The sequence below is a fragment of the Nyctibius grandis genome, assembly GCF_013368605.1.
Source record: "Nyctibius grandis isolate bNycGra1 chromosome W unlocalized genomic scaffold, bNycGra1.pri SUPER_W_unloc_1, whole genome shotgun sequence".
Taxonomy (NCBI): domain Eukaryota; kingdom Metazoa; phylum Chordata; class Aves; order Nyctibiiformes; family Nyctibiidae; genus Nyctibius; species Nyctibius grandis.
Window position 1 is genome coordinate 8,141,090 of NW_027167472.1, and position 255,457 is coordinate 8,396,546.

The window sequence follows — 255,457 nt, forward strand, 5'->3', positions numbered from 1 at the left end:
TGTGGCCAGCAGGTTGAGGGAGGTTATCCTCCCTCTCTACACTGCCCTGGTGAGGCCACACCTGGAGTACTGTGTGCAGTTCTGGGCCCCCCAGTTCAAGGAAGATAAGGTACTACTGGAGAGAGCCCAGTGAAGGGCTACAAAGATGATCAGAGGAGTGGAGCATTTTACGAGGAGAGGCTGAGGGAGCTGGGTCTGTTTAGCCTGGAGAAGAGCAAACTGAGGGGTGATCTTATCAATGCTTACAAATACCTTAGGGGCGGGTGTCAAGAGGATGGGGCCAGACTCTTCTCAGTGGTGCCCAGTGACAGGACAAGGGGCAATGTAGAGGGGTTTCTGGAGGAGAATGGTCATATAATGATCCAGAAGTATGAGAGTATGGAGTGAGGGCCTAGCTGCGTGACAAGAGTCATGTAGTTAGTGTCAATAAGCCGACCTTGGAGAGAAGAGATGAGGAAAAACAGCAGCTGAGCAAACAAGAATTGAGGGAGTAGCCGAGGGGAGCCGAACACGGAGGAGAAGAAACAAGAACTGATGGAGCCAATCAAAAAAGGACCAGTGGCAGAGCAGTAACCAATCAACACATAAAAGAAGAGTGTGCTTGAAGCGTGGACAGTAATATTAACCAATAGCAATGCACATGCTTGCATCCAGGGCAAGTACAAATGTATAAAAAGGACAGCCTATGCTTAATAAAGCGTCTTCACTTTGATTCACATTGGATTGTGTGGAGTCCTGTTTCTTCTCCTCAGGGCAACGGGCACAAACTGAAACACAGGAAGTTCCATCTGAAAATGAGGAAAAACTTCTTTACTTTGAGGGTGACAGAGCCCTGGCACAGGCTGCCCAGGGAGGGGGGGGGGGGAGTCTGGAGATATTCAAAACCTGCCTGAACGCAACCCTGTGCAACGTGCTCTGGGTGACCCTGCTTTGGCAGGGGGTTGGACTAGATGATCTCCAGAGGCCCCTTCCAACCCTTAACCATTCTGTGATTCTGTGATCTCAACCCACGAGTTTTCTCACTTTTACCCTTCCAATTCTCTCCCCATCCCATTGTGGGGGGAGTGAGTGAGCGGCTGTGTGGTGCTTAGTTGCTGGCTGGGGTTAAACCATGACAGATATGTTTTTATTTTTTAACTTTAATTAAATTACTTTCCTGTAGGGGCCTGGACCGTGGGAAAGTTATAGAGAGAACATACCAGTACACTGTTACGTAACAGCATGAGATAGCAAGAAAGCATAGGGATGTGGCTTGCTTAAGTTTATAGTAAGTATCCAATTAGAACAGTAGAGGTGGCACACAGCCAGATTATGGACAATACTTGTAGCCAATAGCTTAGTGTGTGACCGTTACATAAGAGAGTATGTAGGTTATAAAAGCGTGTGTTAACCAAAATAAAGAAGCTACTAGAGCACCATATTGGTGTGCTGTAGTTCCTTCCTCGCGCGGACCCCAACACTTTTCCATTCATTATTCATGCCCTTTTGATTTGTAGCCAGTAGTTGTACTGATAACAACAGATTTTCTGTAGTGGTTTGATAAACAGCTCATTTGATTAACATTAGAATATACTGACCTTACCCTAGTGTGCAATTTCATTGATTCCAAAGGGATTGGTTCTGATTTCTGCCATAATTTGACTGAAAATATTTGCCCATTTTCATTTGATAAATTTGACCTAGTAAGAGTCACATTTAAGTTTAAAAAGAGAAAGGAAATGGCAAACAAGATAGCGAAAATATTTTCTGTGGAACTATGCATGTCAAACATTATTTGTCATATTAAAAATTTCAATAATAATCATTGATGACAGAGGCTGGATGAAAATGGATTCTGCAGTTTATGTGTGAGAAATAGCTAGTCTCACTACGAACCTTTTGTGAGGTCAGTCACAATTAGATCTGACATTTGAAGGTGACAGTTAAGAGTTGCTATGGCCATAGACTTTAATGGAAGAATGAAAAAAGAGAGGTAACTCTTGAAAAATAAATGTCTAAGGTTATTTTAAAGGTTACTTCCCCTCACACCCACACATACTTTTTTAGCTGGACAGTAACTGAACATCTAACAGATCAACGAATCCATTTGAATATTCGTTTGAAATGAACCTGTCCTTTCTGATGTTCTACACTTCCAGTAAAAGTATTCAGAGCGTAGTTTCCCAGGAAACATATTATAATATTTAGGGCAAATTTCCCTTTTGTTCCTCTCTTTTTTTCAGTAACGCCATGTTTGTATCTTCATCATGAACGTTGTAAATGAGATCACCATTTAGCATTATTCTTAATGAAATTACAGAATCACAGAATCACAGAATCACAGAATGTTAAGGATTGGAAGGGACCTCGAAAGATCATCTAGTCCAATCCCCCTGCCGGAGCAGGATTACCTAGACCATATCACACAGGAACGCGTCCAGGCGGGTTTTGAATGTCTCCAGAGAAGGAGACTCCACAACCTCTCTGGGCAGCCTGTGCCAGTGTTCAGTCACCCTCACCGTAAAGAAGTTTTTCCTCATATTTATGTGGAACCTCCTGTGTTCCAGCTTGCACCCATTGCCCCTTGTCCTGTCAAGGGATGTCACTGAGAAGAGCCTGGCTCCATCCTCATGACACTTGCCCTTTACATATTTATAAACATTAATGAGGTCACCCCTCAGTCTCCTCTTCTCCAAGCTAAAGAGACCCAGCTCCCTCAGCCTCTCCTCATAAGGGAGATGTTCCACTCCCTTAATCATCTTCGTGGCTCTGCGCTGGACTCTCTCTAGCAGTTCCCTGTCCTTCTTGAACTGAGGGGCCCAGAACTGGACACAATATTCCAGATGCGGCCTCACCAGGGCAGAGTAGAGGGGGAGGAGAACCTCTCTTGACCTGCTAACCACACCCCTTCTAATACACCCCAGGATGCCATTGGCCTTCTTGGCCACAAGGGCACATTGCTGACTCATGGTCATCCTGCTGTCCACTAGGACCCCCAGGTCCCTTTCCCCTACGCTGCTCTCCAACAGGTCTGTCCCCAACTTGTACTGGTACATGGGGTTGTTCTTGCCCAGATGCAGGACTCTACACTTGCCCTTGTTATATTTCATTAAATTTCTCCCCGCCCAACTCTCCAGCCTGTCCAGGTCTCTCTGAATGGCTGCGCAGCCTTCCGGTGTGTCAGCCACTCCTCCCAGTTTTGTGTCATCAGCAAACTTGCTGACAGTGCACTCTATTCCCTCATCCAAGTCATTAATGAATATATGGAATAGAACTGGTCCCAGTACCGACCCTTGAAGGACTCTGCTAGACACAGGCCTCCAACTGGACTCTGTCCCATTGACCACTACTCTCTGGCTTCTTTCCTTCAGCCAGTTCACAATCCACCTCACTACCCAATCATCCAGACCACACTTCCTCAGTTTAGCTGCGAGGATGCTGTGGGAGACCGTGTCAAACGCTTTACTGAAATCGAGATAGACCACATCCACAGCTTTACCATCATCTGTTCACCGGGTTATGTCCTCATAAAAGGCTGTCAGGTTGTTTAAGCATGACTTCCCCTTGGTGAAGCCATGCTGAGTGCCCCTAATGATCCCCCTATCCTTGATGTGCCTAGAGACAGCACCAAGGACAAGTTGTTCCATCACCTTTCCGGGGATGGAGGTGAGGCTGACCGGTCTATAGTTACCCGGGTCCTCCTTCTTGCCCTTTTTGAAGACTGGAGTGACATTCGCTTTCCTCCAGTCCTCAGGCACCTCTCCCGTTGCCCACGACTTAGCAAAGATGATGGAGAGTGGCCTAGCAATGACTTCCGCCAGCTCCCTCAGCACCCGCGGGTGCATCCCATCAGGGCCCATGGATTTATGGACGTCCAGATTGCTTAATTGGTCCCTGACCCAGCCCTCATCTACCAAGACAGATTCCTCCTCTATCCTGACTTCTTCTGGGGCCGCAGGGGTCCGGGGCTCCTCAGGACAGCCTCCAGCAGTATAGACAGAGGCAAAGAAGGCATTCAGTAACTCCGCCTTCTTTTTATCCTCTGTCTCCAGGGCCCCCACCTCATTCATCAGTGGGCCTACATTGCCTCTAGTGTTGGTTTTGCCTGCAATGTATTTGAAGAAGCCCTTTCTGTTGTCCTTGACCTCTCTTGCAAGGTTTAATTCCAAGGAGGCCTTAGCTTTCCTAGTTGCCTCCCTACATCCTCTGACAACAGACTTCTATCCCTCCCAAGTGGCCAGCCCCTCCTTCCATGATCTGTACACCCTCTTCTTGCACTTGAGTTTGCCCAGCAGTTCCCTGTTTAACCATGCAGGTCTCCTGGTACCCTTCCTTGACTTCCTACCTGTTGGGATGCTCTGATCTTGAGCTCGGAAGAAGCAGTCCTTGAATGCTAACCAACTATCTTGGGCCCCCTTACCTTCTAGTACCCTGTCCCATGGGATTTCCCCTAGCAATTGCTTGAAAAGGCCAAAGTTGGCCCTCCTGAAGTCCAGGGTTGTGATTCTGCTAGCTATTCTGGTCCTGCCACATGAGATCCTGAACTCTACCATCTCATGGTCACTACAAGCAAGGCTGCCCTCAACCTTCACCGCTTCAACCAGACCCTCCTTGTTAGTAAGGATAAGATCCAGCAGCACTCCTCTCCTAGTTGGCTCGTCCACCATTTGCATCAGAAAGTTATTATCAATGCACTGGAGGAACCTCCTGGACTGAGGATGGCTGGCTGAGTAGGCCTCCCAGCAAATATCAGGGTAGTTGAAATCCCCCACAACAACCAGACCCTGTAATTGCGAGACTGCTCTCAGCTGCCTGTAGAAGGCCTCATCACCCTCCTCATCCTGATCCGGTGGCCTGTAATAGACACCCACAACAGTATCACCCCTGCCAGCCTGCCCCTTAATTCGCACCCACAAACTCTCAACTCGCTCCTGATCCGCCCCTGGACAGAACTCAATACATTCTAGCTGCTCACTCACATAAAGAGCAACTCCACCACCTCTCCTTACTGGCCTGTCTTTCCTGAACAGGACATAGCCATTACAGTCATCTGAACGTATTAGTCTATTAATGCATGTGGGTCGGGGTAATCCCAAGCACAAATACAGGCTGGGTGGAGAATGGATTGAGAGCAGCCCTGAGGAGAAGGACTTGGGGGTGATGGTTGATGAGAAGCTCACCATGAGCCGGTAATGTGCGCTTGCAGCCCAGAAGGCCAACTGTGTCCTGGGCTGCATCAAAAGCAGCGTGGCCAGCAGGTCGAGGGAGGTGATTCTGCCCCTTTACTCCACTCTGGCATTTCTGTAAAGGCCAGAGACTCTCCTGGTTTCATTGGGATTTGGTTTCAGTGTGTGGCCAGCCATGGTGATCAAGGCCCTCAGCAGTTAAATCCAGGGCAGCTGACCCAGGCTGGCCCACAGGTGTGTTCTAGATCATTAACATCAGGCTCACTATAAAAGGGAGGGCTTGCTAGGAAAAGCTATGGGTATTTCCTGATTTCTCTCTTTCTTCATCCTTGTGATTGCTAGAGCAATTTGCTAGTGATCTGTGGATAAGTGTACTTTTGTCTGTTTTGTGTTGTCATTTATATTGATTTTTTTTATCTCATTAAAATCTGTTTAACTTTGTCCTACGAAGTCTCCCTCTTTTTCCCAATTCCATTCCTCATTTGAGGAAGGAACATTGGGTGAGAGAAAAACTGCTATTGTTTAGCCCTGGGTGTGGGCTAAACAAGGACAGTTATTTGGTGCCCAATGTAAATACATCCCCTGGGAGAACCATAGACTTTTGATCTAAGAGTCACAGAGGGTTGAAGCTTTTGCAGATTTGACTGTTTTTTGGTACAAGCATTCATCATGTTGGTGTCAGTAGCAGAGCCACTGGGTGGAATTCTCTGGTGTTTGGTTTTACAGTTGCTTTTGGGGTGGCTAATCAAATGTGTGGCTTTGCTGTTGTTTGTTACTGGTTTTGTGGGGTTTATCACTTCTGGGCACGGACTTGGAGGCATCACTCTGCTATGTGGTTTGGCATTGGTTTATGGTATTATAAATTCATTTGGAACTGGGACCATTTCTGATTTCTATGGAATGGGAGCGGGTGACATGTACTCTCCTTTTCCCTCGAAGCTGATCTCACTGGCTTTTGAAAATGTTGAATACCCGTGGGATGTTTTGACCACCATGCTCATATTGTCAGGCCTTTTGAATATTTTTCAGTCCTTGCTCTTGCTTCAACATGGGTATAAGGGCAGATATGGCACAGCTGCTGCTACCACTGTAACAGACACTGCAGCTGCCCTGGCACCCACAACTGGAATTGCAGATACTCAGACCCTGCTAGTTCCTACAGCAGACATCCCAGCTACCCCAGAGGCTATTCAGATCTCTGTACTGGGTACTGTGATCACCCAACTACAGGCAGCACTTGCTGTGATGACCCAGACTTTGGCAACAAGGGCTGCAGCTAATCAGCCCCCAGTGATGGGTGATGTGGCTAACCTAGGGACTTAACCAGTGCCGATATCAGCTGCCCCTGTACAGAAGACTAAAACCACAAAAAGAGCAGGTCATGATGGCCTACCAGGGACATCAAAGAAGGATGAGCCCGAGGTGACCACTTGATCCCTATCCCTGAGTGAGCTGTGAGACATAAGTAGAGATTACAGCCGTCATGAAGGCGAGCAACTTGTTACTTGGCTGCTCTGCTGCTGGGATAAGGGAGCTGATAGTTTCGAGTTAGAGGGTAGAGAAACCAAGCAGCTGGGACCAATGGCTAGAGAAGTGGGTATTGATAGGGGTCTTGCAAGTGGTGCAGAGCCCCTCATTCTGTGGCAGTGACTCCTGTTAAGCATAAGGAACAAGTATCCCTTTAGGGATGATGTCATATACCACCCAGGCAAGTGGACAACCACTGAGAGAGGTGTGAGGAATCTGAGGGGAAATAGCTGTGGGGGAGCTGATTTTTGCTGACCTGGATGACCCACAGACACCAGTAGATCCAGATGCACTCAGAGTTACTGGACCCATGTGGCGCAAGTGGGTACAGACCACGCCACCGTCATATGGCAACTCATTATTGTTATTTAGCTGGGCAAATGCTGATGCACCTATGGTGGGTGACAGAGATAATTGGATGTGGCAGTATGCAGACAATCTCGTTTCCTCCACATGGGCCAGTGTCTCAGCTGTGGAAAAACCATCTGACAAATCCACAGAAATGCTTGGTGAGGTGTTGGAAAAATTGTCCCAGATGGAGGAAGGACTCGGATCCTCGCCTGTACCGACAAACATCTTGGCTATCAGGAGACAGCGTTCCTCTGCAAGACCCGCTCAGGAGAGATGGTACATGTCATGAGGCACCTTGTGGTTTTTCCTGTATGACCATGGAGAAGGCATGAGAAAATGGGATGGAAAACGTACCTCGGCTTTACAGACACGCGTACATGAGTTGTAAGGTTGACCAATTAGGAATGGGGCTTCTTCCAGGAAACTCATTGCTCCAGTTTCTCATGTGAAGCTCTCCAGATAGTGTAGATGAACTTCGGATCCCTATTTACCAGGTGTGAGTAATGGGGATCAAATCCACGTGAGCTGCTCAAGCCGAGATGTCGATAACGAACACTCTGTTCAAGATTAGAGGGGCCCTGCCTCCAGCCAGGGGGAGGATAGGGACAACCGTGTGTTTTGGACTGTGTGGGTTCGATGGCCTGGCACATCAGAGATACAGCACTATAGCGCTCTAGTGGACACTGCACAATGCACCATAATACCATCAAACTATAAAGGGACAGAATCCATTTGTATCTCTGGTGTGACAGGGGGCTCCCAAGAGCTGACTGTACTGGAAGCTGAAGTGAGTCTGACTGGGACTGAGTGGCAGGGGCACCCTATTGTGACTGGCCCAGATGCCCCATGCATTCTTGGTATAGATTACCTGAGGAGAGGGTATTTCAAGGACCCGAGGGGGTACTGGTGGGTGTTTGGTGTAGCGGCCATGGAGATGGAAGAAATTAAACAGCTGTCTACCCTGCCTGTTCTATCAGAGGACCCTTCTATTGTGGGGCTTCTGAGGGTTGAGGAGCAAAAGGTGCCCATTGCTACTAGCACCATCCACTGACGGCAATATCGGACTAACAGACTCACTGATCACCATCCATGAGTTGATCCGTCAACTGGAGAGCCAAGGTGTGATCAGCAAAACGCACTCCCCCTTCAACAGTCCCATATGGCCAGTGCGAAAGTCTAATGGGGAATGGAGACTAACTGTGGACTATTGTGGCCTGAACGAAGTCACACCACCGCTGAGTGCTGCTGTACCGGACATGTTAGAACTCCATTATGAACTGGAGTCAAAGGCAGCCAAGTGGTATGCCATGACTGACATTGCAAATGTGTTTTTCTCCATTCCTTTGGCAGCAGAGTGTAGGCAACAGTTTGCCTTCACCTGAAGGGGCATCCAGTACATATGGAATCGACTGCCCCGGGGTGGAAACATAGCCCCACCATTTGCCATGGACTGGTCCAGACTGCACTGGAGAAGGGTGGAGTTCTGGAACACCTGCAGTACATTGATGACATCATTGTATGATGCTCAGAGGGCTGGAGCCCCTCTGCTATGGAGACAGGCTGAGAGAGTTGGGGCTGTTCAGCCTGGAGAAGAGAAGGCTCTGGGGAGACCTTCTAGCACCTTTCAGTACCTGAAGGGGGCCTGCAGGAAAGCGGGAGAGGGGCTTTTTACAAGGGCAAGTAGTGACAGGATGAGGGGGAACGGTTTTAAACTGAAAGAGGGGAGATTGAGATTAGATATTAGGAAGAAATTCTTTACTGTGAGGGTGGTGAGACACTGGCCCAGGTTGCCCAGAGAAGCTGTGGCTGCCCCCTCCCTGGCAGGGTTCAAGGCCAGGTTGGATGAGGCTTTGAGCAACCTGGTCTATGGGAAAGGTATCCCTGCCTGTGGCAGGGGGGTTGGAACTAGATGATCTTTAAGGTCCCTTCCAACCCAAACCATTCTGTGATTGTATGGGGTGATACAGCAGGAGAAGTTTTTGAGAAAGGGGGAAAAAGTCATTCAAATCCTTCTAGAAGCTGGCTTTGCCATCAAACGCGGAAAGATCAAGGGACCTGCAAAAGAGATCCTGTTCTTAGGGATGAAGTGGCAAGATGGCCACCATCAGATCCCAATGGATGTGATCAACAAAATAACAGCCATGTCTCTGCCAACTAACAAAAAGGAGACACAAGCTTTCCTAGGTGTAGTAGGCTTCTGGAGGGTGCACATTACAGTCAGATTGTGAGCCCTCTCTGTGAAGTGACTCGAAAGAAGAATGACTTTAAATGGGGCCCTGAGCAACAACAGATAGTCCATGCAGTGGCCCTTGGGCCAGTCTGGATGGGACCAGAAGTAAAAAACATGCTCTACACTGCAGTGGGGTTTGAATGGCCCTACCTGGAGCCTCTGGCAAAAGGCACTGGGGGAGACTCGAGGTCGACCCCTGGGGTTTTGGAGCTGGGGATACAGAGGATCAGAGGACCGTTATACTCCAACAGAAAAAGATACTGGCAGCCTATGAAGGAGTTTGAGCTGCCTCAGAAGTAATTGGCACTGAGGGGCAGCTCCTCCTGGCACCCCGATTGCCAGTGTTGAACTGGATGTTTAAAGGACAGACCCCCTCTACACATCATGCAACTGATGCTACGTGGAGTAAGTGGGTTGCATTGATTACTCAGGGGGCCCAAATAGGGAACCTCAATCACCCAGGAATTCTGGAAGTGATCACGGACTGGCCGGAAGGCAAAGATTTTGGAATGGTGCCAGAGGAGGAGGTCACGTGTGCTGAAGAGGCCCCACCATACAATAGACTATCAGAGAATGAGAAGCATCATGCCTTGTTCACTGATGGATCTTGTCACATTGTAGGCAAACAGCGAAGGTGGAAAGCTGCTGTGTGGAGTCCTACATGATGAGTGGCAGAAGCGGCTGAGGGAGAAGGTGGGTCGAGTCAGTTTGCAGAGGTAAAAGCCATCCAGCTGGCTCTAGATATTGCTGAGTGAGAAAAATGGCCAGTACTCTACCTGTACACTGACTCGTGGGTGGTGGGAAATGCCCTGTGGGGATGGCTGAAGCACTGGAAGAAAAACAACTGGCAGCGCAGAGGCAAACCCATCTGGGCAGCTGGATTGTGGCAGGATATTGCTACCCCATTAGAGAAGCTGGTTGTGAAGGTACATCACATAGATGCTCATATACCCAAGAGCAGAGCCACTGAGGAACAACAAAACAACCAGCAGGTGGACCAAGCTGCTAAGGTTAAAGTGTCCCAAGTAGACCTGGACTGGCAGCATAAAGGTGAATTATTTTTAGCTTGGTGGGCCCATAATACATCAGGTCATCAAGGCAGAGATGCCCCATATAGATGGGCCCGTGACCGAGGGGTGGATTTGACCATGGACACTATGACACAGGTCATCCACGAATGTGAAACTTGTGCTGCAATTAAACAAGCCGAACGGCTGAAACCCCTGTGGTATGGAGGACGATGGCTGAAATATAAGTATGGAGAGGCCTGGCAGATGGATTACATCTCATAATCACAGAATTGTTTTGGTTGGAAAGGACCTTTAAGATCATCTAATCCAACCATTAACCTAACGCTACCAAGTCAACCACTAAACCATATCCCTAAGCACCACATCTACACATCTTTTAAATACCTCCAGGGATGGTGACTCCACCACTGCCCTGGGCAGCCTGTTCCAATGCTTGACAACCCTTTCCATGAAGAAATTTTTCCTAATATCCAATCTAAGCCTCCCCTGGCACAACTTGAGGCTGTTTCCTCTTCTCCTATTGCTTGTTACCTTGGTGAAGAGACCAACACCCACCTTGCTACAACCTCCTTTCAGGTACCTGTAGACAGCAATAAAGTCTCCCCTGAACCTTCTTTTCTTTAGGCTCAACAACCCCAGTTCCCTCAGCCGCTCCTCACAAGACTTGTTCTCTAGACCCTTCACCAGCTTTGTTGCCCTTTTTTGCACTAGCTCGAGCACCTCAATGTCTGTCTTGTAGTGATTGACTCAAAATGGCACATAGTATTTGAGGTGTGACCTCATCAGGGCTGAGTACAGAGGTGTGATCACTTCACTAGTCCTGCTGGCCATGCTATTGCTGATGCAAGCCAGGATGATGTTGGTTCCCTTGGCCACCTGGGCACACTGCTGGTTCATATTCAGCCAGCCATCAATCAACACCCCCAGGTCCTTTTCCACCAGGCAGCTTTCCAACCACTCTTCCCCCAGCCTGTGGTGTTGCATGGGGTTGTTGTGCCCCAAGTGCAGGACCCGACACTTGGCCTTGTTGAACCTCATACAGTTGGCCTCGTCCCATCGATCCAGCCTGTCCAGATCCCTCTGGAGAGCCTTCCTACCCTCCAGCATGTCAACACTCCCACCCAACTTGGTGTCATCTGCAAACTGACTGAGGGTGCACTCGATCCCCTCATCCAGCTCATTGATAAAGATATTAAAGAGAACAGGCTCCAACACTGAGCCCTGGGGAACACCACTTGTGACCGGCCGCCAACTGGATTTAACTCCATTCACCACAATTCTTTGGGCTCGGCCATCCAGCCAGTTTTTTACCCAGTGAAGCATACACCCATCCTAGCCATGAGCAGCCAGTTTCTCCAGAAGAATGCTGTGGGAGACTGTGTCAAAGGCTTTACTAAAGTCCAGTTAGACAACATCCACAGCCTTTCCCTCATCCAGGAAGCGGGTCACCTTGTCATAGGAGATCAGGTTAGTCAAGCAGGACCTGCCTTTCATAAACCCCTGCTGACTGGGACTAATCGCCTGGTTGTACTGTACGTGCCCCATGATGGCGCTCAAGATGCTCTGCTCCATAACCTTCCCTGGCACCGAGGTCAGACTGACAGGCCTGTAGTTCCCCGGATCCTCCTTCCGGCCCTTCTTGCAGTTGGGTGTCACATTTGTTAATTTCCAGTCACCTGAATCGAAAACTCTACCATTTCATGATCGCTACGCCCAAGACCGCCTCCAACCATCACGTCACCCACTGTCCTTCCCTGTTTGCAAACAGGAGGTCCAGGGGGGGCACATTCCCTTGTTGGCTCCCTCACCAGCTGTGTCAGGAAGTTCTCTCCCACACACTCCAGGAACCTCCGAGACTGTTTCCTCTCTGCTGTATTTTATGTTGTAGTCCCCCACGAGAATAAGGGCAACTGATCATGCAACTTCTCGCTTCCACGAGCCCACCAAGGCAAGCGCCATGTGCTCACACTGGTGGAAGCAAGTACCGGCTGGTTGGAAACATACCCCGTGCCTCACGCCACTGCCCGTAACACTATTGTGGGCCTTGAAAAGCAGATTTTGTGGCGACGTGGCACTGCGGAAAGAATAGAGTCAGACAATGGGACTCATTTCCGAAATAGCCTCATAGACACCTGGGGTAAAGAGCCTGGTATTGAAGGGATCTATCACATCCCCTACCATGCACCAGCCGCCGGGAAAGTAGAATGATGCAATGGGCTGTTGAAGACTACACTGAAAGCAATGGGTGATGGGACTTTCAAAAATTGGGATGAGCACTTAGCAAAGTCCACCTGGTTAGTTAATACCAGGGGATCTGTCAACCGGGCTGGTCCTGCTCAATCCGAACTGTTGCGCACCGTTGAGGGGGAGAAAGTCCCTGTGGTTCATGCAAGAAATGTGTTGGGGAAAACAGTTTGGATTACTCCTGCCTCGAGCAAAGGCAAACCTATGTGTGGAATTGCTTTTGCTCAAGGACCTGGGAGCACGTGGTAGATGATGCAGGAGGATGGGGAAGTTAGATGTGTACCCAAGGAGATTTGCTTGCGGGCGAGAATAGCCAATAACTTGAACTGTGTGATGTTAATAGTTATATGATACTGCTTGTCATCACTTCTCTAGTTATCACAGTAAGAATCAACCCAGACCATGAATATGTGCTGCACCAGATATACCTGCTGTGAGCTCCAGATACAACACATCATCCTGCTGTGCCCAACTTCACCTGTCTGTTACACCATATTGAGACCTGGTCCCGATCTGCCGGCTGAGTCAATCCGACATCATTCTTTCCTGTCCTGAAAGACTATTATGGCAAATGGAACCCCTGGTTTTGGACTAAATTAATTCAGCGAACTGTTTAGAGAGATGGCCCATAGACTAAGGGAATTATATCTGTCTGTACATATACGTTGAGAGATGGGGAAAAATAGTAGTGACTTCCATAAACAAACAAGCTTCTATTTGCTTCTTACTAATTTGAAGTATTTGAAGTAATTAGTCTAAACATCTCCCATTGTGTTTTAAAAGGTAAGTGATGGCTGGGTGTCTTCAGAGGACTGGTCATGGGATATGAGGAACAGGCTGATAAGTATGAAAGATGTTACAGTATTTGAATACATAACACACTGGTGGCCTAGTCTCCAATCAGAAGGCTTCCAAATAAAAATTGGCAAATGTGGCCATAAGCAGACTGCATGACAACTTACTCATCTGGGAACCGACCTGTTCTGTGACTTTGAAAAGCCAGTCACTCCTAGTTAAGGTTGGGGCACATTCCATTGGGCAGCATAAGGTGTGTCAAAGGCTAGACTTGAGGTTATTGTCATGTTTTTCACATGTACCAAATTCTGTCTACAATAAAGGGGAGAGAACATTGAGTTCAACTGCAGTTCTTCCTCATGCTCAGGCTATTAATAAAATAATGCAACCTATACATACAAATATCGATGTATTTTTTAAATGCACATCAGGCCACATGTTTTACTTGTGATTCATACAGCTTCTTCCTTGCCCTGTTCTTGTCTATACAAAACATTTATGGAAATAAAATCTCTGTATGAATACTCCTTTTTGTGGGTTTATGCAGTAAGTAAAATACTGGATTCATTGTAACAAATCGCAACTTTAGCTGATTTCTACAAGGCCAGAATTTTTGCCAGAGTTCTTACAGTGAGAGATCCATTATTACACTTATTTCTGCTATTCTAAGATTTCATCACTTCTGTTTTAAAAAGCCTTATTTTAACCTTGTATGAAAGACCCATTTAGAGAATCATGATCTATTTATTTCTACATTAAAGACAGAAATCTATTTAAAAACCCAGTGTGGAAATACTATCCTGTGCCACTTAAGTTACTATTCCTCACAGAGCTGGACAAATTCTGACATTATTTATAATGTTGTTGCATAAAGACAGAAATAAACAGCAGTTAAACTACATGTTGATATCTAGTGCATTAGAAATGTAAGTAAAAAAATCAGTGCTTAGAAATAATTTTTCTTTCCATATTAATATTCCTCTATACAACAAAAATCCTACAGGATATATAAGCAAGATAAGAAATAAACAAACAAAAAGCTCTATGCAAATTAAAAAAAAACAAAGGGTTTACTCACAGTAAGTGGAATATTTATCACATAAAATTGTTTTCTATGGTTCAGCTGCAGAACCTACGTATAGTTATAATCACCTGATCTTACCTATGTGCATGTAAATAACTTTACTCATGTAAGCATAGGTTCATTCCCTACGTAAAGCAAGGTGATTAGGTTTACTTACATCTGATAAAATTTCTGATAATAAGATATGCAATGAATATTCAAGCAGATGTCCTGAAACTAAAATTTTGCAAGCTTACACATACCTAGGTATGAAAAGTGCTAGGCATACTTAGCAACTTGCTATATCAGGGCATAGAATGCTAGCCTATAAGAAGCAGGGCTCAGTCCTGTTCTTTTAGAAGCCGTCAGCATATATACTGAGATTAACGCTGTGAGATCAATGCAACAATGTTAATTTTAATATAAATATTTTGGAAAGGAAATGGAAAGGGGAAACAAAGATATGCTGGCAATAAAAAAAATTGTATAGAAGGGAGTTCAAAAGAATTACAGAAGAAAAATTATGTGACTGAAAGGATGTTATACTCTTGTAGTTAAATTAGGATAACATTTGGATAATACTATTCAGTATGTGTTGGCAGTTCCATTTTAAAGGGCATATTATATTCTGTGCTCTTATTTACCCAGTTTTAATTTAATGATCAGATTTTTTTTCCTTAACAGGTGCCTATAAGCTAAACTGTTACAGATAGCAGCAAATTCAAAAAGAAAAAAAGTTCACTTTCTCATTAGTACTAGATCCTGATTCAGCTTAATTTTGCCAGCGTGAGAAGCTCCAGTGGTGGCATGTACTCTGTTTTGTAAGAGAGCCCTCAGTGATGCCATCAAAGCCAGTTGTTGCATGGTCACTGGACACACTGCTTGCCTGCAGGAGCCCTGGCTTGGCTTGGGACAGTACAGAATGTTTCCCTAGGGATACACATCAGACCCCAGATGTACTCAACAGTTTAAGAGCTCAATTGAGGGCACACTTACCTGGTGTGTGAATGGGCTTTGGGACTTGATGCATACACCAGACATATCCATCTATGTTAGTCCAGTTGCGGTGACATCATATGACTGAAACTGGGCAGAATAGAGTCCTAAAGTCCTTCTTAGAAGGCTACCAACAAGGATAATATAGATGCCAAACGCAGGCTGCAAGCACGCCTGAACTTTGCACTACTTATGGTAGAAGCTGGGGTGCACAGGAGACATAAGCCACTGAAACCAGTGGTATTAGTGACAACAGTCAAGTTCAAGATCTCAGGTACTGAAATCTCATTTTATCTTTATATAAATCAAATCAATAGTGGGGGCTTCTGGCATCTTTTGAGATGGCAACAAACTGTTTTCCAAAGACAAACAAATGAATTCAACCTTCATAATCACTGGGAATAAAGTCAACAAAACCATATAATGACTATCTAGTTTATGATTACAACTGTTCAAAGTAGTTATTATTAACAAAAAGTAATGCCACCAAAGTCTTTGACATTTTAACATAATTTTAAGTAAGACCCTGTCTCCAAGAGTTTAATCTTTGAATAGTGTAAAGTTGCAGGAGTGGGGTGTTTCAGCCTGATAAACCTAGTAAAAAATACATATTGAAGTACTGGGGTGATCTGATTTTCTGAATGGGCTTGGGAGATGCTGTTTATAATCAGGCTTATGGATTGTTACAATTCAGTTGAGAATCATTGAAAAGGAGAAACATAATGGTAAATTATTAGAAAATATTTCAGTAATAAGAACTCTACTGTATTTTCACTACCAACCCTATGGGAAGATAATGCTAAATAGAAAACTAATTTCCAAGGGCAGAAGCAGCCCTGATACTTTATTGCTAGATTCTATAGCAATTGGAGCTCACTTACAATAAACTTATAGTACTCTATATAAACTCAGAAGCTTGTATCAAATTCAGGCTTCCATTTAAAATAGATATTGCAGATATTAGGCTTCAATTAAAGAAGACAAATAACCTTCAGTGCTGCTTTTTTTAAAGGCAAAATATAAAAAAAAAATCACCAAACTAGGTGAAAATTATTAAATTTCTCCAAAAATTATGGGTTTTTTCTATTTCTTGAGACAATACAGTTTGTGATTCACAGGTTAACTGGTATCAAACACAAATTAATGAGAGCTCTTATAAGCAATTTTATTCCTATCAATAATGGCAGACATTTACAAAATCAGAAGAATGTATCATTTGAGTTCACCTTAAAAAATAACTTATAAAGCAGTGATATATGCAACATAAAACAGTTCAGGAGGGAAGAAGGAAAGCAAACTTTAATAATTAAAATGTAAACATAAAAAAAAAGATGGAATAAAAGTCCCTACTCCTCATTTCTACTTAAGATGTCATGTGACAATATTTTACAATGACGTCTTGCAAGTTTATATATGTATGTGTGTATGTCCTGGTTTGGCCTAAACCAGGCCAATTTTCCTTTCAGTGATTTTTAGTTTCAGAAAGTGCAGTTACTTAGAGGAGACTTAGCTGAAAGTAAAAATCACTGAAAGGAAAATTGGCCTGGTTTAGGCTGGTTTAATAGCTGGCCCAGCTTTAAACCGTGACAGTGTATTTCTATATCTCACACACACATACATATACATTAACCCATATATTTACATAGACAGATAATTGTTTGCAGTTCCATCTTGGGAAATTCTGTTACACCACTCTACTGTTGTCTCAATCATTTTTGGGACCCAATTTCTTGACAAAACTGGGGAGATGGTAGGAAAAAATGGTGGTTCTGATTGTGGCTGAGATCCTTTTGTTAAACTGTACACTGGGACAAATAATTTTCTTCTGTAGTAGCTCTCTGAAGAGAGCCAACTCACTGTGGTCTTCATGGCGAGACTTGATAACAGATCACACACTCGTTGTCATGCTAGGGGAGTACTGAAAAAAGAGGAATCCACATTTTAACAACAGTTCTTTCCTAGGTAACTAAAACCACTTTTGGACAAGAGCAATGAGTTTAAATGTCAACATGCTATTTGAATTTTTCTCCTAAATTTGTACTATAGCAAATACTAAGGCTGTAGTTTATTTTGTAGTATCATAACTTCTGTTATACTTCTATCATTATGTAAAAATATAGCTATTGCTGATGAAATCAATTCACTTGACAGTTTCAGTGTTGGGCACTGCTACCTGGGTAGTGTGACGAATCAATATTTCACTGATGCTTTTCCTGCCTTTTACTGGTCAATGTTGGCTACTGGAGGGATTTAGCTGGGCAAGACAGCTAGTCTCAAACAGACCAGCTACATTTGTGGTCACTTGAACCACATAACTATTTTGAAGGGCTTTTTACTACTTGATGGGAAAAAGGTGAAGATACGTCTGACTGGAATTAAACTAGGTTATTGGCTTATTTTTAAATTTTGTATTATAGATTTTATGAGGCAAGCTGAATCAGTGGTTATTCTTTATGTGAACTGAAAATTCAGTCACCATATTACTTTATTATTGTAGCACAAATTGAACTGCAGCCCTTATACAAGCTATAGTTGCCCTCAAGTTAGCAATACTTCATTACAAATAATCAATGGGATACCACAATGCCTAATACAAATGCACATTTATATGCTTATTTTAATTTGTATTTCAATTGAAACTTATAGACTGCAGAAACACTTAATTGGCCTAAAATCTTCTAAGTAGCAGAAAATGTTCAAATGCAAGAAATATTAGTGTTATGAAAACTGATACAAGAAACACAAAGATATTAATTTGCCGTGGCAAAACCAGATATGTAATAAAAAAAACCCCACAAACTACCAAAGCTAGATTTTTGAGGTGGCCATTTCTAAGTGTCAAAACATATTCAGAAAAAGCATTTTGGATGGGTCTTCTCTGTCACATAAACTGCACAGAATGGACCACTTGGGTAAAATCCATTTTGACCCATATCATGTCTCTGATGGTTTGTCTGCTTTAGGGCTTACTCCCATCATGTGCTGAGTCCTCTCATAGTGGGCCCAGCAAAGCTTAGTTGGGTCCCAGATTCTTTCAGGTAGGAAAACTAGGAGTATCTAGAATCCAGTAAGTAGTAAGCATCTGAGAAAACTAATTTTCTTTTGAGTCTAACTGATGTCCTTCTTTTAATGAGTTTGGTTTGGTGAACTAGTCTGCCTACTGAATCAGACTGTTTTTCCTCAGCACAAGTAAAGCATGCTGAGTTGAGAACCAACATGGACTATCATGACCAAGGATCACATTTAACGGAGATTTTGTGGTTACTGCTTTTTTTGCAGATTTTGAAACATCAGTATTTGTGCTTTGTACAAATCAATTTTCTCCAATACTCCAAACAATCTGAACACATGCCCTCTTTATGAGGACACAAACAGCTAACATGCAGAAAATACTCCCTCTTCCTTTTCACTAATTTAAGAAGCAACCGCCCCCCACCCCAATCTGCTTTTCATGAAATTTGCCATGAACTTTGACTGTTCTGTGATCTAAGAGAAACTGTTTAGTCTTTATAATTTCTGAGCTAAATATCACCACTGGCATAGTTAATGGAGTTGCACTCAGTTCTGAACAGCAGTGATTTCCAGTAAGAACAGAAGTGTTGAAGTCACTCAGCACTTCTGAAAAAATCAGGCCACCTAAACATGGATTTAGAAACCCAATTTCAGGCACAGGAATATTAAAATACTAGTCTTGCTTTGTAATGTATTTTATACCATGTTTTGCTGCTTCAAACATTCTCCATTTTAAAAAATATCATTTTTCCCAGAATGAACACTAGAGGGCATCTTTTCTTTCTCTGCACTAAAAGCATGCTACATCTTTTCAACGTAAGATCTCGGTGCTCTAATTATATACTTCAGTGTGAATCCTGTTCTAAAAGACATTAGTGCCCTGCAAAATACATGGTTCAGGAGTCAAAGTTGGAAAAAGCAAAAATTGAAACACTCATGTAAAGATCTGCCAACTATGTGTATCTAGGCTGTTCAGCTATTGCTTGAGAAATGCACATTGTGCATTACTGACTATGTATGACAATTACTACTGCTTGACAGATTTAACTTTCATCGACAATTGACCTCTTAATCTAGAAAAAGAGTTTTGCAGTAAATCTACACCTCCCACATTTTTCAGTTTCAGCTCAACTTCTAACAGTATTTGTCACAATTTTTTAGTGGATCAATGCTATAATTTTACAAGCAAGTAAAAAAACCACATAAGACACAGCATTGCATTACAGGAACACTACAAAACTGTTTGTTCTGGATGTTAATTATCTTTTTAAAAATAAAAGATCAGGGATAAAGTTTTGACAAGTAAAAAACTACTTAAATACTTACGCTCTCACTCTGACAAGGGTTTAGGAAGCTTCCACCCATCTCACCGTCATCCCTGGGAGTGCCAGGCTGATTACTCATGCTCATATTACTGGGAGAGTTCTGTTAAACAAGATTTTAAAATACAGATGAAATGTTGAAGATTTCAGTTCCTTTCCCAGCTTCACCTAGCATGTCAAAACAGTATATATACAATGCACTGGAATTTCTAAACTCAAAAGATAAGTCTCTGTAGAGTTCTGTATGTTTCAGTTACTAATTTTAACCTGCAAAGAAGTATTTTCTCCTCTGAAGTAACAACTATTTACCTGTAATCCTTGTTTTCAGGCTATAGCCAGCATGTTCTCCTACTGAAGTTGGGGAAAAGTATAAATGGTAGGAATAAGTATTAGCTCTGAAACTACATTAAATCAGCATGGTAAAATTAGTGGTATATGAATCACAGAATCATAGAATCATAGAATGGTTTGGGTTGGAAGGGACCTTAAAGATCATCTAGTTCCAAACCCCCTGCCACAGGCAGGGACACCTTTCCACTAGACCAGGTTGCTCAAAGCCCCATCCAACCTGGCCTTGAACCCTGCCAGGGAGGGGGCAGCCACAGCTTCTCTGGGCAACCTGGGCCAGGGTCTCACCACCCTCACAGCAAAGAATTTCTTCCTAAGATCTAATCTAAATCTCCCCTCTTTCAGTTTAAAACCGTTCCCCCTCATCCTGTCACTACTTGCCCTTGTAAAAAGTCCCTCTCCTGCTTTCCTGTAGGCCCCCTTCAGGTACTGGAAGGTGCTGGAAGGTGCTAGAAGGTCTTCCGGGAGCCTTCTCTTCTCCAGGCTGAACAACCCCAGCTCTCTCAGCCTCTCCTCATAGGAGAGGTGCTCCAGCCCTCTGATCATCTTCGTGGCCTCCTCTGGACTCGTTCCAACAGCTCCATGTCCTTCTTATGTTGGGGGCCCCCAGAGCTGGACGCAGTACTCCAGGTGGGGTCTCACGAGAGCGGAGTAAAGGGGCAGAATCCCCTCCCTCGACCTGCTGGTCACGCTGCTTTTGATGCAGCCCAGGACACGGTTGGCCTTCTGGGCTGCAAGCGCACATTGCCAGCTCATGGTGAGCTTCTCGTCAACCATTAGCCCCAAGTCCTTCTCCTCAGGGCTGCTCTCAATCCATTCTCCGCCCAGCCTGTATTTGTGCTTGGGATTACCCCGACCCACATGCAGGACCTTGCACTTGGCCTTGTTGAACTTCATGTGGTTCACACAGGCCCAGCTCTCAAGCCTGTCAAGGTCCCTCTGGATGGCATCCCTTCCCTCCAGCGTGTCAACCACACCGCACAGCTTGGTGTTGTTGGCATACTTGCTGAGGGCGCACTCAATCCCACTGTCCATGTCGCCGACAAAGATGTTAAACAGGACCGGTCCCAATACCGACCCCTGAGGAAAGCCACTGGTGTCCACTTGGACATTGAGCCATTGACCATAACACTTTGAGTGCGACCATCCAGCCAGTTCTTCATCCACCGAGTGGTCCATCCATCAAGTCCATGCCTCTCCAATTTGGAGACAAGGTTGTCATGCAGGACAGTGTCAAATGCTTTGCACAAGTCCAGGTAGATGACATCAGCCGCTCCTCCCCTATCCACCAGTGCTGTAACCCCATCGTAGAAGGCCACCAAATTTGTCAGGCATGATTTGCCCTTAGTGAAGCCATGTTGGCTGTCACCAATCACATCCTTGAGTTCCGTGTGCCTCAGTATAGTTTCCAGGAGGATCTGCTCCATGATTTTGCCAGGCACAGAGGTGAGACTGACTGGCCTGTAGTTCCCCAGGTCTTCTTTTGTTCCCTTCTTGAAGATGGGGGTTATGTTTCCCCTTTTCCAGTCAGTGGGAACTTCACCAGGCTGCCACGACCTCTCAAAAATGATGGATAGCGGCTTAGGAACTTCATCCACCAGTTCCCTCAGGACCCGTGGATGCACCTCATCAGGTCCCATGGACTTGTGCACCTTCAGGTTCCTTAGATAGTCTCGAACCTGATCTTCTCCTACAGTGGGCAGTTCTTCATCCTTCCAGTCCCTGCCTCTGCCTTCTGCGACTTGGGTGGTGAGGCTAGAGCACTTGCCAGTGAAGACCGAGGCAAAGAAGTCGTTGAGTACCTCAGCTTTCTCCATATCCCGGGTAACCAGCTCTCCCGTTTCCTTCTGGAGAGGGCCCACATTTTCCCTAGTCTTCCTTTTATCACTGACATACCTGTAGAAGCATTTCTTGTTGCCCTTGACCTCCCTGGCCAGATTTAATTCTATCAGGGCTTTAGCTTCCCTAACCTGGTCCCTGGCTGCTCAGATAATTTCTCTGTATTCCTCACAGGCTACCTGCCCTTGCTTCCACCCTCTTGCCTGCACCCTTGCTTCCACATATGAGCATGTGCCTTGAAATACGTGAGTTCAGAATACATACTTAAAGGTAGACATGTGGACAGATCTGGTCTACACAGACCTTCGAAAATCAAGGCCTGTATTTGAAGTATTTGTTTATAGTGTGTAGTTTGTTGAAATAGCTTCTAGTTCAGATTTTGAGTTGCTTAACCACTTCACCAAGAGCAGTTATATACAGAGTTTATAGATAAATGTGTTAAAACAAGACTATTAGATGAAAGACTCATGAATAACAACCAGCCACAGGACTGGCCTTGCAAACATTTTCAGGAGGAGGTGTACTTTTGCTATTTGCTTGCACAGAACATAATGCAGTAGGGTCTTCATCTACTTTTTGAGATTCTAGGTGCAAGTGAAATGCTAATAAATGATAACAACACAAAGATTCCTGAAGGTAAATTCTTTTCTTATGGAAGTGCTCCTGCACAACCACCTCTATAATTTTCAGAAAATGCTTTCAAGATTCAGTTAGTCACAGAAAGAATAAAACTAGATAATTGTAACAGAAATTATTCAGCATCAATAATCAATACATGATTATTGTAAATACTAAAAGTCGTTAGGTGTGTTTACAAAGTTGATTTGTGGTACCCTACCATGCCTGAGGCATGGATGATTCTCTTTCCATCACAGTTAGACTCCTATTAATATGGGCTTTGTAATGGAAAAGGAACAGTCAGGTAAAAGGGGGAGTGAAATTATGAACTTCATCATAAAACATTTACTATGTCAGTCACAGTTCTTCCCTTGAATTTTTTTAATCCATAAAAAATAAACACCATATTTACAAATACAGCATATACGTATGTACATATCTCTATGCATCAGGCTTAAAGTTTGATCACAAAGTTTAAGCAGGCTTAACACAAACCTAGTATAGTCAATGGGTAGGATAACAAAAGGCAATTCGAAGTAGTGCATTTGATCAAAGTGACCAAATGATAACATCTGTAAGAATCATAAATGAATTTCTCCTCTTTTTCTTCTTTTAATTCTCAATTACAATCCTAAAACAGCATTTCTGTTAGCTTACAGATTTACGAAGCTTCTTTAAAAAAAGCAAAATATATCATACTTTGAAAATACCTGCCTGCAGTCTTCATTTAGTATAACTAAGGCTGCAATGGGGCAAACTTCGAGTGAAAAATAGGAACTAGTAAATTAAGAGAAAGTCTCTTTACTGAAAGGCTGTTGTTACGTTTTAACCGTATTCCCCTGAAGGAAGATTACCATTTCCACCTGAATTGGCAAATATGTTTGTAGGTTCAGCCTGGTGTATTTATTTTCAGTTATAGATTAAATGTAAAATTAAATACATAACCACCATGAAGACATAACTGTTTTTAATTGGCATCTGAAATGAAGCTTATAGAGTAGGGTCAAGACCCCTCCCTTAGCCCTGTTGTTTTCTTCACATTTGTCCTGATTTGGCCCAAACCAGGCCAATTAGTCTTAGAGAAACCAAGGTCACTGCTAAATTCCTCACTGCTTACGAGTGAAGAGCCAAAGGGGGGTCGCACCTGCGGGGAGGAGCAGATGGGGCAGGTGGCCCAGAATTGACCAACAAGGTATTCCATCCCATACATGTCATTCTCACTTTCCTATTTATCACTAACCCACTGCCTCCTGGAGGTGGGGCCCAGGAGGGAGGGGCCCTCCTGTCTCCCACTGATTGGTACCAGCTTTGCCAATTCTCCAGTTAAAAGCCTGCAGGTGTGATGTCAGGGGGAGTTACTGCATTTTCCCCTCTGCCTGTGCTGGGGGGAGCAACTCTGCCTGAGGAGGATTTCCAAGCTCTCGATCTTGGTTTTGTCTATATTTGTATATATTTGATTATTTGTATTATTACTATTATACTCTTTTTCATTACTATAGTTTATTAAAACTGTTTTAACTTTCCAACCTGTAAGTCTCTCTCCCTTTTCCCTTTCCCTTAGGGTGGGGGGGGGGGGGAGGGGGAGAGGGTTAACAGAGAGCATCTGCCACAGGTTTAATAGCTGGCCCAGCTTTAAACAGTGACAGATTCATTGGTGCCCAACGTGGGGCTCGAAAGAAGCTCCAACAGGTTGCTCTGATAAGTTGAATCCTGGCTCCAGCGGGAGGAGACCCGGAGAGCTCAGCTGAGATAGTATCAGATTTCTTCCTTTGAGATTTACAAGGGGTTGGAAATTAAAACAGATAGTGAAGATGGTGATGTCATTTTTGAATGCTGTGTTATCTATCTCGTCTTTTTATAGAGTTTCTTTCACAATTGAGTATTGCAATGATGCCTTACCTGCTGTGGGCACTGTGTTATTGCTTGCTTCTTCTGAATGTTTACATGCAGTTTAGCAGTGGGCGCTGGTCGAAATGTATTGTTTTGGTATGGGGTTTGATACTGATTTATGCTGTGATAAACTGGGCAGTTAATATTCCGATCTCTTATCATCTATAACACAATGATGGGCAGCTTTAATCGCGAATCAGTAGCAGCGACTTCATTTGCACGCTCCAGGCGTCCTTTAGCTGATTCTGTTAATGATTACACTTCCAGTTTTACTTTGGGAAATAGAACCTTCTCCTTTTCTGCCAAGCTGATTCCACTAGATTTTGCGAAATTAGGATGGTGCTGTCTAGGTGGCATGTTTTTATTTTCGGTTGTCCTGAATGTGTCTCTGACGTTGGGCGCCAATAAATCTGTCACGGTTTAAAGCTGGGCCAGCTATTAACCCAGTGGCAGACACTCTCTGTTAACCCTCTTCCCCCCCCCCCCACCCTAAAGGAAAGGGAAAAGGGAGAGAGACTTACAGGTTGGAAAGTTAAAACAGTTTTAATAAACTATAGTAATGAAAAAGAGTATAATAGTAATAATACAAATAATCAAATATATACAAATATAGACAAAACCAAGATCGAGAGCTTGGAAATCCTCCTCAGGCAGAGTTGCTCCCCCAGCACAGGCAGAGGGGGAAAGGCAGTAGCTCCCCTGCCATCACACCTGCAGGCTTTTAACTGGAGAATTGGCAAAGCTGGTACCAATCAGTGGGAGACAGGAGGGCCCCTCCCTCCTGGGCCCCACCTCCAGGAGGCAGTGGGTTAGTGATAAATAGGAAAGTGAGAATGACATGTATGGGATGGAATACCTTGTTGGTCAATTCTGGGCCACCTGCCCCATCTGCTCCTCCCCGCAGGTGCGACCCCCCTTCAGCTCTTCACTCATAAGCAGTGAGGAATTTAGCAGTGACCTTGGTTTCTCTAAGACTAATTGGCCTGGTTTGGGCCAAACCAGGACATTCCACCCCTTATTCCATACCATTCACGTCATACTCAGATCACCACTACCTTTTCATTTTCAAATATATATACACATATCACTAGTTTATGATTCATCTCTATGCAAAAAGTTCATCAAGTTCATTTGGTTCAGGATTGTGGGTTTCCATCTGGCTAGCAGTCTCTCAGGGTAGGAGACATGGTATGAGTTTTGTCACGGTTCCCATGGGTTGCAGGTTCAAAACGTCAGTCTCGAGGAGGTTACTGGACGTCACTTGCAGCTAGCTCCGGTCTCATCACCACTGTCTTAACCTGAAAGACACTTATGCAGCAACAACATACAGTTCAGAATTAAGTAGTCTCACCCAGAATCAGATCACCTTCAGGGACACATCGGACTTCACCATCTTGCAACATCACCCACCAAGTACATCTAGGTCCCTGAGCAAAAGCAATCCCACGAATGGGTTTACCTTTGCCCGTTGCAGGAAGAACCCAGACAGTTTTTCCCAACAGATTCCTTTCATGCACCACAGGGAATTTATCTCCTTCTACTGTATGTAGAAGGTCTGACTGAGCAGGACCAGCTCGATTGATAGATCCCCTGGTGTTAACTAACCAGGTAGCTTGTGCCAGATGTTTATCCCAGTTTTTAAAGGTTCCACCCCCCATTGCTTTCAGGGTAGTTTTTAACAGCCCATTATACCGTTCAATTTTCCCAGAGGCTGGTGCACGATAGGGGATGTGATATACCCATTCGATGCCATGCTCTTTGGCCCAGTTATCTATGAGACTGTTTTTGAAATGAGTCCCATTGTCCGACTCAATTCTCTCTGGCGTGCCGTGTCGCCACAAGATTTGCTTTTCGAGGCCCAGAATAGTGTTCCGGGCAGTGGCATGGGGCACAGAGTATGTTTCCAGCCATCCGGTGGTCGCCTCCACCATGGTAAGCACATAGCGTTTACCCTGGCGGGTTTGAGGGAGTGTGATGTAGTCAATTTGCCAGGCCTCCCCATATTTATATTCCAACCACCGCCCCCCATACCACAAAGGTTTTAACCGTTTGGCTTGCTTAATTGCGGCGCATGTTTCACAATCATGGATAACCTGTGCAATAGAGTCCATGGTTAAGTCCACCCCTCGGTCACGAGCCCATCTGTATGTTGCATCTCTCCCTTGATGACCTGAAGTGTCATGAGCCCACCGAGCTAAAAATAGTTCACCTTTATGTTCCCAGTCCAAATCTATTTGGAACATTTTAGCAGCCTGATCCGCTTGTTGGTTATTTCGATGTTCCTCAGTTGCCCGACTTTTAGGTACGTGAGCATCTACATGACGTACCTTCACGACTAGTTTCTCCAGCCGAGCAGCAATATCTTGTCACAATTCAGCAGCCCAAATTGGTTTACCTTTGCGCCGCCAGTTGCTTCGCTTCCACTGCTTTAACCACCCCCACAAGGCATTTGTTACCATCCATGAGTCAGTATAAAGATACAGCCTTGGCCACTGTTCTCGTTCAGCAATGTCTAAAGCCAGCTGGATGGCTTTTACCTCTGCGAATTGACTCAATTCACCTTGTCCTTCTGTGACTCGTCGTATGGGACTCCATACAGCAGCTTTCCACTTCCGATGCTTTCCTACAAGATGGCAGGATCCATCGGTGAACAGGGCATACTGCTTCTCATCCTCTGGTAGTTCATTATACAGTGGGGCTTCTTCAGCACGTGTCACCTCCTTTTCTGGTGGCATTCCGAAGTCTTTGCCTTCTGGCCAGTCCATGATCACTTCTAAGATTCCTGGGCGATTAGGGTTTCCTATTCGAGCCCTCTGTGTAATTAATGCAATCCATTTACTCCATGTAGCATCAGTTGCATGATGGGTAGTGGGAACCTTACCCTTGAACATCCAGCCTAGTACTGGTAATCAAGGTGCCAGGAGAAGTTGTGCTTCAGTACCAATTACCTCTGAAGCAGCTCTAACTCCTTCATATGCTGCCAGTATCTCTTTTTCAGTTGGGGTGTAGTTGGCCTCGGAGCCCTTGTATCCTCGACTCCAAAATCCTAGGGGTCGACCTCGAGTCTCCCCTGGTACTTTCTGCCAGAGGCTCCAGGTAGGACCATTGTCCCCAGCTGAGGTGTAGAGCACATTTTTAACATCTTGCCCCATACAGACTGGTCCAAGGGCTACTGCATGTACAATCTCTTGTTTAATCTGGTCAAAAGCCTGTTGTTGTTCAGGGCCCCACTGAAAATCATTCTTCTTTCTGGTCACTTGATAAAGAGGGCGTACAATCTGGCTGTAATCTGGAATATGCATTCTCCAGAAACCCACAACGCCTAAGAAGGCTTGTGTTTCCTTTTTGTTAGTTGGTGCGGACATAGCTGTTATTTTGTTGATCACCTCTATCGGGATCTGGCGACGCCCATCTTGCCATTTAATCCCTAAAAACTGGATCTCCCGGGCAGGTCCCTTGACCTTGCCTCTTTTTATGGCAAAACCAGCTTTCAGAAGAATTTGGATTATTTTCTCCCCTTTGTCAAAAACTTCTGCTGCTGTATCACCCCATACAATGATGTCATCAATGTATTGCAAATGTTCTGGAGCTCCACCCTTTTCTAGTGCAGTCTGGATCAGTCCATGGCAAATAGTAGGACTGTGTTTCCACCCCTGGGGCAGTCGATTCCAGGTGTACTGGATACCTCTCCAGGTAAAAGCAAACTGTGGCCTGCACTTTGGTGCCAAGGGAATAGAGAAAAATGCATTAGCAATGTCTATGGTGGCGTACCACTTGGCTGCCTTTGACTCCAGTTCGTATTGAAGTTCTAGCATGTCTGGCACGGCAGCACTCAGCGGTGGTGTAACTTCATTTAGGCCACGATAGTCCACAGTTAATCTCCATTCTCCATCAGACTTTCGCACTGGCCATATAGGACTATTAAAGGGTGAGCGAGTCTTGCCAATCACTCCTTGATTTTCTAATTGTCTAATCAGTTTATGAATGGGGATCAGGGAGTCTCGATTGGTGCGATATTGTCGTCGGTGCACCGTGGTAGTAGCAATTGGCACCTGTTGTTCTTCAACCTTCAGCAACCCCACAACAGAAGGATCCTCCGAGAGGCCAGGCAAGGTAGACAGCTGTTTAATGTCCTCAGTCTCTACAGCTGCTATACCAAAGGCCCATCTATACCCTTTTGGGTCCTTAAAATACCCTCTCTTGAGGTAGTCTATGCCAAGGATGCACGGAGCATCTGGGCCAGTCACAATGGGGTGCTTTTTCCATTCATTTTTAGTTAGGCTCACTTCGGCCTCCAATACAGATAACACTTGAGATCCTCCTGTTACTCCTGAAATACTGACAGATTCTGCCCCTTTATGATCCGACGGCATTAGGGTGCACTGTGCACCAGTGTCTACCAGGGCTCGATACCTTTGTGGTTTTAATGTGCCAGGCCATCGAATCCACACAGTCCAATAAACTCGGTTGTCCCTCTCCTCCACCTGGCTGGAGGCAGGGCCCCCCTAATTAAGAAATGGATTCATGCTGCTCACAGGGACTGGACCTTCATTTCTCCTATTCACACTTGGGAAAAAGGAATTTGAGGCCCATCTACCCTGACTGGGGTCCTGCTCACTGGTAACTGGAGCAGCCATCCTCCTAGAAAAATTCTCTCTGGTATTTCTTTTAGCTTGCAACTCACGTACTCGTGCCTGTAGGGTACTGGTAGGTTGTCCATGCCATCTGCTAATGTCCTCCCCATAACCATGCAGGGCAAACCACAGGATACCTCGTGATGTGTTCCGTTTCCTTTGAGCTGGTCCTGTAGGAGAGCGTTTTCTCCTAACGGCTGCAACGCGTGCCTGTGTAGGTAGAGAGTCAAGTTTATTCTCTATCCTGGACAGTTTGTCTGACAGTTGTTTAAATGAGCCCTTGTTTTCCTTTGTCAGTTTTTCCACAGCCGAGATGCGTGCCTGCAGTGGGGAAGAAACCCTATCTTCATACTGTCGCATACAGTTAGCCATTTCGCCCACACTAGGTCGTGCCATAGCATCTTCTCCCCATACTAATATTGACAATGTATGGGTATGTGTCGGTGGAGCATTCTTTGCGACCTTCCGGAACATGGATCGGTTGCATTCCACTTCATCAGGATCTACAGGATCTACAATGTCCCGTGGGTGTCTATAAATGATCTCTTGCACAGCCAGTTCTCTAAGGTAGTTAATACCTTTTTCTATAGTGGTCCATTTGCTTAGGTGACTCATAACATCATCTTTATAGGGATACCTGCTCTTTACAGCTGACAAGAGTCGCCTCCAGAGACTGATAGTGTTTGACTTTCTTGCAAGCGCCTTATCAATACCACCATCTCTGGACAGGGATCCCAACTGTCTGGCTTCTCTGCCATCTAATTGCATGCTGTCTGCCCCATTATCCCAGCATCGGAGCAACCAGGTAATAATAGGTTCACCGTCATAACGGCTGAAGTCTTTCCTTATATTTCTCAGGTCCTTCAGGGATAAGGAGTGGTAGGTTATCTCTACGTCTGAGTCCTCTTGTGATAGTTCTGCTTTAGAAGGACCTTTCTTCTGTGATGGGTCTGCTTTAAAAGGACGATCGAGGAAACCCCCATCTGTGTCAAGCCCTAACTCTGCCTGAGAAGGGCCCTCACCTGGGTCATATGATGGCTCTGCCTTAGAAGGCTCTGAGTCATCATCCTTCTCTTCACTAGCTGATTTCTTTTGGTGTTTCTTCCTGGTTACAGGAGCAATTCGTACAGATTCGATAGATGCTGGGGTCTGAGTAGATGCAGTGGCTGTCGTGGGAGTGCTGAGACTCGTTAGAGTCTGAGTAGCTGCAGTGGCCATCTTGGGGGGTGTAGCAGCTGTGGTGCAGGCTGCCAAGGTTTCAGTGGGTTTAGTGGCTGTAGCGGCAGCACACGCTGTAGGATCTGAGGTGGCTGCATAACACCTACAACTGTCCCTGCACCGATATTTAATCTTATCCCACAACATTCTAGTTCACTGGTTTTCAAACTATGATCCTCAGATCTCCAGGAATGACTAGACAGCAGGTGAAGGGTCCATCAAAGGCAACTAAAAATTAACTAGCTAATTAACATCAGACAATTAAGTTTGCTATTCAGTAAAGTTATTATACCAAATATTTAGGAATCTACAGCTTGAAAAAGGTTGAAAACTATTGCTTTAGGTCAACCACAGCTATTGCACCTGAAGCAGGAATTAATTCAGGGAAGTCCTGTTGGATGTATTATTAACCTTGCAAGAGAGGTCAAGGACAACAGAAAGGGCTTCTTCAAATACATTGCAGGCAAAGCCAACACTAGAGGCAATGTAGGCCCACTGATGAATGAGGTGGGGGCCCTGGAGACAGAGGATAAAAAGAAGGCGGAGTTACTGAATGCCTTCTTTGCCTCTGTCTATACTGCTGGAGGCTGTCCTGAGGAGACCTGGACCCCTGCGGCCTCAGAAGAAGTCAGGATAGAGGAGGAATCTGTCTTGGTTGATGAGGGCTGGGTCAGGGACCAATTAAGCAATCTGGACGTCCATAAATCCATGGGCCCTGATGGGACGCACCCGCGGGTGCTGAGGGAGCTGGCGGAAGTCATTGCTAGGCCACTCTCCATCATCTTTGCTAAGTCGTGGGCAACGGGAGAGGTGCCTGAGGACTGGAGGAAAGCGAATGTCACTCCAGTCTTCAAAAAGGGCAAGAAGGAGGACCCGGGGAACTATAGACCGGTCAGCCTCACCTCCATCCCCGGAAAGGTGATGGAACAACTTGTCCTTGGTGCTGTCTCTAGGCACATCAAGGATAGGGGGATCATTAGGGGCACTCAGCACGGCTTCACCAAGGGGAAGTCATGCTTAACCAACTTGATAGCCTTTTATGAGGACGTAACCCGGTGGCTAGATGATGGTAAAGCTGTGGATGTGGTCTATCTCGATTTCAGTAAAGCGTTTGACACGGTCTCCCACAGCATCCTTGCAGCTAAACTGGGGAAGTGTGGTCTGGATGATCGGGTAGTGAGGTGGATTGTGAACTGGCTGAAGGAAAGAAGCCAGAGAGTGGTGGTCAATGGGACTGAGTCCAGTTGGAGGCCTGTGTCTAGCGGAGTCCCTCAAGGGTCAGTACTGGGACCAGTTCTATTCAATATATTCATTAATGACTTGGATGAGGGATTAGAGTGCACTGTCAGCAAGTTCGCTGATGACACCAAACTGGGAGGAGTGGCTGACACACCGGAAGGCTGCGCAGCCATTCAGAGAGACCTGGACAGGCTGGAGAGTTGGGCGGGGAGAAATTTAATGAAATATAACAAGGGCAAGTGTAGAGTCCTGCATCTGGGCAAGAACAACCCCATGTACCAGTACAAGTTGGGGACAGACCTGTTGGAGACCAGCGTAGGGGAAAGGGACCTGGGGGTCCTAGTGGACAACAGGATGACCATGAGCCAGCAGTGTGCCTTGTGGCCAAGAAGGCCAATGGCATCCTGGGGTGTATTAGAAGGGGTGTGGTTAGCAGGTCAAGAGAGGTTCTCCTCCCCCACTACTCTGCCCTGGTGAGGCCGCATCTGGAGTATTGTGTCCAGTTCTGGGCCCCTCAGTTCAAGAAGGACAGGGAACTGCTAGAGAGGGTCCAGCGCAGAGCCACGAAGATGATTAAGGGAGTGGAACATCTCCCTTATGAGGAGAGGCTGAGGGAGCTGGGTCTCTTTAGCTTAGAGAAGAGGAGACTGAGGGGTGACCTCATTAATGTTTATAAATATGTAAAGGGCAAGTGTCAAGAGGATGGAGCCAGGCTCTTCTCAGTGACATCCCTTGACAGGACAAGGGGCAATGGGTGCAAGCTGGAACACAGGAGGTTCCACATAAATACGAGGAAAAACTTCTTTACGGTGAGGGTGACCGAACACTGGAACAGGCTGCCCAGAGAGGTTGTGGAGTCTCCTTCTCTGGAGACATTCAAAACCCACCTGGACGCGTTCCTGTGTGATATGGTCTAGGCAATCCTGCCCTGGCAGGGGGATTGGACTAGATGATCTTTCGAGGTCCCTTCCAATCCCTAACGTTCTGTGTTTCTGTGAAATCCTGCAATTGCTACAGTGCGCCAGACCCAAAGATTCAAATTCCTGACATAAATGTTTTTATAGCAACTGTTTGGGCTGCTTTTATTTCCAGTATGAGGTCTAGCATTGTAGCACTAGCTGAGTTTTTCCAAAGCAAATATTTCTTTGATGACTGCAGTAATTCCACAGGCACTGCAAGAAACACTGGTTATTAATGTTTATTTAATATGCATAATTTCAGTTCATTTACTTCCCCCATCTCAATCTACTTTATGTGACTTCATCAGTTCATATTTATAGATTATAAAAATGTAATGTTTTGTCATTCAGCCAATAAAATTAAAATCTTCTCTGGAAAATGTAGCTAGAATTCTGTCAGCTGTAATGATTCTAACAAGACTGGATTAATTTTCTTCATCTCAGTGGTAATAGATAATCTGTTCCTCTAATATGCGTTTTACTCCATTGAAATCCTGTGCCTGGCCTTGAGCATCTAGCAACATGTACCCCAAACTGTGTTAACTTCAGTGAACGATTTCTGTCACATTAATTAGTAATCTGGAAATCTGCTTGTGAAAAAGCCAGTTGAACAACTAGCTGGTGATGTATAAAGGGAGACTGTTGCCTTAACAAGAAGAAACCTGGTAAACTATGTACAAAATTGGAAGGCAGCCGCATATTAATTTTGTGTGCATCAAACCCCAGAAACTACTATTCCTTGCATGTGAAACTTCCAATCAAGTTCCAAAAGTATTATATACTATTATCTACTTGAAATTGCTAATGCTATATACAAGACTGCCCACACACTTTTACTAGTATCAATTAAGGATGCATATTGGGCAGAGTGCTTCTCAGAAAAAGATATTTAAAAGCTATTATATATAATGGTATAACAATACAACACTTACTTCCCAAATAAACATCACTTTTCTTTTAGCTATTTGAAAAAGACTTGCATCAAATATGATTTCCATGATGTATTTATTGAGGTTAGCAAATTACAAGATTCCAGGTAAATTTTTGCATCCAGGTTTTCTAATAATCATATTAGCACATATGCTGATACTTAATACCAGTGGGTTGAATACAGGTTTTAAAAAATAATTTTAGTAGCAAGCTAATGGAAATGTTTTCTGCTTTAAAAATGCTACATTTTGAAAAGAAAAAAATATGAAGAAAAATTATAGACACTGATTAAAAATGTGCTGTATGCTTATTATCTCATTGGAGGTGTATATTGAATCTACCACTGTACACCCGAGCACAGCGCAACTAAGGCAACATGGTCATTTCAGTCCACTGTTGTACTCTTCACAGGGCCTGAATGTGATACAGATCTTCAAAACTTACAAAAATGTAGCACTGCTATAGATGTTTTTCCCTCAGAGCCCCAAAATGGCCTAAGAGGCATACTGCTGTGGTCCTACTCTCCATGAAAGGCCATGGAAGGTTATTCTGAGGCTATAATCACTTATGTAATTTTAAGAGAACTGTATCACTAATTGAAGAATGCTTCCTGTTTTTTTTTAACATTTGAAAGTGTATTTTAAATTCATTCATTCTATTTTAACCCACAGGAATTTAGGCCAATATTTTCTTCTGTTTTGACATGTGTATCTCATCATATCTCAGTGCTAGCCTGAGAGAGCATCTACAGTGACATCCTTAGTATGACCAGAACACGTGCAGACAAGCCTTAGCCAGATTCAAAGTGGCAAAGTCTGTACTGAGAGAGAGCTAGACAGTGCTGTAGTGTTGGGGATTGGCTGCATGACAAAGGTCATGGCTCATTGGAACAACTGTACGAGCAGAGCAGATTCTGAGGCGAGCAAGACTAGGCCTCAGGCCCTGGCCGAAACTGCAATTCATGCTGATGATAGCAGAACGGCAAGGATACTGAGACCTTGACAGGGATCGTAAACAACTAACTAAAGGGGGAGTGAGCGCCGTGAGAATGAGAAAGAAGCACAGCTGGCTAACCGCAAGTAGGAGGGATATGCAAAAGTAACTTGTAGAGCTTCAGCCAATCAATAGTTGACTAGTAGGCATAATTAAAATCCACTGTATAAATAGATGCTGTCTGGGCTAATAAAGTGACGCATGCTTTATCACTCATAATGAGTTGTCTGCGTGTTGTTCCTCCGCTACTCGCACTGTAGCACTTTTAGTCTTGGGTCAACCAAAAGATGAAGGCAATTAATTCACTCAAATTCTCATTCCTTTTTTTTGGAAGATCGATAAGAATTTTGTTACAGCAATTTCAAATGAATGAGTTATAAAATTTTAACTGAAACAATCCCTTCATCAATTCCATATTTATAGATCAAAAGCACAAAAATACAGGGAGACAATTTTAGTGATATTTTTATTAGTTTTAGTTACATCTGAAGATGCTGAGTACAAAACACAGTATTTTACAAGGACAAATTTCTACCACTTTATCAACACTGAATAAGCTCATTAATTTCTTATTTGAATAAGTCTCAATTAATAATGATTACAGATGTAGCAGATTTTTATTTTTATGGAAGAAATGACACATTCAAGCACAATATTATTTTTGCAGCTGCAAAACTCCTACAGGTTAAACTCACATCATTTTGCATATACTATTTTATGGTTGTGTTTACTATTTAATGTTTGTTTAGCAGTTGTATCAAAACAGTGCTTTTTTTGCAACTACTTTTTAAGCTAGCTTTTAGGGACTTAGACTAGTGATTAAGATATTAATGTTGCCTTACAGAGGTGACAAAAGGAATCATTCAGTGCATAAAAGTAACATCCTAATGACATTTTCCCAAATTTGCATTCAACTAGAATTGATTATTAGAACTACATTCATTTGCTTAACAGCATGGAAGATTATAACATGATCAATCAGATTATGAAGTGGATATATGTTAATCACATTCATTAATACACATTGTTATGCAGTAAGAAATAAGTCTACTTATACTCCCTATTGATTATAGATATTGTTTTTAGACTTTCAATTAATGCTAATTCTGTCTGCACAGCCTCCAAAGAGTTGACAAGCAGAAAATGTAGATACGTAATAAAAAGAAGTTTAACAGAGACAATGAAAATATGTTTAGAGTGAAATATTACTCTAAAAATTCCAAATATTTTACTAGATACTCACTTTGGAAATACTGTCCATGTCTCCTGAGCCTTAAATTAAAATAGATAATTTTTCAATTAGTTTTGAGATGAAATTAATCTAAGATCTTATTTTTCATACTAAAATATATAGTGTAACAGCAGTATGTTAAAACATAACTGTGCTTGATCTCCCTTCCTTCCCACTGTCTGAGTAAAAGTTTACAGACAGTAGTGAATAATGTTAGTCCTTTCTCTGTGTACATACCTAATGCAAAAAAAAAAAAGGAGAAAAGAATGAAGGATACATTTCTGATCTGTATCAATTCCTTGAATGGCATCCTTTAAGATGAGACAGCCTGATACAAATCAGAAAAGGATATTTCCAACTTCCCTGTCCTCTTAGCCAGGTAATACAATTCATTTTGGGTACATACACCTGAGGAAGATGTTGCTTCAGCTTGAGGGGGAAAAAAAAAAGCAAAATCATGGATAACTAGTAAAATTTAATGTTGCTGACAAAAATGATCACCATTTTTACTGAACTTCAGCTGCCCAGAACTCCATAGAAGACTGCTAATGAAATATCTCTAGGGTCAGCTGGGGGGTGTTTCATCAATGTCTTTGCCCCAGAAGCAGAAGCCTACTACTGAAATTTGCTAAAATGACATCAACTTTGGATGTATTACAAATACTGATGATGATAATATCTTTCAGAAGAAAGTAGGTGATCCTGAGGACTGAAGTAATAGAAACAAACAAAAAAAAAAAAATATGATGAGTGCAAGACTAACAAAAAGAATTTTTCACATATGCTGTAGCTCTCACTTGGTTGAAGCCAAGAATAAATGAAATATAATTTAAGGATGGATGTATCAAGAAAAGTATTTGTAGCAGCAACAGCCAGTAAACAACTCTGGTCACTTATTTTCAGGAAAGACAAATTCAAACTGGACTAGTATCAGAGAAAAACAATCAAGAAAATGGAGTTATGGGAGGAGACTGAAATAGCTTGATATACTTAGCCAGGCAAATTAAGGCTGAGAAGGAATATGATTTCTCACTATAAATACACCAGATATATAAACGTTAGGAAGAGGAAGAGTCATTTTGTCATGGACAAATGGAAAAATTTTGGTGAAAATCAGAAAAAGATTTCTTTCTAACCATCAGAGGCCTGAACAGATATCCAGTAGAAGGTTTGTGGTCAAAGAAGCTAGAGAAGTTCAAGATGGAGCTTGACCAATTTATGCCTGTGATTATGAGACATAACTGCCTACTACAGCATGCAACTGAATGCACGAGATCTCTTTCAGTCTTACATTTCTAAAAGAACTCAATTTTCATTTTAGAAATTAAATTAACCTTAGAAAAGAGTTGTTGTTAATTTGACTAAACATGACATAATTTTCACTATAAAAAATAACTAATCAACTAGGTACATATAAAATCCACCTGTAACTGTTTTAATTGTAATTTCTCTTTTAGCTGAAAAATAATTCTTGAGCTATAATAAGTGACAGAAAAAGATGCAATTATCATTTACAGGTTTTCATTTACTTGAACATAATGTGCATCATTATTAATTAAATCAACAATCCATTTTAGGATTGTAATATGTAAAGAAAAGCTATAAACTCACAAGATGGCCTTATGCAAAGTAATATAGGAATTTCAGAGACCTACTTGCCAAGAAAAAAGGACAATTTATTGGGAGTTAGATGCATTTTGTTGAATTTTAATTGTTCAGAATATATCTCCTGAGTGAGGTTTGATGATTTAGGTTTTTTCTCATCTTGGAATAGCCTTTTCCAATTTATCCCTTCTTCTTACCTGTTTATAATTCCTGTCTCACAGTCTCCAGCTTCTAGGCTATAACTGTGCTAATTTTCCATCCACCATGGTAGTATGAATAGAAGCAGGGGGAACAGTGACGCCTTGGCTTCTGCTTGTCCATCATGCATTTAGCTTGCTTGAGTTTTTCCACATAAAGAAAAATGCTATTCAGCAATGTTGCAGGTGCCCTGTGTCATAGGGCCAGCTCCCAGTTGTAAAAGAGAACCTTGCTGGTCAACAGTGGGGACAGAAGAGGAAAGAGATCTGAAGTCTTTGCAGACTGAGGTTCCCCATATGAATGACACTCCTTGGTGCAGATAGAAGTGAAGAACAGAATACAGAAACTGTATTCAGAGTTACTGGCTTGGTGTTATGGTATGAGTACAAATAAATACAAGGTATTTATTTACCTTGTGGGTATGGAAGAGGAAGGCATAAATGCAATTTATTTAGCTGCAGATTGTTGCTTAAATCCCTTTCAAGTGTCTATCATCCATCCAGCAAAGAGTAAGAACAGAGTTTGCTAGGATAGTCAGGGGATAAAGCAGTGCATGTTTTGTAGAATTGTGTAAGGCTTCTCCCTTAGATAATAGTCTTTCAAAAACCATAGTGTCAAAAGACAGGAAGTACTCTATTCTTCCTGCCTCTGCATGCCCTGACAAGAATGCATGTTCTTTCTTGATGCACTAAAATGGCAACTGTCTGAAGCTGCTTATGGGGATGGAATAATAAAACTAATACTTAACAGACAGAAGGCTAATTATAGAACAAATAAGGATATCAAAATATGAGATAAAACCAGCTTAACACATACATCAATATATGTAATAACTTACTTCCATGTACTTGATAAGAACTCAGACCAGCATGTCATAATGACACCTTCTCAAGCTTTTGAAAGAGGAAAAGAGGTAAAGAAAAATGGGTCTTATGCCATCAGTTCTACATTACTGTGATGGTATGCTTATAGAGTGGTTTGAAACAACTGGATTAAAATTATACTCTGTTATATAAATAACATACAGTATTTTTCTTCCAGAGGTGCATTATATAATCCAATTCATATGCTTAAATAGTATCTTAATATTTCCTATTAATGTATATACAGCTTTTTTAGTTTTTAAAAGATTTTAACATACAATCTCCCACGTAGCTTAGAGAACTAGTCATAGAAAATGGCACTGGTCATTGTAAATTCACAATGTTCATAACATTTACTATTATTACCTAATGATCCATTCATATGATGTGAATCCATTCCACTCAGTCCACTCATAGGTCCATCTGACCCTGGCCCCATTGGAAACTATAAAAGGATCAGACATTAAAAAATATTACTGGACATTTTTTTAAGATAATCTAATAAAAAAAAATTCCTCAGAAAAAAAATGGTAAAGGAAAAATGCACAGTCTCATCTCTGCATATGGAAGTCAAGTGAAAATCTTCCCTGTGATGATTGCAAAAAGTGTCATTGTTTTTTTAATTTTTTTTCCAATGCTACCTTCATCATTTTTTGAGAAACTCATTTCTGTAGGCTGGCTAATCTACTTTAATACTTTGTATATGATTTTCAAACCTGCAAGTGCTGACCTAACTCTACTTCCATTGAAATTACAGAGAATTTTACTATTCACTTCAATTAGTAGGTGATTAATTAACAGTTTTCAAACCCCACCCTATCTATATTGACAGTCAGACTACTCCGCATTACCTTTGCAATATGATCAGTTTCTTACAGATTTAAGACATTAACCTTAAATTTGGTTCTTCAAAAACTTAAAGGCATTAGCATTACAGAACATTTTGATTCCTGTAGGCCCCCTTCAGATACTGGAAGGCTGCTAAATTGTTGTGGGATGGATTATTGTCCTGGTTTGGCCCAAACCAGGCCAATTAGTCTTAGAGAAACCAAGGTCACTGCTAAATTCCTCACTGCTTACAAGTGAAGAGCCGAAGGGGGGTTGCACGAGCAGGGAGGAGCAGGGAGGAGCAGGGAGGAGCAGGGAGGAGCAGACAAGGCAGGTGACCCAGAATTGACCAACAAGATATTCCATCCCATACATGTCATTCTCACTTTCCTATTTATCACTAACCCACTGCCTCCTGGAGGTGGGGCCCAGGAGGGAGGGGCCCTCCTGTCTCCCACTGATTGGTACCAGCTTTGCCAATTCTCCAGTTAAAAGCCTGCAGGTGTGATAGCAGGGGAGCTACTGCATTTTCCCCTCTGCCTGTGCTGGGGGGAAGCAACTCTGCTTGAGGAGGATTTCCAAGCTCTTGATCTTGGTTTTGTATATATTTGATTATTTCTATTATTCTTATTATACTCTTTTTCATTATTATAGTTTATTAAAACTGTTTTAACTTTCCAACCCATAAGTCTCTTTCCCTTTTCCCTTTCCCTTTGGGTGTGGGGGGAGGGTTAACAGAGAGCATCTGCCACAGGTTTAATAGCCGGCCCTGCTTTAAACTGTGACAATTATTCTTGTGGATTACTGATTGATTAAAAGGTAAGGAACAAAGAATTGCTTGGCTTTGATAATGGAAAGCATTGCCAGGAGAGAGTCCTGCAGTGTTTTCCACTGGAAGGTGTGTTCTTGAACACACTTGTAAATGATTTGGAGAAGATTGACAATAAATTTACCATCTCTGGAGGGGTTTAAGAAAAGCCTGGACATGGCACTTAGTGCCATGGTCTAGTTGACATGGTGGTGTCAGGGCAACGGTTGGACTCGATGATCACAGAGGTCTCTTCCAACCTGGCTGATTCTGTGATTCTGTGATTTTCTAAAATTCACTACATACTGATTTAGTAAAATCTAAATATCTATATTCTTAAAGTTTTATTGTCCTTTTTTTCAAAAGGCCCACAATATGGACTGTAATTAGATGAAATATGGCTGTAATCAGATAAATAGGACAAAATTGAAGGCATAGAGAGATCAGAAAATAATTAAGTTCTAAGAATTCTGATTTTTGTCAGTTCCAGAACTGATGAAGTTTGGGCTAAAATAGTCACCAGTCCGGTAGATAATGAGGCAAATACCTAAATGTTATCATTCGCTTTCACTCTTGACACCTTATTTAGACAAACAGGGAAGTTTGTTTCTTCTTAAAGGTATTGATTCTATAATTTTTTTACAGAATATCAGGGAAACATAATACTGGGCCACTTTCAACAGTTTTCTTCTCCCTCCTCAGTCATAGAGACTTTTTTATAATGAAAGATTAAAGCCAGCAGAAACTAATGCTTGGTGGCATTGCAGTATGACAAACTAAGTCATACCCAATATCCACATGCACATGCTTCTCAGGACTTTTCTGTGTAGAAAAATAGGCCCCAATCATTATTTTGAACATACTGGCATGATCAATTTGCAAAACATTAAAAACACTAAAATGTACATGGTGTGATGGAAATGTAGTGATTTGGATAAAACAAGGCTGTATAATAAAAAAAAATATAACTAGATTCATATTTACATTAGGTCTGTTGGGTCCAGGTGGTACTGCATTCATTAAAGTATACATGTTGTCTCCAGAGTTGGTTGAATCTGTAATAAAAGATTATTTTAAGTGCTAATATATCTTTCAATAAAACTACTCACCTAATACATTTCTTGCCATTTAGTTCATATTATTTCTGTTCCTGAATCACTGATACACAGTGGCAATATAATGGAAGATTGAATTCCCTTTTTATCTATTTCTACCACACAATAGAGCTATCAAAAGAAATAATTGCAATTGTCTCTACATGACTATTTCTACTCTACTTTTATGCACAACTGTTAAAAGGTTTATAAAACAACAAGCATCTGTAACTATTTAATTCCTTAAACCTTTTTTCCTGGAATTCCAAATTACTTCACTCATCTTCAATACTCTATAAAACAGGAGTTTCTCTCTTATCAACACTTCCTGTAATTTGTTTTCCATCTGTAATAACTGATAAATAGCTTCTTTTATGTAGTGAATGAAAATCTTTTATTCTCATCTGTGTCTATTAGATTTTGAATATATCTAACTATTCAGTGAAATATTGTGCAAAGATCCCCTCTCTAAGTACAGCTTTAGCTAATGTATCTTTGTGGTACAGTGTGGTGCAATGCTTCAAAACCAACCTGAATCCAAAAACAACACAACCATGTTGGCACAGTGTGATGCCTAAGCTATAAGTTCTGCCAAGAGCTTCACTGGGCCTTGCCAGAAGTTGACACAGCTATATTGCTTCTCAGTCTGGGATTACTTCACATAGAACCAGAGGATAGATACGCCCTTTCCCTCCAATCAATGTACATGAACTTTCAGACTGGAACACCTCCAGAGTCGAAATGCAAGATTTAAATAACGACATATGGAATAAAACCCACATAACTCTTCTGGTTGAACTTAGGAAATCAATGCCTGAAAACTACTAGTAGATACAAATTATTCATTCCCAGCTCCAACTGCTAACACACACAAAGTCTTAATGCCCCTTATCAATATTTGTAAGAAGGAGAAGGCAAAAATTGCAGCAGATAGATAGGTAGACAAATTGGAAAAAATCTTTCACAAGGGAACTTGACAAGAGATAGGCCATGTAACAAAAAAGTTTACTGAGAGGAGAATGACCTCAGAAAAGTCTAAATAAATCCCTAAGGGGATAGCATATCTTTAAAAATATAGGCAACTCTAGAAAAACACTACCCTCTATAGTATCTACAAAACCAGTAAAAGAATAGCTAAGTAGCTCTATACCTAGTTCCTCTAAAACACTATTCTCTGTCTTTGAACCGTGAGTTTTGAGCTTAACAGCAGACACAAAAAAACACTGCTGAGCTGTAAATCTTTTTCCAAAACAAGGGACTTTTGAGTCAGAAGTAGTGAAAGCAAGAAAGCCTAGACCAGACTGATGTGTGTTGGAAGTGGGAATGCAACCTGACCTCGTGCAAGAATATATTTGTTAAAATCAAGGTCTTTGTCTATTCCTTTATCTTTCTGATACAGTTTTCCAAGCATTAATTAATGTAACCTTGGTAAGTAAATAATTCTATTATATACAAAGAACTATGCATCACTAGGACATTCAAATATATTGTTTAAAAAAGAGGTAAACTAAAATCTTTTAGTCTAAAGTTAGCAAAAGTAAAATTAGCATATAAAAAGTTATTTTTAATGTTCAAGGAGGTAGACAATAAGTTCTTTAACCACCGGCTCCTTTTGAAACATACAACCATGGCTCACCCTAAGTTCTATTGCCTCTTGTAAAAACACATACAGATTGATTGGGCCATGGAAACATTCAGAGCTGGAAGGGTTTCTTCAGAGGTGAGTGAGTACCTTTGAAAAATTCTCAGGTGGACAATGTCTAAGTGTTTTTATACTTTGGAAAGCAGAGGCCTTAAAATACCTTAGAGTCTCTTTAATTGAAAATAGAAACAATTCCTCAACAGATGCTTTATTTTAAGTGCACACAGACAGCTTAACACATACCATAACTACAGTGCTGACTATTTTTAAAAGTGCAGGCTGTGCATTTGTTTTTATGCTAAAAGAGATTCTACCTTTTAACTGCCAGCTCACATTAATTATCTTCTTCACTAATAATATAAACAAGGAAGCCCTACTTTTTATTTCAGGTCACATTTTAAAGCCCTGGAATTGTATTTAAGATTTTACAACGGTGCAGTAAGTTTTCATGGGAAGTTAGAAAACTTCCCTACCCTCTTGTGCTGTAGAGGACAGCAAGAATATGTAGGACGTGAGGACTGAGGATGCTATAGCATCATTGAGGTGAACAGGTCTCTCTTAGCTGGTCAAAGTGGGTTACAGATGTTGGCCAAAAGGAGTCTGAATATCTGCTGAATATTGTGTTACACAAAAAGTAATTAGTTTCTTTTTAGCAAATATCTGATGATATCCATGGGAGGAGAGCATCCACCATATCTTGTGGTTCCTCCTTCATGTCAGATACTTTGCTGAACGTCCATGGAGGGAAATATTTATATCTAGTTGACCAACTTTAAGCCTTGAGAAGTTAGCTAGCTGTCCTGAATGCTCCCATCCTCCTCCTTGATTCTTTAAACCTTAATAGGAATAGTGGCCAATCTGTATGGCCAAAATCTCCATGTGGTTAGAATTCCAAGATACAGATCATGTAACTTGGAGAAACAATGGGACAATGAAGTTCTGGGAACAGATAACAAATAGGACATGACAGTGGTTCCTCTGGGGCCTTACTCCTCCATTGCAGTATAGAGGAGAGCAGTCTGTCCAGCATAACCATGCTGACAGTCAGATGACATAGCCATGTGATGCAGCCATGTTTCTGAGTCATGCATAGCTAGAGAGCCATATAAAGGTAAGGTCTACATAGGGTACTATAGAGGAAGTTTCACAGGATTCAGAAATCTCCTGATTTCCGAGCTGGAAGAATTGTCCTGAACAACATTAGCAAAACCAAATACACATTCTGTCTTCTTTCTTTTTTTTTTTCTTGCTATTGCTAAAATCATGCAAGAAAAGATGGGCTCAAGAGCCAGAGTAATGAATTGTTTTGAACTGCACAGATACAAGGCTTTGTATCTCTGCAACACAGCAGGGAGAGAAAGAAAGGGAAAGGGCAGAAAAAAAAAACTGATACAGAAAGTACAAAAGTAATACATTCTCATTAGCTGATCCTTCATGGAAAATGTATCAATTGGATCTATCATTTTGTCTGCATTAATAGCACGGAAAAATCTGAAAAAAAGAATTTGTGTACTTCCTAAAATCCCTTATAATTTTCTTTCATTTTTTTCTGAGTAGATTTTAATACCTCCTGGACTAGGCATGATAGGTGTTCCTGGAGGACCCTAGAGAGGGCAGAAAATAACAGTTAGCATGAAAGGAAAAAAATATCACAGTCAAAAATGAATATGGTACAAAAGAAAAAAAGTATCATGAATGTCATGAGTTACTCTGGTAAAAACATGCACATTTTCTGATAAGCTAGCAAAACAGCTCATTAAGACAACATCATTGGTCAGCAGGCTCTGGCACAGAGTTCTGATATATGTAGATCTATGGATCTAAGAAGATCCATTAGTCAAAAACTCTGAACCATTCTGTTAGTCAGACAAGAGTGATACTTAGATCAGGGCCTAAGACAACTATACTTAATTCCCTCAACCTACTTTTGTTACCACAAGTTTTCCAACTGTCATTTCTCTTTCATTGCTCTCAGTACAGAGTCAATGGCAGAGTAACCAATGTTTGATAAGGACAAAATATGGGGATGCTTTGTGGGGACAGAAGAGGCTAATTACGTGAAGAAAGCTTTCTTTTTGAGGCAGATTTGGTATCTCAGTATCATGTCAATCTTAATTCAGTCTATATAATATTCAACAACTCTTTTTTAATAACACCTGTGTGTATATATATATGTGTGTGTATATATATGGACAGGCTGGATCGATGGGCCGAGGCCAACTGTATGAGGTTCAACAAGGCCAAGATCAAGCTCCCCTGATGACATTCATGTCACCACCAGCACTTCAGGGCAGGCTCTGGGAAGGCCCAGACCGGACTCAGCAACAGAAGGGAACTGGATTCAGGAATGCATGGATTGGGATTGAGGGCAGGAGAAAAACAGATGGAGTCCTCTGTTTGCTGGCCATAGCAGAAGAGAGCGAGACCCTCGTGATCCCCCCGCTTTATACTGAGAATGACGTGTATGGGGTGGAATACCTTCGTTGGTCAATTTTGGGTCACCTGCCCTGTCCGCTCCTCCCTGCAGGTGCGACCCCCCTGCGGCTCTTCACTCGTAAGCAGTGAGGAATTCAGCAGTGACCTTGGTTTCTCTAAGACTAAGCACAGCAAGAGCCTTTCTGCACAACATCCCTACTGGTGCCTCAGCGATAACTACAAACTTCGAGCGTTATCAGTCCTGGAAGCAGACACTGTCTGCAAAACATGCAGTTAGTTTCAGAAAGTGCAGTTACTTAGAAGAGACTTAGCTGAAAGTAAAAATCACTGAAAGGAAAATTGGCCTGGTTTAGGCCAAACCGGGACAATAAGAAAGCAAAAGAAAAGAGGAAGGTATGAAGGGAAGTGTGGAGCACCAGGACATCAGTCCCACCTGCATCACCCTCTGTGGACAGTGAAGATGCATCTTCCCCAGCTGTTTCTAAATACCCCCACCATTCCCCTTGGCAACAAGAATAGGAAATGTGTGGTCCTTCTCCAGTACAGAAAATAAAGGGAGCTAGCTGGGAGGACCACCGCCCACACATTCTGCTTGTAATACATTGGAGCTGGCATAATAAGCAATGGGTTATGGCCCTGCTGGATACTGGGGCAGAAGTAACCCTAATTCGTGGAAATTCATCCCATTACCCCAAGAATAAACTGATGAATATTAATGTATTTTGGGGGAGGGGAGAACAGCTGGCTCAACAAGTTTCTCTGATCTTGCAATTAGAAGGATACCCATCATTTTCAGCTCAAGTATGGATTACGAGAGTGCCAGAATATATCATAGGGCACAATCTGTTAGCAGGCAAGACCTTTTAAACCACTGGGAGAAGATATTCTTTTGATATCCAGTCAGCTCGGATCTGGGCGCTTAAGGTAGGGAGGATTGTGACTTCCCGCATTGTGCTGACCCCCCCCCATCCTATAGCCTTAAAACAATACTGGTTGCCTGGGGGGCATGCTGAAATTTCTCAAACTATTAAACAGTTGTTAGAAGCCAGAGTTGTCAGACAGACACATTCACCTTTTAATAGCCCTGTTTGGCCTGCAAAGAAACCAGGAGGGTCCTGGCATATAACTGTGGATTACTGGCTTTTGAACAAAGCTGCCCCTCCCATAGCTGCAGTCATGCCGGACATCTTCATCCTGTTCGAGCTGCTGGAAGCCGAGGCAAGTGCCTGTCGTGCTGTTATTGACTTGGCGAATGCCTGCTTCAGTATTCCTATTGCTGAAGAGTCTCAGGAACACTGTGCCTTTTCCTGGGAAGGACAGCAATACACGTTTACACTGCTGCCTCAGGGATACTTCCATAGCCCCACAATTTGTCATGGGACTGTGGCTCAGCATTTGGAGGAGCACAGCCTGCTCCCTGTGTCAACTGTTCCATTACATTGATGGTATCCTGTTGACTGGACCTGAGGAGCAGGATGTTGGAGAGGCACTGAGCAGTGTCATGAACACCATGAGGGGGCATGGTTGGGAAGTCAATCCACAAAAAGCACAAGGGCCAGCAACTGAAGTAAAATTTTTAGGCTTCATCTGGCAAGTACCCTGATGGATTATGCCTGAAGCTGCAAAACTAACAGTACTTCATATAGCTGAGCCCCAAAGCAAGGTTGATGTGTAGCACTTCGTAGGATTACTGGGGTATTGGCCAGTTTATCCCACACAGCAAGATATGTTAAGATCCCTGCATAATGTAGCAAGAAAGAAAAACCATTTTGTATGGGAGGAAGATGAAAAAAGAGCTTTCAAACCAGCTAAGCACGCTGTCTCCTGTGCTATTGCACTGGGTCTGAAGCAACCTCACAAAACTTTTGAACTGGAAGTCCTAGTTTCAGGAGATGATATTGCTAGTGATACCAGACAGTTTAGTAAGAGTAGGCCTCAGAGTAGACCCTAAAAAGCCTACTCTGTGTAATCTTTAGAAAGAATCAACTTTCCTATCAGTAATTTTCCTTTCAGCTAAAATAACAGTACATTCTGAAGCTAACGGCATGTTTTGAAGACAGGGTCTGCTTCTGGGACTGATAACACTTAGAGTTATAGTCATCACTGATTCTTGCTTGTGCTTAGTCTTAGAGAGTCCAAGGTCTCTGTTAAATTCCTCACTAATTACAAAGAAGGGCCAGAGATAAGCAAGACTGTGAACAACATCTTTGTAGTGTCTTAAATTACTTGATTCACAGCTCTGACACCAGGAGAAGAGATAAATCCTGTAAGAACGAGAACAGTATCTTCTCCTTGGAGCCAACTGCATGTGTCAACAAAAAGGCCTCGACCACGCTTGCGCAGAAGCGGGGTCATACAGCAGACAGTGTAACTATGGGGGATTACAACCACCAGAGCCCACCCAAGACCCCTTCCCCAATTTAGTACGCATACTCAAAGACAATTACATAATGTATTAGCATATGCATAGGATTTCTTGGAATAGGCAGGCTTTTCTTGGAATTGTATGAATATTCATTTTTCTATAATGTATATAATGAGTGTGCTTTTGTCCCTAGGTGTGCATGCTAGGAGGAGAGATCCCCCACGCACCCAGCGCTGCAATAAACCAATGTCGGCTTTCTAAACTGTCATTTGGTTTGGAGAGTTTTCTTGGTTACTATTTTCCAGTAACACATGTGTCCTGGTTTCCCTGGGATTTGGTTTCAGTTTGTGGCCAGCTATGGTGATCAAGGCCCTCAGCAGTTAAATCCAGGGCAGCTGACCCTGGCTGGCCCACAGGTGTGTTCTAGATCATTGACATCAAGTTCACTATAAAAGAGTGGGTTTGCTGGAAAGAAGGGGACTTTTCCTGCTCTCCCCCCCCCCCCCCCCCAAATGGTGATGCTAGCTTATGTATAAGAAACTTTCTGTTAGCTGAACCACTTACTAATATGATCTGTAACTTATATTTAAGAAAGGTAAACTGCATGTGGATCAAGGGGTGGAATGTAGTGATCTTGACCAGGAGACCAGTATATGTTAAATAGTTAGTGATCCACAGTTAACCTGAGTAGGCCCAGGCCTGCACTGTGCTGCCCTATGCTGCACATACAGCATGGCCTTCAGGTCTGTGTCATCTGGGGTTGAATAGTAGTTACAGAATCACAGAATGTTGGGGATTGGAAGGGACCTCGAAAGATCATCTAGTCCAATCCCCCTGCCGGGGCAGGATTGCCTAGACCATATCACACAGGAACGCGTCCAGGCGGGTTTTGAATGTCTCCAGAGAAGGAGACTCCACAACCTCTCTGGGCAGCCTGTTCCAGTGTTCGGTCACCCTCACCGTAAAGAAGTTTTTCCTCATATTTAAGTGGAACCTCCTGTGTTCCAGCTTGCACCCATTGCCCCTTGTCCTGTCAAGGGATGTCACTGAGAAGAGCCTGGCTCCATCCTCATGACACTTGCCCTTTACATATTTATAAACATTAATGAGGTCACCCCTCAGTCTCCTCTTCTCCAAGCTAAAGAGACCCAGCTCCCTCAGCCTCTCCTCATAAGGGAGATGTTCCACCCCCTTAATCATCTTCGTGGCTCTGCGCTGGACTCTCTCTAGCAGTTCCCTGTCCTTCTTGAACTGAGGGGCCCAGAACTGGACACAATATTCCAGATGCGGCCTCACCAGGGCAGAGTAGAGGGGGAGGAGAACCTCTCTCGACCTGCTGACCACACCCCTTCTAATACACCCCAGGATGCCATTGGCCTTCTTGGCCACAAGGGCACACTGCTGGCTCATGGTCATCCTGTTGTCCACTAGGACCCCCGGGTCCCTTTCCCCTCCGCTGCTCTCCAACAGCTCTGCCCCCAACTTGTAGTTAATACTAAGAAAAAACAATACCAGCTAATCCATAATAAATTAAGACAACATTTGTGAAATAAAACCAAAACAGGAGGGGAAAAAAAGTTTTCAAATCTCTAGAAGGTAAGAATAAATAAAAATAATTATAAGAATAACAATATCCTTTAAAATGTTAGCTATAGGGACCCATTTATACATCTTTGGGGCGATAAAATTTTCTAATTCTTCAAATGCTTTTTTTTTTCCCTGAAGAAGTTTAGAAATTCACACACAATATTATATCACCAAATAAGCTGGGGTTTTTTGTCCTTTGTTATTGAAGACAATATGTTTTGTTGGTTATGGAAACATATACTGAAATAAAACATAGTACTCAGGGCAATTTAGAGCAGACTGATAATGATTCTAGTAATGAATATCAACATATGCACCACAGATGGCAGACAAAACAGCTAACTGCAGATCAGATGTTCAGTTCTCAATCAACACACAAGGGTTCGTCATGTGGACAATGAAATAAAATGTAACATCTATTTTAATGAATTAATACATAACAGTGTCCTTACTACATAGTTCCCAGGAGATGCTGAAGAATAAGGTATCTGTAATATCAATAGAAACAAAACAGTAATTTCTTCTGCAGAGAAGAAAAATGCACATACTTCACACAGGACTTCAGAGTCATACCAAACAGGGACTAAATTTCTATGTTCTTATATGTACTGAATCTTCATTAAAATCCAGGCCATAAAAGGAAAAGCATCTCTCCATTTCTTTCAGCTGAGAAGTTACTAATTTTATTTCTTTGCATTATTCTTTCTTTTTTTTTAAAAAAAAAAAAAAAAGGACAGTGTCCTAATTTAGTTTCAAATTCAATTTTGGTATTTCTTACAGAGGATAGTTGGAGAAAAACAGTTCCCTGCAAATAATCCATTTTTCTTCTTTATGAAATAGCCTTTGTGATGATTCTCTCTGAAGGAGCAGGGAGCAATACCATTATAGGAGGATGGGGTAAGACTTAACGGGCTGCCCAGGGAGGTGGTGGAGTCACCATCTCTGGAGGGGTTTAAGAAAAGACTGGACATGGCACTTAGTGCCCTGGTCTAGTTGACAGGGTGGTGTCAGGGCAATGGTTGGACTCGATGAGCCCAGAGGGCTCTTCCAACCTGATTGATTCTGTGATTAAGAAACTCAATTGAGAAATGACAAAATTATTTTGTATAATAAGCATTTTCCGTGGTTGTAGACAACTTGTCAGCCAACTAATTTTTACAAATGTATCTAGTACTGGACTTCTCAATTTCATAGAGTGAAAATGTTTCAACTATGAGTTGAAAAAAACCCTAATACCCATTTTAGTTGAGTGCATGCAAAAATAAACAGAGGAAGAGTTTCAGCTGGGTTTTTTTCCCTAATTGTAATTCAGTAGAAATAAAAAAATCAAAACTGAGAGGAACAAAAAGAATCAATACCATCTAGTGAGCCAGACTCATCTTATCCAACTGCAAATGCTGATGTCTTGCAAACATTTGCTCTATGATTCTATGTTCCCTAGTTAACAGGAGTAAACATGCTTTTGTTATGTAAAATATCTAAGTGCACTTTAGGATAACTCAAACTATGATTTCTGTATTTGATTTCTCAAACTATGATTTCTGTAGAGCTTGCTAGCCAGATAGTATTGACCTAACTCTTCTTACTTGCACTAAAGGAAGCTAAAATATATTTTAAATATATACCAGGAAAACTTTTTTGTTAAGTAAGTTCTGTAATTGATGTAGAGCTGTTGTGTGATTATGAACAGAGCTGGATATTTGCAGTCAAAAATGGTCAATGAGTTCTCTGTTAAGACATGGTCCTCACTGTACCTGCTCTGCATTAGGGATAAAAGGAACATAATATAATGGGGAAAAAATATATAAGCATGCAATATTCTATTTGTTGAATAAAGTAGATTTTGTTTCCTGTGGTTTGGTGTATTGATGAAAAACAAATCCCTTAATATAAGATTATGTCTAATATATTTAAATATTTACTTACAGAATTGGCACTGGTTGGGTTTGGCCAATGTCTACCACCACCTGGACCCCTGTAACAGAAGATGAAAGATAAGAAACAGAACGACCCCCCAGCTTCTGACCAATTATGAGGAAGCAAATGTTTTCAATTAATCTGTTCCCAGATTAAGTTAGGATATAGCTCTTTAAATTGTAATAAAGTGTGATTATAAACCATAACTACACCAAGTTATAATAGTATAGCAAAATTATCATTGTTGCACTACCTTCCTCATTTAATCAGTTTATGAGATGATTAAAGATAATTTGTTTATTATTAGAACCTTGCGATTTACATTTAAGACATTTCAGTTCCTAACTCATTCTATGGCCTTTTCAGGACACTACCTGCTAGAACTGTATCATAACAAGTCTTTCATCAGTAGCCACACTGCCAAAGGCTATAGTGGAGATGATATAGTTTTGCTCAGTGTCAGAACACTTGCAGATTTAGGACGCATCAGACATTCCCCTACCATATTCTCAATGGAACAATTTAAAAGACGCTGCAAATTTGTGCCTCTTATAGTGCTTTCTTCTTATTCAGGGAGAAGTTAACTCTATCTTACATAGATATAATGTTTTATTGTGGCACAGAAGTTTTAAAGAGAGTAAAATACAAGTTGCTAAATTCTTTAAGTCCTCATGAGGAGTGTTTTTCTTTGTACTTTGTTCACATTTTAAAAAATATTTGGAGGAAGTATCATACATTCCACAAAAGTCTATTTACAATATAGACCAAAGCAGAAAGGGACTAAACTGTAAGTGCAATGTCAGCCATAGAAATGTACTCTTGTTTACATAATTAAATACCTTTCTGAAAGACTGTAGCAAACATTTATTGAGTATCGGTCTAGAATACTGCAAGTATAATAAGGTTTCATTAGTAAAAGTAATCCTAGTTCCTTATAAATGATTAAAACTATTTTTTAGAAAAACAAGCCATTTTCTGTAATATGTATCTAAGAAGAATAACAACTATATTTGTATAGGGATCTATTTATATATTTTTTTATATTAAAAATTGAAAATGTGCCTTTTTATACATACATTTTAAGCATATATTTAGATATATATCTAAAATTAGTTTGCTACCTGACTTAGGCTACATTATCTCCACAAAAATCACATAAACATGAAATTTACCATACAGCAGGCAAAATGGAAATTTAAGACTTTTCAGACATTCTTTTGTTACTCTTTGCCCAAATGATGATTAAGTGGCAATTTCCTAGCAGGTGGGAGAAGAATACAACAGGCAAAAGAAGTCTTTGATAAAACTAACTCAGACTAAACCTCAGACAGATACTAAAAGCAAAATGAGGGAAAGGAAAATCCTCTTTTCCTGACAGAGTAAGTTTTTCTCACAACTCTTGCTGTTATATTAACTTTCTTAATCTTATCTGAGCTCAGAGTAGTTCGGTGGTTAGGCTTCTTACCTTAAACGTCTTGAGGGAACTAAACCATATGGAAGGTAAAAATCTCAATGTTTACAGTCATAACATATGAATAACTTCAATTATTCCTGGTAGCATTAGCACTCTTCTTTATTGAAAAATAAGATAAAATGACTTTTTAAAGGCCCTGAAAACATAAAGGCAGAGCAGATGACAAAATTTCTGCATTTAAAATGGCCCTTTGGCCTCATGGGCTTTAGAAAAGCTACATTAGCCAGCACAGCTTACTAGACATGGGAAAATTATTTAAATACAGCACAAAAAGTAGGCTTTATAAATGAGTTAAGGAAGTTTTCTATCTATTTTAAAGCTTTGAAGAACTAAAAACTATTAAGTATATATGTTGCCTCAGGGTTTTAATATTGAGACTCTAATTTTTTATCACAGGATCACAGAATGTTAGGGATTGGAAGGGACCTCGAAACATCATCTAGTCCAATCCCCCTGCCGGAGCAGGATTACCTAGACCATATCACACAGGAAGGCATCCAGGTGGGTTTTGAATGTCTCCAGAGAAGGAGACTCCACAACCTCTCTGGGCAGCCTGTTCCAGTGTTCAGTCACCCTCACCGTAAAGAAGTTTTTCCTCATATTTATGTGGAACCTCCTGTGTTCCAGCTTGCACCCGTTGCCCCTTGTCCTGTCAAGGGATGTCACTGAGAAGAGCCTGGCTCCATCCTCATGACACTTGCCCTTTACATATTTATAAACATTAATGAGGTCCCCCCTCAGTCTCCTCTTCTCTAAGCTAAAGAGACCCAGCTCCCTCAGCCTCTCCTCATAAGGGAGATGTTCCACTCCCTTAATCATCTTCGTGGCTCTGCACTGGACTCTCTCTAGCAGTTCCCTGTCCTTCTTGAACTGAGGGGCCCAGAACTGGACACAATACTCCAGATGCGGCCTCACCAGGGCAGAGTAGAGGGGGAGGAGAACCTCTCTCGACCTGCTAACCACACCCCTTCTAATACACCCCAGGATGCCATTGGCCTTCTTGGCCACAAGGGCACACTGCTGGCTCATGGTCATCCTGTTGTCCACTAGGACCCCCAGGTCCCTTTCCCCTACGCTGGTCTCCAACAGGTCTGTCCCCAACTTGTACTGGTACATGGGGTTGTTCTTGCCCAGATGCAGGACTCTACACTTGCCCTTGTTATATTTCATTAAATTTCTCCCCGCCCAACTCTCCAGCCTGTCCAGGTCTCTCTGAATGGCTGCGCAGCCTTCCGGTGTGTCAGCCACTCCTCCCAGTTTGGTGTCATCAGCGAACTTGCTGACAGTGCACTCTATTCCCTCATCCAAGTCATTAATGAATATATTGAATAGTTTCTGGCAGAGAAAGAGGAGTTCTTTTCATCCAGGAACCCAGTTGCCAATCTTTTTTATGTAAATACTGATTTATGTGGATAACTATCCTCAAAATATCTTACCTATCCTGAATTTTACTTATAGAACATTTTATTTTAGAAAGTTGTATTTCCTTTTCTTATCATAAAATCTTCTGAGGACAATCTATGTACTGCTTATATACTCGCACTGAATGTCATATATCTAAATATTTTTTTCTACATTGATTCTATTTAAAAGAAATGCCTACCCTTGGGAAGATTCCTAGAATTGTCTTGAGTCCAATATATGCTGTCTATAATAGAGTAACAACCAACTTTAGATTTTATTTGCTTCAAGAATTCAAGTTTTATCTGGAAATCAGAATAAATTAAGAATATGTTGGATTAGATATTTTTCTAAAACTCAGTACTTCTTTTACTTTTTCAAGTTTGTAACTCTTTATTTGAATTAAAATTATCCACTCTTACTTATGTTTCCTATAAAGGTAAAATAAAACTTAAAAATAAGAGTAAAAATTAGTATCTATGATATAATGATAACAAGCATATATAAATCTCGACTGTGTTTTCTGTGTCAGTCTGCTGCAAACTCATTCTTGAAAGACAAAAGTGTAAAAGGAGTAAGAAAATAAAATGTTTTCTGCTTTAGATTATAATATCATTTTAGTGTCTTGATATTCTGACTGCCATGCTGCCTTCTGTGACCACCCAGGGATTGCAAAATGCTGGTTAAAAAACAGTGTAGTAAGTTATGTAGAGGTAGGGCCAAGATACAAGAATCACTTCATAATCTCTGGCCTGTGTTGTGTTGAATGTAATTATAATAGCCTCTTAAAATTTCTGAATCTCTTAAGAGAGAAATCTAAGTAATGCAAGGAGCACCTTATTTTTTCCCAGGCTTGCTAATCATAGGAACACCTATTAGTGAGCAAAGGATTTATCATAAGTGCAGAAGATTCCTCATTTTGGGCTATTTGCTATGCTAAAATCCTTAGTTTAAATCTAGTCTACTGTAGATACAGTAATTTTAGATCTGAAACTTTTCTACATGTTTAGGAAGGGTGTGTGTCTCTACAGGTGTAAAAGGAATAGTGCATTCCAATGACCAAATCCACACCTGGAATAAATTCGTATAGCTTAACTGAACTCAGTCAGTTTACACTAAATGACAAACCAGCCTGAGAAGTACACAGAAATACTGAAGAACTTATATCTGTAATACTGTTCTATCCAGTTAGAGTGGAAATAAATATAGTTACAGAAATAAAATCAGCAACAGAGGGAGAATCATCCACACTCTTTTTCAAATATGTGTCCATTTTATAAATAGTTATAGATAATGGTTTTATTTTGCTAAAATAATGTATTTATTTTGCAGAAAAGAAGCATACTTGTACTGTTCTTGGCAAAATAATCAGGAAAAAAAAAAAGGAAAATAATGTCATTAAAAAATGCATACAAGCAAATATCAGTGACTATCCTGATAAAATATTCCCAATATTTGAATTTTAGAACCATAGAATCATAGAATGGTTTGGGTTGGAAGGGACCTTAAAGATCATCTAGTTCCAACCCCCCTTCCACAGGCAGGGACACCTTTCCTCTAGACCAGGTTGCTCCCAGCCCCATCCAACCTGGCCTTGAGCACTGCCAGGGAGGGGGCAGCCACAGCTGCTCTGGGCAACCTGGGCCAGTGTCTCACCACCCTCACAGTAAAGAATTTCTTCCTCATATCTCATCTCAATCTCCCCTCTTTCAGTTTAAAACCATTCTCCCTCGTCCTGTCACTACTTGCCCTTGTAAAAAGCCCCTCTCCCGCTTTCCTGTAGCCCCTTCAGGTACTGGAAGGTGCTAGAAGGTCTCCCCGGAGCCTTCTCTTCTCCAGGCTGAACAGCCCCAACTCTCTCAGCCTGTCTCCATAGCAGAGGGGCTCCAGCCCTCTGAGCATCTTTATGGCCCTCCTCCGGACTCGCTCCAACAGGTCCATGTCCTCCTTATGTTGGGAGCCCCAGAGCTGGACGCAGTACTCCAGGTGGGGTCTCACGAGAGCGGAGCAGAGGGGCAGAATCCCCTCCCTCGACCTGCTGGCCACGCTGCTGGGGATGCAGTCCAGGATGCAGTTGGCTTTCTGGGCTGCAAGCACGCACTGCTGGCTCATGTTGAGCTTCTCGTCACCCATCACCCCCAAGTCCTTCTCCTCAGGGCTGCTCTCAATCCATTCTCTGCCCAGCCTGTATTTCTGCTTGGGATTGCCCCGACCCACATGCAGGACCTTGCACTTGGCCTTGTTGAATTTCATGTGGTTTGCACAGGCCCAGCTCTCAAGCCTGTCAAGGTCCCTCTGGATGGCATCCCTTCCCTCCAGTGTGTCGACTGCACCGCCCAGCTCGGTGTTGTTGGCAAATTTGCCGAGGGCGCACTCAATCCCACTCTCCATGTTGCCAACAAAGGTGTTAAACAGGACCGGTCCCAATACTTGACTTGTAAAAGGAACTCAGTATTTGTACAGACTTGGCAGGAAAGCAAAAGAGCTTGTAAGAGATGTGTGCAGAAGAATTGCTGTAGGTTCACTTTTTTTAATTGCAGTTATTATCCATCAAAGCATGTTTACTAACCAAATCATGTTCTCCCTTGTCTTATGTTTATCAAATGTTATTTCTACGATGAAATAATGTTTTTTCTAAATATTATAAGATTTTATTATTATGCTTACATGTTCATTCCAGGCATCCCTGGGCCACCTAAAGCATTCAGCGGGGGTCTCATTGCACCTCCATAGTTCTGCAATGATAACCAAGGGTCAGACTACCACAAAACAAAAAAAACACAAAAACAAAAACAAAAACAAAGCAGAGGGGGAAAGAAAGGACAGCAGGTTAATGATATCCCTACATAACTGCTGACTAGATAGGCCAATGTAATTCATTCTCTCAGGAGTTTCCATTGTTGACTTAAAAAAATAATATTGTTATCCCCAAGGAAAAAGAATTACATGTACTAATCAAACAATACAAACACACTAAGAATACTTAAAATGTCAGTTGTTTCAGGAGGAATTCTTTACACATATAGAGATCAAGTCAATGGCCAGTGAGGGGCAGGTGTTATAATGTATTCAACTTTTATACCAAGGGAGCTCAATCAAAATAAGGAATCTGGACTGTTCTGAGATTTCTACATTATAAAATTTAAATAAAATTATTTTTAATTAGATTTTGTTAATGAACAGTGTATCAATAAATGCTTGTATGAAATAACACCACATTATATCACTTCTATAATGTAAAATAACCATTACATTTATCTTCTAATCAGTTAGTCTATTCTAATAAGTCTAAGGTAACTAATATGAAGATTATTTAATATGATAATGAATGTCATAACAATGCCAATAAACATATTGCCCAAGGCCTATAAAATCAGAGTTTGTGCTTTGATAACATTACGGCAAAAACTTAGCAACTGTACTATTTATATGAAAAACTGAATTATATCTATTTTTATTTAAATGAATGCAGAGCAATCTATCTCACCTCACAAGCGTAATTCACTCTATAATCTCTGTTAATCCTGCTAAATTTTTCTGATATTCCAAAGGAATGGATAATAGCATATTCTCTAAAATGAACAGCTGTGCACTTTGGGGGGGGGGGGAAGAAGTGATTTACTTTAAAAAAAAAAAATGCTAAATCATTGTTATTTTCCAATACTAGAACTAATACGCTCTACTTATAGTATAAACTACATAAACTATAAACTATATGACTCAAGTTTATGGGTGTTCTCTATATTGGTCAGATTCACAAATTCATGTCAAAATGAAGTCACAAAGACCTGGGAGAAATCCAACAATGAGATTCAAAGTATTGGTCTGGTGCTGTATATACGTTGAGTGATATGAGACATATCAGTTACCTAGAACTGATCTAGAACTATGAGAAGATGTTCTGTTGCTGCAAACAAAAACCCCACACTTATAATTCCCTTCATTATTAGAAATTCCCCAAAGTGTCCCATAGATAGCTGGTTTGCAATAATAGGTCCAAAGGCTGCAAACTGATGTCGTCTTCTAGATCTAACTGTGCCATCTGAAGATAGTATTATTCATAGCAGCTTGTCATCAAGCACTATTATTCCTGACTTTTTTTGTAGTGCTGGCAGACTGATTGGCATGCATGCTCAGGCATAAATCAGATTAACTCAAACCACCTGTTTAACCTGAGTTATCCTAGATAATTTTGCCTGACATAGATTTGAGGATGCTCACAGTAACAACTCCTCTGTCAGAACTGTACGGCAGTAACTGGTGGGTAGCCAAAGCAGCTAGGCACAGTAACATCTTCAGTTGGCACTACTGGATCTGGAAGAGGACACCATCTTACAGAACCACTGTTTTGTTACAGTATCTATTTTATTTCATTTTCTCATCTTGATTTGGAGGGCTGAGCCTTTATCCTTATTTGGTCTGTCTGGTATCTCCCCTCTTTGCTTTAGTTCAAGAATCATTTGTGTGGACCCTGGTTAAAGATCTTTATGGAATCCTGCAGGGCTAGAAGAATTCTACTCAAATGTACTTCTTGGTCATAAAATATTTTCATTAAGGCTACTGATACATAGGTTCCTTCAGCTGCAGCTATGTTCTCTGCAGAAGTTATTGCCCTAATTTGTTCCTAACAACTTTTTAATCAAAGTCACCATCTCCACTGTTTATCTGGTAGTTGAGTTGTTCATAAAGGCGCTCCCTAACTTCTGGTGGTCAAAGTGAGCCAGATTAGCCAAGACTTATTTTTTAAATATTTAAGATAACCCAATTGTTTTTGACTAGAATGCATTAGGGAGCATGTGAGAAGCAGATATGAGGGACTTGGAATAAGTAGCCAGTCACAGATTGTAGGTAGCAGCCTGTTCAGCTGGCATAACTGCAGCCTGAAAAAGCCTGAACCAAAAGCCTTTGGAGCTTTTCAAGGACTCAAGCATTTACAACTGTATACCACTTTTTGCTTCAAGTTATTTAGTTTGACACATTCTAGAATCATAAAATATAAAATCGAGGTAACTTTTCTGGTTTTGGAGGACTTAAATCACACTATGTATATCTTTACACTGAAAAAAATTGTTTACAGTCATGGTTTATATTGACATAAGTATATGACACAATCGTATAGGCATCAAAGCATTTCTGCTGGTAATAGTTTATATCAGTTGGGAAACAAACATATAAACCCTATACTTGATATAAACATTTCTATACCAGCACATTAAGGGTTTCCATTTACTGCCTGTGCAGCAAGGCACCAGGCTGATTCTTGCAATGTAAGGTTGCTTGACTCCTTGAAACCAGAGCTAGAGAGATGCTTATGATTGATAAGGAGGAGAAACGGCAGCGTGAACTTAAAATTTTACATTAAAATCTCTCTGGCACTCAACAAAAATCTAGATCAATAGTGGATGAAGAAAAATCTTTAAATAATATTTTTGGGATTTTTTTACTACAGAGAGTTTGACTAATTTAATTGTATTAGATTAATTCTTCCCTCCTAAACAGGGCAGTCAATTAGGTCGGGAGGATAAGGAAACACCTACTCAATCCTTGAGCTCCTTTACAAATCTTAGTCTTTAGTTATAACATGCACTGTCTGGGGGACAAACAACTTTTCTGAAATAAGCAAGTTACTTAAGTAAGTTTTAATTTCAACTGTTAATTAAAATAACTTATTCTTGAATTTGAGACTTTGTACAACTGCAACTCAGAATTAATTATATAAAAGAGATAAAATTTATTTTAAAATGGGATTAGAAGAACAGGTTCTGGCACATTTTATCTTCAACGCACAGAAAGCCAGAGTAATATAGTATAAGTACAGATCCTGACAATAAAAAGAGATTATATATCCATGGAAGATACCTGTGGTCCTATAGGAACCATTCCTCTTGGAGGAGTCATTCTCTGCATTGGCCCACCCATGTTTGGATGCCCTGGAAAGAAAATTATGCAACCTGAACAACTATGCAATATACAAGCACCTTCTAAAACAACTTTAACAAATAATCCCTTAGTTTAACAGAGTTTACAAAGTTGCAGTAAGCTTTGAAACATAAAGAGAAAGACACAAGTTTGAGATCATAGTACTTTTGAACATTCCAAATAATTTCATACTTCACCTTGCTGTCGTGTTGGGTCCATCCCACTAGGCAATAATGGCTGACTTCCTGGGACACCTCCAAGTGCCTGCAGACATAGAATCAGTATTAAAAGGAGATAATACACTATAATTTGTGTTAAACATAATACAGGTATTTTGGTTTTAATTCTCAGATGTTTCTTCTGAATCAAGAGCAATCTGGAAGAGTTAACTCTCCTAAATGCCTAAAACCCTGATTATGGATTTGCACAAACAAAATCTTGGGCTTCCGTGGAATTATGTATAAATAATCTCCAAAATATACTCTTGCCTAATTTTCTTTCTTTTTTTCCCCAATTCTTCCTCCAATTTACCTTACCTATTTTTTAACCTCAGAACATTACCTATTTCTTGGTTACCTGTTAATTTATCCTAATCTTAAATTTTTACAGTTTTCCTTTTTAACCATTATTTTAACATCTTCCTTTAAGAGGCCAGAATGTGAAGATTGTGATCTTCTCTGAGAATGAGTCATAAATGAGCCAACTTCACAGTATTCAAAGGGTAAATTAGGGCTGTGATGTGAGTGATATTTTAGCTTCCACTCTGCCTTTCTCTTGAAGGACATCAATGCTAAAATAAGCTTATTATCAATCTACAGGAGAGTAGCACAAGAGTCACAAAACTTGCTCCTAAATCTTGCCTTCAAGCATGAAGATATATTGTGTTGTTACCTCACCTCTAGTTCAAATCAAACATATTTTTAAATACCCAGTTTTTTATCTGCCCTTTGAGTTTATAGTAACCTTTAGGTTTAAGGCTAATTTCTACAGTCTCTTCCCTATAGTTTAGTCAACTAGAAAAATGTTGTTGGAAAAAGATCTTTGTAGCTGATCCACAAAGTGCTATTTAACATTTCAGAACAACAACACATTTTCAGTAAAAATATATCTGGAGTGAATAAATCTGGTATTATGAAAGTAATTACTCAGACAAGAGAGTTATTGCTTACCGAGGGAATGGTTCAGTTACTCTTGACTTGGAAATACTGTGGTAGTTTGGGATATATACAAAGGGGAACCATCTGCAAATATTCCAAGGTTTATTTCCACAAGAGGTAGGAAATTCAAAATTAAGATCCACATTGTTACCTCATTTTAACACCTACTCAAAAGATATTCTATTGTAGTATTTATGGAATATATATTAATCTGAGACTATATAATTTAAATCAGAGTTTTATATTTACCTCAGTGGCTCCAAGTCAGGATGATATACAAGAACAACACATGAAATACACAGAGAATTGCCAAATATTAGTGAAGCAGGAACTGTTCATTTCTGTCAGAGATGACAGGTGATAAATAAGGACAAGGCAGGAGGAACTGCTGTAAGCCCATTTGACTGAAGACTTAACTCATGCAGTAATTAGTGTGGATAGTTACATAAGAGACTGCAGTTCCTTTCCAGTGTATCATATTACTTTTCAAGAAAACTGCACAGCACAGTGCATTGCCAAGAGCAGATGCTCTTGTAGGACTAGATGAGTGAGTACTAGAGGCACTTTAGGTGCATTACCGTGATACTCAGTATATGTGTCCTGGTTTGGACTAAAACAGAAACAGTTTGCCAGTTTCCATCCATCGCTGGGCACAGCCTGGACCTTCCCGGAGCCTGCCCTGCAGTGCTGGTGGTGACATAACATCATCAGGGGAGCTCGATCTTGGTTTTGTTTATATTTGTATTTATTATTATTATAATTTATTAAAGCTGTTTTAACGTTCCAACCCGTAAGTCTCTAGTTTAGGCTAGAACTTAAGAAAAAAAAGAGAGCCTATTTACTCTGGAAGAAGGGTCGGGTAACTTGGGAGGTCTATAGGGACGTTGCCAGGTCGTGTAGGGAGAAGATTAGAAGGGCCAAAGCTCAATTAGAGCTTGATTTGGCTGCTACAGTCAAAGACAACAAAAAAAGCTTTTACAAATACATCAACAGCAAAAGGAGGGTCAAGGAGAGCCTCCACCACTTGCTGAATGAGGAGGGTAGTGTAGTGTCAGGGGATGAGGAAAAGGCAGAGGTGCTCAATGCCTTCTTTGCCTCGGTCTTTAATGTCAGGACAGGTTGTCCTCAGGAGACTCGGCCCCCAGAGCCTGAAGTTAGAGACGGGGGGCTGTGTGAACCTCCCATAATCCAGGAGGAGACGGTTAGTGACCTGCTGTGCCAGTTGGACACCCACAAGGCTATGGGCCCGGATGGGATTCACCCCAGAGTAATGAAGGAACTGGCAAGTGAACTTGCCAAACCACTCTCGATTATCTACCGGCAGTCCTGGTTAACTGGAGAAGTTCCAGCTGACTGGAAATTAGCAAATGTAACGCCCATCTACAAGAAGGGCCGGAAGGATGATCCAGGGAACTATAGGCCTGTCAGCCTGACCTCGGTGCCAGGCAAGGTGATGGAACAGATCATCCTGAGTGCCATTACATGGCACATACAGGACAATCGGGGCATCGGGGCCAGCCAACATGGATTCATGAAAGGCAGGTCCTGCTTGACCAACCTGGTCTCCTTCTATGACCAAGTGACCCGCTTAGTAGATGAGGGCAGGGCTGTGGATGTATCTATCTAGACTTCAGTAAGGCATTCCACACTGTCTCCCACAGCATCCTCCTAGACAAACTGGCTGCCCGGGGCTTGGATGGGTGGACTCTTCAACGGGTTAAAAACTGGCTGGATGGCCGAGCCCAGAGAGTGGTGGGGAATGGGGCAAAGTCCAACTGGCGGCCGGTCATTAGCGGTGTTCCCCAGGGCTCAGTTCTGGGGCCGGTGCTGTTCAATATCTTTATAGATGATCTAGATGTAGGGATTGAGTGCACCCTCAGCAAATTTGCAGATGACACCAAGCTGGGTGGGAGTGTCCATCTGCTGGAGGGTAGGAAGGCCCTACAGAGGGATCTGGACAGGTTAGATAGATGGGCCGAGACCAACGGCATGAGGTTCAACAAGAACAAGTGCCGGGTCTTACACTTGGGCCACAACAACCCCATGCAGTGCTACAGGCTGGGGGAGGAGTGGTCAGAGAGCGGCCTGGTGGAAAGAGACTTGGGGGTGCTGATCGACAGCCGGCTAAACATGAGCCAGCAGTGTGCCCAGGTGGCCAAGAAGGCCAATGGCATCCTGGCCTCTATTAGGAACAGTGTAGCCAGCCGGTCTAGGGAAGTGATCGTCCCTCTGTACTCGGCACTGGTGAGGCCGCACCTTGAATCCTGTGTCCAGTTCTGGGCCCCGCACTTCAAGAGAGATGTTGAGGTGTTGGAGCGAGTCCAGAGGAGGGCGACCAAGCTGGGGAAGGGTCTGACCTATGAGGAACTGTGGGGTTCCCACGGGACAATGGTGGGAACAAGCTACTGAACGAGCTATGTCTAGGCATGTCCAGGGGGTGGTAATGGGGTGGTGATGAACTAGCCAATCATAATACAGAACAAGGGCCTTGGCTATGAGAAAAATAAGATATGGGGAAGTTGAAAAATAAGAAAGAATGCTGCACCTGCGAGATATAGCTTTTTAGCATAAGCCAATCAGAACTAATATAGAGGCGTGTGAACAAAGCATACTAACCAATCATAATAGAAATGACACGTACACAGAGCGTGCACAAAAATAGAACAGTATAAATGTACCCTCAATAGAATAGTATAAATGTACCCTCAGATACTGTTGCCGCTTGTCTGCGGCAAGCTCCGTTCGGTTGCTGGCTGGCCTGAAGCTATCCGCACCCCAGGGCCATTGAGCACTGACACCAATGTGAGGATGCAACAAATGGCGTTTATTTAACTGCGCAACAGCCTTATATAGTCGTCTTGTCCCGTACGAACTCGCACGATACTTGCACATCCTGCTCCTTTCGCCACGCCTACCTTCCGTTACAGCCCGAGATTTTCCGGTCGCCGTACCCTAATCTACCTACAAGATACGAAAATAAACGAGATCTGCTTAACGATCATATTGGTCTGCGTGCATTTATTCCGTGCCCTCTCGCGAACACCGACAAGGAAGGGCTGAGGGAGCTGGGGTTGTTTAGCCTGGAGAAGAGGAGGCTCAGAGGTGACCTTAGTGCAGTCTACAACTACCTGAAGGGAGGTTGTAGTGGAGTGGAAGTCGGCCTCTTCTCCCGGGCAGCTAGCGATAGGACAAGAGGACACAGCCTCAAGCTTGGCCAGGGGAGGGTCAGGTTGGACATTAGGAAGCATTTCTTCTCAGCAAGGGTCATTAGCCATTGGAAGGGGCTGCCCAGGGAGGTGGTGGAGTCACCATCTCTGGAGGGGTTTAAGAAAAGCCTGGCCATGGCACTTAGTGCCCTGGTCTAGTTGACAGGGTGGTGTCAGGGCAATGGTTGGACTCGATGATCCCAGAGGGCTCTTCCAATCTGGTTGATTCTGTGATTCCTTTTCCCTTTTCCTTCCCCTTCTGGGGGGGAGGAGGGTTAATAGAGAGCATTTGCCACCAGTTTAATAGCCGGCCCAACTTTAAACCGTGACAATATGATAACTTTCCTTACTAAAAAGCTTAAAACTAGCTCAGATATCCTTATACAGCACTGCACTGTGCTGTGTATGCATGCCCTTTTTTACACCTCCTTGCATAAGAATGCATTGCAGTAGGGATTATATTTAAGGGATAGAATTAGAGTTACAGTGGGAACTTTAACTCTGATTTTTACTGAGTTTCAGGTAATCAAAATTTCAACCTTAAAGCTGCATTACAATAGTTTATTACTTCCAGACGCTGCCCATATGTACTGTAACTTACAGTATGGCAGCATTGCCGAAAGCAGTAATTCATGAATGCAGCACAATGTAAATGAATTGCAGGAGTTGTAATTCACTAAGATTACGTTACAGGTTGTCTTCATTTAGCCCACACCCAGGGTTAAACAATAGCATTTTTTCTCTCACCCAATGTCCCTTCCCCAAATGAGGAAGGGAATGGGGAAAAGGAGAAGGAGACACATGGGATGAAGTTAACCAGATTTTAATGAAATGAAGAAATCAATATAAATGACAACACAAAACAGACAAAAATATACTCATTCATAAATCACTGGCAAGCTGCTCTAGGAATCACAACAAACAGGGAGAAGAGGCAAAGAGAGCAAGGGGGGAAAAAAAACCCACCTCTTCCCCCCAAACCCTCCCTTTTATAGTGAGCTTGATGTCAATGATCTAGAACACACCTGTGGGCCAGCCAGGGTCAGCTGCCCTGGGTTTAACTGCTGAGGGCCTTGATCACCATGGCTGGCCACACACTGAAACCAAATCCCAGTGAAACCAGGACACAGATCTAATCTGAAAATAATATAATGTACAGACAAAAATAGCTGAAAAATAGTTCTGAAACTAAAACTACAAGTTGGTAGCACTTTTATAGCATTTACCACATCCAGTTTTTACCAGCCAGTATTTATATAATTGAGAAACATAGAAAGAGAAATAAAAAAAGTGAAAGCCAAATGCTTGTGTATCTTTGGCTAACATTATTGAAAGGTGCAAAAAGTAGGAAGATATCTGATACTGAGTTACAGTACATCTATAACAAATATTTAACTAAAGCCCCAATATTGCACTCTCATATTATCCCTTGATGATCACTTCAGGAATGATAAGTCACCTATTTCCCTTGTGAGAAAGTAGCTATGCTATAGATAACTTAACCTGCTCTCAATCATCATCAAGAGGTACATTTGAAGAAGTCTTGCAACCGGAAGTGTCCAGCTCACTAAAATCTAAAATTCAACTTTCTGGCAATGTTGTGCCAGTGCTCAAGATCATTTTGTTGACATTGTGCCATACAGACATAAACAATAGCCAGAACTGAGGTTGGAGCAGAAGAGTCTCCTCATCAAGCTGTGACCACAGGAAAAGCAGTCCTGGAAGTCTAAGCTGCACAAAAAAACCCAAACCTATTCCAGCTATCCTATCAACCTTTTCCAATCTTTTAATTGACTCAGTTTCACTTTCAGAGCTCAATTGATAATTTCCATCTGCTTATCTCTAACTTTTCATCTGCTAAAACTACTGTTTTCTCCTCATCTATCTACACTAAGGAGAACAAAAATGAAAAAAATTGTAAAAATGCAAAAGTTATCTGCTTCCAGAACCATCTTTTCACAGATGGGCCAATAAAGGTCTCTGTTGACAAACAGCAGCTCATTACTCATTCTGTAAGAGGCACAGTGTACTTTGTGATATCTTTACCTCACCAATAATCTCCATAACTGCAAAGTAAAAATACTTTACACATCTAACAAGGAATAGGAGGGAGTGATGCATTTTATGCACAATTAAAAAAAATTCTCAGTGCTAACTGCTTAATGTGGTTAGGAAATTTTACAGAATATACCAACCATGGAGACATTCTGCCGCCTTCTCAGAGGAGACACCACTGATTGGCTAAGGTTAATGAAGCACTGCACAAGACAACTATATTCTCCCTCTGTAGACAGGCTTAATACACAATAAATTTTGAGGTGTAGGCACTAATTAAGCATAGGAAAGTGAGCTGAGTGGTGTGTCTTATCACACACCATATCAAAATAACCATTTAATGATCAGACAAAATGAAGCAGAGAGAAACTGAGTTTTGTATGTCAGAGAACTTCATAGCTAATGAGAGAACATTCCCTGTTCTCAATACTGCACCATGCCCCTGGAACACAAATGTGCATCAGTGATAAATTCTTACCTGATTGGGTATTCTTAAAGGTGGCCTTGGACCTCCAGGGTATCGAGGGGAGATGAAAGGCTACAGAAAAAAAAAGTAGTGCTGAATAATTCAAGTTAGCTTGTAAATACTGTGTTAAGTCATTGGGCACATGGCTTGTGTCATGCTCAAACCTCAGGAATCCAGCTTACATGCTTCCATAGAGCATCCAGTACATTATTCTGCAGTGTTTAGCTATAACTAAATAAATTTAAAGTTTCTTAGTGTATCTATCTAAGATACATTATTTTAAAATATAAAATTTTGCTACAGCTATTGTGAAGGCAGATATAAACAACTTGATGCATCAACTATGAAGAATAAGAAACCATTTAGATCATATAATCACACAACTAATTTTTTGACTGGATAAGGGGGAATACAAAGGAAAAATGTTCTTGGAAGACTCAAGAGGTAAATAACAGCATAATAATTAGCAAATACTTTCCCTTCACTTTTTTATAATAATACAGTAAAATACAATACAAGATTTAACCTGTGAGGGTCTGTATTTCAAGTTTATGTCAGAAATATCTAGAACTTTGGTGGTTATGGATCTAGAACTTTTGTTGGTGGTGAACTATATTAACTCAGTATTGTACTCCTTCAATCCCTCCATGCTCATTACAACTCTTCCTCTCTCAAAATCAAATATCCACTCAATTCTCATACCGTCCTGCACTCTGTGAGATTCCAGTGGCTCTTCGCTACTACTATACTACTTTGTAGCCTAGAAAAAAGTTCAATCCCTTAAACTAGGTCCAGAAATAAATTATAAACAAATGGTAGCATCAGCAAATAGCTTTAACATCTCTACTTGTTCCATCTCAAAGTGTGACAGCAATCTAGAAATCTAAAAAGCAGGGAGATTAGTGGCAAGTTTGAGATCTATAGGAAAAAGGCACAAACATCTGACTAAACATATGATGAAGAGGATTATTTTGGCAAGCAAACATACCTATAATTCCAGAAGAAAATGAAGACTAAATGTACACTTTGACTGTGAATACAGGGACAAAAAAGACTGTTTCCTTGAAGAGCTTGAGGGGGAAAAAAAAAAAATCTTTCCATGAGGTTTCCTCTCAAACCTTCTACTAATACACTAGCATCTTCTCTCCTGTGCCTAAATTGCTGTGCACTGGGAAAGCAAAAATGCCATAAAACTTTATATTATGAAACAGAAGCTCACTTCCATTTGTGAAACTGCCTAGCAGTAATAGGAGAAATGAAAGATATAAAAGAAAGGAGTCTCATAGAACTTCCCAAGAGAAATCTCTTATGACAAATGAGATATTGCAGAAACCCACTCTTTGGGATTTTTTGGAAATAAAACAAATGGACCTAACCAGAAACCATCTCCTCTACTATAGCTAAGGAACACAAACAGGTCACTAAAACTCTATGGTCAATATCGTTGCTTCATGAATGAATGGCATATTTGGGCTTTGTCAGCTGTACTGTTATAAACTAAAATGTCAGTTATAATCATTATTAGCAATCCATGCAGTAATATTAGCAATAACTAGCAACAGAATTATGTTACTAATAATTAGTAATATTTTTCACATGATCTGCAGAAAAAAAATTTACTGAACCTTTCACATGTCAGAATCAGATGAAAGTTGTAATAATCGTCTACATAAACACATGTTCCAAAAAGATACTAGAAAGAAATTTAGAATACGGCAGGTTTACAAACTGGAGAATAAATGTTAAATGACAGTTGTGAAAAGATTACATTATTAAAAAGAGCCTTTGAAATTATGTGCTATAAAACAGGGAGGCTTCTTCATGCCCTCTATCTGATGGTGAGATTCTATGATAAAAAGAGAGAAAAAAGGGGTATGTGCGTGGTGAAGGTTGTAAATGTGATCCTTGTGAAGCAGTAAGAGTGGGAGGAAATCAGTATCTAAACAGTTGCCTTAAAGGTCAACTAATTGCATTCCATGGAGTGCAGCACACTAGCGTACTTGATTTACTATATTCAGCAAACAGTACTTTAAGTTTATTTACAGTTGTACATCTCATAAAAGGGATGTCAGCAATATCTCTCAAGTCAACCATATTTTAACATAGTATCATATCACAGAATCACAGAATCACAGAATGTTAGGGATTGGAAGGGACCTCGAAAGATCATCTAGTCCAATCCCCCTGCCGGAGCAGGATTGCCTAGACCATATCACACAGGAACGCATCCAGGCGGGTTTTGAATGTCTCCAGAGAAGGAGACTCCACAACCTCTCTGGGCAGCCTGTGCCAGTGTTCAGTCACCCTCACCGTAAAGAAGTTTTTCCTCATATTTAAGTGGAACCTCCTGTGTTCCAGCTTGCACCCATTGCCCCTTGTCCTGTCAAGGGATGTCACTGAGAAGAGCCTGGCTCCATCCTCTTGACACTTGCCCTTTACATATTTATAAACATTAATGAGGTCCCCCCTTAGTCTCCTCTTCTCTAAGCTAAAGAGACCCAGCTCCCTCAGCCTCTCCTCATAAGGGAGATGTTCCACCCCCTTAATCATCTTCGTGCCTCTGCGCTGGACTCTCTCTAGCAGTTCCCTGTCCTTCTTGAACTGAGGGGCCCAGAACTGGACACAATATTCCAGATGCGGCCTCACCAGGGCAGAGTAGAGGGGGAGGAGAACCTCTCTCGACCTGCTGACCACACCCCTTCTAATACACCCCAGGATGCCATTGGCCTTCTTGGCCACAAGGGCACACTGCTGGCTCATGGTCATCCTGTTGTGTGGAAGACCCTCAGCCTGCAAACAGCTGTGCTTTACTTGGGGAGCAGAAGATTTGCTTGGGAACACTGCACTGAGAATAGTTTTTGCTTGCTTCTAAGATAAAGGAGCCGAGACCAGTTCACAGGGCTTTTTGAGGCATGAAGGAAGTAAACATGTGTTGAAGGTCAGTTCTGAACACAGAGCTGAAAACAGGGAATGGTTGTTGATGTTTTGAGTCCAGAACACTGGCTCTTCCCAGAATGGGTGATGAGTGCTTAGCGTGTGAATGTTGATGTTATCTTGAACTGCCTAGTCTGGCTCCTGCATTGTAGCAGTTAAATAGGGTAGTAGCATAACAATAAAGAGCCTTAGGCCTTTCGGCTTCAGGCCCTTGTATCCTCGATCTCAGAGTCTGTGCCTTCCTTGCCGCCCGCCGCACTGTTGTCCACTAGGACCCCCAGGTCCCTTTCCCCTACGCTGCTCTCCAACAGGTCTGCCCCCAACTTGTACTGGTACATGGGGTTGTTCTTGCCCAGATGCAGGACTCTACACTTGCCCTTGTTATATTTCATTAAATTTCTCCCCGCCCAACTCTCCAGCCTGTCCAGGTCTCTCTGAATGGCTGCGCAGCCTTCTGGGGTGTCAGCCACTCCTCCCAGTTTGGTGTCATCAGCGAACTTGCTGACAGTGCACTCTATTCCCTCATCCAAGTCATTAATGAATATATTGAATAGCACTGGTCCCAGTACCGACCCTTGAGGGACTCCGCTAGACACAGGCCTCCAACTGGACTCTGTCCCATTGACCACCACTCTCTGGCTTCTTTCCTTCAGCCAGTTCACAATCCACCTCACTACCCGATCATCCAGACCACACTTCCCCAGTTTAGCTGCGAGGATGCTGTGGGAGACCGTGTCAAACGCTTTACTGAAATCGAGATAGACCACATCCACAGCTTTGCCATCATCTAGCCACCGGGTTACGTCCTCATAAAAGGCTATCAAGTTGGTTGAGCATGACTTCCCCTTGGTGAAGCCATGCTGAGTGCCCCTAATGATCCCCCTATCCTTGATGTGCCTAGAGACAGCACCAAGGACAAGTTGTTCCATCACCTTTCCGGGGATGGAGGTGAGGCTGACCGGTCTATAGTTACCCGGGTCCTCCTTCTTGCCCTTTTTGAAGACTGGAGTGACATTCGCTTTCCTCCAGTCCTCAGGCACCTCTCCCGTTGCCCACGACTTAGCAAAGATGATGGAGAGTGGCCTAGCAATGACTTCCGCCAGCTCCCTCAGCACCCGCGGGTGCATCCCATCAGGGCCCATGGATTTATGGACGTCCAGGTTGCTTAATTGGTCCCTGACCCAGCCCTCATCTACCAAGACAGATTCCTCCTCTATCCTGACTTCTTCTGGGGCCGCAGGGGTCCGGGGCTCCTCAGGACAGCCTCCAGCAGTATAGACAGAGGCAAAGAAGGCATTCAGTAACTCCGCCTTCTTTTTATCCTCTGTCTCCAGGGCCCCCACCTCATTCATCAGTGGGCCTACATTGCCTCTAGTGTTGGTTTTACCTGCAATGTATTTGAAGAAGCCCTTTCTGTTGTCCTTGACCTCTCTTGCAAGGTTTAATTCCAAGGAGGCCTTAGCTTTCCTAGTTGCCTCCCTACATCCTCTGACAACAGACTTATATTCCTCCCAAGTGGCCAGCCCCTCCTTCCACGATCTGTACACCCTCTTCTTCCACTTGAGTTTGCCCAGCAGTTCCCTGTTTAACCATGCAGGTCTCCTGGTACCCTTCCTTGACTTCCTACCTGTTGGGATGCTCTGATCTTGAGCTCGGAAGAAGCAGTCCTTGAATGCTAACCAACTATCTTGGGCCCCCTTACCTTCTAGTACCCTGTCCCATGGGATTTCCCCTAGCAATTGCTTGAAAAGGCCAAAGTTGGCCCTCCTGAAGTCCAGGGTTGTGATTCTGCTAGCTATTCTGGTCCTGCCACATGAGATCCTGAACTCTACCATCTCATGGTCACTACAAGCAAGGCTGCCCTCAACCTTCACCGCTTCAACCAGACCCTCCTTGTTAGTGAGGATAAGATCCAGCAGCGCTCCTCTCCTAGTTGGCTCATCCACCATTTGCATCAGAAAGTTATCATCAATGCACTGGAGGAACCTCCTGGACTGGGGATGGCTGGCTGAGTAGGCCTCCCAGCAAATATCAGGGTAGTTGAAATCCCCCACAACAACCAGACCCTGTAATTGCGAGACTGCTCTCAGCTGCCTGTAGAAGGCCTCATCACCCTCCTCATCCTGATCCGGTGGCCTGTAATAGACACCCACAACAGTATCACCCCTGCCAGCCTGCCCCTTAATTCGCACCCACAAACTCTCAACTCGCTCCTGATCCGCCCCTGGACAGAACTCAGTACATTCTAGCTGCTCACTCACATAAAGAGCAACTCCACCACCTCTCCTTAGCGGCCTGTCTTTCCTGAATAGGACATAGCCATCCATGACCACATTCCAGTCATGTGAGGCGTCCCACCAAGTCTCTGTGATTGCCACTAGATCATAGCCCCCCGACCGAACACGGATTTCTAACTCCTCCTGTTTATTCCCCATGCTGCGTGCATTGGTGTACAGGCATGTCAGGGAGCGAGCTGGGCACACCGATTTCACCCCAGGGGGATGGGAGGCCTCCTGGTCTGCCTCAACACTAGAGCGTTGCCCCAGTGGTGCAAGCCCAGCTACTACCCCATCCCCCTTCGGATCTAGTTTAAAGCTCTCCGAATGAGCCCTGCTAATTCCTGTCCCAGAACCCTTTTGCCCCTACGACATAAACCTTTCCCATGTATTACCGTCACGCCTGGTGTCTTATAAAACCAGCCATTATCAAAGAACCCAAAGCCCTGCCTGTAGCACCAGTCTCGTAGCCAGGCATTAATAGAGAGAATCCTACTATTCCATCCCACGTCATCACCTGAAAATGGAAGGAGGGAGGAGAAAACAACTTGTGCCCCAGACTCTTTCACCAACCGTCCTAGGGCCTTGTAGTCTTTCTTCATCCCCCTCAGACTACGGGATGCAGCTTCTTCCCCACCTGTCTGGAAGATCAGCAGGGGGTAGTAGTCTGTGGCCTTCACCAGGTTGGGGAGTTTCCTGGTGATATCCCTGATTCGGGCTCCAGGCAGGCTGCAGACCTCCCTGTGATGGGGGTCAGCTCTGCATATTGGGCCCTCAGATCCCTTTAGGAAGGAGTCTCCAACCACTAAAACTCTTCTCTTCTTCCTTGTGGAGGAGGTAGCTATACGCCTGTCAGGTTTTTCTGACTGTGGTGGGACCTCTGATATAGGTTGCCTCTCCACCACATCCCCATTGGACCGGCTGTATTCCACTAGGGCTTCATATCTATTGCTCAGAGGCACCTGTGGAGGCAAGGTAGGCAAGGAGGGCACTCGCCTTTTGCCACGGCCATAGACTTGCCTCCACTCACTCCTCTCCTCTAGGTTATTGTTTTCCACCTGAGAGGGGCAGAGTACAGGGGTCCCTCGATCCTGGGAGCTCTCCGGCAGGTGCTCCCATTTTTGTTGCAGGGAGGGCAGAGCCTGGCTCCACCAGTCTATCTCCATTTCAGCCTCCCGAATGCTCCTAAGCCTTTCTACTTCGGCTTGAAGCCTTTCAACCTGGCTTTGCAGCTGTGCCGCTCGGCCGAGCAGATCATCTACCTGCTCACAGCGCACACAGCCCCCTGACACCACAGAGACGCTGTGGCATTCCCTGCAGCCTTCGACCTGCACCATCGCCTCCTTCCGTGGGAACTCTGTCTGGGTTCCCACATCCATTTTGGTCTTCTTCCGCCGGGTAGATACCATTGTATTACATGATATTATTATATAATAGTGCATAATTCACAGAATGTCTACTCTTTCAACTTTTATATTTCCTTTCAAGCAGGATGGAACTCATTTTATCACCTTTAATTCTACTATGTCCTCTCTCTTCCCAATGGGTTTACTCTTCTATTCAGTTTATAAAAATACCAAAAAAAATAGCAACATATTTTTGTACAGAATCAAAAGCTTATAAAAAGTGCTTTTCATCCTCATGTCAATGCTGCAGAAAATGTAAGAGTACAAAGTTCTGAAACAGTTCCTCCCGCTGCTTTAAGTAGAGGTTTACTCATACAAAATCAAAATTTTACTTTTCAAAATATGACTCCTGTCGTTTCCAGTGCTGAAAAAAATGGTAATGCCCTGGAAAACCAGGAAACTACATGAGGATTAGGGGAAGACAATAGTTTAAACAGTTCAAAGAGGTTTAAAAAGAAACAAAAAATTTCAAAATCAATGTAGATACACATTATGGACCTGCAAAGATCAGTCTGAGAGATATCTGTATCGTTTAACTTTAGTCATGTAATTTAGCAGCAGGAATTAGGTATCTTCATTCCTTGTACAAACAACAACCCCTCAGTGGACAATTCAAAATAGCTTTAAAGGAATGCTGGAAGACTTCTCCCTCCTTATCTTTCTTACTGTTGGATGCTTGTTCAAATTAGCAATTTGGGAGGATGTTCTGTGAGTGCAAAGAGGCTGACATAGAGGATCATGTACCCAGCAGATCCCTGGCCAGTAGAACAGTTTCTAGACTAACACATGTGAGCTAGATTAAAGTGACTGCAAGAACTGAGTGAACCTGTAAATGGCCTGGTTTCACTACACACTGTCAGAAGAGATGTAAAGGTGCCATCTGTACTTATTTGGGAGGCTTCACTGATCAATGACTTCAAAAAAGGACAGACTTTTTATATCCTTTCACATAAGCTTAAAAATTTTTTTTCTTTTTATATGTAAATAGTTCACTATTTCTGTTTTGAAATGCAGAGATGTATGTTGTTACTGTTTTTTAATTCACTAACTTTGGTTATTTTCACTACCTATGTGCTATTTAAATTCAGGTTTTTTTTATAGCTAATAGTAATGCTAGGCAGGAAAAGAAATGGAAAAGTTATTTTTGCTCTGTCTTACTGTAATAATGCTCTACTAGAGCATTAGGTCAGCTCTACTAAAGCACAACAAGGCTAAAAGTAATATATTAGAATAATATGGATTGAGCTAATATAAGAATGAACAACTGCCACTAGATGTCATGACAGCCTTACATTACTTTGGTGGGTTGGCTTTATGTAAGAGCAATATGTAACATCTGTATTTCAAACATGCTGTTGACACATTATTCCCATGTCTATCCTAGTATTTCTGATGATCAAAACTGGTGAATGAAGCAAACTACATGACAATTCCTTTACATTATATATGCACTTTAGAAATAAGGTTTAGAGGTTAGCTCAACTAGAACAAATCTTACCAAATTTGCTACGAAGCAGTAACACATTTAAAAACATACTTATATGTGCAAAAGGTATAGTCAGTGGTAGAATTTAATTTAAAAAAAATCTACCAAATTAAAAAAGTGAACTGTGAATTATAAGCAACCTGTTTCCTTCAAATCTCAGTTGGCATTTGATGACAAGTATTTAGCAGTGTCTCCCAGGTGAGTTAAGTACAACCTCAATGTTTTTATCTACCTGAGTGCATTGAAAAAAAAAGACTCTTTTATATAGATGCAGACATGGCAAAGTTTTGGTCAGGCAGGTAAGAAAAGAGGTGAAGATAACTGGGGGTCTCATTAAATATGCATTTAAATGTTTCTCATAATTGCACTGCAAAATTAAGCAACCTGATTCAGATCTTCCGCAGTGCAAATTGTTACTAACTTGGAGAAACACAATGAATTCCACTGGATTAGAACCTAAAACTCTGTATTTACCTATGTTAAAACTGAAAAAAATAACTAAAAGGCAAAGAAAATCCTATAAAACCAACACTCTTCACGTTTTTAAAAAATTGAACATACTTCAGTGAACAAAAGCTCCAAAACTTTCCTCTGGCCTTTGTTTATTTACTTAGTAAAGCTGATAATATAGACAAAGATCACAAAGAAATATTTTGTGAAAATACAAATGTAATAAACCTCAATTTTGTTAGCTGATCTCAAAATCAATAAAGAGATAGACGGAAATGAGATAGCACTGTACTACCTGAAGAGTACTGGTATGTACCTGAATGCAACTTGCACTTAAAACGGGTGCACTGGCATGTATCATAGAATAGAAGTGTACTGGGAATTCAAAATTTCCATGACAAAACATTCAAATGTTCAAGTAAATATTTTTTCATTCATACCATACTATGATATGCAAGTACAAAATATTAATATCTTTGGATCTTATTGTCCTCAGGAAGAACAGAGTGAAGCTAGTACTAAATACTTTTAAGATCTCACTAGGCCTAAATCTAACAGAACTTTCAAATATAACACTTCTCTACTGTACAGAACTGTTGTGAAAAAAGCTGTACTAAGACCAGAAACTGGAAGTAAGATTGATAAAATCTTAACCTCTTTGAATTCTATGAACTAATCCCTTCTGATCACAATTGAACGACTTGACTTCACCTGAGATTATTTTCATTGAATCATAGAATGGTTTGGGTTGGAAGGGACCTTAAAGATCATCTAGTTCCAACCTCCCCTGTCATGGGCAGGGACACCTTTCACTATCAGGTAGCTCAAAGCCCTGGCCAACCTGACCTTGAACACTTCCAATGATGGAGCATCCACAACTTCTCTGGGAAACCTGTTCCAGTGTCTCACCACCCTCATTCTAAGGAGTTTCTTCCTTATGTCCAATATAAACCTACCCTCTTTCAGTTTAAAACTGTTATCCCTTGTCCTGTCACTACAGGCTCTGGTAAAAAGTCCCTCTCCGTCATTCTTACAAGCCCCCTTTAAGTATTGAAAGGATGCAATAAGGTCTCCCTGGAGCCTTCTCTTCTCCAGGCTGAACAGCCCCAGCTTTCTCAGCCTCTCTTCATAGGAGAGGTGCTCCAGCCCTCTGAGCATCTTCGTGGCCCTCCTCTGGACTCGCTCCAACAGCTCCATGTCCTTCTTATGTTGGGGCCCCCAGAGCTGGATGCAGTACTCCAGGTGGGGTCTCACGAGAGCAGAGTAGAGGGGGAGAATCACCTCCCTCGACCTGCTGGCCACGCTGCTTTTGATGCAGCCCAGGATACAGTTGGCTTTCTGGGCTGCAAGCGCACATTGCCGGCTCATGTCCAATTTTTCATCCACCAGTATCCCCAAGTCCTTCTCCACAGGGCTGCTCTCAATCCATTCATCCCCTAGCCTATATGGATATCAGGGGTTGCCCTAACCCAGGTGCAGGACCTTGCACTTGGCCTTGTTGAACTTCATGCGGTTCACATGGGCCCACTCCTCAAGCTTGTCCAGGTCCCTCTGGATGACATCCTTTCCCTCAGGTGTGTTGACCGCACCACTCAGCTTGGTGTCATCTGCATACTTGCTGAGGATGCACTCAATCCCACTGTCCATGTCATTGATGAAGATATTGAATAGTATTGGTCCCAGTATGGACCCTTGAGGGACACCACTCGTTACTGGTTTCCACTTGGACATTGAACTGTTGACTGTAACTCTTCAGACACAGCCATTCAACCAATTCCTTATCCATCTAACAGTCCAACCATCAAACTCATATCTCTCCAATTCAGAGGCAAGAATATTGTGGGGGACCGTATCAAAGGTCATACAGAAGTCCTGGTAGGTGACATCCTTAGCTCTTCCCTTATTCACCAATGCAGTCACTCCATCGTAGAAAGCCACTAAATTAGTCAGGCATGATTTTCCCTTGGTTAAGCCATGTTGACTGTCTCTAATCACCTCCCTGTCACTCATATGTCTTGGCGTGTCTTCCAGGAGGATCTGTTCCATGATCTTACTGGGCACGACGGTAAAGATGACTGATCAGTCATTCCCAGGGTCCTCCTTTTTATCCTTTTTGAAAACAGATGTGATGTTTCCCTCTTTCCAGTCACTCAGGACTTCACCTGACTGCCATGACTTTTCAAATATCATGGAGAGTGGCTTGGCAACTACATCAGCCAATTCCCTCAGGACCGTGGGATGCATCTTGTTGGGTCCCATGGACTTGTGTATGTTCAGGTTCCTCAGGTGGTCTCAAACCTGATCTTCTCCTACGATGGGAGGGCCTTCATTCCCCCAGTTCCTGCCTTGAGGTTCAGGGGCTTGAGAGATGTGGGAAGAGAGATTGCCAGTGAAAACGGAAGCAAAAAGTTGTTGAGTACCTCAGCCTTCTCCATGACTGCTGTCACCAGATCCCCTGTCTCATTTATGGAGGAGGGGGGTGGTACAATTTTTTTGGTCTTCCTTTTCTGACCAACACACCTGTAGAAGCCCTTCTTATGATTCTTCACAACCCTTGCCAAATTCAGCTCCAGCTGTGCCATAGCTTTCCTGAGCCTACCCCTACACATTCGGGCAGCATCCCTATATTCTTCCCAGGCTACACATCCCTGGTTCCACTGCCTGTGAATTTCCTTCTTACACTTTAGTTCAACCAGGAAATCCTTACTCAGTGTCCTGGTTTCAGCTGGGATAGAGTTAATTTTCTTCCTAGCAGCTGGCCAGAGCATCCCAACAAGTAGGAAGTCAAGGAAGGGTACCAGGAGACCTGCATGGTTAAACAGGGAACTGCTGGGCAAACTCAAGTGGAAGAAGAGGGTGTACAGATCATGGAAGGAGGGGCTGGCCACTTGGGAGGAATATAAGTCTGTTGTCAGAGGATGTAGGGAGGTAACTAGGAAAGCTAAGGCCTCCTTGGAATTAAACCTTGCAAGAGAGGTCAAGGACAACAGAAAGGGCTTCTTCAAATACATTGCAGGTAAAGCCAACACTAGAGGCAATGTAGGCCCACTGATGAATGAGGTGGGGGCCCTGGAGACAGAGGATAAAAAGAAGGCGGAGTTACTGAATGCCTTCTTTGCCTCTGTCTATACTGCTGGAGGCTGTCCTGAGGAGCCCCGGACCCCTGAGGCCCCAGAAGAAGTCAGGATAGAGGAGGAATCTGTCTTGGTTGATGAGGGCTGGGTCAGGGACCAATTAAGCAACCTGAACACCCATAAATCCATGGGCCCTGATGGGATGCACCCGCGGGTGCTGAGGGAGCTGGCGGAAGTCATTGCTAGGCCACTCTCCATCATCTTTGCTAAGTCGTGGGCAACGGGAGAGGTGCCTGAGGACTGGAGGAAAGCGAATGTCACTCCAGTCTTCAAAAAGGGCAAGAAGGAGGACCCGGGGAACTATAGACCGGTCAGCCTCACCTCCATCCCCGGAAAGGTGATGGAACAACTTGTCCTTGGTGCTGTCTCTAGGCACATCAAGGATAGGGGGATCATTAGGGGCAGTCAACATGGCTTCACCAAGGGGAAGTCATGCTCAACCAACTTGATAGCCTTTTATGAGGACGTAACCCGGTGGATAGATGATGGTAAAGCTGTGGATGTGGTCTATCTCGATTTCAGTAAAGCGTTTGACACGGTCTCCCACAGCATCCTCGCAGCTAAACTGAGGAAGTGTGGTCTGGATGATCGGGTAGTGAGGTGGATTGTGAACTGGCTGAAGGAAAGAAGCCAGAGAGTGGTGGTCAGTGGGACAGAGTCCAGTTGGAGGCCTGTGTCTAGCGGAGTCCCGCAAGGGTCGGTACTGGGACCAGTTCTATTCCATATATTCATTAATGACTTGGATGAGGGAATAGAGTGCACTGTCAGCAAGTTCGCTGATGACACAAAACTGGGAGGAGTGGCTGACACACCGGAAGGCTGCGCAGCCATTCAGAGAGACCTGGACAGGCTGGAGAGTTGGGCGGGGAGAAATTTAATGAAATATAACAAGGGCAAGTGTAGAGTCCTGCATCTGGGCAAGAACAACCCCATGTACCAGTACAAGTTGGGGGCAGACCTGTTGGAGACCAGCGTAGGGGAAAGGGACCTGGGGGTCCTAGTGGACAGCAGGATGACCATGAGCCAGCAGTGTGCCCTTGTGGCCAAGAAGGCCAATGGCATCCTGGGGTGTATTAGAAGGGGTGTGGTTAGCAGGTCGAGAGAGGTTCTCCTCCCCCTCTACTCTGCCCTGGTGAGGCCGCATCTGGAATATTGTGTCCAGTTCTGGGCCCCTCAGTTCAAGAAGGACAGGGAACTGCTAGAGAGAGTCCAGCGCAGAGCCACGAAGGTGATTAAGGGGGTGGAACATCTCCCTTATGAGGAGAGGCTGAGGGAGCTGGGTCTCTTTAGCTTGGAGAAGAGGAGACTGAGGGGGGACCTCGTTAATGTTTATAAATATGTAAAGGGCAAGTATCATGAGGATGGAGCCAGGCTCTTCTCAGTGACATCCCTTGACAGGACAAGGGGCAATGGGTGCAAGCTGGAACACAGGAGGTTCCACATAAATATGAGGAAAAACTTCTTTACAGTGAGGGTGACCGAACACTGGCACAGGCTGCCCAGAGAGGGTGTTGAGTCTCCTTCTCTGGAGACATTCAAAACCCGCCTGGATGCCTTCCTGTGTGATATGGTCTAGGCAATCCTGCCCCGGCAGGGGGATTGGACTAGATGATCTTTCGAGGTCCCTTCCAATCCCGAACATTCTGTGATTCTGTGTAATACTGTATTTTGGATTTAGGATGAGAAGAATGTTAATAACCGAATGTTGTTGCCGAGAAGTGCTTACACTAAGCCAAGGACTTTTCAGCTTCTCATACTGCCCTGCCAGTGAGGAGGCTGGGGGTGCACAAGAAGCTGAGAGGGGACACAGCCGGGACAGCTGACCCAAAGTGTCCAAAGGGATATTCCATACCATATGACGTCATGCTGAACATGCTGAACAATAAAATTGGGGGGAGTTGGCTGGGGGGCGGTGGCTGCTCAGGGACTGGCTGGGCATCAGACAGCGGGTGGTGAGTAATTGCATTGTGCATCACTTGTTTTGTATATTCTTTTATCATTATTATTATTTTCCCTTCCTTTTCTGTCCTATTAAACTGTCTTTATCTCAAGCATGAATTTTACCTTTTTTTTCTGATTCTCTCCCCCATCCCACTGGGAGGGAGTGAGAGAATGGCTGTGTGGTGTTTAGCTGCCTGCCAGGTTAAACCACAACACTCAGCCATGCTGGTCTCCTGCCTTCTTTGCCTGATTTCTTGCACATGGGAATCCATAGTTCTTGCGCTCTAAGAAAAATGTCCTTAAAGAGCTGCCAGCACTGTTCTGCTCCTTTATCCCTGAAGGCAGTTTCCCAGGGGTTCCCATCCACTAATTCCTTAAACAACTGAAAGTTTGATTTTCTAAGGTTTAGTGTCTTGACTATACTTTTTGCCTGGCCTATATCCCTCAAGACCATGAATTCCACCAGGTCATGATCACTGCAGCCCAGGCTACAACCAGTCTTGACCTCTCCAATAAGTTCCTCTGCATTTGTGAGCAACAGGTCCAGTAATGCTTCTCATCTGGTTGGGCTTTCTACCGCCTGGATTAGGAAGTTATCCTCAATGCGCTCCAAGAGTCTCCTGCACTGCTTACAGCTTGCTGTGCCACTTTTCCAGCAGATGTCAGGGTGATTGAAGTCCCCCAGCAGGATCAGGGCCTGTGAGTGTGATGCTTCCCCTAGTTGAAGTAAGAATGCTTCATCAACAGGGTCCCTTTGATCGGGCAGCCTGTAGTAAACACCAACCACAAGGTTTCTTTTGTTGGCTTGGTCACTAATTTTCACCCATAAGCTGTCAACCTGTGCACTGCTGTTTTTCAAGGACAGAGGGCAACCTTCTTATGCAGAGGGCAACCCTCCCCCTGCCTCTCCTTTCTTGCCTGTCCCTCCTGAACATTTTATAGCCATCTATTGCAGCACTCCAATTGTGTGATTCATCCCACCAAGTTTTAGTGATAGCAATCAGATCATAGCTTTCCAGCTGCACAGTGACTTCCAGCTCCTCCTGCTTGTTACCCACGCTGTGTGCACTGGTATAGAGACACTTCAGTTGGACTGTCAACTGTCTCACCTTTTCGGAGGGTTGGGGGACATTCCTCACTAATCTGCTAGGTGCGCTTATCCACCCTGTTGCTTGTGAGTACACAAGTGTCACAGCTTTGGACACCATCCCCCAAGTTCGCTAGTTTAAAATGTGATTCACTAAGTCAGCCAATCTGCCAGGGAAGATTCTCCTTCCTCTTCTAGATAGGTGGATCCTATCTCTCCCCAATAATCTGTATTCATCAAAGGACATCCCATGACTGTAGAAACCAAAGCCCTGGTGATGACACCAGCCACAAAGCCAGGTGTTGATCTGCATGATGCATCGACTTCTGCCTGCACCCCTATCCCTGACTGGCAAGATAGAGAAGATCACTTGGGCTCCCGTTCCCTTCACTTGTACCCCCAGGGCTCTGAAGTCCTACCTGATCTTGCCCAGGTTATGCTTTACCATGTCATTGGTGCCCACATGGAAAAGTAGTAGGGGATAGTAGTCTGTGCTTTTTACCAGTTGTGGCAGTCTCTCTGTGACATCCTGGATCTTGGCTCCTGGCAAGCAGCAAACTTCCCTTGACTGTATATCAGGCTGGCAGATGGATGTCTCAGTGCCTCTCAGCAGAGTCACCCACTACTAGCACTCGGTGCTTCCTTTGGCAGCTTTTAGTGCGTGCAACTAGTGCAGTTTCTCCCTGTGAGTCTTGCTCATTGGCTTCATCCACTGCTAAGATTTTGCATCTGTTGCTGGTTGGTACATATGAGGAAATGAGGTGAAGTGATATCCTGTTCTCATGGGTCACCAGAGACCATGGCACCTCCTTCTCCAAGGTGCTGTGTATTATTTGCTGTTGATGCTCTTTGTCTGGTAGTCCTTGGAGGTCAGTGCCATGTGGCCCTAATATTTCTTCTTGCAACACCTCAAATAGCAGCTGGTATGGTGCTGTGCTTTGCATTTGTGGCTAAAACAGCATTGATAACGCAACAATGTTTTGGCTATTACTGAACATTGCTTGCACAGCATCAAGGCTTTCTCTGTTTCTCACTCTGTCCCCTCAATGAGTAGGCTGGGGGTTGTAGTGGTCCTGACCAGAAGACCATTTTACATCGAGGAGTTAGGGATGCACATAATAGTTAACCCGAGCAGGCCCAGGCCTGTGTCGCACTGCACAAATCCTTTGACTGCAGGATAAACTCAGCCGGCTCATTGTAACAGAGGAGCCTGCAGGCAGCTCCCGCTTGCTGCGATTAGGCCCTCTGCGTGGCCTTGCCTTCATCTAAGCAAGAAGTTCTCAGGAGAGCATCCTTTCTGTTTGCCAGCAGAAATGATGAATAGAGTTGTTTCCTTGTAAGAAAAGCCTATTATAGCTTGAATGACCTAAATGTGGGAGTCTCCTCTACGAACAGGGTCTGCACAGCATGCTGCATGTGGGTCAGAGTCCTGTTCGATGCTACACTGCTCGGGGTTCCCAGCATCTAAAGGGACATAAGATTATCTACGATTTTCTCTTCTTATAGTGTTAGCTCTAATAAATAGTGAAACAGTTGGGGTCCCCAAGAGCAAGGGATGTTGAAAATACCTTAGACACTCGATTAACATAAATATACAAAGCAAAGGGAAGTTTTTACAATTTGAAAAGTGGTAATGACTGTAAGATAAGGAGGCTCCAGGATGGTCTCACTTCAGATGGCTGGGCCATAGGATGGGCGATGCATGAGATAAGGGAATTGCAACAGCTACCTTGAAGGACGTGGCCTATGTGATCTTCAGACGGAGTTTGCGCAGAAGCAGGGGTCAATCAGCGAACACAGTGAGGAAGACTACAAGCTTTCATCTAAAGACCCCCGACGACCACCAGGGAAAACAACTGCGCATGCGAACGGACATTTGCATATCTCATGGCTATGTAAATGACTTCTCGGAAATCCTATGACTATGTATAACGTTATGGTATATATTCTCTGAAAATTTGCCAAACCGGTGGAGCACTCATGGTGGATAATCCCCAGGGCTGCCCAGCGCTGCAATAAAGAATGCCTGCTTAATAACACACTCTGGTGTTATTGAGTTTTCTTTCGGACTCCTTACTCAGCCGCACCTAGCTTCCCACTTCAGTGAGGAAAGTTAGAAAGCAAGGGGGTTTGGAGAGCTCCGATTTTTGTATCAATAGCATTTTAAATGTTACCTTACAGAATCTGAGTGCCTTTCTTGCTGGGATCATCACAGACCAGCACCTCCTGGTGCAAAACAGGGGTATGTAAGAAGCTGGGAGGGGACACAGCTGGGACAGCTGACCCAGATTGACCAAAGGGATATTCCATACCATATGATGTCGTGCTCAGCAATAAAAGCTCAGGGAAAGGAGGAGGAAGGGGGGGGGGATGTTTGTGATTATAGCATTTGTCTTCTAAGTAACCATGATACATGCTGAGGCCCTGCTTTCCAGGAAGTGGCTAAATATCTGCCTGTCGATGGAAAGCAGTAAATTAATTCCTCTTTTTCCTTTGCTTGCATGTGCAGGTTTTGCTTTCCCTATTAAACTGTCATTATCCTGATCCATGAGTCTTCTCCCTTCTATTTTGTCCCCATCCCATGGGAGAGGGTATAGAGTGAGCGGCTGTCTGGGTGTTTGGTTGTTGGCTGGGGTCAACCTACCACAGTCCTTTTGGTGCTCAATGTGAGGCCCAAGATAACAGTTTTGATTTGAGCATGCTATAGCTGTGTACTGGGTCTGGCTGGGATGGAGTTAATTATCTTCATAGCAGCCTGTAGGGTGCTGTGTTTTGGATTTGTGACTAAAACAGTGTTGACAACACACCAGTGTTTTAGCTGTTAATGAACATTGTTTGAACAGCATCAAGGTTTTCTCTTTTTTTCCCACTCTGCCCCCCCCCCCAGTGAGTAGGCTGAGGGTACACAAGAAGTTGGGAGAGGACATAGCCAAGACAGCTGACCCAGATTGACCAAAGGGATATTCCATACCATATGATGCCATGCTCAGCAATAAAAGCTCAGGGAAAGGAGGAAGCAGCAGAGATGTTTTTGGTTATGGCATTTGTCTTCCCAAGTAACTGTTAACATGTGCTGAGGGCCTGCTTTCCTGGCCATGGCTAAACATCTGATTGCTGATGGGAAACAGTGAATTAATTCCTTTTTTGCTTTATTACATGCACAGCTTTTACTTTCCCTAATAAACTGTCATTATCACAACCATGAATCTTCTTGTCGTCCTTCTGTTTTTCTTCCTGTCCCACAAGAGACGGGAGTGAGTGAGAAGCTGTGTGGATGTTTGGCTGTTGGCCAGGGTCAGCTCACCACATTTAGCACAGCTTCCAGTGTTTGACTCTAGGAGCAATTACTGTGTCATACTAGGATTCTTTTTCTTTTATAAAAAATAAAGGACAGAATTAACAGCAGTGGGCAGTAGTGAAACTGGAACTCATGTAAGGTTTCTTGGTTCCCATCACAGTCCCTACCTAATTTCCACCTTCCTCTGAATTGTCTGATGAGAAGCAACTGCTGTAGCAAGACGATCCATTTTGCTTGTGTCCTAGTTAGTAATTTGCACCATACACTGAAATCAAGTTCCAGTGCAAAACTAAGAGCCAGTACTGATGAAAAATGAAATGATTTTAAGTCACCTAGCAATTCAGAGTTAGCCAAGTAGAGCTGGAAGATAATGGTTGTTGACAGCTGTAACTTAGACCAATCCAAAAATTTTCATGAATGCAATGAAAGGCAGCTTTATCATTCCAGGATGATCTTCCAGATAAATTGTAGTTTGCAAAACACTGAACTGTTACAATATTTTTGTAATGGAAAGTCTTAGTAAACTAAATATAGTCTTAGTGAACTATATATATCTATAAGTACCATTCTACTACTATTTCTATAATCTTCCCACTCTTTAAAAAACAGAATTGTCCACTTTCATAATCTAGGAGTGAATTGCAGGTCCAAGTGTAAATTCTCATCCCTCAGTGAAAGAAGACTAGTAATTCATAGGAAAGGGACTAGAGTTCCTCAGTATGCAGGCTAAGACAGGTGAACATATTTTCTGTGGTTTGGTTTACTCTTGTGATCAGTCAAGATCAGTGGAGTTGCAGAAGAGTATATGGAAACCGATTTACTAGTTAAAGATATAGTAGAAAGACAGCATCTATTAAGAAAGTAGGATGCTTTTCCCATGAGTTTGTCTTTCTTATTTGTCTTTTCACCTACTTTTTAAGAAACAGATGATGCCCCTCAATTTTCAAGGTCCACATTACAGGGCTGATGTCTGCCAATATATTTTCTTGTCCTCAGATAAATTGATATCGGTAAGACTCAGCTCTGAAGGCATTACAACCAGATATCACAGAATCACAGAATCAATCAGGTTGGAAGAGACCTCTGGGATCATCGAGTCCAACCATTGCCCTGACACCACCATGGCAACTAGACCATGGCACTAAGTGCCATGTCCAGTCTTTTCTTAAACACATCCAGAGATGGTGACTCCACCACCTCCCTGGGCAGCCACTTCCAATGTCTAATGACCCTTGCTGAGAAGAAATGCTTCCTAATGTCCAACTGAACCTCCCCTGGCGAAGCTTGAGGCTGTGTCCTCTTGTCCTATCGCTGGTTGCCTGGGAGAAGAGGCCGACTCCCACTCCACTACAACCTCCCTTCAGGTAGTTGTAGACTGCACTAAGGTCACCTCTGAGCCTCCTCTTCTCCAGGCTAAACAACCCCAGCTCCCTCAGCCGTTCCTCGTAGGTCAGACCCTCCACCAGCTTGGTCGCCCTCCTCTGGACTCGCTCCAACACCTCAACATCTTTCTTGAAGTGTGGGGCCCAGAACTGGACACAGCATTCAAGGTGCGGCCTCACCAGTGCCGAGTACACAGGGACGATATTAACTGCTTCTTGACAATAGACACTCATCCCAGCACCACAACACATTATTATGGACTGTCTGTACATATTTGCTTTATATACACCTTATAGTTTCCGTACACTGATATGTAACTGACTTAATTTTGACTTAACTTCCTTTTGTCAGGATTGCTCCCAACCTTATTAATATATTTGCTATCAAAATTACAGTTGGATTTGCTAACTAAAATGTTATTTCTTTATATATATTCTTAAACATTTAACTACAGAGAAAACCGATAGTCTCTTGAAAAATGTTTGTTTTGTTAACTAGGCCATTCAACTGAAAAAAGTAGATTTCTAGCAAGTAAAACTACAAAGGACTCATTTCAGGTCTGGCATGTTACAGAGATAGATACATAATGACAAGGACTCAGCAATTTTAAGAATAGGTTAATGGTAATCTCTGGAGGAGTCCAAAATAATTGGACTGCGTAGATCAGTTCTTGAAACCTGCCTTGCAGAAGATTCATCAGACATATTTTTGAGTTGATTATAGCTCTAATTAATGTTACAAAATGTTACAGTGAAAATAGATTTTTCTCAGTTTATTTTCAGTTCCAGGCCTTGGAAAAAGAGCAGGCGGGCTGTGGGGCTTCAAATAAGACTGAATTCAGATACTGACAAACAAGAATCTTTTTCTTCTTAGATACAAAGCCAGTACTGAGGCTTTTTGGGGAAGAGAATGGAAACTTTAGTGGAACATAAAAGGAAATACTTTCCCCTATGGAGGAATCTTTAACAACACAGAAATTTTTCCTGTCTATTGGCCTCACTTCTGCCAACTCTGAAGATTTTGTGACTGGCAACTATAAGATATTTTGTACTTGCAAGTATCTTTTCATTCATGTATTAAAAACCGCACTTCAGATTCTGAGTCAGTCAAGGAAACAACATGCTCATGCCAGGTTTTGGATTTCTCTAGGTAGGTATCAGTACTGCAACATAGCACTCTTTCCCCCTGTGTCTGTGGGAAAAGGGACACCATGCAAATAATCCATTGTCACTTACATACAGAAGAAAAACATGAAATAAAGACTGCTGATATCCTGACATTTTTTACAATCACCATTTTGATAAGAAAATAGAGTTGTAAAGATGTAAGAGAGTAAAACATCTCTATTTTCAGATTAAATAGCTTCTTTTGTCTATGTATCTCATGGAAGAAGGAAAATGATGCTACCCTGTATCTCTACCTGGATTTCAGCACTTGTTTTTCATGGAACAGAAGCTTCCTATCATGATCTTCTCTCCACATCATGGTCCTGGAAATCTGAATTGTTCCTTTCACATCATCAGCTCAAGTATGTGAAGTGGAAATCTCTATTGTGTCCCATCTTAAAGGACTGTTTCAATTCCAGAGCGGCATTTTCTCCTACTGCTGCACAGAGAGAGTTTGGCAGTGAGGAGAAAAAGAACTGAGCTTTGATGACCAGGAGGTGCAAGCTCACTCATATGAGCAATCCAATCTTTGACTACAATTGAAGTTTGGCCTTGCACTATAAGTTGCAATTTTTTCCATCCTAGTATTCTGTACTTCTAGTATCCAAAGTGGTAACTGGCTATTTAATTTATGACAAAACTTATGAGAGGCAACATATGCTTTAATTCCTTGGCTTGCTTTTAGGCATTGGGGTTGAGATCTTCAATGCAAAGAGATGCTCAGTATGATATTCTTAATTGTCTAGGTCTAACTTTCATTGAAATTTGAACATCTTAAATGTCTGGCTTGTGGCATGACCAACAAAGTTCTTAATTCTAAAATTCAATTCTAATATTTTATCATAAGAAATTGTTATAAAATTGTATTCAAGCATTTTCAAGCTCCAACCATCAACTGGCACCATTTCCTATTCCTGAAATTTTGAAATGCGTTGTGCTGTACTATTTCACAAATTGAATATTTGTTGGTTAGAGATATCCCTTCCTTTCAATCTATTTACTTTTGTTAAAAAAAAAAACCTCTCAAGTATTGTACCATATAATGACACATAGTTTAGAAGAGGACCTTTTCTACAAACTTTTAAATGGTATTATGGAGGATTTTCTATCCTAAAGTTCCTGTAATCATAATTTTTCTGAATACCTGAAAAAAACCTGGTGGTACAGGACCTACTGGCATGCCATCTCCTGAGGGAATGTTTCCTAGCACTGGACTGGGAGCTGCTGCAGCACTCTGAAAAGAACAAAGGGAGAATAAACCTTTGTCATTGCATGGTAGGCATAAAAAAAACAAAACAAAAATCCCCAAAAAACCTGCCATGACCAAAATGCAGAAAGTAATTCTCCAGATATGTCATAATGTCATTGTTTCATCTAAAGGTAAATTAAAATTGTATAGTGTTTAGTCTTATTTTATACAAGCAGAATGATTTGTTAAAGATGACAAGTGTATGTTGAGGGGAAGGATGCTAGAGATTGTATGGATATACAAATATGTATTGACTAGATAGATCTTGACTAGAGGTTTTTTTTTTTTAAATGTATCTCAGTGTGTCTATATATACACAAGCGAGAATGTAACTTGCACACTTTTTTTTTGTATTATGTGCATAAACATTCCCAGACATGCATACAGATATATATGTAGCATAAGGAAATTAATGTATGCATTTTTATGAGCAATTTCCAAACACTTTAAAGATAATTTAAGCAGACTGTAACATTCTTTCAGAATTATATCAAGCTTCAAAACATGATTCTGTTACAAATAGTACAAGAAGGAATGCTTGCAGTACTACTAGTAATACTCATGATTTTACCAACCCTCAAAATAACCATGATAAATTAGAAAAATTCAGGTTACATTTTTGGAAAGGAAAAAAACAAAAAGGTATTTCTAAGTGAATCAAAGAATGAAATTAATTACCTTTCCAAATCCTTCAGATGGAAGAAGCAAGTAAAGAATATTGCTTCTGGCAATTTATAAGCAGGAGATTATCACAAAAAGGAAAGTCAAACCATTATTGTTATGTATTGGAACCTCAGTCACTTTTAATTTCCATCAGTCTTCCTTCCTGCGATATGTTTCTGTTAGGGCACAACTGAATCACCTATAAAGACTTACAGTCTTTCATAAAAGTACTCATGCGCACACAATGCAAAGTGAGCCGCTTGCAGTTCACTAATGATCTGCCAATATCTGCCCTACAGACATTTATTAACTTATTACTGCATATACTCTCACACTTGCTATCAAAACGATGCAGATCTGTAAATTATATTTCCAGGTGTTTGTCACACTGTCTAGGAAATTAAAGAATAATGCTGGAAAGATTTGAAAACTGGCACAAAGATGGACTGACCTTTTTAAACCAAGCAAAAAGGAAATATTCAGTTAATTACCAAAGATTTTTCAAAGGCCTAAACTGTGCTTTAGAATCAATCTTTTGAACAACTACCAGTAACACATTTAGCATCTAAGCTGTATGTTCTTCTCAAACAAAAGTCTAGAACGTGCTATTAAAGCATGAAGATTGTAATAAGTACTGGCTTCAGAACTGAGTATGAGACTTTTGATTCCCTAGAAAATCCTGTAATAAAGGCCATTCCTATCACAGAATCCCAGACTGGTTGGGGTTGGAAGGGACCTCTGGAGACCATCTAGTCCAACCCCCTGCCAAAGCAGGTTCCCCCAGAGCACATTGCACAGGGTTGCGTCCAGGCGGGTTTTGAATATCTCCAGAGAAGGAGACTCCCCCCCTCCCTGGGCAGCCTGTTCCAGTGCTCTACCACCCTCAAAGTAAAGTTTTTCCTCATATTCAGATGGAACTTCCCATGGTTCAGTTTGTGCCCGTTGCCCCTTGTCCTGTCACTGGGCACCACTGAGAAGAGTCTGGCCCCATCCTCTTGACACCTGCCCCTAAGTTTTTTGTAAGCATTGATAAGATTCCCCCCTCAGTCTTCTCTTCTCCAGGCTAAACAGACCCAGCTCCCTCAGCCTCTCCTCATAAGAGAGATGCCCCAGTCCCCTAATCATCTTTGTAGCCCTTCGCTGGACTCTCTCCAGTAGTTCCTTGTCTTTCTTGAACTGGGGGGGCCCAGAACTGCACACAGGACTCCAGGTGTGGCAGCCTCACTAGGGCAGCGTAGAGGGGCAGGATAACCTCCCTTGACCTGTTGGCCACATTCTTCCTAATGCACCCCAGGACACCATTGGCCTTCCTGGCCACAAGGGCACATTGTTGGCTCATGGTAAACTTCTTGTCCACCAGAACTCTGAGGTCCTTCTCTGCAGAGCTGCTTTCCAGCAGGTCACCCCCCAGCCTGTACTGGTGCATGGGGTTATTCCTCCCTAGGTGCAGGACCCTACACTTGCCTTTGTTGAACTTCATGAGGGTCCTCTCTGCCCAGCTCTCCAGCCTGTCCAGGTCTCGCTGAATGGCAGCACAGCCTTCTGGTGTATCGGCCACTCCTCCCAGTTTTGTCTCATCAGCAAACTTGCTGAGGGTACACTCAGTCCCTTCATCCAGGTCATTGATGAATAAGTTATGTTATGTAACAGAACAAGAGGCAACGGGCACAAACTGAAACTTTGGATCAATGTTAAAATATTAATTGCAATTGACAAAAAAAGAGTCACATGAATTTGAAGTAGCAACCACATTTGAATCATAATATCTTTTTGTGAAGGACTAACATAAACCTATCAAGTTATTGTATAAAGCTTCAGCAAATAAAGATGATTATCTGCTAGTAATGGCCATTCCTTGAACACTGTCTGAAGTTCATGGGATTGGAGTATGAGGCTGCTTAGATGCATGAAAAAGCATACTACGCCCTAGAATATCTCAGGTCCTTCTTCTAGGTCTGTGGCACTACCTTGGACTCCCAGAGGGGAAAATAAGCAAGTTGTGTGAATGCACAGAAATAACTCCTGAAGAACAATGTCATTTTGTTATCCTTCTTTTCTTTTGCATGGCATCTGTGTCTGCCCACTAATTACTCTCAGAATATCTATATTTCCAAAGAATAGACAAGAAAGTTCTGGGGAGTTTTTTAGGCAAAAAATGGACTTGGTTAAACTGAGCATCAGATCATAATGTCAAGTAAAATCATGAACAGATGTACAGGTTTTCTAGCTACAGAATGACAACAGTAACATCACTGATGGAGAAAACTGATTCTGTTAAAAGCTTGAACAACCTAAAATGTCCAAAATGCTCCACACTGCAGCCTTAAACTAAGAGAAAATAGCCCATTAAAAGGGCATTAATAATTATGAACCTGATTACAATATCATACCTCCTTGCATACTAATGTCTTATTGTCCCTATGCTACCTTAGATGTGTCTGTCTTTAGTGGTCATGTGTGAAGCACTGTAATATGTCCAACAGAGTTGATGTTACAGAATAAAGCATTTGAATGGACTAAAATAAATCACTGGGCAAGCATATGTCAACAGTATCAAGTCAGTTATTCAAAATCCTGTAAGTGGAGAGATCTCAAAAAAAGAACCAAGTAGCACCTCCTTTGATATATGACTGGTTTTCTGAAGGCTCCCACCACAAGTTCCACATTTGCTCACATTATTTAAACTAAATTATATCAGGCATTAATGCATGTCAGAGTGCCTTAATGAACAATGGAAAATGAGACCTCTGCCAGACTATCCTGGTTATGAAACAATGTAAGAGGAGAGGGTGACTTCTCATGGTACAGCGTTCCTATAGGGATATGGCGATCTGCCCCAGGAGAGTTCACTGTTTTCCATGCTTCAAAAATCACTTTAAAACAGAACAGAGCAAAAGAAAAAATGGTAAACATATTCTTAACAGGTAAAAAAGAAAGAGAGAAAGAAATAATGACTATTCCAAAACAGAGTGGAAAAAAAGTTTAAAATTATATCTGCTAGGATTTCTATTAACCATTAAACTTTCCTAACAAAGCTTTATTTTAAAATATGCCTAAAGTTAACATTTAGGTAATTATGTTTTTTTAAAAATATATTTTGATTACAATTTGACTTAGCAATGATACCAGAGGAATCCAGCTTCATTCATTCAAACTGAGGGAATAGTACACAATTTTCAAGGCCTGATAAAATGGCTGCTGTAATAGTAGCAGCCATGCAGAACAATTCTTTGTCTACTGAGCTACAGGCATAGCAATGTTCACATAGCAATGAATGAACATAAGTCTATCTCACATATTTATAGATGTAAAGAAATGTATTACTTCTGGAGATGCTGGCACTATTGATTCCTATGAAGGGGGTATGGCTCTAAAGTGAACATGTTTTAGGAGGAGTGATTCTTGTACAACTTTGTTAATGGAGAAGACATATAGAAAGGAGCCTGACAAAGTAAATATATGGGTTTGGACAGTTTCTACAGCCTTCTCAAAGAGCTATTTGTTTGAGGACTGAAGCCCCATTTTGGAAAGCTGCTCTGAGGGTGGCGAAAAGATCTGAACAATGCTATCATACAGTAATAAAAAAGAGGTTGGCAAAAGGAATTCTTTGTGATAATGAAGGGAGAAGGAAAGTAACATCTTGTGGAAGTGATTACGCCACAAATGATCCAGACTGAATTAATTATTCTCAGTTCTAATGGTTTCTGGAGAAAAAGGTCTCAACTAGAAGGGAACCAGCTCTTTGCTTCATGCTAGTTACTAAAAATTAGTTTAATTTACTCTGTTAATGTTGGTCATTTTTTGTTTGTGGACCATGATGTTACAAGGAGGTATTCAAAATGTTGGCTTTAATTGTCCTAAATTATTTGAGACTTGATTACATTGTGTAGTTTATGGACACTACGTAAAACCATTTCTCCTCTGTATTTCTGGGAGTGGGAAGGAGGACAGAATGATGCAAAGTGGGAGTGGCTACAATAGTAGGTCAGTTTTATCACACCTTGCTAAATAATGGTAAGTCTGTGTTGCTTTATAATTGTAAGAATTTTGTAGTTATAGGCATTCCACAGTACTTTAGGCTTAGGTGTTCATGAAATTACAATTTCTATCTTTTATTATGTAATGTACTGGGGTTTGTTTGGGTTTCCCCCCCCCCCCCCCCAAAGAACAATGAAGTTCCAAAACCAGAAATAAAGCATTTTCAGTGTTTTAGGTATTATGTTTTCTAGCCTGCACTATACGACAAACATTTTTAAAACTTATATCAGGTAGATCAATAAAAAAACCTGCACCAGCTGCATTTAAATATTCTTATTTAGCCTGTTCTGATGAATTATTCAGTTCTCTTTCACAGTCTCACTACAAACCATGGCTTCTTTTTGCGTGCATTACAAGTTGTTCATAATTTATATTTCCATTCCATTTCCAAATTTAAAAGTTTGCAATATTTGAAAATTGTTTTCCCTGCTTTTCATAAAAAGAAAATTTAAATTGTTTAATCTCTTCATATATTTTACCTCCTTAACATGGAAAACTATTTGTTTTTTTCTCTCTAAAATACTGAATTTATGGTATCTCTTTACAATTATTAATTAAAATGGTTTACTTGAATAACAACTACTGTGAACATTCATTGATCTACCCAAGCAACACTAGACAATGTAAAAATAGATGTTTATATAAAAAAATTAAAACTAGTGTCTGATCAGTAGCTGCCGATAGCCATGGTTTAGACTAATTTTTACCAATACAGAAATTACAAAGTAAATACAAAATAAAAATACCAATAGATTAGTTATTCCATTAATTCAGTAGCTGCAAATATTGAAACCACATATAAAAAATCATAAGAGCAACTTGCAATACACAGGTCATTTCCTGAAGCTATCACAAAAAGTGGTTTGTGACACCAGCTCACAGGGCAAATTCCATATGCGATCAAAATATTTTACAAAGAAAGGACTTGAGTTTATCCATAAAAATCCTAATATCTCTCATGCATTAATCTGGACATTACATTTTAGGTATTTTGCTTAGAGCAAGACATCCTTATTTTTGTCCAAAGGAAGAATTTAACATGTGTTACTAAATTTTTCCACAAAAAAGGCAATCTCCAATTTTTTAGAAGTCTATTTGGAATGAATAAGAGAAGTTGGATCTCTCATATAGGGCGGATCTATGGCCACTCTTACCAACTCAGTTCCCTCATCACCCAACCCTCCTTCACAAATATCTTCCACATCAGCTCTAATTCTTCACCTTTAGCTGGACAATACTAGTTTCTGATGAATTCCTAGAGGTGGCTGATACCCACTTCTTCCTCAGCTGCATCAAGCAAACCCCTCCTGCTACTGGTTTATTTGGAGGCAGTGCCCTTGTCCTCTGTGGCAAAGTATGAGCACGTTACAGGTGAGTTGTGCTGTGAAGACCAAGCAAGTAAAAGTTCATGCTGGACTCCAGGCATGGACAAGCTAGTGCCTCTAGATTACACTGAAACTGCTAGCACTACTGTCCATGAAGCAGGCAAGTTCAAACTACTGATGATGCTAAAGCTGGCATCAAAGAGCAAGGGGAAACAATAGTTTGTTGAGAACATGGCAGTAGTGTCAGGATAAGGAATCAGCTGCATCAATAACTCTGGTTTGGAAGAAGGTGTGGAGCTGGACCTAATAAGGCATGGATGATTGCCAGTCTGTAAATGTTGGTCACTGTAAATGATAAGAACACCACAACATTTTTGATTGATACAGGAGCACAAGTTTCAATTATAGATCAATGTACCTATGCAGGTAAAGCTCCTTTAAAGAAAGAAGTAGATTCAGTAGTAGATGTTAATGGTGCAATTAACACTTATCCAGTCAGTTGCACAGGCTAAATTAATATTGTCTAATGGACATACCATACAACCATTGTTGTTATTGGGCAAAATGAATATTCTGGGAATGGATATTCTGAAAGGACAGTCTTGGATAGATAGCTGGGGCAAATGGGAAATTGGTAGTCCTCTAGTTACAGGAGGACTTAGTTAAAAACTAATTAGTTAAAAACTAATCTCCATATGATTAAGCCTGTAAATCTGCTACAAATAGCCCCACCTCTGCCTAACAGTAAAACAGTTAACATTTCTCAGTATAAGCTACCTGCTCCTGCCATAAAACCTGTGACAGAAGTAAGCAGTTAAAGCAATGGGGTATTATAGAAAAAAAAAAACATTCACTATATAACAGCTTCATATGGCCTGTTAAAAAACCCAGACAGGACATGGGGCATGACTATTGACTATAGGGCTGCTGTTCCTAGCATAGTAGATATAGTTAATACAATAAATTAACGTGCTTTTCTGTGACTGGCAGTGTTAGATATAAAAGATATGTTCTTTGTGATCCCAATACAAGACAAACCAAACCAAAGTTTGCTTTTACTTGGGGTGGAATATAATACACCTTTAATCACTTACTCCAAGATTTTAAACAGCCGCACCATTGCTGATGCCATGTTAGCTAAAGAGCTAGAATCAATCATCCTCCCACCTGAAGTAACAATTTTACAATATATAGATGATATTCTAATTGGAAGACCAGATGAGGAAACAGTTCACCAAAGTATGAACATTATTGTTCAGCATTTACAGGAATTAAATATTAGCATTTCCGACTCAAAACAGTAAGGACTAAGTCAAGAGGTTACATTTTTAGGTACCCCATGGACAGGAGAACAGAAAAACTGTGGCAGAATATATATTAGCAGAGATACAAAGCATTCCCGCACCTTCTGATAAAAAAGACTTGCGAGCTTTGTTAGGAACTTTTGAGTTTTGGAGGTCACACATTCCTGGATTCAGTATTCTAGCAAGACCTCCGATTTGCTGAAGAAAAACACAGTATGAAACTGGGAACAGAAACATCATGAAGCAATAACTGCTTTAAAAGATGAAATTTTATTTACCAATCTATAGGACCCATCCACCCTACACGCCCATTTAAAGTACATATAGGCATAAGTGATAAGGGATATCAATGGGGATTATGGCAACAAAAGGTGCAAACTGAAAAGGATTACCCTATTACCTTTGGCTCTAAATCCTGGCAAGGCTCTCAACGGAACTACACTCTGTTCGAGAAAGTGCTATTAGCCATTAACTCAAGAAAGGGAAATCAAGTTATGTGTGCGTATTCCTATTTTAAAACTGATTTTAACTGGTAAGCAGTTACCCCTAGGGGTAGCACAAAAGACTACAGTGCAGCGATAGGCTTTGTATATACATCACTGGGTGACAAGTGATGGGACGAATAAAGAAAACGATCTATCAGAGTGTAGAGTGACTTGGGATGCCTGTGGAATACTCCCAGCCACCCTCTGCCCTGCCCTGGGATGGCGAGACAAAAGCTGGGGTATGGTTCACAGACAGGAATGCCCAACACATAGGGAAACAATGGAGAGGCAAAGCCGCAGCTATATTGGTAGAGACCAGAGAAGCTTTCACAGAGGAAATAGATGGCTTGGCCCAGCTGGCAGAGCTCAGAGCAGTGGAGATGGCCCTGGAGCAAAGAGCCACTTATGTCTATATGGACTCATATGCTGTATGGGCCAATGCCATCCAGTGGCTAGAGAACTGGGTGAAAAACAATTGGCAAGTAAATGGTCGAGACATATGGGGAAATCACATCCGAAAAAGATTTATGATATAGCTCAATCTAAGAGCATATACATAGGACATGTATCTGCCCACCAAAAACATAAAAACCCTGAGGCAAAGTGGAATCAGATGGCTGACAATTTTGCTAGAATAAATGTAGCACAAAATTCTGAGGCAGAATGGCTAGGTAAATGGTTACAGGAATGGCTAGGAAACACTGGGAGTTATGATTTGTTTCAACAGGCTGCAAGGAGAGGATGGCCTGTGACATAAGTTCTGGCAAAACAAATTGTAGACTCATAGAATGGTTTGGGTTGGAAGGGACCTTAGAGATCATCTAGTTCCAACCTCCCTGCCATGGGCAGGGACACCTTTCCTCTAGACCAGGTTGCTCCCAGCCCCATCCAACCTGGCCTTGAGCACTGCCAGGGAGGGGGCAGCCACAGCTGCTCTGGGCAACCTGGGCCAGGGTCTCACCACCCTCACAGCAAAGAATTTCTTCCTAAGATCTAATCTAAATCTACCCTCCTTCACTTTAAAACTGTTCCCCCTCATCCTGTCACTACAACATCTACTCATGTCATTTTTGTCAAACAATGGTACAGTACATGTCAAAAGGACAACAGTTGGCCAGTCTCAGGGAAGGTAAATTACTCTGGGAAACTTGGCAAGTAGATTATATCAGTCCCTTAAAGCAAACATCTGAAGGCTGGAAAGACATCCTCACAGGAAAAAAAATAATTAGTGATATGGGGAACATGCACCTCACCAGAGCTGCAACTGGTTTAGCAACCATTGCTGGTTTAAACCAGTGGTTTGCTACTTTTCCTTTTCTCAGAGAAATGCAACTTGATAATTGATCACGTTTTAAGAATAAAGAAGTGCAGACTTGGTGTGCTTCGAATAGAGTACAATGGACTTTTCACCTACCATATCTACCTCAAAGTAATGGGATAGTAAAACTATGGAATGGACTACTACAGCAACAGCTACACAAGAGCAAATGTGTTAATACCTCTAAGTGGGGATTCCATTTGTGGGGAGTTGTAATGTGGCTAAATAAGCAACAAACTCCCATGGGAAGTCCCATAAATAAGGGATTCATGTCAGTAGCTACATGAATTCATGTTAAAACAGAAGTAAAATCCTATTGAAGTCCTGCAAATGAGGTTGTGGTTAAACACCTGTCTACATTTAGCCCCCACCCAGGGCTAAACAATAAGCAGTTGTTTTATCACCCCATGTCCCTTCCCCAGCCGAGAAAGGGAATTGGGAAAAGAAGGGAGACTCATGGGTTAAAATTTAAACAGATTTCATAAAATAAAGAAACCAACATCAATGCTAGTACAAAACACACAAAATTATACTTAGCTCACAGAGTGATGGCAAGTCCCTCCAGGGATAGCAATTGTTGAGAAAAAGAAGAAAGAGGGGAAAAGAAGGGGGGAAAAGAAAAAAAAAAAGCTTTCCCATTTATAGTGAACCTGACATTAATGTTACAGAACACACCTGTGGGCCAGCCTGGGGCAGCTGCCCTGGATTTAACTGCTGAGGGCCTTGATCACCATGGCTGGCCACAAACTGAAACCAAATCCCAATGAAACCAGGACAGGATTCCACCCCTTATTCTATATCATTTACATCAAGTCACTACTATTTTCCCTGTCTCTCAACATACATACACATCCACATATACACACAGATATCATGCTCTTTAGTCCATGGGCCATCTCTCCAAGAAGTCCATTGAATTAATTCAGTCCAAATCCATGGGTTCCATTCCTCATCATAGTCTCTCAGGGCAGGGAAAAACAAATGGTGTGGGATTCACTCAGTTGGCAGATCAGGACAAGGTCTCAATAGGGTGTCATGGACTGGTGAAGTTGGGCACAGCAGGATGATGTTTTGCATCTGGAGCTTGCAGTTGGTGTACCTGCTGCAGCCCATGTTCACTGTCTGGAGTGATTCTTACTGTGATAAATGACACTCAGCATCATACAGTTATTGGCTATTCTCACCCAGAATTAAATCTCCTTGGGGTACACATTTAACTTCCCCATCCTCCTGCATCATCCACCACATGCACCCAGGTCCTTGAACAAAAGCAATCCCACACACAGGTTTCCCTTTGCTCGAGGCAGGAGTAATCCAAACTGTTTTCCCCAACACATTCCTTGCATGAACCACAAGGACTTTCTCCCCCTCAACGGTGCGCAACAGTTTGGATTGAGCAGGACCAGCCCAGTTGACAGATCCCCTGGTATTAACTAACCAGGTGGCCTTTGCTAAGTGCTCATCCCAGTTTATGAAAGTCCCATCACCCATCACTTTCAGGGTAGTCTTCAACAGCCCGTTACATCGTTCCACTTTCCCGGCGGCTGGTGCATGGTAGGGGATGTGATAGATCCCTTCAATACCAGGCTCTTTACCCCAGGTGTCTATGAGGCTATTTCGGAAATGAGTCCCATTGTCTGACTCTATTCTTTCCGCAGTGCCACGTCGCCACAAAATCTGCTTTTCAAGGCCCACAATAGTGTTACGGGCAGTGGCGTGAGGCACGGGGTATGTTTCCAACCAGCCGGTACTTGCTTCCACCATCGTGAGCACATGGCACTTGCCTTGGTGGGTTCATGGAAGCGAGATGTAATCCATCTGCCAGGCCTCCCTATACTTACATTTCAGCCATCGTCCTCCATACCACAGGGGTTTCAGCCGTTTGGCTTGTTTAATCACAGCACAAGTTTCACATTGGTGGATGACCTGTGGGATAGCGTTCATGGCCAAATCCACCCCTCAGTCATGGGCCCATCTATATGTGGCATCTCTGCCTTGATGGCCTGACATATTATGGGCCCACCAAGCTAAAAATAGTTCACCTTTATGCTGCCAGTCCAGATCTACTTGATCCACTTTGATCTTAGCAGCTTGATCCACCTGCTGGTTGTTTTGCTGTTCCTCAGTGGCTCTGCTCTTGGGTACATGGGCATCTACATGACCTACCTTCACAACCAGCTTCTCTAATGGGGTAGCAATATCCTGCCATAATTCAGCTGCCCAGATGGGTTTGCCTCTGCGCTGCCAGTTGTTTTTCTTCCAGTGCTTCAGCCATCCCCACAGGACATTTGCTACCATCCACGAGTCAGTGTACAGGTAGAGTACTGGCCATTTTTCTCACTCAGCAATATCTAGAGCCAGCTGGATGGCTTTTACCTCTGCAAACTGACTCGACTCACCTTCTCCCTCAGCCGCTTCTGCCACTCATCATGTAGGACTCCACACAGCAGCTTTCCACCTTCGCTGTTTGCCTACAATGCAGCAAGATCCATCAGTGAACAAGGCATGATGCTTCTCATTCTCTGATAGTCTATTGTATGGTGGGGCCTCTTCAGCACACGTGACCTCCTCCTCTGGTGACATTCCAAAATCTTTGCCTTCCGGCCAGTCCGTGACCACTTCCAGAATTCCTGGGCGATTAAGGTTCCCTATTTGGGCCCGCTGAGTAATCAATGCAATTTCTCCATGTAGCATCAGTTGCATGATGTGTAGAGGGGATCTGTCCTTTAAACATCCAGTTCAACACTGGCAATCGGGGTGCCAGGAGGAGCTGTCCCTCAGTGCCAATTACTTCTGAGGCAGCTGGAACTCCTTCATAGGCTGCCAGTATCTTTTTCTGTTGGAGTATAACGGTCCTCTGATCCTCTGTATCCCCAGCTCCAAAACCCCAGGGGTCGACCTCGAGATTCCCCCGGTGCCTTTTGCCAGAGGCTCCAGGTAGGACCGTTCAAACCCCGCTGCCAGTATCTCTTTTTCAGTTAAAGTATAATCTGGCCAGGGATGTCAAGGGCAACAAGAAATGCTTCTACAGGTATGTCAGTGATAAAAGGAAGACTAGGGAAAATGTGGGCCCTCTCCAGAAGGAAACGGGAGAGCTGGTTACCTGGGATATGGAGAAAGCTGAGGTACTCAACGACTTCTTTGCCTCAGTCTTCACCAGCAGGTGCTCTAGCCTCACCACCCAAGTCGCAGAAGGCAGGGGCAGGGACTGGAAGGATGAAGAACCGCCCACTGTAGGAGAAGATCAGGTTCGAGACCATGTAAGGAACCTGAAGGTGCACAAGTCCATGGGACCTGATGAGGCACATCCACGGGTCCTGAGGGAACTGACGGATGAAGTTGCTAAGCCGCTATCCATCATTTTTGAGAAGTCGTGGCAGTCTGGGGAAGTTCCCACTGACTGGAAAAGGGGAAACATAACCCCCATCTTCAAGAAGGGAACAAAGGAAGACCCGGGGAACTACAGGCCAGTCAGTCTCACCTCTGTGCCTGGCAAGATCATGGAGCAGATCCTCCTGGAAACTACACTGAGGCACACGGAACTCAAGGAGGTGATTGGTGACAGCCAACATGGCTTCACTAAGGGCAAATCATGCCAGGCAAATTTGGTGGCCTTCTACGATGGGGTTACAGCACTGGTGGATAGGGGAAGAGCAACTGATGTCATCTACCTGGACTTGTGAAAAGCATTTGACACCGTCCCACACAACATCCTTGTCTCTAAATTGGAGAGACATGGACTTGACGGATGGACCACTCGGTGGATAAAGAACTGGCTGGATGGTCACACTCAAAGAGTTATGGTCAACAGCTCAATGTTCAAGTGGACACCAGTGACGAGTGGTCTTCCTCAGGGGTTGGTATTGGGACTGGTCCTGTTTAACATCTTTGTCAGCGACATGGACAGTGGGATTGAGTGCGCCCTCAGCAAGTTTGCTGATGACACCAAGCTGTGCGGTGTGGTCAACACGCTGGAGGGAAGGGATGCCATCCAGAGGGATCTGGACAGGCTTGAGAGCTTGTAGGTAGATTAGGGTACGGCGACCGGAAAATCTCGGGCTGTAACGGAAGGTAGGCGTGGCGAAAGGAGCAGGATGTGCAAGTATCGTGCGAGTTCGTACGGGACAAGACGACTATATAAGGCTGTTGCGCAGTTAAATAAACGCCATTTGTTGCATCCTCACATTGGTGTCAGTGCTCAATGGCCCTGGGGTGCGGATAGCCTCAGGCCAGCCAGCAACCGAACGGAGCTTGCCGCAGACAAGCGGCAACAAGTGGTGACCCCGACGTGATTGCTGGGCTGGCGGACCGCAGGCGGTCGGAGTGGGTTCGCGAACCATGGAAACCTTGATAAAGGTGATCTCGTTACTGGGCGGGGAATTTAAGATTTCTGTGAAATCGAAAGACGTAGCCCAGTGTGTGGACCGTCTCGTTAAAGGGGGGGGGCGGTGGCAGGACCGGCTGATTGTTTACAGCCGAATACCTGGGAGCGGTGCTCGATGCAGCTCGCTGAGCGAGCTACGGCAGCGGGTTCTGCCAAAGAATTAAAAACATGGGGAGTTATCTTGTGGCTGCTACGGGCTGCGCGGGAGGACCGGGCGACATGGGATGCGGCTCGGGCGTGTTTACATGGGGTCTACCCTGACCAAGACAGAAGTGGCAGTGGTGAAACTCCTCCAACATATACTCTCTGAGAGAGGAATTAAATATGACGAAGCTGCATTAAAGCAGTTACTCTTTTGGGCAAAAGATAAAGGACATTTTACAACCTTTAATGATGTCTTTGAAGTGCCTTTATGGGAGAAGATTGGTGACTCTCTCTGGAATGCGGTGTCAAGTGGTGATAAGGAAGCCTTTAAATTGTCTGCTACATGGAGGCTGGTTAGCGAAGCGTTAAAAGGAATAAAAGCAGAGAGAGAAGTCACACATACAGCTTTTATGGCTTTAGGACCACAGGCGCCTACTACCCCCTCACTGTTTGCGGGACCAACACCTCCCACGGCCCCGGTGGCTGTACCGGTGGCAGCTCCTTTATCACCGTGGGTACGGACGGCTCCGAAAAAAGCTGAGGAGCGGGGAGTGAGAAAAATAGATACAGATCCATCAGAACCGGTAGTGCGCCCTAAAACACGACTCGATTTGAACTAATTGATTCAGATGCTGAACAGGAGACTTGGCAGAAACCCCCTCCGAAACCCCCTCCTCTCATTGATCTCTCTACGGATGAGGCTGAGCAGGAGGACAAGAAGGAGGGTAAACATGCTTTGTACCCACCTTTACCGGATTCGCCATTTACGGAGTCAGCAGTACCAGAGTCACAAGGACTTAAAGGACTGTTACCATCACGAAATGGACACGAACTTGACATGACAGAGCTTGGTAGACGACTGGAAGAATTAAAGACGGAATTGCAGCAGCATCGTTCAGCCAACGCCTCGGGACACGTGACTATGTCTCCCCCAAAAACCCCCCTCTGTGTTCGGGACAAGTATTAGGGCCACCTCAACCTCCTTTACAACTCCCTACTCCACCTTTAGATCAGGGCGGGGGGGGAGGTTTGCGTCCATCTGGTAATGTGGGAGGTGAGGGAGAGGGTCAGCGTCCGCCCGCGTATACAGGGGAAGGGGGGGAGGTGAGGGAGGAGTGAAATGGGTCATTCGAGATGCGTTATTAGAAGGAGTTGTGATTCCACGGGCATATCCGGTGATTGTGGGTGCGGGTCCTGAGGGAAGAAATATTTGGCAACTGTTAGATTGGAAAATTGTAAAAGAAGCATTACCACTATAGTTAGCGAAGGACAACACAGGTGAGGACTGCAGAAAAGTTGTTGCAGGGATGGCAAATAGTAATGCCACCTTAACTGAGCTAATGGATGCTTATGAGAAAGTAGGAACCACCACATTTCAGATGGAGCATTTAGCAAAAACTTTTGCGGTGGCAATTAAGGTAGTTCATCGTTGTTATACATGCGAGCAGGAAGGTCACTTTAAGAAAAACTGCCTTAAGAAGTTGAAGCTGAGTGGGAGAGATAACTCTGTTTTGATGTGTCATTGCTGTGGGAAGCTAGGGCATTTTGTGAAGCTGTGCAGGTCTCAGTATAATGCTCAAGGTCAGCTGATAACAACCAGCTGCAGAATACAGGGAAACTGGAGAAAGAACGCGGAGGGGGAACCGTGTGCTGACACAAATGAATCTTCCCAACCAGTTCCAGGCCTGTCGGGTTCCGGATTTAAGGTCCGCCTCTAAAGCAAATCTAGAAATAAAATGCAGACAGCCGCCCCCCGTCCGCCCCCCCCGAGAGAGAGAGAGAGGGAGAGAGAGAGACCCGCCTAATTAGTCAAAAAAGGAGCAAATCTAGAAATAAAATGCAGACAATCCCCGTCCCCTGCTCCCCGAGAGAGAGAGAGAGAGAGATAAAAGAAAGAAAGAAACAGAGAAAACAGTTGAAAGAGAAAGAGAAAGAAAATATTCACCACCCTGAGATCCAGCGGTGTTCTCCTTCCTACTTGGAAGATGGCGGTGAGGGTCCCACGTGCTGAAGTGATCCAGCCTCTTTTATAGAGTTTTTCGGCAGAGTCATGTGACTGGGAGCCATCAGTCAACAGTTCGCACCAATCACAGGTCCGAAGGCGGGACATGTCCGGTTCCTGCGCCGTAGGATTGGTCCCTTGCCAGGCTGTCACCGGAGACACGCATCCGGAGGAGGGTGGAGGGCGGGCGCCTAGCTTAGTGCGCCATCCCACGTTGCCAGGCTCAGGCATTCCAGGCAGCCGCCATAAGATGTCGCCCGAGCACGTGGTTTACGATTTCTGAGACAATGCCCAAAAGGAAGGGCCAGATTCCCACAAGGCCTAAGCAGTTAACTCGCAGCCCGAACCGCAGGGAGCGCAGGACTGGTGTTTCCACAAGGGGTTAACCTGTGCGGCTGCCAAGCCTTGGACCTGTGGCAAACAGGGATAATGCTAATGCTGATTGTCAAAAGATCATTGAAGCTTTACCTGGAAAAACAGATTTGAATGCTATGATAAAGGCATGTGCAAAAGTGGGTACTGTGGAACATAAGGCTCAAGTTATGGCTGCGGCCGTACTTGGGGCTTACGTCGTCACAATTGCAGCCTCTATTCCAATTGTTAGCAGGGGACACAACTTTAACAGCACCACGACACACTACTGCAGAGGTACAGCAACTGATTACAGAAATAGAAAGCAGGCTACATTCCAAATTTGTACATCGTATTGATTTGAATCAGGAAATACAAATTATCACTTTGTTTGATAGGCAAATTCCGTATGCAATAATTGGTCAATGGAATTCAGAATGATCAGATTCGTTACAGAGCTATTGGCACAGATTATCATCAAAGGACGGATGCGATGTCGGGAGCTTGTGGCCAGAGATCCCTGCATCACTAACCGTTCCTATTGCAGCTCAATATTTTGAGTGGTGTGTGGCTAATAGCTTTGCTTTGCAAACAGCCATGGAGAATTTCTCGGGACAGGTTGTTTACCACTTGCCCTCCCATCCTGTTATAAAATTGAGTGTGGAACTTCCAATTGCCACAGGAGTGTGGTGCGCAGACACTCCTGTGGATGGAACTACCATTTTTACGGATGGATCTGGGAACAGAGGCAAGGCGGGCCTTGTCTGGTGTTCTGATGGCAAGTGGGAATCTATGGTAGTACAACAAAAGGGTTCACCTCAGGTGGTGGAATTACGAGCTGTATTAAAAATATTTCAGAATTTTCCCATTCCCTTTAATTTGATTGCTGATTCAGCATATGTAGCTGGCATTATAAAGCAATTGGATAGATCTGTTATAGAGCATATATGTAATCAGTGTGTTTTTGAATTGCTGCGAGCTCTGTGGCAAGAAATTCAAATCCGAACTGCATTGTTTTATGTTTTACATGTAAGAAGTCATACTAATTTGCCTGGGTTTATTGCAGAAGGCAATGCTCGAGTGGACTCTTTGGTTTCTGACCTTACAAATTCTACTGCAATGACTGTGCAGGTGCCGGACATTAAACAGCAAATCATAGAATGGGTTTTTCCACCTTTTCATCCTAAAACAACAATTTGTACCAGAGTGGAAGCAATAGCACAATTGCTTGTCAAAGTGCACAAAGGAATTACAGACATTACCGGACTAGACTCAGATGTTATCTATTTACCTGTCAGAAAGGAATATCTACAGTGGTTAACAAATCAGTCAACTCTTTTTCAAATGGCCTTACAGGACTTTACTGGACAATTGTTAACGCATTTGCCAAAAGATAAAAAGCTACAGTTTATTTGCAAACAGGATTGGGAAGAAAAACCTATCAGATCAGAGATACCTGTGACTGGACTAACTGTTTTTACTGATGCAGGAAAGCGACCACACTCAGCAGTTATTACCTGACAAAAGGATGGACAATGGAAACATTGTAAATTCTCAGGACAAACTGAGGACTCATTGCAGACACTTGAATTTTTTGCGATATATCAGGTTTTTGTAAAATGGACCAATAAGAAATATGCGACTTTACACTATTTTGCTACAGTTGCATCAAGCAATAAACCTCAGAGAGATACCTTATTTTGTCACCCACATTCATAGTCATCAGTTTGATCAAGATTTGAGCATTGGAAATAATAAAGCAGACACACTTGTATCCTATACGCAAATATCACCAAATTTATTTGAACAAGTACACCTATCCCATCAATTCTTTCATCAATCAGCGAAAATGTTAGCGAAACAATTTCACCTCACCATGGCACAAGCACGTGAATTAGTTAGTGCTTGTCCTAGTTGTCAGAAAATTGGCATGGGAATCGGAATAGGGGTAAATCCTCGAGGACTGAGTGCGTTGCAACTGTGGCAAATGGACGTTACTCACATTGCAGAATTTGGAAGGCTCAAATATGTTCATGTATCTGTTGATACGTTTTCACATGTAATATGGGCAACAGCACAAACTGGGGAAACAGGTCGTCATGTCAAATGACATTTACTTGCTTGCTTTGCAAGTCTTGGGGTTCCACAACAACTTAAGACTGATAATGGACCAGCATACTGTTCATAAATTTTTCGTCAATTTTGTCAACTATGGGATATTACACATGTCACCGGGATTCCTCATTCGCCTACGGGTCAGGCGATTGTGGAACGTGCTCATAGTACATTGAAACAGCTTCTGCAAAAACAGAAAGGGGGAGAGGAGACTGAACCTTCTGAGAGACTTGCAAAAGCTGTTTATGTACTTAACCATTTAACTTTAGCAGGAGATAAGGAGCGACCCCCAATCGTAATACATTGGGAGGCAGTTCGACAGGGAGCAAGCTATGTGCAAAACAAAGGCAAAGTGTGGTATAGGGAACCAGGTACTACCGAGTGGTTGGGACCAGGGGAACTATTACTAATGGGTCGAGGTTATGCTTCTGTCTCTACAGGCACAGGAGTACGGTGGTTTCCGATCAAGTGTATTAAACCATATGTGGAGGTGGGATTTAGATCCGGAGATCCGACAGAGAGTAGCAGAAGACAGCAGGGCAATCAGGGATGCAGCAGGAAATAATTGGCTCAACAAAATCCTGCAAGAATTAGGTGGATTGTCTCTAAAAGGATGGTTAGCCACATTGTTAGAGGGAATAGTTTATGTAGTTGTGATTATAGTTATCATAGGGATCTGCGTGGGTTGTGTTAAGACAATCATTGAGAATAGTATATGGAAGTAGTGAGATAATAAATCTAACTACTTCCAAAGGGGGAAATTGATACCGGATGGTTTAGCAACGGTTTAGCAAGAGTAGGCCTCAGAGTAGGCTCTAAAAGGCCTGCTCTGTGTTACCTTTAAACAGAATCAGCTTTCCTGTCAGTAATTTATCCTTTCAGCTAGAATAATAGAGAATAACAGTATGTTCTGAAGTAAACTGCATGTTTTGTAGATAGAGTCTGCTTATGGGAATGTTTATAATAGGCATTATCCTACTTGTGTTACCCTGTTTGTTTGCATGTTTGCAGAAAACTGTGCAACGAATGGTCAATACAACCTTTGTGGCACAACAACAGAGAGCAGGATTTATGGGTAACCAAGGCTGGGATTCTCTGACTGGGCTCTGCGAAACACAGGGAACCAGGTTTGAGTAAGAAACAAAAACACAGAATTAAGATTCTTGGGGAGGGGGAAGGATTCCCAGACGTAATTCCTGTCAACTACCAATCTCACATTTTACATCGCCCTCTTTATTCTTTAAATCATTTTGCCCGGGGAGACCAAGAGCGTGCCCCAATTGAGCGACGTTGGGGTCCAGGGGTGCCAGAAGTGGGCCCCCCAGTCAAGGTTCGGTTCCCTGGGACAGCGGCGTGGGAAACAGGTTGGGAGCTGCTACATCACGGGAGGGGGTATGCCGCCATCAAACGGGATGATGTTATACAGTGGGTCCCTACACGCTGTTTGCGCCCTGATTTAAAACAAAATCCTAACCCGAAGTAATATGTACGCTGTCCGAGCTTTATGTTTTGCAGGAGTACCTGTGGGGGAAGCCGAAACAGCACCAGCCTCGACCTTCAGACGTGAGGAGTCATGACAGTACAGAGAGTCTGGTAAAGCGGCGGGGCGCCAAGAAAGATGAGGAACGGCGACCGTTGCTGAGTGAAATAAAAGCTTTAAACAATGCGCTCATGATTAGCTTGCTTTTGCTTTGCATCTCAGGAGTTGCAGGGGAATCTTACTGGAGAACCTGGGCTCGGGATGTTGTATCCGCCAGCTACGCTTACGCTTTGACGCAAGGCTCCAGAATCAGCGATACGCTTTACTTCGCATGACTTGAAGCATGGGGAGGGGGAAATGTAGGTAGATTAGGGTACGGCGACCGGAAAATCTCGGGCTGTAACGGAAGGTAGGCGTGGCGAAAGGAGCAGGATGTGTCATTATCGTGCGAGTTCGTACGGGACAAGACGACTATATAAGGCGGTTGCGCAGTTAAATAAACGCCATTTGTTGCATCCTCACATTGGTGTCAGTGCTCAATGGCCCTGGGGTGCGGATAGCCTCAGGCCAGCCAGCAACCGAACGGAGCTTGCTGCAGACAAGCGGCAACAAGAGCTGGGCCTGTGTGAACCACATGGAGTTCAACAAGGCCAAGTGCAAGGTCCTGCACGTGGGTCGGGGCAATCCCAAGCACAAATACAGGCTGGGTGGAGAATGGATTGAGAGCAGCCCTGAGGAGAAGGACTTGGGGGTGATGGTAACGAGAAGCTCAACATGAGCCGGCAATGTGCGCTTGCATCCCAGAAGGCCAACCGTGTCCTGGATGCATCAACCAGGTCTCCCGTTTCCTTCCGGAGAGGGCCCACCTTTTCCCTAGTCTTCCTTTTATCACTGACATACCTGTCGAAGCATTTCTTGTTGCCCTTGACATCCCTGGCCAGATTTAATTCTATCAGGGCTTTAGCTTTCCTAACCTGGTCCCTGGCTGCTCGGACAATTTCCCTGTATTCCTCCCAGGCTACCTGCCCTTGCTTCCACCCTCTGTAGGCTTCCTTCTTGTGCCTGAGTTTATCCAGGAGCTCCTTGTTCATCCATGCAGGCCTCCTGGCGTTTTTGCCTGCCTTCCTCTTTGTCGGGATGCATCACTCCTGAGCCTGGAGGAGGTGGTCCTTGAATACCAACCAGCTTTCTTGGGCCCCTCTTCCCTCCAGGGCTTTATCCCAAGGGACTCTCCCAAGCAGGTCCCTGAAGAGGCCAAAGTCTGCTCTCCTCAAGTCCAGGGTGGTGAGCTGGCTGCACGCCCTCCTTGCTGCCCTATGGATCTTGAACTCCACCATTTTATGGTCACTGCAGCCAAGGCCACCCTTGAAGTTCACATCCCCCACCAGCCCCTCCTTGTTGGTGAGAACAAGGTTCAGCATGGCACCTCTCCTCCTTGTCTCTTTTATGTATATGTATATATATGCTCTCAGTCTTTACTGTGCACTGGCAGAAGGGCTGGTCATTCATACGGTGAATGTATTAAGCTCAGTGTGCTTACACCAGTAATCGCTTAATGTTGGCCTGAGCAAGGGGTGGAATGTGATCAAGCAACACACCCCCTCAATGTAAAAAGGCTCAGAGGATACGGGTGAGAGTGATGAGCTCAGGGAAGAATGTAAAGGATGCTTGTCAATTATCATAAAGAAAGCTGAACTTATCTCAACACAAGGGAGACCAGAAGGCAACCTTTGTTTTAGATGTACGACTGTACCAGTGGGTCATCAGGTTGTATAAACGCCCTTCTCTGAGATAATTAGTAGAGCATAATGTCTTCCTGAGCTAGCCAGACCAGCATGGGAGAAGCATATAAGTGGCTCAGCCCAACATAAAGTATAAAAACTGGACAACTAATAAAACAAATTTTGAAGAGAGCAACGGGCTTGAGCTGGCTTCAACCCATGCATTCCTCCTGGTGACTGAGGATGCCCAGTGTCATGACAGTGAGCATATAGAGACTAGTAATGGGAATCACTTTTGTATTTTGATTCAACTGTGTATTGCAATTGGCATATTATGCTTGTGTTGTGATTTCACTATATTGCTGCATCACTCTGCTAAATCAAAATCCCATGTAATGTCAAATATCTTCAAATAAGTAAATTTGGTATTAAACATTAAACCCTCCTTGTGTGGTATATCTAAGAGAACCTGGTCAGACTCTGATACTAATTGGCATCGTGGACAGGATATTCCTGAGAGTGAATGCTATTTACTAACAGTTTGGCAATAATGGGATTTCTGATTTAGGCTCTTATTCATGGCTATAATTCTAAGAGAGGCAACTAGCACTGAATAAGGAAGGGTAGTGATAAGACCAGCTATAGACAGGACCACTACCATTTAGAGGGTATAAATCATTACGAATAGTAACAAAGGCTGGAAAAAGCTAGCTGATAAATTTGAGAAAGAGGGATGGATAAATCCTAATTGGGATTGTTTTTTCATTGGTAGAAGAACATTGTAGTGATACCAATAATATTTGAAATTAATTTGAAAAATTGAAAGGTTCTAAAAAGTTGAAGAAAGGAGAGGGGAAAGCAGGTTTGTGCTGTTTGTTAGGAAGTTGCTTGAGAGCTGTAGTGGAAATGATAGAAGAGGAGGTATGTAAGAATAGTATGCTAGAAAGAGAAAAAGAAACATAGAAGATAACATGATGTATAAAACACAATGTACGCTACTAGAAAGTCAGAATAGATTCTTAGAATCAAAATTGCAGCCTCAGATCATAGCCAATGCCCACATGCATAGGGATTACTTACTACAGTCTACTCAAATAGACCGTTTAAGTGGTGACTTCTATCTATACCAAGGACCATGAAAGGTCAGGAGATATCTGGCTTGATCTTGACCCTCACGATCCTCTTCATGATGATGATTCAGATGATCCATGAGAAGAAAATAATGTTAAAGTGATTTCTCCCATGATAAAAATCAAGCAAACACAAGGTGCACCTCCTCAAACAACTGTGAGATGTTTTACCTCCTTGGAGTTAACTGATCTCCAAACTAAATTTCATCTAAACCTGGAGATACACCCCTAGACTCTGACAGAATGTGATATACCATCAATGCATTTCATTAGTAAAGGCAACCCAGAGTGAACATATTGAAATGAATTAGCAATATCAGTACAAATATATAAAATTCATCATACTAGTAAAAATTGGTAGAAAAAATGTGATCTAGAGAGCATTCTGGAAGAACAAACTTCTAACCTGTTTTTGTGAGAGTCCTACAAACTGAATGGACTGAGCAAAAACATCCAGTTGCAAAACTGGCTGCAAACTGTTTTAATAAATTGTATGCATCATTTTTCTGAAGTCAAGGCCAAGAAAAAACAAAGAAACAAAAATACCCAAGAAACTTCATGTTTACTATAGATCTCAGAACTCTGAAGTCTAAAGCAGCATTTACTGAAAATATTACATGGTGTAGGAACTTGTACCATTCATATTCCTTTTGCTGAGACTCTAATCACTTTAATAATAAACCTGAAAGCTTTTCTTAGATTAATCCAAAATGTCATATCTGATTTTGAATGAGAATCAGAAAAGGCTTTTGATGTACTTTGAACTACTGTAAGTAATGCCAGACATACTTAAGCTTTCTTTCCTCTTTCTGAATCCTGCTTCAGAGTGAAGTTAGAGAATTTTGGCAAGATCTTCATAAATAATAACACTTAAATCCATTTCTCTGAAATTTAGATTTTTCATCAAGAGTGATATTTTCATAAAAAATCTACCTTATATAAATCCAGAAAGCTAGCTGTACTATATATGGAGTATCATTTTACATTTCATCTAAACCTTAATGTGACTAAGCGTAATTCACTCCTTAAGCTCAACTACTCAAATATAAATACAATTGGCACTTAATCTCATGCTAAGGATAATTTTGACATCTAATAAATAAACCAATTATCCTTTTATTTTAAAAATCACTGAGCATTCTAACCTAAATGAATTTAGATGTCTTTTAAAAATTATGGTATAGGAATATTAATATAACTTTGTCATATATACATGTGCAATCAAAATATGCGCTAACCAGACTAAAAATATTCTCTTATGGAGGATATTAAAACAATCAGTTCAATAAAATTAACAAAAGCAATGTTTAACATTTCAGGTTAGTTTTGTTTATGTTCATATGACATTAATACATAGGTAACTTACACAAACTGAACAGGAAACATGAACTCCTTTTAAGACTATGTCATAATTTCATTTCAAAACATGACGTACTATTTATTTCATGTGTTGTTATTCTTATCAATTAGTATACTGATAAGCAAAAATACCCAGTGATAGATCAGGACCTCACTGTCCTATGCTTTGTAGATTGGGAATAAAGAGATGATCCTGGTGAAAAAGTTCACAATTTAAGTCCAAAGCAGAGGTAATAGGTAGCTACAGACAAATAGTGTGTAAAGTGTTAAGAGAGGAACCATTGGTTAGCACTGTGAAAAGTAGACTCAGCATTCCAGGTGGCTTGATCTTGTCAAGCTTTTTTACCAAGACTTTGACAAAAGCAGAGACATGTAAGGAACGATGTGAAGGAGAACACAGGGAAACTATAGCTGCTGTTAGTACTAAGTTTAAAACACTGATAACAGCATACTGTTGGCAGGAAAATAAGAAAATATTTAATTTCTAGTAGATATCTCCTTGAATCCCATGCTTAAAACTCATACTAAGTTCAAATAAGACTCTTCTAGTCAGTTGAAAGCTCTGATATGAATGTACAACTAAGTTCATATGAAAATCAAATGTCTCTCCAAATCAGTATTGCTTAATTCATCACAGCCAATGATGCAAATTAAAAGAACTGTAAATAAACACAGGAGCAGAAGACTAGTAGAGGCCATTATGTTTAGCTGTGATCAGTCTCTGATGCACCAAAATAGGAGTATTAACAACAAAATAATACAAAAGCCAACTGTCTATTTTCATTACTTTCTCATACTATCCTTTTTCCACCATTTTTTTTTGTAAGTCAAGCACAGCTTCCTGGTTGTTGTGTCATGAAAGCATGGATATATATAATGCACCAAAAATCTAACTAATTACCTACTTACTACTTATTATCTTAAAGAATACAGAATCACAGAATTGTTGAGGTTGGAAGGGACCTCTGGAGGTCATCTTGTCCAACCCCCCTGCAGGGGCCACCTAGAGCCAGTTGCCCAGGACCATGTCTAGATGGTTTTTGAATATCTCTAAGGAGGGAGACTCCACTACCTCCCTGGGCAAACTATTCGAGTGCTCAGTCACCTTCACAGAAAAAAAGTGTTTCCTGATGCTGAAGCTCTGTCAGGTCAACCAAGGAGCAATGGTATCCACCCAGCAGGGAGCCATGGCCTCTCTAAGGCCTGTACCAGCCACAAGCAATGCAGCTTCAGAAGGCAATTAAGGGAAGTGAGAGAAGTCAGAGGGCAATTAAGGGAAACTTCAGGGCCTTGGGTCGACTGGTTAAGGGGTCAGGGGCACAAGTAGTGTTCTCCTCTGTCCCTCCAGTTGCAGGGTGTGATGAAGGAAGAAAGAGGAAGAGCCAGGAGATCAATACCTGTCTCCAAGACTGGTGTCAATGGCACAATTCTGGGTTCTTTGATCATGGGTCGATTCTACATGACACCAGGCCTGCTGGCAGCACCTGTCTCAAAGGGGGAAAAGGATCTTTGCAGAGCAGTTAGCAGGGCTCATTGAAAGAGCTTTAAACTAGTATTGAAGGTGGAAGGGGATAAAACCAGGCTCAATAGAGACAAGCCTGGTGGGGGGGTGGCACACCAGTGTTTGTGAGATGGTGTGCTAGCAAGGTCCTTCGGTCTGCCACCTCAGTGGAGGCAGGGGATGGAGAGCCATGCGGCAACAGGAACACAAGGGTTAGTGATGATTTAGAAACCACAGAAGTGTCTGAGAATGGTCATGCAGGAATTAGGGCTTCTCCCCCACAAAGGTGGTGGGATCAATAGCCCAGCTGAAGTGCATCTACACCAATGCACACAGCATGGACAACAAACAGGAGGAGCTGGAAGCCCTTGTGCAGCAGGAAAACTATGACATAGTTGCTGTCTCAGAAACATGGTGGGATGACTCCACAACTGGAGTGCTGCAATGGATGGTTATAAACTCTTCAGGAGGGACAGGCAAGGTAGGAGAGGCGGTGGGGTGGCCCTGTATGTTAGGGAGTGTTTTGACTGTCTAGAGCTTGAGGATGGTGACGATAGGGTTGGGTGTTTATGGGGAAGGCCAACAAGGCAGATATCATGGTGGGAGTCTGCTATAGGCCACCCAGTCAGGATGAAGAGGCAGATGAAATATTCTATAAGCACCTGGGAGAAGTCGCACGATCAGTTGCCCTTGTTCTCATGGGGGACTGCAACTTACCAGATGTCTGCTGGACATACAGTACAGCAGAGAGGAAACAGTCTAGGAGGTTCCTGGAGTGTGTGGGAGAGAACTTCCTGACACAGCTGGTGAGGGAGCCAACTAGGGAAGGTGCCCCGCTGGACCTCTTGTTTGTGAACAGGGAAGGACTTGTGGGTGACGTGATGGTTGGAGGCCATCTTGGGCATAGTGATCATGAAATGATAGTTTTCAATTCTCAGGGAAGTAAGGAAGGGGGTCAGCAGAACTGCTACCTTGGACTTCCGGAGGGCAGAGTTTGGGGGGACAGGTGACTCAGGAAGACTACAAAGATGTCGTGAGGCTTTGCAGGGAAAAAATTAGAAGGGCCAAAGCCCAACTAGAACTTAATCTGGTTACTGCCATAAAAGGCAATAAAAAATGTTTATATAAATACATTAGCCAGAAGAGGAGAGCCAAGGAGAATGTCCATCCTTTATGGGATGCAGGAGGAAACATGGTGACAAAGGATGAGGAAAAGGCTGAGGTGCTTAATGCCTTCTTTCCCTCAGTCTTTAGTAGTAAGACCAGTTGTTCTCTGGGTACCCAGAGGATGTAGGGAGGCAACTAGGAAAGCTAAGGCCTCCTTGGAATTAAACCTTGCAAGAGAGGTCAAGGACAACAGAAAGGGCTTCTTCAAATACATTGCAGGCAAAGCCAACACTAGAGGCAATGTAGGCCCACTGATGAATGAGGTGGGGGCCCTGGAGACAGAGGATAAAAAGAAGGCGGAGTTACTGAATGCCTTCTTTGCCTCTGTCTATACTGCTGGAGGCTGTCCTGAGGAGCCCCGGACCCCTGCGGCCCCAGAAGAAGTCAGGATAGAGGAGGAATCTGTCTTGGTAGATGAGGGCTGGGTCAGGGACCAATTAAGCAATCTGGACGTCCATAAATCCATGGGCCCTGATGGGATGCACCCGCGGGTGCTGAGGGAGCTGGCGGAAGTCATTGCTAGGCCACTCTCCATCATCTTTGCTAAGTCGTGGGCAACGGGAGAGGTGCCTGAGGACTGGAGGAAAGCGAATGTCACTCCAGTCTTCAAAAAGGGCAAGAAGGAGGACCCGGGGAACTCTAGACCGGTCAGCCTCACCTCCATCCCCGGAAAGGTGATGGAACAACTTGTCCTTGGTGCTGTCTCTAGGCACATCAAGGATAGGGGGATCATTAGGGGCACTCAGCATGGCTTCACCAAGGGGAAGTCATGCTCAACCAACTTGATAGCCTTTTATGAGGATGTTACCCGGTGGCTAGATGATGGTAAAGCTGTGGATGTGGTCTATCTTGATTTCAGTAAAGCGTTTGACACGGTCTCCCACAGCATCCTTGCAGCTAAACTGAGGAAGTGTGGTCTGGATGATCGGGTAGTGAGGTGGATTGTGAACTGGCTGAAGGAAAGAAGCCAGAGAGTGGTGGTCAGTGGGACAGAGTCCAGTTGGAGGCCTGTGTCTAGCGGAGTCCCTCAAGGGTCGGTACTGGGACCAGTTCTATTCCATATATTCATTAATGACTTGGATGAGGGAATAGAGTGCACTGTCAGCAAGTTCGCTGATGACACCAAACTGGGAGGAGTGGCTGACACACCGGAAGGCTGCGCAGCCATTCAGAGAGACCTGGACAGGCTGGAGAGTTGGGCGGGGAGAAATTTAATGAAATATAACAAGGGCAAGTGTAGAGTCCTGCATCTGGGCAAGAACAACCCCATGTACCAGTACAAGTTGGGGGCAGACCTGTTGGAGACCAGCGTAGGGGAAAGGGACCTGGGGGTCCTAGTGGACAACAGGATGACCATGAGCCAGCAGTGTGCCCTTGTGGCCAAGAAGGCCAATGGCATCCTGGGGTGTATTAGAAGGGGTGTGGTCAGCAGGTCGAGAGAGGTTCTCCTCCCCCTCTACTCTGCCCTGGTGAGGCCGCATCTGGAATATTGTGTCCAGTTCTGGGCCCCTCAGTTCAAGAAGGACAGGGAACTGCTAGAGAGAGTCCAGCGCAGAGCCACGAAGATGATTAAGGGGGTGGAACATCTCCCTTATGAGGAGAGGCTGAGGGAGCTGGGTCTCTTTAGCTTAGAGAGAAGGAGACTGAGGGGTGACCTCATTAATGTTTATAAATATGTAAAGGGCAAGTGTCAAGAGGATGGAGCCAGGCTCTTCTCAGTGACATCCCTTGACAGGACAAGGGGCAATGGGTGCAAGCTGGAGCACAGGAGGTTCCACTTAAATTTGAGGAAAAACTTCTTTACGGTGAGGGTGACTGAACACTGGCACAGGCTGCCCAGAGAGGGTGTGGAGTCTCCTTCTCTGGAGACATTCAAAACCCGCCTGGACGCGTCCCTGTGTGATATGGTCTAGGCAATCCTGCCCCGGCAGGGGGATTGGACTAGATGATCTTTCGAGGTCCCTTCCAATCCCTAACATTCTGTGATTCTGTGATTCTGTGATACCCAGCCCCCTGAGCTGGAAGACAGGGATGGGGAGCAGAGTGAAGCCCCCATAACCCAAGGGGAAACAATCAGTGCCCTTCTATGCCACTTAGACATGCACAAGTCTCTGGGACCGGATGGGATCCACCCAAGGGTACTGAGGGAGCTGGTGGAAGTGCTCACCAAGCCACTTTCCACCATTTATCAGCAGTCCTGGCTAACTGGGGAGGTCCCAGGGGACTGGAAATTAGTGAATGTGACACCCATCTACAAGAAGGGCCGGAAGGAGGATCCAGGGAGCTACAGGCTTTTCAGTCTGACCTCGGTGCCAGGGAAGATTATGGAGCAGATCATCTTGAGTGCCATCATGGGGCATATACAGGACAACCAGGTGATGAGGCCCAGTCAGCATGGGTTTATGAAAGGCAGGTCCTGCTTGACTAACCTGATCTCCTCCTATAACAAGGTGACCCGCTTACTGGATGAGGGAAAGGCTGTGGATGTTGTCTACCTGGACTTTAGTAAAGCCTTTGACACAGTCTCCCACAGCATTCTCCTGGAGAAACTGGCTGCTCATGGATTTGAGTGGCATATGCTTCACTGGGTAAAAAAACTGGCTGGATGGCCAGGCCCAAAGAGTTGTGGTGAATGGAGTTAATTCCAGTTGGCAGCCGGTCACAAGTGGTGTTCCCCAGGGCTCAATGTTGGAGCCAGTTCTGTTCAATATCTTTATTAATGATCTGGATGAGGGGATCGAGTGCACCCTCAGTAAGTTCAGAAATGACACCAAGTTGGGCGGGAGTGTTGATCTGCTTGAGGGTAGGAAGGCTCTGCAGAGAGATCTGGAGAGGCTGGCTGGATGGGCTGAGACCAACTGTATGAGGTTCAATAAGGCCAAGTATCAGGTCCTGCACTTGGGTCACAACAACCCCATGCACCGCTACAGTCTTGGGGAAAAGTGGCTGGAAAGCTGCCTGGTGGAAAAGGACCTGAGGGTGTTGATCAATGGCTGGCTGAACATGAGCCAGCAGTGTGCTCAGGCGGCCAAGAAGGCCAACAGCATCCTGGCTTGTATCAGCAATAGTGTGGCCAGCAGGACTAGGGAAGTGATTGTCCCCTGTACTCTGGTGAGGCCATACCTCGAGTACTGTGTTCAGTTTTGGGCCCCTCACTACAAGACAGATATTGAGGTGCTGGAGAGAGTCCAAAGAAGGGCAACGAAGCTGGTGAAGGGTCTAGAAAACAAGCCTTATGAGGAGCGGCTGAGGGAACTGGGGTTGTTTAGTCTGGAGAAAAGGAGGCTGAGGGGAGACCTTAGTGCTCTCTACAACTACCTGAAAGGAGGTTGTAGTGAGGTGGGTATCAGTCCCTTTTCCCTTGTAAAAAGTGATGGGACAAGAGGAAACAGCCTCAAGTTGTGCCAGGGGAGGTTTAAATTGGATATTAGGAAAAATTTCTTCACTGAAAGGGTTGTCAAGCATTGGAACAGGCTGCTCAGGGGAGTGGTGGAGTCACCATCCCTGGAGGTATTTAAAAGATGAGTAGATGTGGTGCTTAGGGACATGGTTTAGTGGTGGGCTTGGCAGCGTTAGGTTAACAGTTGGACTCGATTTTAAAGGTCCTTTCCAACCAAAATGATTCTATTATTCTATGATTCTAAAACTTGCCTCTTTTTTCCCCCCGAAGGACATAGGATAAATATTCAGTACTATTTTTTTCAAGTTTATGACAAGGGAATTTAAATCTTTTTTTTTTTTTTTTTTTTCCCTGGAAAGACAAATGATCAATGATTATTATTTCCAGTTTCATTTACCCCTTGGCCATTTACAGCTCCACTGCCAGATGTACTGTAGCTGATATTGTAACAAATCAGCAAATTTCCTTTTGTAAACACTTCACCTTTAAGTATTTCTGAGTTATTAGACAGTTACTATGATAATGCTTCATTATTTTTTGCCTACTACAAATCAGAGAATGAAATATTGAGATAAAACATTAATTCTCCACTAAAAAACCTTCTCATTTTCTCTAAGAGAGAACATAAAACTACTCACAATTCTGAACAAAAAAAATAAAAAAACCCTAGCAATAAATTATTATTCCTTCTGTAGAGCCCTTGAATGTTTAGCTGTACATACAAGAACCATATCCAGATTTGGACTGAACAGACATGGTCTATTTACAATTATTTGAAGATCTTGCCCCAAAAGACAGATTCATCACATCCATCCAAGCCAGCCATTTGAAAAATCTAGCTCACAAGACCTAATTATTCCTTAGTATAGTTTCACTGATATATATAGATCTACAATGTTTAATTTCTGTTCTGTAACAGTAAGGCACTGACACTGCAGTAATAGTCTTAAAAGTGTAATTGTAAAAGGTATTCTTAATAAATGCTCAGTTTTTATCCAATTGTAACTCCTTACAGCTTGACATGGATTTTGAAATTGTACTTCTGTTCACTCCATCTTGTACATCATTATGAATGATCAAAAAATATGGTGAACTATAATAATAATTCTATTAATATCCAAGTTATGGATCTGTTATCAGAAGAAAAGAATCTCATTTCTTGTGTTTTAAATATAGAAATACACTAAACTATCAAATTATTATCTATTCTGTTTTAGAACTGAACAGATCTATACTTAAAAGCTGAATACTTGTCTTTTCCTATTTCTTTATGAAAATACAAAACACAAGAATAATATTTCTAATGTTTTCAGAAAATTTTCTACTGAAATAAGGGCATTTATTTCAGCTTAATTCCAAGCACTCTGCTATTTAATAATGCATATCTATGTACAGAACCAAAATACCAAACGCTATCCCACTGACTCATGTTACACTTCTGTTAGATCATTTAATTAAGCCAATTATTAAACCCATTTTATTTTTCAAAGATAGATTGCTATGCTATTGTATCCTAGTTTTGATACCACTGCACTCCACACAATAGTCAAGTGCTTTCTCAATTTAAAAATATAGATATTAGTAAGATTAAAGTTTCTCTAGAGTTCTCTGTTTTCTCCAAGTCACAAAACAAAACAGCAAAGATGCTATGAATAATTGCATGAAAAGTATGCTGAAAGGCTGAATTTTGAACATGAAATGGAAATTAGACAGGTTTGAGGTTATTCTTAGGTCTCCTAGGAGTGATTCAGCAGTCTTGGCAATATCTCTATAACGTCAGAAAAAAATTACAGACAACCTCAGTAATTCCTTCTCTATCCAAATTGAATTTTTGTCTCTATAGGTAGTAGGCTGAAAAAGAAAGCATACAGATAGAAACCCAAATGATATTTCAGAAGGAGTTAAACTGCAGAATTCACATCATGATGAAACTGCTCCTCTGCTGAAGAAAGAGTACAGTCAGGTGTTCTTGTTTGGACCTTCATATTGTGATATGTATTAATCTTTAATAACTACTACTAAAATACTAACTACAGATATATTTTTTTAAGACCATGTTGTAAATATTGCTCTGTCCAAAAAAACAGAAATGTATGACTTCAAAGATATTTTAATACTGATACCAAATTTTCACAGATAGAACATGCTGAAGAAGTCGATTGGTTTTTTTGAACATTATCTCTATTCTCAATAGAGTTAGTGGTATGTAACACATACTTTTGTATGTGTATGTAAATACATACTTTAAAGTCTCAAGCATGAATTTTGCAACTTTAATAACAGTGGTATTCCTCATGTATATAGGTGTTGAACAATAAATCCTTAATTCCATAACAAGTATGTAATAATTTTAAGCCATTGAGTAATTGGAATTAAAAAAACCCACCTATATTATTATTCTTGCAAAGAGATTTTGTTATTTTTCTTAAGAGTGAAGCTGCTCTATAAACTTCCTGAAGTGAATTTCACAAGCAGAAGTATCAGCCCAAGACCAATATTTCATCTCTGAAAGGTCATGGAGAACAGGAGAGGTGCCTGAGGACTGGAGGAAGGCCAATGTCACTCCAGTCTTCAAAAAGGGCAAGAAGGAGGACCCGGGGAACTACAGGCTGGTCAGCCTCACCTCCATCCCTGGAAAGGTGATGGAACAGCTCAGTCTGGAGGTCATCTCTAAGCCTGTGGAGGAAAAGGAGGTTATCAGGAGTAGTCAACATGGATTCACCAAGGGGAAATCATGCTTGACCAATCTGATGGCCTTCTATGAGGACATGACCAGCTGGGTAGATGAGGGGAGAGCAGTAGATGTTGTCTACCTTGACTTGAGCAAGGCTTTTGACACTGTCTCCCACAACATCCTCATAGGGAAGCTCAAGAAGAGTGGGTTAGATGAGTGGACAGTGAGGTGGACTGAGAACTGGCTGAATGGCAGAGCTCAGAGGGGTGTGATCAGCGGTGCTGAGTCTAGTTGGAGGCCTGTGGCTAGTGGTGTTCCCCAGGGGTCAGTACTGGGTCCGGTCCTGTTTAACTTATTCATCAATGATCTGGATGAAGGGACAGAGTGTACCCGCAGCAAGTTGATGACACAAAACTGGGAGGAGTGGCCAATACACCAGAAAACTGTGCTGCCATTCAGTGAGACCTGGACAGGCTGGAGAGTTGGGCAGAGAGTAACCTAATGAAGTTCAACAAAGGCAAGTGTAGGGTCCTGCACCTTGGGAGGAATAACCCCATGCACCAGAACAGGCTGGGGGTTGACCTGCTGGAAAGCAGCTCTGCAGAGAAAGACCTCAGAGTTCTGGTGGACAACAAGTTCACCATGAGCCAGCAGTGTGCCCCTGTGGCCAAGGCGGCCAATGGTATCCTGGGGTGCATTAGGAAGAGTGTGGCCAGCAGGTTGAGGGAGGTTATCCTCCCCCTCTACACAGCTCTAGTGAGGCTGCCACATGTGGAGTACTGTGTCCAGTTCTGGGCCCCCCCAGTTCAAGAAAGACAAGGAACTACTGGAGAGAGTCCAGCAGAGGGGTACAAAGATGATCAGAGGACTGGAGCATCTCTCTTATGAGGAGAGGCTGAGGGAGCTGGGTCTGTTTAGCCTGGAGAAGAGAAGACGGAGGGGGGATCTTATCAATGCTTACAAATACCTTAGGGGCAGGTGTCAAGAGGATGGGGCCAGACTCTTCTCAGTGGCGCCCAGCGACAGGACAAGGGGCAACGGGCACAAACTGAAACATGAGAAGTTCCATCTGAAAATGAGGAAAAGACTTTACTTTGAGGGTGGTAGAGCACTGGAACAGGCTGCCCAGGGAGGGGGGGAGTCTCCTTCTCTGGAGATATTCAAAACCCGCCTGGACACAACCCTGTGCAACGTGCTCTGGGGGAACCTGCTTTGGCAGGGAGTTGGACTAGATGATCTCCAGAGGCCCCTTCCAACTCTTACCATTATGTGATTTTTTAGAAAAATAACAAGTATCTGTAAAATAGGGATATATGCTGGAATATCTCAATTTTCATATAACACTGAATGAAGCTGATATCAATTACCTAGTGCTTATTGCTGAGTTAAAAGTCAACCATGGCTTTTACAGCTTGAGCTAATTTTGAAAGAAATAAACAATTGCCAAGTTAAGACCAAGAAAATGTAAACTGATTTCTGGAACATCAAGGTCCAGAACAAAGACATACTGATTTCATTAAGATTTCTTGTGCAGGTGGCCAACATGGCAAAGAAAGCAGGGATTTAAGTGTCCTTAACTGACCTACCTTCATTGTAATACTAAAATATCCACCCACAGGTCAGGAAGACCTTCACCCAGGTGAGGACCCTTCCTCTGCGCAGGCTGTAGTGTGAGAAATGACTAAGCAGATATTATAATTATATGCTAATTGTTAACCATTCATTGTAGCTGGAAGGGTATGATCCTGTAATGCATATGTATAAAAGATATCACAGTGATGATTTCTGGTGTGCATGTGTTGTCCGAAAAGCAGATTCGTGCCCAGCGTGCAATGACTCCACTTCACATGCTCAGGAGAGATATTGTATTTATTCTGCGCAGGGTGCTCGGTGGAATCATCCACAAATCAAGCACACCTGTTGTAAAACATCTGCATAAGAAATCTTATGTCTTTGTTCTGAATTTGACATTCCAGAACTCTGTTTACCTGTTCTCGGCCTTAACTTAGTAATTGTTTATTGTTTTCCTCATTACCTCACCTGCAAAATCCATGGTTAACTTTTAACTCGGCAATAAGCACTACGTCACAATAAGCACTAGGTGATTGATATCAATTCCCCCCTTTGAGGCTTATTATGTTCAACATAGTGAGCCTCATATTCTTCCCTTATAATAATTAAGTCTACACAAAGATATGCACTGGATCAAGCAACAAGTAATAATGACCAATAGGACAATCATCAATACTAGGAGAAATAATTGCCATAGCCAGTTCAAATTTGGGAGCCACAAGAATAACCAATAAAAATCCAATCCTTCTCTTCAAATTCAGATGCCAAATCTTTGAGCTGTTCAATTTTTTTTTTCCATTAATTGTGAGTTGTCGCTTAAAGCAACACATTCCTTTCAATTCTTCACATCCATGATTATGTCTTAATAGTAAATAATCAATTGCTGCCCTATTTCCGAGGGTAGCTTATCTTATTTGGGTCATTTCAGCACCAGGAATTGAGTCCCGTCTCCCAGGAATTGAGTCAGTACTCCCATGGCCACATGTCCCCTCTCATGGATAAATAATTCAAAAGGTTTAGTCAAATTTGGCAATCCCAAGGCTGGAGCCTTCATTCATGTTTGCTTAATTTAATCAAAACTGTTTCTGCATTCTTTGCTCTTCCTGGTTTTTCTGTTGCCCAGACAAAAGGACTGACAGCATTCTTAATTTCCTCTGGAACACTTCCAGTTTCTTCTGTTTTTGGCATGTCTCCAGCTGCTTCTGTCTCCGACTGTAACAAATAAATCTGTCCTTGCCAGGCATTAGCTTCAGGAAAATGAACTTGAATTTTCCCATTCTCAAAGATAATTTGTGTTCTTAATTTATCCAATAAATCCCATCCTAGGAGAGGCATCGGGCATTCCGGTATATATAGAAATTCATGCATTACTGTTTTATTTCCAACTGTACATTTTAAAGGTTTCAGGAATGGCTGCATTTCTCTCTTTCCAGTAACCCCAACAGTAGGCATAGAAAATTTACTTAAAGGTTCCTTACATGTATTTATCACAGAATATTTAGCTCCTGTATCTACTAAGATATTAATGGTGTTTCCTCTCAGTCTTATTGGAACCAGGGGCTTGGCTGGGGAATCGTTTTCTCCTGCCCCTGGCCTCCTTCATTCTGAAAGTGGGGGTACCAACATCTGAATATACTCCTCCTATTCCCCATATTTCAAACATCTCTTGCCAATACTACAAGCCAAATAGCAACATGATTCAGTATCTCTATCATCCAACACTAACATCACATTTGCATCAGAATCCATAATTTTACATTTTGTCTAATATCATGGTCATTCCTGAGAGCAAAAAAATAAATCCACATATTGTACCTCATCCCACTTATTTTGCCTTCTGCAAAACAACATTAACTGCAAAATGGTGTTATCTTTCAATGACCCTTTTTCTGGCCACTCTTCCTCACCATCCAACTTATATAGTGGCCACCACTCAGTGCAGTACTCACTCAACTGGTTTTTCATTACTAGATCTCCTCCAAATTTTCCCCAATTTTTCACAATACACCCAAGAGGAGAACACGGACTTAATTTAGACTGTTGACCACCCATATCATTTCCAAAAAAAACAATGTTCTCAACCACAATTTCATATACTCCCGTTGTCACTGGCAAGCGTATATGAACTATATTCCAGTAACCCCCCTTTGCAGGCACATTAGTCAGAAACAATATCTCTTATTGTAGCATTGCACCGTTGTGTCACTTACCTGCTCCGGGCGGGGAGAGTACTCACGCAGTCCCCGAACAAACAGTTCAGTGCGCACTGGAATCCAGTGAGTCTCTCCCCTCTGGGAGCCGGCAAGTCGATCTGGGCAAGGCATCACAGCAGTCCCATCTGGCTCACCAAAACCTGTTGTCCAAAAAGCAGATTCGTGCCCGGCATGCAATGAATCAATCTCACACACTCAGGAGAAATATTGTATTTATTCTGTGCAGAATGTGAGGCCTGTGTCTAGCGGAGTCCCTCAAGGGTCAGTACTGGGACCAGTACTATTCCATATATTCATTAATGACTTGGATGAGGGATTGGAGTGCGCTGTCAGCAAGTTCGCTGATGACACCAAACTGGGAGGAGTGGCTGACACAGCGGAAGGCTGCGCAGCCATTCAGAGAGACCTGGACAGGCTGGAGAGTTGGGCGGGGAGAAATTTAATGAAATATAACAAGGGCAAGTGTAGAGTCCTGCATCTGGGCAAGAACAACCCCATGTACCAGTACAAGTTGGGGGCAGACCTGTTGGAGACCAGCGTAGGGGAAAGGGACCTGGGGGTCCTAGTGGACAGCAGGATGACCATGAGCCAGCAGTGTGCCCTTGTGGCCAAGAAGGCCAATGGCATCCTGGGGTGTATTAGAAGGGGTGTGGTCAGCAGGTCGAGAGAGGTTCTCCTCCCCCTCTACTCTGCCCTGGTGAGGCCGCATCTGGAGTATTGTGTCCAGTTCTGGGCCCCTCAGTTCAAGAAGGACAGGGAACTGCTAGAGAGAGTCCAGCGCAGAGCCACGAAGATGATTAAGGGAGTGGAACATCTCCCTTATGAGGAGAGGCTGAGGGAGCTGGGTCTCTTTAGCTTAGAGAGAAGGAGACTGAGGGGTGACCTCATTAATGTTTATAAATATGTAAAGGGCAAGTGTCATGAGGATGGAGCCAGGCTCTTCTCAGTGACATCCCTTGACAGGACAAGGGGCAATGGGTGCAAGCTGGAACACAGGTGGTTCCACATAAATATGAGGAAAAACTTCTTTACGGTGAGGGTGACCGAACACTGGAACAGGCTGCCCAGAAAGGTTGTGGAGTCTCCTTCTCTGGAGACATTCAAAACCCGCCTGGACGCGTTCCTGTGTGATATGGTCTAGGCAATCCTGCTCCGGCAGGGGGATTGGACTAGATGATCTTTCGAGGTCCCTTCCAATCCCTAACATTCTGTGATTCTGTGAAATACAACATCCCTCCCGAGTGTGAGAGATTGGTTTATTGCACACTGGGCACAAATCTGCTTTTCAGACAACACTTGATTTGTTGAAAACCACTGAGCACCCAGGATTGCACAAACTTGCAATAAGTAAGCAACGTCTCTCCTGAGTGTGTGATAATTGGCTTATTGCACACCGGGCCACAAATCCACTTTTTGGACAACAAAGCCTTTATGAATGGCTACCATGCAAGACTAACTAGTCCAGGGAGGCTCATCTCCTCAGGCTCCCTCTATAGCCAACACAAAGAGAAAGCTACTCTAAGTCATCCTATAGAGGAGTACATCTTTTTTCATCAGCTACAAAGGATGTGGAGAGAGACCATCCTTACCAAGACCAAAGTTAGCCTTTGTGAAAATCCTCTGTATACTCAAGCATTTTTAGTTTAACTAAAATACTATATGTAATGTTGTCTTCATTTAGCCCCCACCCAGGGCTAAACAATAAGCAGTTGTTTTATCACCCAATGTCCCTTCCCCAACCAAAAAAGGGAATTGGGAAAAGGAGGGAGACTCATGGGTTGAAATTTAAACAGATTTAATAAAATAAGAAAACCAATATCAACACTGATACAAAACACACAAAATTATATTTAGCCCACAGAGCAGTGGCAAGTCTCTCCAGGGATTGCAATGGGAGAAGGAGAAGCCCAGCTCACCCCAGCAGCTTTCCCATTTATAGTGACCCTGACATTAATGTTACAGAATACACCTGGGGGCCAGCCTGGGGCAGCTGCCCTGGGTTTAACTGCTGAGGGCCTTGATCACCATGGCTGGCCACAAACTGAAACCAAATGTAACAGAAAAGTGATTCTATAAATTCCCCACGAAACCAGGACAAATGTATGGACTGCATAATTTATAATAAAATAGTCCACTACATAAGATTTTTGAGACATATGTATGTAACTTGGATTTTCAAAAACAGCTACTGATACCAGACGGTATAGTAAAAGCAAGCCTCAAAGTAGGCCCTAAAAGGCCTACTCTGTGTAACCTTTAGACAGAATCAACTTTTCTTTCAGCAATTTTCCTTTCAGCTAAAATAACAGCACGTTCTGAAGCTAACGGCATGTTTTGCAGACAGGGTCTGCTTCTGGGACTGATAACACTTAGAGTTATAGTCATCAATGATTCTTGCTTGTGCTTAGTCTTAGAGAGTCCAAGGTCTCTGTTAAATTCCTCACTAATTACAAAGAAGGGCCAGAGACAAGCAAGACTGTGAACAACATCTTTGTAGTGTCTTAACTGACTTGATTCATAGCTCTGACGCCAGGAGTAGAGATAAATCCTGTAAGAACGAGAACAGGATCTTCTCCTTGGAGTCACCTGCATGTGTCAACAAAAAGGCCTCGACCACACTTGCACAGAAGCGGGGTCATACAGCGGACAGCATAACTATGGGGGTGATACCAGACGGTTTAGCAACGGTTTAGCAAGCCTACTCTGTGTCATCTTTACACAAAATCAACTTTCCTGTCAGTAATTTTCCTTTCAGCTGGAATAACTGAGAATAACAGGATGTTCTGAAGCAAACTGCATGTTTTGTAGATAGAGTCTGCTTCTGGGACTGATAACAGTGTTATAGACATCAACGATTCTTGCTTGCGCTTAGTCTTAGAAAATACAAGGTCTCTGTTTAATTCCTTGCTAATTATAAAGAAGGGCCAAAGACAAACAGGACTGTGCAAAACAACTTTGTGATGTCTAAATTAACTTGATTCACAAACTCTGGCGCCAGAGGAGAAAGAAGTCCAGTGAGAACCAGAACGATATCTTCTCCTTGAGGCCTCCTGCACTTGTCAGCAAGAAGGCCTCAACCACGCTTGCGCAGAAGCACAATTATATGGGGGGATTGCGACCACTAGAGACCCCCAGGGACCACCCCAGACCCCTTCCCCAATTTAGTACGCATGCGCAAAGACAATTACATAATGTATTAGCATATGCCTAAGTTTCATGGAATAGGTGGGCTTTTCACAGAATCACAGAATCACAGAACGTTAGGGATTGGAAGGGACCTCGAAAGATCATCTAGTCCAATCCCCCTGCCGGGGCAGGATTACCTAGACCATATCACACAGGAACGCGTCCAGGCGGGTTTTGAATGTCTCCAGAGAAGGAGACTCCACAACCTCTCTGGGCAGCCTGTGCCAGTGTTCAGTCACCCTCACCGTAAAGAAGTTTTTCCTCATATTTATGTGGAACCTCCTGTGTTCCAGCTTGCACCCATTGCCCCTTGTCCTGTCAAGGGATGTCACTGAGAAGAGCCTGGCTCCAGCCTCATGACACTTGCCCTTTACATATTTATAAACATTAATGAGGTCACCCCTCAGTCTCCTCTTCTCTAAGCTAAAGAGACCCAGCTCCCTCAGCCTCTCCTCATAAGGGAGATGTTCCACTCCCTTAATCATCTTCGTGGCTCTGCGCTGGACTCTCTCTAGCAGTTCCCTGTCCTTCTTGAACTGAGGGGCCCAGAACTGGACACAATATTCCAGATGCGGCCTCACCAGGGCAGAGTAGAGGGGGAGGAGAACCTCTCTCGACCTGCTGACCACACCCCTTCTAATACACCCCAGGATGCCATTGGCCTTCTTGGCCACAAGGGCACACTGCTGGCTCATGGTCATCCTGTTGTCCACTAGGACCCCCAGGTCCCTTTCCCCTACGCTGGTCTCCAACAGCTCTGTCCCCAACTTGTACTGGTACATGGGGTTGTTCTTGCCCAGATGCAGGACTCTACACTTGCCCTTGTTATATTTCATTAAATTTCTCCCCACCCAACTCTCCAGCCTGTCCAGGTCCAGGGCTTTTCTTGGAATTATATGAATATTCACTTTTCTGTAATGTATATAATGAGCAAGATTTGTCCCTCAGTGTGCATGCTAGGAGGAGAGATCCCCCATGCACCCAGCGCTGCAATAAACCAATGTCGGCTTTCTAAACTATCATTTGGGTTAGAGAGTTTTCTTGGTTACTATTTTCCAGTAACACTACAATGCTTAATCTTTAACATCCAGAGTCTGAGAAAAGCCTTGCCAATTTGAAGAAAAAATGTTATACAGTTAAAACTATTTGAAAGCTAGTCTATAAAATATATAATTTTTCTTACATTAACTGAACATCTACCTTTGGATAAATGCAAATTTTGAGGACAGAGATAACATTTCTAAGTGTTAAATCAGAATTAAGTACTAAGATCATCTAACATTTTTATGCTAACAGCTGTTCATTATATCTTGGATAGTCTAACAATAACAGGAGTCCTGCATGCTATCTCATAGGATATCAGTATTCAAAAGAGGATATTAGTATTCAAAAGAGAGATAACAGTCTCATACTCAAAGGACAGCTGAGGTAGAAGGCTCAGCGCTCAGAGGACATGGCTGTATAAGGCTTTTTAGATGTTCTTCTAAGGGCTTCAGTATTTGAAATATTCCGCATCTGAAATATTCTCAAACACTTTCCATCTGGAATGATGGTCTGGTATATCATAGATATATTTTTTAAATTTAGGATATTAAAAAAAAAACAACCATCTGCACACCCACAAAGGAGCTCAGAGAGACAATGGCAGGAGGGGGACCCCAAATAATACCCTGCCAGCTCCTTCCAGGCCCATCACAGTGGCCATCAGCCCATCAAAGGCCCATCTGCACAAGCCCAGAGGAGCACAGGGGCACAATGGCAGGTGAGAACACAAATCAAGGACTCCCAAGGAATGGACACCTCCCGGGGCTGTCCCAGCAGAGCCATCAGCCCCATTGTCCAGGTGTGAAACCCATTGAGATGAGTCATCAGGAGCATGACCTTTCAGACTAAGTGGGGTTGCTGCCTAGGGGTGGGACACATTATAGCATGCAGGGAAAAAGCAATTCAGGATCGATCCCACAGGTCTTATTATGGGATGTTTAGGGGAGGAAACAAAGGCAGGAAAAGGGAGGGGTTTAGGTGACATGGGGAAGAACAAGTGTGGGAAAATAGGGCCAATCACAGGTAGTCTGCTGATCAGTACGATTGTCTGGCTATACCCTATGCCTAATCAGTGCAGTCTGTCCTACCTTCTTATTAAATTCCTTTCTAACTCTTTCCTGGGTGAGGGCGTTCTATTCTGTGTGCGTGTGTACGGGGGTGTGAGTGCCAGCAACTGGAGTCACACCCATGGGTCAGATGCCCATGTGTCTATGGTGCCAGCAACTGGAGCGAGTGTGAGTGTGCAAGTGAGTGTGTGATTGCTAGCAAAGATCAAGCTGGGCAAGATGGTGAATAGGGGAAGTGGCCTGGGAGCAAGGGGGTGAATGGGTCTCTAAGGGGCAGCCTTGGGTGTGAGAGTGCCTGTGTATCTCCAGGGGTGAGAGCACAGTGGGGTTGGTTATTGGGGCCTGTAAAGTCCTGGCCAGCCTGTGTGTGTGTGTGTGATGGTCTGTACCAGTAACTGGAGTAAGGCTGGGGCTCAGGGGCTCATATGTCTAGGTTCCAAGCAACTGGGGAGACTGAGTGTCTGAGCCCAGCTGCTGGAGGGATCCATCTTGCACATATGTGTATATATATATTCTCACTACTGGACTTCCATCCTGTCCAGATTTGTGTGGCCAGTAATGTGTATATATATATATATATATATGTACCATATATGTGTGCTCTCTGTGTGGTTTTGTGTGTGTGTGTGTCTGCTGGGAATACATCTTCAGTCTCACTACTGGTTGGACCTGGGGATATGGAGCAGCAGCAGCAGCCTTGCCTCTCTCCAGCTGTTGGATCCAGCATGATATATTTTCATATAACAAAGACTAAAAATCCCCATTTCTCTGTGAATTAAGTACAGTACCTCATATGAGAAAATGAACTCTGTTACTAGCATACTCCTTATAGATTCCTTATGATGTTAAGATGCTTCTCTTCAGGGAACCAATTATTTTACACCTTATGGTGACTGAATACCTGTGATAATGAGAACCTGAGTATTTTAGGGTTAACTACCTATTAAAGCTCTTAAATATACTTTAAAAACCTTAATCTTTATGTAGATTTTTGCTTATTTTATTATTACAATTATTTTAAGTAATGTACACACATTGATGTAGTAGAATGCAGGAAAAGGCACAGCCCTTTGCTCTCAATTTTAAAGACTTTTTAAACATTAATGTGAGAGTAAACACACAAACTTAAAGGATGCATTGCTTCTCCAATCTCTAAATTAGGGGAAATCTCAAAATCTCACAGTGGCATCACATCCACAGTCATATGAAAGAAGGAGACATACTCAGAGAGCTGGTTCCACCATGGCTCTAATGCTCAGGGTAGTTATGGCCATTCCTCCACACTGCCAGCAAACTCTAGACATATAAAGTGGAGTCAAGTTACCTCCTTTTTTGTAAGAATGATGATTCACAAACACTGACTCCTTATGCAAACAGCTGTCCCACTGGGCTTTCTCTCTTGTCCTGTCCTTCTGTGGACTACCAGGACACCCATATGGGTAGCTATATGAGGGGAAAATGATAATATTGATAGTAAAACAAAAATTTTTACTTTTTAAAAATGCTTTTAACTAATGGAATTATACACACAGTACATATGTAGGCAGTCACTACAGTCAGTCTTTTTCCTTAACAATGCTTTTGGCTGCCCCTAAAATTCACTCCTTTCTTAGGACCCTTAATGCTTCCATGCCAGTGAGCAACAGGCACAGTAGTATACTGCTCTGCCCAGACTGAACCCATCCTCAACATGCTGAGAAACAAACAGGTCTAACCTGTAAGACATAGGACAGATTTTCTTGGGTTTTGATATATATGTTATACAAGGAACAAGAGACAAAAGCTAGTCCATTTAAGATTGCCAGAATTAAGATTGCCAAAACTTCTCCTTCACCATATAATTCTTCATTGCACACCATGAATAAAAGATCAGCCAAAACCAGGAGTATGGCATAAAAAAAACTCCATCCCAAACTGGCAGAATTATAACCAACTGGAAACAGTCAGGCAACTGTCATAAAAGATGGTAATATCCAATCTTGCCTGTAATATACATTTATAAATGCATCATTATATATAGATTGTTTTTTTAATGTGAATTATGTACATATATCTTCATTGAAGATGCACATGCTATGGGGAATAATTTGTATAAAGTAACACCATTTATAAAGTAAATCCATATAAAAACCATTTTTTATTATTTGTATAAATAAGTCAGGTCACAACACTGATCAAAAAAAAGAAAAGCATGTTTTTCCAAACTCCCTAAGTATATTAGTACAAACCTAACTGTCATAGTCAGCTTCACTTAAGGACAGTGTTCAAGATAATCAGAATCATAGAATCATTTTGGTTGGAACAGATCATCAGGTCTAACCGTTAGCCTGGCACTGCCAAGGCCACCACTAACCCGTGTCCCTCAGCACCACATCTACACGGTTTTTAAATACCTCCAGGGATGGTGACTCCACCACTGCCCTGGGCAGCCTGTTCCAATGCTTGACAACCCTTTCCATGAAGAAATTTATCCTGATCTCCAGTCTAAATCTCCCCTGGCACAACTTGAGGCCGTTTCCTCTCGTCCTATCACTTGTTAACTGGGAGAAGAGACCGACCCCCACCTCGCTACAACCTCCTTTCAGGTAGTTGTAGAGAGCGAGGAGGTCTCCCCTGAGCCTCCTTTTCTCCAGGCTGAACAATCCCAGTTCCCTCAGCCGCTCCTCATAAGACTTGTTCTCCAGACCCTTCAACAGCTTCATTGCCCTCCTCTGGACTCTCTCCAGCACCTCAATGTCTGTCTTGTAGTGAGGGGCCCAAAACTGAACACAGTATTCGAGGTGCGGCCTCACCAGTGCCGAGTATGGGGGGGGGGCGACCACTTCCCTAGTCCTGCTGGCCACACTATTTCTGATACAAGCCAGGATGCTGTTGGCCTTCTTGGCCACCTGGGTACACTGCTGGCTCATATTCAGCTGGCCATCGATCAACACCCCCAGGTCCTTTTCTGTCAAGCAGCTTTCCAGCCACTCTGCGGCCATTCAGCATGATTTGGACAGACTGGAGAGCTGGGCAAAGAGGAACCTAATGAGGTTTAACGAGAATAAGTGCAGAGTCCTGCACCTGGGAAGGAGTAATAAAATGCACCAATACAGGTTAGGAGGCGGTCTGCTAGAGAGCAGCTCCGTGGAGAAGGACCTTGGAGTCCTGGTGGACAGCAAGTTATCCATGGGACAGCAATGTGCCCTTGTGGCCAAGAAGGCCAATGGGATCCTGGGGTGCATTAAGAAGAGTGTGTCCAGCAGATCGAGGGAGGTCCTCCTCCCCCTCTACTCTACCCTGGTGAGACCTCACCTGGAGTATTGCGTTCAGTTCTGGGCTCCCCAGTTCAAGGGGGACAGAGATCTACTGGAGAGAGTCCAACGGAGGGCTACGAGGATGATTAAGGGACTGGAACACCTGCCTGATGAGGAAAGGTTGAGAGACCTGGGGCTTTTTAGTCTGGAGAAGAGAAGACTGAGAGGGGATCTGATTAATGTGTATAAATATATGAGGGCTGGGTGTCAAGAGGAAAGGGGCAACCTCTTTTCACTTGTGCCCTGCAATAGGACAAGGGGCAATGGATGCAAGCTGGAGCACAGGAAGTTCAACCTCAACATGAGGAAGAACTTCTTTACTGTAAGGGTGGGGGATTGGACTGGGCTGCTGGCGGCCCTGACCTTGAAGGAATTTAGCAAGAAAACAGGATGTGAGAAAAACAAGATACGGAGTGATATTCCAGCTGCCAACTACGGACTCGTGGCCAGTGTGTGATGGCCAATCAGTGGTTGCGGTCGGGCGCGTGAACAGGGAGTGCAACCAATCATAAAGCTAGCCAGCTAGAGGGGGGAAGATATAAAAAAACGGAGTAAAATAAACACAGGTGGCTCTTTTGCTTTTGCTCTTGCTTTGCTGCCTGCTAGAAACTATCATTCTGTCTCCTGTTTTTATTTGACCGCCGTGACAAATATAACGACATAAGGGTTACAGAGCACTGGAACAGGCTCCCCAGAGAGGTTGTGGAGTCTCCTTCTCTGGACTTTCAAGACCCGTCTGGATGCGTTCCTGTGTAACCTGCCCTAGATTGGTCCTGCTCTGGCAGGGGATTGGACTCGATGATCTCCAGAGGTCCCTTCCAACCCCTAACATTCTATGATTCTACGATTCTTCCCCAAGCCTGTAGCAGTGCGTGGGGTTGTTGTGCCCCAACACTTGGCCTTGTTGAACCTCACACAGTTGGCCTAAGCCCATCGATCCAGCCTGTCCAGATCCCTCTGCAGAGCCTTCCTACCCTCAAGCAGATCAACACTCTCGCCCAGCTTGGTGTCATCTGCAAACTTACTGAGGGTGCACTCGATCCCCTCATCCAGATCATTGATAAAGATATTAAAGAGAAGAGGCCCCAACACCGAGCCCCGGGGAACACCACTTGTGACCGGCTGCCAACTGGATTTAACTCCATTCACCACAGCTCTTTGGGCCTGGCCATCCAGCCAGTTTTTTTACCCGGTGAAGCATATGCCACTCAAATCCATGAGCAGCCAGTTTCTCCAGGAGAATGCTGTGGGAGACTGTGTCAAAGGCTTTACTAAAGTCCAGGTAGACAATATCCATGGCCTTTCCCTCATCCACTAAGCAGGTCACCTTGTCATCGAAGGAGATCAGGTTAGTCAAGCAGGACCTGCCTTTCATAAACCCATGCTGACTGGGCCTGATCGCCTGGTTGTCCTGTACGTGCCCCATGATAGCACTTAAGATGATCTGCTCCATAACCTTCCCTGGTACTGAGGTCAGACTGACAGGCCTGTAGCTCCCTGGATCCTCCTTCTGGCCCTTCTTGTAGATGCTCGTCATCTAAAAGACTAGTGATAAATACAAGTGATAACTAGTTGGAATAATCCATATTTCTCTATACATAGAAAACTGTTTTACTTCTCTCACATAATACTGAGAAGCTTGTAGGAAGCAAAGCACAGATCCAGCTTAGCTCTGCTCAAGTGCAAGAGAGCAACAAAAGTCACCAATGTGTCACCTGAATAATTCCCATTACATAAAGCTGTTAAAAGTTACTTTAGGACCAGGTTAAACTATAGCAGTCTAAGACCTATATAATGTACAGGCTGGCAGCAGAGTGTCTGTAATGTGCTGCCTATTGGAATATAAGATAGCTGTCCGACTTCCTCAGCTAAGAAAGAACTACAGACCCAGGTCTTTTCTGAAGCAGGTGAAGTATCTAAAGTCAAAACTTAGGCACTCCCCCTAAACAGGAAAAAAAAAAAAAAAAGTTTTCTCATCATCCTAAACTATGACAGCCAGAGGTATTTTCCCTTTCATCCTCCTGACCACAGCCTATATTTCTATTATACCATTTCTCTTCATGCCGATGGAGAAAACCTGATAATTTCCCAGCCAGGTTGGTTAATACAGGGGCATAATACAAACTATAAATGGTTAAACCAAACCAGCATTCTAGCTGTGTCCCCTACCATCAGGTAAATAGCCTATATTACAGTGGTGAAGCTAGCAATGGTAATACAGACTTTTGATGGGAAATTATAAAGTTCTCGCTATCTGCTGATAAGATTCACATCAATAAAGTATTGGAAAGCTGTCATTCTTCTCTGAATCTTAAATTGGGGAAGTTTGACAAAATAAGACCCACTTCTAAAAGACAGCAGCTGAGCTGACAGATAGCAAGTTTACATCCAAGTGATATTTTGTTAAAGCAATGAGGGAAATGCAACATTTATTGGGATTTCCTCTCAGCAATGGCCAAGATAAATAAATTTAAAGCTAATCTATCCTATAATTTCTTTTTCTTTGCTTCCATTTCTAAGTTTTCAAATCCCTAGAAACAACTCTAGGTTTTTTGTTCTCCAGGGAGTTCTGCTGTTTGCTCAAAAAATTACCAAGTTTCTGTGGGTATAGTGCCTCCACAGACACTACAAAGTTCTCAAGGGAGGGATATCATATTTAGCACAAAGGAAAAGCTGACAAAACTGCAAAGTGTAAGGTTGCAATAGATAATTAAGTCCCATAGAAACAGTACTATATTCAATTGTTTAATTTAACCTAGTAGCCTAATCTTTAGGTAGTAACAGCTGATGAAAGGAAAGGGACCTAGATTTAGAGGACTGTCAGTTTCTTTTGCAAATTATTTCATTGTTACAGTATATTGGGTCTGGCTGGGATGGAGTTTCCTTTCTTCATAGCAGCCAGTATGATTCTGTGCTTTGGATTTGTGGCTAAAACAATGCTGATAACACACCAATGTTTTGTCTATTGTTGAACAGTGCTTGCACAGCAGCAAGGCTTTCTCTCTTTTCCACTCTGCCCTGCCTGACCCCAACAAGCCAGTCCTTCAGTGACAGAAGTCACTCAAGAGACAGAAAACACATTGGTCCTAACCCTGAGCAAACTTCAAGATACACAGAAAGATTACAGCCGCCAGCCAGAGGAGAGGTTTGCTGCCTGGTTGCTCCAGTGCTGGGATACTGGGGACAACAGTCAGGACTTAGAAGGTAGGGAAGCCCAGCAGCTGGGATACCTAGCTAGGGACTGGGAAATAGAAAAAGAAATCGAATGAGAGGTGACAATCTGCAGCCTCTGGAGGCAGCTCCTGTTGAGCACAAGGCAAGGTATCCCTCCAAGGAAGGTCTTGTAAACTACTGAGGTAAGTGGACCACTGTTGAGGAAGGTGGCCAGTGTCTGAGAGAATTGGCAATGGTGGTCTACAGTGACCTGGACAACACCCAGGCCTCCAAAGATCTGGATGGTGCCTAGTGCACACAGACTATGTGGAAGAGGTTTGTGCAAAATGCACTAGTGTCATATATCAACACTGGCAATGACGGGCAAGCCAGACCTTGAGATACCAACTGTGGAGGGAATGTCCTACTGGCTCCAGCATTTCAAAGAGAATCTCTCTTCCTTCTTGTCAACATGGGCCAGCATCTCAGCTATCAGGGATGCCCCATGGATCCAGTCTCCCCCCTGCTAAAGGGAAAGGGAGCCCCAGGTGAGCCTAACAGGGGACAAGTGGCAGAAGCACCCTATTGTGACTGGCCCAGGGGCCATGTGTATCCTTAGCATAGACTACCTCAGGAGAGGGCACTTCAAGGACTCTAAAGTGGGCCTTTCATGTAGCTGTCCTGGATCCATAGAAGATTAAACAGTTGTCTAAATTGCCTGGCCTCTCGGATGTTCCCTCTGTTGCCTGGTTGCTGTGTGTCAAAGAACAGCAGGTACTAATTGCTACCATGATGGTACACTATTGCACCAAGACTCCTGGGTTACCACTTGTAAGTTGATTAATCAGTTGAAGAGCCAAGCAGTGACTCACTCACCCTTTAATAGTCCCCTATGGCCAGTGTGAAAGTCTCACAGAGGGCAGAGGTTAACTAACTGAACTATTGTGGCCTGAATGAAGTCACGCCACCATTGAGTGCTGCTGTACATGAACTGGAGTTGAAGACAGCCAAATGGTATGCCACAACTGATATTCCCAATGTGTTCTTCTCTATTCCTTTAGCAGTAGAGTGCAAGCCAGTTTGTGTTCACGTGGAGGGGTGTCACAGTGTATTGGGTTTGCGTGGCAAGGTTTCGGTAGTGGAGGACCTACAGGGGTGGCTTCTGTGAGAAGCTGCTTAGAAGCTTCCCCCATGTCTGATGGAGTTGGCTGACATTGGCTCTAAGATGGACCTCTCGCTGGCCAAGGCTGAGCTGGAGAAGAGATTCCCCTGCAGCCTGTGGTGAAGATCACAGTGACACAGGCTGTCCTCCTGCAGCCCATGGAGGTTAACAGTGGAGCAGATATCCACCTGCAACCCATGGAGGACCCCACGCCAGAGCAGATGGATGCACCCAAAGGAGGCTGTGACCCTGTGGGGGACCCATGCTAGAGCAGTCTGTTCCTGAAAGACTGCACCCTGTGGAAAGGACACACACTGGAGCAGTTTGTGAAGAACTGCAGCCTGTAGGAAGGACCCACATTGTAGAAGTTCGTGGAGGACTGTCTCCTGTGGGAGGGACCCCACGCTGGAGCAAATGAAGAGTGGGAGGAAGAAGGAGCAACAGAGACAACATGTCATGAATTGACCACAACCCCCATTCCCTGTCCACCTGCATCTCTTGGGGGGGAGGAGGTAGAGAAATTGGGAGCAAAGTTGAACCTGGGAAGAAGGGAAGGGTGGGGAGAAAGTGTTTTTTAAGATTTGATTTTACTTCTCATTACACTGCTGTCCACATTTAGCCCACACCCAGAGCTAAACAATAGCAGTTTTTCTACCACCCAATGTCCCTTCCCCAAATGAGGAAGGGAATTGGGAGAAGGAGACTTGTAGGATGAAGTTAAGCAGATTTTAAAGAAATGAAGAAATCAATATAAATGACAACACAAAAGAGACAAAACTATACTTATCTACAGGGCACCAGCAAGTTGCTCCAGGAATCACAATCATGGGAAATGAAGGAGAAAAGAAGAAAGACAAGGAGAAGAGGAAGAGCCCCACCTCTCCTCAGCAAGCCCACTCTTTTATAGTGAGCCTGATGTTAATGATCTAGAACACACCTCTGGGCCAGCCAGGGTCAGCTGCCCTGGATTTAGCTGCTCAGGGCCTTGATCACCATGGCTGGCCACAAACTGAAACCAAATCCTAGTGAAACCAGGACAGGATTCCACCCCTCATTCTATATCATTTACATCAAGTCACTACTATTTTCCCCATCCCTCAACATACATACACATCCACATATACACACAGATATTCTCTCCAGTCCATGGACCATCTTTCCAAGAAGTCCATTGAATCAATTCAGTCCAAATCTGTGGGTTCCATTTCTCAGGGCAGAAAAAATGTTGGTGTGGGATTCACTCAGTTAAGAGCTCGGGACCAGGCCTCAATATGGTGTTATGGACTGTTGAAGCTGGGCACAGCAGGATGGTGTATCGCATCTTGATCTTGCAGTGCATGTACCTGCTGCAGCCCATGTTCAGGGTCTGGGGTGATTCTTACTGTGATAAATGACACTCAGCATCATACAGTTATTGGCTATTCTCATCCAGAATCAAATCTCCTTGGGGTACACATTTAACTTCCCCATCCTCCTGCATCATCCACCACATGCACCCAGGTCCTTGAACAAAAGCAATTCCACACATAGGTTTGACTTTGCTCAAGGCAGGAGTAATCCAAACTGTTTTCCCCAACATATTTCTCACATGAACCACACGGACTTTATCCCCCTCAACGGTGCGCAACAGCTCGGATTGCGCAGGACCAGCCCTGTTGACAGATCCCCTGGTATTAACTAACTCGGTGGCCTTTGCTAAGTGCTCATCCCAGTTTATGAAAGTCCCATCACCCATTGCTTTCAGGGTAGTCTTCAACAGCCCATTACATCGTTCCACTTTCCTGACAGCTGGTGCATGGTAGGGGATGTGATAGATCCCTTCAATACCAGGCTCTTTACCCCAGGTGTCTATGAGGCTATTTCGGAAATGAGTCCCATTGTCTGACTCTATTCTTTCCGCAGTGCCACGTCGCCACAAAATCTGCTTTTCAAGGCCCACAATAGTGTTACGGGCAGTGGCGTGAGGCACGGGGTATGTTTCCAACCAGCCGGTACTTGCTTCCACCATCGTGAGCACATGGCACTTGCCTTGGTGGGTTCATGGAAGCGAGATGTAATCCATCTGCCAGGCCTCCCTATACTTACATTTCAGCCATCGTCCTCCATACCACAGGGGTTTCAGCCGTTTGGCTTGTTTAATTGCAGCACAAGTTTCACATACGTGGATGACCTGTGCGATGGTGTCCATGGTCAAATCCACCCCTCGGTCACAGGCCCATCTATATGTGGCATCTCTGCCTTGATGGCCTGACATATTATGGGCCCACCAAGCTAAAAATAGTTCACCTTTATGCTGCCAGTCCAGGTCTACTTGAGCCACTTTGATCTTAGCAGCTTGATCCACCTGCTGGTTGTTTTGTTGTTCCTCAGGGGCTCTGCTCTTTGGTACGTGAGCATCTATGTGATGTACCTTCACAACCAGCTTCTCTAAGGTGGTAGCAATATCCTGCCATAATTCAGCTGCCCAGATGGGTTTGCCTCTGCGCTGCCAGTTGTTTTTCTTCCAGTGCTTCAGCCATCCCCACAGGGCATTTCCCACCACCCACGAGTCAGTGTACAGGTAGAGTACTGGCCATTTTTCTCACTCAGCAATATCTAGAGCCAGCTGGATGGCTTTTACCTCTGCAAACTGACTCGACTCACCTTCTCCCTCAGCCGCTTCTGCCACTCATCATGTAGGACTCCACACAGCAGCTTTCCACCTTTGCTGTTTGCCTACAATGCGACAAGATCCATCAGTGAACAAGGCATGATGCTTCTCATTCTCTGATAGTCTATTGTATGGTGGGGCCTCTTCAGTGCACATGACCTCCTCCTCTGGCACCATTCCAAAAATCTTTGCTTTCAGGCCAGTCCATGATCACTTCCAGAATTCCTGGGTGATTGAGGTTCCCTATTTGGGCCCGCTGAGTAATCAGTGCAACCCACTTATTCCACGTGGCATCAGTTGCATGATGAGTAGAGGGGGTCTGTCCTTTAAACATCCAGTTCAACACTGGCAATCGGGGTGCCAGGAGGAGCTGTGCCTCAGTGCCAATTACTTCTGAGGCAGCTGGAACTCCTTCATAGGCTGCCAGCATCTCTTTTTCTGTTGGAGTATAATGGTCCTCTGATCCTCTGTATCCCCAGCTCCAAAACCCCAGGGGTCAACCTCGAGTCTCCCCTGGTGCCTTTTGCTAGAGGCTCCAGGTAGGACCATTCTCCCCAGCTGTGGTATAGAGGACGTTCTTTACTTCTGGTCCCATCCAGACTGGCCCAAGGGCCACTGCATGGACTATCTCTTGTTTAATTTGCTCAAAAGCCTGTTGTTGCTCAGGGCCCCATTTAAAGTCATTCTTCTTCCAAGTCACTTCATAGAGAGGGCTCACAACCTGACTGTAATGGGGAATGTGCATCCTCAAGAAGCCTACTGCATCTAGGAAAGCTTGTGTCTCCTTTTTGTTAGTTGGCAGAGACATGGCTGTTATTTTGTTGATCACATTCATTGGGATCTGACGGTGGCCATCCTGCCACCTGATCCCTAAAAACTGGATCTCTTTTGCAGGTCCCTTGACCTTTCTGCATTTGATGGCAAAACCAGCTTCTAGAAGGATTCGAATGACTTTTTCCCCTTTCTCAAAAACTTCTCCTGCTGTATCACCCCATACAATGATGTCATGAATGTACTGCAGGTGTTCTGGAGCTCCACCCTTCTCCAGTGCAGTCTGGACCAGTCCATGGCAAATGGTGGGGCTATGTTTCCACCCCTGGGGCAGTCGATTCCAGGTGTATTGGATATTCACTTCTCCAGGTGAAGGCAAACTGTTGCCTACACTCCACTGCCAAAGGAATGGAGAAAAACACATTTGCAATGTCAATCATGGCATATCACTTGGCTGCCTTTGACTCCAGTTCATAATGGAGTTCTAACGTGTCTGGTACAGCAGCACTCAGCGGTGGTGTGACTTCCTTCAGGCCACAATAGTCCACAGTTAGTCTCCATTCTCCATTAGACTTCCTCACTGGCCATATGGGACTGTTGAAGGGGGAGCGCGTTTTGCTGATCACTCCTTGGCTCTCCAGTTGACGGATCAGCTCATGGATGGGGATCAGTGAGTCTTTGTTAGTCTGATATTGCCGTCGGTGGACCATCATAGTGGCAATAGGCACATTTTGCTCCTCAACCCTCAGAAGCCCCACAATAGAAGGGTCCTCTGATAGAACAGGCAGGGTAGACAGCTGTCTAATTTCTTCCATCTCCATGGCCGCTACACCAAACACCCACCGGTACCCCCTCGGGTCCTTGAAATACCCTCTCCTCAGGTAATCTATACCAAGAATGCATGGGGCATCTGGGCCAGTCACAATAGGGTGCCCCTGCCACTCAGTCCCAGTCAGACTCACTTCAGCTTCCAGTACAGTCAGCTCTTGGGAGCCCCCTGTCACACCAGAGATACAAATGGATTCTGTCCCTTTATAGTTTGACAGTATTATGGTGCACTGTGCACCAGTGTCCACTAGAGCCCTATAGTGCTGTATCTCTGATGTGCCAGGCCATCGAACCCACACAGTCCAAAACACACGGTTGTCCCTATCCCCCCCCTGGCTGGAGGCAGGGCCCCTCTAATCCTGAACAGAGTGTTTGTTATCGACACCTCGGCTCGAACAGCTCACGTAGATTTGATCCCCATTATTCACGCCTGGTAAATAGGGACCCAAAGCCCATCTATGCTGTCTGGAGAGCTTCCCATTGGAAACTGGAGCAACAAATTTCCTGACTAACCGGTTCACCTTGTAACTCATGTACGTCTGTCCGTAAAGCCAAGGTAGGTTTTCCATCCCATTTTTCTCATGTCTTCTCCATGGTCACACAGGAAAAGCCACAGGGAGCCTCATGATGTGCACTGTCTCTCCTGAGCAGGTCTTGCAGGGAAACGCTGTCTCCTGATGGCCGAGACATTCTTCGGTGCAGGTGGGGAGCAGCGTCTGTCCTCCATCTAGGACAATTTTTCCAACACCTCACCGAGCAGTTCTGTGGATTTGTCAGATGGTTTTTCCACAGCAGAAACAGCAGCCCATGTGGAGGAAACGAGATTGTCTGCATACTGCCACATCCAATTATCTCTGTCACCCACTGTTGGTGCATCAGCATCTGCCCAGCTAAATAATGCTAATGAGTTGCCCTGTGATGGTGGTATGCTCAGTACCCACTTGCACCACATGGGTCCAGTAACTTTGAGTGCATCTGGATCTACTGGTGTCTGAGGGTCATCCAGGGCAGCAAAAGTCAGCTCTTGCACAGTTATTTCCCTGGCCAAACCAGGACACGTTCTTAACTCTTCTCTTAATGGAGTTAACAAAACAGACAAAACTATACTTATCTACAGAGGACCAACAAGTTGCTCCAGGAATCACAATCATTAGAAATAATTGAAAAGAGACAACAAAAGGAAAAAGAACCCCCACTCTTTCTAGCAAGCCCTCTCTTTTATAGTGAACTTGATGTCAATGCTATAGAATACACCTGTGGGCCAGCCTGGGTCAGCTGCCCTGGGTTTAACTGCTGAGGGCCCTGATCACCATGGCTGGCTGTGGAGTGACTACTGGGGGCAACTTATTGAAACTAATTATTGAAGGCACGCTTATTAAGATTAAGTAAGTAAAGTTATATCCACATCCTATAGAACTAAGAAAGCATCCAGGATGGAACATGGTTGGCACGTAAGGAATCTGCTCTGTGATGGTTCCCCAGGCAACCTGGCCTGCATTCTCAGATGTTCAGTGCCACAGGAGCTTGGTGTGCTAACTCTGAGAGAACAGAGGGTGGAATGGTGTGGAGATAACCATGGCCAGGCTCTGTGCTAACGAGGCAGGTACAGGAACTCGATGGTACCTCGCAGCAGACAAATTACATAGTTACTGTCAGATGAGAGATAATACCCCGTTCCACCCAGAATGTTGGTCACTGAGTCATCAATTGTGGTGAAATCATGTCCTGTGGATGAACTTTGCTCATTATAATCTCATTATAATACCAAAACACACCTCCATCGCAAAAGCTACCTGCCTCCTTCTCTCTCACCTCACAGAAATACAAGAAAGAAGAGTAACTACCACTTTAGCATTAAACTAATTAGATGAAAATTAGGTAAGTCACCTGGAAACAATTATCATCCTTGAAACAACATACCTTAAAAAAAACCCCAAACATTAAAAGAAAAAAAAAGACATAATTTTCTTTATTCTCTTTCTAATGTATATCTGGAAACACCTGAAAATAGACTGGATTTTCAGGCAGTGTTTAGGACTCATTTGAAAAAATCCCTAATCATGTCATAAAATGAACACTGAAAATCTGTAGCAGCAAAAATCCGTCACTTTTTAGGATCCTTGTCATCATCTTTGACCAAACTATTATACTGTAGGTAGATTAGGGTACGGCGACCGGAAAATCTCGGGCTGTAACGGAAGGTAGGCGTGGCAAAAGGAGCAGGATGTGTCATTATCGTGCGAGTTCGTACGGGACAAGACGACTATATAAGGCTGTTGCGCAGTTGAATAAACGCCATTTGTTGCATCCTCACATTGGTGTCAGTGCTCAATGGCCCTGGGGTGCGGATAGCCTCAGGCCAGCCAGCAACCGAACGGAGCTTGCCGCAGACAAGCGGCAATATTATACGTTTGAAAGCATAATTTACATCTTCAAAAACAGAGAGCTTATGCATACATATATATGTGATATATATATATATGAGATATATGTATATGAGATATATACATATATATATATGAGATACATACATATATATAAAATTTGTGGGACATAAACTAAATAGCATAAATCTCAAACACAGAGAGAGCAAACAATAAAGACTATTTGGCAAGCCTCACAAAGAGGTGTTTGTGTTTTAAAAAATACTACCTGTTAGTTTTATGCTAACAAATCTAAACAAATTGAATAAGATGTAAATATCATTCAACAACATGTCCATACTTTTCACCAAATAGGTCAAGAACAATCTCTGCTTGGGGTTCTGTCAGCTAACTGGTCATGACTGTGGTCTTGGCTACCAGGCCGCAGAGCATGGACACAGGCAGTTTAATGATATTAGCTCTCATTTTAGCTGTTGGAATTGTGCTTTTTTGTATTATATCTTGTATCAAATCATTGTGTATCACTTTTAACTAAACTGGTGCTGTATACTTGTGTCTCAATCGATAAACCCTCTCAGGAGTTCTAACATTGGGCTTTATGCTGATATGTCTCCTCTGCCTCATGTACTAGGAGGCAAGAGAGGTGCAGCAGATATGGTGTAGTCTCACTCCTAATGAGCCATAAATGACCATGGGCCAAGGGGTTGAGTGACAAGAGCTGGCACAAAGGTGACCTGGTAAACATACTGGCAAAGGATATCTCCTTAGCCAGAGTCAGGAGACATCCCTGATAAATTGAAACCTCCTTCACAGGGAGCAGTTGGCAGGGCAAAGAAACACTGATGGGTGCAGGACAAAGAAACTGTGATAAAGAACTGACTTTCCAGGAAAACAGGAGTCAGCAACAACTATTCCAGTAACTGATGTCCAATGCCCACTTATGTATCTACACCAACATGGTATAACAGGTAACCCGCCACCTACCCTAAATGAGCCTCACTGCAAGAGCCTCTCTGCAAGAGCTTCCCTCCATGAGATCTCCCAGACAGACCAGACCCTCGCTGAGGATGCCTGGCTGACTCTGGACTGCATGACACAGATCATCTTTGAAGTGAGACTTTTCCATCATTGATTAGCCCCACTCCTGGGAGCGGTTTGGTGAGTATCGTACCAGTAACACCTCACATAATATTTATAGGCATGTGCACAGGTAAAGGTTCATAAGTATATACTTGCTTCACTAGTTGGAATTCTCTAATAACTTGTAATAGACATATATTTGCTTTACTCTTGTAATATATATACACTTTCTGAGAATTTCTTTATTACGAATTACTACAAAACTATTAGTAAAAAACAAATAATTTTATAGAGTGTGTGTGTATATATTTGTTTTTACTAATAGTAGTTTTATAGTAATTTGTAATAAAGAAATTCTCAGAAACCTAGACCTCCATGTCCTTGTGTATTGTGGAATCCTGAAAACCCCACAGTCTTTATACACCCTCTGGTCAGGTAACCCTCATAGGTCGTGACCATGACCATTACAATGACAGGGACCAAGGGTATTTTTCACTCTCTTCTGAAGCACAGGACAGGATTTGTCCGCTGTAATCTTCTGAGAATGTCTTACCTAATCAATATCCTTCAGCACTGGAGGTCCCTTGGTCGCTTCTGTGACCCATACTCATAGTATAGGGACAAAACATGTAGTCTAGCTAAAGTTTTTTGAATTGATACAGAGATCTTATCTTTTTATCTTGATCAGTTTTCTGGACCACAATTACAGAGGTCTTCACTGAACTACCTACAATGGTCCAGACCCTTTCCTCCATTGTTCTAGTTTGCTATGACAGTTAAGTATTATATGGATTAGTCCTAATTTTTAAACAATGGAATATTTCTCAATTTAGCTTTCTTAACCCTCAGTTCTTTTGCAGGCTTTCTGTTTTTAATAAACATTAAGAATTGGTTTAGTTTTACACTTTTGCCCATAGTCCTGAAAATGCATTTTCAGCCTTTTAATTTCCCCTTAAACATTGCTTGCTGAAATTTATGATCCTTTCTATTTGCTCTTCACTAAAATTTTCCAAATTTCCATGGGTTTTTGTTTAGTTCAAACAGGATTTCAAACTGTACTGGTTAACCATCCCAGTTTACCTTACCTTCCCATTCAGTGGCACACTGGCTTCTAAGGAACTGTCGTCATTCTCTTAAGTAACTTCCAGGCCATCTCTTCAGTTATTGTCCTGGTTTGGACTAGGACAGACTTCTCAGTTAAGTTTCTTTTAAGCGACTACTTCCTGAAGTTGACTACATGTGCTTGTTGCCATGGGAACTAGGGTCCCTGTTGGGTCTCTTTGTCCCACAGAGGAAGGGACCGTAAAGTGTCACACCTGTGGGGAGGGGTGGACAGGACAGGTGACCCAAACCTGACCAACGGGGTATTCCATCCCACCCACGTGACACTCAGTATAAAGCTGAGGGACCACGAGGGTCGCGCTCCCTTCCCCTATGGCCGACACCCTGGGAGGACTCTGCCCGCGCTCCTGCCTTCGCTCCTAATCTGGTTCCCGCCTGCTGCCGCGTCTGGTTCGGGACTGCCCAGTGCTGCCCTGCAGCGTCAGCGGTGACGTGAGCGTCATCGGGGGAGCTCAGTTGTGGTTTTGTATACAGTTCATTACTTATTATACTCTTTCTTTTCCTTGTTATTCTTTATTAAAACAGTTTTAACTTTCTAACCCGTAAGTCTCTCTCCCTTTTCTCTTTTCTTTTTCCCCTCTGGGGAAGGAAAGGGTTAATAGAGAGCGTCTGTCGTCTGTTTAACCGCCCACCCAGCCTTAAACAGTGACAGTTATCCTGTCATAAATTAACTTCAGTTCACTATTTAATATTAAATTGAGAATAATGTGGGTTCTCCAACTAACTGCTCTGAAAAAAGTTCTTTAATGTGCTAAAAAGTATACCTAAAATTTTGTGCTATTCAACCAATTTAGTTCTAACTTAAGTCGGTCCTATGTTATTATAAGACTCTTCAGCTCCCTCTGTTGTGAACTCACTATCTCAGTATCCTTTTCTTGACTGACGTTTGATTATATAGCATGCTTAGTTTCTGGCACCTGGGGACGAAAACCCCCAAACTGCCTTTAAACCAGATAACAATATCTGTGTAAAGGAATAAATGAAAATGATATAAAATTAGCATTGTCAGAGCTATACTACTGACTGCCATCCCTCACTTTTTACTTTCACACACAAATGCACACCATATCTGAAAATATACCCAAAACACAGTATACTCTGGCAATCTTTGTCTCCAGGGGCTGATAAATTTCAGCCTACCCTAAGGCTTTTTTTAATTTGCAATGAGATCCCATGCCTATTATTACTTATTGTTTGCATTTTAATGAAAAAGACTCACCCAAGTCAGAATTTGATTAAGGTAGACATTGTATAAACAAAAAGAAAGAGATAATAATTACCACAAATAATTTAGAATATAAAAAGAGGCAAGGGATCTACAAAATGGAGAGCCATGCGGCAACAGGAACACAAGGGTTAGTGATGATTTAGAAACCACAGAAGTGTCTGAGAATGGTCATGTAGGAATTAGGGCTTCTCCCCACAAAGGTGGTGGGATCAATAGCCCAGCTGAAGCACATCTACACCAATGCACACAGCATGGACAACAAACAGGAGGAGCTGGAAGCCCTTGTGCAGCAGGAAAACTATGACATAGTTGCTGTCTCAGAAACATGGTGGGATGACTCCACAACTGGAGTGCTGCAATGGATGGTTATAAACTCTTCAGGAGGGATAGGCAAGGTAGGAGAGGCGGTGGGGTGGCCCTGTATGTTAGGGAGTGTTTTGACTGTCTAGACCTTGAGGATGGTGACGATAGGGTCGAGTGTTTATGGGGAAGGCCAACAAGGCAGATATCATGGTGGGAGTCTGCTATAGGCCACCCAGTCAGGATGAAGAGGTAGATGAAATATTCTATAAGCACCTGGGAGAAGTCGCACGATCAGTTGCCCTTGTTCTCATGGGGGACTGCAACTTACCAGATGTCTGCTGGACATACAGTACAGCAGAGAGGAAACAGTCTAGGAGGTTCCTGGAGTGTGTGGGAGAGAACTTCCTGACACAGCTGGTGAGGGAGCCAACTAGGGAAGGTGCCCCGCTGGACCTCTTGTTTGTGAACAGGGAAGGACTTGTGGGTGATGTGATGGTTGGAGGCCATCTTGGGCACAGCGATCATGAAATGATAGAGTTTTCAATTCTCGGAGAAGTAAGGAAGGGGGTCAGCAGAACTGCTACCTTGGACTTCCGGAGGGCAGAGTTTGGCCTGTTTAGGAGCCTGGCTGACAGAGTCCCTTGGGAGGCAGTCCTGAAGGGCAAAGGGGTCCAGGAAGGCTGGACACTCTTCAAGAAGGAAATCTTAAAGGCGCAGGAGCAGGCTGTCCCCATGTGCCGAAAGGTGAGCCGGTGGGGAGGACCGGCCTGGCTGAACAGAGAGCTTTGGCTGGAACTCAGGAAAAAAAAAGGAGAGTTTACGACCTTTGCAAGAAGGGGCAGGTGACTCAGGAGGACTACAAAGATGTCGTGAGGCTTTGCAGGGAGAAAATTAGAAGGGCCAAAGCCCAGCTAGATCTTAATCTGGCCACTGCCGTAAAAGGCAGTAAAAAATGTTTCTACAAATACATTAGCCACAAGAGGAGGGCCAAGGAGAATCTCCATCCTTTACTGGATGCGGGAGGAAACATGGTGTCAAAGGATGGGGAAAAGGCTGAGGTGCTTAATGCCTTCTTTGCCTCAGTCTTTAGTAGTAAGACCAGTTGTTCTCCTGGTACCCAGCCCCTGAGCTGGAAGAAAGGGACAGGGAGCAGAGTGAAGCCCCCATAACCCAAGGGGAAATGGTTAGTGACCTGCTATGCCACTTAGACACACACAAGTCTATGGGGCCGGATGGGATCCACCCAAGGGTACTGAGGGAGCTGGCGATAGTGCTCACCAAGCCACTTTCCACCATTTATCAGCAGTCCTGGCTAACCGGGGAGGGCCCAGGGGACTGGAAATTAGTGATTGTGACACCCATCTACAAGAAGGGCCAGAAGGAGGATCCGGGCAACTACAGGCCTGTCAGTCTGACCTCAGTGCCAGGGAAGGTTATGGAGCAGATCATCTTAAGTGCTGTCATGGGGCACGTACAGGACAACCAGGCGATGAGGCCCAGTCAGCAGGGGTTTATGAAAGGCAGGTCCTGCTTGACTAACCTGATCTCCTTCTATGACAAGGTGACCCGCTTACTGGATGAGGGAAAGGCTGTGGATGTTGTCTACCTGGACTTCAGTAAAGCCTTTGACACAGTCTCCCACAGCATTCTCCTGGAGAAACTGACTGGTGTCCTGGTTTGGCCTAAACCAGGCCGATTTTCCTTTCAGTGATTTTTACTTTCAGCTAAGTCTCCTCTAAATAACTGCACTTTCTGAAACTAACTGCATGTTTTTGCAGACAGTGTCTGCTTCCAGGACTGATAACGCTCGAAGTTTGTAGTTATCGCTGAGGCACCGGTAGGGATGTTGTGCAGTAAGGCTCTTGCTGTACTTTTTTCTTAGAGAAACCAAGGTCACCGCTGGATTCCTCACTGCTTACAAGTGAAAAGCTGAAGGGGGGGTCGCAGCTGCAGGGGGGAGCAGACAGGGCAGGTGACCCAAAATTGACCAACGAGGGTATTCCATCCCATACACGTCATTCTCGGTATAAAGCGGGGGGATCACGAGGGTCTCGCCCCTCTTGCTCGCTCTTGCTCTTTTCTGCTATGGCCGGTGTCCAAGGAGGACTCCGACTGTTTTCCTGCTGCCCCCGATCCCGATCCGTGCATCCCTGAATCCAGCTCTCGACCGTCGCTAGGCCCAGCCTGGGCCTTCCCGGAGCCTGCCCTGCAGTGCCGGTGGTGACGTTGCCGACATCGGGGGAGCTCGATCTTGGTTTTGTATATATATTTGTATATATTTGATTATTCCAATATTATTATTATACTCTTTTTCATTATTATAGGTTTATTAAAACTGTTTTAACTTTCCAACCCGTAAGTCTCTCTCCCTTTTCCCTTTCCCTTTCCCTTCGGGTGGGGGGGGAGGGTTAACAGAGAGCGTCTGCTGCAGGTTTAATCGCCAGCCCAGCTTTAAACCGTGACAACTGGTCATGTCTTCGAGGGGCGTACGCTTTGCTGGGTGAAAAACTGGCTGGATGGCCAGGCCCAAAGAGCTGTGGTGAATGGAGTTAAATCCAGTTGGCAGCCGGTCACAAGTGGTGTTCCCCAGGGCTCAATGTTGGAGCCAGTTCTCTTTAATATCTTTATCAATGATCTGGACGAGGGGCTCGAGTGCACTCTCAGTAAGTTTGCAGATGACACCAAGTTGGGTGGGAGTGTTGATCTGCTTGAGGGTAGGAAGGCTCTGCAGAGGGACCTGGACAGGCTGGATAGATGGGCCGAGGCCAACTGTGTGAGGTTCAACAAGGCCAAGTGTCGGGTCCTGCACTTGGGGCACAACAACCCCACGCACCGCTACAGGCTGGGGGAAGAGTGGCTGGAAAGCTGCCTGGCGGAAAAGGACCTGGGGGTGTTGGTTGGTCAATAGATGGCTGAATATGAGCCAGCAGTGTGGTCAGGTGGCCAAGAAGGCCAACAGCATCCTGGCTTGTATCAGCAATAGTGTGGCCAGCAGGACTAGGGAAGTGATTGTCCCCTGTACTCTGGTGAGGCCATACCTCGAGTACTGTGTTCAGTTTTGGGCCCCTCACTACAAGACAGACATTGAGGTGCTGGAGAGAGTCCAAAGGAGGGCAATGAAGCTGGTGAAGGGTCTGGAGAACAAGTCTTATGAGGAGTGGCTGAGGGAACTGGGGTTGTTTAGTCTGGAGAAAAGGAGGCTCAGGGGAGACCTTATTGCTGTCTACAGCTACCTGAAAGGAGGTTCTAGCAAGGAGGGTGTTGGTCTCTTTTCCCAGGTAACAAGTGATGGGACAAGAGGAAACGGCCTCAAGTTGTGCCAGGGGAGGTTTAGATTGGATATTAGGAAAAATTTCTTCACGGAAAGGGTTGTCAAGCATTGGAACAGGCTGCCCAGGGAAGTGGTGGAGTCACCATCCCTGGAGGGATTTAAAAGCCATGTAGATGTGGTGCTGAGGGACATGGTTTAGTGGTGGGCTTGGCAGTGCTGGCTTAATGGTTGGACTCGATGATCTTAAAGGTCCTTTCCAACCAAAACAATTCTATGATTCTCTGCTCTTTCTGAGGGGACTGAGTTACACAAGAATCCTACTCTTCAAGAACAGGAATCTCTATATAAAACTCACGCTGGTGCACTAGAACAGAATAGCTAGGATAGTTGCAATACATTTGCTATGTGCATAGCATAATTCAGCTACACTTTTCTTTGTGATTGATTTATTTTGCTTTTTGGGTAGCTGATGAATTAAAAAGATACAACAAAATAAACATATCAAGATGATATTTTTTTCTCTTTCATGTATTTTGAGCTTTTTAAGTCATAGGTATGTCAACAGTAAATACACTAATTGTTAGGGATGTCTGATCTACAAAAATGTGGACTAGCCCAAGCTGTCATTGAAGGACACTTTAAAGACTCCTCTAGTGTTGAAGAGGGTCTTGTAGTAGAATGTGAAGATTCAATCCAAAACAATTTGCATGCTTAACATGGGATCACTCACTGAGGAACTGAAGCATGCAGGCTCAGTAACTCATAAGCCTGGGGCTATCAAACACACATCTTGATGACACCACTCCACTTCAATGACACCAAGCTGAGTGGTGTGGTCAACATGCTGGAGGGAAGGGATGCCATCCAGAGGGACCTTGACAAGTTTGAGGAGTGGGCCCATGGGAACCTCATGAGGTTCAACAAGGCCAAGTGCAAGGTCCTTCATGTGGGGTGGGGCAATCCCAAGCACAAATACAGGCTGGGTGGAGAATGGATTGAGAGCAGCCCTGAGGAGAAGGACTTGGGGGTGACGGTTGATGAGAAGCTCACCATGAGCCGGCAATGTGTGCTTGCAGCCCAGAAGGCCAACTGTGTCCTGGGCTGCATCAAAAGCAGTGTGGCCAGCAGGTCGAGGGAGGGGATTCTGCCCCTCTACTCTGCTCTCGTGAGACCCCACCTGGGGTACTGCATTCAATTCTGGAGGCCTCAGCACAGGAAAGACGTGGACCTGTTGGAGCAGGTCCAGAGGAGGGCCACAAAAATGATCAGGGGACTGGAACACCTCTCCTCTGAAGAAAGGCTGAGAGAGTTGGGGCTGTTCAGCCTGGAGAAGAGAAGGCTCTGGGCAGACCTTATTGCGGCCTTTCAGTACTTAAAGGGGGCTTATAAGAAAGGCAGGGAACAAACTTTTTAGTAGGGCCTGTAGTGATAGGACAAGGGGTAATGGTTTTAAACTAAAAGAGGGTAGATTCAGACTAGATATAAGGAAGAATTTTTTTACGATGAGGGTGATGAAACACTGGCACAGGTTGCCCAGAGATGTGGTAGATGCCCCATCCCTAGAAACATTCAAGGTCACATTGGACGGGGCTCTGAGCAACCTGATCTAGTTGAAGATGTCCCTCCTCCCTGCAGAGGGGTTGGACTAGGTAACCTTTAAAGGTCCTATTCTATGATTCTATAAGTGTCTGCAATATTAATAAGCTAGCACCAGTGGTGGTTGTGGTTTTTTTTTCCTTGAGTTATATGAAACATAAACAAAGTATTTCTAATTCTAAAATATTTACATTAAACTTCAAGGACAGAACCAATTTCTCTGCACCAGCATATACACTTTCATGACATATATTTGTCTTTTCAGGCCGGAAATATGTTATGTAAATATACCTGAGTTCAGAAAGTTGTTCACTCAGAAAAAAAATTCTAATTGCAAATCTCAGTAGAAAATAAAAATAGAATCAATTTTAGATAATATGGAGATGCTGTAAATATTTATACTTAGCATGAATGTAAATAATCTTTTAAAAGCCTAAATAGGCCTTTGCTTTTCCATTTATTTAGTCTTTACTAAGATGAACATTGTTAGTATGGCAAACAGTTAAGCATCCACCTTGAGAGTCACTTCATGTTCCTTCCGTCAGCCATGAAAGATTCTTCTCCTGTCACTAGCTTGATAAAAATATATATACAATATATACAAAAATATATACGTATATGTATTGGGTCTGGCTGGAATGGTGTTAACTTTCTCCATAGTAGCCTGTATGGTGCTGTGTTTTAGATCTGTGGCTAAAAGAGTGTTGATAACACAGGGATGTTTTGGCTATTGCTGAACACTGCTTGCACAGCAGTATCAATGCTTTCTCTTTTTTCCACTCTACCATACACAGCGACGAGGCTGGGGGTGCCCAAGAAGTTGGGAGGGGACACAGCTGGGACAGCTGACCCCAACTGACCACAGGGATATTCCATAATATATGACATCATGCTCAGCATATAAAGCTGGGGGAAGAAGGAGGAAGGGGGGGGACATTCAGAGTGATGGCATTTGCCTTCCCAAGTCACCATTACGCGTGATGGAGCCCTGCTTTCCTGGAGATGGCTGAACACCTGCCTGCCCATGGGAAGCAGTGAGTGAATTCCTGGGTTTGCTTTGCTTGCACGCGTGGCTTTTGCTTTCCCTATTAAACTGTCTTTATCTCAACCCCTGAGTTTTCTCACTTTTACCCTTCTGATTCTCTCCCCCATCCCATTGTGGGGGGAGTGAGCGAGCGGCTGTGTGGTGCTTAGGTGCCAGCTGGGGTTAAACCACACCACCACCACAACACAGAACAGAAAATATAACTAATGTAAAGGAGTTTTGGTTTTACTGTTCTTTTACACAGTCAAGAACAGACTGATATGCACACACAGACAAGACTCAGTTTGCTTAATTAGACAGAGTTGATGTTAGATAAAACTTAATATCCACTGTTTTTCAGGATCACACTATAGATAGAATCTAAGAAGGATCCTCTTAGTCTTTTTCTCCCTAGTATATTGCAGATGTATGAAGTCCAGCTGCATATAAGTTTGCCTACGACACTAAAGTAGGAGGAGCTGTGGCCTCCCTCGAGGGTAGAGAGGCCTTACAGAGATCTGGATAGACTAGAGAGCTGGGCAATCACCAACCATATGAAATTTAACAAGAGCAAGTGCTGGATTCTGCACCTGGGATGGGGTAATCCTGGGTATACGTACAAATTGGGGGACGAGAGGCTGGAGAGCAGCCCTGTGGAAAGAGATCTGGGGGTTTGGGTTGATGGCACATTGAATATGAGTCAACAGTGTGCCCTGGCAGCCAAAAGGGCCAACCATGTCCTGGGGTGCATCAAGCACAGCGTAGCTAGCCGGTTGAGGGAGGTGATTGTCCCACTCTACGCTGCACTGGTGTGGCCCCACCTCGAGTACTGTGTTCAGTTTTGGGTGCCTCAATATAGGAAGGACATCAAACTATTAGAGTGTGTCCAGAGGAGGGCGACCAAGATGGTGAAAGGCCTCGAGGGCAAGACTTAGGAGGAGCAGCTGCAGTCACTTGGCTTGTTCAGCTTGGAGAAGAGAAGGCTGAGGGGTGACCTCATTGCAGTCTACAACTTCCTCAAGGGGGGCAGCAGAGGGGAAGGTGCTGATCTCCTCTCTCTGGTGACCAGTGACAGGACAGGAGGAAATGGCATGAAGCTGCATCAGGGGAAGTTCAGACTGGACATTAGGAAAAGGTTCTTCACTGAGAGGGTGGTCAGTCACTGGAACAGGCTCCCCAGGGAAGCAGTTGCGGCACCATGCCTGTCAGAGTTCCAGGAGTGTCTGGACAACACTCTTAGTCATATGGTTTAGTGTTAGGCAGTCCTGTGAGGAGCAGGGAGTTGGACTCGATCCTTATAGGTCCCTTCCTACTCGAGATATTCTATGATTCCATGATATATTTAGCTGTATTAAACGACAAACAAAGCACATGCTGAAGTTTTATGACAAATCAAATAGTGAAATAATCCTCATCACTCGAAAAAAATGTTGTCTAGAAAAAAATCATGACATTATTTTTTGCTACTGCAATTAGAAACTGTGAAACTTAAAGAGAAGTAAGCAAATCTTTCCGTAGCTAATAATTTTATGAGTCAACCTGTGTGTTTCAGAATGACTAGCAACTAAGTTGGTTGAGGCAGCAGTACTTCAGAAATCATTAAATCATTCCCAAGTACTTCCCTCCTCCATCAAACAATCTTAAATCTTTCTTTTTTTTTTTTTTTACAGAAGCAAAAACGGAAAAAATATTAGCTCAGGTAATGCAACCTACTTAGCTTTAAACATTACTTGCCTGGTGTACTAGTCCACACACACCTACAGCAAGAATAATTTTCTTAGATCAAGAACACATACCTAATTAAAAATTCTGAAGTGCTAATACAAATTAATAAATGAGCCTTCTGTACTTTTTGTACTTGACAATTACAGTTTTTAGATATGACAGTGCAATTCCATTACTTGATCTGTAACCTAACAACAGAGTTTTGATATTATCAAACTCTGACTCAGAAGCTAGAATTCGGTCACTGGCGTTATGACAGTCTTCATTGATGATGGAATTTTGATTCCTCTTGAATCAGTGGCCAAACTCTACATGGGTCAGGATTTCACAGAGCATTTAATAAATGGTTATCTTCAACTACTATGAAATATGCTTTACTGTATTTTATAACCATTTGTCATGTGTTTTAATATGAATGTACAATACACTCATTAAATATTAAATATATAAAAAATTTCAAAAGTATGCATTTGTCAAGATGCAGATTATTTTACTAAACAAAAACCACATGACAAAGGAAAAGCATCAGTTTTGCTAGATATCAGACAAGTTCATTCAACTGTGATAAAAATAATGCAACAGCTAGCTTTTCCTGTCACCTCAAAAGATTAAGGAAGAGTGGGTTACAGAAATACCTGGTGAATGTATTTATAAAATAAACATTCATCCTCTCTTATGCAGATTGATGTACACACAGAAGCATATCATGATCATCTCATTTATTTTATCAAACAAGACTATACAGTAACAAACATTCACACAAGTACACAATTGTATCACACACAACATTCATTTAAGTATTTTCTCAAGTTTTTGATTAATGATAATAAATAGCAGACAGAACTGAGCAATAAGACCATTTAATAAACCAAGAGTTGTAGAAGTCATAAATGCTATGAAGGTGATGCTAAGACATTTTTTTATTTGATATAATTTTGATTCAGCTACTAAAATCCTTAGTATACCTCAAATTTTAGATTCAATAGTTAACTTACTGATCATTGAAATTCTCAGATTTACAACAGATTCATACGTGGCTAAGAGACTGGTGCCGTAGGTGGGATTTTGGGTTCTTTGACCACAGGGTGGCTTTCATGGCACTGGGCCTGCTTATGCCGGATGGGGAACACCTGAGTCAGAAGGGGAAAAGCGTTATGGCCCAGAAGTTGGCAGGGCTGGTCAAGAGGTCTTTAAACTAGGTCTGATGGGGGAGGGGGATAAGACCAGGGCAACCACAAATGAACCTAGGGGCGACAGGCCTGCATCGGGGGCAAGGCCGCTAGCCCAGCTGAAGTGCATTTACACCAATGCACGCAGTATGGGCAACAAACAGGAAGAGCTAGAAGCCACTGTACAGCAGGAAGGTTATGATGTGGTTGCCACCACAGAAACGTGGTGGGATGACTCTCATGACTGGAGTGCTGCTATGGATGGCTATAAGCCCTTTAAGAGGGACAGGTGAAGCAGGAGAGGCGGTGGGGTAGCGCTGTATGTTAGGGAGTGCTCGGATTGTGTCGAAATTGAGGAAGATGGTGAGGATGACAAGGTTGAATGTCTATGGGTAAAGATCAGGGGGAAGGTCGGCAGGGCGGACATTACAGTGGGAGTCTGTTATAGACCACCCAACCAGGATGAGCAGGAGGACGAGGCGTTTTACAAGCGGCTGTCAGAAGCCGCCCGGTTGCCGGTCCTTGCACTCATGGGCGACTTCAACTTGCCGGATGTCTGCTGGAAATGCAAATGGCAGAGAGGAAGCAATCTAGGAGGTTCCTCGAATGTGTGGAGGACAACTTCCTCATGCAAGTGGTAAATGAGCCCACTAGAGGAGGGGCCCTGCTTGACCTGTTGTTTGTGAACAGAGAAGGACTAGTGGGAGATGTGAGGGCCGGTGGCCGTCTTGGGAGTAGCGACCACGAAATGTTAGAGCTTTCGATAGTGGGGGAAGTAAGGAGGGGCAAGAGCAGAACTTCTGCCTTAGATTTCCGGCGGGCAGACTGTAGCCTGTTTAAGAGGCTGGTGGACCGAGTCCCTTGGCAATCGGTCCTGAAGGGCAAAGGAGTCCAGGAAGGCTGGACATGCTTCAAAAGGGAATTGCTAAATATTCAGGAGCAGGCTGTCCCGGTGTGTAGGAAGACAAGCCGTCGGGGAAAAAGACCGGCCTGGTTAAACAGAGAACTTAGGCTAGAACTTAAGGAGAAAAAGAGAGCCTATTTGATCTGGAAGAAGGGTCGGGTAACTTGGGAGGTCTATAGGGACGTTGCCAGGTCATGTAGGGAGAAGATTAGAAGGGCCAAAGCTCAATTAGAGCTTGATTTGGCTGCTACGGTCAAAGATAACAAAAATACTTCTACAAATACATCAACAGCAAAAGGAGGGTCAAGGAGAGCCTCCACCACTTGCTGAATGAGGAGGGTAGTGTAGTGTCAGGGGATGAGGAAAAGGCAGAGGTGCTCAATGCCTTCTTTGCCTCGGTCTTTAGTGTCAGGACAGGTTGTCCTCAGGAGACTCGGCCCCCAGAGCCTGAAGTTAGGGTCGGGGGGCTGTGTGAACCCCCCGTAATCCAGGAGGAGACGGTTAGTGACCTGCTGTGCCAGTTGGCCACCCACAAGGCTATGGGCCTGGATGGGATTCACCCCAGAGTAATGAAGGAACTGGCAAGTGAACTTGCCAAACCACTCTCGATTATCTACCGGCAGTCCTGGTTAACTGGAGAAGTTCCAGCTGACTGGAAATTAGCAAATGTAACGCCCATCTACAAGAAGGGCCGGAAGGATGATCCAGGGAACTATAGGCCTGTCAGCCTGACCTCGGTGCCAGGCAAGGTGATGGAACAGATCATCCTGAGTGCCATTACATGGCACATGCAGGACAATCGGGGCATCGGGGCCAGCCAACATGGATTCATGAAAGGCAGGTCCTGCTTGACCAACCTGGTCTCCTTCTATGACCAAGTGACCCGCTTAGTAGATGAGGGCAGGGCTGTGGATGTATCTATCTAGACTTCAGTAAGGCATTCGACACTGTCTCCCACAGCATCCTCCTAGACAAACTGGCTGCCCGGGGCTTGGATGGGTGGACTCTTCGATGGGTTAAAAACTGGCTGGATGGCCGAGCCCAGAGAGTGGTGGGGAATGGGGCAAAGTCCAACTGGCGGCCGGTCACTAGCGGTGTTCCCCAGGGCTCAGTTCTGGGGCCGGTGCTATTCTATATCTCTATAGATGATTTAGAGGTAGGGATTGAGTGCACCCTCAGCAAATTTGCAGATGACACCAAGCTGGGTGGGAGTGTCGATCTGCTGGAGGGTAGGAAGGGTCTGCAGAGGGATCTGGACAGGTTGGATAGATGGGCCGAGACCAACGGCATGAGGTTCAACAAGAACAAGTGCCGGGTCTTACACTTGGGCCACAACAACCCCATGCAGCGCTACAGGCTGGGGGAAGAGTGGTTAGAGACTGGCCTGACAGAAAGAGACCTGGGGGTACTGATCGACAGCCGGCTAAACATGAGCCAGCAGTGTGCCCAGGTGGCCAAGAAGGCCAATGGCATCCTGGCCTCTATTAGGAACAGTGTAGCCAGCCGGTCTGGGGAAGTGATCGTCCCTCTGTACTCGGCACTGGTGAGGCCGCACCTTGAATCCTGTGTCCAGTTCTGGGCCCCGCACTTCAAGAGAGATGTTGAGGTGTTGGAGCGAGTCCAGAGGAGGGCGACCAAGCTGGGGAAGGGTCTGGAGGGTCTGACCTACGAGGAACGGCTGAGGGAGCTGGGGTTGTTTAGCCTGGAGAAGAGGAGGCTCAGAGGTGACCTTATTGCAGTCTACAACTACCTGAAGGGAGGTTGTAGCGCAGTGGGAGTTGGCCTCTTCTCCCGGGCAACTAGCGATAGGACAAGAGAACCCAGCCTCAAGCTTGGCCAGGGGAGGTTCAGGTTGGACATTAGGAAGAATTTCTTTACAGAAAGGGTTATTAGACATTGGAATGGGCTGCCCAGGAAGGTGGTGGAGTCACCATCTCTGGAGGGGTTTAAGAAAAGACTGGACATGCCACTTAGTGCCATGGTCTAGTTGACATGGTGGTGCCAGGGCAACGGTTGGACTTGATGATCCCAGAGGGCTCTTCCAACCTGGTTGATTCTGTGATTCTGTGATTCTCATGAGTTTAGAGAACTGTAGATTCCACTCCTTTTTCAATCTCCAAGTACTTTGTTATTTAATTTCAAAATAATTTCACAACTTTTATAGGTTTCATACATTTTTGGCTGCATTGGGTGTAAATGGCAAGGTTTTTTGGAGGGCAGCCTGCAGGGGTAGCGATTGTGGAAGGCACCCATCTGCCGACCTGATGCGCTCTCTAGAGAGGTGTGCTGCCTACCGGGGGCTCGCATCAGGGACGGCACGGAGAGACTGCCGAGCCTGGTACAGCCCTCGGACTATTACCCGCTGCTGCCGTTTCACGTGGGCACCAGTGATACAGCCAGGAGCAGTCTGAGACGTAGCAAGGAGGACTACAGAGCCCTGGGAGCAGCGGTAAAGGACTCTGGGGCCCAGGTAGTTTTCTCATCGATCCTCCTGGTCAAAGGGAAGGGGTTTGAAAGAGCCGGTCGAATTGGGCAAATCATAAAAGACTTGGTATATCCTGGTTCTTTAAAAAACTTAGAAGTTTTAAAAAATTATTAGCTAGGGTTCAGCTACTTAGACCATGTGACTCACTTTCAGAAACCAGATCTACTGGGGGCCAATGGAGTCCATCTGACAGGGAAGGGGAAGACCATCTTGGGTCATAGGCTTGACAAGCTGGTGAAGAGGGCTTTAAACTCAAGTTGCTGGGGGAGGGGAACCTCAGTCCATCCCAGTCCTGCCAGTTTGATGCCAGGGCCAGTAATAGGTGCCCAGAGCCTGGAGAAGGATGGCAGGTTGGCAGGAGAGCGCCAGAAGAGCCACGGATAGGAATTTCAGGCTGCAAGGCAGCTTTGTGCGGGGCCCAACTGAAATGCCTCTATGCAAACGCACGGAGCACGGGGAACAAACAAGAGGAGCTCGAGACGTGCGCATGTCTGCAAGGCTACGACCTTATTGGCATCACAGAGACATGGTGGGATGGCTCTGATGACTGGAGCCTTGGAATGGAGGGATACAGGCTTTTTAGGAAGGACAGGCAGGGGAGACGAGGAGGGGGTGTTGCCCTCTATGTCAATGACCAGTTTGAGTGCATGGAGCTCTGCCTGGGGATGGAGGAGGAGCCGACTGAGAGCTTATGGGTCAGGACTAAAGGGAGGGCAGGGATGGGAGACGTTATAGTGGGGGTCTGCTACAGGCCACCTGACCAGGAAGACCAAGCAGACCTCTACAGACGTGTAGGAGTAGCCTCATGTTCACAGGCCCTGGTCCTCATGGGGGACTTCAACCACCCCGATATCTCTTGGAAGGGCAACGCAGCTGGGCACAAGCAATCCAGGAGGTTCCTGGAATGTGTGGATGACAACTTCCTTCTCCAAGTGACAGAGGAGCCGACGAGGAGAGGTGCCATGCTGGACCTTGTTCTCACCAACAAGGAGGGGCTGGTGGGGGACGTGAAGCTCAAGGGCAGCCTTGGCTGCAGCGACCATGAAATGGTGGAGTTCAAGATCCATAGGGCAGCAAGGAGGGCATGCAGCTAGCTCACCACCCTGGACTTGAGGAGAGCAGACTTTGGCCTCTTCAGGGACCTGCTTGGGAGAGTCCCTTGGGATAAAGCCCTGGAGGGAAGAGGGGCCCAAGAAAGCTGGTTAGTATTCAAGGACCACCTCCTCCAGGCTCAGGAGCGATGCATCCCAACCAAGAGGGAGGCAGGCAATAAACGCCAGGAGGCCTGCATGGATGAACAAGGAGCTCCTGGATAAACTCAGGCACAAGAAGGAAGCCTACAGAGGGTGGAAGCAAGGGCAGGTAGCCTGGGAGGAATACAGGGAAATTGGCCGAGCAGCCAGGGACCAGGTTAGGAAAGCTAAAGCCCTGATAGAATTAAATCTGGCCAGGGAGGTCAAGGGCAACAAGAAATGCTTCGACAGGTATGTCAGTGATAAAAGGAAGACTAGGGAAAAGGTGGGCCCTCTCCGGAAGGAAACGGGAGACCTGGTTACCCGGGATATGGAGAAGGCTGAGGTGCTCAATGACTTTTTTGCCTCAGTCTTCACCGGCAAGTGCTCTAGCCTCACCACCCAAGTCGCAGAAGGCAGAGGCAGGGACTGGGAGAATGAAGAACCGCCCACTGTAGGAGAAGATCACATTCGAGACCATCTAAGGAACCTGAAGGTGCACAAGTCCATGGGACCTGATGAGGTACATCCACGGTCCTGAGGGAACTGGTGGATGAAGTTGCAAAGCCGCTATCCATCATTTTTGAGAGGTCGTGGCAGTCTGGTGAAGTCCTCACTGACTGGAAAAGGGGAAACATAACCCCCATCTTCAAGAAGGGGAAAAAGGAAGACCTGGGGAACTACAGGCCAGTCAGTCTCACCTCTGTGCCTGGCAAGATCATGGAGCAGATCCTCCTGGAAACTATGCACATGGCAGAAGGCACATGGAAAAGATGGCAAATCATGCCTGACAAATTTGGTGGCCTTCTATGACAGGGTTACAGCATCAGTGGATAGGGGAAGAGCAACTGATGGCATCTACCTGGACTTGTGCAAAGCATTTGACACTGTCCCACACGACATCCTTGTCTCTAAATTGGAGGGACATGGACTTGACGGACGGACCACTCGGTGGATAAAGAACTGGCTGGATGGTCGCACTCAAAGTGTTACGGTCAACAGCTCAATGTCCACGTGGAGACCAGTGACGAGTGGCGTTCCTCAGGGGTCGGTATTGGGACCGGTCCTGTTTAACATCTTTGTCGGCGACATGGAGAGTGGGATTGAGTGCGCCCTCGGCAAGTTTGCTGATGACACCAAGCTGTGCGGTGTGGTCGACACACTGGAGGGAAGGGATGCCATCCAGAGGGACCTTGACAGGCTTGAGAGCTGGGCCTGTGCGAACCACATGAAGTTCAACAAGGCCAAGAGCAAGGTCCTGCATGTGGGTTGGGGCAATCCCAAGCACAAATACAGGCTGGGTGGAGAATGGATTGAGAGCAGCCCTGAGGAGAAGGACTTGGGGGTGATGGGTGATGAGAAGCTCACCATGAGCCAACAGTGTGCTCTTGCAGCCCAGAAGGCCAACCGCATCCTGGGCTGCATCCCCAGCAACATGGCCAGCAGGCAGAGGGAGGGGATTCTGCCCCTTTACTCCACTTTCGTGAGACCCCACCTGGAGTACTGCATCCAGCTCTGGGGGCCCCCAACATAAGAAGGACATGGAGCTGTTGGAGTGAGTCCAGAGGAGGCCACGAAGATGCTCAGAGGGCTGGAGCCCCTCTGCTATGGAGACAGGCTGAGAGAGTTGGGGCTGTTCAGCCTAGAGAAGAAAAGGCTCTGGGGAGACCTTCTAGCACCTTCCAGTATCTGAAGGGGCCCTACAGGAAAGCTGGAGAGGGACTTTTTACAAGGGCATGGAGTGACAGGACGAGGGGGAACGGTTTTAAACTGAAAGAGGGGAGATTGAGATATTAGGAAGAAATTCTTTGCTGTGAGGGTGGTGAGAGCCTGGCCCAGGTTGCCCAGAGAAGCTGTGGCTGCCCCCTCCCTGGCAGTGTTCAAGGCCAGGTTGGATGGGGCTTGGAGCAACCTGGTCTGGTGGAATGTGTCCCTGCCCGTGGCAGGGGGTTGGAACTAGATGATAATTAAGGTCCCTTCCAACCCAAACCATTCTATGAGTCTGTGATTCTATCAATATGCTTTACCAATTTGGTTGGCCTTAACACCTCAGTGGATGGGAGACTTCCTCATAATTTTGTTCCGAACTTCTGCTCTCTCACTCATTTTTTTCATTGATTATGAGAAGTGAATAATCAATGCAGCATAGACACTACTGTGCAAAACTATCCGAGCTCCTCTTCAAGTCAGCCTCAAAATCTAACCACCAAGGACAGGGTATTAAAGTGTCATTAGTCTGTAAGTAAAATATGCTTAAGAGTTCTAATTGTGTTAATGATGCATTTATAACATAGCCTTTGTTAACTACAAATAAGGCGAGATCACCATTAGTTCACATATTATAGGATGCTGAGCTGTCATGAGATTATGACGATTTGTGTCAGTATCTTGAAATTAAATAGACTGTGAAACATTATGACTTAGTTGATTTGTCTAAATTTTTCCAAATTTCTGTTCATAAGGCATTGTGGTATGGCAGCCTACTTGTAATTTTATGTGTAGAACTATTTTTCTGCACTAATTAGATAATATTTTTAAGAGACATAGAAAACACGAAAGGAAAGAGATTTCAGAATTATATAATTGGGGAGTGTTTATATTCCTTCTTTATATTATATGAATGGCCCAAAGGAATGATAAACCCAGCTCAGACAGCCTCCTGAGGATTTCATCAGTAAAAAGAAAATCAACAGATGAAGAAGAGCTGTCATAGTAAATGTATCCCAAATTCCATTCCAACTCTGGAATGCAGTTCCAGAGTGCTGGAGTTCTCCATTTACATTATGAGAATATAAAAAAAGGAATGGAAAACTGTTACAGTGTTGTTGTCGTCACTAGTTTCTAGAATTTTTTTTTTGGCCCTTGTGGGCAAAACACCACCAAACTTCTTGCTGATTTTCAAACTGGAACTCAGTGGCATCAAAATTGGCATAATACTTTTGTCCCTTCCCCTTTTTCTTTTGCTCTAATAGACCAGATGATTTATATTTAACTTGCAGAAATATTTCTCTATCAATCACATTCATACATACAATTAATAAAAACATGATAAAGATATATAAAACTTACATAGTCATGGAAGGCTTTTACTTCACTTGAATGTTCACATGTTTCTCGTCTTTCTGGAGCTGCACAGTAGAGATCCCAAAATACACTGCAAGTTAAGAAGTAACAGATATGGTGAGAAAATCATTGTAATTCTCATAGATTTTATGGTGTACATGCACCATACATATATATGTGTGAAACAGACATATCACTTTCTAGCCAAGAGCTGAAAACACTTACCTCTATACAAAAATTCAGCTTTGTAAAACATCTATGAGGAATCAGGTCTTGTTATCTGATTCACTGAAGCAAGCAGTGCCTTGTATTTCTTTAAAACCACTGTAGTATAAACCAATAAGCTACCTTTCAGAGTATAAAGCAAATTAATAAAGCTCTGCATTTAACCTCATACCTCTGCAACTGCTGCAATTTACTATCACAAAGCACTGGAAGGCACAGATTCATACAGTAATACTGTGTTGTTGTGAAAAGGCAAAAAAATGAAGAGAAAACTGGGAGTTCTTCCAAGTTCCAACACTGTCCTTGAAACAAAAGTTCCTAGAGAAACAAATGTATGGATAAGAGTAGGAAATCGAAGGGTATGCTATCCTATAGTTCTTGGTTGATAAAGAATGAAAGAGTAAAAGGAAATTATGATACTCCAATAAGTCTTCCCCTGCCTCAAATGGAGCTATACATGAATCAATTCTAATACGCTACAAGTATCTCTGAACTGTTAAGAAACAGTATATAAGATATTGCATTATGGCAGGAATGTTAGCCACAAAGTTTCTAGAATGAAATTATCTATATGCTAGAATAATTAAAAGAATAAAGTTTGTTAGTTTCATTTTGTTTCTTTATTGTTTTAGACTTAACCATCTAACTTAGCCCAGCACCATAATTCAGAATTGTGGAAAATTTGACCACTCTGCTGCAGATTATCAAAATTAAGGATAATGCAGACATCAGAGATAGAAGGAACAAGTTCTCCTTGTCAGGCTTCCGTCACTTAATTAAAAGCAGAATGGTCAATAAAGAATATGTCATCTTCCACACAGCTGTACAAATTACATGGGTTTTTATATTCAAGTGGGACTACTTTACAACTTATAGCTTAATTCTTGTACAGAATTCTTGTATGGATGATTGCCTATATTCTCCATAATTTTGAATTCTTGCAAATGTAGCCATATTGTATATATTCAAATCACTGCTAAATAGCAGTCTCTTTTTGCCTTGGGAATTTTCTATTTACAAATGTGCATATATACGTAAAATTTGTATATTTTCTCTAGACACCATTATATATAACAAAGGAGTATCATGCATAAAAAAATTACAAGTCAGCTCACATATATTTTCAGAGTCTCTGTATATATTTCTTTCAAATGTAGTTATTCAGGACATAGAGAATGATCTCTTAAATGCACAATTTAATAAAAGATGGTAAACAAAGAAATGCAGGCCATCTTCTTCCAAAGATGCTGCCTTATAAATCCATTATTCAATATTTCTTTTCCTATATCTAATATTTATATCACAGAATCACAGAATCACACAGAATCACAGAATCAACCAGGTTGGAAGAGACCTCTGGGATCATCGAGTCCAACCGTTGCCCTGACACCACCATGGCAACTAGACCAGGGCACTAAGTGCCATGTCCAGGCTTTTCTTAAACCCCTCCAGAGATGGTGACTCCACCACCTCCCTGGGCAGCCCCTTCCAATGGCTAATAACCCTTCCTGAAAAGAAATTCTTCCTAATGTCCAACCTGAACCTCCCCTGGCCAAGCTTGAGGCTGTGTCCTCTTGTCCTATCGCTGGTTGCCCGGGAGAAGAGGCCGACTCCCACTCCACTACAACCTCCCTTCAGGTAGTTGTAGACTGCACTAAGGTCACCTCTGAGCCTCCTCTTCTCCAGGCTAAACAACCCCAGCTCCCTCAGCCGTTCCTCGTAGGTCAGACCCTCCAGACCCTTCACCAGCTTGGTCACCCTCCTCTGGACTCGCTCCAACACCTCAACATCTCTCTTGAAGTGCGGGGCCCAGAACTGGACACAGGATTCAAGGTGCGGCCTCACCAGTGCCGAGTACAGAGGGACGATCACTTCCCTAGACCGGCTGGCTACACTGTTCCTAATAGAGGCCAGGATGCCATTGGCCTTCTTGGCCACCTGGGCACACTGCTGGCTCATGTTTAGCCGGCTGTCGATCAGCACCCCAAGGTCTCTTTCTGTCAGGCCAGTCTCTAACCACTCTTCCCCCAGCCTGTAGCGCTGCAGGGGGTTGGTGTGGCCCAAGTGTAAGACCCGGCACTTGTTCTTGTTGAACCTCATGCCGTTGGTCTCGGCCCATCTATCCAACCTGTCCAGATCCCTCTGCAGACCCTTCCTACCCTCCAGCAGATCGACACTCCCACCCAGCTTGGTGTCATCTGCAAATTTGCTGAGGGTGCACTCAATCCCTACGTCTAGATCATCTATAAAGATATTGAACAGCACCGGCCCCAGAACTGAGCCCTGGGGAACACCGCTAGTGACCGGCCGCCAGTTGGACTTTGCCCCATTCACCACCACTCTCTGGGCTCGGCCATCCAGCCAGTTTTTAACCCATCGAAGAGTCCACCCATCCAAGCCCCGGGCAGCCAGTTTGTCTAGGAGGATGCTGTGGGAGACAGTGTCGAATGCCTTACTGAAGTCTAGATAGATACAGCCACAGCCCTGCCCTCATCTACTAAGCGGGTCACTCGGTCATAGAAGGAGACCAGGTTGGTCAAGCAGGACCTGCCTTTCATGAATCCATGTTGGCTGGCCCCGATGCCCCGATTGTCCTGCATGTGCCATGTAATGGCACTCAGGATGATCTGTTCCATCACCTTGCCTGGCACCGAGGTCAGGCTGACAGGCCTATAGTTCCCTGGATCATCCTTCCGGCCCTTCTTGTAGATGGGCGTTACATTTGCTAATTTCCAGTCAGCTGGAACTTCTCCAGTTAACCAGGACTGCCGGTAGATAATCGAGAGTGGTTTGGCAAGTTCACTTGGCAGTTCCTTCATTACTCTGGGGTGAATCCCATCCGGGCCCATAGCCTTGTGGGTGTCCAACTGGCACAGCAGGTCACTAACCGTCTCCTCCTGGATTACGGGGGGTTCACACAGCCCCCCGACCCTAACTTCAGGCTCTGGGGGCCGAGTCTCCTGAGGACAACCGGTCTTGTCATTAAAGACCGAGGCAAAGAAGGCATTGAGCAGCTCTGCCTTTTCCTCATCCCCTGACACTACACTACCCTCCTCATTCAGCAAGTGGTGGAGGCTCTCCTTGACCCTCCTTTTGCTGTTGATGTATTTGTAAAAGCTTTTTTTGTTATCTTTGACTGTAGCAGCCAAATCAAGCTCTAATTGAGCTTTGGCCTTTCTAATCTTCTCCCTACACGACCTGGCCACATCCCTATAGAGCTCCCAAGTTACCCGACCCTTCTTCCAGAGCAAGTAGGCTCTCTTTTTTTCCTTAAGTTCTAGCCTAAGTTCTCTGTTTAACCAGGCCGGTCTTTTTCCCCGACGGCTTGTCTTCCTACACACCGGGACAGCCTGCTCCTGAATATTTAGCAATTCCCTTTTGAAGCATGTCCAGCCTTCCTGGACTCCTTTGCCCTTCAGGACCGAGTGCCAAGGGACTCTGTCTACCAGCCTCTTAAACAGGCTACAGTCTGCCCAGCAGAAATCTAAGGCAGAAGTTCTGCTCTTGCCCCTCCTTACTTCCCCCACAATCGAAAACTCTAACATTTCATGGTCGCTATTCCCAAGACGGCCACCGGCCCTCACATCTCCCACTAGTCCTTCTCTGTTCACAAACAACAGGTCAAGCAGGGCCCCTCCTCTAGTGGGCTCATTCACCACTTGCGTGAGGAAGTTGTCCTCCACACATTCGAGGAACCTCCTAGATTGCTTCCTCTCTGCCATGTTGTATTTCCAGCAGACATGCGGCAAGTTGAAGTCGCCCACGAGTACAAGGGCCGGCGACCGGGCGGCTTCTGACAGCCGCTTGTAAAACGCCTCGTCCGCCTGCTCATCCTGGTTGGGTGGTCTATAACAGACTCCCACTGTAGTGTCTGCCCTGCCGACCTTCCCCCTGATCTTTACCCATCTGTAGGTAGATTAGGGTACGGCGACCGGAAAATCTCGGGCTGTAACGGAAGGTAGGCGTGGCGAAAGGAGCAGGATGTGTCATTATCGTGCGAGTTCGTACGGGACAAGACGACTATATAAGGCTGTTGCGCAGTTAAATAAACGCCATTTGTTGCATCCTCACATTGGTGTCAGTGCTCAATGGCCCTGGGGTGCGGATAGCCTCAGGCCAGCCAGCAACCGAACGGAGCTTGCCGCAGACAAGCGGCAACAAGTGGTGACCCCGACGTGATTGCTGGGCTGGCGGACCGCAGGCGGTCGGAGTGGGTTCGCGAACCATGGAAACCTTGATAAAGGTGATCTCGTTACTGGGCGGGGAATTTAAGATTTCTGTGAAATCGAAAGACGTAGCCCAGTGTGTGGACCGTCTCGTTAAAGGGGGGGGCGGTGGCAGGACCGGCTGATTGTTTACAGCCGAATACCTGGGAGCGGTGCTCGATGCAGCTCGCTGAGCGAGCTATGGCAGCGGGTTCTGCCAAAGAATTAAAAACATGGGGAGTTATCTTGTGGCTGCTACGGGCTGCGCGGGAGGACCGGGCGACATGGGATGCGGCTCGGGCGTGTTTACATGGGGTCTACCCTGACCAAGACAGAAGTGGCAGTGGTGAAACTCCTCCAACATATACTCTCTGAGAGAGGAATTAAATATGACGAAGCTGCGTTAAAGCAGTTACTGTTTTGGGCAAAAGATAAAGGACATTTTACAACCTTTAATGATGTCTTTGAAGTGCCTTTATGGGAGAAGATTGGTGACTCTCTCTGGAATGCGGTGTCAAGTGGTGATAAGGAAGCCTTTAAATTGTCTGCTACATGGAGGCTGGTTAGCGAAGCGTTAAAAGGAATAAAAGCAGAGAGAGAAGTCACACATACAGCTTTTATGGCTTTAGGACCACAGGCGCCTACTACCCCCTCACTGTTTGCGGGACCAACACCTCCCACGGCCCCGGTGGCTGTACCGGTGGCAGCTCCTTTATCACCGTGGGTACGGACGGCTCCGAAAAAAGCTGAGGAGCGGGGAGCGAGTAAAATAGATACAGATCCATTAGAACCGGTAGTGCGCCCTAAAACACGAGCTCGATTTGGACTAATTGATTCAGACACTGAACAGGAGACTTGGCAGAAACCCCCTTCAAAACCCCCTCCCTCTCATTGATCTCTCTACGGATGAGGCTGAGCAGGAGGACAAGAAGGAGGGTAAACATGCTTTGTACCCACCTTTACCGGATTCGCCATTTACGGAGTCAGCAGTACCAGAGTCACAAGGACTTAAAGGACTGTTACCATCACGAAATGGACACGAACTTGACATGACAGAGCTTGGTAGACGACTGGAAGAATTAAAGACGGAATTGCAGCAGCATCGTTCAGCCAACGCCTCGGGACACGTGACTATGTCTCCCCCAAAAACCCCCCTCTGTGTTCGGGACAAGTATTAGGGCCACCTCAACCTCCTTTACAACTCCCTACTCCACCTTTAGATCAGGGCGGGGGGGGAGGTTTGCGTCCATCTGGTAATGTGGGAGGTGAGGGAGAGGGTCAGCGTCCGCCCGCGTATACAGGGGAAGGGGGGGAGGTGAGGGAGGAGTGAAATGGAAAGGGGTCATTCGAGATGCGTTATTAGAAGGAGTTGTGATTCCACGGGCATATCCGGTGATTGTGGGTGCGGGTCCTGAGGGAAGAAATATTTGGCAACTGTTGGATTGGAGGGTTGTGGGAGAAGCATTGCCACTATAGTTGGCGAGGGACAACACAGGTGAGGACTGCAGAGGGGTTGTTGCGGGGATGGCAAATCGTAACCCCACCTTAACTGAGCTAATGGATGCTTGTGAGAAAGTAGGAACCACCACATCTCAGATGGAGCATTTAGCAAAAACTTTTGCGGCGGCAGTTAAGGTAGTTCATCGTTGTTATACATGCGAGCAGGAAGGTCACTTTAAGAAAAACTGCCTTAAGAAGTTGAAGCTGAGTGGGAGAGATAACTCTGTTTTGATGTGTCATTGCTGTGGGAAGCTAGGGCATTTTGTGAAGCTGTGCAGGTCTCAGTATAATGCTCAAGGTCAGCTGATAACAACCAGCTGCAGAATGCAGGGAAACTGGAGAAAGAACGTGGGGGGGGAACCGTGTGCTGACACAAATGAATCTTCCCAACCAGTTCCAGGCCTAAGCAGTTAACTCGCAGCCCGAACCGCAGGGAGCGCAGGACTGGTGTTTCCACACGGGGTTAACCTGTGCGGCTGCCAAGCCTTGGACCTGTGGCAAACAGGGATAATGCTAATGCTGATTGTCAAAAGATCATTGAAGCTTTACCTGGAAAAACAGATTTGAATGCTATGATAAAGGCATGTGCAAAAGTGGGTACTGTGGAACATAAGGCTCAAGTTATGGCTGCGGCCGTACTTGGGGCTTACGTCGTCACAATTGCAGCCTCTATTCCAATTGTTAGCAGGGGACACAACTTTAACAGCACCACGACACACTACTGCAGAGGTACAGCAACTGATTACAGAAATAGAAAGCAGGCTACATTCCAAATTTGTACATCGTATTGATTTGAATCAGGAAATACAAATTATCACTTTGTTTGATAGGCAAATTCCATATGCAATAATTGGTCAATGGAATTCAGAATGATCAGATTCGTTACAGAGCTATTGGCACAGATTATCATCAAAGGACGGATGCGATGTCGGGAGCTTGTGGCCAGAGATCCCTGCATCACTAACCGTTCCTATTGCAGCTCAATATTTTGAGTGGTGTGTGGCTAATAGCTTTGCTTTGCAAACAGCCATGGAGAATTTCTCGGGACAGGTTGTTTACCACTTGCCCTCCCATCCTGTTATAAAATTGAGTGTGGAACTTCCAATTGCCACAGGAGTGTGGTGCGCAGACACTCCTGTGGATGGAACTACCATTTTTACGGATGGATCTGGGAACAGAGGCAAGGCGGGCCTTGTCTGGTGTTCTGATGGCAAGTGGGAATCTATGGTAGTACAACAAAAGGGTTCACCTCAGGTGGTGGAATTACGAGCTGTATTAAAAATATTTCAGAATTTTCCCATTCCCTTTAATTTGATTGCTGATTCAGCATATGTAGCTGGCATTATAAAGCAATTGGATAGATCTGTTATAGAGCATATATGTAATCAGTGTGTTTTTGAATTGCTGCGAGCTCTGTGGCAAGAAATTCAAATCCGAACTGCATTGTTTTATGTTTTACATGTAAGAAGTCATACTAATTTGCCTGGATTTATTGCAGAAGGCAATGCTCGAGTGGACTCTTTGGTTTCTGACCCTACAAATTCTACTGCAATGACTGTGCAGGTGCCGGACATTAAACAGCAAATCATAGAATGGGTTTTTCCACCTTTTCATCCTAAAACAACAATTTGTACCAGAGTGGAAGCAATAGCACAATTGCTTGTCAAAGTGCATAAAAGGATTACAGACATTACCGGACTAGACTCAGATGCTATCTATTTACCTATCAGAAAGGAATATCTACAGTGGTTAACAAATCAGTCAACTCTTTTTCAAATGGCCTTACAGGACTTTACTGGACAATTGGTAACACATTTGCCAAAAGATAAAAAGCTACAGTTTATTTGCAAATAGGATTGGGAAGGAAAACCTATCAGATCAGAGATACCTGTGACTGGACTAACTGTTTTTACTGATGCAGTAAAGCGATCACATTCAGCAGTTATTACCTGGCAAGAGGATGGACAATGGAAACATTGTAAATTCTCAGGACAAACTGAGGACTCATTGCAGACACTTGAATTTTTTGCGATATATCAGGTTTTTGTAAAATGGACCAATAAGAAATATGCGACTTTACACTATTTTGCTACAGTTGCATCAAGCAATAAACCTCAGAGAGATACCTTATTTTGTCACCCACATTCGTAGTCATCAATTTGATCAAAATTTGAGCATTGGAAATAATAAAGCAGACACACTTGTGTCCTATACGCAAATATCACCAAATTTATTTGAACAAGTACACCTATCCCATCAATTCTTTCATCAATCAGCGAAAATGTTAGCGAAACAATTTCACCTCACCATGGCACAAGCACGTGAATTAGTTAGTGCTTGTCCTAATTGTCAGAAAATTGGCATGGGAATCGGAATAGGGGTAAATCCTCGAGGACTGAGTGCGTTGCAACTGTGGCAAATGGACGTTACTCACATTGCAGAATTTGGAAGGCTCAAATATGTTCATGTATCTGTTGATACGTTTTCACATGTAATATGGGCAACAGCACAAACTGGGGAAACAGGTCGTCATGTCAAATGACATTTACTTGCTTGCTTTGCAAGTCTTGGGGTTCCACAACAACTTAAGACTGATAATGGACCAGCATACTGTTCACAGATTTTTCGTTAATTTTGTCAACTATGGGATATTACACATGTCACCGGGATTCCTCATTCGCCTACGGGTCAGGCGATTGTGGAACGTGCTCATAGTACATTGAAACAGCTTCTGCAAAAACAAAAAGGGGGAGAGGTGACTGAACCTTCTGAGAGACTTGCAAAAGCTGTTTATGTACTTAACCATTTAACTTTAGCAGGAGATAAGGAGCGACCCCCAATCGTAATACATTGGGAGGCAGTTCGACAGGGAGCAAGCTATGTGCAAAACAAAGGCAAAGTGTGGTATAGGGAACCAGGTACTAACGAGTGGTTGGGACCAGGGGAACTATTACTAATGGGTCGAGGTTATGCTTCTGTCTCTACAGGCGCAGGAGTACGGTGGATTGTCTCTAAAAGGATGGTTAGCCACATTGTTAGAGGGAATAGTTTATGTAGTTGTGATTATAGTTATCATAGGGATCTGCGTGGGTTGTGTTAAGACAATCATTGAGAATAGTATATGGAAGTAGTGAGATAATAAATCTAACTACTTCCAAAGGGGGAAATTGATACCGGATGGTTTAGCAACGGTTTAGCAAGAGTAGGCCTCAGAGTAGGCTCTAAAAGGCCTGCTCTGTGTTACCTTTAAACAGAATCAGCTTTCCTGTCAGTAATTTATCCTTTCAGCTAGAATAATAGAGAATAACAGTATGTTCTGAAGTAAACTGCATGTTTTGTAGATAGAGTCTGCTTATGGGAATGTTTATAATAGGCATTATCCTACTTGTGTTACCCTGTTTGTTTGCATGTTTGCAGAAAACTGTGCAACGAATGGTCAATACAACCTTTGTGGCTCAACAACAGAGAGCAGGATTTATGGGTAACCAAGGCTGGGATTCTCTGACTGGGCTCTGCGAGACACAGGGAACCAGGTTTGAGTAAGAAACAAAAACACAGAATTAAGATTCTTGGGGAGGGGGAAGGATTCCCAGATGTAATTCCTGTCAACTACCAATCTCACACTTTACATCACCCTCTTTATTCGTTAAATCATTTTGCCCGGGGAGACCAAGAGCGTGCCCCAATTGAGCGACGTTGGGGTCCAGGGGTGCCAGAAGTGGGCCCCCCAGTCAAGGTTCGGTTCCCTGGGACAGCGGAGTGGGAAACAGGTTGGGAGCTGCTACATCACGGGAGGGGGTATGCCGCCATCAAACGGGATGATGTTATACAGTGGGTCCCTACACGCTGTTTGCGCCCTGATTTAAAACAAAATCCTAACCCGAAGTAATATGTACGCTGTCCGAGCTTTATGTTTTGCAGGAGTACCTGTGGGGGAAGCCGAAACAGCACCAGCCTCGACCTTCAGACGTGAGGAGTCATGACAGTACAGAGAGTCTGGTAAAGCGGCGGGGCGCCAAGAAAGATGAGGAACGGCGGCCGTTGCTGAGTGAAACTAAAGCTTTGAACAATGCGCTTATGATTAGCTTGCTTTTGCTTTGCATCTCAGGAGTTGCAGGGGAATCTTACTGGAGAACCTGGGCTCGGGATGTTGTATCCGCCAGCTACGCTTACGCTTTGACGCAAGGCTCCAGAATCAGCGATACGCTTTACTTTGCATGACTTGAAGCATGGGGAGGGGGAAATGTAGGTAGATTAGGGTACGGCGACCGGAAAATCTCGGGCTGTAACGGAAGGTAGGCGTGGCGAAAGGAGCAGGATGTGTCATTATCGTGCGAGTTCGTACGGGACAAGACGACTATATAAGGCTGTTGCGCAGTTAAATAAACGCCATTTGTTGCATCCTCACATTGGTGTCAGTGCTCAATGGCCCTGGGGTGCGGATAGCCTCAGGCCAGCCAGCAACCGAACGGAGCTTGCCGCAGACAAGCGGCAACACCCATAGACATTCAACCTTGTCATCCTCACCATCTTCCTCAATTTCGACACAGTCCAAGCACTCCCTAACATACAGCGCTACCCCACCGCCTCTCCTGCTTCGCCTGTCCCTCTTAAAGAGCTTATAGCCATCCATAGCAGCACTCCAGTCATGAGAGTCATCCCACCACGTTTCTGTGATGGCAACCACATCATAACCTTCCTGCTGTACAGTGGCTTCTAGCTCTTCCTGTTTGTTGCCCATACTGCGTGCATTGGTGTAAATGCACTTCAGCTGGGCTAATGATCTTGTCCCCAACACAGGCCTGTCACCCCTAGGTTCATTTGTGGTTGCCCTGGTCTTATCCCCCTCCCCCATCAGACCTAGTTTAAAGACCTCTTGACCAGCCCTGCCAACTTCTGGGCCATAACCCTTTTCCCCTTCTGACTCAGGTGTTCCCCATCCGGCATAAGCAGGCCCAGTGCCATGAAAGCCACCCTGTGGTCAACAAACCCAAAATCCCACCTACAGCACCAGTCTCTTAGCCACGTATTAATCTGTTGTATTTTCACAGTCCTTTCCCTATTTTCACCTAACACCAAAGGGATTGAGGAGAATATAACCTGTGCACCTACCCCCTTTACCAAACGCCGCAGGGCCCTGAAGTCCCTTTTGATTGCCCTGGCACTTCTCCCTTCAATCTCATCCCTACCCACCTGGAATACTAATAGTGGGTAGTAGTCAGAGGGCCTCACCAGTTCAGGAAGCCTCCTGGCAACATCCCTCACCCGAACCCCAGGGAGGCAGCAGACTTCCCTGTGAGTCGGGTCTGGCCTGCATATGGGGCCCTCTGTTCCCCTTAGCAGGGAGTCGCCTATAACAATTACTTTTCTTTTCTCCTTTTTGGAGCTGGTTGCAACCCTCTTACTCGGTTGCTTCTGTTCACTCTCCTATATCTGTTTTTCTGTTCTTTCAACACTAATAGTTCTTGATACTCATCTTCACATCCTTTTTACAATGTTCACCTGAATTTCTTGCCTCCAGACATTGGATTCACAATGAACATATACTAAAAATCAGAGGAAAAGAAAATTGACACTTACCACCACCAGGAGTGCAAGAATCCTGGGGGCTCCCCTAGTGTGATGTTTTTTTCCCATCTTATCTAAAGAGAAACAGTAAAAACAGTTTGTGAGCTTTTTGTGATCACTGTGACTAAAAAGCGTTACATAATTTATTCAGGTAGTAAAAAAGGAAGAATGAAAGATTTTGTAGTTTGAAAGGCTTTATCATCATCAGTCTGGGTGGCCTTATTACTTAATCACACTGTGGTGGGTTGACCTTGGCTAAGGGCCAAATGCCAATCCAGCAACTCTCTCACTCCCCCTCCTCAGCAGGACAGAGGGAGAAAATAAGATGGGTTGAGATAAAGATGTCACCGAAATCGGGAACACATATCCATATATTGATCACATATCCAAGGACGCCTATACATATTCATAACTTTTCCCCGAAAAGGCAGTCTTTATTATAATGAGTTCCGGGAAATCATTTCCATAGTCTCCACCTATAACTCCTCCTGATTGAGCACGCGCAGTTTCCTCTGGTGGTCGTGGGCCGGGGTCTCCGCAGTGAAGGCCATATGTCTTCCTCGCTGTGCACTTTTCACCTCTCCTTCTTGCGCAGGCGTGGTTGTCCCTTGGCTCTTAATCAAGTCTCAAGATCAGTTCTAGTTGGTCTCTAACATGTTGCAACTTGTTCGTCCAGTAACTCCATTGTATTCAACTAGTGTCCATGACGGTCTCTAACAAGAAGCCCAGCAACTTGTCTAGTGGGGTTCCTATGGTTACCTACTTCAAACCTAACGGTGCCTATGGTTACCTGTTTCAAACTTAACAATCCTATAACTAGATTTACAGACTCTAATACAGAACACAAACTTATCATTTTGTGATTAAATTGATTTTCTTTTAATTTCAAATATTTGTAACAAAGACAGGAGATCACTTACCAATTACCATAATGGGCAAAACAGATTCAACTTGGGGAAAATTAATTTAATTTATTGCCAATTAAAAAATAGAGTAGGATGATGAGAAACAAAATAAAAAATTAAAATAACACCTTTTCCCCCACTCCCCCTTTTTCCCAGGCTCAACTTTGCTCCGTTATTCCCAAATCCCTCTACCTCCCCACCCACCCCACCCCCATTGTTCTTGAGCCTCTGGGGGGGGTTTACAGTTAGTACATAACAATTCCTCTGTGGCACTCCTTCCTCATCAAACTTTTCCCCTGCTCCAGCATGGGTCCTTCCATGGGCTGAAGTCCTTCAGGAAAAAAAAATCTGCCATAGCATGGGTTCTCCATGGGCCACAGTTTCCTTCAGGAAATATCCAGCTGCTCTGACATGGGGTACTCCACAGGCTGCAGTATGGATATCTGCTGCACCATGGTCTCTTCCACAGGCTGCAGGTGAATCTCTGCTCCAGCACCTGGAGCCCTGCCTTCCCCTCCTTCTTCTCTGACCTTAGCATTTCTACAGTTGTTTCTCACTTTTTTTTCCTTCACTCCTCTACTCATCTGGCATTTTTGCCCTTTCTTAAATATGTTTTCACAGAGGTGCCACAGGCTTTGCTGATTAAATCAGCTGTGGCCTGCAGTGGGGCTGTTGTGGAGCTGGCTGGAACCAGCTGTGTTCAGCACGGGGCAGCCCCAAACTCTTCTCACAGAGGCCACCCCTGCAGCCCCCACCGCTGCTACCAAAACCTTGCCATGTGCAACCAATACACACATCTATTAATTTAGCTGATGCCTCTTATTTTAACAAAGCATGGTTTAAATTTATTTTTAAAAGATTTTGAATACAATTTTATTAAGGATATATTTTGTATCTCTCCGCCATTAAGACAGGGCTTTATTTAAGTTCAAAAATGCATAACAAAAAAGTGTTAAAAAACACCCCTAAAGTTATCTAAAAGATTTTCCAAGAATAATTCCTAAGAAAAACATACAAGATACAGGACTAATGTTACTGATTCAGCAGGTGGCAGTCTTCTCTCCACATCTGAAGTAAGTGTTTTAGAATCCTCAAGAAGTACTCTACTGTTAGAGGTAATGTGACAAATCTGACTAACATCAGAGTAACAACAGAGTTATAACCCATTCCCTTGGGAGGGAATGGGTTATAACGAGTCCCTTGGGAGTCGGTCCTGAAGGGCAAAGGAGTCCAGGAAGGCTGGACATGCTTCAAAAGGGAATTGCTAAATATTCAGGAGCAGGCTGTCCCGGTGTGTAGGAAGACAAGCCGTCGGGGAAAAAGACCGGCCTGGTTAAACAGAGAACTTAGGCTAGAACTTAAGGAGAAAAAGAGAGCCTACTTGCTCTGGAAGAAGGGTCGGGTAACTTGGGAGCTCTATAGGGACGTGGCCAGGTCGTGTAGGGAGAAGATTAGAAGGGCCAAAGCTCAATTAGAGCTTGATTTGGCTGCTACAGTCAAAGACAACAAAAAAAGCTTTTACAAATACATCAACAGCAAAAGGAGGGTCAAGGAGAGCCTCCACCACTTGCTGAATGAGGAGGGTAGTGTAGTGTCAGGGGATGAGGAAAAGGCAGAGCTGCTCAATGCCTTCTTTGCCTCGGTCTTTAATGTCAGGACAGGTTGTCCTCAGGAGACTCGGCCCCCAGAGCCTGAAGTTAGGGATGGGGGGGCTGTGTGAACCCCCCGTAATCCAGGAGGAGACGGTTAGTGACCTGCTGTGCCAGTTGGACACCCACAAGGCTATGGGCCCGGATGGGATTCACCCCAGAGTAATGAAGGAACTGGCAAGTGAACTTGCCAAACCACTCTCGATTATCTACCGGCAGTCCTGGTTAACTGGAGAAGTTCCAGCTGACTGGAAATTAGCAAATGTAACGCCCATCTACAAGAAGGGCCGGAAGGATGATCCAGGGAACTATAGGCCTGTCAGCCTGACCTCGGTGCCAGGCAAGGTGATGGAACAGATCATCCTGAGTGCCATTACATGGCACATGCAGGACAATCGGGGCATCGGGGCCAGCCAACATGGATTCATGAAAGGCAGGTCCTGCTTGACCAACCTGGTCTCCTTCTATGACCGAGTGACCCGCTTAGTAGATGAGGGCAGGGCTGTGGCTGTATCTATCTAGACTTCAGTAAGGCATTCGACACTGTCTCCCACAGCATCCTCCTAGACAAACTGGCTGCCCGGGGCTTGGATGGGCGGACTCTTCGATGGGTTAAAAACTGGCTGGATGGCCGAGCCCAGAGAGTGGTGGGGAATGGGGCAAAGTCCAACTGGCGGCCGGTCACTAGCGGTGTTCCCCAGGGCTCAGTTCTGGGGCCGGTGCTGTTCAATATCTTTATAGATGATCTAGACGTAGGGATTGAGTGCACCCTCAGCAAATTTGCAGATGACACCAAGCTGGGTGGGAGTGTCGATCTGCTGGAGGGTAGGAAGGGTCTGCAGAGGGATCTGGACAGGTTGGATAGATGGGCCGAGACCAACGGCATGAGGTTCAACAAGAACAAGTGCCGGGTCTTCCACTTGGGCCGCAACAACCCCATGCAGCACTACAGGCTGGGGGAAGAGTGGTTAGAGACTGGCCTGACAGAAAGAGACCTGGGGGTGCTGATCGACAGCCGGCTAAACATGAGCCAGCAGTGTGCCCAGGTGGCCAAGAAGGCCAATGGCATCCTGGCCTCTATTAGGAACAGTGTAGCCAGCCGGTCTGGGGAAGTGATCGTCCCTCTGTACTCGGCACTGGTGAGGCCGCACCTTGAATCCTGTGTCCAGTTCTGGGCCCCGCACTTCAAGAGAGATGTTGAGGTGTTGGAGCGAGTCCAGAGGAGGGCTGTAGGGGCCTGGACCATGGGAAAGTTTGTCACGGTTTAAAGCTGGGCTGGCTATTAACCAGGTGGCAGATGCTCTCTGTTAACCCTCTCCCCCCCCAAGGGAAAGGGAAAGGGAAAAGGGAGAGAGACTTATGGGTTGGAAAGTTAAAACAGTTTTAATAAACTATAATAATGAAAAAGAGTATAATAACAATAATAATAGAAATAATCAAATATATACAAATATATACAAAACCAAGACTGAGAGCTTGGAAATCCTCCTCAGGCAGAGTTGCTCCCCCCAGTACAGGCAGAGGGGAAAAGGCAGTAGCTCCCCCTGCCATCACACCTGCAGGCTTTTAACTGGAGAATTGGCAAAGCTGGTACCAATCAGTGGGAGACAGGAGGGCCCCTCCCTCCTGGGCCCCACCTCCAGGAGGCAGTGGGTTAGTGATAAACAGGAAAGTGAGAATGACGTGTATGGGATGGAATACCTTGTTGGTCAATCCTGGGTCACCTGCCCCGTCCGCTCCTCCCTGCAGGTGCGACCCCCCTTTGGCTCTTCACTTGTAAGCAGTGAGGAATTTAGCAGTGACCTTGGTTTCTCTAAGACTAATTGGCCTGGTTTGGGCCAAACCAGGACATTCCACCCCTTATTCCATACCATTCACGTCATACTCAGATCACCACTACCTTTTCATTTTCAAATATATATACACATATCACTAGTTTATGATTCATCTCTAAACAAAAAGTTCATCAAGTTCATTTGGTTCAGGATTGTGGGTTTCCATCTGGCTAGCAGTCTCTCTGGCTAGCAGTCTCTCTTTTGTCATGGTTCGTGCCCACGGGTTGCAGGTTAAAGATGTCAGACTCGAGGAGGTTACTTGACGCGACTTGATGAAGCTCCGGTCTCATCACCACTGTCTTAACCTGAAAGACACTTATGCAGCAACAACATACAGTTCAGAATTAAGTATTCTCACCCAGAATCAGATCACCTTCAGGGACACATCGGACTCCACCATCTTGCAACATCACCCACCAAGTACATCCAGGTCCCTGAGCAAAAGCAATCCCACGAATGGGTTTACCTTTGCCCGTTACAGGAAGAATCCAGACAGTTTTTCCCAACAGATTCCTTTCATGCACCACCGGGACTTTATCTCCTTCTACTGTATGTAGAAGGTCTGACTGAGCAGGGCCAGCTCGGTTGATAGATCCCCTGGTGTTAACTAACCAGGTAGCTTGTGCCAGATGTTTATCCCAGTTTTTAAAGGTTCCACCCCCCATTGCTTTCAGGGTAGTTTTTAACAGCCCATTATACCGTTCAATTTTCCCAGAGGCTGGTGCATGATAGGGGATGTGATATACCCATTCGATGCCATGCTCTTTGGCCCAGTTGTCTATGAGACTGTTTTTGAAATGAGTCCCATTGTCCGACTCAATTCTCTCTGGCGTGCCGTGTCGCCACAAGATTTGCTTTTCAAGGCCCAGAATAGTGTTCCGGGCAGTGGCATGGGGCACAGAGTATGTTTCCAGCCATCCGGTGGTCGCCTCCACCATGGTAAGCACATAGCGTTTACCCTGGCGGGTTTGAGGGAGTGTGATGTAGTCAATTTGCCAGGCCTCCCCATATTTATATTTCAACCACCGCCCCCCATACCACAAAGGTTTTAACCGTTTGGCTTGCTTAATTGCGGCGCATGTTTCACAATCATGGATAACCTGTGCAATAGAGTCCATGGTTAAGTCCACCCCTCGGTCACGAGCCCATCTGTATGTTGCATCTCTCCCTTGATGACCTGAAGTGTCATGAGCCCACCGAGCTAAAAATAGTTCACCTTTATGTTCCCAGTCCAAATCTATTTGGAACACTTTAGCAGCTTGATCCGCTTGTTGGTTGTTTCGATGTTCCTCAGTTGCCCGACTTTTAGGTACGTGAGCATCTACATGACGTACCTTCACGACTAGTTTCTCTAGCCGAGCAGCAATATCTTGCCACAATTTAGCAGCCCAAATAGGTTATGTAACAGCATGAGATAGCAAGAAAGCATAAGGATGTGGCTTGCTTAAGTTTATAGTAAGTATCCAATTAGAACAGAAGTGGCACGCAGCCAGATTGTCTACAATACTTGTAGCCAATAGCTTAGTGTGTAACTGTTACATAAGAGAGTATGTAGGTTATAAAAGAGCGTGTTAACCAAAATAAAGAAGCTACTAGAGCACCATATTGGTGTGCTGTAGTTCCTTCCTCACGTGGACCCCAACAGAGGGCGACCAAGCTGGGGAAGGGTCTGGAGGTTATGACCTATGAGGAACGGGGTTGTTTAGCCTGGAGAAGAGGAGGCTCAGAGGTGACCTTATTGCAGTCTACAACTACGTGAAGGGAGGTTGTAGTGAAGTGGGAGTTGGCCTCTTGTCCCGGGCAACTAGCGATAGGACAAGAGGACACAGCCTCAAGCTTTGCCAGGGGAGGTTCAGGTTGGACATTAGGAAGCATTTCTTCTCAGCAAGGGTCATTAGCCATTGGAAGGGGCTGCCCAGGGAGGTGGTGGAGTCACCATCTCTGGAGGGGTTTAAGAAAAGCCTGGACATGGCACTTAGTGCCATGGTCTAGTTGCCATGGTGGTGCCAGGGCAACGGTTGGACTCGATGATCCCTGAGGTCTCTTCCAACCTGCTTGATTCTGTGATTCTGTGTGATTCTCTCACCATGCAATGAAAATGTAAAACTAGTTTGGCTTGATTTGTTTGCACTGGCAAACTCTGTTGAATAGAAATATACTATCTATGCTTGCTTTCCTACCTGAGAACTCTGGTTTATTTAACGCTGTTTTCAAAGGAAATGCAGTTTAAGAATTCTTACCTTTGACTTCACACTTTTATTGTTGATCAACTAACACATTAGACAACATAAACACACTGTGAAAGCATTCTGGCTCTCTGCAATTCTTTACAAGTGTTATATCTTAACCATTGCCACACAATCATTTTATTAATGACATAGTCATCAGCTTGTCCTTAACTACAAAACTAAAGAGTTTGAACTATAATAAAGCCAGTGTGATTGTTTAAGGAAAGAGTTCCTTAATAATCACAAATAACTTAAGATTCTGTAGAAATCCATACAACACTGTTAGGAAGGCCAGCTCATCTTAAAACAAGGTGGAAACAACGGCATTCTATATACTCCAAATCCCTCCGGTTACAACTACACATAGCATGATTTCCTGCAAAAATTGATAAAAATAATTATTTAAATACATACCATATTCTGCCCTAGAGACAGAAGTAATGGCAGATGAAAGGAGCATTATTTTAATGAAATGCTTAAACAGCTTTAATATAAAATGTATATAAAGATATATAAATGCTTAATGTAAAAGGAAGACAGTGTTCATACTGCAAGAGGCACTGGTAAAGCTGGGATTTTTTCAAAAGAAAATAAAACTTTGATTCTCAGCTCCAACTTGATTTCCACACTGGATCTGACAGCCCAAGAGAGGTGAGGCTGCTGCAGGTCCACATCCCCAGGTCTAACCAGTAGCAAGGCTGAAGGTGTATTCCCAGTAGGCATACACGCACAGAGCACACATATATACCACACATATACATGGCCAGCCACACAGATCACAGACAGACACTCAGACCATCCACATGAACACAGACAGCACCAACAGCCTCACTCTGCTCCCCGCTCTGGCTGAGCAGTATGGAGGTCCAGTAGTGAGAATATCTATATGTATAATGTGGATCCCTCCAGAAGCTAGGCTCAGACACTCAGTCTGCCCAGTAGCTGCCCCTGGATCCCAGTCTCCCCAGTTGCTGGCACCTGGACATATGAGCCCCCTAGGCCACAGCCCCACTCCAGTTGCTGGAACTGATCATCTCACACGCACATCCAGAGCTGGCTGGGTCTCCCCTGGTCCCCCAGTAGCCAACTCCCAGTGGTCTCACCCTTAGAGACAAACACACACCCCCCTGGCTCCCAGGCCACTTCACCTACTCACCAGCTAGTCCGGCTTGATCTTTTCCAGCACTCACTTGCACACCTGCACTCACTCCAGCTGTTAGCACCACAGACATATGGGCCTCTGACCCCTGGTCCCACCCCAGTGGCTGACACTTGGCTTCACTCACTCCAGTCTTTCCAGTCACTGGCATGCAGGCCCTCCAACCTGCAGTCCCAGCCCAGTTGCTGGCACCCAGACCCTCACTCACAGAATCCCATAATCAACCAGGTTGGAAGAGCCCTCTGGGATCATCGAGTCCAACCATTGCCCTGACACCACCATGGCAACTAGACCAGGGCACTAAGTGCCATGGCCAGGCTTTTCTTAAACACATCCAGAGATGGTGACTCCACCACCTCCCTGGGCAGCCCCTTCCAATGGCTAATGACCCTTGCTGAGAAGAAATGCTTCCTAATGTCCAACCTGACCCTCCCCTGGCGAAGCTTGAGGCTGTGTCCTCTTGTCCTAGTTGCCTGGGAGAAGAGGCCGACTCCCACTTCACTACAACCTCCCTTCAGGTAAAGTTGCTTGTACCACAGACACATAGGCCGCTTGACCCGAGGTCTCACTCCAGTTGCTGGCAGTGAAGTCCAATCACTCCAGTCTCTCCAATCACTGCCACCACAGCCACACAGGCCCTCTGACACATGGTCTGACTCCAGTTGCTGGCACTCAGCCCCCAATACACGCTCACACGCACACAGAGCACATAGAGAATCCCTCACCCAGGAAAGAGTTAGAAAGGAATTTAATAAGAAGATAGGACAGACTGCACTGATCAGGAGCAGGGTATGACCAAACAAATGCACCAATCAGCACATATTTACATGCAATTGTCCCTTTTATCCCCTTACCACTCTATTTTCCCCACACTTGTTCCTCCCCAAATCACCTAAATCCCTCCCCCTTTCTCACCTTTGGCTCCTCCCCTAAACATACCATAATAAATCCTGTGCAATCCCAAAATGCTCTTCCCCTGCATCCCATAATGTGTCCCATACCTCAAGGCAGCAACCCCTCTCAGTCCGAAAGGTGCTCTAGTGTTGACTCATCTTGATGGGTGTCACATCTGGACAATGGGGCTAAGGGTCTCCTGGGAGAGGCCCAGACAGGGTATCTGTTCCTCCAAGTGCTTAATTCGCATTCTTGCCTGCCCTGGGACCTCTGTGATCCTCTGGGCCTGTGGAGATAGGCCTTTGATAAGGCCCATCACAGAGTTGATAGCTCCTTTGATGAACCTGGGAGGAACTGGGGCAGGGTATTATTATTTGGGCTTCCCCCCTCCCCTTGTATTTCTGGGCTCCTTTGTGGGTGTGCAGACAAGCTTTTATAGAATCATAGAATGGTTTGGGTTGGAAGGGACCTTAAAGATCATCTAGTTCCAACCCCCCTGCCACAGGCAGGGACACCTTCCACCAGACCAGGGTGCTCCAAGCCCCATCCAACCTGGCCTTGAACACTGCCAGGGAGGGGGCAGCCACAGCTTCTCTGGGCAACCTGGGCCAGGCTCTCACCACCCTCACAGCAAAGAATTTCTTCCTAAGATCTCATCTCAATCTCCCCTCTTTCAGTTTAAAACCGTTCCCCCTCGTCCCATCACTCCATGCCCTTGTAAAAAGCCCCTCTCCAGCTTTCCTGTAGGCCCCCTTCAGGTACTGGAAGGTGCTAGAAGGTCTCCCCGGACCCTTCTCTTCTCCAGGCTGAACAGCCCCAACTCTCAGCCTCTCTTCATAGGAGAGGTGCTCCAGCCCTCTGATGATATTCGTGGCCTCCTCTGGACTCACTCCAACAGCTCCACGTCCTCCTTCTGTTGGGGGCCCCAGAGCTGGACGCAGCACTGCAGGGGGGGTCTCACGAGAGCGGAGTAAAGGGGCAGAATCCCCTCCCTTGACCTGCTGGCCACGCTGCTTTTGATGCAGCCCAGGATATGGTTGGCTTTCTGGGCTGCAAGCGCACGTTGCCGGCTCATGTTGAGCTTCTCGTCACCCATCACCCCCAAGTCCTTCTCCTCAGGGCTGCTCTCAATCCATTCTCCGCCCAGCCTGTATTTGTGCTTGGGATTGCCCCGACCCACATGCAGGACCTTGCACTTGACCTTGTTGAACTCCATGTGGTTCGCATGGGCCCAGCTCTCAAACCTGTCAAGGTCCCTCTGGATGGCATCCCTTCCCTCCAGCATGTCAACCACACCACACAGCTTGGTGTCATCAGCAAACTTGCCGAGGGCGCACTCAATCCCACTGTCCATGTGACCAACAAAGATGTTAAACAGGACCGGTCCCAATACCGACCCCTGAGGAACGCCACTCGTCACTGGTCTCCACGTGGACATTGAGCCATTGACCATAACTCTCTGAGTGCGACCACCCAGCCAGTTCTTTATCCACCGAGTGGTCCATCCGTCAAGTCCATGTCGCTCCAATTTAGAGACAAGGATGTCATGCGGGACAGCGTCAAATGCTTTGCACAAGTCCAGGTAGATGACATCAGTCACTCTTATCCACCAATGCTGTAACCCCATCATAAAAGGCCACCAAATTGTCAGCCATGATTTGCCCTTAGAGAAGCCATGTTGGCTGTCACCAATCACCTTCTTGATTTCCATGTGCTTCAGTATAGTTTCCAGGAGGATCTGCTCCATGATCTTGCCAGGCACAGAGGTGAGACTGACTGGCCTGTAGTTCCCCGGGACTTCCTTTTTCCCCTTCTTGAAGATGGGGGTTATGTTTCCCCTTTTCCAGTCAGTGGGAACTTCCCCAGACTGCCACGACTTCTCAAAAATGATGGATAGAGGCTTAGCAACTTCATCCGTCAGTTCCCTCAGGACCTGTGGATGCACCTCATCAGGTCCCATGGACTTGTGCACCTTCAGGTTCCTTAGATGGTCTCGAACCTGATCTTCTCCTACAGTGGGCGGTTCTTCATCCTTCCAGTCCCTGCCTCTGCCTTCTGCGTCTTGGGTGGTGAGGCTGGAGCACTTGCCGGTGAAGACTGAGGCAAAGAAGTCATTGAGCACCTCAGCCTTCTCCATATCCCGGGTAACCAGGTCTCCCGTTTCCTTCCGGAGAGGGCCCACATTTTCCCTAGTCTTCCTTTTATCACTGACATACCTGTCGAAGCATTTCTTGTTGCCCTTGACCTCCCTGGCCAGATTTAATTCTATCAGGGCTTTAGCTTTCCTAACCTGGTCCCTGGCTGCTCGGCCAATTTCCCTGTATTCCTCCCGGGCTACCTGTCCTTGCTTCCACCCTCTGTAGGCTTCCTTCTTGTGCCTGAGTTTATCCAGGAGCTCCTTGTTCATCCATGCAGGCCTCCTGGCGTTTATTGCCTGCCTCCCTCTTGGTTGGGATGCATCGCTCCTGAGCCTGGAGGAGGTGGTCCTTGAATACTAACCAGCTTTCTTGGGCCCCTCTTCCCTCCAGGGCTTTATCCCAAGGGACTCTCCCAAGCAGGTCCCTGAAGAGGCCAAAGTCTGCTCTCCTCAAGTCCAGGGTGGTGAGCTTGCTGCATGCCCTCCTTGCTGCCCTAAGGATCTTGAACTCCACCATTTCATGGTCACTGCAGCCAAGGCTGCCCTTGAGCTTCATGTCCCCCACCAGCCCCTCCTTGTTGGTGAGAACAAGGTCCAGCATGGCACCTCTCCTCGTCGGCTCCTCTGTCACCTGGAGAAGGAAGTTGTCATCCACACATTCCAGGAACCTCCTGGATTGCTTGTGCCCAGCTGCGTTGCCCTTCCAAGAGATATCGGGGTGGTTGAAGTCCCCCATGAGGACCAGGGCCTGTGAACATGAGGCTACTCCTACATGTCTGTAGAGGGACTCATCTGCTTGGTCTTCCTGGTCAGGTGGCCTGTAGCAGACCCCCACTATAATGTCTCCTGTCCCTGCCTTCCCTTTAATCCTGACCCATAAGCTCTCAGTCGGCTCCTCCTCCATCCCCAGGCAGAGCTCCATGCACTCAAACTGGTCATTGACATAGAGGGCAACACCCCCTCCTCGTCTCCCCTGCCTGTCCTTCCTAAAAAGCCTGTATCCCTCCATTCCAAGGCTCCAGTCATCAGAGCCATCCCACCATGTCTCTGTGATGCCAATAAGGTCGTAGCCTTGCAGACATGCGCACGTCTCGAGCTCCTCTTGTTTGTTCCCCGTGCTCCGTGCGTTTGCATAGAGGCATTTCAGTTGGGCCCCGCACAAAGCTGCCTTGCAGCCTGAAATTCCTATCCGTGGCTCTTCTGGCACTCTCCTGCCAACCTGCCATCCTTCTCCAGTCTCTGGGCACCTATTACTGGCCCTGGCATCGGACTGGCTGAATTGGGATGGACTGAGGTTCTCCTCCCCTAGCAACTCTAGTTTAAAGCCCTCTTTCCCAGCTTGGCTAGCCTATGACCCAAGACACTCTTCCCCTTCTCTGACAGATGGACCCCGTCGGCTGCCAGAAGACCGGGTTTCTCAAAACGAGTCCCGTGGTCCAAGTAGCCAAACCCCTGGCTGTCACAGAACCTAGCAGTGTTCATACTGCAAGAGGCACTGGTAAAGCTGGTATTTTTCAAAAGAAAATAAAACTTTGATTCTCAGCTCCAACTTGATTTCTGCACCCAGCTCTTAAGAAAGTTAAGCATATATATTTTCTGTCAATACCTTGCAGGAGAGGAATATATAATTAGTACACCTAAAAAGTTTTCTTCACTCTCATATGGTTATCATCTAATGTAATTTTGATGTATTATGTAAATGGGCACAACTATTCATTCTGCTGTTTAAAAATTATTTCAAGAGATAACCTAGAAGCACTATCATTTCTGTCAGCAAAGTCAGCAGAATGATCCAACTGCATGGAGCTTCCTACACACACACACACACACACCCCCCCCATGGAACAACAGTTAAGATACAAAAAGGACTTTTTAACATGTGGAACTCTTGACTAAACTCTGCCAGGTAAAAATGTTAATTAAAATGAAAAAAAAAATAAAACCCAAAACTACTAAAAAGGTATTTCACACTCCTCAAATGCACTCCTCTGAGGCATGAGTGCTCCTCACATCCATTGGGAATGTCTTGGAAGGACTTGTGTTTATCACCAGGAACACACAATGCTTCTGGGATGTTTCAAAAGCAACATACTGAAGAAGAGATGCAATATATAGTCAAAACCAAAAATTGTTTCTGAAGTTGGAAAAATCAATCTGTTAGAATAAAAATTATGTCTGTGTAGAAAGCCGTCTATGCAGTATTTGAGCTCTTCAAAGCAGGGCTTGATGAGGAAATTACCTGATTCACAGGTCTTATGCTGGTCCTTTTTCTTGGGACACATTTCATCTTGATAAATGTATTCAAAGAAGGAGCCTGAAGGGAATATGGAAGTTTGGGGGCTACTTGAGGGTTTTCGTTTCTTTGTTTTCTTTTTAAAAAATATGCATTCTGTTTCATCTGGTAGATGTCAGTCTTTCTAATCCTATGTCCTGGTTTGGCCTAAACCAGGCCAATTTTCCTTTCAGTGATTTTTACTTTCAGCTAAGTCTCCTCTAAGTAACTGCACTTTCTGAAAGTAACTGCATGTTTTGCAGACAGTGTCTGCCTCCAGGACTGATAACGCTCGAAGTTTGTAGTTATCGCTGAGGCACCGGTAGGGATGTTGTGCAGAAAGGCTCTTGCTGTACTTAGTCTTAGAGAAACCAAGGTCACTGCTGAATTCCTCACTGCTTACAAGTGAAGAGCCGCAGGGGGGTCGCACCTGCAGGGAGGAGCGGACAGGGCAGGTGACCCAAAATTGACCAACGAAGGTATTCCACCCCATACACGTCATTCTCAGTATAAAGCGGGGGGATCACGAGGGTCTCGCTCTCTTTCTGCTATGGCCGGTGTCCAAGGAGGACTCTGTCTGTTTTCCTGCTGCCCCCGATCCCGATCCGTGCATCCCTGAATCCAGTTCCCGTCCGTCGCTGGGCCCAGCCTGGGCCTTCCCGGAGCCTGCCCTGCAGTGCCGGGGGTGACGTGACCGACATCGGGGGAGCTTGATCTTGGTTTTGTATATATTTGTATATATTTGATTATTTCTATTATTATTATACTCTTTTTCATTATTATAGTTCATTAAAACTGTTTTAACTTTCCAACCCGGAAGTCTCTCTCCCTTTTCCCTTTCCCTTTGGGGTGGTGGGAGGGTTAACAGAGAGCGTCTGCCACAGGTTTAATAGCTGGCCCAGCTTTAAACTGTGACACATAAAAAAATCAATCTTAAAGTAGTTAATCTTAAAAAGAATTATGAAGAAATATTAATTAAAAAAAAAACCTTCTTTGTCAACTGTACCAATTAAGTTCATAACTGATGATCTATTAACCAGGAAATGCCTACCTTCCCCATCCAGCCAAGCTAATGGAATTATTCCTTCAAGGCTGGAATCTAATTTCCAAGGATACTAAAGCATTAAAATATGTGGGCTAAGGATCAACTCTTGAAGGGAAATGTAGCAGCATGGACATCAAAGGAAAGATTCTGGAGCAGAGCAGCTTCTTCTGTTTCAAAAATTTGTGTACCTCATCTGAATAGCCTTTTTTTAACCCTCATAAGAAAATGATGTGCTGTCCATTAAATCTATTTGTGCTGGCTCCTTGCTATTTTGCCAATTGTACAATAACTACATATTTTGGGATGAAACAGCTGTTGAGTTACTTCAATCAATTACTTCACACCATGTCTCTAGAAAGGAAGCAATTTGCAGACCAAGAGACTAGAGCTATAGTTAAAAAACTAGAGGTCTCTGCAATCCAGAGATCCAGGAAAAGGCTAGCTGCACACGAGGTCCTACATTTTAGAGATGAAGGCAACAAAGCTTTGAAGGCTGTACTCAACATGGACCACAAAGACATGGAAACCACAGTGCATCTTGTAAGTGAGAAAGACCAGCAGAGGGCTTCTGGAACTTACTGATCTGTGAATCAGTTCTATGAAATTTAAACTAGACACAATGCATCACAAAAGCATTAGAAATGCTTAAGACAAACATCTCTAAATTATCTAATATCAGAGTGATTTCATGATAACCAGCTTAAATTTTCTTTTTCTTAATTTTGTTCCATTACTCTTAGTCACTTTCCCTGCTCAGATTATATATGCTTACTTCTGTGTAGGGTCCTGCACCTAGGGAGGAATAACCCCATGCACCAGTACAGGTTGGGGGCTGATCTACTGGGAAGCAGCTCTGCAGAGAAGGACCTGGGAGTCCTGGTGGACAAGTTCCCCATGAGCCAACAATGTGCCCTTGTGGCCAGGAAGGCTAATAGTATCCTGGGGTGCATTAGGAAGAGTGTGGCCAGCAGGTCAAGGGAGGTTCTCCTGCCCCTCTACACAGCCCTGGTGAGGCCACACCTGGAGTCCTGTGTGCAGTTCTGGGCCCCCCAGTTCAAGAAAGACAAGGAACTACTGGAGAGAGTCCAGCAGAGGGTACGGAGATGATCAGAGGACTGGAGCATCTCTCTTATGAGGAGAGGCTGAGGGAGCTGGGGCTGTTCAGCTGGAGAAGAGCAGACTGAGGGGGGATCTTATCAACACTTACAAATACCTTAGGGGTGGGTGTCAAGGGGAGGGGGCCAGACTCTTCTCAGTGGTGCCCAGCGACAGGACAATGGGCAACGGGCACAAACTGAAACATGGGAAGTTCCATCTGAATATGAGGAGGAACTTCTTTACTGTGAGGGTGCCAGAGCCCTGGCACAGGCTGCCCAGGGAGGGGGGGAGTCTCCTTCTCTGGAGATATTCAAAACCTGCCTGGACACAACCCTGTGCAACGTGCTCTGGGTGACCCTGCTTTGGCAGGGAGTTGGACTAGATGATCTCCAGAGGTCCCTTCCAACCCTAACCATTCTGTGATTCTGTGATTCTTTTATGCTCCAATAGTCAGTTTTAAAGCTACTCTTAACTATTTCATCTTTTTAAAAATCCACCCAAACTGTTCTGGCAGCTACAGACTGTCAGAGCTGAGAGGGCATTGAGCCCAGACAGCCATGTTCTTTCAGGAGTGACCAAAACAATATAAATTTCCTCCTATGCCACCTGGATATCTCCTAAAACTGAAGCATTCCTGCAACTAATTCACTGCAATAGGGCAGTTGCTTCTCAACAGGCATGAGTCAGAAAAGTACAAAGACAGATGGAAAATCGTAACTTTCATAGTATCATAAATTATTTGTCTAGAAGACTTTTTTTGGACTTCTCTCATCTGCTGTTCTCTCATTTTCATCCTGTATGCCATTAATAATTTTCTAACAACTACAGCTGACTCACATGGGGTAAAGAGGTGGGGGGTAGAGCTATTATTTTGTGGCTTACAGCCCACAAAGTGCTGCTTTTACCACTTGCCATTTAACTTGTGTCTTAGACTATTTCCTCCAAGTTGTATTAGTGAATGGTTTTCTCGATCTGAACCTCATTTTATGACTCAGACCAAATATCAGTTTTTTCCAGGTTTCTCTGTATTAGTGATAACTGCCTTTTGTTCCAACATACAACCATTTACAAACATTACCAGCATAGTCTTTGCCCCTCTGCATCGCTAATGAGTGGGATAAACAAGCTCACAGCTCTGTGAGAAACCTAACAGACACCTCATACCAATCCAATATATTATTAACTATCTCTACCTCGTACTCATCATCTTTTGGCTCATCTCAGTCTGAATTTGAAAGCTGTGATATACTCTCAGATTGCATTAGTTCAGATCTGACATTTTCTCTATAGTCCAAGTTGTAATTAGTTTTAAGAGAAACATGTCAAGACACTACATTCAATATTTTCCTGAAATCCAAATGTCACAGAAGTTAAACTCAATTACTCATTTTGCAAATATATCCTAAAATGAAAATGAGCAAAATAAATCCTGCACAGTGTATTATTTGACAGCTGTTTTGTAAAAGGCAAGACTGTACTCTCCATGATTTTTTTTTCTCTTTTTTTTACATTGCTTTACTAAAGAGAAAAAACAATTGTCAAAAACATACTTTAATATAAACATAAATCAATACTACCAGAAGTTTTACCCCTTTTACCTAGCTGTTATGTGAATTTTCCATGATATCTACCTAAAACAACCCTCCTGTTCTCTTCCTTTGCTCTCCCACCTCCAAAATATCATCACTAGCATATAATTCTATTATCTTTTGGAGGAGTGTGGTGGGTTAACCTTGGCTGGCTGACAGATGCCTAACAAGCCACTCCCTCACTTCCCCTCCTCAACAGGACAGGGGAAGAAAATAAAATGAAAAAGCTCGTGGGTCGAGATGAGGACAGGGAGATCGCTTACCAATTACCGTCATGGGCGAACCAGATGCAACTTAGGGAAAGTTAATTGAATTCATTGCCAATTAAAAATAAAGTCAGATGGTGAGAAACAAAGACAAAACTAAAACCAACTTCCTCCCACCCCCCCTTCTTCCCATTCACCGCTGTGTTCCTGACTCATCTACCTCTTCCACCGGAGTGGCACAGGGGGGGATGGGGAAAGGGTTGGCACCAATTCATAACACTTTGTCTCTGCTGCTCATTCCTCGTCACACTTTTCCCCTGCTCCAGTGTGGGGTCACTCCCACAGGATACAGTCCTTCACAAACTGCTCCAGCGTGGATCCTTTCCACAGGGTGCAGTCCTTCAGGAAAACACTGCTCCAGCATGAGCTCTCCACAAGCTGCAGCTTCCTTCATGGCATATCCATCTGCTGCAGCAAGGGGTCCTCTGCAGGCTCTGGCTTGGTACTCCATGGGCTGCAGGGGGACAACCTGCTTTTCCATGGTCTTCTCCACAGGCTTGTACAGTTTTGGCTGGGATAGAGTTAATTTTCTTCATAGTAGCTTGTATAGGGCTATGTTTTGGACTTGTGCTGGAAACAGTGTTGATAACACGGATGTTTTAGCTATTGCTGAGCAGTGCTTACACAGAGTCAAGGCCTTCTCTGCTTCTCGCACTGCACTGCCAGCGAGGAGGCTGGGGGTGCACAAGAAGTTGGGAGGGGACACAGCTGGGACAGCTGACCCCAACTGACCAAAGGGATATTCCACACCATATGATGTCATGCTCAGCATATAAATCTAGGGGGAGAAGGAGGAAGGGGGGATGTTCAGAGTGATGGCGCTTGTCTTCCCAAGTCACCATTACACGTGATGGAGCCCTGCTTTCCTGGAGATGGCTGAACACCTGCCTGCCCATGGGAAGCAGTGAGTGAATTCCTGGTTTTGCTTTGCTTGTGCGTGTGGCGTTTGTTTTACCTATCAAACTGTCTTTATCTCTGCGAGCAGCGGAGGAACAACACACAGACAACTCATTATGAGTGATAAAGCATGCGTCACTTTATTAGCCCAGACAGCATCTATTTATACAGTGGATTTTAATTATGCCTACTAGTCAACTATTGATTGGCTGAAGCTCTACAAGTTACTTTTGCATATCCCTCCTACTTGCGGTTAGCCAGCTGTGCTTCTTTCTCATTCTCACGGCTCTCACTCCCCCTTTAGTTAGTTGTTTACGATCCCTGTCAAGGTCTCAGTATCCTTGCCGTTCTGCTATCATCAGCATGAATTGCAGTTTCGGCCAGGGCCTGAGGCCTAGTCTTGCTCGCCTCAGAATCTGCTCTGCTTGTACAGTTGTTCCAATGAGCCATGACCTTTGTCATGCAGCCAATCCCCAACATATCTCAACCCACAAAGTGAGTTTTCCCACTTTTACCCTTTCGATACTCTCCCCCGCCCCTCTGCGGGGGAGTAAGTGAGTGGCTGTGTGGGGCTTAGCTGCTTACTGAGGTTAAACCATGACAGGGCTGCAGGGGAATCTCTGCTCCAGCCCCTGGAGCACCTCCCCCCCCTTCTTCTTCACTGACCTTGGTGTCTGCAGAGTTGTTTCTCATTTTTTTCTCAGTCCTCTCTCTCACAGCTGCTGCATAGCATTTTCACCCCTGTCTTAAATATGTTATCACAGCAGCACCTCAGCTTCACTGACTGTCTCAGCTTTGGCCAGTGGCAGGTCTGTCTCAGAGCCAGCTGGAACTGGCTCTGTCTGACATGCGGACAGCTCCTGATCTCTTCTCAAAGAGGCCACCCCTGCAGGCCCTCCACTACCAAAACTTTGCCATGTAAACCCAATACAAGTAGTATCATTTGAAGCAGCAAATTATCCTAGTACAACATTCTGCCTTTTTTTTTCTCTCTTCTGCTCATTCCTCAGTTATTATTATTACCTTAAATATTCTCATCAAAGAAAGATTTATTAAAAACAATATTGTGAAAAGACTTCAATATATTTGGTACACAGGTGGTTCTGTATTCCAGAATAAATATAAAATGCCAAAGAGAGATCATTTACTTCAATCTTCAAAAGAAATATACAAGTCTTTAAAAGACTATGAAAAATACTAACTACTGTGTAAAAGTAAAAATTCTACTAGCAGTTAAAAAGTGTTTAAGAAACAGGACCTAAATGGTTATAGTCATAATTGATTCACCAGATGAAAAGAAGTTAAGAGGTTAGAAGCATGGTAAGACTATATATGGAGATTAGCAATGCTTAAGAGAATGAGAACTGCAAGTATATGACAGTAGGATGTAAAATACTTGACTGCTGTGTATTTAGGATGGTTCCATTATTCACAATTGGGGGTATCAACAATAAGTTAGAAGATCATCAAAAAGGAGCACCATCGATGCATTCTCTAACATGTATATTTATTAGAGAAAATAGGGGAATCTTTCTCAGTGTAGTAGCAAATCAGAGAACAGGGGGCAACAAATCATAGAAAAAGTAATTATACTAAGGCATGTAAAATGACATAGCAAACTGACTTTTGCAGGATCAGAAATCTATGCTGATAAATGTAAACTGATACTCAAGGTTGTCACTGTTTTTTATTTTAAACCAACATATTTATCTCACTTGCACATGCTTGAAAGTTATGGAAGAAAAAAAAAAGATGGAGAAAACATACCTCTGATAAAAATGTCTGGGCTGATTTCTGTGCTCCTACATGGAGCAGATATTCATATACGTACAGTGCTAATCTGAAAAATAAACAAGACAATATTTAGTATTGTGCATTTGTTTGTTCCTCTTTTTAGAAACAAAGGATTTCAGAAATCAGTGTTGCACACTGTTTCCTTTCAGAAACCATTATCACAGAATCACAGAATCACGGAATGTTCGGGATTGGAAGGGACCTCGAAAGATCATCTAGTCCAATCCCCCTGCCGGGGCAGGATTGCCTAGACCATATCACACAGGAACGCGTCCAGGCGGGTTTTGAATGTCTCCAGAGAAGGAGACTCCACAACCTCTCTGGGCAGCCTGTTCCAGTGTTCAGTTACCCTCACCGTAAAGAAGTTTTTCCTCATATTTATGTGGAACCTCCTGTGCTCCAGCTTGCACCCGTTGCCCCTTGTCCTGTCAAGGGATGTCACTGAGAAGAGCCTGGCTCCATCCTCGTGACACTTGCCCTTTACATATTTATAAACATTAATGAGGTCACCCCTCAGTCTCCTCTTCTCTAAGCTAAAGAGACCCAGCTCCCTCAGCCTCTCCTCATAAGGGAGATGTTCCACCCCCTTAATCATCTTCGTGGCTCTGCGCTGGACTCTCTCTAGCAGTTCCCTGTCCTTCTTGAACTGAGGGGCCCAGAACTGGACACAATACTCCAGATGCGGCCTCACCAGGGCGGAGTAGAGGGGGAGGAGAACCTCTCTCGATCTGCTGACCACACCCCTTCTAATACACCCCAGGATGCCATTGGCCTTCTTGGCCACAAGGGCACACTGCTGGCTCATGGTCATCCTGTTGTCCACTAGGACCCCCAGGTCCCTTTCCCCTACGCTGCTCTCCAACAGGTCTGTCCCCAACTTGTACTGGTACATGGGGTTGTTCTTGCCCAGATGCAGGACTCTACACTTGCCCTTGTTATATTTCATTAAATTTCTCCCCGCCCAACTCTCCAGCCTGTCCAGGTCTCTCTGAATGGCTGCGCAGCCTTCCGCTGTGTCAGCCACTCCTCCCAGTTTGGTGTCATCAGCGAACTTGCTGACAGTGCACTCTATTCCCTCATCCAAGTCATTAATGAATATATTGAATAGAACTGGTCCCAGTACCGACCCTTGCGGGACTCCGCTAGACACAGACCTCCAACTGGACTCTGTCCCACTGACCACTACTCTCTGGCTTCTTTCCTTCAGCCAGTTCACAATCCACCTCACTACCCGATCATCCAGCCCACACTTCCCCAGTTTAGCTGCGAGGATGCTGTGGGAGACCGTGTCAAACGCTTTACTGAAATCGAGATAGACCACATCCACAGCTTTACCATCATCTAGCCACCGGGTAACATCCTCATAAAAGGCTATCAAGTTGGTTGAGCAAGACTTCCCGTTGGTGAAGCCATGCTGAGTGCCCCTAATGATCCCCCTATCCTTGATGTGCCTAGAGACAGCACCAAGAACAAGTTGCTCCATCACCTTTCCGGGGATGGAGGTGAGGCTGACCGGTCTATAGTTCCCCGGGTCCTCCTTCTTGCCCTTTTTGAAGACTGGAGTGACATTCGCTTTCCTCCCGTCCTCAGGCACCTCTCCCGTTGCCCACGACTTAGCAAAGATGATGGAGAGTGGCCTAGCAATGACTTCCGCCAGCTCCCTCAGCACCCGCGGGTGCATCCCATCAGGGCCCATGGATTTATGGACGTCCAGGTTGCTTAATTGGTCCCTGACCCAGCCCTCATCAACCAAGACAGATTCCTCCTCTATCCTGACTTCTTCTGGGGCCGCAGGGGTCCGGGGCTCCTCAGGACAGCCTCCAGCAGTATAGACAGAGGCAAAGAAGGCATTCAGTAACTCCGCCTTCTTTTTATCCTCTGTCTCCAGGGCCCCCACCTCATTCATCAGTGGGCCTACATTGCCTCTAGTGTTGGCTTTACCTGCAATGTATTTGAAGAAGCCCTTTCTGTTGTCCTTGACCTCTCTTGCAAGGTTTAATTCCAAGGAGGCCTTAGCTTTCCTAGTTGCCTCCCTACATCCTCTGACAACAGACTTATATTCCTCCCAAGTGGCCAGCCCCTCCTTCCACGATCTGTACACCTTCTTCTTCCTTGGATTATGATTCTTCTAACCTTGGATTATGCACCAAGCATGTCAAATCTATTATCTATACTGAACTTTTAAAACTAGAACATGTAGGTTAATCTGAGCAGAGATGTTTAAATAGTAGTTAATATTATTAAAAAAACAAAGTACTTGATATCAATATTTTAATGATATTTGGACAGGTGCCCAGTTAGCTAACAACTGACCTACTGTTGCCTATTTGCCCACTATAGCATGCTTACTGTAAATATAATATATTCATACAGCAACCCTGATTATTTTTCCAAATCAAAATTTTTGCATGTAGAATGTGTCAAGCTGTGAGCATGTGTGAATAATACTCTATGATGTTTATTGAAAGAACATGCAAACTTCAAGCTGCATCAGGAAAAGTAATTACAGAATCCATGACACTACTGTAGTACAACCACATCTCTTCAGCAGAGCATAAACATATTTTTAGATTTATTCAGATGTGCATCTTTGAGTTCTGATGACAACACAGCTACAAATTATTGCCACAGTTCCAGAAGGAGCTTCACAAAAAGTGATCATCAGCAGGCAGGCACATATCCAAGTGTCCTGGTTTGGCCTAAACCAGGCCAATTTTCCTTTCAGTGATTTTTACTTTCAGCTAAGTCTCCTCTAAGTAACTGCACTTTCTGAAAGTAACTGCATGTTTTGCAGACAGTGTCTGCCTCCAGGACTGATAACGCTCGAAGTTTGTAGTTATCGCTGAGGCACCGGTAGGGATGTTGTGCAGAAAGGCTCTGGCTGTGCTTATTCTTAGAGAAACCAAGGTCACTGCTGAATTCCTCCCTGCTTACGAGTGAAGAGCCAAAGGGGGGTCGCACCTGCAGGGAGGAGCGGACAGGGCAGGTGACCCAAAATTGACCAACGAGGGTATTCCATCCCACACACGTCATTCTCAGTATAAAGCGGGGGGATCACGAGGGTCTCGGCCCTTCTGCTATGGCCGGTGTCCAAGGAGGACTCCGTCTGTTTTCCTGCTGCCCCCGATCCCGATCCGTGCATCCCTGAATCCAGTTCCCGTCCGTCGCTGGGCCCAGCCTGGGCCTTCCCGGAGCCTGCCCTGCAGTGCCGGGGGTGACGTGGCTGACATTGGGGGAGCTCGATCTTGGGTTTGTATATATTTGTATATATTTGATTATTTCTATTATTATTCTCTTTTTCATTATTATAGTTCATTAAAACTGTTTTAACTTTCCAACCCATAAGTCTCTCTCCCTTTTCCCTTTCCCTTTCCCTTTGGCGGGAGGGAGGGAGGAGGGTTAATAGAGAGCATCTGCCACCAGTTTAATAGCCAGCCCAGCCTTAAACCATGACACCAAGTAAATCAATAAAGTTGGCACAAGGATCTCATTGCAAAAATGGGACTCATAGCCTGAATGGCTATCCACTGGAACTTGGTCTGAGAATGCCTTTTAAAAAAACCAAGAACAGGTGAGCATTAAGAAACAACAATTTCTATTAATATAGGCTAGATATGAGTTAGAAAACTAAACATGTAGCACTTCCTCTTCTGCAACTGATTCTCTGTGGAAGACCCTCAGCCTGCAAACAGCTGTGCTTTACTTGGGGAGCAGAAGATTCGCTTGGGAACACTGCACTGAGAATAGTTTTTGCTTGCTTCTAAGTTAAATAGGGTAGTAGAATAACAATAAAAAAGCCTTAGGCCTTTCGGCTTCAGGCCCTTGCATCCTCGATCGCAGAGTCCGTGCCTTCTTTTCCGCCCACCACAATTCTCCAGAGACATTCCTGTCTACATTTTTCAAGTCTTTCAAAATGAAAGCTTATTCATTGAGATTTTCATCCTTGTTTAAAATAATGATTTAATAATAATGCTTAGAAATTGTATATAAAACATTTCAGTCCAAGAAAGAACAGAAAGTCAGGTTATACTTTTTAAAAAACTGCTAACCGAACTGTTTTTAAGAAGCAAAATCACAGTATCATGGTATGGTTTGGGTTGGAAGGGACCTTAAAGCCCATCTAGTTCCAACCCCCTGCCACAGGCAGGGACACCTTCCACCAGACCAGGGTGCTCCCAGCCCCATCCAACCTGGCCTTGAGCACTGCCAGGGAGGGGGCAGCCACAGCTGCTCTGGGCAACCTGGGCCAGGGTCTCACCACCCTCACAGCAAAGAATTTCTTCCTAATATCTCATCTCAATCTCCCCTCTTTCAGTTTAAAACCGTTCCCCCTCATCCTGTCACTACTTGTCCTTGTAAAAAGTCCCTCTCCCGCTTTCCTGTAGGCCCCCTTCAGGCACTGGAAGGTGCTAGAAGGTCTCCCCAGACCCTTCTCTTCTCCAGGCTGAACAGCCCCAGCTCTCTCAGCCTGTCTCCATAGCAGAGGGGCTCCAGCCCTCTGAGCATCTTTGTGGCCTCCTCTGGACTTGCTCCAACAGCTCCATGTCCTCCTTATGTTGGGGGCCCCCAGAGCTGGATGCAGCACTGCAGGGGGGGTCTCACGAGAGCGGAGCAGAGGGGCAGAATCCCCTCCCTTGCCCTGCTGGCCACGCTGCTGGGGATGCAGCCCAGGATATGGTTGGCCTTCTGGGCTGCAAGCACGCACTGCTGGCTCATGTTGAGCTTCTCGTCACCCATCACCCCCAAGTCCTTCTCCTCAGGGCTGCTCTCAATCCATTCTCCGCCCAGCCTGTATTTCTGCTTGGGATTGCCCCGACCCACGTGCAGGACCTTGCACTTGGCCTTGTTGAACTTCCTGTGGTTTGCACAGGCCCAGCTCTCAAGCCTGTCAAGGTCCCTCTGGATGGCATCCCTTCCCTCCAGCGTGTTGACCACACCACACAGCTTGGTGTCGTCGGCAAACTTGCCGAGGGCGCACTCAATCCCACTCTCCATGTCACCGACAAAGATGTTCAACAGGACCGGTCCCAATACCGACCCCTGAGGAACGCCACTCGTCACTGGTCTCCACTTGGACATCGAGCTGTTGACAGCAGCTCTGAGTGCGACCATCCAGCCAGTTCTTTATCTACCGAGTGGTCCATCCGTCAAGTCCATGTCTCTCCAATTTAGAGACAAGGATAAACTGAGGCTTATTCTAGACTAACCAAACTATTACTATTGGAAATCTTTTATCATCAGGGATTACTTTGCTGTACCAGAGGAAGCAAGTCAAGGTCTTTGGGTGCTCAGGTGACTTGCTGAGACAATGCATACATAACAAAATGCTTTTATCTCATAATTCTCGGGGCTGTCCAAAACTAAGCCAGTCTGCTGCGGATGTGTCCTTTGCCCTTCATGCTTTTCCTCTGTGAGGGTATGCTGTTTACACTGAAATAGGCCTATTCCTTCCCATAAGGTCAGGAAAGAAGGCTGAGACAATCCAGTTACTCAATGACACTGAGGAGCAAGCCTCCTTTTCCTACTACTCCCTCATTTCTTCTCCCAGCCAAAGTGGTAAGAAAACTAACCCAACAAAAAAAACTAGAGTTTTCTGCTTGATTAGTGAGCAGAATCAGCCTGTGGAGGGTCAGACAAATGCCAGCGCAGCCACAAAATGCCTTTAATTCTTCCTTGTGGCTAGAATCTGACCTGTCATTTTATGAGAACAAAGGTATTTTTAAGGTAATGTTTAAGTAGTTCCTTTGACAATCATTCTTCATTTATCCATGTTCCAGTTAACCATATAAACTATCCAACTTATCATAACTATAAAATTTGTTAAATGCTAACTAAAAATGTTAAACAACAAAACACATTTTAAAAAGAAAGTTGAGAAAATTCAACACCTTTATAAATACAGGAGGGTCCAACTCTTCACGGTAATAAAGGTGATAACTTTGGTCTTCCCTGCTTCTTTCAAAAGGGATAGTAACAAACTTTTACATGCTATTTCTCCCTACTATTTAATTTACTGTGGTTAAAGGGTTTAATGAACTGCATCCTACCCCATCAGTAAGGACAGTTAACAGCATGGAACTATCCTTTCAGGAGGAAGTATTCTCTGTTTTCAGCAGTACCAGGAAAAGGCAGAGAAAAAGGAGGAAGCATGAATGCATACAGCCAGTTCCGAAAGAATAAATAAGATGGAGTTCAGGATCCATAGGGCAGCAAGGATGGCACACAGCAAGCTCACCACCCTGGCCTTCAGGAGAGCAGACTTTGGCCTCTTCAGGGACCTGCTTGGGAGAGTCCCTTGGGATAAAGCCCTGGAGGGAAGAGGGGCCCAAGAAAGCTGGTTAATATTCAAGGACCACCTCCTCCAGGCTCAGGAGCGATGCATCCCAACCAAGAGGAAGGCAGGCAAAAACGCCAGGAGGCCTGCATGGATGAACAAGGAGCTCCTGGATAAACTCAGGCACAAGAAGGAAGCCTACAGAGGGTGGAAGCAAGGGCAGGTAGCCTGGGAGGAATACAGGGAAATTGGCCGAGCAGCCAGGGACCAGGTTAGGAAAGCTAAAGCCCTGATAGAATTAAATCTGGCCAGGGAGGTCAAGGGCAACAAGAAATGCTTCGACAGGTATGTCAGTGATAAAAGGAAGACTAGGGAAAAGGTGGGCCCTCTCCGGAAGGAAACGGGAGACCTGGTTACCTGGGATATGGAGAAGGCTGAGGTGCTCAATGACTTCTTTGACTCAGTCTTCACTGGCAAGAGCTCTAGCCTCACCACCCAAGTCGCAGAAGGCAGAGGCAGGGACTGGAAGGATGAAGAACCGCCCACTGTAGGAGAAGATCAGGTTCGAGACCATCTAAGGAACCTGAAGGTGCACAAGTCCATGGGACCTGATGAGGTGCATCCACAGGTCCTGAGGGAACTGGCGGATGAAGTTGCTACGCCGCTATCCATCACAACATCCTTGTCTCTAAATTGGAGGGACATGGACTTGACGGATGGACCACTCAGTGGATAAAGAACTGGCTGGGTGGTCGCACTCAGAGAGTTATGGTCAATGGCTCAATGTCCACGTGGAGACCAGTGACGAGTGGCGTTCCTCAGGGGTCGGTATTGGGACCAGTCCTGTTTAACATCTTTGTTGGTGACATGGACAGTGGGATTGAGTGCGCCCTCGGCAAGTTTGCTGATGACACCAAGCTGTGTGGTGTGGTCGACACGCTGGAGGGAAGGGATGCCATCCAGAGGGACCTTGACAGGCTTGAGAGCTGGGCCCGTGCGAACCGCATGGAGTTCAACAAGGTCAAGTGCAAGGTCCTGCATGTGGGTCGGGGCAATCCCAAGCAGAAATACAGGCTGGGCGGAGAATGGATTGAGAGCAGCCCTGAGGAGAAGGACTTGGGGGTGACGGTTGACGAGAAGCTCACCGTGAGCCGGCAATCACAGAATCACAGAATCAATCAGGTTGGAAGAGACCTCTGGGATCATCGAGTCCAACCGTTGCCCTGACACCACCATGTCAACTAGACCATGGCACTAAGTGCCATGTCCAGTCTTTTCTTAAACACATCCAGAGATGGTGACTCCACCACCTCCCTGGGCAGCCCCTTCCAATGGCTAATGACCCTTTCTGAGAAGAAATTCTTCCTAATGTCCAACCTGAACCTCCCCTGACGAAGCTTGAGGCTGTGTCCTCTTGTCCTATCATTAGTTGCCTGGGAGAAGAGGCCAACTCCCACTGCGCTACAACCTCCTTTCAGGTAGTTGTAGACTGCAATAAGGTCACCTCTGAGCCTCCTCTGCTCCATTGAGCACCTCTGCCTTTTCCTCATCCCCTGACACTACACTACCCTCCTCATTCAGCAAGTGGTGGAGGCTCTCCTTGACCCTCCTTTTGCTGTTGATGTATTTGTAAAAGCTTTTTTTGTTATCTTTGACTGTAGCAGCCAAATCAAGCTCTAATTCAGCTTTGGCCCTTCTAATCTTCTCCCTACACGACCTGGCCACGTCCCTATAGACCTCCCAAGTTACCCGACCCTTCTTCCAGAGCAAGTAGGCTCTCTTTTTCTCCTTAAGTTCTAGCCTAAGTTCTCTGTTTAACCAGGCCGGTCTTTTTCCCCGACGGCTTGTCTTCCTACACACCGGGACAGCCTGTTCCTGAATATTTAGCAATTCCTTTTTAAAGCACGTCCAGCCTTCCTGGACCCCTTTGCCCTTCAGGACCGACTCCCAAGGGACTCTGTCTACCAACCTCTTAAACAGGCTAAAGTCTGCCCAGCAGAAATCTAAGGCAGAAGTTCTGCTCTTGCCCCTCCTTACTTCCCCCACTATCGAAAACTCTAACATTTCGTGGTCACTATTCCCAAGACGGCCACCGGCCCTCACATCTCCCACTAGTCCTTCTCTGTTCACAAACAACAGGTCAAGCAGGGCCCCTCCTCTAGTGGGCTCATTCACCACTTGCATGAGGAAGTTGTCCTCCACACATTCTAGGAACCTCCTAGATTGCTTCCTCTCTGCCATGTTGTATTTCCAGCAGACATCCGGCAAGTTGAAGTCGCCCACGAGTGCAAGGGCCGGCGACCGGGTGGCTTCCGACAGCCGCTTGTAAAACGCCTCGTCCGCCTGCTCATCCTGGTTGGGTGGTCTATAACAGACTCCCACTGTAATGTCTGCCCTGCTGACCTTCCCCCTGATCTTTACCCATAGATATTCAACCTTGTCATCCTCATTATCTTCCTCAATTTCGACACAATCCGAGCACTCCCTAACATACAACGCTACCTCACCGCCTCTCCTGCTTCGCCTGTCTCTCTTAAAGGGCTTATAGCCATCCATAGCAGCACTCCAGTCATGAGAGTCATCCCACCACGTTTCTGTGATGGCAACCACATCATAACCTTCCTGCTGTCCAGTGGCTTCTAGCTCTTCCTGTTTGTTGCCCATACTGCGTGCATTGGTGTAAATGCACTTCAGCTGGGCTAACGATCTTGCCCCCAACACAGGCCTGTCACCCCTAGGTTCATTTGTGGTTGCCCTGATCTTATCCCCCTCCCCCATCAGACCTAGTTTAAAGACCTCTTGATCAGCCCTGCCAACTTCTGGGCCATAACCCTTTTCCCCTTCTGACTCAGGTGTTCCCCATCCGGCATAAGCAGGCCCAGTGCCATGAAAGCCACCCTGTGGTCAAAGAACCCAAAATTCCACCTACAGCGCCAGTCTCTTAGCCACGTATTAATCTGTTGTATTTTCATAGTCCTTTCCCTATTTTCACCTAACACCGAAGGGATTGAGGAGAATATAACCTGTGCACCTACCCCCTTTACCAAACGCCCCAGGGCCCTGAAGTCCCTTTTGATTGCCCTGGGACTTCTCCCTTCAATCTCATCCCTACCCACCTGGAATACTAATAGTGGGTAGTAGTCAGAGGGCCTCACCAGTTCAGGAAGCCTCCTGGCAACATCCCTCACCCGAACCCCAGGGAGGCAGCAGACTTCCCTGTGAGTCGGGTCTGGCCTGCATATGGGGCCCTCTGTTCCCCTTAGCAGGGAGTCGCCTATAACAATTACTTTTCTTTTCTCTTTTTTGGAGCTGGTTGCAACCCTCCTACTTGGTTGCTTCTGTTTACCCTTGTGTTTACCCTGGTCCTTTCCAACTCAAACCGTTCTATGATTCTATGATTCTAGATTAATCTCAAATCAGTGCCAACCTGAAGCTGCAATGTGAATCAGCTCCACTATCCTGGTTTCAGCTGGAATAGAGTTAATTTTCTTCCTAGTAGCTGGTTGTCCTGGTTTAGCTGGGATAGAATCATAGAATCAGTTTTCTGTTCAGGAAAGCTGCACTTCTGAGAAGACTGCAGCACCCGATACGGTGAGAACAAAGTTGATAAGACACTTTGCTTTAGTCCATGGCCAGCCATGGTATGCAGGTTTCCATGGTGATCAAGGCCATCAGCAGTTTTGAGTTAGCCAGGTGCTAAAGCTAGGAGGAGCTAAACCCAGGGCAGCTGACCCTGTCTGGCCAACGGAAGTATTCCATACCATAAACGTCACTATAAATTGGGAAGTTTGCTGGGGATGGCCCCTCTCTTTTCAACGGTCGCCATCCCTGAAGGGTCTCGCCTGTCATTCTGCTCCCAAGGCCTGCTCTCCCGTTCATTGTGACCGTTGCGCTTTGGCTGGAGCTGTGGTGCTCGCAGTGTTTGACATGTGGCATTCACTGCTGGGAGTGCGCAGCTCACGACCACTATATGCGCTGAGTATAACTCTGTATTTTATTAATATTGATATTGGTTTTCTTATTTTATTAAACCTGTTTTCCTTTCAACCCATGAGTCTCCTTCCTTTTCCAAGTTCCCTTTCTTGGCTGGAGAGGGGTCACTGGGTGATAGAACAACTGGTTAGTGTTTAGCCCTGGATGCGGGCTAAATGGGGACACTGGTATAGTGCCATGTTTTGGATTTAGGATGAGAACAATGTTGATAACGCACTGATGTCTTAGTTGTTGCTAAGTAGTGCTTACACTAGTCAAGGACTTTTCAGCTTCTCATGCCCTGCTAGGGAGGAGGCTGGGAGGGGACACAGCCGGGACAGCTGACCCCAACTGACCAAAGGGATATTCCATACCATATGATGTCATGGGAGTTGGCCAGGGCGTGCTGTGGCTCGGAAAGTAGCTGGGCATCGGTCAGCGGGTGGTGAGCAATTGTGCTGTGCATCACTTGTTTTGTATGTTCTTTTATCATCATCATTATTATTATTATTCTCTTCCTTTTCTGTCCTATTAAGCTGTCTTTATCTCAACCCATGAGTTTTACCTTTTTTTTTCCCCCGATTCTCTCCCCCATCCCACTGAGAGGGAGTGAGCAAACGGCTGTGTGGTTGTTTTAGCTGCCTGCCAGGTTAAACCAGAATATCCACTTACTACACAAGGCAAGTAGGATATAACTATTTCATTCATATGAGGAAAACAGTATTTCTGAATATCTGGCTACTAGAAGGATCCATGTCTTTGCCAGTTTTCTTAGTTCTTCTCAGAAAGTATAGGTTTAATATCTTTATTAAACATGGTGATTCCACAAAAATAAGTACTACCAGGAATCACTGCCACTGAAACCTCAACTCCCCTCTTCAAAGTTGTACAGTGAGACAGCAGGAGACTAATATCTAAGTTGTCACAATGTGGAGTGAAGAACTAGAAGACAAGGACTCTGGATGGGAATATAGGCAGGGCTGTAGGAGTCACTGCCTATCTCCTTTTTAAGAGTCATAGTTAATGTTGGGCAAATAATTGGGGCTTTTTTCTTCTTTTAGAGCATATCATGGCTAATCCCACTGTAGACAACTAGCAAGCAGCATACTTATACAACAGCATGAGAAGTCACAGATAATTAGTCAAATAAAGACTGTATTGTTCTTTCCTACTCACTGCCTGCTCCAACTGACATGTCAAAAACATGTTCTTATTTGGTAGTTCATTAGATGCTCTAAATAATTCTTTTTAACTATCAAAAACTGGTACATTACTGAAGCAGCTTGAGGTCAGCGTACCTACAGACTTCCATGGCAGCCAACTGGTAACAGGTGGAAATCCTGAGAGTCATCTATTTGGAAAGCTTCTGAGTTGATTGTGCCTGGCTTTTCAGCATACCCATGCGGTAACAAATAAATAAGAAAGAGCTGAAGAATTTGGGTTCAGATAGCAGCATACAGCTGTAGATATTTCTAAAAGACAGATTATCCTCTATTAAGAAGCACAAAGTTTTGGAAAGAACACTTCTAAGTTTACTGACTGGTTTAGATGAAATTGCATCTTGGCAATATATTAGAAAACTACTTCCTGATTTTCATCACAAAGTTTCCTTTTAGAACCAGATAGACAAAGACTGACTCTTATTAACACTCCTGGCTGGCAGATTATCTCAATGGAAAGCTGAAATAATGGTCATTATCACAAAATAATAAAACAGTAAACTGCCAGGAGCTACAAAAGAATCATGAAATGGAGTCAGTCTCAAAAGGGAGAGGGAGAAAAATGAAGGAAGAAACAAGAATGTGTTTACATCATTAATTTTATGGGAATCATATGGGATTATTTCCCTGAGTATCTAAAACGTAATGGTGGAAAGTAATTTGTGTGAATGATTATGAAATGATAGCATTCCCTTCTAGAGAGAAGTAGTCCTGAAAGCATCAGAATAAGGCTAGCAGACAACTGTTAGCCTGTTTGAATTTGTCAAACAAATTCAGGGAATCGGTGGAAAGAATTTCTTGAATAAATAACCTGAAGAGTGCAAGACATCTTAAGTGATTCAGACTATGTTAAAAAAAAAAAAAAACAAAAACAAACACTCAGTGGTAAATATCACATGGAAGAAAGATAGGAAATAATATGAGGTTATTTTGGCTGCATCACAAATTCCTCAATGATAACAGAAAAAGGTGCAACAACAAAAAAGAAAACAAAGACATAACAGTATTTAGGAACACCAGAAGCATGTAGTGACAAAATCAGAAAGACTGAAGTCCAAAATGAGTTTCAATTAGCAAGGACATTAATAAGGCAGTGTCCTGGTTTGGCCTAAACCAGGCCAATTTTCCTTTCAGTGATTTTTACTTTCAGCTAAGTCTCCTCTAAGTAACTGCACTTTCTGAAACTAACTGCATGTTTTGCAGACAGTGTCTGCTTCCAGGACTGATAACGCTCGAAGTTTGTAGTTATCACTGAGGCACCGGTAGGGATGTTGTGCAGAAAGGCTCTTGCTGTACTTGTTCTTAGAGAAACCAAGGTCACTGCTGAATTCCTCACTGCTTACGAGTGAAGAGCCGAAGGGGGGTCGCACCTGTAGGGAGGAGCGGACAGGGCAGGTGACCCAAAATTGACCAACGAGGGTATTCCATCCCACACACGTCATTCTCAGTATAAAGCGGGGGGATCACGAGGGTCTCGCTCTCTTTCTGCTATGGCCGGTGTCCAAGGAGGACTCCGTCTGTTTTCCTGCTGCCCCCGATCCCGATCCGTGCATCCCTGAATCCAGTTCCCGTCCGTCGCTGGGCCCAGCCTGGGCCTTCCCGGAGCCTGCCCTGCAGTGCCGGTGGTGACGTGGCTGACTTCAGGGGAGCTCAATCTTGGTTTTGTATATATATTTGTATATATTTGATTATTTCTATTATTGTTATTATACTTCTTTTTTATTATTATAGTTTATTAAAACTGTTTTAACTTTCCAACCCGGAAGCCTCTCTCCCTTTTCCCTTTCCCTTTCCCTTTGGCGGGGGGGAGGGTTAACAGAGAGCATCTGCCACAGGTTTAATAGCCGGCCCAGCTTTAAACCGTGACATATTCCCTCTACACCACTAAGAAACAAGACAAAATATTTTCTGAACCTGGAAGGACTGAAGAAAGTCTTGTACATGTCTTTTGACAAGCGAAAAAGAAATGGTCCAGGGATTTACAGTCCACTCAGAAATAATCTCCATTACTATGAATGTTCACTTTTTAGGATCAGACAAACCAAGAACATAACATTGGCTCTGCTTCTTAAGAACAGATCACATTAATTCAACTTCAATAAAATCAAATTTCCTTCTCTGACAGAACAACTGGTGGTGCTAGAAATGAGGAAAACAGACCTTGACTTCAGTCAGGCTAGGAAGCATGCCCTTACTGTAAATCATCATGGCCTCCATGAAGCGTGGAATCCAATGGCTGTTCTGGCTGCAACATTATGGTGCCCAAAGTATGGTAGTGCCGAGACCTGTTTTGGTGCTAAGGGCAGCTTCAGCACTGGCAGAGACTGTGATCAAGCTGCTGACACCAGGAGGAGTCAATTTGCATGTCCAGCATGGAGTCAGCAGTAAATTCATTACCTGTCCAATGCCACTGCCTTGCAAAAGCTGGAGCCTGTACTTCTGAATGTCTTGCTAATGCATATGTGAGAAAACACTAAGCTTTTTCTAAAGTGTCCCATTTCCCCACCAACCCCCAAGTTCAGAATGGCTTTCCTTTATTTATTTTAGAGGCTGAGTCATTGCCTTTGAATACTTTGCGACTCCAGAGCTGCAGATAACACGCTGTCAACTACGACATTAACTTTTATCCAGTTCCTTTTTTCTTTCTGTCATTTTCTCTGCAGAGATCATGAAAACTGTTTGCCTGCTTAACAGTGCACTGAATGGTGCATGCTCAATCAACACCAGAGTACTGAGGCCACCAGGAAAAGCAATTTTTAAAGGTGTGCTATTAATTTTCATCTTTCTAAACTTCTGGGGCCAATAAGATGACAATTAAGGATCCATTTGAATTGGAAACATTCCCTTCCAAAATGGGCAGCTACTATGCTGATTTTTGGGAAGAATCACACCATCAGCTTTGAGTTTGCTATTCATGTTGGGAGAGTTCTGCACAAGGGACCAAAGTGCAATAACTCAAGGTATTTCCCTTAAAATAAAAAAATATATATAAAAAAATTTAAAAACCCCAAAGATACTCTACATAGTATAGGTACAGAAATTTTTGGCACACATAACTTGATCCTGCAAAATGTCATGCACAAAAAAACTTCAAATCACTGCAGTTTGCACCCATAGGTCAACTGCACACAATTTGATATGATTGGAACTACCAACTAACACAGCTGCCAGCCCTATTACACCTGTCTGCTGAATCTTCACATATCTGGCTAATCTGCTGGAAAGCTATAAGCATTTGCCTGCAATTTCTCCTCAACTCAAGCATCCAGCTACAAGCTGCAGTCTATGCATGACAACTTTGTTAAGCTTCAAATCCTCTCTCAAACTGCTGAGGGGATAGTCTACTGCACAAACATACATATTTTACAACTTTACAGATAATTTGCTTAGACTCCAAACTGGAAATTACTGGAAGTATTTTCTTTCAAGAAGTAAGGCATAAAAAAAATGCTAGTTTCAATATCCTCCCAGAAATAGTTCTGGTGGACAAGAAGTTCCCCATGAGCTAGCAGTGTGCCCTTGTGGCCAGGAAGGCCAATGGTATCCTGGGGTGCATTAGGAAGAGTGTGGCCAGCAGGTCAAGGGAGGTTCTCCTGCCCCTCTACACGGCCCTGGTGAGGCCACACCTGGAGTAACTGTGTCCAGTTCTGGGCCCCCCAGTTCAAGAAAGACAAGGAACTACTGGAGAGAGTCCAGCAGAAGGGTACAAAGATGATCAGAGGTCTGGAGCATCTCTCTTATGAGGAGAGGCTGAGGGAGCTGGGGCTGTTCAGCCTGGAGAAGAGAAGCTTGAGAGGGGATCTTATCAATGCTGACAGATACCTCAGGGGTGGGTGTCAAGGGGAGGGGGCCAGACTCTTCTCAGTGGTGCCCAGCAACAGGACAAGGGGCAACGGGCACAAACTGAAACATGGGAAGTTCCATCTGAAAATGAGGAGGAACTTCTTTACTGTGAGGGTGCCAGAGCCCTGGCACAGGCTGCCCAGGACGGTTGTGGGGTCTCCTTCTCTGGAGATATTCAAAACCTGCCTGGACACGACCCTGTGCAACGTGCTCTGGGTGACCCTGCTTTGGCAGGGAGTTGGACTAGATGGTCTCCAGAGGTCCCTTCCAACCCTAACTGTTCTGTGAAATGTTTAGTGAGAATACTTTCCAAACAGAAAGAATTTAATCAGTGGAAGGAAGATATTTGACAATCTGGCTAACAGAGAGTTGTTCCACACAAAAAAAAAAAAAAAACACACCAACCCAGTAAAAAAAAGCCTGTAGTTGTGAAGGTGTACTACCAAGTGTGATGAGCAATCCAGAGAATTTTATTGTTAAATGACCAAATTGCTTCTACTTGCTGGTCTTACAAAGGAAGAAAGCAGACACTGGACAACAGGGATGAAAGTATTTGATTCCATACTGATGGTTGATGTTTGGTGGAAAAACTGATATGGTATTGTATTTTTTCATAATTAAAACAAGGGAAAATAAGTAAACCACTTCTGGGACAACCTCTGGCTGAGCACTTCTTATTTCTAAATCAAAATTTAAAAGATCCAAGCATCAAAAAGACAGAAATTCTACCATGTGTAGGACACAATTCAGATTGGCTATTTTGCTCTTACCAGTTATGAATGCATTTCTGTATAGTACATATTCACTTCAGAAAAAGTTATTAGATTTTGCTTTTTTGTGTCCCTAGGTCCCCAATTTATATTTTCTCAGTTCTGTAAGTAGGGATTACTAGAACTACTAGAATCTCAGTTGCCTTTTGAAGGCATAAACAAATTTAGATTACAAATTAACTTTGTTGACATTTTATAAGTAGGCAAGGCAGGAGATGTAGACTGTAAGTCACTGCCATAATGCCAAGATGGAATGCTGCGGTGTATACCCAAAGGAGCAAAACAATAAACAAACAGAAGACTCCAAAAGACCATGGTCAGGTTTTAAGATGGGGAAGGAGGAAAACAAAAACAAACAAAAAACACAAATGAGGGTGGGGGTTCTAATTCTAAGGCATCCCTGGGAAGCAAATGAGAGTTACTTATATATGATGGACTCTTGCATTTTTGAGTCACCATCCCATGTGGAGAATCTGGCACTTGCTCTTATACAAGTTGTTTCAAGTACTGTCTGATGAAGACAGCTAGGAAAAATATTTTACTCTTTCCACTCTTTACCATTTCACATAAATCAATCTATTGTTTTCATGTTTTATACAGAATTATCCAGAAAAACTGAACACCACACCTCAGAATTTTTCAGACACAACTACTTCAATTTAACAATGCCTAATAACCAAATTATTATGAAACTATAATTATATTATATAAAATTTTGAAATTATAAATTAAGATTATACATAATCACAGAATCAACTAGGTTGGAAGAGCCCTCTGGGATCATCGAGTCCAACCTTTGACCTAACACTACTTTGTCAACGAGACCATGGCACTAAGTGCCATGTCCAGTCTTTTCTTAAACCCCTCCAGAGATGGTGACTCCACCACCTCCCTGGGCAGCCCCTTCCAATGGCTAATGACCCTTGCTGAGAAGAAATTCTTCCTAATGTCCAACCTGAACCTCCCCTGGCCAAGCTTGAGGCTGTGTCCTCTTGTCCTATCGCTAGTTGCCCGGGAGAAGAGGCCAACTCCCACTGCGCTACAACCTCCCTTCAGGTAGTTGTAGACTGCACTAAGGTCACCTCTGAGCCTCCTCTTCTCCAGGCTAAACAACCCCAGCTCCCTCAGCCGTTCCTCGTAGGTCAGACCCTCCAGACCCTTCACCAGCTTGGTCGCCCTCCTCTGGACTCGCTCCAACACCTCAACATCTCTCTTGAAGTGCGGGGCCCAGAACTGGACACAGGATTCAAGGTGCGGCCTCACCAGTGCCGAGTACAGAGGGACGATCACTTCCCTAGACCGGCTGGCTACACTGTTCCTAATAGAGGCCAGGATGCCATTGGCCTTCTTGGCCACCTGGGCACACTGCTGGCTCATGTTTAGCCGGCTGTCGATCAGCACCCCCAGGTCTCTTTCTGCCGGGCCGCTTTCTAACCACTCTTCCCCCAGCCTGTAGCGCTGCATGGGGTTGTTGCGGCCCAAGTGTAAGACCTGGCACTTGTTCTTGTTGAACCTCATGCCGTTGGTCTCGGCCCATCTATCCAACCTGTCCAGATCCCTCTGTAGGGCCTTCCTACCCTCCAGCAGATCGACACTCCCACCCAGCTTGGTGTCATCTGCTAACTTGCTGAGGGTGCACTCAATCCCTACGTCTAGATCATCTATAAAGATATTGAACAGCACCGGCCCCAGAACTGAGCCCTGGGGAACACCGCTAGTGACCGGCCGCCAGCTGGACTTTTCCCCATTCACCACCACTCTCTGGGCTTGGCCATCCAGCCAGTTTTTAACCCATCGAAGAGTCCACCCATCCAAGCCCCGGGCAGCCAGTTTGTCTAGGAGGATGCTGTGGGAGACAGTGTGGAATGCCTTACTGAAGTCTAGATAGATACATCCACAGCCCTGCCCTCATCTACTAAGCGGGTCACTTGGTCATAGAAGGAGACCAGGTTGGTCAAGCAGGACCTGCCTTTCATGAATCCATGTTGGCTGGCCCCGATGCCCCGATTGTCCTGCATGTGCCGTGTAATGGCACTCAGGATGATCTGTTCCATCACCTTGCCTGGCACCGAGGTCAGGCTGACAGGCCTATAGTTCCCTGGATCATCCTTCCGGCCCTTCTTGTAGATGGGCGTTACATTTGCTAATTTCCAGTCAGCTGGAACTTCTCCAGTTAACCAGGACTGCCGGTAGATAATCGAGAGTGGTTTGGCAAGTTCACTTGCCAGTTCCTTCATTACTCTGGGGTGAATCCCATCCGGGCCCATAGCCTTGTGGGTGTCCAACTGGCACAGCAGGTCACTAACCGTCTCCTCCTGGATTACGGGGGGTTCACACAGCCCCCCGACCCTAACTTCAGGCTCTGGGGGCCGAGTCTCCTGAGGACAACCTGTCCTGACATTAAAGACCGAGGCAAAGAAGGCATTGAGCAGCTCTGCCTTTTCCTCATCCCCTGACACTACACTACCCTCCTCATTCAGCAAGTGGTGGAGGCTCTCCTTGACCCTCCTTTTGCTGTTGATGTATTTGTAAAAGCTTTTTTTGTTATCTTTGACTGTAGCAGCCAAATCAAGCTCTAATTGAGCTTTGGCCCTTCTAATCTTCTCCCTACATGACCTGGCAACGTCCCTATAGACCTCCCAAGTTACCCGACCCTTCTTCCAGAGCAAATAGGCTCTGAGCCTATTTTACTGCTGAGCATGACATCATATGGTGTGGAATATCCCTGTGGTCAGTTGGGGTCAGCTGTCCCAGCTGTGTCCCATCCCAACTTCATGTGCACCCCCAGCCTCCTCGCTGGCAGTGCAGTGTGAGAAGCAGAGAAGGCCTTGACTCTGTGTAAGCACTGCTCAGCAATAGCTAAAACATCCCTGTGTTATCAACACTGTTTCCAGCACAAGTCCAAAACATAGCCCCATACAATTTAAGTTTATCCCAGCCAAAACGAGTACACAAGTTTTATTTCTAAGCTGTTTCAGTCTCCTGCTGCTCCGGAGCCGGCCCGTCCCGCAGCGGAGCGGCAGATCTCGGCGCACAGGGGCTTTTCCTGAGGAAAGGAAACGCCAGGGCAGCGGCGAGAACCGCCCGGAGCCGGCAGCTCTCGCGGAGAGTCGCTGACGAGGCGGGGACGTTGCCAGAGCAACCGCGGGCCCTCCTACAGAAGGCGGCCTAGGGAGCACCAGCGACCAGGAGCGCTGCGAACAGGACGGCCAAACAGGGCGTGGTGCAGCAGTTTGCACAGCAGTTCGCACGGAAGGGCGCGCAGGAAGGGCGCTAAAGATCTGCCAACTCGACCGGGGAGCAATGGTATCCACCCGGCAGAGAGCCAAGGCCTCTCTAAGGTCTGCACCCGCCACAACCGACCCAGCTTCCCAGACAGAGCTACAGGGGGGACACGGCATCACAGAATCACAGAACGTTAGGGATTGGAAGGGACCTCGAAAGATCATCTAGTCCAATCCCCCTGCCGGGGCAGGATTGCCTAGACCATATCACACAGGAACGCATCCAGGCGGGTTTTGAATGTCTCCAGAGAAGGAGACTCCACAACCTCTCTGGGCAGCCTGTTCCAGTGTTCAGTCACCCTCACCGTAAAGAAGTTTTTCCTCATATTTATGTGGAACCTCCTGTGTTCCAGCTTGCACCCGTTGCCCCTTGTCCTGTCAAGGGATGTCACTGAGAAGAGCCTGGCTCCATCCTCATGACACTTGCCCTTTACATATTTATAAACATTAATGAGGTCCCCCCTCAGTCTCCTCTTCTCCAAGCTAAAGAGACCCAGCTCCCTCAGCCTCTCCTCATAAGGGAGATGTTCCACCCCCTTCATCATCTTCGTGGCTCTGCGCTGGACTCTCTCTAGCAGTTCCCTGTCCTTCTTGAACTGAGGGGCCCAGAACTGGACACAATACTCCAGATGCGGCCTCACCAGGGCAGAGTAGAGGGGGAGGAGAACCTCTCTCGACCTACTAACCACACCCCTTCTAATACACCCCAGGATGCCATTGGCCTTCTTGGTCACACAGGCACACGCTGCCTCCCAGGTGTCCGGCTGCAGGGCCTGCCCTGCTCTCGTGCCAGCACCGGACCGCAGCAGTGAGCACACCTGTGGGAGGTGCGCCCAGGTAGAGGAACTCCTCTGCTTAGTGACAGAGCTCTGGGAGGAGGTGTGCAGGATGAGGAGTATCAGGGAGTGCGAGAGAGACTATGGGAATTGCACCCTACCTTCACTGGGACAGGCCCGATAGGCAGCCGGGGCACAGGACAAGGGGGATTCCCCGTCCTCTCCCCGCATGGCTGAACATAGCGACTTAAGGGATAGGAGGCAATGGCAGCAAGTTCCTGCCCGGCACAGCAGATGCGTCTCCTCCATGACTACTCCACCTTCCCAGGTGCCCTTGCATAATAGGTATGAGGCTCTGCAAGGGGACCAGGGTAGTAAGGAGGAGGATGGTTCGACTAGCTCAAAGGTGCTGCTGAGGTCAAGTCAACCTTGATGGAACAGATCATCCTGAGTGCCATTACACGGCACATGCAGGACAATGGGGGCATCGGGGCCAGCCAACATGGATTCATGAAAGGCAGGTCCTGCTTGACCAACCTGGTCTCCTTCTATGACCGAGTGACCCGCTTAGTAGATGAGGGCAGGGCTGTGGATGTATCTATCTAGACTTCAGTAAGGCATTCCACACTGTCTCCCACAGCATCCTCCTAGACAAACTGGCTGCCCGGGGCTTGGATGGGTGGACTCTTCGATGGGTTAAAAACTGTCTGGATGGCCGAGCCCAGAGAGTGGTGGGGAATGGGGCAAAGTCCAACTGGCGGCCGGTCACTAGCGGTGTTCTCCAGGGCTCAGTTCTGGGGCCGGTGCTGTTCAATATCTTTATAGATGATCTAGACGTAGGGATTGAGTGCACCCTCAGCAAATTTGCAGATGACACCAAGCTGGGTGGGAGTGTCGATCTGCTGGAGGGTAGGAAGGCCCTACAGAGGGATCTGGACAGGTTGGATAGATGGGCCGAGACCAACGGCATGAGGTTCAACAAGAACAAGTGCCGGGTCTTACACTTGGGCCGCAACAACCCCATGCAGCGCTACAGGCTGGGGGAAGAGTGGTTAGACAGCGGCCCGGCGGAAAGAGACCTTGGGGTGCTGATCGACAGCCGGCTAAACATGAGCCAGCAGTGTGCCCAGGTGGCCAAGAAGGCCAATGGCATCCTGGCCTCTATTAGGAACAGTGTAGCCAGCCGGTCTAGGGAAGTGATCGTCCCTCTGTACTCGGCACTGGTGAGGCCGCACCTTGAATCCTGTGTCCAGTTCTGGGCCCCGCACTTCAAGAGAGATGTTGAGGTGTTGGAGCGAGTCCAGAGGAGGGCGACCAAGCTGGTGAAGGGTCTGGAGGGTCTGACCTACGAGGAACGGCTGAGGGAGCTGGGGTTGTTTAGCCTGGAGAAGAGGAGGCTCAGAGGTGACCTTAGTGCAGTCTACAACTACCTGAAGGGAGGTTGTAGCGAAGTGGGAGTCGGCCTCTTCTCCCGGGCAACTAGCGATAGGACAAGAGGGCACAGCCTCAAGCTTGGCCAGGGGAGGTTCAGATTGGACATTAGGAAGCATTTCTTCTCAGAAAGGGTCATTAGCCATTGGAAGGGGCTGCCCAGGGAGGTGGTGGAGTCACCATCTCTGGAGGGGTTTAAGAAAAGACTGGACATGGCACTTAGTGCCATGGTCTAGTTGCCATGGTGGTGTCAGGGCAATGGTTGGACTCGATGATCCCAGAGGGCTCTTCCAACCTGATTGATTCTGGGATTCTGTGATTCCGTTACACCAGGCCTGCTGGCTGCAGATGGGGTACACCTGTCTCAAAGGGGGAAAAGAGCAGTTAGCAGGGCTCATTGAAAGAGCTTTAAAGTAGTATGGAAGGGGGAAGGGGATAAAACCAGGCTTGCTACAGGCAAGCCTGGGGATGGCACACCAGTGTTTGAGGGACAGTGTGCTGGTGAGGTCCTTCGCTCTGCCAGCTCAGTGGTGGCGGGTGACGGAGACCATGAAAACCATGGAAAACCATGACGTAGTTGCTGTCACGGAAACACGGTGGGATGACTCACAAAGCTGGAGTGCTGCAATGGATGGTTATAAACTCTTCAGGAGGGACAGGCAAGGTAGGAGAGGCGGTGGGGTGGCCCTGTATGTTAGGGAGTGTTTTGACTGTCTAGAGCTTGAGGATGGTGACGATAGGGTCGAGTGTTTATGGGGAAGGCCAACAAGGCAGATATCATGGTGGGAGTCTGCTATAGGCCACCCAGTCAGGATGAAGAGGCAGATGAAATATTCTATAAGCACCTGGGAGGAGTCTCACAATCAGTAGCCCTTGTTCTCATGGGGGACTGCAACTTACCAGATGTCTGCTGGACATACAGTACAGCAGAGAGGAAACAGTCTAGGAGGTTCCTGGAGTGTGTGGGAGAGAACTTCCTGACACAGCTGGTGAGGGAGCCAACTAGGGAAGGTGCCCCGCTGGACCTCTTGTTTGTGAACAGGGAAGGACTTGTGGGTGATGTGATGGTTGGAGGCCATCTTGGGCACAGCGATCATGAAATGATAGAGTTTTCAATTCTCGGAGAAGTAAGGAAGGGGGTCAGCAGAACTGCTACCTTGGACTTCCGGAGGGCAGAGTTTGGCCTGTTTAGGAGCCTGGCTGACAGAGTCCCTTGGGAGGCAGTCCTGAAGGGCAAAGGGGTCCAGGAAGGCTGGACACTCTTCAAGAAGGAAATCTTAAAGGCGCAGGAGCAGGCTGTCCCCATGTGCCGAAAGGTGAGCCGGTGGGGAGGACCGGCCTGGCTGAACAGAGAGCTTTGGCTGGAACTCAGGAAAAAAAAAGGAGAGTTTACGACCTTTGCAAGAAGGGGCAGGTGACTCAGGAGGACTACAAAGATGTCGTGAGGCTTTGCAGGGAGAAAATTAGAAGGGCCAAAGCCCAGCTAGATCTTAATCTGGCCACTGCCGTAAAAGGCAGTAAAAAATGTTTCTACAAATACATTAGCCACAAGAGGAGGGCCAAGGAGAATCTCCATCCTTTACTGGATGCGGGAGGAAACATGGTGTCAAAGGATGGGGAAAAGGCTGAGGTGCTTAATGCCTTCTTTGCCTCAGTCTTTAGTAGTAAGACCAGTTGTTCTCCTGGTACCCAGCCCCTGAGCTGGAAGAAAGGGACAGGGAGCAGAGTGAAGCCCCCATAACCCAAGGGGAAATGGTTAGTGACCTGCTATGCCACTTAGACACACACAAGTCTATGGGGCCGGATGGGATCCACCCAAGGGTACTGAGGGAGCTGGCGGAAGTGCTCACCAAGCCACTTTCCACCATTTATCAGCAGTCCTGGCTAACCGGGGAGGGCCCAGGGGACTGGAAATTAGTGATTGTGACACCCATCTACAAGAAGGGCCAGAAGGAGGATCCGGGCAACTACAGGCCTGTCAGTCTGACCTCAGTGCCAGGGAAGGTTATGGAGCAGATCATCTTAAGTGCTGTCATGGGGCACGTACAGGACAACCAGGCGATGAGGCCCAGTCAGCAGGGGTTTATGAAAGGCAGGTCCTGCTTGACTAACCTGATCTCCTTCTATGACAAGGTGACCCGCTTACTGGATGAGGGAAAGGCTGTGGATGTTGTCTACCTGGACTTCAGTAAAGCCTTTGACACAGTCTCCCACAGCATTCTCCTGGAGAAACTGACTGGTCATGTCTTCGAGGGGCGTACGCTTTGCTGGGTGAAAAACTGGCTGGATGGCCGGGCCCAAAGAGCTGTGGTGAATGGAGTTAAATCCAGTTGGCAGCCGGTCACAAGTGGTGTTCCCCAGGGCTCAATGTTGGAGCCAGTTCTCTTTAATATCTTTATCAATGATCTGGACGAGGGGCTCGAGTGCACCCTCAGTAAGTTTGCAGATGACACCAAGTTGGGTGGGAGTGTTGATCTGCTTGAGGGTAGGAAGGCTCTGCAGAGGGACCTGGACAGGCTGGATAGATGGGCCGAGGCCAACTGTGTGAGGTTCAACAAGGCCAAGTGTCGGGTCCTGCACTTGGGGCACAACAACCCCACACACCGCTACAGGCTGGGGGAAGAGTGGCTGGAAAGCTGCCTGGCAGAAAAGGACCTGGGGGTGTTGATCAATGGCCGGCTGGATATGAGCCAGCAGTGTGCCCAGGTGGCCAAGAAGGCCACCAGCATCCTGGCTTGTACCAGCACTAGTGTGGCCAGCAGGACTAGGGCAGGGATCGTCCCCCTGTACTCGGCACTTGTGAGGCCATACCTCGAGTACTGTGTTCAGTTTTGGGCCCCTCACTACAAGACAGACATTGAGGTGCTGGAGAGAGTCCAACGAAGGGCAACGAAGCTGGTGAAGGGTCTGGAGCACAAATGTGATGAGGAGTGGCTGAGGGAACTGGGGTTGTTTAGTCTGGAGAAAAGGAGGCTCAGGGGAGATCTTATTGCTGTCTACAGCTACCTGAAAGGAGGTTGTAGCAAGGAGGGTGTTGGTCTCTTCTCCCACGTAACAAGTGATAGAACGAGAGGAAATGGCCTGAAGTTGTGCCAGGGGAGGTTTAGATTGGATATTAGGAAAAATTTCTTCACGGAAAGGGTTGTCAAGCATTGGAACAGGCTGCCCAGGGCAGTGGTGGAGTCCCCATCCTTGGAGGGATTTAAAAGCCGTGTAGATGTGGTGCTGAGGGACATGGGTTAGTGGTGGGCTTGGCAGTGCTGGGTTAATGGTTGGACTCAATGATCTTAAAGGTCCTTTCCAACCAAAACAATTCTATGATTCTATGATTTTTATGTCCCTAGCCAAGTTCAGCTCCAGCTGTGCCTTGGCTTTCCTGATCCCCTCCCTATAATCTCCCTAGGATGTGTATCCCTGCCTCAACTGCCTATGCATTTTTTTTGTGTGTTTTAGTTTGGCTAAGAGGTCTTGACTTAGCCAAGCTGGCCTCCTGCCTCCTCTGTATGTCGGGATTGAGAGCTCTTCAACCCTAAGAAAAATATCAGCAAGACTCAAGAAGAAAAGTCAGCTAAAAAGAAAAAATACTGAAAATATTTCAACATTTCAGCCCTAGGATCAAAAGAGTTTTGTGTATAGCTTGTATCAGGTAGACTTTGCAAAGTGGAACCAAAATATCCTATAGAGCTACTCTTTGTCCAGTCAGATGAATCTCATGTTCTCTTATCTAGTCTCTAAAATACTGTAGCAAAACCCACCTCCCCCAAAACAAAAAAAAAAAGAAACACAACACAAAAAAAAAACCCACCCACCAAAAATCCAAACCCAAAGCACTTCTAGTTGAAGGTTCAAGACTAACTGCCTGAACAAAAACTCATCGCTCATGTTTGGACTATTCATTGTCATGTTAAATGCAATTCTGAAGCAATACTATTTTTGCAGAAAACACATGCAAACATATCTTCGGTTAGAGGTCACATGACCCTCTCAACAGCCTCTCTCATCCTTCTACATGCTGCAGCAGACTGACTCTGTAGCCTTCACCAGGCTAAAGCCACTTACACACTTCCTCCTCCCCCTTCACTGTATTTGGCTTTTCCTCCATCACCTCCTGCCTGTGCTAAACCAATCTCAGTAATGTAAAGCAAAGCTGAAACTACATTGAACTTAAAGAGACACTACTTGAAAGTCATTTTTCCTTCCATTTATTTTGTACCTACTATATATGCAAGTGATTTATAACATTATAATATCTGAAGGAAATAATCCTAAAACCTTGCTCAATCAAACAACACTGTTTATTGTCCCACCACTGCCACTATATTTACTGTGGGCATTTGACTGCATGTGCTACATTGTCAGTTTTCCACATTTCTTATGTGCACTGTCAAGTTTCTCCCAGTCTGAAGTCTTTTATTATTTTTTTTCTCCTGTGTATGTTTAAATAAAGAAATCCTTACATGATTTTAACAGATTTTATTTATATCTTTCATATCACAGTGCCAACACCTAAAAAGTAGTTCTTGCAGAGTATTTCAGCATTAGCCAATTTTGACAAAGTTCTAGCGTTTGGTGTCCCTTTTACACACACACACACAACGACCGTTTGCTTTCTTCCAACACCTTTGCTGTTTTCTTTTTTAAAACGGACTAAAAATAAACGAAATGATGAACACACCACTGCTTTCCGCTGTCTCTTGAAACACAATATCCCTCGCAAGTAATCCCCCCCCTGCTTGCAGTAACCCCATTTTATCTCCCGGAGAACAATGCACTTCACTCTGTGCCCCCTCCCCGGCCCGGCCGCTGCCCGCTGCCCTCACCCCGGGCCCGGACACGGCCGGCAGGGCCAGCCAGTCGGAGAAGAAGAAGACAAACGGGGAGGGGGCAGGAAGATAAGCGATCCCGATGAAAAGTTGAGAGCCAGAGAGTTATAAAGCAGCGGTGGAAGGCTCCCGATGCCCCCGCCCCCACCCGGCGGCAGCACCGTCCCCAGCAGCCAGGCTGAGGCTCTTTGTTATCAAAGTTGTCCCAAAACCTTGCGCTGACACAAACACCCCCTGGCACCGCTGGGGCCAGGAGAAAGGGGCGCCCAAATGCACTCCTCCTTCCTCGCCCTAGCGCGCTGACGGCTCAAGGGTCGCCCTCCCTGACCCCACATCCCGCCGCGCTGAGGAGCAGGGGAAGGGGGCGGGGAGACGATGGTCTCCCCCAGCACGACCTATGCTTCCCTCCTTCCCACTCACCCAGCCCCTGCCAGCCCCTCCTGTCCCGCCACTTCTCCCGCCGCGGGGCGCTGAGGGACCCCTTCCCGGATCCTTCTCGCCCGCGGCGCGAGGGGCAGCCTCTATCGCTTCCCTCCACATCGCCGCCAGCCCCCGTGTCGGGCCTCCCTGCCTACCGCGGTGTGAGAGCCAGGGCTCCCGCGGCCCAACTCCTCCCTGCCTCCCGCCGCCCCGGCCCGTTCCCTTCCGCTCCTCACGAGCTCCCCCCTCCTTTCTCGGAGCGCGCACCCGGCCATATCACCCGCGAGCAGGAAAGTTACGTTGTGCAAGGTATGTGCGTGTGTAGATGCCCGGTCAGGCAGGTTGTACTCACTTCTCCCTGGCCTGGCTATCGGACGGGACGCTGCTGTTACTCTTGCCTTTGCCGTACATGCCTGCAGAGAGCTCCTACTGTCACGCACCTGTCAACCCATCACGGCCTCCCCGGGAACAGCCCCGTCACCATGGAGACGCTGACACACACACACCCCCACACACACACACACCCACCCACACACACCCACACACACACACACCCACCCCAACACACACACCCCCACACACACACCCCCCCATTGGCCCGCCGCGCAGGAGGGCACACCCCCCGCGCGGTGATTGACAGGCAGAGAACAGGACAGACTGCTTCCTCCTCCTCCTCCCTCTCGCTCTCCCCACCCTCTCGGCTCCTCCTCCTCCTTCTTCTTCTTCCTCCCTCCCCTCCCCCGCTTGCGCTCTCCCTTCCCCAGTGCAAGGGGGAATTAGAAACGGTTCTAGAAGGGTTTTAAACAACTCGCTGTTCCGAGCGCGCGCTACCCGCCCTCCGTTGCTACCGCCGAGGGAGAGCACGAAGGAGAGAGGGAAAGTGCGGACTGGACTCCGCAGCTAGCACCACCAGGCAGCTCCCAGTCTCCCGTTCAGCCAGATGCACAGGCCACCGTGCCTGCCGTCCTCCCTGGCACCCCTTCCCCGCCCCTAGCCCATTCAACCAGCTGTGGAGTGCGCTGCGCCCCCCATCCTCCACAGGCTGGGGGCGCAGCTGGCATGGAGTCGCCTCTGCCACCCCCCTGGGATCTAGAGCAACCCTGCAGCTGCCTCTGTACCCCTCCTCCCCTCCACCCCAACTGCCCTCAACATCCACGGTGACCCCACTCCCTGCAGAAGTCCCCTCAGCAGCTGCAGGACCCTGACATCCAGCCCCAAACTACCTTAGGGTCTGCCACCCCTTTTGTGCCTCCTCTGGCCCACTGGAGATGCTCCACACACCCTGCCTATGTGGGGGCCCAGACCAAGCCTTGGCACTGCAACACTCGCCCCTGAGCCCTCTGACCACCTCAAAGACCACTTCATGGGCCCTTCCACCTAGACTCCTTCGTGCTGGGCTTCAAATCCTCTTTTAGTACCCACAAGTATCCCCCAAGCTATGATACATGCTAGTTCTGTCAGGCCCCAAACTACTTGAGCACCTATATCTGCTCTCCCACAGAAACCTGATCAGCTCCTACATTCCTTAAGCACCAAAGCTCAAACCCTTGTTCTAGCACAGCTAGGAAGGGGAGGGACAACCTGAGAATATGTTCCCTATCACAGTAGGGATACTGAATCAAAACAGTATGTCTTAGAAAAGCTAAAAAAATCCCCCCACCAAAACCTAAAGATTTTTTAAAGGTACATTTCAAACAATTGCATGCTCCTGAGAGGTGATAGGAAGAGAGAAACCACTGCTACCATTTATTACTTGGGTTTTTTTAAATATCCCAAAGTTTCAAGACTTTTGTTGTTGCTACTCAAGTATAATCCCAAATTTTTCAGATTTTGATACATGTTTATCTTTATAAATATATGATTAATCCTGTAAATCTACTCATGTGTGTAACCCAAGGGGGCTTTTAGTGTTTAATATCAAGCATTCAGAGTGCTGCTTAGGCTACATTGTAAATTGTTAGGGAAATCTCATTCCCTAATTGTACCAATTAGTCTTTATAGTATGAAATTGTATGAACTTCCTTAAGAGAGAGAGAGATATATAGTTTACACTGTTCACTGCATAGTCATAGTAAGCATAACCAAAGGACACCAGCTCATTGCAAGGAGGAAGATGACAGCACCCACCCCCTGGACTGCTGAGATAATGCCAGCATCCTAGCCCCTCTAACACCTCTGTTAACACTCTCCCATTATCTGGCATCACAGATAAGTAACTGTAGCAAGACTGACTCCAGGGACATCCAGATCAAGAAAGAAGCAGATGGATGATGACACCACAGAATTATAGCTGCTCAGCAAAACAGTGGTATGTGTGTGTTAAGTAGTGATTGGTCAAATCATGTTGTATCTGAACACTTGAAAAGTATAAGAACCATGATAAAACCACATTTGGTGTGCCTCAATTTGAATGGGACACCTCATGCACATGAATAAAGAATTACTCTTGTAATTCTATACTTTGCATCCTAGCCTCTCTCCTCAGTTGGCACAGGCCAGTTCCAAAATTTTTGTGACAAAATATACTCACCTCCCCATTGTACTTATAGGCAAAGGTCTCTAACAATAATTGCCACACAAAATTTGAGGAGGAAAGTTGTATAAGAAGTAGACCACCAGAATCTGCTTATCATTGTTAGAGATGCAGAAAAAAAAATCCTCTGTTTTTTGAGCTGCAAGAATAAAAGAAACAGTTGGTCAGGTGAAATTGGTTTGGGGGGATTCAGAGTATTAATGAGTGACTGGAACAAATTAGTGACAGAGTAGTAGAGACAACAGGAAGGAGTAAAATGCTCGAGAGTCCTACATCCTGGTAGTTACACAAGTACAGCTCCCTATCATAGACTCTGTTTGTGTGGGATTTATGCTTTTTCAGCTCACTGTAATAATTTATCAGATTAAAGCATACCACAACAAAAGCCATTTTATACCGAAGTTGTTTGTCTGTCCTAGATTTTGCCCCACTATATTTTTTTATGTGAAGAGGTCAGTGGGACAGAGTAGCTGAAAGAAGTGTATTAGGCTGTCTATTCAACCAGCTGACAGTACTCACCCCAGGCCTCCACATTTTTGCAGGACCAGGCTTCTGCTTACTTGCAAGTTGCACCACTGAAACCAGAGAAAGAATGATAAGCAAAGTGGCAACAAAGAGTTACAGTGGGGGTAGAAAGAAGTGGGAAATGACAGAAGAAAATGAGCAAGAACATGGAATGGAAGGATAAGATAACAAAGGGAAAAAAGGAAGTGTAAATGACTGTAGGTGAGAATAGAAAAAAGGAAGCAAAGTCCAGGAGTAATGCACAATGAATTTGGGTGATAAAGAGTGAAGAGCAAACTAAAGGGACATATTTTGACCTCATTCATACCGAATAATATTTAAATATATTGTACCATGGAGTTCACATGAGGGCTAGTCATGTGATTGATGATTGATTTTATTCGATGTGAATATGGGTAGCAAAAATGATAGAAATAAAGGCAGAGAGAATCAGGACAGAGAACAAAGAAGAACTTGGGTTGTGAGTAAAATATAAGAGTAGCTGGGGGAAGAAAAAGAGTGAGCATGGATATTCCTAGGCAAATGCTAGAAGGATAGTTGACACTTATTTTGGTACAGGATCATCAAAACTTTGGGTTTTGAAACCATGGAAGAGTCTTTGAGACACAAGGTATGCTGGGGCCTGACAGGATCCACCTGTCCCGATGGGGAAAATGGGTCTTTGGGCATAAACTAGCGGGACTGACCGAGAGAGCTTTAAACTGGAATCGATGGGGGAAGGGGATACCTACAGGATTGCAGTAGGTAAGCCAAGGGTTGGCATGGCACTGCCTGAGGGTGGCAATGCTAGTGGGAGCATTTACGCTGCTCCAGAGAGCACAGGGGGCTCAGGAAAACATCTGAAATGCTTGTACACCAATGCACGCAGTATGAGAAACAAACAGGATGAACTGGAAGCGTTGATCAGCTCCCAGAGCTACAATGTCATTGGTATTAGGAGACTTGGTGGAATGAGTCCCACGACTGGAGTGCTTGGGTGGAGGACTATAGTCTGTTCAGGAGGCATAGGCAGGGCAGGTGAGGTGGAGGTGTCGCACTGTATGTAAGGGAGAGGTTTGACCGTACAGCCCTTACAGTTAGTGATGATGTGGTTGAGAGCCTCTGGGTGAGGATTAGGGGGGTGGAAAACAAAGCAGAAGTTGTTGTGAGTGTCTACTATCATTCGCCCAGCCAGGATGTAAGCACTGATGAGTTATTTTATAGGCAACTAGGAGAAATCTCTGGATCAGTAGCCCTTGTCCTTCTGGGAGATTTCAACTTCTCAGATATCAACTGGGAATGTCATACTGCTATGACAAGCAAGTCTGCAAAATTCCTCAAGTATATTGAAGATAATTTCTCGTCACAGGTACTCAGTGAGCCACCTAGGAAAGGTGCCCTCCTAGACTTGCTGACTGTGAATAGAGAAGGACTCGTGGGAGATGTGATGGTAGGTGGCTGTCTTGGCCACAGTGACCATAAAATGGTTGAGTTCAAAAGTTTTGGTGTAATGAGAAAAAAGGACAGCATAGTTGCTACCCTGAACTTCAGGAGAGCAAACTTTAAGCTATGCAGGGAGCTATTTAGCAGAGTCCCCTGGGAATCTGCTTTTGAGGGCTTAGGGGTCCATGAGAGCCGGTCAGTTTTTAAGAACCACCTTTTAGAAGCACAGGAGCAGGCAATTCCACTGTGTTGGAAGTCAAGCAAGCGGGGCAGAAGACCAGCTTGGCTGAACAGGGAACTCCTTTTGGAACTCAGGAGGAAAAAGAAATTGTACGATCTCTGGAAGCGAGGTCAGGCTTTGCAGGAACATTACAGAGCTGTGGTTCGTATATGCAGGGAGAAGACACGAGAAGCCAAAGCTCAATTAGAGTTGAAACTGGCCAGTGTTGTGTCAGACAACAAGAAGGGCTTTTTAAAGTATGTTAATAGCAAGAGGAGATCTAAAGAAAACATTGGACCCATACTTGTTGAAGATGGTCACCTGACTGATAGGGATGAAGAAAAAACGGAGGCGTTCAATGCTTTTTTTTGCCTCAGTCTTTAATAATACTGACAGACCGTGGGCTGCCTGGTACCCCGAGCCGAAGGACCACGACTGCAGGAACAGTGATTTTTTCCATTTGTGGGCACTGAAATTGTAAGGGACCAGTTGCATCAACTGAATGTTCACAAGTCCATGGGGCCTGATGGGATTCATCCCAGAGTACTGAAGGAGCTAGCAGATGTTATGGCAGGACCCCTCTCGATCATCTACCAAAGGTCTTGGGAGTCTGGGGAGGTCCCCACTGACTGGAAGCTAGCCAATGTTATTCCAGTCCACAAAAAGTGCGTTAGGGAAGACCCAGGGAACTACTGACCTGTTAATCTAACGTCAGTTTCTGGAAAAATTATGGAGAAGATCATACTGGATACTACTGAAAGGCATTTAAAGAATAATGCAGTCATCCGACACAGTCAATGTGGGTTCAGAAAGGGAAAGTCCTGTTTAACTAATTTGATCTCCTTCCATGATAAGGTCACCCACCTAGTGGATGAAGGGAAGGCAGTGGATGTAGTCTTTCTGGATTTTAGAAGGCTTTTGATACTGTCCGTGACAGCATCCTTCTGGATGCTTTGTCCAACTGTGGGATGAGCGGCTTCACGGTGCGCTGGGTGAAGAACTGGCTGAAGGGCAGACCTCAAAGGTTTGTAGTGAATGGGGCTACATCTGGGTGGCAACCAGTCACCTGTGGTGTTCCTCGGCTCAGTTCTAGGGCCAGTTCTGTTCAATATTTTTATCAACAATCTGGATGCAGGAGTTGAATGCACCATTAGCAATTTTGCTGGTGTCACTAAACTGGGAGGTGCTGTTGACTGTCTCAAGGGACAAGAGGCCTTGCAGAGGGATCTAGATACATTGGAGCATTGGGCAATCATCAGTGGGATGAAATTTAAGAAGTCCAAATGCCAGATCCTGCACCTAGGATGGAGTAATGCCAGGCACAAGTATAAATTGGGAGAGGGGTGGCTGGAGAGCAGCCCTGCAGAAAGGGAGCTGGGGGTGCTGGTCGGCAGCAGGCTCAGTGCGAGCCAGCAGTGTGCCCTGGCAGCCAAGAGGGCAAACCGCATCCTGGGGGGCATCAAGCACAGCATGACCAGCCGGTCAAGCGAGGCGATGATCCCGCTGTATTCAGCGTTGGTGCAACCTCACCTTGAGTACTGTGTAGTTCTGGGCCTCGCAATTTAAGAAGGATGTGAAGGTCCTTGAATGCATCCAGAGGAGGGCGACAAAGCTGGTGACAAAGCTGGAAGGCATGTCCTATGAGGAGCGGCTGAGGACTCTGGGTTTGTCTAGTTTGGAGAAAAGGAGGCTGAGGGGAGACCTCATTGCTCTCTGCAGCTCCCCATCTTTCCCTCTCAAAATTATTTCACGTGGCATCTCATTTGAGCCACAGGTTTTACAACTACCACCCACACCTTTCCCATTCCACCCAAGTGTCTGTATTTGATAGGTATCTGTAGATTTTACCTTCAGTATAAGACATTTTACCCTTGAGTTCCACAGATGTACTGGCAACAAAGGAATGATTTGTTTCTAGTACCTGGAGGGAGTGTACGTTCCTCATAACTTAAAAATCTTCCCCTTTCTGATTTGTCTCTTTAGGGTATTCTGGTTGTTGTTCTGGCTCTATTCTCTGCTTTGTACTAGGTCCATTTTCCTTGTCTAGATTCACTGAGTCAGATCTCTGATCCTACTGCTAGTTTCCTTAGAGAGTAATTCTTTGTGTTATCTCTCTGGATCTGCCATTTCTACCCTACTCCCTCCAGTCTCCTTCACAAGCCAAATCCTAATTCTCTATTTCTTTACATCTCTCAACTGTAGGCTCCAATTGCTCATATTTACATTCTCCTTCTGATCTGGTTTTGCAGGGATAAAATTTATAGAATCACTTTTCTGTTACATTTGGTTTCAGTTTGTGGCCAGCTGTGGGATGGTGATCAAGGCCCTCAGCAGTTAAATCCAGGGCAGCTGCCCCAGGCTGGCCCACAGGTGTGTTCTGTAACATTAATGTCAGGTTCACTATAACCTGTTAGGGAGGGATGGGATCCACCTGTCTAGAAGAGAGGCAAGGGAATCTTTGGCAGCAAGCTGGCCAACTTGATGAGGTGGGCTTTGAACTGAAGGACTTGGGGGGGTGGGGTCCAGAGTGGTAATGCTTGTGCCATTGCCTCTATTGGGGGAATAAGCCAGGCCAATCAGAACAGCGAGAAATGTTCCATAGCTGCCACCCAAGATGGGAACCAAAAGGCCAACCACCTCAAGGGTATGTATAGATATGGTGGATCCTCTTGCACCCATTCTGGGAAACCTGCATGCTTGGCTACCTCTCTGAAATGCCTGTACACCAATGCACGCAGCATGGGGAATAAACAGGAAGAATTAGAGATCTATGTGCGGGCACAGGGCCATGATCTCATTGCGATTACAGAGACATGGTGGGATAGCTCGTGTGACTGGAATGCTGTCATGGATGGCTACGTACTTTTTAGGAAGGACAGGCCAGCAAGGCGAGGAGGTGGAGTTGCCCTTTATGTGAGAGAGCAACTGGAATGTATTGAGCTCTGCCTAGGGGTGGATGAAGAACGAGTAGAGAGCCTATGGGTAAGAATTAAGGGGCAGGCTAATATGAGTGACACTGTTGTGGGTGTTTACTACAGGCCACCTGATGAGGAAGAGGAAGTAGATGAGGCCTTCTACAGACAGCTGGAAGGAGCCTCAGGATCACAGGCCCTGGTTCTCATGGGGGACTTCAACCACCCTGATATCTGCTGGAAAGACAACACAGCTAGGCACCCACAGTCCAGGAGGTTCCTGCAGAGCGTTGACGATAACTTTCTAACACAGGTGGTGGAGGAGCCAACACAGAGAGGTGCACCACTAGACCTTGTGCTAACAAATAACATCTTGTTAGGGATGTGAAGGTGGGGGGTAGCCTTGGCTGCAGTGACCACGAGCTGGTGGAGTTCAGGATCCCGTATGGAGGAAGCAGGGCAAGAAGTAGGATCACAACCCTGGCCTTCAGGAGAGCTGACTTTGGCCTCTTCAAGGACCTCCTTGGGGGTATCCCATGGGATCGGGCCCTAGAAGGTAGGGGGGTCCAAGAGACCTGGTCAGTATGTAAGCGTCACTTCCTCCAAGCTCAAGATCGGTGCATCCCTATGAGTAAGAAATCGAGCAAAGGGGGCAGGAGATCTGCATGGATGAGCAAGGAGCTTCTGGCAAAACTCAAATGGAGGAAGGAAGTCTATGGAATGTGGAAAAAGGGACAGGCCACTTGGGAGGAATATAGGCAGGTTGTCAGTGTATGCAGGGGTGTGACGAGGAAGGCCAAGGCCCACTTGGAATTCAGTCTGGCAAGGGACATCAAAGACATCAAGAAGGGCTTCTTCAAGTACATCAGCAGCAAAAGGAAGACTAGGGAAAATGTGGGCCCGCTGCTGAATGAGGAGGGTGCCCTGGTGATGGAGGATTCAGAGAAGGTGGAGTTACTGAATGCCTTCCTTGCCTCGTTCTTTACTGCTAAGGCCAGCCCTCAGGAATCCCGGGCCCTGGAGGTAAGAGAGAAAGTCTGGAGAAAGGAAGACTTTCCCTTGGTCGAGGAGGATCAGGTTAGAGATCCTTTAGGCAAACTGGACACCCACAAATCCATGGGCCCCTGGTGCCGTAGGTGGGATTTTGGGTTTGTTGACCACGGGGCGGCTTTCATGGCACTGGGCCTGCTTATGCCAGATGGGGAACACCTGAGTCAGAAGGGGAAAAGGGTTATGGCCCAGAAGTTGGCAGGGCTGGTCAAGAGGTCTTTAAACTAGGTTCGATGGGGGAGGGGGATAAGATCAGGGCAGCCACAAATGAACCTAGGGGCGACAGGCCTGCGTCGGGGGCAAGGCCGCTAGCCCAGCTGAAGTGCATTTACACCAATGCACGCAGTATGGGCAACAAACAGGAAGAGCTAGAAGCCACTGTACAGCAGGAAGGTTATGATGTGGTTGCCATCACAGAAACGTGGTGGGATGACTCTCATGACTGAAGTGCTGCTATGGATGGCTATAAGCCCTTTAAGAGGGACAGGCGAAGCAGGAGAGGCGGTGGGGTAGCGCTGTATGTTAGGGAGTGCTTGGACTGTGTCGAAATTGAGGAAGATGGTGAGGATGACAAGGTTGAATGTCTATGGGTAAAGATCAGGGGGAAGGTCAGCAGGGCAGACATTACAGTGGGAGTCTGTTATAGACCACCCAACCAGGATGAGCAGGAGGACGAGGCGTTTTACAAGCGGCTGTCAGAAGCCGCCCGGTCGCCGGCCCTTGTACTCGTGGGCGACTTCAACTTGCCGGATGTCTGCTGGAAATACAACATGGCAGAGAGGAAGCAATCTAGGAGGTTCCTCGAATGTGTGGAGGACAACTTCCTCATGCAAGTGGTGAATGAGCCCACTAGAGGAGGGGCCCTGCTTGACCTGTTGTTTGTGAACAGAGAAGGACTAGTGGGAGATGTGAGGGCCGGTGGCCGTCTTGGGAATAGTGACCACGAAATGTTAGTTTTCGATTGTGGGGGAAGTAAGGAGGGGCAAGAGCAGAACTTCTGCCTTAGATTTCTGCTGGGCAGACTTTAGCCTGTTTAAGAGGTTGGTAGACAGAGTCCCTTGGGAGTCGGTCCTCAAGGGCAAAGGGGTCCAGGAAGGCTGGACGTGCTTTAAAAAGGAATTGCTAAATATTCAGGAGCAGGCTGTCCCGGTGTGTAGGAAGACAAGCCGTCGGGGAAAAAGACCGGCCTGGTTAAACAGAGAACTTAGGCTAGAACTTAAGGAGAAAAAGAGAGCCTACTTGCTCTGGAAGAAGGGTCGGGTAACTTGGGAGGTCTATAGGGACGTGGCCAGGTCGTGTAGGGAGAAGATTAGAAGGGCCAAAGCTGAATTAGAGCTTGATTTGGCTGCTACAGTCAAAGATAACAAAAAAAGCTTTTACAAATACATCAACAGCAAAAGGAGGGTCAAGGAGAGCCTCCACCACTTGCTGAATGAGGAGGGTAGTGTAGTGTCAGGGGATGAGGAAAAGGCAGAGGTGCTCAATGGAGCAGAGGAGGCTCAGAGGTGACCTTATTGCAGTCTACAACTACCTGAAAGGAGGTTGTAGCGCAGTGGGAGTTGGCCTCTTCTCCCAGGCAACTAATGATAGGACAAGAGGACACAGCCTCAAGCTTCGTCAGGGGAGGTTCAGGTTGGACATTAGGAAGAATTTCTTCTCAGAAAGGGTCATTAGCCATTGGAAGGGGCTGCCCAGGGAGGTGGTGGAGTCACCATCTCTGGATGTGTTTAAGAAAAGACTGGACATGGCACTTAGTGCCATGGTCTAGTTGACATGGTGGTGTCAGGGCAACGGTTGGACTCGATGATCCCAGAGGTCTCTTCCAACCTGATTGATTCTGTGATTCTGTGATTGCCGGCTCACGGTGAGCTTCTCGTCAACCGTCACCCCCAAGTCCTTCTCCTCAGGGCTGCTCTCAATCCATTCTCCGCCCAGCCTGTATTTCTGCTTGGGATTGCCCCAACCCACATGCAGGACCTTGCACTTGACCTTGTTGAACTCCATGCGGTTCGCACGGGCCCAGCTCTCAAGCCTGTCAAGGTCCCTCTGGATGGCATCCCTTCCCTCCAGCGTGTCGACCACACCACACAGCTTGGTGTCATCAGCAAACTTGCCGAGGGCGCACTCAATCCCACTGTCCATGTCACCAACAAAGATGTTAAACAGGACTGGTCCCAATACCGACCCCTGAGGAACGCCACTCGTCACTGGTCTCCACGTGGACATTGAGCCATTGACCATAACTCTCTGAGTGCGACCACCCAGCCAGTTCTTTATCCACTGAGTGGTCCATCCGTCAAGTCCATGTCCCTCCAATTTAGAGACAAGGATGTTGTGATGGATAGCGGCGTAGCAACTTCATCCGCCAGTTCCCTCAGGACCTGTGGATGCACCTCATCAGGTCCCATGGACTTGTGCACCTTCAGGTTCCTTAGATGGTCTCGAACCTGATCTTCTCCTACAGTGGGCGGTTCTTCATCCTTCCAGTCCCTGCCTCTGCCTTCTGCGACTTGGGTGGTGAGGCTAGAGCTCTTGCCAGTGAAGACTGAGTCAAAGAAGTCATTGAGCACCTCAGCCTTCTCCATATCCCAGGTAACCAGGTCTCCCGTTTCCTTCCGGAGAGGGCCCACCTTTTCCCTAGTCTTCCTTTTATCACTGACATACCTGTCGAAGCATTTCTTGTTGCCCTTGACCTCCCTGGCCAGATTTAATTCTATCAGGGCTTTAGCTTTCCTAACCTGGTCCCTGGCTGCTCGGCCAATTTCCCTGTATTCCTCCCAGGCTACCTGCCCTTGCTTCCACCCTCTGTAGGCTTCCTTCTTGTGCCTGAGTTTATCCAGGAGCTCCTTGTTCATCCATGCAGGCCTCCTGGCGTTTTTGCCTGCCTTCCTCTTGGTTGGGATGCATCGCTCCTGAGCCTGGAGGAGGTGGTCCTTGAATATTAACCAGCTTTCTTGGGCCCCTCTTCCCTCCAGGGCTTTATCCCAAGGGACTCTCCCAAGCAGGTCCCTGAAGAGGCCAAAGTCTGCTCTCCTGAAGGCCAGGGTGGTGAGCTTGCTGTGTGCCATCCTTGCTGCCCTATGGATCCTGAACTCCATCTTATTTATTCTTTCGGAACTGGCTGTATGCATTCATGCTTCCTCCTTTTTCTCTGCCTTTTCCTGGTACTGCTGAAAACAGAGAATACTTCCTCCTGAAAGGATAGTTCCATGCTGTTAACTGTCCTTACTGATGGGGTAGGATGCAGTTCATTAAACCCTTTAACCACAGTAAATTAAATAGTAGGGAGAAATAGCATGTAAAAGTTTGTTACTATCCCTTTTGAAAGAAGCAGGGAAGACCAAAGTTATCACCTTTATTACCGTGAAGAGTTGGACCCTCCTGTATTTATAAAGGTGTTGAATTTTCTCAACTTTCTTTTTAAAATGTGTTTTGTTGTTTAACATTTTTAGTTAGCATTTAACAAATTTTATAGTTATGATAAGTTGGATAGTTTATATGGTTAACTGGAACATGGATAAATGAAGAATGATTGTCAAAGGAACTACTTAAACATTACCTTAAAAATACCTTTGTTCTCATAAAATGACAGGTCAGATTCTAGCCACAAGGAAGAATTAAAGGCATTTTGTGGCTGCGCTGGCATTTGTCTGACCCTCCACAGGCTGATTCTGCTCACTAATCAAGCAGAAAACTCTAGTTTTTTTTGTTGGGTTAGTTTTCTTACCACTTTGGCTGGGAGAAGAAATGAGGGAGTAGTAGGAAAAGGAGGCTTGCTCCTCAGTGTCATTGAGTAACTGGATTGTCTCAGCCTTCTTTCCTGACCTTATGGGAAGGAATAGGCCTATTTCAGTGTAAACAGCATACCCTCACAGAGGAAAAGCATGAAGGGCAAAGGACACATCCGCAGCAGACTGGCTTAGTTTTGGACAGCCCCGAGAATTATGAGATAAAAGCATTTTGTTATGTATGCATTGTCTCAGCAAGTCACCTGAGCACCCAAAGACCTTGACTTGCTTCCTCTGGTACAGCAAAGTAATCCCTGATGATAAAAGATTTCCAATAGTAATAGTTTGGTTAGTCTAGAATAAGCCTCAGTTTATCCTTGTCTCTAAATTGGAGAGACATGGACTTGACGGATGGACCACTCGGTAGATAAAGAACTGGCTGGATGGTCGCACTCAGAGCTGCTGTCAACAGCTCGATGTCCAAGTGGAGACCAGTGACGAGTGGCGTTCCTCAGGGGTCGGTATTGGGACCGGTCCTGTTGAACATCTTTGTCGGTGACATGGAGAGTGGGATTGAGTGCGCCCTCGGCAAGTTTGCCGACGACACCAAGCTGTGTGGTGTGGTCAACACGCTGGAGGGAAGGGATGCCATCCAGAGGGACCTTGACAGGCTTGAGAGCTGGGCCTGTGCAAACCACAGGAAGTTCAACAAGGCCAAGTGCAAGGTCCTGCACGTGGGTCGGGGCAATCCCAAGCAGAAATACAGGCTGGGCGGAGAATGGATTGAGAGCAGCCCTGAGGAGAAGGACTTGGGGGTGATGGGTGACGAGAAGCTCAACATGAGCCAGCAGTGCGTGCTTGCAGCCCAGAAGGCCAACCATATCCTGGGCTGCATCCCCAGCAGCGTGGCCAGCAGGGCAAGGGAGGGGATTCTGCCCCTCTGCTCCGCTCTCGTGAGACCCCCCCTGCAGTGCTGCATCCAGCTCTGGGGGCCCCCAACATAAGGAGGACATGGAGCTGTTGGAGCAAGTCCAGAGGAGGCCACAAAGATGCTCAGAGGGCTGGAGCCCCTCTGCTATGGAGACAGGCTGAGAGAGCTGGGGCTGTTCAGCCTGGAGAAGAGAAGGGTCTGGGGAGACCTTCTAGCACCTTCCAGTGCCTGAAGGGGGCCTACAGGAAAGCGGGAGAGGGACTTTTTACAAGGACAAGTAGTGACAGGATGAGGGGGAACGGTTTTAAACTGAAAGAGGGGAGATTGAGATGAGATATTAGGAAGAAATTCTTTGCTGTGAGGGTGGTGAGACCCTGGCCCAGGTTGCCCAGAGCAGCTGTGGCTGCCCCCTCCCTGGCAGTGCTCAAGGCCAGGTTGGATGGGGCTGGGAGCACCCTGGTCTGGTGGAAGGTGTCCCTGCCTGTGGCAGGGGGTTGGAACTAGATGGGCTTTAAGGTCCCTTCCAACCCAAACCATACCATGATACTGTGATTTTGCTTCTTAAAAACAGTTCGGTTAGCAGTTTTTTAAAAAGTATAACCTGACTTTCTGTTCTTTCTTGGACTGAAATGTTTTATATACAATTTCTAAGCATTATTATTAAATCATTATTTTAAACAAGGATGAAAATCTCAATGAATAAGCTTTCATTTTGAAAGACTTGAAAAATGTAGACAGGAATGTCTCTGGAGAATTGTGGTGGGCGGAAAAGAAGGCACGGACTCTGCGATCGAGGATGCAAGGGCCTGAAGCCGAAAGGCCTAAGGCTTTTTTATTGTTATTCTACTACCCTATTTAACTTAGAAGCAAGCAAAAACTATTCTCAGTGCAGTGTTCCCAAGCGAATCTTCTGCTCCCCAAGTAAAGCACAGCTGTTTGCAGGCTGAGGGTCTTCCACAGAGAATCAGTTGCAGAAGAGGAAGTGCTACATGTTTAGTTTTCTAACTCATATCTAGCCTATATTAATAGAAATTGTTGTTTCTTAATGCTCACCTGTTCTTGGTTTTTTTAAAAGGCATTCTCAGACCAAGTTCCAGTGGATAGCCATTCAGGCTATGAGTCCCATTTTTGCAATGAGATCCTTGTGCCAACTTTATTGATTTACTTGGTGTCATGGTTTAAGGCTGGGCTGGCTATTAAACTGGTGGCAGATGCTCTCTATTAACCCTCCTCCCTCCCTCCCGCCAAAGGGAAAGGGAAAGGGAAAAGGGAGAGAGACTTATGGGTTGGAAAGTTAAAACAGTTTTAATGAACTATAATAATGAAAAAGAGAATAATAATAGAAATAATCAAATATATACAAATATATACAAACCCAAGATCGAGCTCCCCCAATGTCAGCCACGTCACCCCCGGCACTGCAGGGCAGGCTCCGGGAAGGCCCAGGCTGGGCCCAGCGACGGACGGGAACTGGATTCAGGGATGCACGGATCGGGATCGGGGGCAGCAGGAAAACAGACGGAGTCCTCCTTGGACACCGGCCATAGCAGAAGGGCCGAGACCCTCGTGATCCCCCCGCTTTATACTGAGAATGACGTGTGTGGGATGGAATACCCTCGTTGGTCAATTTTGGGTCACCTGCCCTGTCCGCTCCTCCCTGCAGGTGCGACCCCCCTTTGGCTCTTCACTCGTAAGCAGGGAGGAATTCAGCAGTGACCTTGGTTTCTCTAAGAATAAGCACAGCCAGAGCCTTTCTGCACAACATCCCTACCGGTGCCTCAGCGATAACTACAAACTTCGAGCGTTATCAGTCCTGGAGGCAGACACTGTCTGCAAAACATGCAGTTACTTTCAGAAAGTGCAGTTACTTAGAGGAGACTTAGCTGAAAGTAAAAATCACTGAAAGGAAAATTGGCCTGGTTTAGGCCAAACCAGGACACTTGGATATGTGCCTGCCTGCTGATGATCACTTTTTGTGAAGCTCCTTCTGGAACTGTGGCAATAATTTGTAGCTGTGTTGTCATCAGAACTCAAAGATGCACATCTGAATAAATCTAAAAATATGTTTATGCTCTGCTGAAGAGATGTGGTTGTACTACAGTAGTGTCATGGATTCTGTAATTACTTTTCCTGATGCAGCTTGAAGTTTGCATGTTCTTTCAATAAACATCATAGAGTATTATTCACACATGCTCACAGCTTGACACATTCTACATGCAAAAATTTTGATTTGGAAAAATAATCAGGGTTGCTGTATGAATATATTATATTTACAGTAAGCATGCTATAGTGGGCAAATAGGCAACAGTAGGTCAGTTGTTAGCTAACTGGGCACCTGTCCAAATATCATTAAAATATTGATATCAAGTACTTTGTTTTTTTAATAATATTAACTACTATTTAAACATCTCTGCTCAGATTAACCTACATGTTCTAGTTTTAAAAGTTCAGTATAGATAATAGATTTGACATGCTTGGTGCATAATCCAAGGTTAGAAGAATCATAATCCAAGGAAGAAGAAGGTGTACAGATCGTGGAAGGAGGGGCTGGCCACTTGGGAGGAATATAAGTCTGTTGTCAGAGGATGTAGGGAGGCAACTAGGAAAGCTAAGGCCTCCTTGGAATTAAACCTTGCAAGAGAGGTCAAGGACAACAGAAAGGGCTTCTTCAAATACATTGCAGGTAAAGCCAACACTAGAGGCAATGTAGGCCCACTGATGAATGAGGTGGGGGCCCTGGAGACAGAGGATAAAAAGAAGGCGGAGTTACTGAATGCCTTCTTTGCCTCTGTCTATACTGCTGGAGGCTGTCCTGAGGAGCCCCGGACCCCTGCGGCCCCAGAAGAAGTCAGGATAGAGGAGGAATCTGTCTTGGTTGATGAGGGCTGGGTCAGGGACCAATTAAGCAACCTGGACGTCCATAAATCCATGGGCCCTGATGGGATGCACCCGCGGGTGCTGAGGGAGCTGGCGGAAGTCATTGCTAGGCCACTCTCCATCATCTTTGCTAAGTTGTGGGCAACGGGAGAGGTGCCTGAGGACGGGAGGAAAGCGAATGTCACTCCAGTCTTCAAAAAGGGCAAGAAGGAGGACCTGGGTAACTATAGACCGGTCAGCCTCACCTCCATCCCCGGAAAGGTGATGGAGCAACTTGTTCTTGGTGCTGTCTCTAGGCACATCAAGGATAGGGGGATCATTAGGGGCACTCAGCATGGCTTCACCAACGGGAAGTCTTGCTCAACCAACTTGATAGCCTTTTATGAGGATGTTACCCGGTGGCTAGATGATGGTAAAGCTGTGGATGTGGTCTATCTCGATTTCAGTAAAGCGTTTGACACGGTCTCCCACAGCATCCTCGCAGCTAAACTGGGGAAGTGTGGGCTGGATGATCGGGTAGTGAGGTGGATTGTGAACTGGCTGAAGGAAAGAAGCCAGAGAGTAGTGGTCAGTGGGACAGAGTCCAGTTGGAGGTCTGTGTCTAGCGGAGTCCCGCAAGGGTCGGTTCTGGGACCAGTTCTATTCAATATATTCATTAATGACTTGGATGAGGGATTAGAGTGCGCTGTCAGCAAGTTCGCTGATGACACCAAACTGGGAGGAGTGGCTGACACAGCGGAAGGCTGCGCAGCCATTCAGAGAGACCTGGACAGGCTGGAGAGTTGGGCGGGGAGAAATTTAATGAAATATAACAAGGGCAAGTGTAGAGTCCTGCATCTGGGCAAGAACAACCCCATGTACCAGTACAAGTTGGGGACAGACCTGTTGGAGAGCAGCGTAGGGGAAAGGGACCTGGGGGTCCTAGTGGACAACAGGATGACCATGAGCCAGCAGTGTGCCCTTGTGGCCAAGAAGGCCAATGGCATCCTGGGGTGTATTAGAAGGGGTGTGGTCAGCAGATCGAGAGAGGTTCTCCTCCCCCTCTACTCCGCCCTGGTGAGGCCGCATCTGGAGTATTGTGTCCAGTTCTGGGCCCCTCAGTTCAAGAAGGACAGGGAACTGCTAGAGAGAGTCCAGCGCAGAGCCACGAAGATGATTAAGGGGGTGGAACATCTCCCTTATGAGGAGAGGCTGAGGGAGCTGGGTCTCTTTAGCTTAGAGAAGAGGAGACTGAGGGGTGACCTCATTAATGTTTATAAATATGTAAAGGGCAAGTGTCACGAGGATGGAGCCAGGCTCTTCTCAGTGACATCCCTTGACAGGACAAGGGGCAACGGGTGCAAGCTGGAGCACAGGAGGTTCCACATAAATATGAGGAAAAACTTCTTTACGGTGAGGGTAACTGAACACTGGAACAGGCTGCCCAGAGAGGTTGTGGAGTCTCCTTCTCTGGAGACATTCAAAACCCGCCTGGACGCGTTCCTGTGTGATATGGTCTAGGCAATCCTGCCCCGGCAGGGGGATTGGACTAGATGATCTTTCGAGGTCCCTTCCAATCCCGAACATTCCGTGATTCTGTGATTCTGTGATAATGGTTTCTGAAAGGAAACAGTGTGCAACACTGATTTCTGAAATCCTTTGTTTCTAAAAAGAGGAACAAACAAATGCACAATACTAAATATTGTCTTGTTTATTTTTCAGATTAGCACTGTACGTATATGAATATCTGCTCCATGTAGGAGCACAGAAATCAGCCCAGACATTTTTATCAGAGGTATGTTTTCTCCATCTTTTTTTTTTCTTCCATAACTTTCAAGCATGTGCAAGTGAGATAAATATGTTGGTTTAAAATAAAAAACAGTGACAACCTTGAGTATCAGTTTACATTTATCAGCATAGATTTCTGATCCTGCAAAAGTCAGTTTGCTATGTCATTTTACATGCCTTAGTATAATTACTTTTTCTATACGACTATATAAGGCTGTTGCGCAGTTAAATAAACGCCATTTGTTGCATCCTCACATTGGTGTCAGTGCTCAATGGCCCTGGGGTGCGGATAGCCTCAGGCCAGCCAGCAACCGAACGGAGCTTGCCGCAGACAAGCGGCAACACTACAGAGGGATCTGGACAGGTTGGATAGATGGGCCGAGACCAACGGCATGAGGTTCAACAAGAACAAGTGCCGGGTCTTCCACTTGGGCCGCAACAACCCCATGCAGCACTACAGGCTGGGGGAAGAGTGGTTAGAAAGTAGCCTGACAGAAAGAGACCTGGGGGTGCTGATCGACAGCCGGCTAAACATGAGCCAGCAGTGTGCCCAGGTGGCCAAGAAGGCCAATGGCATCCTGGCCTCTATTAGGAACAGTGTAGCCAGCCGGTCTGGGGAAGTGATCGTCCCTCTGTACTCGGCACTGGTGAGGCCGCACCTTGAATCCTGTGTCCAGTTCTGGGCCCCGCACTTCAAGAAAGATGTTGAGGTGTTGGAGCAAGTCCAGAGGAGGGCGACCAAGCTGGTGAAGGGTCTGGAGGGTCTGACCTACGAGGAATGGCTGAAGGAGCTGGGGTTGTTTAGCCTGGAGAAGAGGAGGCTCAGAGGTAACCTTATTGCAGTCTACAACTACCTGAAGGGAGGTTGTAGTGGAGTGGGAGTTGGCCTCTTCTCCCGGGCAACTAGCGATAGGACAAGAGGACACAGCCTCAAGCTTGGCCAGGGGAGGTTCAGGTTGGACATTAGGAAGCATTTCTTCTCAGCAAGGGTCGTTAGCCATTGGAAGGGGCTGCCCAGGGAGGTGGTGGAGTCACCATCTCTGGAGGGGTTTAAGAAAAGACTGGACATGGCACTTAGTGCCCTGGTCTAGTTGACATGGTGGTGTCAGGGTAATGGTTGGAGTCTATGATCCCAGATCTCACTTCCCACCTGAGTGATTCTGGGATTCTGTGATTCTGTGAAAAGTTAGAAGGTGTACATCACAGGAGCAGTGCTAATAAGCTCCTTGTTATGCTTGACTAACTGTCACACTGCACCAGTGTGGAATGCCATGGTTCTGATCTTTCTGGTACCTGCAGCACTATGCTTGGGAAGATTTGAAAAGCAGATTTTTCACGCTGATTCTTTCTTTCTCTTCAGGTTCAGTGTGGAATTTTCCCAGATAATATTATGTTCAGTATTTTTTTGGATTGGTTTATAAAGCAGAAGAAATATGAAGGTAAGAAACTGTATACCAATTCCGCATCCTCAGTTGTATGCACTTAAATCTTGTGTGCTCTTAAATCTGCAGAGCCTTTCATTGAATTAAAAACTTTTAGCCACTGTAAAAACACCTTCTTCTTCCTTCTTTAAACTACTTTTCTGCATGTTTATCATAGAATCATAGAATACTTTGGGTTGGAAGGGACCTTTAAAGGTCATCTAGTCCAACTCCCTTGCAATGAACAGGGACATCTTCAACTAGATCAGGTTGCTCAGAGCCCCATCCAACCTGACCTTGAATGTTTCCAGGGATGGGGCATCTACCACCTCTCTGGGCAACCTGTGCCAGTGTTTCACCACTGTCACTGTAAAAAAATTTCTTCCTTATGTCCAATCTAAATCTACCCTCTTTTAGTTTAAAACCATTACCCCTTGTCCTATTGCAACAGGCCCTAAAGGCCTATTAAAAAGTCTGTATCTCCATTTAGCCCTCATCCAGGGCTAAATAATAACCAGCTGTTCTATCACCCAGTGACCCCTCCCCAGCCGAGAAAGGGAATTGGGAAAAGGAGGGAGACTTGTGGGTTGAAATAGAAACAGATTTAATAAAATAAGAAAACCAATATTAATACTAATGCTAATATAAAATACAGAGTTATACTCAGCGCATATAGTGGTCGTGAGCTGCGCACTCCCAGCAGTGAATGCCAGATGTCAAACACTGCGAGCACCACAGCTCCAGCCAAAGTGCAACGGTCACAATGAACGGGAGAGCAGGCCTTGGGAGCAGAATGACAGGCGAGACCCTTCAGGGATGGCGACCGTTGAAGAGAGCGAGCCGTCCCCAGCAAACTTCCCAATTTATAGTGAACGTGACATTTATGGTATGGAATACTTCCGTTGGCCAGCCTGGGTCAGCTGCCCTGGGTTTAGCTCCTCCTAGCTTTAGCACTTCGCTAACTCAAAACTGCTGATGGCCTTGATCACCATGGAAACCTGCATACCATGGCTGGCCACAAAGTAAAACAAAGCGTCACATCAACTTTGTTCCCACCGTATCGGGTGCTGCAGTCTTCTCAGAAGTGCAGCTTTTCTGAACAGAACATTGATTCTAGGATTCTGCCCCAGCGAAACCAGGACAGTCTGTCTGTTTATATCTCATTTCTGTTGGGATCTTATTCATTGTATAATTTTGAAACACATGCAATTCACAGAGATTCTACCTGATTAATCCCATCCCAAATATAAGCTGCCATCTCTCCAATTTTTACCGAGTCCAGCTTACATGCTAACGATATCTTAGGAGTTATTAATGACAATTAGAGTGTTATAATAATTTAAATGCATGTTGGTAAGGTTCATGTTACCTATATTTAGCTATTCAAAAAGCTACAGACTTTCTGTCTGTCACTGGAGAGAGACAGTTATGCTGAATTGCCATGTTGAGGTGCCTGTCTCTCACTATTGACTGTTTAAGTGTTGAGATGAATAATACTCTCATGTTTGATGACAAATATGTAAGGTTTTCATTTCATTGCAAGTTTTCTGGTACTAGAGACTTGCAGTGAGCTTTTCTTTTCATAAACCTCTTGCAAAATAAACAACTGAAAGGGACAAGAGAATTGCAGGACTTGTCTGTAGCTTTTATCATGAAGGTTTTGCTAAATAGCAAACAAATATATATACTTGTTTTCTTTTAAGAGACACCCCTCCCCCCCAATCTGTGAATTCCCCCTTATTCCATCCATATTTCTTTTCTCTGACAGACTCAAGGCCTTTTTTTTTTAACAAACTGTCCTTCCTGACAGGGAGTGTCACTGGAACTCCTTGTAAAGCTCCTCAAGAGCAGTGTTTGGTGAATACAGTGAGTACTGTGGATGATCTGTGACAACGTTTCTGCTTTATTGTACTCTCCTGTCACCTAAAGGGCAGTGTTTTTATGCCAGTCTGCTTTTGTTTGTAATCTAAACACAAGAAAGAGAAGTCATTTTTAGAGATTTTTTTTAAAAAAAATGTTCATGATGGAAGGGCTAAGCAAAGAAGAGTCAGTTGAAGAGTGCTGAGTTAAGATGAGTTTAGAAAGCTCCTTTGTTGTGCTCTCATGTTATACAACTGTTGGGGAATTTTTATGGTACCCCTCGAGGTGAATTAAACACATGTTTGTGCTTAAAAATAAAAGAAAAATTTAATGCACACTGCATTGGGCAGTCCTACTGCCATAGGTGGTCCTACAAGGAGTCTGCAAAGATGTGTCATGAGCTGATGCCTTATACCCACTTGCACCAGCACCAATCCTGTGAGTGGTTGCATGGGGCACCTCAGCCCTGCCATGGGTCCATCCCCCAGCCCAGCTGTGCTGCCCAAAGGTGGCCCCTGATCTTGGGCCCCTGAGAGCTCCCATTCCAGGATGGCTGCAAGACAATGCTGCAGCTTTTCCTTATCTCATCACCAAGGGAAACTTCACTCCCTTGAAGGGAGCCCTGCTGTCTCTGGCATCCCCGCTTCCAGCCAGTTTAACCCCTTCTGCAGTTGGGCCTTCTTGCACTCTGTGCCAGATCATTCCTCAGTCACAAACTACCACTGCTGAGCAGTTACAATTTGAATTTCCCCTTCACAACCCACTCTTCTTTCTCGCAGCATGTTAGAATAACCCAAGTGAGTAAAACTAATTCTATACTACTAGTTGTAAGAAATCTTTGACTTTCTAACTACTTCAAAACATACTAGCGCAGTAAAGTATCAGTGAACATCAGTGGGTGCGAAAAGAAGGAGCTGTGTAAATTTGCATTTACTGACTATGTGCTGTTTTCCTCCACAGATGCTATGTCAGTTATAACAGAGATCATGCTGCAAGAAAGTTTTGATGACTTCTCAACACAGCTTCTTTCTCTCTATGTTTTATACTAACACCTGCCAACCCAGTCAGAACATAGAGTAAGCTGACCACACTCAAAATGATATTCAGAGCCTCCATTCCTAAGCATCATGGTGCAGGCAAAAGGGCGCTTGGTGTTGAATATATTCTATATTTCCCCTAATTTTACCTAGAAAAATTAAATACTCCAGTTGTTTTCATTATATTTACAACTGCATAAGAAAGGAAAAAAAAGCAACAAATTATGAAAGCCAGCAAATAATTTGTCACCCCTTTTAGTTTCTCCATTCTGTGAAAGGGAAAGTGTGTCAGGATTTTCAGATCTGATGTAGGCCCACTGGAAGGTTATAAAATGATATTTCAGTTCAGTTCAAAGAGAGCTCCATCAGTTAACAAAAAAACTGTGTCACCTATTATATAAAATACTGTTAAGTATTCTGTATAATAGAATAGTTAAGCAGAGAGGAAACAGTCTTGGAGGTTCCTGGAGTGTGTGGGAGAGAACTTCCTGACACAGCTGGTGAGGGAGCCAACTAGGGAAGGTGCCCCGCTGGACCTGTTCTTTGCGAACAGAGAAAGACTTGTGGGTGATGTGATGGTTGGAGGCCATCTTGGGCATAGTGATCATGAAATGATAGAGTTTTCAGTTCTCGGAGAAGTAAGGAAGGGGGTCAGCAGAACTGCTACCTTGGACTTCTGGAGGGCAGAGTTTGGCCTGTTTAGGAGCCTGGCTGACAGAGTCCCTTGGGAGGAAGTCCTGAAGGGCAAAGGGGTCCAGGGAGGCTGGACACTCTTCAAGAAAGAAATCTTAAAGGCGCAGGAGCAGGCTGTCCCCATGTGCTGAAAGACAAGCCAGCAGGGAAGACCAGACTGGCTGAACAGAGAGCTTTGGCTGGAACTCAGGAAAAAAAGGAGAGTTTATGACCTTTGGAAGAAGGGGCAGGTGACTCAGGAGGACTACAAGGATGTTGCGAGACTATGCAGGGAGAAAATCAAAAAGGCCAAAGCCCAATTAGAACTTAATCTGACTGCTGCTGTAAAAGGCGATAAAAAAATGTTTCTATAAATACATTAGCAACAAAAAGAGGGCTAAGGAGAATCTCCATCCTTTACTGGATGCGGGGCGAAACATTGTGACAAAGGATGAAGAAAAGGCTGAGGTGTTTAATGCCTTCTTTGCCTCAGTCTTTAGTAGTAAGACCAGTTGTTCTCCTGGTACCCAGCCCCCTGAGCTGGAAGAAAGAGACAGGGAGCAGAGTGAAGCCCCCCATAATCCAACGGGAAATGGTTAGCGACCTGCTACACCACTTAGACACACACAAGTCTATGGGGTCAGATGGGATCCACCCAAGGGTACCGAGAGAAGTGGCAGAAATGCTCACCAAGCCACTTTCCATCATTTATCAGCAGTCCTGGCTAGCTGGGGAGGTCCCAGGGGACTGGAAGTTAGCAAATGTGACATCCATATACAAGAAAGGCCAGAAGGAGGATCCAGGGAACTACCAGGCCTGTCAGTCTGGCCTCGGTGCCAGGGAAGGTTATGGAGCAGATCATCTTGAGTGCCATCACGGGGCATGTACAGGACACCCAGGTGATGAGGCCCAGTCAGCATGGGTTTATGAAAGGCAGGTCCTGCTTGACTAACCTGATCTCCTTCTATGACAAGATGACCTGTTTAGTGACTGAGGGAAAGGCTGTGGATGCTGTTTATCTAGACTTTAGTAAAGTCTTTGACACCATTTCCCACAGCATTCTTCTGGAGAAGCTGGCTGCTCTTGGCTTGGACAGGCTTACTCTTCTCTGGGAAAAAAACCTGGCTGGAGGGCCGGGCCCAAAGAGCTGTGGTGAATGGAGTTAAATCCAGTTGGCAGCCGGTCACAAGTGGTGTTCCCCAGGGCTCAATGTTGGAGCCAGTTCTCTTTAATATCTTTATCAATGATCTGGACGAGGGGCTTGAGTGCACCCTCAGTAAGTTTGCAGATGACACCAAGTTGGGTGGGAGTGTTGATCTGCTTGAGGGTAGGAAGGCTCTGCAGAGGGATCTGGACAGGCTGGATGGATGGGCCGAGGCCAACTGTGTGAGGTTCAACAAGGCCAAGTGTCGGGTCCTGCACTTGGGGCACAACAACCCCACGCACCGCTACAGGCTTGGGGAAGAGTGGCTGGAAAGCTGCCTGGCAGAAAAGGACCTGGGGGTGTTGGTCGATGGCCAGATGAATATGAGCCAGCAGTGTGCCCAGGTGGCCAAGGCAGCCAACAGCATCCTGGCTTGTATCAGAAATAGTATGGCCAGCAGGACTAGGGAAGTGATCGTCTTCCTGTGCTCGGCACTGGTGAGGCCGCACCTCAAATACTGTGTTCAGTTTTGGGCCCCTCACTACAAGAAAGACATTGAGGTGCTGGAGAGAGTCCAAAGAAGGGCAACGAAGCTGGTGAAGGTTCTGGAGAACGTGTCTTGTGAGGAGCGGCTAAGGAAACTGAGGTTGTTTAGTCTGGAGAAAAGCAGGCTGAGGGGAGACCTTATCACTCTCTACAACTACATGAAAGGAGGTTGTAGCGAGGAGGGTGTTAGTCTCTTCTCCTAAGTAACAAGTGATAGGATGAGAAGAAATGGCCTCAAGTTGTGCCAGGGGAGGTTTAGATTGGATATCAGAAAAAATTTCTTCACTGAAAGGATTATCAAACCTTGGAAGAGGCTGCCCAGGGAAGTGGTTGAATCACCATCCCTGGAGGTATTTAAAAGACGAGTAGATGTGTTGCTTAGGGACATCGTTTAGTGGTGGACTTGGCAGTGCTAGGTTAACGGTTGGACGTGATCTTAAAGGTCTTTTCCAACCAAAACGATTCTATGATTCTATGATTCTTTCTTTGGAAACTGTAAACTCTTGCTGGAAATACTGACTTGCACTCTGGGGGGATTCATATTAAGTATTTTAGTGGCTCGGTGGTTGAGTGTACCTTCAATGCTTTAACCTATGAAAGCAACACAGCTGGGCTGAGATAAGATGAGGTTTGTAAAAGCTCAGTCAAAATGAGTTTCTGGACCTTAACAGGTATACAGAACATAACCTCAATATATATAGAAATTGCTATGTATATTTAGTTTTGTTTGTATTAGGACTCAAGTTCCGTCTATTATTTCACTTATCTTCTCTCTGTAATTCACAAGCACAGGTGATGGGCCGAGCTGCAGTATGATGTGTAAATCATGGCATATGCAATGGTTTTGGCAGTGAAGCTGACAACAGATGCAGTCACACTGCCCCTGCCTTGCCAGCTATTCACATTGGGGCTGGTAACACTGTAATTGTTGAACTGCGGAGAAGCAGCTGCATCAAGTGTTAAGGATCCATGAGAACCAGCAAACAGAGCTCATGCCGACTACAGTGCCTGCTGATTTAATTATTTTTATTCCCTTAAATATTGAGGAGGACTAATTTTGTTTCTAGTGGAAGTCATGCTGAGCATGCAGCAAATCATCTGGTAAGTTGAGGGCATTCAGCTCTGCTCATGAGACACTCAGCCTCTGGTGGGTGTAGGCTGAATCTGAGGAAAGCACACACAGGGAAACAGAGGAGGATGCCCTGGGGGCTTCATGCTAGCCTGGACTGGTCATGTCTGTGGGAGGTGGAGGTAGGGACCACAGCAGTAGGTGGTGGTCAAAAACTGTTCACTGAACTAGAGGTACAGGCAATGCTCATATAGCAGAAGCACTGCATGCCCAGAGATCACACAGAATGTTAGGGATTGGAAGGGACCTCGAAAGATCATCTAGTCCAATCCCCCTGCCGGGGCAGGATTGCCTAGACCATATCACACAGGAACGCGTCCAGGCGGGTTTTGAATGTCTCCAGAGAAGGAGACTCCACAACCTCTCTGGGCAGCCTGTTCCAGTGTTCAGTCACCCTTACAGTAAAGAAGTTTTTCCTCAAATTTAAGTGGAACCTCCTGTGCTCCAGCTTGCACCCATTGCCCCTTGTCCTGTCAAGGGATGTCACTGAGAAGAGCCTGGCTCCATCCTCTTGACACTTGCCCTTTACATATTTATAAACATTAATGAGGTCACCCCTCAGTCTCCTCTTCTCTAAGCTAAAGAGACCCAGCTCCCTCAGCCTCTCCTCATAAGGGAGATGTTCCACTCCCTTAATCATCTTCGTGCCTCTGCGCTGGACTCTCTCTAGCAGTTCCCTGTCCTTCTTGAACTGAGGGGCCCAGAACTGGACACAATACTCCAGATGCGGCCTCACCAGGGCGGAGTAGAGGGGGAGGAGAACCTCTCTTGACCTGCTGACCACACCCCTTCTAATACACCCCAGGATGCCATTGGCCTTCTTGGCCACAAGGGCACACTGCTGGCTCATGGTCATCCTGTTGTCCACTAGGACCCCCAGGTCCCTTTCTCCTACGCTGGTCTCCAACAGGTCTGTCCCCAACTTGTACTGGTACATGGGGTTGTTCTTGCCCAGATGCAGGACTCTACACTTGCCCTTGTTATATTTCATTAAATTTCTCCCCGCCCAACTCTCCAGCCTGTCCAGGTCTCTCTGAATGGCTGCGCAGCCTTCCGGCACCTCAGCCACTCCTCCCAGTTTGGTGTCATCAGCGAACTTGCTGACAGCGCACTCTAATCCCTCATCCAAGTCATTAATGAATATATTGAATAGAACTGGTCCCAGAACCGACCCTTGCGGAACTCCGCTAGACACAGACCTCCAACTGGACTCTGTCCCATTGACCACCACTCTCTGGCTTCTTTCCTTCAGCCAGTTTACAATCCACCTCACTACCCGATCATCCAGACCACACTTCCCCAGTTTAGCTGCGAGGATGCTGTGGGAGACCGTGTCAAACGCTTTACTGAAATCGAGATAGACCACATCCACAGCTTTACCATCATCTATCCACCGGGTTATGTCCTCATAAAAGGCTATCAAGTTGGTTGAGCAAGACTTCCCCTTGGTGAAGCCATGTTGACTGCCCCTAATGATCCCCCTATCCTTGATGTGCCTAGAGACAGCACCAAGGACAAGTTGTTCCATCACCTTTCCGGGGATGGAGGTGAGGCTGACCGGTCTATAGTTCCCCGGGTCCTCCTTCTTGCCCTTTTTGAAGACTGGAGTGACATTCGCTTTCCTCCAGTCCTCAGGCACCTCTCCCGTTGCCCACGACTTAGCAAAGATGATGGAGAGTGGCCTAGCAATGACTTCCGCCAGCTCCCTCAGCACCCGCGGGTGCATCCCATCAGGGCCCATGGATTTATGGACGTCCAGGTTGCTTAATTGGTCCCTGACCCAGCCCTCATCTACCAAGACAGATTCCTCCTCTATCCTGACTTCTTCTGAGGCCGCAGGGGTCCGGGGCTCCTCAGGACAGCCTCCAACAGTATAGACAGAGGCAAAGAAGGCATTCAGTAACTCCGCCTTCTTTTTATCCTCTGTCTCCAGGACCCCCACCTCATTCATCAGTGGGCCTACATTGCCTCTAGTGTGGGTTTTAGCTGCAATGTATTTGAAGAAGCCCTTTCTGTTGTCCTTGACCTCTCTTGCCAGGTTTAATTCCAAGGAGGCCTTAGCTTTCCTAGTTGCCTCCCTACATCCTCTGACAACAGACTTATATTCCTCCCAAGTGGCCAGCCCCTCCTTCCACGATCTGTACACCTTCTTCTTCCACTTGAGTTTGCCCAGCAGTTCCCTGTTCAACCATGCAGGTCTCCTGGTACCCTTCCTTGACTTCCTACCTGTTGGGATGCTCTGATCTTGAGCTCGGAAGAAGCAGTCCTTGAATGCTAACCAACTATCTTGGGCCCCCTGACCTTCTAGTACCCTGTCCCATGGGATTTCCCCTAGCAATTGCTTGAAAAGGCCAAAGTTGGCCCTCCTGAAGTCCAGGGTTGTGATTCTGCTAGCTATTCTGTTCCTGCCACATGAGATCCTGAACTCTACCATCTCATGGTCGCTACAACCAAGGCTGCCCTCAACCTTCACCTCTTCAACCAGACCCTCCTTGTTAGTGAGGACAAGATCCAGCAGCGCTCCTCTCCTAGTTGGCTCATCCACCATTTGCATCAGAAAGTTATCATCAATGCACTGGAGGAACCTCCTGGACTGGGGATGGCTGGCTGAGTAGGCCTCCCAGCAAATATCAGGGTAGTTGAAATCCCCCACAACAACCAGGCCCTGTAATTGCGAGACTGCTCTCAGCTGCCTGTAGAAGGCCTCATCACCCTCCTCATCCTGATCCGGTGGCCTGTAATAGACACCCACAACAGTATCACCCCTGCCAGCCTGCCCCTTAATTCGCACCCACAAACTCTCAACTTGCTCCTGATCCGCCCCTGGACAGAACTCAATACATTCTAGCTGCCCACTCACATAAAGAGCAACTCCACCACCTCTCCTTAGCGGCCTGTCTTTCCTGAACAGGACATAGCCATCCATGACCACATTCCAGTCATGCGAGGCATCCCACCAAGTCTCTGTGATTGCCACTAGATCATAGCCCCCCGACCGAACACGGATTTCCAACTCCTCCTGTTTATTCCCCATGCTGCGTGCATTGGTGTACAGGCATGTCAGGGAGCGAGCTGGGCACACCGATTTCATCCCAGATTCACCCCCTGACTTCACCCCAGGGGGATGGGGGGCCTCCTGGTCTACCTCAACACTAGAGCATTGCCCCAGTGGTGCAAGCCCAGCTACCACCCCATCCCCCTTCGAATCTAGTTTAAAGCTCTCCGAATGAGCCCTGCTAATTCCTGTCCCAGAACCCTTTTGCCCCTACGACATAAACCTTTCCCATGTATTACCGTCACGCCTGGTGTCTTATAAAACCAGCCATTATCAAAGAACCCAAAGCCCTGCCTGTAGCACCAGTCTCGTAGCCAGGCATTAATAGAGAGAATCCTACTATTCCATCCCACGTCATCACCTGAAAATGGAAGGAGGGAGGAGAAAACAACTTGTGCCCCAGACTCTTTCACCAACCGTCCTAGGGCCTTGTAGTCTTTCTTCATCCCCCTCAGACTACGGGATGCAGCTTCTTCCCCACCTGTCTGGAAGATCAGCAGGGGGTAGTAGTCTGTGGCCTTCACCAGGTTGGGGAGTTGCCTGGTGATATCCCTGATTCGGGCTCCAGGCAGGCTGCAGACCTCCCTGTGATGGGGGTCAGCTCTGCATATTGGGCCCTCAGATCCCTTTAGGAAGGAGTCTCCAACCACTAAAACTCTTCTCTTCTTCCTTGTGGAGGAGGTAGCTATACGCCTGTCAGGTTTTTCTGACTGTGGTGGGACCTCTGATATAGGTTGCCTCTCCACCACATCCCCAATGGACGGGCTGTACCCTCTAGGAAGCCAATCTTTGCTGTAACACTAGGAACGAGCTGGATATAGGAGGTATCACCATGTCTATTAGTCAAGAGCTCCCTGGACACCTCTTTTCATCCCATCCTAGGAACCATGAAAAGCTACAATTTCCTCGCAACCATAAAACACTAGAAATCAGTATTAAACAGCCTCTAAGTCTGGGATGTCACAAATTCGATCCCTCATGTTAGGTAGACCCAAGAGGATCATTTTGTCATGCCGTCTGAAATACTTCACAAGCTGATTGAATTTGTTCATTAACAACACTAGTGGAAATAAAATTTCTCCTCCTCAGCATCTGTGTTGAAGAAAGGAGCTTTCATTTGGTCTCTGGAAGCAGCAAGCCAAATGCTACAGACCAAGCTGGCCTACCCCTATCCACAGGTACCATGGATGGTCCCACCCATGCAAATCTACAGCTTCACTCTGCAATTATAGATGGATAATTGAGGTTGAAACCTGACCTGATCTGTTTTGCGCAATTGTTTTAATATATTTTAAGTAGCATTGGGCTACTCTACCGTAACATCTCAAAAAAAACCCTTGAAGCAAACATATGCAGGATTATACTTGAGATAAAAGATTTGCAGCAGTTGATTCCCCTCATCTGGTCTTCATTTTTCTCTACTTCGCTGCACTCAAGCTCAATTAAAGCCAAGCACAATGTTTCTTATTAATGTCATTGGAAGTTACAAAAGAAACCTTAGAAGTTGGAGACAAATAAGGGCCCACAGGACTGCTGTCTGAGGACAAAGGAAATCCCACAGGGCCACTGCTTCTTCTGGGAGTGAGCATCCATTGATCTGTGCTGCCCCAGCCTTTATCTGCTTTCATGTGATTACCACCTCTCACTGGCTCGTTGTTAACCGAGGAGAAAAACGTAACCCTTGACTACAGAGGGTTGTGATCAGTGGTGCTGAGTCTAGTTGGAGGCCTGTGGCTAGTGGTGTTCCCCAGGGGTCAGTACTGGGTCCAGTCCTGTTCAACTTATTCATCAATGACCTGGACGAAGGGACACTCAGCAAGTTAGCTGGTGACACAAAACTGGGAGGAGTGGCCGATACACCAGAAGGCCGTGCTGCCATTCAACGAGACCTGGACAGGCTGGAGAGATGGGCAGAGAGGACCCTCATGAAGTTCAACAAAGGCAAGTGTAGGGTCCTGCACCTAGGGAGGAATAACCCCATGCACCAGTACAGGCTGGGGGTTGACCTGCTGGAAAGCAGCTCTGCAGAGGAGGACCTGGGAGTTCTGGTGGACAAGAAGTTCACCATGAGCCAGCAATGTGCCCTTGTGGCCAGGAAGGCCAATGGTATCCTGGGGTGCATTAGGAAGAGTGTGGCCAGCAGGTCAAGGGAGGTTCTCCTGCCCCTCTACACGGCCCTAGTGAGGCCACAGCTGGAGTAACTGTGTGCAGTTCTGGGCCCCCCAGTTCAAGAAAGACAAGGAACAACTGGAGAGAGTCCAGCAGAGGGGTACAAAGATGATCAGAGGTCTGGAGCATCTCTCTTATGAGGAGAGGCTGAGGGAGCTGGGGCTGTTCAGCTGGAGAAGAGAAGACGGAGGGGGGATTTTATCAATGCTTACAAATACCTTAGGGGCGGGTGTCAAGAGGATGGGGCCAGACTCTTCTCAGTGGTGCCCAGTGACAGGACAAGGGGCAACGGGCACAAACTGAAACATGGGAAGTTCCATCTGAATATGAGGAAAAAAACCTCTTTACTGTGAGGGTGCCAGAGCCCTGGCACAGGCTGCCCAGGGAGGGGGGGAGTCTCCTTCTCTGGAGATATTCAAAACCCACCTGGACACGACCCTGTGCAACCTGCTCTAGGTGAACCTGCTTTGGCAGGGGGTTGGACTAGATGGTCTCCAGAGGTCCCTTTCAACACTAACCATTCTGTGATTCTGTATGTGCCCTTTCTGCCTAATGGGCCTGTCCCAGGGAAGGTAGAGTGCGATGCTCATCAGTACTGGCATAAGAGTAGGGCACACTCTGCAGCCTGACCCCTGGGTGGCAGCATGTTCCCATCGGAGCTCTGTCTGGGAAGCTACATCAATTGTGACGGGTGCAGATTTAAGAGTGGACATAACCTTCTGCTCAGTGGACACCATTTCTCCCTGGTTGAGCCGGCAGAGCTACAGTGCCCTTCCTGTCACTCAAACTGCCATGCCACGCCCTTGCTGACGCACCACACCCTATTTGCCCACTCTGGTCACCAGCCTCCCTAGGGGCTTCTTTTATACGTGGCGGGGGGGAGGGGGGGGGGGGGCTTGTCTGCCGTTGCTCCTGGCCCCGCCCAGGTCTCGAGCTGCGGGCTCCTGGCGGCTCTCTTGGCTCCCCCTGAGGTTCTCCTGGTTCGGGAAACCCCCCAGTGCACCCCGCTAGAGGCTCTGCTGTGGATACTGCTGGCATCAGAGCTGTTCGCCTCGGCGATGTAGCTTTATTGGGCATCATCCCTGACACAGTCCCTTGAACGTATACTTACTGAAAGTAAGGTGTTTTCTCATGCTGCTGAGGGATACAGAAATGAGAACAACAAAAAGAAGCCACATTATGGTACATCATGGTAGTGTTTTACACCACAAGAGCTAAAATAATCTTCAGCATTTATTTTTCAATTTCTAAATAAAGATTGATTCTTATCTAGTATTTAAATAGTCATTGATCTTTTGAGAAAAAGTCCATATAGTAGGTAATCATGACTGAAGGAAAGGGAAAATTCAGAAATACGCACATACACAAAGACAAGAAATGTCAACATCACTTTACCACTTTTGTATTTTATTGTGGAACTGAGTTTGTTTCCTTTACATCAAATATCCTTAATGGAAGAGGGGACATTGCACACAAATATCATAAAAGCACTATATATTACCTTCACTGGAAACTAATTTTCTACATTAGATATGACTGGATAGAAGTGATGCAGGATTATAAGACATAATACCATACACAGCTGCAGACTGACACAAACACCATTCAGAACAAGAGAGAGGAGGCGTGTGAGGTGCTTCTCAACCAGCAACAAGACTGTTTCTTTCCATAGTTTGGAAGATGATGGCTGCATGCAAATGTGTGAAAGCATATTTCAGATTTCCTCTTTTACAGTTGTGATTACAGCCCAGTCTTGAAGAGGTAGCTCTGCCATCTGGAGCTCCTAGATAGTCTAGTGTAGAGAAGCTTTTTTTTTTTTTGCTTT

The 255,457-nt window shown here is 45.2% G+C and overlaps 1 protein-coding gene across 17 annotated transcripts; it reads right to left on the reverse strand.

The window, feature by feature from the left end:
* Window positions 1-17,290: 17,290 nt before the first annotated feature.
* LOC137677132 (single-stranded DNA-binding protein 2-like) lies at window positions 17,291-223,121 on the reverse strand. 17 transcript variants are annotated; one of them, XM_068424320.1, is made up of 17 exons: window positions 222,987-223,121; window positions 195,795-195,867; window positions 176,066-176,127; window positions 164,562-164,646; window positions 88,362-88,451; window positions 66,669-66,728; window positions 59,970-60,036; window positions 59,713-59,783; window positions 56,521-56,588; window positions 50,988-51,036; window positions 49,514-49,549; window positions 44,241-44,277; window positions 40,922-40,992; window positions 38,668-38,746; window positions 35,648-35,676; window positions 19,741-19,839; window positions 17,291-17,320 (listed from the first exon to the last, which is right to left on the reverse strand). In XM_068424320.1, the coding sequence occupies exons 1-17, from the start codon at window positions 223,043-223,045 to the stop codon at window positions 17,291-17,293; spliced, it is 1,065 nt and encodes a 354-aa protein (XP_068280421.1). In that variant the 5' UTR covers window positions 223,046-223,121. The 17 variants fall into 17 exon arrangements, with proteins under 17 accessions (XP_068280421.1, XP_068280420.1, XP_068280426.1 ...); XM_068424319.1 differs by having other exon boundaries at window positions 56,521-56,612; XM_068424325.1 differs by lacking the exon at window positions 88,362-88,451.
* Between the last annotated feature and the right edge of the window lie 32,336 nt (window positions 223,122-255,457).

Excerpts from the sequence above, each read along its gene's own strand:
- LOC137677132 (XM_068424319.1), bottom strand. The coding sequence starts at position 223,045 with ATGTACGGCAAAGGCAAGAGTAACAGCAGCGTCCCGTCCGATAGCCAG. Across the intron at positions 195,868-222,986 it reads GATAGCCAGGCCAGGGAGAA|ATTAGCACTGTACGTATATG; the intron begins GTGAGTACAACC and ends TTTATTTTTCAG. Across the intron at positions 44,278-49,513 it reads CATCTCCTGGGAACTATGTA|GGTCCTCCAGGAACACCTAT; the intron begins GTAAGGACACTG and ends TGCCCTCTCTAG.